The sequence below is a fragment of the Rhineura floridana genome, chromosome 6 (genome assembly GCF_030035675.1).
Source record: "Rhineura floridana isolate rRhiFlo1 chromosome 6, rRhiFlo1.hap2, whole genome shotgun sequence".
Lineage (NCBI taxonomy): Eukaryota > Metazoa > Chordata > Lepidosauria > Squamata > Rhineuridae > Rhineura > Rhineura floridana.
The window spans coordinates 116,127,632-116,402,776 of NC_084485.1; the positions used below are offsets into that span (position 1 = coordinate 116,127,632).

General features: G+C 41.5%; 3 protein-coding genes and 1 pseudogene across 11 annotated transcripts; 3 read left to right on the forward strand and 1 right to left on the reverse strand.

The window, feature by feature from the left end:
• Positions 1-10,448: 10,448 nt before the first annotated feature.
• ODF2L (outer dense fiber of sperm tails 2 like) lies at positions 10,449-67,619 on the reverse strand. 8 transcript variants are annotated; one of them, XM_061633552.1, is made up of 19 exons: positions 67,549-67,619; positions 61,951-62,049; positions 60,810-60,980; positions 58,800-58,963; positions 50,324-50,450; positions 48,821-48,952; positions 47,441-47,503; positions 46,162-46,233; positions 45,517-45,633; positions 40,597-40,782; positions 36,652-36,761; positions 33,424-33,559; positions 32,469-32,579; positions 30,957-31,061; positions 30,659-30,817; positions 26,727-26,812; positions 26,474-26,636; positions 20,975-21,100; positions 10,449-12,385 (listed from the first exon to the last, which is right to left on the reverse strand). In XM_061633552.1, exons 1-19 carry the CDS (start codon positions 67,558-67,560, stop codon positions 12,257-12,259), a joined length of 2,268 nt encoding a protein of 755 aa, XP_061489536.1. In that variant the 5' UTR covers positions 67,561-67,619; the 3' UTR covers positions 10,449-12,256. The 8 variants fall into 8 exon arrangements, with proteins under 8 accessions (XP_061489536.1, XP_061489532.1, XP_061489534.1 ...); XM_061633548.1 differs by lacking the exon at positions 67,549-67,619 and adding an exon at positions 67,160-67,371; XM_061633550.1 differs by lacking the exon at positions 67,549-67,619 and adding an exon at positions 66,963-67,150.
• A 5,324-nt stretch (positions 67,620-72,943) lies between these two features.
• On the forward strand, positions 72,944-110,561 carry LOC133387856 (calcium-activated chloride channel regulator 2-like). Of its 2 annotated transcripts, XM_061633557.1 has the most exons (14): positions 72,946-73,590; positions 83,272-83,409; positions 83,949-84,099; positions 87,090-87,198; positions 87,399-87,567; positions 89,148-89,375; positions 89,551-89,778; positions 92,981-93,158; positions 94,519-94,625; positions 102,185-102,406; positions 102,517-102,787; positions 105,763-105,933; positions 106,824-107,060; positions 108,454-110,561. In XM_061633557.1, the coding sequence occupies exons 1-14, from the start codon at positions 73,396-73,398 to the stop codon at positions 108,876-108,878; spliced, it is 2,829 nt and encodes a 942-aa protein (XP_061489541.1). In that variant the 5' UTR covers positions 72,946-73,395; the 3' UTR covers positions 108,879-110,561. The 2 variants fall into 2 exon arrangements, with proteins under 2 accessions (XP_061489542.1, XP_061489541.1); XM_061633558.1 differs by lacking the exon at positions 102,185-102,406 and having other exon boundaries at positions 72,944-73,590.
• Positions 110,562-120,663: 10,102 nt separating this feature from the next.
• LOC133386877 (calcium-activated chloride channel regulator 1-like) lies at positions 120,664-160,475 on the forward strand (annotated as a pseudogene).
• A 28,671-nt stretch (positions 160,476-189,146) lies between these two features.
• LOC133387857 (calcium-activated chloride channel regulator 1-like) lies at positions 189,147-250,833 on the forward strand. Its single transcript, XM_061633559.1, has 14 exons — positions 189,147-189,302; positions 199,742-199,882; positions 200,270-200,420; positions 201,516-201,624; positions 202,534-202,702; positions 212,414-212,635; positions 215,393-215,617; positions 225,865-226,042; positions 229,002-229,108; positions 230,848-231,078; positions 236,063-236,333; positions 238,937-239,101; positions 243,076-243,321; positions 249,983-250,833. The coding sequence occupies exons 1-14, from the start codon at positions 189,147-189,149 to the stop codon at positions 250,414-250,416; spliced, it is 2,805 nt and encodes a 934-aa protein (XP_061489543.1). The 3' UTR covers positions 250,417-250,833.
• The last annotated feature ends 24,312 nt before the right edge of the window (positions 250,834-275,145 follow it).

Here is a 275,145-nt window from a genome sequence, read left to right on the forward strand (position 1 = left end):
CTTTCTCCTACAGAAAGTGGAGGAAGCAACCAGAGGATCAGCTATCCTGGACTTGATTCTAATCAATAGAGATGATTTGGTGGATGAAGTGACAGTTACGGGAACTCTGGGGGGAAGTGACCACACCATACTTGAATTCTTGATTTTAACAGAAGCAAAAGCTGAGAGTAGCCATACGTGAACCCTGGACTTCAGGAAAGCTGATTTTAATAAACTCAGAACAATTGTAAGTACAGTTCCATGGCAAGCTACCCTAATGAGAAAGAGAGTCGAAGATGGGTGGGAGTTTCTAAAAAAGGAAATTCTAAAAGTGCAATGGCAAGCAATTCCAACAAGGAAAAAAGGGGAGAAACAGCAGAAGAAGCCAATGTGGCTTCACAAAAGGCTTAGAGATGACCTGAAAACAAAAAAGGACATATACAGGAAGTGGAAGGAAGGCCAGGCCACAAAGGAAGAGTACAGGCAAGTATCACGGAATTGCAGGGATGGTGTCAGGAAGGCTAAAGTTGAGAATGAGCTCAGGTTAGCGAGGAATGCTAAAAGAAACAAAAAAGGTTTTTTCAGGTATGTCCATAGTAAAAGACAGAGAAAAGAAATGGTGGCACAGCTACCCAATGAGGATGGCAAAATGATAACGGATGACAAAGAAAAGGCAGAAGTGCTCAATTCCTACATTGCCTCAGTCTTCTCCCAAAAAAGAGCCTATGGCCCTCCCGGGAAACATGGAGTAGAAGGGGCAGGATTGGACCTTGAGATTGATAGACAAATGGTCAAGGAATACCTAATCACTTTGAATGAGTTCAATTCGGCAGGGCCCGATAAACTGCATGCTAGAGTATTGAAGGAACTGGCTGAAGAACTCTCAGAACCGCTGTCTATTATCTTTGCGAAATCATGGAGGACGGTGAAGTGCTGGATGACTGGAGGAGAGCTAATGTTGTCCCTATCTTCAAAAAGGGCAAGAAGGAGGAACTGGGGAACTACAGACCAGTCAGCCTAACATCAATCCCTGGAAAAATTCTGAAGCAGATTATAAAGCAGTCAATCTGTAAGCACCTTGAAAGCAATGCCGTGATTACTAGGAGCCAACATGGATTTATGAAGAACAAATCCTGACAAACTAATCTACTCTCATTTTTTGATCGGGTAACCTCCCTTGTAGACTGTGGGAATGCTGTGGACATAATATATCTCGACTTCAGCAAAGCTTTTGACAAAGTGCCCCATGATATTCTGATTAGCAAGCTAGCTAAATGTAGGCTGGATGGAACAGCTATTAGATGGATCCACAGTTGGCTCCAGAATCATACTCAACGAGTGCTTATCAATCGTTCCTTCTCAAACTGGGTGGAAGTAACAAGTGGGGTACCACAGGGCTTGGTCCTGGGCGCACTGCTCTTTAACATTTTTATTAACAACTTGGATGAGGAGGTACAAAGTATGCTTATCAAATTTGCAGATGATACAAAATTGGGGGGCATAGGTAATACCGTGGAAGACAGAAAGAAAATTCAAAGGGCCCTTGATAGGCTGGAGCATTGGGGCTGAAAACAACAGAATGAAATTCAACAGGGATAAATACGAAGCTCTACACTTAGGAAAAAGAAACCAAATGCACAGTTATAAGATGGGGGATACTTGGCTCAGCAGTACATGTGAGAAGGATCTTGGAATTGTCGTTGATCACAAGCTGAATATGAGCCAACAGTGTGATGTGGCTGCAAAAAAGGCAAATGCTATATTAGGCTGCATTAACAGAAGTATAGTTTCCAAATCGCATGAAGTACTAGTTCCCCTCTATTCAGCACTGGTTAGGCCTCATCTTGAATACTGTGTCCAGTTCTGGTCTCTGCACTTCAAGAAGGATGCCAACAAACTGGAATGGGTTCAGAGGAGGGCAACAAAGATGATCAAGGGACTGGAAACAAAGCCCTATGAGGAGAGACTGAAAGAATTGGGCATGTTTAACCTGGAGAAGAGAAGACTGAGGGGAGATATGATAGCACTCTTCAAGTACATGAAAGGTTGTCACATAGAGGAGGGCCGGGATTCTTCTCGATCATTCCAGAGTACAGGACATGAAATAATGGGCTCAAGTTGCAGGAAGCCAGATTTCGACCGGACATCAGGAGAAACTTCCTAACTGTTAGAGCCATACGACAATGGAACCAATTACCTAGAGAGGTAGTGGACTCTCTGACACTAGAGGCATTCAAGAGGCAGCTGGACAGCCATCTGTCAGGAATGCTTTGATTTGGATTCCTGCATTGAGCAGGGGCTTGAACTAGATGGCCTTATAGGCCCCTTCCAACTCTACTATTCTATGATTCTATTATTCTTTGGGGGAAGCCATGAGTGGAACAATAGTGGAATAAATATCTGGTGTGAATGAAGTTTGTCAGGTGTGGATCAGGTTGGTGCCTGGATGTGTGACTGCCTGGAAACCACGTGTATGGTGCCTTGGGTTCCATGATGGAAGAAAGGTGAGGTATAAATGGAAGAAAGCAAACCAACAAGTACAAGATGGGAAGTGGTGACTTTTCAAATTGATATTGAGGTTTCAAACTGTAAAGGGCTTTACTGTCAAAACCATACATTTGAATTAGTCTGGAAACAGACTAGGAGCTAGTGGAGCTAACAAAGTACTAGTCCAATGTGTTCATATGACCCAGCCTATGTCAGTACTCAAGCAGACATATTTTGCACCAGCTGACATTTCTGGACCATTGAAGAACAAAGTCACACATATAGCACATTGCAGTAATCAACAATAGAATTACTCATTCATAGAAGAGATCCTATTTAAATCTGACTGAATATCCAGAGCTTGGTTCCAGACAGTGTTCTGAATCTTTCCTGGATAACTCAAGGAAAAGTTGGCTGCCTTAAGCTAATCATCTATACAAGATGATGTCAATGCAAGGAACTCAACGTGGATTAGTATGTTTTGTAAGAAATTCCTTGAGGCAGTGCATTTACAGAGAGAAGCCATTAAGTTTCTATTATCTGGCTGGAGTCATTCTTACAATAAGATTTATAGCAGCTTCATGCTACGGATAGGAAGCAGAGATAAAAGTTTCATATCAATTCTGAAACACTAATAATAGTCTATTTGGCAGACAGGATTAAAGAGGATAGGGGCCTCAAGTTGCCTTAAGAGACTTGGGCTTCTGCTTTAAATTCTGCTTTCCCAGACATTTAACAAATCAAAAGCATATGATAATATGAGCATTCTTAGGCTTCAAACTCTCTTCTTCCCAAGCAGAGGGAGAAGCCGTGTGATAATGTGCTGAATTCTCTTCTTCCAATCCAAAAGTTTCAATCACTGAGTTTTTTGGTTTGCTGGACTACAGACCAGAAACAATCTTAAATGAAATCCTAAACTTGTTTGTGGCAAGTCTATTCCTGGGTGGTTAAACAACCCCTTATGTAAAGGGGATTGTTCATCAATCGGTGATTAATTGACTGACGGCGCTCCGCAGAATGTCAGCAAACCCACAATCGCAATAATCTCAGGATTTTTAAAGAAAGAAACAAAATCAAGCTTCTAAGCTGTTATGGTGGCAGATACACACTTTGGAATGTACCACTTCTTTTAGCTACAAATTTAGGGGAGGGACCATGGCTGAGTGATAGAGCCCAGACTTTGTATGCAGAAGGTCCCTGATGTCACCAGTTATAAAGATCAGGTAGAAGGTAACGGGAAAGATCTGTCCCTGAGAAAGATCTGTCTCTGGCGTGCTGGTGCCAGACATAGGCAATATTAGGCTAAATGGATAAAATATTAGCCTAGTATAAGGCATAGAACATAGGAAGCTGCCATATACCGAGTCGGACCCTTGGTCCATCTAGCACAGTATTGTCTACACTGACAGGCAGAAGCTCTCCAGGGTTTCAGGTAGCAGTCTCTTCCAGCCCTACCTGGAGATGCCGGGGATTGAACCTGAGATCTGTTGTATAGCAATGTCTGATGTACCTGCAGGTTCCCCATCCCAGCTCCAGAGAGATAGAAAATATGAAGCATGATTTACTCAGTAGAGTTCAAAATCGCTCCCCTATAGCCACATTTTCCTTACCCTCTTGCCTGCTCTTCCACAGTATTTCAAAAGCTTTCTGGCCACCTCTCTCACACATTTCTTGAAATGTCTGTTCAGCACTTGCCAAGTACTCTGAGGCTTGTGTAGATAAATTTAAAAAGGGGGGTTGAGACAAATATTTTAGATCAAGAGGGCAGGGCCCATTTTGTTGAGGAAAATGTTATGGCTGCCTTACAAAAATAACAATGGAAATGTATATGTAATCATGAGAGAACTGGTTGTATAGAAGAGGGATCGCAACAATATGCATTCCACTGATGTCAATAATCAAATTCCCACACCTTAGAAAAACACCCCTCCATTACTTACTTTTGTTTACTGTATGCAAGAGAAGCAAAGGAAAAAAATAATCAAGTCACATCTTTTTATATTCCAGTATGAAATAGCTTTCTCACACGCCCACCTGCAGGCCCAACAGAGCCTCAAGGAAAATTATGTTTCTTGGTTACAGGTATTAGTATTTTATATACATAAACTAAACAAAATATCAGGAACTGAAAATCACCACCTGTTTTCAACATAGTTTTGCAATTGAACATTATTATAGTTTGGAAGAAATGTAATCATTTATAGACAATTTTCATTTCATAACCCTAAGAGAATCCAGTACTGGACCAATTCCTCATTTTTGTCTCCTTTTTAATGTAATTTTATTGGTTTTACAAACTTTACAAATTCCATTACAGATACATCTATTAAAATATGCAGAAACAAAAGTAAAATGGATCTCAACATGAAGAATAAATGGAAACCATTTCCTTTTCACCAAAGGAAACTACAGTAAGAAGGAACACAATATCATAAAAATAAAAATTGATAAATAATAATAACATTAACCTACCCCACCCCACCCCATCCCTCCCATCCCGGCAATATCCAGAAATAAAACTTTATAGGCAATCCTTGTTAGTGTCAATTTTTTGTAATTATTAAAGCATCTCTGACCAGAAAGATCATTCATAGAAATATAAAAGGGCAAAGTAAAAGTCAAATTACAGTATCAAGGCTATACACTACTGAGGGGATCCAGAGTATCATCACAGCTCTCAGGCATTCCAAATTTGAGCATATTGCATGGGTGGTTTATTTCCATATTAATTTTGATTAATGTATGCAATAAATGGGTACCATGTATTTAAGAAATTATCTGTTTTGGTCAGTCCTTGAGCCAATCGAAGTTTGATTGTTAATTTTTCCATACAAACTAGGTACCAGATCTTTTGATACCAATGATCCATCGTAGCTCCAACTAAGTCTTGCCAGTGAGTTGCAATAGTGATCCTGGCTACCATCAGCAAGTAACCTATGAGAGACTTATTTTTTAAATTCTTATTAGCCCCTTCAAAGAGATTTAGAATTGCAAGTTGTGGGGACCTTTCTGGAACTAAGGCTGTGATGCGTTGTATTTCCTCAAAGTCTCAGGTCCAGAAAGGTTGTACCCGGGCACATTCCCACCACATATGGTGATAGGTCCCGAGTGAAGAACCCCTCCAACATAGAGTGTGAACTTAATTGATCCAAGAAAGGTGAACAGGGGTTAGGTATCATCTATGTGCCACTTTTAACATAGCTTCTCTAATTTGTGGAGATGATGTGTTAACCAATGGTTTATTCCATAATGACCTCAATTCCTGCTCTCCAATCTCCTTCCATGCCCTTTTTACCAGTCATGCCATCTCTATCCAATGCTAGCAAAACTCCATATATTTGGCAGACTATCCCCTTATCCCTGCTTCTGGCTGCCAGAATAATGTTTTCAAATGGCGAAAGGACTGAAGTGGCTTGCACTTTGATTTCAGATTGAGTTAGGAAATCTAAAATCTGTCTCTAGTGTAACCACTGGATACCCTTGTCCTCCTATAGCAATCATTACATCATTGTTGAGTAACCAAAACCTTATCTGTGCAGAAATCTTGAGGTCTAAAAAACCCTTGTTCCCTCTAAGCTATTCCTGTTGAAAAAAAATTGGTGAAAAAATAATGCTGCTAATGCTGAGGGACTGGACAATAAACTCCCCAGTGGTGCCAACTCTGTATCAGCGTCCTGGTGAATGGGTTTTTTTCTAATTCTTTCTATGTGGATTTTGACATAGTCCGAAAAAATGCAGTTCCACGTGGAATACCTCCTAAGATTATATTTTCCAAAGCAACCCATCTCTTAATTTTACAATCTAACATTAAGTTGATTAGATGATATAACTGGCTGGCATCATAATAATATTTCAGATGTGGAATACCCTAACCCCCCCTTTTGGTGGAACAATACAGCAGTGACTTTCAAATTCTGGGTGGATTGTCATTAAATATGAACTTTTCTAATTATTTCCACCAGATCTTCAGCTACTTATCTGGGATGTGCACCAGAAGAGCATGGAAGAGAAAGGTAAGTTTAGGTAATGTCATTATCTTGAGTGCTGCAATTATGGCTGATAAAGATAATTTTAATGTTTTCCATATATTTAATTTGTCTCTAATTTTATACCAAAGTGGTCCATAATTAACTAAAAATAATTATTAAGATTCCTATGAACTTAGTATCCTAGATTCTCACCTGCCTTGGACATATGTTTATGTCCGAGACAGCTGAGAATTCTTTCTGTAAATTAGGTGGCAGATGAAAGCACATACCTTCTGATTTTCTCAAATTTACCTTTAATCCAGATATATTAGCGAATTGTTGAAGTTCATTTTTTATGTATGGGACAGCCTCTAAGGGGTTAGACACCAAAAGTGCCATGCCATCTGTGTAATACTCCAAAGATTAGATTATTGTCCAGTTCTGACTCCCTCTATATTGTTATTGCTACAGAGAGAGATAGCGAGTGGCTCTATAGCTAGAAGAGGAGGGAAGAGAGAGGGCACCCTTGCATTGTGCCTCTGAAAATATTGATCTGTGGAGATTCCATGCCATTTACTCATATTGTTGCTGTAGTTGGGGAATATATTTTTAATGTTCAATAAACTGATTACCAAAGTTCATTTTGTGTATGACTTCAATCAAGAAAGGCCAATGAACACAATCGAATGTTTTATAAATATCTAAAGTTAAAAATGCTAATAGGGATTTATTATTTTTGCTATAATAAATTCAAAATGGGTCTAATTGGGTCTGTAATGTGTCTTCAGGGAACAAAACCTGATTGATCCAGGTGAATTAATTTCTTTATAACTGATTTTAATCTATGTACAATAATCAAAGTGAAAATTTTATAATCAATGTTTAATAATGCTATAAGTCTATATGAATCAACTAGTGAGGGGTTTCTGAAAGGTTTTGGAATCATCGCAATCCTTGCAGTAGACCATGTCTGAGGCAAGGGGTCCCTGTGATGTCCCTGTAATACTGTAAATATGGTAAGTGCGGGTTCATTAAGAGTATATGTGGTAAGTGGACTGAGTGAGAGGGGGGAGTACATGGGTTGGAATATTTATGTTGGATTATGATTGGCTGAGTGCTTGAGTGTCTGAAGGTAGAAATGAGAGGATGACAGTGGAGAGACAGTTGGTGAGGTTTTGGGAGGCTTTTTGTTAGGTGGATTGGATTAGGCGGGTAGTGAGGCAGGTTATTGACGACTAGAAACATAAAGAGTAACGCAACTTATGAAACCACATGCTTGTTGACTATACCTTTATGTAATCTTGTTATTCCCTGTGTATATAAATAAATATTTCTTGGTTTACCAGAACGCCTGATCCTTGGCTGGGTTACACAGACCAGAAGGGTGGGCAGGGCTTATACCAAGGTGGGGAAACAGTATCAATGGTGGCAGCGGTGAAGAGATAGTGTAACATCATCAAGTATCCAGAGCAACCCAGGGCTGTATTCTTTATAGGCACAAAGATACTGGGGGGTTGTGGCCTGCAAGTGCACCCAGACACAAAGTAGCAATAGGCCAGAAGGAGACTAAGGCACAGTCTCAAGGCAATATTGTTCACAGGGAGTGTCTGGTGGTGTTGCCTAGCAGTGGGATCTTGAGAGATCTTTGCTAGAGCCAGTGAGAGAACTGTTTTGAGAGCAGGACCCTGAGGTGGGACTGTGACAAGGCGGTGACCGTGGGTAGGATCCTGACAGTCCCCATGAAGTATATCATTAAACAAAATTAGCAATATGGGAATTAAAATCTCTTTAAAATGCTTATAAAATTCATTAGTGAAGCCATCTGGGCCAGGGGATTTGTTTGATTTCATGGAGTTAATAACTAATTTAATTGCCTCTGGGGTGATATATCTCGTGATTTCTTCTTTCTCCTCCTCATCCAGCTGTTCAAAACGCAGGCCATCTACATATCGTATCTAGTGATACTTGGTCTTCCCAATACAAATCCTTTAAAAAGGATGTGAACGTATCACCTGTGTCATCTGATGTTCAAGCCCAGGAGCCATCCGATTTCTGCACAGTGAATACTCTAGAAATTCTTTGTCTCCATTTGAGTCTGTTTGCTAAAAGTCTGGAGCCTTTACTGCCATATTAAAGAAAAATTATTTTGTGTGTAGCATATTAATCAGAATTTTATTTGTGGCAATTGTTTTGTTCCACTTTTTGGAGAATCTTAGGTGAACCAGTACTTCCATATATTTTCAATAAATTTGCTATATCAGTCTCTAAAGGTTTCATTTGTGTGTTTTTTGCTCGCTAATATTATGTAATTCTTTAATACAGATTCCCCTAACCACCGCCTTCATTGCCTCCCACTGAATACCAATTGGTCTTCCTGGAGTGTCATTCTCCTGAAAACAATTGGTTAACACTTCCTTGAGTGTGTCTTTACAAGGTAATGAAGTGAGCAGCCAAGAATGCAGCCACCAGGTAGGGGTAGCATTCAAATGTTGCTTCTCCTCACTCACCACTGTTACAGGGGCATGATTTGTTATTCTGATTGACCCTATTGAAGTATCTGCAATTGAAGAGAAGACTGAGGGGAAATATGATAGTACTCTTCAAGTACATGAAAGGTTGACACATAGAGGAAGGCCAGGATCACTTCTCGATCATCCCAGACTGCAGGACATGGAATAATGGGCTCAAGTTGCAGGAAGCCAGATTTCGACTGGACATCAGGAAAAACTTCCTAACTGTTAGAGCCACACAACAATGGAACCAATTACCTAGAGGTAGTGGGCTCTCCGACGCTGGAGGCATTCAAGAGGCAGCTGGACAGCCGTCTGTCGGGAATGCTTTGATTTGGATTCCTGCATTGAGCAGGGGGTTGGACTTGATGGCCTTATAGGCCCCTTCCAACTCTACTATTCTATGATTCTATGATGTCAGTGAAGATGGCAGAGGTAAAAATACAAACCACTGATCAAAAACACAAGAGAAGAGATGCCACACGGACACCTCAATTGGCAAAGTGAATTTCTCACGTAAATGTGGAGAGCAAATCTTGGCCGAGACAGACTGAAAAGATGCTAAAAGCAAGACATCAGGCTCAATAATATCACAACTTCTAGTTTTACTCTGAAGAAGTTGTACAGGCATACCCCGCTTAACGTCGCCTCACTATAATGTACATGCTCCATATGCCACCATACTCCGCTTAATGTACGCGCGCTTCGCAATTACGGACACTTAATGGCATGACGCCGCTGCCATCTAGTGGCGATTGCAGTGCAGCACATGCATAGATAATTGCTTCACTTTAAGTACATTTTCACTTTACATACACGCTCCGGTTCCATTGCATATGTTAAAGCAGGGTATGACTGTATTACTATTCTGTACTCTTGTGAAGAACATCTTGTGAAGATAAAAATAATAACCAATTGACTGATTCCAGTATGAAACTCTTTATCAGCAGAAATATACCTACAGAGTATGTCCAAGATGCTATCTGAGAGCAGAGTGAGAAAAGTTTAGGATTAATCATATGTGTATTAAGCCCAATGGAGATCTAGGTGCATTAAGTTGCCCGTAAATGGTCTGGAGTGAGGGGTAACACTGAATTATGCAGATGACTGTAAGGCACAACTATGAACTGTATTTTATGCTTAGAAGCTCCACTCTTTTGAAGTGTTTTTCCCCTCCTTGGCAGGCTGGCTGTGTTGAACCAAGTTGGTCCATCTCTTCAAAGCATTGGGGGGAACCCTAACCTTCCTTTTGGATGTCTGGGTGAATGGCAAACAGCAGGCATAGAAAAGGGTCACAGAGCCACAGTGGTCATATAGTGATCATTATCAACTTGTAAATCTGTTTGGATTTAAGGGAGGAATAATGTGAGATGTAGCCCTGTGTTAATTTGGGGGGGGGGAGAGAGAGAGAGAGAGAGAGAATGAGATTTAAAGCAAGAAAAAGGTTTAATCTTTTATTATAAATTAAATTTAAAATCCAAGTCAATGTTGAATTTTCAGTCAGTAAACAGCAAATCTAAACAAACCAGTATCATATCAATATTGTCAAGTCCTTTAAAAACCATTTCAGTAAAAAATGTATCAAACAGCAAGTACAACATAAAACAAAATGTAACAACTATGTTTTTACTGGGTGCCTATTTTAATTTGATTAAAACTGATTTGCACTTTGCAAGGATTTTTTGTAAACAAACATTTTTGAAACTGTAGCCTAGTTCACCAAGCCATTTTTTAGAGTCAAGATAGGGTTTGTTTGAACACCTGAATCCAGCCAAGCAGGCACAATGTGAAACTACAGTCTGTTGTTGGCTTACAACCCATGGCTTGTTTTAACTGTGGTTTGGTGTTGTATCTAAACCCAGGAATCTTGCTTAATTATGGTTTGTTTGGCCACCCCACCCCAGATGTTCCCTGAGCTACAGACAGATGAGGCAAGAGCAGCTGGAAAAGAAATCAAGCTTTGTAGAAATAAACCATGGCTTGTTTGCTTGTCTGTGAGATGGCTTCTGGTTTGTTAAACTAAAAACCATGGCCTAGTGTTACGTATGAACACAGAACTGCTCTTTAGATACTAATGCTTCATGCTACTTTTTAGTGTAGTGTGTGTAGGATCTCTATGATCTGAGGCAAATAAGAGGAGACACTGGAAGAGGTGCAACCAATCTCAATTTTTTTATATATATACATTCAAAACAGACAGAAGGGATGCGGTCTCAATCAAGGAAGCTGTTGCAATTTGAGGATGGGGCAACTGAAAGAAATCTACCAGCTTGTCATCTAGCATTACTCCCAGTCTTTTTCCTTATAACAGACACACGTTGGGAAGTTTTAGAGCAGGGATGGGAAATCTGTGGTCCTCCAGATGTTGTTGGACTTCAACCAGCATCGGCCCTAGCCAGATGGCTTATTGTCAGGGATGATGAGAGCTGTAGTTCAGCTAGCAATATCTGGGAGGGCCACACGTTCTCCAATCCAGTTTTACAGCATGATAGTGCTAAGGGTAATTTAAACATAAATACACGTTTAAAAGTCTCACTGGCCATTCTCAATAGAGCATGACATCTCATGTTAGTGATTATAGATACAGAAATGCATTTTGTGAAAACATATAATTTCATTTGCTTCTCCTAGAAATATAATAAATGGGATTTTGATTAATTTGGGCATAACTCTTCACAGTTCAGGAGGGTGAACCAGACAGAGCAGCTAAAGCCTTTGTTGAAGCCAGAAGGAACATCTTCAGCAATGCATAGGCAGCATCAAAATAAATCTTTACTGGGGTTGTCTCATTCTTAGCCAAGTATATTGCCCCTAAATCAAGACCTTAGCATCAGCTGCTGATGCTCCTACAAGATTGAGCTTCTTCATTTAATTCAATGATGGGCAGGCAGATCAAAGTACAGAAGAAAGACCGAGAAGCGAACAACAATCTACAAGGAATCTCCCAGTCTAGACAATTATGACCACCATCAGAATATGATTCAGTAAGTCCCAATTCTGACAAATCCAAGATGAAATATATCCCTGTGGGTGAAACATTTTAATATCACAGAGCAGCAAGTATCCGTTTGGCTTCAGGTAAGTGTTCATAGTGTGACAGGATCTACCTTTTAGCTTGCTTGGCTTTGTTTCTTCAAACCTGGTGCCCCCCAATGTGTATATAAAAGCAGTTTTTGGGAGCATATTGCTAGAAATTATAATAAAATGGGAACTTCAGATAGCATTGCGGACAAAATGCCAAACACAACTGGATCTAATGTGACAAGAACACACAAAAAGCCACCCAAGATGTTTTGAAAGAAACAAGAGAATTCAACTGAACATTGTTACATAGGATGTTTTCAGAAACTTTACATAATTCTGGATACTCTGGTTCTGGTTTTCTGATCTTTGAAGGCTGTGTTCTAATTCCTTCAAAGACAGTTCACGATGTTTCTCTCTCTGAAAAAAAGACAAAGAAACATTATTAATAAATTTAAGTGGGACCCACAACAAAATGTTACAGTGTGGAGTGCTCATGCCCACTGTCTCAATTGTCATGCTCTCTGCCAGGATTCTCCAAACTCCCTCCCTCTCCTAGCTGCTTTCTGTCCCCCCCCCCGGCCACTGTGCATGCTCTGTGCTCATTGGCTTGTTTTAGGACTTCTCTCTTCTTTAAGATTTTTTTCACAAGATTTGTTTAGTTTCTGCAAACTTCAGGGCTTTGCCGATCCTGCAGATATCTCCCTCTTCTGCTTGAATAGTACCATTTTAGTTACATAAGCACTGGCACTCACACCTGAACATCAGAAATAAAGGGCATGATGGACATGGAATAGTGTATTAAAAACTGATACTCTGATAATTCAAACTCATCTTTTTCTTTCAAGGAAGACACCAACCTTTTTTCATGGGGAAAGCCAAATAATCTTGCTTTCTAAGTAGCTTTATATCTGAAGACATGGCCATGGACACCACTGTGAACTAACCCTATAGGTATAACCTCACTTTTCATTACAAGGTAACTTGTGGCATCACCACACCACCACAATCTCAACTCTTATGGGTTTTTTTTTTATGACTACACGTGTAACCAATTTAAATTATGTTTTTGGTACCAAAGATACTTGTTTTTTTTAAAAGTGATTGATAGTACTTTTATTGGATCCATTCATAATTCACCAGTCCCATAAAATCTACACAGCATTCTTAGGATTGACTTTTATGTTTACTAGAACATAATGTTTAAAAACACATGTGGTTAAAATAAATGTCAAAAACGTCCCTGAATTTCTAAGTGCTGGGTATATTTTTATGCGCAGTAATCACTTCTGGTTAAAAATGATCAAACAAATTACTTCCTTCGGACTTGGTTTTTTAAATTTTATTGATACCCTATAAAATGCATATAGTTAGCAAGTCCTGGGCCCTGTTAGTAACTATTTCCAGTTCATCCCTACTTCCAGCAACATCACTTCACCAGGAGTGGAACAATCTGTTCTGTATTTTCCTTTTCATAATATATTCCCAGTATAAATATGTATATACATGTGTGTGAGAGAGAGATGAATAATGAATGTCTTCTGTGTTAACTCAATGACACTCTACTTATGCATGAATACGATTACTTTCATATTTATTTTTAACTGTCAGCTTACGTAAAATTGAAGTGGAAAATGCTTAAATCATAATATACCAGTCTTGACTGGAAAGGGAATTCTGGAAGGAAAGGGAATTCTGTTGGAGAAAAAAGTATTATGAGGCATACAGTTCTACTCCGCCTCCTGATGCGATGCTTAAAAGTGGCTAACAAAACCAAAATTAAAGGTTGAGAGAGGGGGGAAGCCACTGATCCCTTCGAAAGCAATGGATATAAAAGAGACATTTGGTCTTACCGTGAAATCGGTCTTCTCTGTGCATGTCAAAGATGATATCAGGTGGGTAACTAGCTCCACCTAGTGGTTGAAGGCAAAAGAGTACTGCTGACGTTTTACTGTAGGTCCGTTCCCAGTCTGCGCCTGCTCCGTCCGCAGTTTTTTAATAACAAGCCCACAGAAAGAAATGAAATAATACCACAAAAAGACAAGACAACAGTACTCATACACTCTCTGCTCAAGTTCTAACAGCGCTTGGACAGGCAGCCCAGCCGTCATAGGGAGTGGCCCTGATATCATCTTTGACATGCACAGAGAAGACCGATTTCACGGTAAGACCAAATGTCTCTTCTCCTGTGCATGGAAAGATGATATCAGGTGGGACATACCAAAGCTGACCCATGTAGGGTGGGAATACTGCTGGGCTATGGGTACTAGTGATCTGAGAGGACATGCTGTAGCACCCTCCTACCAAAGGCTGCCTCGGCTGAAGCATAGGAGTCTATTTTATAATGTTTAATGAAGGTATTGGGAGTGGCCCATGCGGCTGCCCTACATATCTCCCCCAGAGAGGCATTATGGGAAAAGGCCGCTGATGTGGCCGCCGCCCTAGTAGAATGAGCTACCAATCCGGCGGGCCGGGATAATCTTAGAGAGGCATATGCCAAGGAAATGCATGCCTTGATCCACCTGGCTAGTGTAGATGTGGTGACTTTATTCCCCATGGATTTTGGGTGAAAGGAGACAAACAAACTGTTTTCCGAAATGATTTAGTCTTGGAAATATAAACTTTAAGGGCTCTTCTCACATCAAGAGAGTGCCAGGCTTTTTCTAAAGGATGGACAGGATTTGGACAGAAGGATGGTAAGACCAGCTCCTGCTGACAATGGAAGGCAGACAACACTTTGGGACGAAAGGAAGGGACAGTACGGAGGACTACTCTATCCTTATGGAATACACAAAAATTTTTATGGACAGACAGGGCATTCAATTCAGACACTCGACGGGCCGAAGTAATGTCCACGAGAAACAAAACCTTAAAGGAAAGAAGATGGAGAGAAACTTGACTCAGGGGTTCGAACGGAGGTTTTTGAAGGGCTGACAAAACCTTATGCAGATCCCAAGTTGGGTAGCGATGCACCGTAGGAGGTGCAGTTATCGTTGCTCCCCTGAGGAAACGCTTGACGAAGGGGTGAGATCCAATTGGCTTATCCGGGGATCTGGAGAGGGTTGCCGATAAGGCTGAAACTTGGCGCCTCAGGGTGTTTGGTCTGAGACCCAAAGATACGCCATCTTGCAGGAAGGACAAGATTTCTTTTACTCCTGCCTTTCGAGGAAGAACCCCTTGTTTCTGCGACCAGGATGAGAAGGCCTTCCAAGTGCTTTCATAAATTCTAAGTGTGGATGGGCATCTAGAAGCCATCATGGTTTCTACTACTTGCGGAGAGATGCCTCTTTTCAAGAGTCTCTTCCGTTCAAGTTCCAGACATGAAGTGCCCACCACTCTGGGTCTGGGTGCTGGAGCTGTCCCTGAGAGAGCAGGTCCGTTCGCACTGGAATCTTCCATGGTGGTTCCACCGACAGGTCGAGAAGGTCTGGAAACCAAGGTCTCCTTGGCCACCATGGAGCCACCAATAGAAAGAAGTGCTGTCCTTTCGGCACGAAGTTTTTTGAGTACCCTGGAAATCACTGGAATTGGAGGAAATGCATATAGTCTGCCCGGAGGCCACTGGGAAGTCAAGGCATTTATCCCTTCCGCGCCTGGTGACGCGTATTGGGAGAAGAACCTCTGCACCTGCCGATTGGCACTGGTGGCAAAGAGGTCTACTTGAATGTGGCCAAAACGTTCCACTATTTGACGAAAGGACTGTGGGTGAAGTCTCCATTCTCCTTGAATCAGCTTCTCCCGACTGAGCCAGTCCGCTTGGCTGTTGTCCTCCCCCTTGAGGTATTCTGCCGCTATCGATATGATATTGGGCTCCGCCCACTGGAAGAGGAGAAAGGCCTCCTTCTGAAGAATGAGGGAGCGTGTGCCTCCCTGAAGGTTTAAATACGATTTGGCCGACACGTCTGTTCTGACAAGCACTGCCCCTAACCGTCTGGTGTTCGCAAAGTGCCTGAGGGCTAGACGAACTGCGCGTAGTTTGAGTAGGTTGATCGGCAGTGCGGATTCCTGAGCCGACCACGTGCCTTGAATCATCTGCCCGTCGCAGATGGCTCCCCATCCGGATAAGCTGGCATCGGACGTTGTCAGGGTGTGGAGTGGATCCTGGAAAGGGACGCCTCGCGTCAGGTTGAGCTCTTGGGTCCACCAGAACAGCGACTGACGAACCTGTGGCGACAGAGCGACCATGCGGTGGTGCCTGGACGCTATGTCGTTCTGGAATGGCAGCAGCACCCACTGAAGAGTGCGGGAATGATGACGTGCCCATGGTGTCGTTTGGAACGTGGATACCATCAAACCGAGAAGTGCTGCCAACTCCATCAGGTCTGTAGAGGTGGAGGATAGGACATGCAACACCACTTTGCGGATCTTGCTGATCCTGTCTGAAGATAGCGTAATGAGGCCATTTTGAGAGTCTATAGTCGCTCCCAAATGTGTGATGCGTCTGGACGGAAAGAGATGACTCTTGGCTTTGTTGATCAGGAAACCGTGATCCTTTAGACAGGTCAGGGTGACATGGAGGTCCTCCCATGCCTTGTGTAACGATGGTGAGCGGATCAGAAAATCGTCCAGATAAGGAAAAATATGAATCCCCTGTGTCCTGAGGTGTGCCACCAGGGTAACCACTATCTTGGTGAATGTCCTGGGAGCGGACGACAGGCCAAAGGGCATGGCCCTGAACTGATAATGGTCTTGTCCCACCGCGAAGCGCAGATACCTTCTGTGAGGGGGAAAAATTGGAATGTGCAGGTAGGCTTCCTTCAGGTCGATAGATGAGAGGAAGTCCCCTAGCCTCAGCGCTTCTTTGATGGAAAGTAAGGTCTCCATCCGAAATTTGCGGTTCTTTATGAAGCAATTTAGAGTCTTGAGGTCTAATACTGGCCTGGATGAACCGTCTTTTTTGTCGACGGTGAAGAACAGAGAGTAGTTTCCCAGGAACCTCTCCCCTGGTGGTTCTGCCTCGATAGCTGCCATGCGTAGGAGATGGGAAACTGATCTCAAAACTTTGCCCCTTTCGTGTGGATTTGCTGACAGAGGGGATGGAAGGAATCTCGCCGGGGGGGTGGAGGAAAACTCCAGGCGAAGGCCGTATCGAAGAGTGCGGAGGACCCAGCGATCAGAGAATAGGTCCTCCCATCGGTGAGCAAAGCGTTGGAGACGGCCTCCCACCGGCGAGGTGGAGGCGTCAGAACTGATTTCTGTTTCCACGTGCCTGGGATGCAAGGCCGGATCGACCTGGGAGGTGTTGCTGGGACTTAAGTTGGTTGCGCTGTCTGTTCCAGAAGGGACGGCTGGAGCGGGCGTCCTTCTGTCTTCCAAAGGGACGTGAGCCCCGAAAGGACTGCGACAAGTGATATGGATGGAATGAGTGGTGAAAGGTCCTTCCATCCTCCCTTTTTCTGGTGGATGGCATGGACTTTTTCTTTTCCTTGGTTTCTAATACGTTGGCGAGGGCAGTGTCCCCAAATAATTTGACACCCACGTAGGGTTCCGAGGCAAGATTCGAACGAGCTGCAGGGTCTGCATCCCAATGTCGAAGCCAAAGGGTCCTTCGCGTGAAGATCCCTGCAGTGAGAGACCTAGCTGCAAACTGCATGGCGTCCATTGACGCATCTGCCATGAAGGTAACTGCCCGAGAGACCTTCAGCAGAGATTTGCGTATCCGGGCTGCATCCTACTGTGGGCCATCTAGCAGGTCTTCCAACCCCAGTAGGGAGGCTCGAGCAAACACAGAAGAGGCTGCTGCTGCCCTGATTGAAAGCGCACTAGCCTCGTGCACTCTTCTAAGTCCCTGGTCCATCTTGCGCTCAGTAGGATCCTTAAGGTAAGCGTCTGAGTCTTTAGGATTCAATGATGGGTTCAATAGATTGACTATAGGCGCGTCTATGAGCGGGACTTTCAACTGATCCATGATCGGTTGTTCCAGTGTATAATATTTGCTGGCTACCGAAACTGATTTTTTGAATTGCAAGGGAATGTCAAATTCTGATTTGAGCACCTTGGGGAGAAGAGAAGGAAGCTTCAATACTCTAGACCTAGGCTTTGGATCTAGACATACTGCTGAGACTCTCGAGGAGGGTGGAGTAGGAGGATCCTCTGTAGAGGTGAGGGTAAGAGCCTCCATCGCTTTGCATAGCAGAGTTAGGAAATGAGCCTCTTGAAATATTCTAGTAGATAAAATCTCCTCAGATTCTGATTCCCCACTCCATTCCTCTTCATCCAACACAATCAAGTCATTTTCTGTGTCTATAAGCTCCTGTTCTGGGAGCTGAAGGTCTCTGCCCTGCGATGCAGCATAGGGGTCTGGGGATGTGCGGCCCGGGGAAGGGCGCGTGTTCGCCCTCGGGTGCCTTGAGGGTTGTGAGCCTGATGCAGTTTGAGAAGACAAATCTCTAGTCAGATCCATTAAAAGGGCATCCTTAAGCTGTTCTTTTAATTGCTGAATTGAATGTGCTGAAAGCTGCAGCTGAATAGGGCGGGCTTGAGTGTGAGATGGATAAAGCCTGTGCCCACCAGCATCATGAATTTGTTGGACAGGGATTGGCTCCTCCAAAAACCCTGTGAAGGCCTCGGGCAAGGAGTTGTTAGAAAAAATAGCGTCTAAGGAAGGGTGAGACTGGCCACCTTCCCCATCAGACAGGGGTTCCAGGTCCCTCTGGTCCCTTGAGTGGTGGTAGGAATCTTGACCTTCTCTACAGGTTCCCTTATGTGGAACAGGAATCCTGCCTTCTGCAGCCACCCTGCCTGCCAAAACCTGAGCCTCAGCCACCTCGTGCCTGACGGTAGAGGGGCGGGCCACCACTGTTTCAGAATGATCCCCCGAAGAATGAGCCTGCTCTGATCCCAGGATGGGACTGAGTTCTGGCACTGCGCCTGTCGCTGGCTTGCGGGGAAGCACTTTCGACCCCTTTGAGAGGTGCTTTGTTTTGTGTGTGGCTTTCCCCATAGCGGGCACACACTGCGGGACTTACGGGGTTAATGAAAGTATGAATGGAAGGCTCCCGCTGGTAATGATTGACAACGCTGTCTAATAAGCGGCTAGGTAAAGCAGAAAGATTAGAAGCTGTTGCCGCCGACCTGCTATGGCGTCTGTGCGTCTGCCCCTCCCCGCTATGAAGCAGGGAAAACAAAGCCGCTTGAAAGGGAGCGCGAAAATCCGAGGCGTGGGCCTGAGTTCCGAGCTCCGGTGAAATTTGCCTCTAAGGCTAATGCTGCCGACGCTATGAGTTGCTGACTAGGAGGAACGGTAGCAAATTCGGCTGGGGAGGGAGCCTGAAGAGGCCAACGGCCCCAGGAGCCGTGGGGAGGGGCTGAATGCTCCTCGCCACCGAGAAAAATCCGGAGGAAAGACACAAGGAGCTTTTTTGTTTTTTTGTTTTTAAACTTTAAACTTTAAACAGCAGGGGAAGACAAAACATATACTGAGGGCAAGAAACAGCAGAAACCGGTAAGACTTAAAAGACAAACAATACAAGCCTGAACCGACGGAGACAGAGAGGAATCAACCAGATTCGGTGAAGGCAAAAGAGAAAAACTGCGGACGGAGCAGGCGCAGACTGGGAACGGACCTACAGTAAAACGTCAGCAGTACTCTTTTGCCTTCAACCACTAGGTGGAGCTAGTTACCCACCTGATATCATCTTTCCATGCACAGGAGAATTCTGTATACACAAAATGCACACACATGTATGTGGAAGTCCTTAAATGGACAAATGCTGTAGCGCAGTGGCAGAGAAGCTGCTTTGCGTGTCGAAGGTATCAGGTTCCGTCGTTGGCATCTTCAGGGAGGGTTTGGAAAACCTCTTGTCTGAAACTGTAGCAAGCTGCTGCCAGTCAGTACTCAGCATAGTACTCAGCACAGACCAACAGTCTTGACTTGGCATAAAGGCAGCTTACTGTGTCCCTAAAGACCATGGCCCCATCTGCAGTACACATTTTAAAAAGTATCCTACCACTTTAAACAGCCATTGCTTCCCTCAAAAGAATCCTGGGAGCTGTAGTTTGTTAAGGGTGCAAAGAGTTGATAGGAGACCCCCGTTTCCCGCACAGAGCTACAACTTCCAGAGTGGTTTAAAAGTCAATCCCTCTTCCCAGCAAACTTTGGGGATCATAGCTCTATGAGGGGAACAGGGGTCTCCTAACAACTCTCAACACCCTTCACAAAACAACAGTTCCCAGGATTCTTTGGGGGAAGCCGTGACTGTTTAAAGTGGTACGATACTGCTTTAAATGTATAGTACAGATGGGGCCTAGCAGATTTATTGCAGCATAAGATTTTGTTTGCCTAGAAAGCTTGTGGCACAATCAATCTGATGATCTTTAAGGTGTCAAAGGACCCTTGTTTGTGCTTATGGTAACAGGTCAATATGGTTACCCTTCTGGAATTTTGCTAAGTTTCCAAAGGATAAGAAAAACTATCAGCTAGAGTTAGGGTTGCTAGGTTCATGGCCTGAGACTGTATCTTTGGAGAAGAGAAAGTCAGCCAAGTACAGGTGTTCTTGCAACTCTGTAATGGGAAAAACCACAAGGTGGAATTCTCCATTCTCCCTGCACAACTTTTAAAGATACAGAAGACCTCTTGGGGGCCACAACCTCCTCGCCCCCTGCCAATGTGGCCAGCAAAATGGGAAACTCTACAGCAGCAAAGCCTGGCAGTGCTGGGTGGAGGAAGACCTCCACCTAATTCAACTATCTTGTCCCCGCAAGCCCAGCACAAAGGGTGTTAGGATTGCTGTGCCATTTGTTTACCTGCATCTTGTAGGCTACTGTTGCCCCTGCAAAGCAGTATACAAATTTTCATAAAATACAGTAATGATAAAACAAAACTATCTGATTAAAACCACGTTACACCCTCTTAAAATTGAACAATAGTGGGTAAATGTACAAGGTAGTTTTACAATAATATTAAGATAATTAAAACAACAACAACATTAAAACGAGTCATCCCTAGGCTAGATGACCTGTCATCACACAGAACCAAGTTCTCCGGGAAGTGGGAAGACATCTACTCACAGCATCCAGTCTTCTAGACAAATGTTTCTGCTCTTCTTTTTTCCGTCTTAATTCATTTTCTAGATCCAATATTTTCATCCGAAAGGCTCTTTCCTTAGAATTTATTTTTTCCATCTCCTCTTCTAACTATAACAATAAAGAGTCAGACCCTTAGCTTTCCAGTTTCAGGGCAAAATGTTAACAGCAGTATGTTTTTCATTTAAAACAGAAAGTGCTTCATAAGAAAATGATAAAGTAAAAAGAATAGGGAAAATATTGTTTATCAGCCATTAGGGCATTGACAAAAATCATAATGATCTTATTTTTTTAATTAAGAAGAACATTGCCAATTTAGGTATTATATGAACATTACAAAATTATTTCACTAGTAATAAATACCCTATTTGTGTTACTGGCTTTAAAAGTATATTTTCTATTCAAAGCTAAAAATTATCCATGCTCTGGTAACTTCCAGGTTGGATTATTATATTGTGCAGCTGCTTTTGAAGACAGCAGCCTTCCCAACCAGTGTGCCTCCAGAAGTTGTTGGACCACAACTCCCATCAGCCTCAGCCAGCATTGGCAATGGTCAGGAAAGATGGGAGTTGTGGTCCAACAACATCTGGAGGCACACTGGTTGGGAAGGCTGGCTCTAGAAACTACAACTATTTCAGAACAAAGCTACTAAATTATTAACAGGGATTAGGTGGTCAGATCACATCTGGCAGGCTCTGAAACAACTTTAATTGGTCCCAGTGTACTTCTGCTCAACTCAAATTGCTGGTGTTGACCTTTAAAGGTCTACATGGATTGGGACCCTGGTATCTGCTAGACCAGCCTTCCCCAACCTCGTGCCTTCCAGATGTTTTGCACTACAACCCCCATCGTTCCTGACAATTAGCCATGCTGGCTGGGGCTGATGGGAGTTGTAATCCAAAATATCTGGAGGGCAATAGGTTGGGGAAAGGACTTTACTGTTATAGTAGTCTGCATAGTCAGTGAGTTTGTCATCTGAAGGTCTTCCCAAGTGCCCCCATCATATGCAACAAGGCAGTTGGTAACCAGAGATTAACAATTCCGGGGAAGCTAACCTGGCACCTTGTTTGTGTGTGTGTGTGTGTTTGCACTTATATACCACCCCATAGCCAAAGCTCTCTGGGCAGTTTACAGTAACTAAAAACATTAAAACAAATACAATTTAAAACACATCTTTTTAAAAACAATTTAAAACACAATTTAAAAATTTAAAACAATATAAAACTATTTTTTAAAATACATTACAACATTGTTCCAGTTTAGATATATTTATTTTGCTTGAAATATTTAATATCCCACTCTTCAATCTGGAAGAATGGTTGTATAATTTTTTTGTAAGCCATTTTAACAAAACAGTAGAATATAGCAAATTAATGCAATAAAAATAAAGAAGCAACATGTTCTATGTTAAAATGGAGTTTAAAACAAATAGGTCAAGAAAGATTTAAAAATCTTGGGAAATTAAAGGGTCTTCATCCAATGTCAAACAGACATCAGACTTTGTGCTAGGTGAGCTTCCTGTACATTGCTCTTCCTGAAGTTCTATTTCCTGTCATTTGACCTGGAGCGGCTACGAGATCTGGAAAATGAACGGGGAAGGCTTATGATTTCTCTCCCTTGACAGTGATCCCTCTTGCCTTCTATCTCTAGAAAGGGACCTGCTGCAGCTACAGGAGAAGCTTCTCCTTCGAGGAGATTAGTTTTTGGTTTCAACAAGTTAGAAATGGTGAGGTGAGGCTGCCAGACTTTATGGACCTTCTGGTACCTGGTAAATATTTCTTCATTTTCCCAGGCATTTCAACCCTTTTAAAGCCGTTTCTGAGTTTTCATAGTGGCTGTTAGTATATTTATTTATTAAATGTATATCCTGCTCTTTCTCCCAAAGGATGGCCGTAACATTTTATCTTATGTTCTGTAGCTGTGATAGATGAGTTTTAAGCAGTGGTGATATTTACCTTGTAGTTTGGTGTGGGGAAGTAGCCAACTCTCCACAGGCCATATTGACAGGTGGGCACGTCAGGTGAATGAACATCAAGTGATATAAAATTCAACTTGCAGGCTGTGGTAGCTTGAACTCGGCACCTTTTCTGTTTCCATGCAGGGTGACAGCAAAGGCCAAATGCAAACAGTGCCACATTTTTGGCTGCAAAGTGCACTCTGGATTCTTCCTTTGCAGCTGCAACTTGAACTTCCCCACACCTGGTGTCATATGATGTTGGGTCCAGGAAAGATTGCCTGGTTGGCCAACCTCTGAGGCTGGATGGCCATAATTAGGCCTGATGGCCAGAGGTCCCCCACCAGTGTAGTAGCCTATTGTAAGCTTCCTTGGGAATTCTAATTAGCATGAAAGATGGGATATAAATTCTAGAAATAAAGTAATTTTAAAATCCTGTATATTGGAATTGGAAAGACCCTTTCAAAGGAAGGAAGTCAACACTTACTTTTCTCAACTGCATGCTTTTCTACTACTGATGGGCATCCCCTATCCTTCATTAACATGCTACTTCTACGGCAGGAGCAGTCGATGAGGAGAGACCGTGCTGTACACCTGAACTCCTGGCAGTAGAGCTATTACTGAGAGGGAAAGGGGCAAGGCTGTCAGCACTGGGCAGACACACTGATGAGAGTGCCAGATGAGCCCACACTGTGCCATCCTCCATATCACCATGCCCTTCCGTAAGTGGCAGTGACTCCACTGCCAGGAGGCCAACTGCATGGCTCTGCCCCCCCTCACCAACTGCAGAGGGCATGTAGAAACATGCATAGAAAAGTGACAGAAAAGGGCTTCTGGAGGTATCTCTAACTTGGGGACTGTTTAGACAAGTGGTCCCAGTCTCTCAACAACAGATAACTGGGACAAGAGTCTGTCTGCCTTCATGTCTATTCCAAATGTGAATAGGTAAATTAGCAAAGCAAAGTACCTCTAGACAGCATTACAATAAGGTTAACCCCACCACCACCACCAATGTTATTAGGAACGCTCAGTTTTGTATGGTCTGCATTTTGTAAACAAACAGACCTGATCTGCATATGTGAATTGGAATGGTGATCCTTCAATTTTCTCTAAATTTTGCATTTTTTTTTAAAGTGCTCAAGTGTGTATTTTAGGTTAAAATGTGTACTTTCAAAAATTATTTCTTTCTTTATTAAATTTATGTCCCACCCTTCCTCTCAGGAGGAGCCCAGGGAGGGTTGCTGGGCTCCAGATTGATGCAGAAAAAGAATGGAACAGACTTCTCAGTGAACACATGTGAAACCAACATGGATTGGAAATGGACTGATCTCTAGTTCTTGTAGCTAAATGTATAATGTTGGCCCTTAGACTGCTGTGTCAAACATTGTCTCATCATTAATCATTTAAGGGATTGTTTTATCTACAATACTGTGTGTTAGTTCACATTAAGAAATAAAAAACAAGTTACTCATGTTCACTCTTCAGAATACGATCTGCAGAATGTATAGTAGGCTGATTTTGGATGCAACACCAAGTGGAAGCATGAATGACTCATTCTTCCTCTTATCATGCTTCCACAGTTGGTCCAAAGCTTGAAGATGCACATACCTCCACATCCCAGAAACTTAGGCTAGGTTCATACACTGATTAATAGCAATGCTGCCCCATGAAAATGAAAATGTGTCATCCGTGCTTCTGCTCTCTCATGTTTGAAGCCACCCTGAGCCAGAGCTTGGAAAAGTTACTTTTTTGAACTACAACTCCCATCAGCCCTAGGCAACATGGCCACTGGATTAGGCTGATGGGAGCTGTAGTTCAAAAAAGTAACTTTTCCAAGCTCTGCCCTGAGCTAATGGATATCCTGCAAAGTCCGAGTTGTATTCTGAATAATGCAAATAGGTAATTTGTTATTTTCTTAACAGAAACTAAAGAAGTTACTACACACTTCACTTCACTTGGAATCATCCCATATCTCACTCTGATATTGCAGGAAATGTTTTTAGAATTAAAGAGCCTACAGTGGGATTCATACGTTTGCTAGTGTTTGAAAATACAAACGGTAGAGCAAGGCGGAGAGAACAAGTTGGAAAGAGAACCTTTGCTTCACTATAAGAGTCACTTGTCTAAAAATCACGCCAACATGTGGTTCAGGTAATTTTAACTGCACCACTGTAAAAACTGCCTGAACCACATGCAGAACTGCTTCATCCACACATTTGTATTTTCATGGAGCAGAAACACCATTAATCAATGTATGAATCTAGCCTAAGATATATCAGTTCAAGGCGTTTCTTCCCAGACCTTAATTTGAGCCAGAACTTGGGTCTGGAACCAATTTTCAATGTCAGTGTTCTCCTTAGAATATGCAAAGAGTAATACAAAAAGAATGCTTTTGGGCATGTATAGAGTATCTTTCCCCTTAGCAATGAGTTATCCAAAGGTTAATGAGTGCAAGGAGAAAATGCATTTAGTGCTGTTCCACAAACTCTTCTGCACGAGCTAGTGGAAAGCTTCTTGCACTACAGTGCCACAATCTATCAGGGGTTTTGTTAAAGAATGAACAACAATATGTAAGGAAGGGGGTGGGTAAAGTATAATAAACTCCAGTGGGTCATTAAAAGTTCTTGAGAACGAGCATTTGCAAAATCTTACAAAAAGGATTGCACAAAAAGGAGGAACTACTCACTGTTCTCATACAACACTCAGCCTTTCTGGGAGCAGAAGAGAATTTCCTTTAGTGAAAAGACATCTTTGGATTTGTTTTCACCACTTATTCTACCAATCTAAGTTCCGGAACAAAGGGTGTGACTTCTAGAATAAGTGCTTTCTTGAACTAAGGCAATGAAAGAAACCTTAGCTAATTCAACCTACGTGTTTTAGGCTGCAATCCTATTGCCACTTACTGGGGAGTAAATCCCACTGAACTGAAGAGAACTTATGTCTAAGTAGACATGTACCAGGTTGCACTGTTAACCAATTAAATGATCAGTTAAGTTTGCATAAGGATAAATGCAACAGTTCTGAAGTGAGAAACATACTTTCTTTGACTTTAGGCCAGGGATGGGGAACCTGTGGCTCTCCGGATGCTATTGGTCTCCAACTCCCATCATCCCCAATGAAGGACCATGCTGGCTGTGGCTGATGGGAGCTAAGACTCCAACAATATCTGTGGGACTCTTACCTTCGTACAGTAAGGTATATTCATGGCAGGCAAAAGGCAGCTGAAGAGAGTGCAGAGGACAGCCAATGAGAGGTATGGGCTAGGGAGGTGTGTGTGGCCTACAGATAGCCCTGAGGCTGAACAGTGAGGCCTGGGGGGCTGCGTTCTGCCCCCAGGCCTGAGGTTCCTCAGCCCTGTGGTAAGATAACCATGGGACTTGCCCTTCACAGAAAAAGTGTGCTACAAAGAATCTTGAGACGAGAGTCAACTGTTGCTTTTGTGGGAACTTCTGCTTAAGATATATGAACATCAGGTACTTTTTTTTCCTTCTTCAAATAGGAAATATTCAAACACTCAATATTGTCTCTACCTTTTTGCTTCCATCTTCCAAGGCAGCTTCCAATTGTCTGGTTAAAGCATCATAATCCGCAAGTTTCTGTTGGAACTGCAGCTCAGTTTTCTGAAGACATGCTTCTTGGTTTGCCAACTGATTCTCAAGTTTTTTGTTTTGTAATTCCATTTCTTCTAATTTTCTTTTAAGTCAAGTAGAAGTGCAAGTGTAAGATTACCACAGAAAGAAAGAAAGTAGGAATACTGAAGGGCAGGAAAAGTGTCACCTTTACCTTTTAACTTCTTCATATTTCAATTGAATGTTGCGGTTCTCCTCTTCTAAAGAAAGCTGTTTCAAGAAACCGTCATTGTCGCCTACCTGTAAAAACAGGGATTAAAACATATCCAACAGAACTATATACCAAAAATGAACTGCTAGCAAGCTAGGTCTGTGCAATTCCTCACAGCAGTTATCAGCAGGACAAATTCATGACAAAGAAACTGATTTGTTTGACAAGAGTTAACAGATAACCAAAACAGGAGTCTAATTCACAAGACCAAAACTTGTTATAGCATGCACATGAAGCTCCCTTATAGGAAAGATGAGCATTATCATCCCACATTCTGATGTGCCCAGGGATTAAAACCAGCCTCTAAGGTTCTGATTCAGGTCCTGTAACTTTCTCTAGTGAGGTGGGCCATGACAGGAGATGGGGTGCCACAACAGAAAAGGCCCTCTTGAATTCCCTCTCATGTGACATTCACCTGCTGCCATCTTCATTCTCTTTTGAGCATCAGATGAAAACTTTTCTATTTACCCAGGCCTTTTAAATGTAAATACGGCATTGTGGTTTTTCGGTGTCATTTTATTTCATTGTTCTGCTGTGTCTTTTTTGTGTTTAAAAAAAATCTATTTATTGTGCTAATTGCTTTGTGATTTTTTTTTCTTTGCTGAAGAGTGGCCTGCATATATTCTAAAATAAATAACTGAAACAACTCTTGTAAGTTTTCCTTTTATGTAACATTAACAGTGTGACTTGTGCATTTGGTAAGATTTATAATACTTCACATTTTAAAAAAGTATTTACTTATTTAAAAAAATTATATCCTGCTTTTCAGGTCTCAAAGCAGCTTTCAACAATAAAAAATGTACACTATATAAAATGTAAAACAAACTAAACCTCAAACATTCATCACCAGGTTCCTCCTTCCTCCAATAGACAACTACCGACCGGTTGCAAATATTCCCTTTTTAGGCAAGGTGATTGAGAGGGTTGTGGCGCAGCAACTGCAAGTACTCTTGGATGAAACAGATTATCTTGACCCATCCCAGTCCGGGTTCAGGCCTGGTTATGGGACTTAATTGCCCTTGGTCACCCTTATGGATGACCTTTATCGGGAGGGTAGGGGGAGTGAGACCCTGTTATTCTTACTTGATCTCTCAGCTGTTTTGATACCATTGACCATGGTATCCTTCTGGGCCAACTTGGTGAGATGGGTATTGGAGGCACTGTTTTACAGTGGTTCAGATCCTATCTCCAGGGTCGCTCTCAGAGAATAGCATTGGGTGACTGTCTTTCAGCCCCCTGGCAGCTGTGCCGTGCTGCAGGGTACCATCTTGTCCCCCATGCTGTTTAACATCTATATGAAGCCCTTGGGAGCAATCATCAGGAGCTTTGGGGCGAGGTGTCAGCAGTACGCTGATGATACCCAGCTCTATTTCTCCGTAACATCTGAATCAGGAGAGGCCGTGCAAGCCCTGGACCGCTGCCTGGACTCAGTGGTGGGCTGGATGAAGGCCAATAAACTGAGTCTGAATCATAGCAAGATGGAGGTGCTGTGGGTTGGTGGTTCCCGAGTTCGGATAATTGATCAGTTGCCTGCTTTGGACGGGGTCGTACTCCCTCTGAAAGAGCAGGTCCGTAGCCTGGGGGTGCTCCTGGATCCATCTTTGAAGCTAGAGGCCCAGGTGATCTCCGTGGCTAGGAGTGCCTTTTTCCAGCGTCGGCCATTTCTGGACTAGGATAGCCTGACCACTGTTGTCCATGCACTAGTAACCTCCAGGCTGGATTACTGTAATGCGCTCTATGTGGGGTTGCCCTTGAGGTTGGTCCGGAAGCTGCAGCTGGTGCAAAATGTGGCGGCGAGACTGCTCACTGGAGCAGGGTATCGCCAACATATCACCCTGCTACTGAAAGAATTGCACTGGTTGCCCATTTGCTACCGGGCCAAGTTCAAGCTTCTAGTTTTGGTGTACAAAGCCCTATACAGCTCGGGACCAGGATACCTGAAAGACCGTCTTATCCCTTACATACCTAGTCGATCACTGCGCTCTGCAGGTGAGGGCCTCCTGCAGATACCATCTTATCAGGAGGCTCGTTCTGCACAATACAGGAAGCGGACCTTTAGTGTGGTGGCACCTACCCTGTGGAATTCCCTCCCTTAGAATATTAGGCAGGCGCCATCTCTGCTATCTTTTCGGCGCCTTTTGAAGACTTTTCTTTTTCAACAAGCCTTTTAAGTTGAGAGCTATCCCAGTCTGTGTCTGTGTCAGAATTGCTTAATATGTTTTTTAATAATGTTTTTAACCCTTTTAAAAAAGTTTTTAAAATGTTTTTAATGCTGTTTTGTCTTAATGTATTTTAAGATTTGTTTTTATGATGTTTTAAGGTGTTTTTAGTGCCTTGTTTGCCGCCCTGGGCTCCTGCTGGGAGGAAGGGCGGGATACAAATTAAATAAACAATAATAGGCTACTGAGAGAGAAGATACACACTTGCTCCTTCAAAAGAGAGTGGAGGTAAAGGAATCTCTCTGTGTGTTAGTTTTCCTTTTCACATTTATATTTTTATAATTTGGGGGGAGGGTGGATAGGAGGAGGAGGAAGAGATAAATTGAACTTGAACTAAGTGTACATTGTGAGAGTCTTGCAAGATGGAACTTTTGGAACGTGTTTTTAACCAACCAGTTTTTACTGATATACCACTGATGTTTTTACTCATGTTACTGTAGTATTGTGTTTTTATGTTGTATGCCACCTTGCTATATTTTCTATGAAAGTGCAATTTATAAATATTTAAATAAAATAGATAAAAATTAAATAACTGTTAAACTGAGAATGGTGACTTGGACAAGACTGCTGTAACTTGCCCGAAGCAACATTAGCTTTGAATGCCAACTTTGTCCCAGTTCACATATTCACTAGGGGCTACTGCTGAAATACCATCATGAAGGAGTGGTATGAGCCCTTCTCTTCCCCTGTACAGATAACCTCTGGTGTGAATCAGGCCTCTACATGAACATCCAATAGCAATCTTCTTTGCTTTTTAAAAATTTCTTTTTTTAGAATGGCGGAATGACCTTCCCTCTTGCATTGTATTGCTTTTCAATGATTGGTCAAGATGCACCTCTTTACCCAGATTGAGTGTTGTGTTTTTTCTTCTGCTGCATTGCTGTTTCATGCTGCTCTATGGTTAATTTTGTGATTGATTAGTTTTGTGGTTTTGTTTTATTGTTTTAATGTCATCTGTACTTGTTTTCATTGCAATTGTTTTGTAACCAGCCTTAGGACCATTTGGTGAAGGGTGGGGTACAAGTACAGATACTATATGAATAAAATAAACAGGAATTACATTTATCTATTTAGGCATTTAAATACCCCCCATCAATAATGTCCTTTGGGTAGTTCACAATTAAAAAACACATATGGATGCTGATAAAGGTTTTCATGAAGGCTGAGGTTCGCTCCATGACCCAGGCCTCTGTGCAACTAGGAATTCACACAGAGGATTGGTTCATATGGGAGCTTATCTGTTCTGTTCCCCACCATGCTGCTTCAGCCCTGTCCTTTTTCTAAACATAAAACTGATGTAAAATTGTTCTCATTGCAGCATGTCTCAGGGAACACGTGGCGTCTGAGTTTTAAAACAAAAGTACTAGGACTTATTTTGAAGGGCAGTTTTGAGCACAGAAAGAGCACTTCTCCACAAACCACCCAAACAGACCAATTTCACTAAAAGCACCAACTACTGTACAGAAGCAAGGTTTGTGTGTTTGAGCTACAGAAGACAGAGAGGTAACATGAGCGCCCTCAGCTGGCAAAAAAGTTTCCCTCCTTAAAAAAAATACTCAAAAATAAAAACACAAGAACCCGAAGTGCTGCATTTCCTAGCCTTCCTCCCACACTAGTTTATAAATGTTTATGGGAAAAGTATTCTTCTCCAAGCACCTGAACCTGAAACTCCCTAATGGTTTTGGATTTATCTAGACAGCTCTTCTGGCAAACCAGCAGGCTTTCCTGACCCTTGCGCAGTTTCCCTTCAGCTGCTTTCTGTAAATCACGGGCACGTTCTAGCTCCTTCAAGCGAGCTTCCGTCTGGCCCCTCATCTGTGCAGCCACAATGGGGCAGGGGGTGGGAGGTGAGGGGAAGAAGAAGCAAAAAAACAATTCAGTCACTTTGCACACCCTTCTATATTCAAACTACTAAATATAAAAGCAGAATATACTGTAGGCGGCATATACTCACCGCAACCATTTCTAAATCTTTGCCGTCTGTTACGTTTATGCTCTCACGTATGACTTTCTCATACCTGGTTTTCAATTCCTCAGATTCTATTTCTATTTTTCCCACCTAAAACAATAATGTATTTATATAAACATAACATTATTTTATATTATGAATGAATTTTTGTTAAGTATTTTAAATTATATACATAAATATCTTATTAAAGAATACATACACAAAGTGCAAAATAGTTCGGGTTAGATCCAGCAATATACCAGCAGAAGGAACTCTGGCAAAGGCACTCTGTTCTGTGCAAGAGGGAGCGGAAGACATTGCACACTACGTACTCTGTGCAAGCACACCTACTTAGACATCATGAAACACCTTGTGCTAGTATACTTTCTGCAAGACATTACATAATCATGCCTTGTGCTAAAAGCACACAACTGAGTTTCAGTTCTGTTTTCTCACGTTAGAATCTTGAAACAAGGAGGGAAAGGCAATGTGTTCACAGAAGGGCACCTCTGGATCTTCACATTTAAAGTTACTGGATGCCATCCAATGATGTCAGCCTGTTTGCACAATGGAAATCCACATGCCCGATGGGACTTCTGGTTTCTCTTCTCCCCACTCCAGCCCTCACACGCCCCCGAAATCTACTCCCTAATGGCTGCTTCATTCCCCTTCTTATTTATCAGGGCAACACTGCTGGGAGTTGTTTCAGAGTCCAGCACTACACTGGGCTCACCTGTCCCCCACTGGACAACCTGACATGAGCATTCCATCTGAATATGGCAAATGTGTGTGGGATCTGATCCAGGTTGTTAGCCAGGCAGAGGTCTCCCTTATGACCCACTCGGACACAGGATGCCTGTCAGAAGAACAATGCCCGGGTTGCCTCAGCAGTAGAGCCCAAACTAGCTGAAAGGGAGAGCAATACAACAAGAAGGCATGTCTCTGTTGCTGTGGTGATGGAGTCAAGCCATCTCCTCTCCTGCCAGGAAGCCTGGGGTGTATGAGGTGAAGTCCCTATCAAACCTATAGCTGGCAATTTGTGACCTAGCCAGGCACTGGCCCAGGAGGATTCGTCCCAGATCTTTCTGGCAGCAGATACTGTAGATAGATAGATTACATAGAGAGAATGTTGAGGAAGGGAAAGAACTCAAGGAGGAGGATAATGATGACAACAACAGGTGTTTGTCCCTTCTCACACCTGAGACTTAAACTAAGGAAGCAACCAGGAATGTTCAGCAACACTTTCGTGCCACACATGCATAAATTCTCGAACGCTTAGGCCCGAACAGCACAACTGATATTCCAGATTTGATATGGGAAATAAGCACCCAATTTGGAACTAGGCATGTTGGATTGTCTCCATGCACCACAGTAAAATGCTACGTTCATATGTGGACATCCAGTGGTCTCTGAAGTGTATCAGGGCTGCTAGATGGACAGGGAGGGAAGATACATTCTAACTTCCTACAATTCACAGGTAAGAGTTCTGTTCATATTAGGCCCAAAACATCAACTTGCCTCAGTTTTATAGTGCTCAACCAGATTTTCTTGCTGCTGTGCCTCTTCATGCAAATCTACAAGTTCAGCTTCTGCTGAAATAATACTCACTTTCAAAGCTGCAAAGGATGCCTAGAACAAGAACACATCTTTATTAAATACTACCAAAAATGGTTTAAGGGCACAATAAAAAAAATGTGTGGCACATATAAAACTAAATATATTATTACTAATATGTTTTTCATGCAGATAAGAAGACAAGGACTGCAGTCCCAGGCAGATTTACTTGTGAAGAAGTCAGACCCACTGAACTCAGAAGAAATAATTTCTATCCCTTTATTGTTTACATTAACCAGAAAGTACACAAAGTCATCCCCCCCCCGATTATGTCAGAATATGGAATGTTTGAGACAGTAGTTCCTTTTCTGTTTATTTTTACTGTGGCATCATATAGTCATAATAAAAAAAAATCTTCTTAAGGTAGCATCATGGTTAAATCCCTATAGCATGTTGGGAAATTGGTTTTGTTGTGTTTTTATACCTAATGTTTCTGCTTTGCTACTGCTATTATCGATATAACTTATTACTGCAGGTCTTTTCAGGCTGCTTAATGATTGTATCTTTGGCATATTTTTTGCTGAAACGCAATAAAGAGTATATGTGTGTGTGTCATCTATCTATCTATCTATCTATCTATCTATCTATCTATCTATCTATCTATCTATCTATCTATCTATCTATCTATCTATCTATCTATCTATCTATCTATCTATCTATCTATCTATCTATCTATCTATCTATCTATCTATCTATCTATCTATCTATCTATCTATCTATCTATCTATCTGCTATGATACTAATTCCAACACACAAGACTAGAAATTTATGGCTAAAATAGGATTAATATATTCTCCAATAGTGGAGCTCCTAACAAAAAATGGGAAAGACTCCAGTTGTGAACTGTAGATGACCTTACCTTTAATTTTGCATTTTCAAGAGAAATATTTTCATTTTCAGAGGTGACAGCACTAAGCTTTCCGAGAATCTCGCTGTTTGACTTTCTTCCGTTATTACGTATCCTTTCTAGTTCCATCACATGGTCTGCTATCTGTCTTTAACATTTCAAACATAGCTTGTTAACCAATACACATAATGCTATTTAATTAAGTGATAACAAAATTGTGCCTTAACTACGTCCTCTTTCCTTTACACTTTTTAGAAGAAATTTTAGGTGTGCATCTCCATGTTTACCATATACAAAGAAAGTATTTAGGAAATGTGAGTCCAGATTTTCCAATTAATGATGATAAAGAGGTGAAATGATTAGAGAGGTTGCAATCCTATACTTGATTATTGTCTTATGTCACACTGCATTCAATGGAAGTTACTCCCAAGTGTTCATGTACAGGACTGCAACATCAGATTAGAGAGGTTTATGCTACTTTGCAGTATGCGGCTTAACTATACAATTTCAGCTAGGTTACGAAATGTCACCTGGCTACTGTTTCAACCAAGTAAATTTCAGCATTTGACTGCTAATTATACACCAACAGTATCAAAGAATGCGTCAACCATCTTTAAAGCCCAGAAGCAGCCTGCATAGCCTTGTGCTGTGCTTTAGAACGATCACTACATTATAGCAACTGAATAGATGGTGTCTCTCGCTTTAAACAGATAGCAGGCCTTTAAAGCCAAAGGGATAGGGGAAATTCTACAGCCAGCACTGCTTCAACAATGCTTCCCCAACAACACAGACCACTATGCAGAATCTAGGCTGCTTCTGAGGGCCATGGCAGTCATAACGTTTTAGAACTTCTAACCCTGGTTAAGAGATAAGGCTCAAGCTGAATACTCATATGCTCTCCCCCAATCCTCCCGTTTCTTATGCAAGTGTCCCTCCTTCTTAAACTGTGATGTTTCATTACATCTGCACTGATGCCCAAACCTAACCAATTAGCTTTTAACCAGGATTTGATTAAAATGCTTACCAAGGCCTAATCAAAAAGTTAACCATGGTTAGCTTTAATCTTGGTGCAGCTAAGATGCTACACCATGGTTAGCTCTGACAAAGGAGAAGAGGGAATGGGGGTGGGAAAAGGGTAGAGGCGGGGGGGAAGCACATGCCTGCTTTCAATCTCTTAACCGAGGTTTTGAGAGAGGAAATACTACAGCAAGGGTTGGAGTAGAGGAGAAGTCACAGGGACTGAAACAGAGAGCAAGTTGTAGCGACTCAAAAGCACCACACTCTTCAGAAGCAGCAACAGAGTTTTTCAGCAGCTGACTGAGAACATCAAATGCAAAACCTTTCAGTGAAGGAAGAGAACAATCCTACAGATTGCAGCCCATCCCGGTGGCAGCTCTAGGCTTTGGCAGTGATCAGGCCTGGTGCTGGCCAGTGCTGACTGTGAGACTGGCTTGGGATCCAAGGTGGTTCAGCCCCACCCTGCCCTCAGAAAGCCCGGTTTTGGGGGGTTCTGCTGGTGGGGATACCACCGGCAGGCCTTCCACCAACCTGTTTGGTGGGTCGAAGGGGGAGGTCTGCACCGACGGAGTGATTTGCAGCTGCTGGGAGGCTGATTTGAGCCAGCAAAAGTGAGCAGAGGGACCCCTCCGTTCAATCCAAGCCCCCCACAGCCTGGCATATGGTGGCAGTCCAACCCCTCGCCCCTAAATTGTGGCAGTGGGGGGAAGAAAGATTTCACGTGTCTAGAAATAACAGGCTATTTTAACATCGATCGTGGCCAGTCACGTTACTTGTACTTTCCAAAATATTCTATTAAACCAATAAGAAAAAATTGAGGATTTGTATTGTATTTGACTAAAAGCCATTACAAACCAAGTAAGAAAATATGTATACAATAATAAAGTACAGACAAATTCAATTTAACAGATCCCCTGTACAACCCACTGCAATTGCGCTCAAAGTAATTGCACAAATATGTCTTGCTGCCTTAGCAAACATGTAACATATGGATAACAATCTGACAGTAACCAACATACTTTCACAAAGGTAGTCTCACCCTGTAGATATGTCAAAATCTGTCCCAGGAATCTCTCCCTGGGAAGTTAATATAAATGACAGTATAGTAGGTAGTGTCAAATATCCTCTACCTCTCCCCCACCACAACTACAGAGCTGCAGATTTCTTAGAATATGCCTATATCTTCCATCCAAAAAGGTAGAGGGCATAGTCTGAAATCGAATTCTGTGAATGTGATTCTCAGAGAAGCAAAGGTAAGCATCTGTAGATATTGGGCTCTTTCATGGTTTGTTTTCAACAAATAATACCAATAAGAAAAAAATACTCTATTATATTATGTCCAATATCAAAATACCAAGTTTTTCCGTGGGGACCCTGAACAACAGTTTTTTAAAAATAAAAGGAAACATCCAATATTAATTTCATCTCTGTAAGCATTCTTTCATGTATTTTAGATTAATCCCTCAACCGTAATTTGTATTTCCATCCACAAAAATGTCAGTTCTTACATTTACCACTTTGGGTGTGGAGGGATAACTGTGTTTTTGATCCATGAACATTCTTTTTCTGGCTGCCATTATAGGACGTAATTTAGCAAAACAATCATGAATGCTTTACTCATTTGAGAGCAAAAGGGGTCATCTACTGCAGGCTTGTAAAAAGGCCAACAAAAGTTATGAGCCTGTGGTTAAAATGCACCCCCACCCCCTGCTAGCATGCAAATGCAGGCTTGTAAAATGAAAAGGAAAGAGCCTTCTACCAAGCAGGCTTGTGCTAGAGGGAGAGAGCAATCCTCCTGTCCTTTACCAGCCTGCTTGGGCCACATCCATGGCAAATATTTAAAGTGCTCTTCTAACACTTTAACAGCCATTGGCTTCCCCCAAAGAACCCTGGGAACTGTCGTTTGTTAAGGACCCTGACATAGTTTCCAGGATTCTTTGGGGGAAGCCATGACTGTTAAAGTGGTAGAAGAGTGCTTTAAATGTACAGTGTGGATGTGACCTTGGGCTTCCTTCCTCCATGGCAAGCATAGAAAACACAGCAGGCTGGCAAAGAAAGAACAGATTGCTCAACCCTCTCCCCTGTGAGGGGATGCCAGGTAAAAACATTCGAGGAGGGCAGACTAAACAAAAAAACCCTAGAAGTTACAACCCTGCTAGCTGGGTTGCTCAGTTTTAATAAAGAGATTTATTATTTGCAGAGAGGTACTAAGCATGAACTTACTTTTTCAGAGTTTCAGCCTGAACTTCTAACCTGTTTTTTTCATCTACTACCGTCTCGTGATGACTTTTCCAGACATTACAAGCTGAAAGTACCTCAGACAATTGGATTTCCTGGAGAATGTACAAAACACAGGGCATGTAATATAAGAACTCATTTTTTAAAATTCTTCCTGATTCCCTAGACATAGGAGGTATTTTCATTCAAAGCAGTTTCCAAGTGTACTGCAGTAGTACAGAAGAATATAAAAACTTAAGTTGGAAATCTCAACATAAACACCGATAAAGATACAAACAACTATAAAACATAAGAATCAGCTAGGACTTAAGCAGATGTACTAACTTTCCAGCAAAGTAGAAATTTTAAACTTAGTAAAAGTGATTCCTTATATGAGAAGTTTAAAAGTTTAGTATAGACATTTTCCAGCTGTAAAAGATGAGGACATGCCTGTAAGCCTTTGGTTATAGAAAATACTGCAGATCATATCACCATTTGTCTAGCACTTATATAGACAGTGATGAGAGGTTGTTGCCTGGATGTCTTTCTTCCACTTCAACTGCTATGGACTCCTGATTGGCTAGTGTCTATGACACCACTACTGACAAAGAACACAATGAGATCACAGCTGGGATTTTAAACCAGTCGTTCTAAACCAGGTCACTTTCAGCATACTGGATATTTTGCAATAGACCAACCTTGAGCGATGTTCAACTAAATAATAGCACTAGGACAAGGATTAGTGAGAGCGCAACAGAACTCCCCCCCTTCTCCTCTCCCTGCACGCAGAATTTAAGGGGTGCACAGGGGAAGGATAGGAGGGAAAAGTCCTGTTGTGCTAGTGCTAATCCTTGTGCTAGTGCTATTATTTAGTTGAATACCACCCTTTGAATTCAAGCACTTGGTCAGCAGCTATAGGCAATAAAGAGCTGAATGCAGGTAAGTGAGCCAGGCTTGTGGAGGATGGGCCGAGGGCTCCATCCCGCCTCTGGGCCCAGCATAGAAACCAAGTGAGACGCCAGAGGAGAGGTATATTCATAGTGGGAAATGCAGGGGGCTGCTGGAGAAGAGGGAAAACCCAGCCCCCAACCATTTTTTTGCAGGCTAGTAACTTTGCTACTGAAAGGGTGCAATAGAATGTTATTAACTATTCAGAACAGATAAACACAAAAGAATGCTTGTAAAGATTTTGGTAGTTAAAAAACAAAATAAAACAAAATAAAGCAAAACACACCCTCCCCAGCACCACAACTGTCAATCTGATCTTCTCTAAAGAATACTCAGCTACACATCATCCAGGAACCAACAGTAACCCAACGATTTCAAACCACTGGCCAGAAAAGAAGAACATACAACAATGTAATAGCCAGGCTTTACAATGGCAAAAAAAAAAAAAGACTGGACATTTGCCACAATTCAACTCCTTATCACTGAGAAAACAATGCAGCTTAGGAAAAACTGGGCATAATCTATATACATAGTAGAAAAGCCAACCACATGAGCAACAGTGTCTATGGTGGGTATGCAATGCTTACAAGAAAGCTTATCCTAAACTGTTTCAAAAGCATAGACACAATTTTAGAAGTAGTCTTAATGGGCTAGCTTCTTTCATTTGAAAAGCTACTAGCAATTCTTTTTCCTGAAACCATTATATTAGCTGGAAGAAAGAGGCTTTCAAGAAGATCCAAAAGGCATAGATTTACAACAAGGAATTTCTAAGCATGCCTCCTACAACATTCAAAAGATCAAATGGCTTTTAAATTAAATGTTCCCAATGATACTTTCTATCGCATTCATTTTTAAAAAAAATTAATGGAAGAAAAATGGCACAAAATGCACATTGAGATACGGGTCAGATACGAAGGCTTACTACCTCCAAGGAATGTTTGGTGGGTTTTTTTGTTCCTGCATACAATATGAGTTCATTTTTGAACTTTATAGAGTCTACAGGTCTGTGTGGTTTACTCTCTCAGCTCAAACTGGAAGATCAGAGCTCAAGAGTGCAAGTAGAAATGCAAAAATTATGGATCTAAAAATACCTGAAGTATAAATAATACATTAATATATTAAAATGTCTTAGAAGAAAAATGACAAGAGGTCTGACAGGAACACGGGACTGTGAGCCACTGGTTAAGCAATAAGGCTTATGAATTCAGGGGTCAATGGATTAATTATGAAATGAACTGAAATCCAAGTCAAGGTTGAATTGTTTGACACAGGCATCTAGAGGCATTATTTTCAATGTACTGCCCAATAACAAAAGCTTATCTGGGTGGTTTACAGTAAAAAAGTAAAACCACAATACACAAAAAGACAATGAAAAAATAAAATCTAAATCCAGAAATTTAGCAGTTTCTAAGCAATCTCTAATCTGCTAAGACTAGCAATGGAATTAAATCAGCAACAGAGAATAGCATCAGCGTACAGTAAACCTAAAGAGTACTAAAAATAATTTAAGATTGAAACACCTGGGAAAAATAAGAAACCTTGCGCCAGGAAGATCGCAATGTAAGTGTCAGGCAAGCCATTCTGGGGAAGGTATTTTATACCAGAGTATCAATGCTTCAGAGGTCCTCTCTCTAGCAACCACCTGCCAAACTTCACTTGGTGTTCCAATGAAACACTCAAAAAAGCCCCCAGCACTTCTGAGGCAAGCTGACCTTGATGTGTCACAAGCAAACAAAATCATTTCATACAGCTAATTTCACCAGGACATTCGGGATACCATGAGTTTAGAACTGAACTACTGGATATTCTGCTTCAGAACTGAACAACTGGATATTCTGCTTCAGAACTAGTAAGACAGATTTTTAACAGAAACTCTGAGACAGACAAAGTTTGGACAGCTACCTCAAAATGCATCAGCTGTATGATTATGCAAGTTAATGCTTATGACAGTAAGATGGGGGGAGGGACTTGTGGGGACCAAAGATCAGAGGCAAAAGTGGGCAGAGCAACAAATGTCAATTTTACCTATGTATAGTAGGCTAGTTTCTACACACTCACCCCCAATACCTCCCATCCAGGCAAGTATCCATTCCAGGCAGGTAAAAACACTCAAGGAGGATACAAAGTGGGGTTGATGAGGGATGTGACCTGGGGAGAGTCCCAAGGGCCAGACAGAGTGGGCTGGAGGGCCGCATTTCACCCACGGCCTGAGGCTCCTCATACCTGCTATCAATGGGCACATTTATTTCAGGAGAGGTCACCCCATAGGGTCTTTTTTCAGTACAGGAGCCAGGTTGCCAGCTGTATCATCTTTCCTATACCAATTGTCTACTACTCTTCCAGGAGAGGCGTCAGAGACGCGTGTATGGGGCTCCCAGCAGTCTGCCATCCATGCAGTGGCCAAGTACACACTTCTTTAGTGCCACCAGTACTGTAGGACTGTCTTTAGTGAAACTTTAGTGGAATGACATCTTGCTACTTTGACTGATGCCAGACCTGATAAGACAACTGCAGCAGACTGTGCCTAGGCTCGCTAAACCTTGAGAAGAGTCTGTTTTTTCCAAGCGAATCAGAGGCCACCTCAGCCGAACGCATTTGTGGGATTCCCTGAACAAGAGTTTCAGACACTTCCCCCCTTCCCACCACCCTCGCACCAATGAGGACACATAACTCCATAAACTCATCTGAAGTCTATTGTTTCATCTTATACACTTATTAATACAAACAGAGAAAGCAAAATATGCCCCTGAAAGTTCCTACGATTATAGATCCAGCTAGTATTTACAGTGTTTCAGGAAGGGATTGGGAACCTGTGGCCATCCAGATGTTGTTGGACTACAACTCCCATCATCCCCCTGACCACTGGCCAGTCTGGCTGGGGCTGATGGGAGTTGGAGTCCAACATCTATACGTCCGCAGGTTCTCCCATCCCTGTTTTAAGGAGATTAACAGCAAGGTTTCTTCATCAATTTGAAACAATGGCTCTCTCCCCCAGTCACTCACCTTCTCTCTAATTTTGGAAATTAAGCTTTCCACAGCTGCTTTCAAAAGTTCAGCTCTTTGTTTCTGAACGCTAGCTGCTCTTTTCAGGGCATTCCTCCTCTCCTCTCTTTTTTCCTTTTCAGCCAAAATCTGTTGCTTATATTCTCCAACTTGTAGCTTCCGTTCAGTAATTTTCTTTTCTACAGTCTGCATCAAAATTAAGAAAGCTTATTAAATGCTCCGAATATGAGAGGTTCAAGCTGAAATTTAGCCAAGGGCAGCAGGGAGACAGCGTGAGCGCTTTCATTTACTGGGGTAAATGAGAGACAAAAAAATCAATTGAAAAGTTCCACTTGCTTCATCAGAGCATTTAAAACAACAGGCTTAAAGGAAGGCATGCAGGCCAGTTCAATTACTTTAGCAAGGCTATTGAAATGTACAGTGAAAACATGTGCTGAAATAGTTTGAAGATTCCACTTAGCATTGAAAACCTGAATCCTGAAGGACTCCCAGTCACAGTTTGACTTCATAGACTAGCTTAATCTGTAGCGGAGGGGTGGCTAATCTGTGGTCCGCTGGTCAGATCCGGCCCACCAAGCCACACAAAGTGGCCAGTCAGCCCCTGTAGTTCACCTCCCTATCGGGAGATAAAAATTCCCTCTGGCAGCCCTTTAGAGAGGATCTCTACAGAGCAGGCAAAGGGGGATCTTTGATCTCAGGGCTAAATACCCCAGCGCGGAGACTGGAGATAAGCTCTCTGACTGCTCTTTAAGAGTCAAAGGCAGAATGCCCCCCCCCCACCGGAGACAGAGTGAGTAGAAATTCTGCCTTTTTACTTTGCACAGATCCAGTTCTGGGGTGGGAGGGCTAGAAATACTGTGTGTGCATGCACACACCCATCTCTGTACGTGTGTCAGAAGGTAGGTATGATTTTGTGTGTGTGTAAATGATAGAGTTCTGTGAGACTACATGTCTGGTGCGCATGTGTGCTGTATGTGTAGGATGTGCATGTGTGGTGAGTGTATTCGTATGCATGGTTGGGGTATGTGTGCATGCATGCCTATACCAGCCACACTCAGCACTGGCATGTGGGCTTTGGAGGGTTGTCTGACTGCCAATGGGGCCCTCAGGCCCAAAAGGCTAGCCAACCCTGCTCTAGTGATACAAGAAACTGTCCCCTTTGAAGCCAAAACAGGATTGTGCACCTAAAAAATGGGGGGACGGGGGACGGTTCTACTCCCCTGCTTTCCAGACAATTTGTATTTTTACCCTTATCACAGTTATGATGCAGCTTTTCACTAGTCTGATTGTCCATGGACAAATAAGGAGGGATGGAATATTCAGTCAGTTAGATTAAAATAAAATGGATCAACTAAAGAGGTATTCGTAGTAACACAAATCAGAACCTGCTGCCTTTATTGTCCTATTTGGGCATTCAAAGGACATGTGTGCATGTGTGTGTGCGAGAGAGATAAAGTATGTAGGGGCATGTAGTAACCCCCCCACTTGCTCCATCCTTCTCACATTGAGCAGGAAGATCTGAAGGGGAAGGGGTTCTGGCTCAACATATTTAGAAGCTACCCAGAAATTGAGACCCCTGCCTGAATGATTGATTTATTACATTTGCACCCCAGCTTTCCTCCAAGGATCTCACAGCAGCATACCTGGTACTTCCCCCCTCTCCATTTATCCTCACACAGAATCTCTCTTCAGACTTGTGACTGGCCCAGGGTTACCCAACGAGCTTCATAGTTGAGTAGAAATTTAAACCCTGGTCTCCCAGGTCCTAGTCTGACACCCTAACCACCACTACACCACACTGGTTGACTGGGGTCCCTTCCCACAGGGAGGATTCTAACCGTGTTCAGCCAGATTCATAAAGAATCCCCCTTCAGACTTTCCCTCACATACAAAGACCTGAGTCTGCAGCCAGCAAGGACAGGGATGGTAGTGGTGGGACAAGCATGTGTAGTCCCACCCACCCCCAAAACACTTGAATGGGGCTTTTACATTGTTTTAATTTAAGTACTTATGAAATCTGCATGCAGCAGGCATCATCCTAGCATGCCTCTTCTAAGAAGGCATCTGCTGGAACACAGGCACACAGTGTCACAAAGCAAGTACCCCCCCCCAACTCTTTATTTTATGTTTAAACACATTTACTGGATCAGCTAGAATTCATCCAATCCATTGAGTAAGAATTGTTCCATCTAGCAACAGCCCTACAAATAAGGATCATAGGGTTCTGCATTAAAGGGGCTAAGAGAGGACTGCTCCTGCTCCTACTTGTAACAGTCTGGCTCAGCATTTCCTGCAAAGATGCCACAGAAAGTCTGAGGGCAAGCTGTCACACCTGCCCTGGGGAACCCCTTACATCAGCATCACATGTCATCGTAAGGGGTCTGCAAAGCTTTTCAAAACAGGCTCCCCATAGTTCAGCGTCTCTCAGATGGGCCTGAAAGCTTGCCAAGATTGTTATAATAATTATATCCCCAAACAGATGCCAGTTAATGTAGACAATGGAGTCATCATCTCATAAGGAATCTTGCCGGCACAAGGCCTGTGGCATGGCCAAGTTGTGGATCCTTTTATCTTTATAACAGATTTTCTGTAAGTACAATGATTTGGGTGATAAACAGCATCAAACAAAGCACGAGTAAGATAATTTTTTTATTGGACCAGTATGAAGATGTTGCCTGGGGAAATATATTTAGGTTAGTAGTCCAACATAAACTCACAGATTCCACGCTTCTGTTTCTGTGAGCTCAAGCTGGCCACTGCATCACGGTTCAGAACAGCCATGAACAATTTGTGACCTGCCAAGTCAAATGCAGCCCACTTTACCAAGCATAGTAACCCACCAAAAGGTCAATAAACCCCATGTCTTTGCTACCTGCTTGGAACTGCATAAAACAACGAAGTTGGAAAGACTTAGCAGGTGGGCTGTGTTCACAGTGGCAGGTTGCAAGTTGTGGAGGCCTGATCAGAAATACTGGGTTTGCAACTAATGGAAGCGATCTATTGCTAGAGAATGCAGGTGTTATTTCCCCAGTCACCACAAGATGTCACCACTTTAGCACCAAAAACTGCAGCAGAACAAACATAAGATAGGGGAACACAGGTATACAACAGCTTTTATAGCAAGGAATTCTACACGCTTCAAAAGATCTGCCAATTTAAAAGTCTGGTTACACTTAAGATTTTCTATAAGTGTAACATTAATGCTGTGCCAACATATTTCAAAGCTACATACAGATGCAAGCGGAGTGTGTTAGGCACATCCTTACACAAAGCTTACAGAACATTTAGATACAATATATCAAGAAAAACATCAGTGTAAAGCGTTACTAGTAACAGCTTTATGTAAGTTAAAAGAAAGCAATTCAGTGGGGTTTTGGACCCACTTTTATACAGATAGACTTGGGCAGGGAGATGACTATGGGGATCCTCATGGATAAATGCACAATTTCTTTACGAAACATTTTCATGTGTCCCATTGAAACTTAATTCAATCCACATTCCCAGTGGTGACCCTCAGCATGATCTATTTTGTTTCTTATCACACAGCTTAAAACCAATGTCCTTCCTGGTTGGCACGTCACACTAGACCAAATAGTGGCTTAGAGCGTGAGGGTCCCCAGAGAAGACACTGCGGCTGCTTTGCTCCTCCTTCAGTCCTCCTCCTGCAGTGCTGCCATGAGCTAAGTCACAGTTTGGCTTAGTGTCTCGTGTGACTCCCAAGCTCGTGGTCTGCCTTGCTGCAGACAAACTGAGCTGTAAACCCAAGAACAAGCCTTGGTTACAATTCAATTTTGTCTGGAGCAAGAAAAACCATGAACCTGGATTCAGATAACATGGTAAGCCAAACCACGGCTTAGCTCACAGCAGCAGCGCAGCAGCAGGACTAGGAGAGGAGTGCAGCTGCCACAAATTTTATCTCCAGGAAGCCTCGGTGTGTGTGATGCCACAGATTGGCTTAATGTGATGTGCACATCAGCCATTAGAATAGCCCAACATGGTAGAAATAACCAGAATATAAACTTCATTTAAGAGGCTTGGGGAAATGATTTTTAAATATTGCACATGAACCCTTCTAGAAGCAAAGCCTTGTTGCGTATAGGCATTATTTATTACATTTCTAACCCGCCTTTCTTTTTCATGATTGAAACCCAAGGCAGCTTACATATGGTGCCCAGGCAGTCTCCCATCCAGGCACTGACCAGACCTGACCCTGCTTAGCTTCAGCAGGGAGCTGGCTACATGTGCCTTCAGACCATAGCCTGGGGCATGCAAACCTGGTGAACCAAGTTGCAGAATTATCAGCAGAATTATCATTATTGTGTATTCACAAGATTGGTTCAATCCTTCCCCCCCCCAAGAAAATCTCTCTACACTTCCAGTTCGGAATCAGAAGTAATTCACATGATTCTAAGGGTCTAAAAACCATCACACTTAAGAATATCCTCCCCTATGTCCACAAAAAATAAATTGGGATTGCACAAACCGCTTTTTTAACTATTTGATGGAATGTGACTAATAGATATATCTAGTACATTTCTACAGACTAGTGCAGGAGTAGCTAATGTGGTGCCCTCCAGACTACAATGTACCTCACCCCTAACCATTGGCCATACACACTGCAGCTGATGGGAGTTGTAGTCCAACAACATCTGGAGGGCACCACATTGGCTACCCTTGGACTAGTGTACATAAACAAGTAAGCAAGCTTGCTGGAATTGACAAAGTTGTCAGTTTACATCTAAAAACACATTCCATCTTTTAATTACATTTGTGGCACTTCTTGTGAAATTTAAAATCAGAGTTCACCTGAGGATTTTTTGTAGTGTGACTAACAACTTCAATCCATAGTGACCCGCCCTGCACTGCCAAAAGTAACTCTCAGCAATTGATCAAAGTAGAAAAAACAATCAAAATTATAACCTGAAATTTTGTTCTCAGTTGATTATTCTCAGCCTCCTTTCTCTCTATCTGGCACTGCAAGTGAATTTGCACCGACTGTATTGATTCAGAATGGCGTGATGCTTTAATTACATTAGCCTAAAATAATAAATGAAAACCCAGAATAAATTACAAATACATGCCTGTATTTAGAATGAATATTCAAAATCATTCATAATGCAGGGGCGAGTAGACTTTTGGGTTGTTGGAGCTACTATGTCTTTTACTAGAACCCCAAAATCTACCAACTGCAGCCAGGTACTAAAAGTTATCTAAAAAGATTTAAAACAACAAGTTGCTTCTCAGCATATTCCCAGTCTAGACTAAATTTGTTTTCAGTGCCAGAGTTGAATGGCACTCACAGTCCTTTCAAATAAAAAGTCCACTCCTTGTTAGCTTTCTTCATTTCAGCAGGATAATTTAGGTGGGCAAAGTTGTTTTGTTGTTGCAATTATTAAACATGGGAGTCAGAAATTCTTGATCTACTGCAAACTACCCAGAGATTTACTGATAGATTGGGATCTTTCCTCTGCCCACTTGCTGTATAGGCTGGATCCTGAACATTATAAAGTTATGGCTGCTGAGATTACAGGTAAAATATCTGTTCAAAGGAAAATGTTAACTTACTTTCTCTTGCTGAAGCTGAGTAGAAAGCTCTAAAATATATCTCTCTTTTTGAAGTGCTTCATTTTTGAGATCCTTCAAAACCAAACAAAAAACCCAAATATGCTTTTTAAACAGATACTAGAGAGAGAGAGAACTCACAGAAAAAAGAATGTACCGGGATAGCAAGAATACTGGTTTTCATTACATAGGACTCATTCAGGTGTTGAGAGGCCCACAGGCAGCCAACAGATACATCAGGAGCAATATAAGGCTTGGGCAAATATACCTGAGAATGTATGAGCTATTCATTCAACCTCCATCCCAGCAGCAGTGGTGCAAGCACTTTCCTGGGCCACCTCACCCACAATGCCTTGCTCTGATGAGTTGGCAGGGGATGGCTCTGAAGAGCCATAGAGAAAACAGGTAGGCAGGAGGAAGCTGCAGAATGGGTGAGTGCGGAGCTGGGGAACATAAATATTGCCCCAAAATAAACCACTGAAGACAAAGCATGCTGACTGTTTAAAAAACAGGTGGCAGGGGGAAGGAAATGGAATGTCTGCAATTCCGAATAGGGAGCACTCCACACTGCAAAACTCAGTTGCAGGTTCTATTTGTAAATAATAGTAATGGAAGATATCTGATTAAGTCATGTTCATGTTTCACTGGCCCACTAATTTCAATGGTTCTACTCTGAGTATTCTGAGTACCACCCAATATTTACAATGTTTGCCCAAAATGGCTGGTCTTTGTTTTACAGGTGGGCCCTATTTATACGGCAGGTTCCATTCCAGACTGCCGCCGAAAAGCGGAAACCACCAAAAAGCGGAACCCATAGATAATAATGGTGTGCGTTGCACGAAAATGACACGCAACGAGAAAAACCACCATAAAGCGGAACAAGCGCCTTAAAGCGGGGATTTTCCACATTTGCGCAATGCCGCATTAGCGGAATGTCACAAAGCGGGGCCCGCCTGTATTTTCCTATTCTCCAAGTGAAGTCCTTGGAATAAAGCCAACTAGTCTAGAGCCTTTCTCTTTGCCTGCCTGTGTGTTTGCTCTTCCACAGAGAGAGGATTCAAGGCCATCTGCCATGCTCCTAAGTTCTCCCTGCCTCACATACTTTGTTTCAGATTCCCTGTGCTATCACATTTCTTGTAGCAAAGAGCAGAAATCAAACAAAAATATAGGACAGACTGTGTAGTCAGCCCTTCCCTGCCCCCTTCCTCTGTGCAACTCCCTGATATATCTGTAAGAGACTGGGATTTTGCCTTTATCACATGAAAGCTAGAACAGAACATACTACAGCTTCAGTTTCACTTTCAGTCAACTTCTGTATCAAATCTTCAATCTGTCTGCTTATAAGCTGCAAATAAGAGAGGAGAGACAAAATTGATTCAATGTCATCGCTGCATCCATCATATTAAGTTTAATGTACTTCCTGTGATATCAATCTCCAAACATTTCTAGAGTGACCATGCTATCTATTTACAGTTAAGGCCTAAGAAAAAATAAACTCCAAGTACAAATAAAGTTCCTCAGTGAGTGAAAATGTGACTCATATAGAGTTCATTAAAAAAAGCCCAACAAGTCTATTTTATTAATTGATTTTAAAAAGCCAGAGAGAGGAAGAACCGATTTCCTATTTAATTTTTCTTATCCAAGTAACACTTGAAAAGGCCATTCTGTTCATTGGGGAAGATCCAACTGTAGAGTCCTGCTTGCTCAACAGACTTCCGCTTGTGCAAACAAAACCTACTTATCCTCTCATTTCCCTCTGCCGTCTCCCACAACTCCTCCCACATATTTTAACAGAGAACTTTTTTTTTTAATTGTCAGATACCAAATTTCCTGACAACAGAATGGGAAGATGGATGTCAACTCAGCCCTGTTTCAGTTCTGACGCAATGTTGCTACAGTACTGAAGGCAATGTTCTGAAAGAAAAGTCTCATCTAGGTTGGCTCCCAGCCCAGGGCAAGTTGGCCATGGGGTCCCCATCACATCATGCAGGATTCAGGTGTTGACATAAGAGCAGCCCATAGTTATGATACTTGCATACTGACATTATCTATGAGCACATTGTTTGTAACTAGGATTACAGACTGTTGTGTTGAGTGATAAGCCCAAATCCATTTTTGCTTAAGAGTAGATCAACTGGCAAGGGGCTCTGATGCTGTATGTGACCAGCTGCAGCTTTTGTCTGTAAACAAATGTGCTGCAATCCAGAGAATGTTTTGGTGGCAGTGGGAAGGACCTAGTTTGCCACTGTACACAGTACAGCTGTGACCCACTAGAGGGGGAAAAGGCTTCTTGATCGCCTGACAGATCCATCAGGGAGAAAGAGCTGCAACCCTGCTACATAAAACAGAAAGCTAGAGCCCTTATTTACAAAAAAAATATTTATAAAAATCAGGAGCAATTCCTGCATTACCCTTTGTTCATCTGGACTAATCACATACAAAGAGCAACACAGAAAATTACCAGAAGGGCAACAAACTCGAGGGGTTGCCACCCTTTGTTCCTAAAAGAAGCAGGCAAGTACAGACACAGGTTAATATATTATCTTTACTTTTTCTGTGAATGTGCTCCTTTCTTTGAAAATCCTACTTCAAACAAGTTTTTAAAAACTCCCGATGTGTTGATAGTGCTATACTTGGTCATGGTTTCTGTATGCACTCTTACTTCTTTTTCCTTGCTTGATCTAAGCAGCTGCTGTAAAAGTCCCTTCATATTTTTGAGAGCTTCTAGCTCCTTTACCAGTAAATCCTCTTGCATAGAAATCTTTAGCATATCTGATGCAGAAATGTAACAAGCCTGACAAAATATTAAATTGCAGTTAAATCATTTTGTAAAAATCTTCTTTTCTCCAAACCTATGTCACAGTTCACAGGCTGCTTTAAAACTAAACCTTTTGAAAAACACCGTTGCATCATTTGAATACACAGAATGACCGCAAATAATAAAAAAGAAAATTGCTACCGTGCCTGTCACAAAGATCCTCAGCTGGCTGTTCTCCAAAGCAAAGCAGTGCCGCTGGCTTGAAACATCTATGGCCAGGGTGGAGAACCTCAGGCCAGGGACCAAATGTGCCCTTCTAGGTCTATCTGTCTGGCCCCTGAGACTCTCCTTTGGCCACACAGCCCTTACTGGTACTGCTTAGCACCCTGAATGATTTGCCTAGCTGGAATGCATCCCTGAACTCTGATCATGTCTCTTACTTGTCTAGATGTGTGAGTGTGCATAGAAACTAGCCTGTACAAAGGTAAAATATGCAGTCTTTGCTCAATCTACTTTGACCTCTGGCTCTGCTCACGACTGCAATGTGGCCCTCAGAAGGTTGCCCAGAAGGGAATGAGGCCCTCAGGCTGAAAAAGATTCCTCACTCCTGAGTTATAGTATCCAATATTTGTGTTATCACACCACATAGCTTCTATCTACCTAGCCAAATGGCTGCAAAGAAAAAGACACACACAAACACACAAAGACTGTGCATTTTGGTATGAGGACATGTTTTGCAATCTATTGCCCCAACCTGTCCATCTGACTACAAGTCTTGCTTCCAGTCAACCCATTTTTTAAAAAATTGAAAGCCTTGGTGATCGTGTACATGCAGAGCACCCTGGCTGGCGTCCTCTCATAAAAGAAAGCACACAACTGCAAAGGTAAGCTCACAGTTTTTTTATTTCTGTAGGAATAGGAGAAAGAACTGAAGGTTGCAGCTGGGATACTCATTTGATCACCTGATTTTTAAGGAGAGTTTTAAGTGTTATGGAACATCTAATGAAGTAGGCTGCAGTAAACAAATTTCTCAGTCTTTAAGGTGCACAAAACACTTTGTTGTTTCTTCTTCAAAATGTATCACTATGATGATCAAATATATCATGTTTCAGCAGCAGATAACATGGATTTGAATGTAAGAAAGCCCCAGCATGAGAGGAAGACACTTCCGTTCACACAAAGGGTCCACAATTTCTGCCAGTTCCCTGTCCAGCTGCAGCCCTCTGTGCTAAACTGAGCACAATCTCAGAGGGTCACCTGACCCTCCAGTGTGACTCTTTGGAGAAGGGCACAAAGGCGCCAGGAAAATCCAGTTCCACGAACAAAACTCTGCTTGTTGTTCTTAAAATCTGAGCCATAGACCATATTGCAACATGTTTCATTTAGCAAGAGTCAATGCCAACTTACTTTTGAAATTCTAGCAAGAGTTTCTTTAAACGATGGCAAAAACATTTCTGCTGAACCAATTGCCAACTCTGCATTACGTAGCTTTCTCTGAAAAGTGACATCATCCTGAATGGCATCTTCACACAACCTAATGATAAGAAGATATAAACAAATTTATTACAAAAACTTACTAGCACAAAGCCTTAATTGATGCTCTATTAAAAGAAGAGTTGTTGTAAAATTCATTATCCTTTCGGACTTACACAATAGTTCTTTACTTTAAACTTACTAGTGGATTTTTTTTCCTGAGTAAATCCTAAGGATATAAAACACCATTTTGCTTAATGCTGCTTCACCTTCACACATAAAGCATTTAGTTTGTTCAGTGCATACGTGTGTATGGTGTACATCCACAGGGTATCAATGCAGCATGAAACCACAGACAGGCAAGGGTTGCCAGAATGTGAGCACACAGCAAAGCATATACGCCATGCAAACATTATATGTGGCTGGCAACCTACATGTATGTTTCCTATTTCTTAAATAGTGCTTTATGTACAGAAAATGCCCTTTTAGGCTACATGCGCTGATTGCATTTTTAAATATAAGAGGAAACGTGGTTTCTTTTGCAAATGAACTGCTCAATATTTCCAAATTTACAGACATTTCATCATCTTCTATACTTTGGAGAGAAAATTCAGGAAATCATGGGATATGACATTCCTCCATATCTTCAAAAGTTTCTTCTGGAGAGGTAGAGATTTAGAATTAAGAGTAGAAACCAATTTGTGCCCACAGTAGGGCTTTTGATCCAGCCAGCAGATGCCTCTGCTAAAAGAAAAAGAGAAGAGGCAATTTTGGTCAATTCCCCCTCTCCTCTGCAATGCTTCCCTGACAAGTGGCTTCAGAGAGCTGAGAAAATCTCCCCCCTCCCCAAAAAGAGCAAAAGACGGGACGGAGGGCTATAGGGAGAAGGGCAAATTGACAAAATTCACCTCTCCTCCTCTTCCATTAGAAGAGGCCATAAACACAAGGATAGAAATTTATTTCAGCCTCCACATTTAATTTACTTGCAGCCACACAAACCTGTTTTACAAGATATAGGAAAACTATACAACTTCCTACAACTTTAAAAAGTATTGGATTATTGACTTCCGGGAAGTGGTGCTGGCTGGTGGTTGTCTCTGAGGGAGCTCTGCCTCAGAGGAAGCTTTTTTCAGGTTAAAAGCCAGCCAAGAGGAATCTTGGACTGGCTTAAATGTTCTCCAAGGTATAGGAGAACCGATCAGATCTTCCACAAGACTTCGTTGAGCTGTCGGCGGCTGGAATTGATCAGGAAATTCCTGAGATAAGAAGGCAAGCCGATCGGCTGAAGACGGAGTCAGGAATTCCACGCAAGCTGAACTGGAATAAAGCGAAGCGTTTTTTCTTCTCTCAAAAAAAAACGTTCTTAACCAGCGAGCCCACTTCTGCCTAAACCTTATCATTCGGCTTAAATTACTGCAATAAAAGGGATTTGTTTATGAATCAGCAATTGAGAAACCTGGGTGAGTCATACTTTTTCTCTTTTAAATATAATTAAGGAAGAAAGAAAATATAAACAACTTATATACTTTTTTTACGACAAAAAGCTGGCTTGAATTTGGACTTTTAAAGTTTAAAAACGGATGAGAGGTAATTATTATATTTTGGACTATTTTTCTCTTTGGACTATTTCTTGTTGGAGGAATCCGCTGCTCGTATATGCTACTAATTGTTTAGTCTTGGCAACCAGAATTGTTTTGCATTCTTGGAAGCAGATAAGGACTGTGTTGTGCTGGCTGGATTTCAATAATAGGCCTGGAATATTAACTCTTCTTTTTGGTGGAGGGAAAAAAAGAAAAGAAATAGACTGCCCTTAGGTTCTGAAACAGTGATTAATATTAGAAATTAAAGGCCTCTTTTTGAAAATGACAACTAAAAAAACAACCAAGGCCCAGGGGCGAAGAGGTTCTATTGATACACAGGAAGAGGATATACCCCCAGAAATGTTTCAAAAAATAATGGAAGGGATTAATGCTATAAAACAGGAAATGAAACAGGAAATGAAAACTGAATTGACAGATATAAAAGACTATATTAAAACACAAGTGGATGAGATTAAAGGGACAATTGGGCAAATAAAGGAAGATGCAAAAAATACTAAAGAAAAGGTACAAACCTTGGAGAATAGAACAGATATACTAAATCTGGAACTAGAAAAAAATTTGGACTATTTAGCTGTGACTGAAATGAGAAATAAAGAGCATTGTTTGAGATTCCGTGCAATCCCTGAGGAAACAGGTGAAGACATTAGAGATAAAATTGTTAATGCTTTAGTAAAATTTCTGGACTTGAATGAAGATAGGATGGAATTTGAAATAGACAAAGTTTATAGAATTAACTCCAGATATGCAACAATGAAAAAAATTCCAAGAGATGTGCTTGTTCATTTCGTAAAGAAGACGACCAGAGATGTGGTTTTACAGCAACACTTTAAATATACCTTTAAAATTGATGGTAAGGAAATACTGGTGATGAAGGAAATTCCTATTAGACTTTTACGTAAGAGAAAAGAATATGCTTTCCTTACAGAAAAACTTAAGCAATGCAAAATTCAATTTAGGTGGGACGTTCCAGAAGGAGTGATTTTTACATTCAGACAACAGAAATACAGACTGAATACTGTTCAAAAAGCAAGGGACTTCTTGAGAAAAGCTTCAAAAGATATGGAAGAAGATAAACTCAAAGATATGGATATAGTTCCTGGGAAACAAAGTCAACAAGGATATGCAGAGGAGGGGAAGGAAGATGATGGATCAAAAGGAGCATCAGGCAAATTTTAAAATACACGCTTAATGATGGATTACAAATACCTAACTTGGAATATAAATGGAGCCAACACGGCGCAGAAGAGAAAGAGTTTCATTATTTGAAAAAATTAAAATTGGATATAATTTGTTTACAAGAAACTCATATTCAGAAGAAAGATTCCAAATATTTGATTTGTAAAAATTTGGGTGAAGAATTTATTTCAGCTGGACCAAAAAAAAAAAATGGAGTTGTTCTCTATATTAACCCACAATTGCTTCCTAAATTGGTATTATTGGACGATAGTGGTAGATTTGTGGGGGTTGAAATTACTTTACAAGGTACAAACATTTTGATAGTGGGTATTTATGCCCCCAATGAAGATAAAACAAGGTTTTATACAGGACTTATGGAAAAATTGTCAGAGTTTTCATATGAGCATTGGTGTGTCATGGGTGACTGGAATGGGGTAATCTCACCAAAAATTGATAGGCTTTCTGAAAAAAATATCAAAGAGACACAAGGTAAATTACCGAAGATTTGTTTTGAACTCATGGAACATTTAGAATTGGTGGATACCTGGAGATATATAAATGATAATGCAAAGGAATTTACTTATTTTTCAGAAAGACATAAAACATTTTCGAGGATTGATATGATTTGGATGTCAAAAATTTTAGCGAAGGATATTTTTAAAATGGATATATTACCAAAAACTTTTTCGGACCACAATCCTGTGATATTAACTTTAAAAAAAAAAAATCTTGGATTTAGATGGAGACTAAATGAATCTTTATTACAGAATGATAAAGTAGTACAAGAATGTAAGAAGAAATTAAAGGAGTTCTTTGAATATAATTTATATAAAGGAACAAGTGAAAATATTGTTTGGGATACTAGTAAGGCATTTATGAGGGGATACTTTATTAAATGTAATTCTGAATTAAAAAAAAAGAAACAACAGAAAATGCAATTAATTTTGGAAGAAATAAAACAAAAAGAGGAAGAATTGAAAAAGAATCCAGCTAAAGTTTCTATTGTAAATCAAATTAAAATGTTACAGAAGCAAGTATCAATGTTGACAGTTAGAGAAATTGAAAGGAAATTAAATTTTGCTAAACAAAGGACTTTTGAATTTGCAAATAAACCTGGGAAATGGTTAGCATATAAATTAAGAAAAGAACGTCAAAAAAATATTATTTTAAAGATACAAGAAGGAGATGAGACGCTGACAGATAATGTAAAAATCAAAAAGATTTTTCATCAATATTACTCAACATTGTATAAGTGTCAAGAAATTCCATCTGAAAAAATAGAAGAGTATTTATCTAAACAGAATTTGCCGAAAATTACAGATTTTCAGAGACAAGTTATTAATGGCCCTATTACGTCAAGAGAGATATCTGAAGCTATAAATAAAATTAAATTAGGAAAGGCGCCAGGACCAGATGGGCTATCTGCAATGTATTATAAATGTTTGGAGGAAGAACTCTTGCTACCCTTACAGTCTACAATGAATTCTATTTTGCAAGAGGGAAAGATACCGGATAGTTGGAAAAATGCTAATATAACATTAATACCTAAAGAGGACCAAGATTTAACTAAAACAAAAAATTATCGGCCAATATCTCTACTGAATAATGACTATAAAATTTTTACAATGATTTTGGCTGAAAGATTGAAAATAATATTGCAACAATTTATTCAGGAAGATCAATCAGGGTTTTTACCTAAAAGACAATTACGTGACAACGTCAGGAATGTTTTGAATGTGTTGGAATATTTAGAACAACGAAATGATAAACAAGCAGCTTTGATTTTTTTAGATGCTGAAAAAGCATTTGATAATTTGAATTGGAAATTTATGTTCCAGGTTTTGGAGCAAATGGATTTTGGAGACAACTTTATAAAATGGATCAGATCGATTTATACATCACAGAAGGCCCAGATAATTGTTAATGGAGACTTAACGGATTCATGTGAAATACAAAAGGGTACAAGACAGGGATGTCCATTATCTCCCCTTTTATTTATTCTGGTCTTAGAAGTGCTGCTTAGAGATATAAGGCAAGATAAAAGGATTTCGGGATTAAAAATAAAAAAAGAAGAATATAAATTGAGAGCATTTGCTGATGATTTGATAATTGTACTAGAAAACCCTTTGGAAGGAATTCATATATTGATGGACAAATTAAAAGAATTTGGACCGTTAGCAGGATTTAAGATCAACAATCAAAAAACAAAGATGTTGGTGAAAAATTTAACTTTAAGGGAACAGAAAGAGTTAATGGACAAGACAGATTTTACAATAGAAAAAAAGTTGAAATATCTAGGCATCATCATGACAAATAAAAACTCAAAGCTGTTTCATAATAATTACGAAAAATTATGGACAGAGATTAAGAAAGACTTGCTAAGATGGGATAAACTACAACTGTCATTAATGGGTAGAATATCTGTGATAAAAATGAATGTATTACAGAGAATGATGTTTTTGTTTCAAACAATACCTGTAATATCCTCTGATTTACCTTTTAAACAATGGCAAAAAGATATTTCTAAATTTGTATGGCAAGGAAAAAAACCAAGAGTTAAATTTAAATTACTTCAAGACGCTAAAGAAAGAGGAGGACTGGGATTACCAAATTTGAGACTTTATTTTGCTGCCTGCTGTTTAGTCTGGATAAAGGAATGGATCTTATTGAGGAATAAAAGACTATTGGATTTGGAGGGCCACAATCTGAAGTGGGGATGGCATGGATATCTATGGTATGACAAAGTAAAAGTAAACGTAGACTTTAACAATCATTTTATAAGACGTTCTCTGTTGAAAATATGGAATAGATACAAACCAAGGTTTTATTCGAAAATACCATTATGTGTCTCAAGTCAAGAAGCGTTTTATAGAAGAGAAATGTCTGGAAAAGAGAAATGGTTAACTTATCAAGAACTATTAGAAAATGTACATGGAGAATACACAATGAAAGAGAGAGAACAATTGATAAAGGAAGGATATAGTTTTCATTGGTTTGCCTATTTACAATTGTTAGAAAGATATAAAATGGACAAGAAAATGTATGGGTTTGAAATAAGTAAATCTGATTTTGAAATAGGTTTGTATACAAATGATGAAAACATAATTGCAAAAATGTATAAACTTTTATTGAAAATGGATATGGAGGAAGAACAAGTAAAAGAGTGCATGGTAAAGTGGGCAAAAAATTTTGGTCATAACATACAAATGGATCAATGGGAAAATATGTGGAAAAAAGGCTTGAAATTTACATTATGTTATAATCTTAAAGAAAATTTTTATAAAATGATGTACCGTTGGTACATGACTCCAGAAAAGCTGTCAAAAATGTATAGTAATGTCTCTAATGTTTGTTGGAAATGTAAACAACAAGAAGGATCTTTTTATCATATGTGGTGGTCATGTAAAAAGGCGAAATTATTCTGGGCACAGATAGGTAGGAAGATGCAAAAAATTTTAAAGATAAATATTCAGTCAAAACCAGAATTTTTTTTACTGGGTTTTATGGATAAACAAATAGAAAAGAAATATGGAAGAATATTATTATATATGATTACGGCAGCAAGATTATTATATGCACAAAAGTGGAAAATGGAATCAATACCAACAATGGAAGAATGGCTACTGAAATTAATGGACTTAGTAGAAATGGATAAATTGACGTGTTTACTTAGAGAAAAATCGACAGATACATTCCTTAAGGATTGGAAGCCTCTCTTAGACTTTTTGTCGAAAGATCAAAATAAAATGATGATACTGGGATTTGATGATTAATTAAGACAGCTTATGGAGAAAAGGGATTCTGTATGTACATATTAAGGGACAGGTTTGATGTATATTATATACTTATAGCTGATCTGTGACAAATCGGAAGTCAACCATTTTATTTTTATTTTTTGTTGTAGTATTGTTATGTTTTTTCTTACTTTGTTTTGTTTGTTTTTTGGAAAAATTTGAATAAAAACTATATAAAAAAAAAAAAAGTATTGGATTATTGTTAGTGATCATAAAAAAAAATAACAAACCACACTAACAGATTATGAAAGATGGGCCCTGTTCATAATTTTGGGGGAATAATAATTTGCAAGACATGCACGTATTTATCTTTTCTGTGTGTTCTTGGAATTGCTATTGATTACAAGCTGAATATGAGCCAACCATGCAATGTGGCTGCAAAAAAAAAAAAAAAAAAACAAATGCCATTTTAGGCTGCATTTAAAGTAGTTTCCAAATTGTGTGAAGTACTAGTTCCCCTCTGATCAGCACTGGTTAGGCCTCACCTTGAGTACTGCGTCCAGTTCTGGACAGTGCGTTTTAAGAAGGATGCAGACAAACTGGAATGGGTTCAGAGGAGGGCAACAAGAATGATCAGGGGACTCGAAACAAAGCCCAATGAGGAGAGACTGAAATAATTGGGCATGTTTAGCCTTGAGAAGAGAAAACTGAGGATATGATAGCACCCTTCAAGTACTTGAAAGGTTGCTACACAGAGGGGGGCTAGGATCTCTTCTTGATCATCCCACAGGACATGGAATAATGGGCTTAAGTTACAGGAAGCCAGATTTCGAACGAACATCAGGAAAAACTTTCTACCTGTTAGAGAGGTATGACAATAGAACCAATTACCTAGGGAGGTGGTGGGCTCTCCAACACTGGAGGCATTCAAGAGGCAGCTGGACAGCCGATTAAAGCTGGATTCCTACATTGAGCAGGGGTTGGACTTGATGGCTTTATAGGCCCCTTCCAACTCTACTATTCTATGATTCTATGACTTTGTTAACGTTTAGTTTATTGTGTACACAAGTAGCATATTTTCTTTAGCCTTTCTTATGGTTATAAAATAAATAAATATTGAAAAAATAGAGCCACACTTCTAACCCTCATGAATTCTTGATTGCCTCTGAGTTTATAAATCATACGTCTAATCAGAAGTTCAAACTGGTCCTATGGCTTTAAAACTCTTACTCAAATTATGATTTCATTTTTATTCAGGAAGAGTTAAAATTAATCAATTTTACTTATCTGCCTTTTGCAACTAAGAGTTTACCCAGTGCCCCCACTAAGTCAGTGTCCTGCTCATGTGAATCCAATACAATATGCAGATTGAGCCTTTGACACAATACCGCCACCTATTTTTTTTTAATGCAAAAGGAAAATCCTGCATGCAACGCTGATAGATTCATACCTCCCACGGGCCATTCGTTGAACAGATGGCACACACATGATTTTCAGGTTCTTCTCCCACAACTAAGATGTACTCAATGATCCTCTTAATAAATATTTCCTCTAATATTTTAAAGAAAAATGGCTCAAAATTATGGTTTGCTTTACCATACTGAGTTTTGAGAGTTAAAAGTAAAATAAGATAACCTGCAAATATTAAATACAATTTTATCCCTTGTTTGTGTACTTTCCACTTTTAAAAACAATTCTAACAAAATACCAGTAGGAACAACTCACATGTTAAATCCACCTTTCAGATGGCTCTAGTGCTTGGATGTAAGCTAACTGGCATTATATGGTATGCACAGATATGAATAGCTAAGACAATACAAACAAATTTTAGAGTAAAGTATCTGAACTGTAGGACATGCAGATTACCATACCCCTCCCCACCTCCACTTAAAAGCATACCATTTTGCTTCACTTTCACTCTGTCTTTCTTCCACGGAGCAATCCTCAGGTTTCCCTTTAAGGCATGGCAACAGTTCTTTCATCCTGGTCCGGTGTTTATCCACAAGTCTGCTGTACAAACTAGAGTTCTCCTTTAAGGATTCTCTCTCTCTGCTTTCTGGGACCTTATAAAATATTGATTTTGTTTCACTGCTTATTCTCCCACAAGGGTGCACGCATGCACACACCACATTTTTAAAAGCAGACTGCATGAAAAAATAAACAATCCAGGATAGCAAACCTGTAGTTCAGGATATATAAATACTTATAATAAATAAAATAAAACCTTTCTCAGTTTACAAAGGCAATTGGCTAGTAGGCTTGACAAATGCCCTGGCTAGGCTGTGTGCACCCTAAAACACATCCCAGAATTCTCCTGAGGTATTTGTACACTGCCTTTCAATTATTTCCCTGGGCAGTTCACAAAAAGAATGCATCCCAGGAAGTGCATTTCTCACCCCTGCAGCTGCACACTGCAGGGAAAAGACTGGCTGTGAAGGCAAACTATCTTTTAGGGAAGTGTGGCCTCTGTTACTGATCTTGCTGTTGAGGAAACTGCCTAACTTCCCGAGGAATTCCACAGTCCACAGTGTTTGGAGGGGTATGAGGAGGAGATGGCGTGGGGCGTGGAAGGGGGTAGTTGAACGGAGCATGGAATGATAGTTGGGCTGAGAATTCTGTCAGCTGAGAGTTGGGAGAGAGAGCAGGAAGGGGGTAGACCGTAGATGAGATTTGCTAGGTTTGAAATAGTTCAGGAGATTACTAGTTTTCAGCCTTCACTTTACTGTGACTTTGTTGGCCTGGTACATAACAACAGTGGCTTAATCAGTCAGGGTAAGCATGAGTGTCATGCACCCCACATTTCCTTTGCCCTTTCTTTTGCCCAAGCAGGAAAAGGGCTGGGAAACTGCAGTTAATCAGTTTCCCATTAAATCCAAACCAAGAAACTATGGTTAACGGTCTCCAAACAAACAGGGATATGAAACTATGATTTAAAGTTGGCTTCCAAATCCTGACTCGTTTTGAAGCCATTTACTATAGTTCCCGGTTCAGACACAATCGAAAGCTATTTTTAACTGCGACTTCACGGCTTGTTTTCCAGCTCCTGAAATGGGAAGAGCAAAGCAGGAGCAAAAGGGATTGCTGCCTGCATGCAAGTGCACAACGCATGTGCATATCCTGGCTTACAAAACCAGGATTTGATCATCCAAGTGCAGCAAATGCCTGTTGTTAACCTTGGTCAGAGAAACCAACATAGAAAGAGTTTGAACACTTACTGACACAATGCTACTAGCACAGAGAGACTACGACAAGTGGATTACGCCATGAGAGACTAACCTTTTTCATTCTGAGGGCTGCATTCATCATTGGCCAATCCTCCAATGGCTGCATGCCAGGGAAGCTGTGGCAAACTTTATGGTCATCTGGCATGCATTCGGGCGTGTGCACCACATTCTCCGCACATACAGAACACACATTCCACACATGCAGGAACGTAGCATACCCTGTCTCTCTTTCACACACACATATATACATGCAGGTTACTCCCACCCATCCACCCGCATGCCAAGCGCTGGTCTGGAAGGAGAGGTTTACACCTCCCCACCAAGCCCAGCACTCTGACTGGGTGATTTCTCCATCACAGGGCTGGGCAAGGCGGAGTTTAGACTTTTCTGCCCAGCTCAGCACTTTGAGGGGGAGGGACTGGTGGGCCACATTGAATGGTTTGGCAGGCCTGATCCAGCCTACGGGTTCACCACCCCTCAATTACATCACAGAACTCTCCATACCAGTTAACAAGAAAATTATTGTGTACATTTTCATTCCTATGATGAAAATACATATGAACCGAGGCATGTTTTCATATTCCATCTAAATAACTGAAAATGACCATCTCTCAGTTAATGAGCAAAAGCCACTTCAGAAATCAAGATTTGCACACATACTATTCGTACTTCTCATATTTCTTACATGATCATCTGAACTGTCCATTTCTTCATTTAGAGAACTCAAATACATTCCAAGTTGGCTGGATGATTCTGTCCCCAGTTGATCTTTCTTAAAACTCGAATCACAGGACTGAATAACCGAACAAAGTTTTTCAGCTTCCCCAGAAGTTAAGTATGGCACAAGTCTCGTTTCCTAAAAATATCATCCATATTACTTTACATATGTGCATGCTGCTAGACAAACACATCCGCTGGTGAGTAGTTTCGGAAACAGATCGCAATTACTTTTATGAGGGATGGAAACTTGTAGGCCTCCAGATGTTGTTGGGCTCCAACTCCCATCAGTCCCAGCCAGCAAGTCCAATGGTCAGAGATTATCAGAGCTGTGGTCCAACAACATTGAGAGCCACAGAGTCCCCATCCCTGACTTATATTATCAAAACAGAAGTTTTAAAATGCAATAAATTACTTAAACAGAAAAAGGAAATGGACTGCCTTCAAGTCGATTCCGACTTATGGTGGCCCTATGAATAGGTTTTTATGGTAAGCAGTATTCAGAAGGGGTTTACCATTGCTGTCCTCTGAGGCTGAGAGGTAGTGACTGGCCCAAGGTCACCCAGTGAGCTTCATGGCTGTGTGGGGATTCAAACCCTGGTCTCCCAGGTTGTAGTCCAACATCTGAACCACTACACCACACTGGCTCTCTGGACCACACTGGCTCTCTGCCAGACACAATGGAAAACTAAAATCAATTTAGTACATTTTAAGGAACGTTGGAAAACTTCCAAAGAACTGTGAAATTAATTTCCAAGCCTGATCTTGTGTGTTTCTCTTACAGCAATTTGCTCTTATGGCACAGCACTCTTTTTGAAACAGAGGGGAGTTTCAAGAGCAGTTTGTGATATATCATGTAGACAAAGAGTCCAATGGGGTGTGTGGGGAGTCACAAATTAAACTAGGCTCACTGACGCACCCCTTGTATGAACCAAAACAGCTCTTCAAATCGCGGTCATTCTCCTTGGACTTCAAATCAGAAGGAACCCGTTTATGAGATTAGGTTAACACAGTAGCCTTATTCTTTTTGGTCTCATTTGTGGAGATAGATAATACCTTACAACGGGGGCATCAATACTGCAGTAATGAACTTTCTTTTAACAGCTTACCTCACAACTGCTAGAAGAAAACAGCTCCCTTTGCACCTGATAATGAGAGACATCACTGTTCTGTTCATATAAGCTGGACACTAATGCTTCCTCTTCTTTCTGACAAATGAAACATACATGGAGAGAACTGGCTGAATTTTTATCAGGCTCACAAATTCAATTCTGTCTGAATTGTTATCATTTGCAACGAAGATGCTCAATTTTCATTGTGTCTAACAGAGCAATTCTAACTATGTCTCCTCAGAAGTAATTCCTATTGAATTCAGTGGGGCTCACTCTCAGGTAAGCAGAGTTAGGACTGCACCCTGGCCTTAGAGAGGACAAAGTAAGATCTTGAGTTTTCTTAATGTACTGTTATCTTGTCACTTGAGCTAAGTTCTGCAATTTGTTTTCCAATGAAGGGAAAACATTGTTGAATAAAGCTAGCTTGTTGCTAGAATTTGCTGAAATTATTTATATATTATATTCCTAAGTATCTCAGTTTAATCATGCAAAAGCCAGATTATAAATGACAAGTTTTAACAGGACTGTTACACACAATTATCCCAAGTTTCAGTTTTTTCTATTACTGTCATGCATACTGTTCATCTAGTCAGCAACAGCAGGGCTCTTCTTACTTCAACTCTTTTTCTTTATGAAACTGGATCTGCATCTCCTATTATCACTTGAAAGCAGCCAAAGTTTTATTTCTACAACAGCCATGAGATCAGGTTATTTACCATTATAAAGCCTGAAATGCAGGATGACTGATGGGGTAATAATCCAAATGAGGATTATTATGGAGCATCACAGGATGCAGAACTGCATTATGGAACATCACAAGGTGCACATCACATTATATTTATTTTATTTATTTATTATTTAATTTGTATCCCGCCCTTCCTCCCAGCTGGAGCCCAGGGAGGCAAACAAAGCGCTAAAAACACTTTAAAACATCATAAAAACAGATCTTAAAATACATTAAAACAAAACAGAGTTAAAAACATTTTAAAAAAAACAACTTTAACAAAGGGTTAAGAGCATTATAAAAAAAATATTAAGCAATTTTAACACATACGCAGACTGGGATAGGTCTCAACCTAAAAGGCTTGTTGAAAGAGGAAAGTTTTCAAAAAGATCCGAAAAAATAGCAGAGATGGCGCCTGCCTAATATTCAAGGGGAGAGAATTCCACAGGGTATGTGCTGCCACACTAAAGGTTCGTTTCCTGTATTGTGCAGAATGAACCTCTTGATAAGATGGTATCTGCCGGAGGCCCTCACCTGACTGGGTATATAAGGGGTAAGATGGTCTTTCAGGTGTCCTGGTCCAGAGCTGTATAGGGCTTTGTAGACCAAAACTAGAACCTTGAACTTGGCCCAGTAGCAAAAGGGAAGCCAGTGCAATTCTTTCAGCAGCGGAGTGACATGTTGGCGATACCCTGCCCCCGTGAGCAGTCTCGCCGCCACATTTTGCATCAGCTGCAGCTTCCGGACCAACCTCAAGAGTAGTCCCACATAGAGTGCATTACAGTAATCCAGTCTGGAGGTTACCAGTGCGTGGACAACAATGGTCAAGCTATCCCAGTCCAGAAACGGCCACAGCTGTCTCACCAGCCAAAGCTCATAAAAGGCACTCCTAGCCACTGAGGTCACCTGGGCCTCTAGTGACAAAGATGAATCCAGGAGTACCCCCAGGCTATGGAACTGCTCTTTCAGAGGCAGTACGACCCCATCCAAAGAGGGTAACTGACCAATTATCCAAACTCTGGAACCACCAACCCACAGCCCCTCTGTCTTGCTAGGATTCAGACTCAGTTTATTAGCCCTCATCCAGCCCACCACTGAGTCCAGGCAGTGGTCCAGGGCTTGCATGGCCTCTCCCGATTCAGATGTTACGGAGAAACAGAGCTGGGTATCATCAGCATACTGCTGACACCTCGCCCCAAAGCTTCTGATGACTGCTCCCAAGGGCTTCATATAGATGTTAAACAGCATGGGGGACAAAATGGTACCCTGCGGCACCCCACAGCACAGCTACCAGGGGGCCGAAAGGCAGTCACCCAATGCTATTCTCTGAGAGCGATCCTGGAGATAGGATCTGAACCACTGTAAAACAGTGCCTCCAATACCCAGCTCACCAAGTCAGCCCAGAAGGATACCATGGTCAATGGTATCAAAAGCCGCTGAGAGATCAAGTAAGAGTAACAGGGTCGCACTCCCCCTGTCCTTCTCCCGATAAAGGTGATCCATCAGGGCAACCAAGGCCGATTCAGTCCCATAACCAGGCCTGAACCCAGACTGGGATGGGTCAAGATCATCTGTTTCATCCAAGAGTACTCGCAATTGCTGCGCCACAACCCTCTCAATCACCTTCCCTAAGGGGGTATTTGCAACTGGTCGGTAGTTGTCACAAACCAATGGGTCCAGGGTGGGCTTTTTCAGGAGTGGTCGGATCACCGCCTCTCTCAAGGTGGCTGGAACCACTCCCTCCCACAATGATGCGTTGACCACACCCTGGATCCACTCAGTCAGACCCCCTCGGCAAGTTTTAATAAGCCAAGAAGGGCAACAGTCGAGAGGACACGTTGCTGGCCACATCATCGCAAGCACCTTGTCCACCTCATCTGGCTGCATCAACTGAAACTGTTCCCAAGAAGTTGCAGCAGATGTTGCACTAGACACCTCATTGGGGACTACAGTAGATGTGGATGGGGCATCAAGACTGCTACGGAGGCGAGCAACTTTACCCTCAAAGTACCTTGCAAACAATTCACAGTGGGCCTCCAAAGGGTCTAAGACTCCATTTCCTGGAGTTGATGTCAACAGACCCCTGATAATACGGAAAAGCTCCACTGGACAGCTACTTGAGGATGTGATGGAGGCAGAGAACTGGGCCTTCTTTGCCTCCCTCACCGCTGCACAGTAGGCATGGTTATGATGTTTTATTCATGCCTGATCAGCCTCACAGCATGTCTTTTGCCACTTGCGCTCTAGCCGTCGTCCAGCCTGTTTCATTGCCCTTAGCTCACCCGTGTACCAAGGTGCAAGCAGGGCTCCACAGTGCCGGAGAGGGCGCTCGGGGGCAACACCTTGCTGTTCCACAGCGTGACAAGGGCTTCAACAGGGTCACCTGCTCTATCTACTGGGAACTCCCCCAGGGCAATGGAAGCATCCAAAAATGTATTAGGGAAGGCACAGATGAGGCAAAGTGCAGTGGAGGGCAAATGTGTGAATAGGGCCTTTAAGTTAACATGGAGGGAGCAGCTACTTGTCAGTGGACATGAGTCTGCACATGCGTGCGCACACACACTGCTCCTCCCCAAGACAAGGTCCCTCATGCAAAATGGCTTTCTCAGCTCCTCCATCTTACTGCAGCCCCTTGCAGTGCCCTTCAGCCTTCTGGACTGAGTGGGGCACTGCAGCTAGAAGGAAATCCAAGACTTCCCCTTGTGTAAGCAGAACCGTGCAAAGTTCCTGCACTAAGCACTAATTCAACTACATAACTTTCAATGCCCTTTCTAGCTCTAACATTCTATGGACCTCTCTGGATGTCACACAATAATCATGCCCCTCATTAGAACTCCATAGCATCCCACAGAAAAATTACCACCATTCCAGTTGTTATGTATTTGGTAACCTTTCCCAGTAGTTCCCTTTCTGGGCTCCTTTGGGAGGAAGGATGGGATTTAATAATAATAATAATAATAATAATAATAATTCATTTCATTTAATAATGGGGATTTGAGGAAAATACACAGATGAAAATCTAACTGGGGAGTCACATGCACCTGTTAATTTATAACTGCACAGATGGAAGAGATGGAAGGGCTGAAGACATGTTTTAATCTCTTTTAAGTTTATCAATTTTGTCTTTTATATGTTTTTAATTATTTGTTTTTATTTATCATTTTAATATTTCTTGTAAAGTGCTTGGAAGTTTTGTTACAAATAGTGTTATATACATTTTGTTAAATAATATATATACATATATATATGTTATATAAAAAAACTGCTTCCAAAGCCTCCAGCTTGGAAGCTGGACCTTCTACTTCAAGATTCCAATGGAAGCTGCTGTTTACTTACTGGTAGGAGGAAGGCATTCTGCATATGCTCAGAAACATCACTGTCTACAACTGCATAAACTACAGGGTTGTATCTTTGCACTGACAATAAGTTTGGCAATTGATTCTGGGTTCAAATTAAATCCACAAGGGCCATACAATTTCAAAAATTAAGATGTGCCCCAGTCCCCCAACACACATACATTCTAGCTTGTACTGTGCAAAATACATTGGGAAGGGTATCAGTTTAGTTTGATTATGCCTCAGTATCTAATTACATACCTTCTGACTGGAGATAAAACATTATGAGAAGAAATCTAATTGAATATGAAGTACATATCTTCAGAATGTATATAAACTATAGATGCTGCTTTATACATCTGTTCTATCCATCCAAAATGACCAGGTTATATTAGAATATTAGAAGAATTTATGTCAATTTAAGATTTCTGGGTTTTGGGATCCCTGTAGAACCCAGGGACCATGGAGCACTGCACATCCTACCTGGCTGCCACTGGTTCCAAAGAAAGTCTTATACACGTGACAAAGTAACAAGCACACAGAGCAACCATCTACTTCTCTGATACTTACTTGAGAGCAAGGTCTGTGTTAGAATTTAATCTGAGCTAAGAAACACCTATGCTTGCAATGGAAAGCTCGGGCCTAAAATTTAAATCATTAACAAAGATAATGCCTCTAGTATGTGTGGATGGCTTAATTTGTAAATTGAGAGGTGTTAGAGCTGAAGTCCTTTCCACTGATCCCAGACCCCAGGATGGGGGAGGAGAAGAGGAAGGAGGTATGGCCGCTGCTGAGTGACAAGGGAAAGGCACTCTGCACGTGCTTAGAGGCACAATGCTTGTCAGACGCCAGCATCGCAGCTCGGCACTGACAAGCAGGTTAACCTCGAGGTGAGTATTGCAGACTACATTGACCTCATCACTGACTAGCCATCACCAACCCACACAAACCTGTGGGGTTTGAGAATGTGTTTCCATATCACAGAAGGCGACTCCAGGCAGGCTTGAGCCTTGTACCTCTCCGAGACCAGAAATCAACCACTACCAAAGAACGACTTCCCGACGTTTGCCCTCAATCGAACCTCCCGTTCGTCTCCCCTCACAGAACTGCCATCCATCTCTTCCGAGAAGACAGTTAGCGACATTACCCCGCTGCCCTCCATTGCTGCCCTTCCACAGCTCGCCGCCGCGATCTCCGGCGGGAAAACGGCGAGGCGCCGATGCTTCCTTCTCTGCTCGGCAACACCGGGAGGAGCGTCCAGAAGAGCCGAGCACCAAACTCCACCTACTGACCGCGTGCTCGCTTCACCCTTGGGCATGCTCAGGAGCAGCGGGTGAAGCCTTCCCTGCCTCCCTTTGCCCTTACTTTGCACTCTCTTGCTCATGGATTTCTTCCTGATCCATTCAAAAGACTGGAAGAGGGTTTTGCTCGGTGAGGTAGTACAGCTTGATACACTCACTCATTCACTCACTCTTAGGTGGGGAAACAACAGCCTAATTCCGAAAATTCGGGAGCAAATTATGGGCAACAAAGCACCTGAAGTAGCATTAATAGAGCATGCTCAGCAGCCCCCTCTGCAGTCGCTGCCCTTTTTTCCTGCTCTCACTTGCTGGGTACTCGAGCAGGAGCTTGATGATCCCATTCCAAGAGAGTAAGCCCACAACGAATTCAGTATGACTTACTTCTCAGTAGTCATAGCTAGGATTCATCTCCATTATCAACACTTCAAACTGGGCAGCATTAAGACCACCCCCCCCCAGCTGCAACACATCTTAAAATATATGTTTTTCATCAATTTTTTAAAATTCTGTGCACTAGTGTCCCAAGAGACCAAACTCCGTTCTTGTCTGTGATACACAATAATTTTTAGAGTTGATAAACAAGCATGTCCTGAACAGTGATGGTGATCCATCCTGCTTATGTACATATGTGTGTATATATGCACGCATGCACACACGACATTAAGAACATAAGAACATAAGAAGAGCCTGCTGGATCAGGCCAGTGGCCCATCTAGTCCAGCATCCTGTTCTCACAGTGGCCAACCAGGTGCCTGGGGGAAGCCCGCAAGCAGGACCCGAGTGCAAGAACACTCTCCCCTCCTGAGGCTTCCGGCAACAGGTTTTCAGAAGCATGCTGCCTCTGACTAGGGTGGCAGAGCACAGCCATCATGGCTAGTAGCCATTGATAGCCCTGTCCTCCATGAATTTGTCTAATCTTCTTTTAAAGCCGTCCTTGGGATCAGAAAGCCATAATCGAAAATATTTAAATAAGAAATGATTACTATTCCTGTACATGGCCCCTTAAACATGTTTTATTAATCCGCTCCTGTTATTCCAATGCTATTCTTTATGTCTTGGGAACATAATTCCTGAAAATCAATTAAATTTCACTCACAAAGCAATTTTGCATCTAAAATAATTAAACGAGTTAGTTCCATGGTCCTCCACGTGTCTGGACACCAACACTAGTCCCTGGTCAGAGCATGAGCCCTGCTGGGTCAGATCAAGAAGAGCCCATCTAATACAGCATCCTGCTTCCCACAGTGGTTTTCCAGATGCTTCTGGGAAGCCCATAACCATGGCATGAAGGCACCAGTCCTCCCCTGCTGCTGCTCCCCAACAACTGGTATTTTGGGGCATACTGCTTCTGAATATAAGAGATTCTACTTAGCCAGGCTGGTTAACAGCCACTGACCTCCTATCCCCCATTAATTTGTCAAATCCCCTTTAAAGCCCTTTATACCAGCTACTATGCTGTGGTACTCTCCTATGACCTCAGGGAATATGCCAGATGTTCCTTAGAAGGTTTCATCAAAAGGCAAGCTGCTTTTCCATCTCAGTTTTAAAACTTAAATAAAATGCAGCATGACATGGAAAGAATAATGAATGAAACCAAATAGAGAGGATCATATTCTGGAGAGGGAAATATTTGGGCAAAAGATCAGGCAAAATGTTGCCTTTGTTGGAAAACATCTGCAGATCAGGAAACTATTATTCCCTCAAGAATCCTTGCAGAATATAGATTCATGGTAAGAAAATATAATGGTCTACAAAGGACAAACAAATCAGAATAGCTGTCTTCTGAAGAACTAGTAAGCCAGAAATCGTATCCACATTTACTTGAAAGTAAGACAACTCTGTAGGATTTAAGCACACTCCTATACATAGTTACCAGAGAGTAATCCCCATTAACCTCAATGGGACTTTTTAAAAAATAGATGTATTTTTTTTAAAAAAAGTGTAAGATTGCACTGTTAATTTCCAACTAAGCCAGCACAGCACTGTGCTGTGGGCCTAACAACTTGTTCCTTTAAATGCATGACTTGTGATCACATCAGAGGATTTTTTAAATGTAATCTTAGGCACCAGTGAATGTGTGTGTAAAATTTCCATCAGGACTGGGGAGGTTTAACTCTACACACACACACACACACACACACACAGGTAATTAATAAGAAACAAACTGTTAACCAATGGGAGACGTGTTTTTATTGCTTTCGAAGATATCCATTAGGATTGTGGCTGGGCAGGAAAGGGTTAAACCTCTCCTCACTTTGTACTGATGGAATTGGGGTGTGTGTGTGTCATTAAATATGCAAAATCACTTGATATGGCTGTGTCAGACAATTAGCATAACATGTAGGAGTATTTAAGCCCTGAATTTGTTCAACTTTAAATCAGTTACTATATTGTCAGTGGTTCTCAACACTGATAAAACTTCTCTCATGGGGATTCCCCTTCTGTAAAATACATATGGAATGATAAGAAAAGTAGTTCTTGATATATGTGGCATTTCATAGCACTTATTTATTAAATGTGTATCTCACCCTTCCTCTCAGAAGGAGCCCAGGGCAGCAAACAAAAACACAAAAGCACCTTAAAGCATATTAAAAACAACACATCTTTAAAAACATATTAAAGCAAACATGCAAAAAACATATTTTTTAAATAAAAACAGCTTTAAAAACATTTAAAAGCAATTCCAACATAGACACAGCCTGGGATAAGGGCTCTACTTAAAAGGCTTGTTGAAAAGAGGAAGGCCTTCAGTAGGCAGGCACCGAAAAGTTAACAGAGATGGCACCTGTCCAATATTTAAGGTGAGGGAAATCCAATGTGTCACTGCCACAGAGCTAAAGGTCCACTTCCTATGTTGTGGGATCTACTTTGTTTCTCACTATAATCCTGAGATCCATCAATCAGAGCCAGTTGCAAAATAGTGGTTCAGGAAGGCGGGTGTAGAGTTGAGGAATAAGGTGCCCCTCAACACATGCTTACTCTGGAATTTGTTTTCAGTACTAGAACTGGAGCTTACAAACAAATCCTTTCACATGCAATTCTACTTGTGTTTCCTGACAAGCTTTCGGGACTTCTGCAGCCTAATTTAGGAGGGAGAAGAAAGCTTTTTTACTGTTGTGATTTTGAATTATTTTAGAAGCAAATTCTTTTAAATAATATAGTATACAAACTCTTTTGAAGGTGCAGCAGCATTCTTTGGAAAGTTATCAAGGTCTATAAATAAATTCTTCATTCAGTTACAGTTTAGGAAATGGGAAACTCCAAAGTAACTCTTTGTTCATTGTGCTGTCACAAAAGGAAATTCTCTACTTCCAGTACATAATATCAACTTAATTTAAATATTAGTTATGCACAGTCTGCAATTTACTGAACATTTTGGAGGCAGCTTTTATTCCAGAGGCACTGGTTTCCATATCTGTTGCATAAAGTGCCGGCCAATTAAACTCCCAGTGTAACATAGGCCCATACCCATCCACTGGAGGTCCACCATGCAATCAGGTTGCTCCATAATTTAATCTGACCTCCTTATTACTATACAAGTTGCTTGCAGTGAACCTTTATAAAATAATTATGCATTTTACTCCCTTCCCTGCTCAAAATCTAATTAAGGCTGCAAACATATAATTATTGTCTGTAAAAGCAAGAGCAGCCATAGAAAGCCTAACCCCTAAACTTATACATAAAATTTCACTGACTGAAATAATCATGTAGTATAACATGAATAGCTAGTCCATCATTATCTATATGCATATTCAGGAAGGGCTTCTGGGTGTTGCTTTGCTCTTACTGATCCTACAACTGAGCCGAGCTCATCATGTGGCTTAGGGCAGAAAAATGTGGCAATGAACACAGTGAAATGCCCCTCAGAATAATGGCTTACAAATAAAAATACAGATTTTTTTAAGGCAGGAGGGATAGAATATATAACATACATTGCAAGTATAAAATATTTTACAACATTTTAATATTAAAACAAAGTTTTCCTTTACAGTTGCAAAGAGATTGCTCATTCTCTCTTCCTTGTCTTCTTCAAGCCTAGACTTGCTGGATGTGAGGATCTATCTAGATTTACCGACAGTTCAGGTTTTGTTCAATGTTGATGGATTAATGCAAGTACAGGCAGCAACCCAAATTTCCTGCTGCCACGGCAGACGCACCATAAAGCCACTGTCACATCCGCAGTTTGCCCACTCATGGCAGCAGCAGCAGAATTCAATTTGAAATACAATATAAGAAATAAAAGCAATAAAAACACAATTAAAAATCATCTGCTGAAATTCCCTCTTCTACAGAGCCATCAAAAGTGCACCTGTTTGGCAACCATCTTTCACGCCTTTCTGATCTCAGGAATCAACTGCAGTAAAATGCTCAACACAGGTCTCTCTAAAACAGTTTGGGAGCTGCACTTGGTACAGAATGGAGTAATCTGCCTCCTTTATGGGGAAGAAAAGAATATAAATGAACGTTATGGTAACTGCTCAAGCTGCCAGTAAGCTTCCCAGGCTTCTTTTCTTGATTTTTGTTAAACCGGTTTTATGCATTTTACTTTTCAAAACTGTCATTGTTTTCATAGAATCATAGTAGAATTGGAAGGGGCTTATAAGGCCATCAAGTCCAACCCCCTGCTCAATACAGGAATCCAAATCAAAGCATTCCCGACAGATGGCTGTCCAGCTGCCTCTTGAATGGATCCAGTGTTGGAGAGCCCACTACCTCTGTAGGTAATTGGTTCCATTGTCGTACTGCTCTAACAGTTAGGAACTTTTTCCTGATGTCCAGTTGAAATCTGGCTTCCTGCAACTTGAGCCCATTATTCCATGTCCTGCACTCTGGGACAATCGAGAAGAGATCTTGGCCCTCCTCTGTGTGACAACCTTTCATGTACTTGAAGAGTGCTATCATATATCCCCTTTTCTTTTTTAGTAAGTAATAAAAATAAGTAAATCTCACTGTTTTCAGAGGGATTTACTCCAAGGTAAGTGTGCACTGGGCTGCAGTCATAATAGTGTTTACTGGGGTCCTGTGTACCTTACAGCAGGTGTGAGGAGCCTGTGACCCTCCAAATGTTGTCAAACTACATCTCCCATAATCTCAGCTGCCTGGGGCTGATGGGAGTTGTAGTCCAACAACAACTGGAAGGCCAAGACTCCCGCATCTTTGACTTAAGGCAGAGATGGGGAACCTGAGGCCCTCCAGTTGTTGGACTACAACTCCCATCATCCCTGACCAATGGCTACACTGACTGAGGTCAATGGGAACTGGAATCCAACAATATCAGGAGATCCAAAGGCTCCCCATTCCTATGGAATGCTTCTACCTATATGAACCCACAGCAGCAAAGATACCATGTGCTTTTCAAGCACCAAGTTGACTTCCCCCCTCCCCCCCCAGCAGCATTCCAGGGTTTTTATTCCAATTGAGCTGTTTGGGGTTTCCTAAAGAACTAGTACTTTGGGATAAAATTTTAACATTATGATGTATTGTGTACTATAGTGCTACTGGTGCTCTGTTTATGGATTCTTATTGTAAACCACCTTGGTAAAATTGTCAAAAAAGGCGGGATTAAAGCAGAAATAAAGAGATCTGTCTGCTCAGCGTTCTGCTGTCTTGTTAAAAGTTGCCCCAGGGCCCGGAAGATGGGAGAGAGTTGTCTCCTATCTGCACTAGAGACTATTTGAGTGCAGAGTCAGAGCACGCCCGCTCGAACTTCCTACTTCTTCTGTGTTGTTTGCACCCTTCCATGAATTTTCCCAAAGAGGTGGAAGTGCAAGGGATGAGCCAGCCGAGAGTTTAGGAAAGGATGAGCGCCAGGAGTTCCGTGCCGCCTTAAAAAAAATCCAAAAAGCTCCCTTTTCTTGGACAACATCCTGAGAGATAACAAAGAACAAGGGGTGAAGAAGTTCAAAGCTGCCAAGAGAAACAGGAGTTAAGACGAACCCTCAAAAAAAATCTTCATACGATCCGCCTCATTTGGCAAAAAAAAAAGCCGCATCCTGCTGTTCCGCCAGTTTGTTGCGTAGAGCTGTCGCCGCGAGGTGAACGTGACCGATTCGGTAGTCTTCCGAGGAGGTGGTCCTGAGGAATGCACAGAAAAGCCAACCAGGCTACTGCGACGGCTGCCCCCAATGGCCTGTTGCAGCTCAGCCTGAGCCTGGCGCTCCTTGAACTCTTCACAGGGGGCGCCGCCCTGACGCTACAGGGCAATGCTTACCACGGGCTGCTGGTTGCCATTAACCCCTGCGTTCCCGAAGACCCGAAAATCGTCTCCAGCGTTAAGGTAAAAAGACACCCGGTCCTACTGTTGTGAATAGGGTTACCAGGTTCAGGACCTGAGACTGATCCTGTATCTTTAGGAGAAGAGAAAGTCAGCCAAGTGCAGGTGTTCTTGCAACACGGTAATGAGAAAAACCACAAGGTTGAATTCTCCCTTCTGATTACGGTGTTGCAAGAACACCTGCACTTGCTGACTTTCTCTTCTCCTAAAGATACAGGATCAGTCTCAGGTCCTGATCCTGGCAACTCTAGTTGTGAATGTTAAGGAAGTAGTTTTTTACTGTCTGTGCTTTCGGGATTTTACTTCCCTCTAACGTCACTGCCTACAATTCCACACAACGCATACCCGCAACTGAGGATAACACTTCACGCAACCGATAAAGCGGTGGTCTCTGGTCCGCAAACGCTTATGTCATAATTAATTGGCTAGTCTGCAACCGTAACCCCACTTACCCGGTTGTAAGTTCTACTGTTTTCAGTGGGACTTTCTTCTGAGTAGACATGATTAGGATTGCAGCCTTGGTGTTTAAGGTGCCACAAGATTCTTTGCTGCTTTTCATGCACCAGATATAGGCTTTCTGCAGACCGGGCCCTTAGCCAGCCTAACAGTTGAGGAGGGCACAAAATAGTAGGGGGACAGATTTTTTTCCCTATAATAAATTTGATCTTGGTGGGGACAGAAAAAAATAAGGGAGCAGGCCCCCCTGGCTGCTGGGTCTGCTGCATATTATGCATTTTGAAGCACATTGCTGCCCCCAAAGAACAGGCCCCATGCTGGCAGGCAGCCAGGCTGGGTACTGGCCAAGGACCCTGGCACTTGGGACAGTGGAGCTACCACTCTGCAATCCCTGCCAGCATTGGGTTGCGGGGCGTGATCACAAATGGCGACCAGACAATGGCATGGAGTGGAAGCTCGACTCTTCCAGGCTACACCACCCTCACATGCGTGTGCAGCCAGCATGCGCCTCAGTACGCCTGGTTGTTCACCTCATGTGTTGCTGTATTAGCATATTGTGCGGGCATGCTTGCCATCACCCGAGATGCTGTCAGGGGTGTCACCACGTGGCAGGCATGCTGACACTGTGACACAAGAGGTGGCGTGACTGGTGTATTTAACCATGAGGGGGCAGGATCCTGCTGTAGTCTGGTGCCCAAGTGCCCACTGCGGTCTGGTGCCAGCCTTGCCAAAGAATCCTGGGAACTGTAGTTTATCCTTTAGCTACAATTCCCAGCACCCTTAACAAACTACAGTTTCCAGGATTCTTAGGGGAGGGTGCTTTAAATGTATGGTATATACACAGCTAACAGCTACCCTCTGGCAAAAGAACTGCATCTCAGGACCTCCACCTAAAAATTACTTTTCCTAAAATTGCATTTAATCATGTAGTGTTATCTTATACTAGGCTCCCAGTGGAATTCCATCCCACTGTTGCTTCCCTGCTGAGGCAAATTTTAGAGTGTAAACTCCTCCTGACAAATACTTATTCTCTTGTTATTTATTTGTTTGTTTATTTATTCATTTATTAATTTTATATCCTACCCTTCCTCCTAGTAGGAGCCCAAGGCGGCAAACAAAAACACTAAAAACACTCTAAAACATAATAAAAACAGACTTTAAAATACATTAAAACAAAAAATCTTTAAAAACATGTTAAAACAAAACATCTTAAAAAAAAAACACTTTAAAAACATCTTAAAAAGCAATTCCAAAACAGACACAGACTGGGATAAGGTCTCTATGTAAAGGCTTGTTGAAAGAGGAAGGTCTTCAGTAGGCACCGAAAAGATAACAGAGATGGTGCCTGTTTAATATTTAAGGGGAGGGAATTCCAAAGGGTAGCTGTCACTACACAAAAGGTCTGCTTTTTATGTTGTGCAGAATGGACCTCCTGATAAGATGGTAACTGCAGGAGGCCCTCATCTGCAGAGCCAGGGCCGGTCCCAAAGGGCGGCCAGGTCTGGCCCTGGCCAAGGGCCCCTGGAGCCACTAGGATGGAGGAGGAGTGGTGCTCCTTTTCTGTGATTTGCGGCAGAGTAGCTGCCACGGATCGCAGAGAGGGAGCTTCTTCCGCCCGCCCATCTCTCCTATCTTTTGAGGCTGTGCACGCAGGACTGCCATTAACCAAAATGGTGGCTGAGGTTTCCCTCAGGGGCTGAAGCCTCCGGCGCCATCTTGATTGATGGCAGCGATAGCAGACCATGCAGCCACAAACGACAGGAGACAGAGCCAGTGAACAGGCAGGTGGAAGAAGCTCCCTTTCTGCGAGAGACAGGTAGGCACATGCGCATGCACATGTGTGTGTGTGCATGCACGCCGGAGCCTGGGGCAGGCTGGTGCCCAAGGGCCACAGCATGTCTGGAGATGGCCCTGTGCAGAGCGTAGTGATCAATTTGGTATATAAGGGGTAAGACAATCTTTCAGGTATCCAGGTCCCAAGTTGTATAGGGCTTTGCACACCAAAACCAGTACCTTGAACTTAGCCTGGTAGCTAATGGGCAGCCAGTGCAATTCTTTCAGCAGCAGGGTGACATGTTGGCAATACCCTGTTCCAGTAAGCGGCCACACCGCTGCATTTTGCACCAACTGCAGCTTCTGGACTAACCTCAATGGCAGCCCCACATAGAGCGCATTACAGTAATCCAGCCTGGAGGTTACCAGTGCATGGACAACAGTGGTCAGCATATTCGGGTCCACATATGGCCACAGCTGTCTTACCAGCCAAAGCTCGTAAAAGGCACTCCTAGCCACTGAGATCACCTGGGCCTCTAGTGACAAAGATGGATCCAGGAGTACACCAACACTGCAGATCTGTTATTTCAGAGGGAATAGCCATCCAAAGAAGGCAACTGACCAATTATCCAAACTCGGGAACCACCAACCCACAGGGTCCCCATCTTGCTAGGATTCAGACTCAGTTTATTGGCCCTCATCCAGCCCACCACTGAGTCCAGGCAGCGGTCCATGGCTTGCACAGCCTCTCCCGATTCAGATGTTACAGAGAAATAGAGCTTGGTATTGTCAGCGTACTGCTGACACCTCACCCCAAATCTTCTGATGACTGTTCCCAAGGGCTTCATATAGATGTTAAACAGACAAGATGGTAGCCTGCAGCACCCCACAGCACAACTGCCAGGGGACTGAAAGACAATCACCCAATGCTATTATCTGAAAATGACCCTGGAGATAGGATCAGAACCTCTGTAAAACAGTGCCTCCAATACCCATCTCACCAAGTCAGCCCAGAAGGATACTATGGTCAATGGTATGAGAAGCCACAGAGAGATCAAGTAAGAATAACAGGGTCATATTCCCCTTGTCCTTCTCCAGATAAAGGTGATCCATCAGGGCGACCAAGGCTAATTCTGTTCCATAACCGGGCCTGAACCCAGATTGGAATGGCTCAAGTTAGTCTGTTTCATCCAAGAGAACTTGCAATTGCTGCACCACAACCCTCTCAATCACCTTCCCTAAAAAGGGGGTATTTGTGACCAGGTGGTAGTTGTCACAAACCAATGGGTCCAGGGTGGGTTTTTCAGGTGCGGTCGGATCACTACCTTTTTCAGGGGAGCTAGAACCACTCCCTCCCACAACAATGTGTTGACCACACTCTGGATCCACTCAGTCAAATCCCTTCAGCAAGCTTTAATAAGCCAAGAAGGGCAACAGTCGAGAGGACATATTGCTGGCAGCATTGTCACAAGCAGGTCCCAGGCTGTGGTTTGAAGGCACATGAAGCCATCACCTTGCTGAAGCTAAGCAGGTATGGGTCTGGTCAGTGCCTTAATGGGAGCCCACCTGGGAACCACATCTATGCAGCCTTGGGTTCCAGGGTGAACGAAAAGCAGGGTATAAATGTAACAAATAAGCACCTTGTCCAATTCATAAAGCTTCATCAACTGAAACCGATCCCTAGAAGTTGCAGCAGACATTGCACTGGACACCTCATTGGGAATTACAGTAGATGTGGATGGGGTATCAAGAGTGCTATGGAGGCAAGCAACTTTACTCTCAAAGTGCTTTGCAAACAATTCACAGTGGGCCTCAAAAGGGTCTAAAACTGCATTTCTGGATGTCAACAGACCCCTGACAATATGGAAAAGCTCCACTGGACGGCTGTGTGAGGATGTGATGGTGACAGAGGAGTGGGTCTTGTTTACCACCCTCACTGCTGTAGGCAGAGCTTGGAAAAGTTACTTTTTTTGAACTACAACTCCCATCAGCCCCAGCCAGCATGACCACTGGATTGGACTGATGGGAGTTGTAGTTCAAAAAAGTAACTTTTCCAAGCTCTGGCTGTAGGTATGGTTATGATGTTTTACTCATGTCTGATCAGCCTCACAGCATGTCTTTTGCCACTTGCTTTCTAGCCTGTTTCATTGCCCTTAGTTCACTGGTGTACCAAGGTGCAAACCAGGATCCACTATGCTAGAGAGGGTGCTCAGGAGCAACCGTGTTAAAGCTCTGCTGTCTCATGTCCCATAGTGTGACAAGGGCTTCAACAGGATCACCTGTTCTGTCTACTGGGAACTCCCCCAGGGCATTCAGGAACCCAGCCGGATTCCATTAGTCTCCAGAGGTGGACCATCTTAATCTCTTCACCACCTCTTCAGGGGAGAATCAGAATCACAAATCTAAACTTCACATGGAAGTGGTCTGACCATGACAGTGGGATGACATCTGCCCCCCCCCCATCTCCAGAGCACTCCAGTGACAACTTGAGACAGCCCCATGGTCATCATGGAGGCCATGAAGTCCCGAGCTGGAACAGTAGAGGCAGCCTCAGCATGGACATTGAAATCACCCAGCACTATCGTTCTGGGCTCCTGCAACACCACAGCCGAGATGGCCTCTGCTAGTTCAGTCAGAGAAGCAGCTGGGCAGCAAGGTGGACAGTACACCAGCGCCAACCCTAGTTTACTGTCTCCTTGGTGCAACACTCACAGTCAACTCCAAGACAGAGTGGTTTCCTGGTGATAAGAGATGGAAATTTTGTAGACCACAGCAAAAAAAAACCCTGCAGCTGGTGTGGCACCGAATATCTAGGTTGGCAAAGCTGGATCAGATTAACTCCTCCCAGGTCTCAGTAATGCACACCAAACTGGCACCCTCATCCATGATCAAATCATGGATGAGTGTGGTCTTATTGTGTACCGATCTAGTGTTAAACAACAGCACACACAGGCCATTCATATTTATAGCACTATATAAATAATAATTACTGGTAAAGGTCAACCACCTCTAGCTTTGGTAAGGCTGCAGCATCAGGTGTTCCCAGATCACTCACTGGAAAATGCAACATCAATATTTCTTGCATTTTCCCTTCTTCCATAAAACCCCATTTCAGCAGCAGCAACAAAAAAATCTGTCGTCATCTCACCTTTTTTCACTTCCAGATTAACTAACAGTTTTTAAATGCATGCATATTTTAGCAAAATCTGTCAGGAATTAATTAGTGCAGATGCCTCTTGACTTTTATCTCCTCCTTTTAAGTAATACTGCCCTGGGCTCCTACTGGGAGAAAGGGCAGGATATAAATCAAAAAAATAAATAAAACACATAAACTGGGCTTGGTTTATCTGTGCAGCCACCCATAGAGGATGGATTCCAAAATGTATTTGGGAATGCCAGGTTTTTGCCCTGGCACAGGGTTCTTGAGCTGTCTAGCTACATGGCTAGCCGATAGTCAACAAATGAATATATGTGCTTGCTTGGAAAAGCTGAAGTTGCTTAGTTATTTCTGCCTGCCAAATAGCTTCCAGAAACTAAATGGTAACCTTAAATCCAGATACATTTTTTTTAACTGTAGATAATAATGTTTCTGATTCTGATTTCTGTATCCCCCATGGTTGTGGATTAAAATCTGAAAGTTTTTGCATTCTTTGCTGTACATCTGGATCTTGTCTCTGCTTCCAGTGGCCAAGAGGAAGTGTGTATGTTACAGACTTCATTGCAGTGATTCCCAAAAAGTATGAAATTGAACCTTTTCAGAATTCACCTGATCTTCTGGATTTGGGTTAGAAACTTTATTGGATATACCTGCCTAGCTGCTCTGTACCCCACGTATTGCTTTCTGTTGCCTGCCCATTCAGCTCCTACAACTTCCTGTACCCCTCCTCCTCCCTGGTTCCTGCATCCCCTTTCCCTGAAATAACTGGTTCCAAACAAGCATGGACTTTTAACACTACTCCTTCTTTTGAGGGAAGCCATGTGCTCTGATCCTTGGATGCTGATAAGCCTATTGCCAATGAGATTAGAAGTGCAAAGCTATTTTTCCACATATCCTCTGTACCTATGGCAACTCTCTGCTCCCAATTTTAGGCACTCTGCTTTTATGCAAATTTCCTCTACTATAGCAATCCAAATAAATGTGTCCAGGAAGGGGCATGAATGAGTTCAGAGGCTTTCAGAGTAAACATGTATAGGATCGCACTGTACATCAGCTTCTAGATTTGCAGCCTTTGTGATGCCTGAAGATTGTTATTAAGATGGTGGATTTAAAGAGTGTCCTGGAAATGCCTAGAGATTTAATGTGAGTAAATCTGCCACAACAGAAGCCAGTTGTTCTGCTACTTAAACCCAGATCTACAGTTGTGAAATTATGAAGGCAGTTATAATTGCCCAGACAAGCAGTGTTCAATCTGTGTATAGAAACAGACGTCACTGAAATTCCCTGTTGTGTGCAAAACGTACTTGAAAGTATTATGAAATTGATAGGTTAGTCCTTGTCCATTGCTCTCTCTCACGAAATTCCTATACAATTTGAAGGACAAAAACTGCACCTTTTGTCTCTTTTTATCTATGATAAAAACAAATCTTGTCCCTTTTTAGTTATCATAAAAGGATGCTGGGCAATTTTTCATAAGCAACAAAGCATTTCAGGAATGCACATATAACTACTGAGCCCTTTCTTGGCATTCCTCTTGCCTTCCTTAGGCCTGCAGCTGCTTATTATGATTTGTTTTGTTGTTTCTCCCTCCTTTTCTCTTAGGGTACATCTAATCATGGTGTTCACTCCAAAATGATTGCGCACCAAATTGCACCTAAGTGAAGCGCGACCCTGGAATTTTGTTACTGGAATTTCTTCATGTTGTATATTGCCTTGCTGTATTTTTATGAAAAATACAGTCTATAAATATTTAAGTAAATAAATACCAAACATGTTTACTGAGAAGTAAATCCTTCTGAGTTCAATGCAACTTACTTTCTGTCTAGTAAGGAAGTCACTGCAGGTTGCAGTCTTGGGCACTGATCCTTTATTGTATTAATTTGTTTAGTTAAAATGTTTTTAGGCCATATGTAAGGATAGAAAATCTTCTCACGGCAGCTTTCAGTATTTATTTCCCACAAATATCCCATCTTTCTCTGATCTTGGAACCCAATACAGGATATATGTGGTTCCCAAGCAGTCACTCATCCAGGTACAGACCAGTCTCAAAGCACCTTAGCTTCAGCAAAATGATAGCGTCCTCTGCCTTCATACCTGTCTAAAAAAAGGAAACCCTTCAAAAAGAAACTATATTTCTAAAATTAATAACTAATGAGGTCCAGCCATAAAATCAATTAGATCTACTTCCAGCTTGTAACCATGCTTTGTATCTGGTCATTTCATTTGGTTGCCATTTCATATTTCAGTGAAGAGAGGGGTCATCCCCAGTCACTTGAGATATAGGTCTCGTGACTAGCATATTGGACAGAGATATACACGCTCCTGAAGACAGACCACATGTGGTCTGAAACAGAGGAAGTTGGGAGATAGTATATTTCTTTGGACAAAAGGTAGATGAGGGATGGAGATAGGGCCTTTTAAGTTGTGGCATCCCACCTTTGACATTTTCTCCTCATTGTTTGCCTGGTGTTGTCCTTGGTTTGTTTTTTGGTTTTTTGTGCCTAATGAAAATCTTTAACTTTAGCCAGGCCTTTTAGGAGTTTTATTTGTAGCTGTTGTTCTTGTGCTGGTATTTTATTTTATTCTTCTTGAATTACATGTTATATTATTTTAACGTTCTCCTTGCTTGGTTTTGTAAGGTATCCCCAAGAGCTTGGGCTGAAGAATGCCCTGGGCTCCTGCTTGGAGGAAGGGTGGGATATAAATCAAGTAATAAATAAATGTATAAATAAATACAACTAATAAACATTTTAAATAAAATAAAGCCACCCCTGATTTGGGGCTGGGAGCCAAATGCCTTACACTCTTTACCTTCTGTGTTTTGGGCTTTTTTTCCTGAGAAAAAGGCCAGGCCAGAAACAAATACATTTCATGTAACCTTGCAGGAACATTTGCTGAAAAATAATTTTCTGTCTATTTACAACTTCTAGTCCAAGTGTGATGCCAAATGAACGGATAGGCCTTATGAAGGTCTCCCACAACCTAGGTGAATAATAGTGGGGATAACTGTCTTTCTGCCTTACACATCTCCACAAAATGCTACGAGGGTGACGACTGTGTGTGCACTTATTGCACTTGCACTTGTATACCGCCCCATAGCCGAAGCTCTCTGCACTGTGCCCTCTCCTCCAAGAGATTTTCTGACAGCAGACAGGCACAGCCTTTGGATGCTGGGCATTTGAGGTGGCTGAAGGATTGCTTGTTTCTCTTGCAGTGGGCAAAAGTACCCACAATAGATTCAGGGATGAGGGAAGTGTGTGTTTGCTCACCTCCCTGCAATTTAGGCCTGAACCTGGTGTCAGGGCTATAATGCCTTTTACTGAGAGAACTGAGCAAGGTTTACTGCATTCATCTCTGGAATTTACCAGAGTCTGATGATATCATCTTACCTAGTGGTGTCTGGTGTCCATTGTGATTGGTAAGGCAGAAGGCAGGGAGCCCAAACAGTAGATGGAGCAAGAGCTATTGACAGGAAGAGCCAACTCATTCTAGTTTTGTTCCCGTCCTCCTCTCTGCTGAGGGGCAACACTGAGGTTGTGGACACACTTGCAGTTAGACTAATTTCAGTGCATCTCTCTCCACCTCTGTTTTATGAATCCAAGTATGCACAACATCAGTCAAACTCCGCCCCTTTTTACTCCAAACTTTGGTATTTTTGAGATTAGATGCATTTTCTCTTCAAGCCAGCTTCACACCGGTTTCAAATCTGTTTGGTTGGTTAACCTGCTTAGTTAACCTGGTGATCAAGACATCAATGACCCACTGGGGCATACACAGAGTCAATACGATAAAAAATGAATCAGACAGTAAAGATATGTGCAGCCAGATGCAGATTCATTTCAAACTGCATCTGGACAAAATGATCTGGCTGCTTTTTAAGGAACTAATGTGCACATTGCCTGAGACTAAGGAGGAGGGCAAAGCTGAGAGCTAGGACCACTGCCTGAGCTAGTTGTAAGTAAGAAGGCAGGCAGGTGGGTGCTGGCTAAAGATAGACTGGAGTTGGTGGGCATTACCTCACTAGACCAGTCTCCACTGATCTTAACTAAGTTACATGTTATAAGTATACAACTTACCTGAATTGTAAGCTGCTGAGTTCAATACAACGAAATATGAATCAAGGATTTCTGGGTTCACCTAATCTACATTAGATCTCAAATCCTGTTCCTTTTTCCTCTGAAGCATAATTCCAGTCTCACTGGGAGGTTATGGAATGATTTATGACCTTACACTTTCATACTTACATGAGCTAATGATTCTTGCTCATATGCTTTCCTGTTCTTGCATTCTCTTATTAGGAAATGATTACTGAGGCTTCTTTTTATTTGTTCAACGCTACACAAGGAAGAGTCTGTTTTGGAAGTGTCAAAATTTTAATACCTGCAACATGGAAAAAAAACACTTACGCAAAGCCAATGCAAGAGATATACACAAAGGTAAGCATGAAGGCCAGTAACCTTGGCCTGCTGTTTCTCATCTCTTCTGTCCATCTGTCCCCAGTTGCACTGATCATGCAGTAACTACAGATACTTGTTGTGTACTCTCCACACCCATAGTGCATTTGTGTGCCCCTTTGTACATTCCAGCTTTTAATTGTGCTGCTTTGATGTTATCATGAATTAACAAGCAAGAAGACTTATGCTGAGACTTTGGTCCTCTACATACCTATCTGGCAGTAAGCCCGACTGAACTCATTGATTCTTACTTTGAACAGACATATACAATTGCACTATCAAGTATATTTTCATTTTCCTTTAATTATACTATTTAGGATGGGTAAAGAGGGTGCAGATTGATACTTCTGCATTTAAAAAATATGTTTTCTGTATTCCAACGTGCCTGTCGGAATAAAATTAGTATTATGAAATCGGGAAATGACATGGTGGTAATTGTTGGAGTCAGGTGCCATTTTTGTCAGTATTTAATAAATGTATGTATTCAAAACTTAATTCGTTAAACAAGACTTTCATTTTAGGCAGATGTCATTATTGCTCCTCCTTATTGGAAACATGGACACGACCCATACACATTGCAATATGGAGGGTGTGGAGAAAAGGGAAAATATATACATTTCACCTCTGACTTCCTGGTAAATAATGATTCAGTTGGAACCTATGGATCACATGGTAAATCTTAAACAAATATTCTTTAATCTTCTTCCATTACCTTTTGTGTTTTGAAAAAGTACAGTTAAAAAAGCTCATCTCTGTTTTCATCATAACCATCAAAGAATATCATTAATAATGAACTTTAATGGTGTGTTCATACGTGCTTCTTTTAATTTTTATTAACCTTCATCTCACTGTAAAGTTCTATATATATTACATACTGTATGCCACTAAGATTAATCCATCTTCAGATAACATTCAGTAAAAAATGCTGGTTCTTCTAAAAGCATTTTAAAAAATAGAAATAAAATACTGGGCATTGACTCTTGACATCAGAAGCCCTACATTTGAATTGGGATATATGGTACCTCGTGGGTGAACCTATATATTCTTTGGACCTTTTCAGGTGATGGGAGGGAAATAATTGATAATAGCCTCGTACTAGCATTAGTCCCTGACTAGCACTTACAGTGCAATATTTTGTCCTTGCACAATGACTAGCCATGCTCTAACACAATCACCTGTAGTTTTTGTTGGCTTGTTTTCTGTTTTCAGCATATTTTGATATGAGATCTAAGCCATATTAATGCATCCAAAGGAAAGTGCATGGATATAAAGTGTGTTGGGGGCATCTCTGTCCTCATCTACTCCATCCCAAGCAGGGATGTCTGAAGGGGGCTTCTTACTGCACTCTGAACATGTTTAGAAGCCTCCCAGCTCTCAGGAATCCTGAGGAAACCACTTCCACTTGCACAAACTTCCCCTCCCATTTCTTCCCTTGTATCCCTTCATATCCCCGCCAATCTGCTTTGAGTTTTCCTCCAATCTTTCTGGAACGATGCGGGGGGGGGGGCATGGGCAGGCATGCAGGAGACAAGAGGGAGGGAACGTTCTGTTGTGGGAGTGGAAGTCAACAACTTGTCCACTTGTTAGCATCATCTCACTTAAAATCCACATTTTCCTTGTTTGTATTGGATTCTTGTAATCTGTACATGTGCACATTTGCACTTGAATCCCTGAGCTCTGATTCGGGGTTTCCCGTTCACACCACATTCCCCTCCCTTCATTGCAGACCATCTGAGCACAGCCAAATTTGATAGGTGGATGAGCTATACTGTTTTCTGCAGGGATTGGCTGCTCTCTGAGCATCTCTTGGGGAGCCAGCTAGCAGGCAAAGCCTCCTTCTCCCAGGGTGCCTGCATTTCTTTGCAAGAGTATGTTTTTGAGAATTTTAATATTTTTATAGCACCACAGCAGTCAGAGATAATACAGCTTGATATAGTTCAATGTAACAAATTGTGTGTGTCATTTTGTAAACTTCCAAAAAATGTTTTAAATATTATTTTACATGTTTGCCTTTTTGAGTGCTTCCACGCTATGCCACTTTAGTTTGGAAGCATTCATGTTCTCCTTGAAAAGAAGATCAACAATTTGACAAACCTTGGCAGATTTGCCTACCAACACAGGGTAGAATCCCTGTGCGATTAGAGGGAATAGGCCTAGCGCGCACGTGAGTGGAGGGAGCAGGCAGTCCAGGCAGGGCTGTTGCGGGGCTGAGGATGGCAGGTGCAGGGATTTTGGAGGTGAAGTTGGCACACACCTGCCCACTCCCCTTATACAGTTTATGCCCCCGCACACTGACAAAGTTGGAAAGATGTCAATCGAAAATTGCCAAGGTTATCACAAACTGTAGCCAGTGGAAGCCCATGGCAATTGAACAGTTTCATTTCACAAACTACAATAGGCATCCTAACTACGAATGCTAGTCAAAAGCATTTTCACTGCAATTGACCTGTTAGCCAAGGGAAAAAAGTCATTTGGATTCCTTGCAATGATCCAAAAGCCTTTTGGATTCCCCGAAATGTCTAACAATTTAAAGAATGACTGTAGAAGAGCCTTAACACGTGCTTTGTGTTTGGGAAAATGTAAATGTAAAAGTACTGCCTTCAAGTCGATCCTGACTTATGGCGACCCTATGAATAGGGTTTTCATGGTAAGCGGTATTCAGAGGGTGTTTACCATTGCCTTCCTCTGAGGCTGAGAGGCAGTGACCGGCCCAAGGTCACCCAGTGAGCTTCATGGCTGTGTGGGGATTTGAACCCTGGTCTCCCAGGTCCTAGTCCAACACTCTAACCACTACTTCATAGAAATTCAGTCTGTCAGCCAGATGGTGACCCCACCTGCCTGCCTTCTTACTTACAACCAGGATGTGGCACTGCGTGTCAGCTGCTTTTTCCTCAGCATCAATGTTGCCCTTGTAGAACTTAGCAGAAAGGAGGATGGGGGCAGAAACTAGATTTGGTTGGCTCTGCCTGTCATTGGCTCTGGCTCCACCTAACCTTGGCCTCCCTACCTGCCACCCTACCAGTCTCAATGGGCACTACCCATTAGTAATGTCTCCAATTAAAAAGATCTCTGTGAGGGCAAAAAACATTGGGGAGCTGCAGCCAATCAGAAAGTAGTGGGATAGCTAAACCACCTGTAAGACTTAGTTTAAGGAACTTCGTATTTTTATATATGGTTCCTATTGTGTTTTTTCATCCTGCACTTAGAGACATGTATTTGAAAATAAGTCCATTGAGTTCAGTGATACTCACTTCTAGGCAAATATGCTTAGGATCACAACACTACCATGCTTATTCCCCTTTTGCAAAAATCCCCTATGTGATCACTGTGATCAAAATCCTCATGTGATCCCTGTGTGACATGTGACATGTTCTGTTTGATAGATGAGGAACTAAGGGTGCAATCCTGCACGAACTTCCCCATTGAACTCAGGGTCACTTACTTCTGAATAGACATGCATAGGATTGCACTGTTTAGATATGATATAATCAGTGCTACCTATTGTGCTGACAGAATTGAGAATTTGAACTCCTCTGTGTCTTATAACTCCGAATCAAGCACACAATCCACTGCCCTAAAACGCTAACATTTGTTAATCCGGACTATGTTAAATAGCTACAGCCAAGTGTAACAATGTCATTTTCATGCTTTCATTTATACAGGCAAACTTTTTGTCCATGAGTGGGCCCATCTTCGGTGGGGGGTCTTTGATGAGTATGATAGTGAAAAGCCTTTCTACATATCAAGACAAAATCAGGTTAAAGCCACAAGGTAACATTTGTGCACAGGTTTTGTATGTGTGTGTATGCATGTGTATTCAATTTCACAGACAAGTTTTTCCCAGAATAAAAATTACTTGCTTTGTGTTTCTATAAAGGTTTTAAACATTCTTTTTCTTTTACATGGATAAACTCACCCTTTCTTTGGTTGCTTGACCTGTTCAAGCCCTGATTTCCTTGTGTCATGCCTAGGTGTTCTGCTGATCTGACTGGAACTTATGTCTGCGAGAAAGAATCCTGCACTGAAGGCAACTGTGTCATTGATCAAGTGACGGGACTTTTAAAAGAAGGATGCGCTTTTATACATGACAAGGCTCAAAATGCATCGTCTTCCATAATGTACATGCAAAGCTTGTCTTCTGTAAGTACAATTTAAGAGAGATTGTATACAACCTTCCCTATTCTTCAGGGATGGGGAAACTTGTGGCCCTCCAGATGTTGTGGACTACATCTCCCATATCTCTGACCACTGGCCATCTTGGCTGGGGCTGGTTAGAGTCCAACAGTATCTGGAGGGTCACAGATAGTCCATCCCTGCCAAAAGACATGCTTTAGTCAGTTAACAGTGGTGGGAAAGGGCTGTAGCTCAGCAATAGAGCATCTGCTTTGCATGCAGAAGGTCCCAACTTCAATCCACAGCATCTGCAGGTAGGACTGGGAAAGAACCCTGTCTGAAATCTTGGAGAGCTGCTGCCAGTCAGTGTAAATAATACTGAACTAGATGGACCAATGGTCTGCCTCAGAATAAGGCAGTTTCCTATGTCCTACATACCTACTGGATGAATGGTGTGTGTAGAAAAGAGAGCATCTAATTTCCCCTGATGTTTACTTGATGTTCTTGAGGCTGTTGCTCATAATCTATTTTTGTCATTTTCTAGAAATACTTATTTTCTAGAAAAACATGGAGGGTTCAAGTCTCTCTTACAACAGCACTGTCAGAGCTAGAAGCCTTTCTTTCTAATCCCTGATGTGTGTGGGATTTCTGTGGTTACTAAGAGAAATGCTTTTTGCAAGCATTTAATTGTATTTTTATCTGTTTTTACTCCTCATCTCCCATGACTGAGTCCTGGCACTAGAAACAAATACCATGACTGAGCCATAGCACAAAAACGCCAACATTTGTTTTCAGTTATATTCATTTGAAATTGTGAATAATGTTAGGTCCTCTAAAACTTGAGGGAAAGGTATACAACATATAGTCTATGGGAGGTACATCCAGTATGCATTCCTAAAAGGATAGATATTCATCAATGAGGTCAGGAACTCAAGATCTGCAATCACTGTTGCTTACTATGGTATTGTTAGGCACATCCTACCTCTCCAAGCAGTGAGACCTTGCAGTGGCACAATACTTAACACAGTTTGGATTTCCTTTGGAAGGAGGTCACTGGAGGTTTATTGGCATTTTGCAATATTTTCAATTATTTCCAAATATTTCAGCATAGGTGGAGGCACATTGCATAAATACTCCAACAGACAGTAAAATTCACTGCTCCCACATCAAGACCCTGATAGGTTATAGAGTCTGAATCTCAGCTCTTTGCATCTTTCTCAGTCTGCCCCAAAACTGCCTTCTCTCCACGCAGACACATGGATTACAACATTCTTAGCTGGGAAAAGGTATGCTGCCTTCTCCAATAATTCTTCCTATTCAGAATATTCCTCAAAATGGCCCTGTATAAGAAGCAGTTGTCTAACTATATAGTTCCCATGGCAGCATATTCCCTGTATTTGGCTAACAAAGGGATGTGCCAGGTCAAGCCTGTCCAACCCTCTCAAGCTTAGAACAGAGTAGAGCAAGGATCCTCTGGAGGAATGGGACGGGGGAACAGTTCAGCCCTGATCTGAAACCCCATGATAAGAAGTGGTAAAGCACAAATTTTTGGAGTAATCATAATGTTGCAATGTTCCTGCATTTCTTTTGTTGTTTACTGCTTTTAGGTGTTTGAATTCTGTGACGCAAGCAACCATAACGCTGAAGCTCCCAATGCCCAAAACAGAATGTGCAGTTATAAGAGCACATGGGATGTAATCATGAGCTCTGACGACTTTAAATTCAATATCCCTCTGACCAGCAACAACTTCTCTTTGCCTCCCACCTTCTCGCTACTGCAGGCTACAGACAGAGTGATTTGTTTAGTCTTGGATTTTTCCGGTAGCATAAATGAGGTAAAATCTTATATCTTTCTTTTTCAAGTTTGGATAACCATATGCAGATTATTGGGTTATACAGAACTTTTGAACAAGCAGTGTGTTCTGCCTGATATTGTTTCCATTAAAATATGTGGATTTATTGCATTATTATTAATTGATGAATTAACGGGTGATATTTTATCTTATATAGAACAATTGGCTCATTCGGATGCATCAGGCAATAGAAGTGTATCTACTGCAAATTGTGGAAGATAATTCCTATGTTGGGATTGTCACTTTCAGTGAAGTAGGGGAAATAAAGTCTCAGATCCGGCAAATAATTAGTGCTGATGTACGAAAGCAGCTTGCTTCAGCCTTGCCAGTTGCTTCATCTGGTAAAGGAGCAAATGTGTGCACAGGATTGCAGCTGGCACTGGAGGTGAGTCCTATTTATTCTTTCTTCTTTTACCACATTTTGGCTTTGGTACAGGAACTGGAATTATTCTCATGAGGCATCCATCTAGTCATCTAGATTCTGCTGTTTAGAACTCCCAAATGTAATTAATGTTTTATTGCTAAAGGAAAAGTCTTTGGGGATGCTATTTATTCTAGTTACCAGATATGAGAAATCAGGAAACAGAAGAAAATCTAAAAGACATAAATACTAAAGAAATTAAAATGGAATAAAAAAATTGAAATCAGCTATAGGTTAGATGTTCAGACTCATAGAACCTTATTTGGGCTGCAAACTGATATACACTGAATAAAACATACCTCACTTGAGTAGACATGCATAAGATTGTACTGTCAGCCAGTGTGGTATAGTAATTAGAGCAGCTATCCCTAACTTTGTGCTCTCCAGATATTTTGGACTACAGCTCCCATCATCCCTGACCATGGGCCACGCTAGCTGGGGCTGATTGGAGTTGTGCCTTCTAGATGGCTTGGACTACAAAGTTGGAACAGGTTGTGCTATAGTAACAGTCTAGGACTGGGAACTCCCACGTTTAAATCCCCACTCATGATATGACTTTCGGCTAACTCCAAGCCTAACCTACCTCACAGGGTTGTTGTGAAAATAAAATGGGGAAGAATGTGTATGCCACCTTAAATTCTTTGGAAGAAAGACAGAATATAAATTTAGGATGATATCCAACTAAGTCATACTCAGAGGAAAACCATTGAAATAAATGGATTTAAGTGTGGGTATGTTGTTGTTATCAATCAGTTGCTTTCATCACAGAAGAGACCCAATGTGACTTACAAAAACACTAAAACCAGTTATAACAACCAAACCAATAAACCTGAAAAATATATCTGTACAAATAAAAGACAGGTCTTGCAAAAGCTGACACACTAAGAGGGACCACCAGTACCTGAAGCCCTTCAAATTAAGGGCCAAAAGCCTGAGTAAAAAGGAAGCTTTTGCCTGGTGCTTAAAAATAGATAAGGATGGTGCCAGGTGTGACTCCCTAGGGAGAGCATTCCACAAGTAGGGCCCCATCTAGTTATCTATAGTATTGTATAACGTAGTTAGATATCACCCGTAATAAATAAATAGAAAAATAGATATTTCTCAGTGCCTTTCTGATGCAGTCTTTTCCAACCTGGTGCCTTCCAGATGTTTTGGAAACAACTCCCATCAGCCCCAGCTAGTGTGGCAATGGTCAGGGATTATGGGAGTTGTAGTCCAACAACATCTGCAGGTCACCAGGTTGGGTGAGGCTGCTTTAACCAAACGCATATTCATGACATGTTGCATCATAAAGAAAGAGAAAATATGTCTTCTCCTATTATGATAGATTTCAGTGAAAAATGGCAAAGAACATGCATGTGAGAGTCAGTGAGGTGCTGTACAGGTTGACTCTAATATATCTTCTATGTGAGAAGTAGGAACTACTTGATTTTTTTGCTAAAATCCTGAGGCCTACACACATAGTCAGGTGTAAAACAGTGGTTTGAGGGTGGTGGAGTCAATTGCCTCCTGCATCCCATGTGTCATATACTGGGATGGCCTGGGTATACAGGTACAGATTTACCTCTGAGTTATTACAAATCAGAGATTCTTATACAATACAACAAAAGATCACTTCATCCCCTCCATACTGTACCGATCACTGTGTTCTGCAGGAGAGGGCAAAATTCTGCATGATGTTGGAATCAGGCCTTTAGTGTGGTGGCACCTACTGTTTGGAACTCCTTCCAACTGTGTACGTCAGACAGGAGCCTTCCCTATTGTCTTTTTGGAACCTGCTTAAAGACTTTCCTCTTTCAACAAGCCTTCTAAAGTCTTTATTCCAGTCGGTATCTGTCTTCAATTTGAATTGATTTATGTATGTGCTGCTGTTTTAAACTGTTTTCATATTTATAATTGTTTCTTAACATTGTTTTTATGTGTGCAATTGTTTTAATTTTTTTATATGTGTAACTGTTTTATATATGTTGTTGTAAATTGCTTCAGGATGCCTTATGGGAAGCAATTCATAAATGAAATAATAATAATACTGGCACAAAGACCTGGTTAAAAAAAAGGTCAGAGGTAACCTATTATTAAATAGTCATCTTTCCCAAGTGAGGAAAACTAAGGGTGAGAGAGAAGTGATGAGCACAAGACCAGCCATGGCAGAGATTTTTTGTATTACTTGTAGTTTTACCTGCTGTTGCCAAACTACTGGGAATGAGAAGCCCTTGCTGTTTTACAAGAAGGCTACCAGCAGATCACAATCAACTGTCTGCTCACCCTTATACTATATGATCATTGACTTAATGGCCTTGCTTAAGTGAGGAATTAACATCTTGCTTATGAATCATATATAAATTTTGCATATTTCACCACAGTGACACATGGACAACAGTACACCATTAAGGCAATCCTGCAGATACCATCTATTTCTTCACTTTTGTGATTATTGTAGTGTACTATTACATGTTTCTTTGGTCTTCCAAGCAAACTGATACCTTGAAGATGGTGTGAAGGGCAATACCTCTTTTGAATGTGCAAAAATTTTGACAGATGGGAACTATAAAATACATTTTGAGAACAATGAACTATGTTGCTACTGACTGTATTGCTTTGGTATATTTCAAGGGCAAAACCTTAACTAAGAAGTGGCCCAAAACTATCATGAATGATTGATGTAAATGTTCCTAGCTTTCTGTGAAGAACCTGCATGTCTCTGTATTAGGTGATCAGATACACTGGATTCATATGTTAGTGGTAGCCAAAGAAACATATTTGCAATTTTTTTTTTTTAGATTTGCTTCCTTTTTGTTTCTTTACTGATGTCCCCAAGGCATTCATGACTCTACACTTCCATAAATTCCTTACAATTTAAAAATTGAATCCATCAAGGAAATGGATACTTTTCATTGCTGTCCAGCACTATTTTCTTAATATTGTCAGTATATTTTTTTTGCAAATCAATAATTTCATTCCTGTTGATATACACTGATGTTGTTGTTGTTATTAATAATTTTATTCATGAATTGCTTTCAATTAGGCATTAAGCGATTGACAATAACATATATAAAAGAGTTAATTATAGTTAAATATTAAAAAATCTCTTAACTTGTGACACTATTTTCTTCGCCAAGATAATTTACCAAGCATGTTTTATTAATACTTAATTATTTACTCCCAGATAATTAAAAACCATGATGGAAATGTTTCTAGTTCTGAAATAATTTTATTGACCAGTGGAGAAGACAACTCATTAAGCAAGTGTTTCTCTGATGTAATCAACATTGGCTTAATAATTCATACCATCAGTCTGGGGCAATCTGTATCCAAAGAACTGGAACAGCTAGGAAGAATGACAGGTAGACTGTTTTAACAAACTCTCTTTGTAGTAGCTGTATATAAAATGATGTAGGCATTAAAATGATCCTAGTGAAGTTATTATTAAAGAGTTTTTTACAACATGAATGGGGAAGGTTCCTAACTTGGTTGCTGAGTATGCTTTGCCTGCAGAATTTTCCAGATTCAGTCTGTAGCTCATATTGAACCGCCAAAACCAGGGCTGGTAAAAATTCTACTTTGGACAGCCAATGCCAGTAAAAAGTAGTGGATTAAAGCAGGGATGAGGAACCTGTGGCCCTGTAGCTGATGTTGAATGACAACTCCCATTGGCCATGCTGGCCTGGTTTAATGGGAGTTGAAAGGCTACAAGTTCCCCATCTCTGGACTAGAGGAACCAATAATCTGACTATAAAGGTGCATGCCATTCAAGAGTAAGTCCATTGAACTCAGTGGGGCTTACTTTAGAGTAGATATGCATAAGATAGGGCTGTGAATCAGCTCCATGTGTTCATACAACTATTTTGCTTATATTAATGGGCTGATGCTTTTTTTATATTACGGTACATTTCTCACTTTTTTCTATTTGCATTATGTTGGTTATTTATTAGAATTAAAATATGAGCATTTTGTGTTTCTGAAGTTTAAAATAACAAATCAGAAAAAGTTTTTATTTCTATTTTGGTTTTTAATATTATAAATTTATTTTTCCCATCAAAATGATATATTAAGCCATTTCATCTCCCCCCCCTTGTACTTTTCTTGGTTTTCATGGAGACTTAACATGAAAGGGCGTGCTGTTTCTGTGGAATTGAAACCTCTCAAAATTCAGCATCTAATTTCACAAAATAATTTAGTGTGAGCCCAGATCTGGATATCTCTATTACTCTCTGTGGCCACATCTGCACCATACATTTAAAGCACTCTTATACCACTAACAGTCATGGCTTCCCCCAAAGAATCTTGGGAACTGTAGTATGTTAAAGATGCTGAAAGCTGTTAGGAAGCCCCTTAAAAATTAGTTTCCAAACTTCTTTGAGGGAAGCCATGAGTGTTAAAGTGGTATAAAAGTGCTTTAAATATTTATTTATTTATTTACAAAAGTATTTTTATACTACCATATCATAAAATGTCAGGATGGTGTAAAACCATTAAAGCATAAAACTCAATTAAAAATAATACAGATGATAATTAAAGTGACTGGTTAATGAAAAATGAAAGATTAAACAGCTACAAAGGCCTGTTGGCATAAAAGGGTCTTCAAGAGATGCCTGAAAATCAAAAGTGAAGATGCCTGCCGAATCCCTCGCATGGGGCCTTTGTGGATGTGACCTAAAATTATACAGCGGTCAAATAAAATTATCTTTCTGTATTCTCTTTCAGGGGGCCTGAGTTTTTTTGTCAGTGACAGACCAGACTCAAATAGCCTGATAGATGTCTTCTCTGCCATTGTAGCTGGTAATGGAGCTGCCAGCCACCACCCTGTCCAGGTCTGTTCATATAGATACTCTTGCTGTATATATGGCTATAAGGCATGCTATGCGTAATAGGTTGGATACATTTTAAAGAAGTCAAGGACAAGACAGTTCTGAAGATGATTAATTCATGATCCATTATTGTAGAACACCTTAGTTGTATAAAACAGAATGGTTGCCCCTTATTTCAGATACTACAGCTCTTGACTTTTATTTCAAATGTTGTACTATTTTTATTTGGTATGACTGCTTGGACAAGTGGACTAATTGTGGGCATATTGGGAAGAGGATGGATGTAGTATAAAAACAGAGCTTGCAGTGGGTCCATTACAGAGCTTGGAAGTAACTTGTTACAAATAACAAGTTACTTGTAATTTATTACTTTTTAAAGTAATGAGTGGGTAACTTCATTACATTTTGCTAGTAATAGAACGACTAGTAATTACCTTACTTTTTAGCAGCAATGGTAACGTTTCTGGTGTTACTTCTGGATGTTACTTGGGGAGGGGAAGCAGGGGAAGTCTTCTGCTCCTGTGATTGGTGGACAAAAGATATGTGCCTCGCACTGGGCTTCTGCGCAGCGTCGCTCTTCCCTCATGCTCTCTGTTAGGAGGCATGAGGGAGGAGGTGAAGAGGCAGAGGGTGGTGGAGAGAGAGAGAAAAAATGGATGGTGGAGGAGAAAGCCAGGGCAAGGATGAAGGAGGAGAAGGCAGCAGCAGAATGGAGGTGAGTGACGATGATGTGTGTGTGTGTGTGTGCTCTCCCGCTCATCCTACCATCCCCCATGTCCTGCCGCCTCCCCCTCGTGCGTGCTGCATGCCAAGTCCCCCCTTGCGTCTGCTGCCTCCCCCCATGCCTTCTGCCTGCCACCTCCCCCCCACGCCTGCTGCCTGCCGCCTCCCCCCCGCCACTGCCCCACCTCGTGGCTGCTGCCGCCCCACCTCACACCTGCTCGCCCGTGCCCCCCACTCACGACTGTCCCCCATCCCCGCTCTCTCCCCTCCGCATACACACACAAACAAACCAGATGTTCCTGCAAGGACATCTCTATTGAGGGAAACAAGCAAGAGGCATCACACTTCAAGGCACTTGAGGAACGCACAGCAGAGGATCAGTGAGATGTGTGGTCTGACCTGGGGAAAGTTCCATGAGCCAGATAGGGAAGCCAGGAGGGCCATATTGAACACCTTGGGGCTGAAGTTTCCTGCCACTGAGGTCAACTGTGGTTGTTGTGTTTCAGATTAGTCCATTTTTTGTATGAATAATACCCAAGCTACCTGTGGCTGTTATGGGGGTTGTTTTGTTTTTATGGTATTACGTATTTATATTAATACTTTTAAATGCGCTGTAAGTCGGTTGGAGACCTTTGGATAATAAGCGACTAACAAGTCTAGACAGTAATGATGATGTATGATTGTTTGGATGTATGGACCAAAAATCTTTATAAGACCAACCAGGCTTTTTAAACAAGAAGTTTGGCATGGACGACTGCAAAAAAATTTCAGGACAAAGTACTCCTTCATGCTATGCAGAGTTAATTTGGGGAGCTCGCTGTTGCCAGATGTGAGGGCAGATGCTAGTTTAGGTGTTTTAGGAGATTAGAGGTGTTTATGTAGGAGGTGTTTATTAAGAGCTGTTGTTAAATATTTAAGTAGAGCCTCCAGATTCAGAGGCAGTCTACCTCTGAATGCTATTTGCTGGAGGAGAAGAGCAGGGAGAGTTGTGCCCTTCATGTTATGCTTGTGGGCTTTATGGGATGCAGGTGGCTGGTTACTGTTGGGAACAGTATGGTGGATTAGGTAGACTAATCTTTGCTAACCTGGTGCCCTCCAGCTGCTCTCCAGCTGTGCTGATTGGGGCTGATTGGAGCTGTAGCCCAAAACATCTGGAGGGCATCAGGTTGTCAAAGGCTTAGATAGATGTTTGGTCTAATCCTCTTCTTCTCAAGGCAGACTCTTCTTATGCCTTGAACCCAACAGGCAAATGCCTTGGTGTGTATGTGTGATGAGGAGAGGCCAGTGTTCTATAGCTTCCTAAAGGGGGGAAGGGAATTTTTAACTGGCCACGGCTAAGCAGTTTGCCTTTGAATTAAAGGACCCACCAGGTGTTTGATGCTGACTAATGTCTGCAAGCTACCTGCCAGGTGATTAATTTTTTTCCATACAGGCTTGGGTTATGTTCAGGGAGCCTGCTTGGCCAAGGAAAATAAATATTTGCAAAGTGAATTTGAAATCTCATCTTAAGAAGCACAGATATGTTTCAATGCAAAAAAAAATAACTTTTAAAAGATATATTTATTAAACTTGCATCCTCTTTGTAGTTTGCCGTCCCAGGGACTGACCAGGTGCACACCTGCTTGGCTTCAGCCACAGCATCACATGCTCCCAGATTGCTTACTGCGCTCCAGATAGATCCCAAGATTAGGTTGTCAAGGCACCCTTGTAGATGGATTCTGACTCAGGGATGCCTCTTTGCCAGTGAGTCGATTCCAAAAATAGCTTCCACACATCCTTAGCTCCAGCAAGCTGAGGCAGTTTCATCTGCTCCCAAATAAAAAAGGGAAACCCCCACACAAACCAAATTGGACATTGCACTCATCTGAGACCATTTTCGTTGTGCCTCCTCCAAAGGAAGTGTGAAGGGTAGCGGCTTGAGAATGGGCCTTCTCAGTGGTGGCTCCCCTTTTGTGGAATGCTGTGTCCATGGAAACATGCCTGGCACGCCTGGCTCCATGATTTTCTATTGTGAGGCCCCAGGAAAAACGTTTTTGTTCACCCAGACTGTTGGTTCTTAATTTGGATGGTAATTAGTTAGGTTGCTTTATTGCACCCATCTTTTTAGCAGGATGAGTAGGAATTTAATTTTTAATATATATTTATTTTAGGGGGTGTTAATTTGTGTTTTTATAATTTGATTTTGAATGTTTCTTACGATGTTTCTATTATCTTACTTTTGTAAATTATTTTGAGACACTTTCGTATAAATACAATTAATAATAATAATTTAAAAATATGTATATATTGCATTTATGTTTCACCTTTACTCCAAAAAGCTTAAGCCAGCATATATGGGTCACCCTCCTGCCTCTTATCCTTTCAACAACCCTGTGAGGTAGGTTAGCCAGAGAGACAGTGACTGGCCAGTGAGTATCATCAATGAGTGGGGATTTTTCCCCAGCTGTTCCTAGTCCTTGCCTGACACTCGCACATGCCTTCCCCATCCTGGTTGGCCACTGTGAGAACAGGATGCTGGACTAGATGGGGTGAACAGTATGTTGCTAGATAGACCAATGGTGTGACTTGGTCTGACTTTGCATAAGACAGCTCTGTATATCATCCTAGATCAGCCTTTCCCAACTAGTGGGCCACCAGATGTTGTTGGACCACAACTCCCATCAGCCTCAGCCAGCATTGCCAATGGTCAGGAAAGATGGGAATTGTGGTCCAACAACATCTGGTGGCCCACTAGTTGGGAAAGGCTGTCCTAGATCATCTTTCCCCAATCTGACACCCTCCAGATTTTTTGGAATTCTAACTGCCATCATCCCTGACCATTGACCATGCTTTCACTGGGGCTGATGGGAGTTGGGAGTCCAATGACATTTGGAAGACACTAGGTTGGGGAAGCTTGTCCTAGATTAAAAGCCATTCATTGGTCTTGTTTGCCATGTAAAACAATAAATTTGAAAGCTTGTTCACACATAGCACTGAACTAAGGTACAAGATGTGTTCTATACACTTGTACAAGTGTAGGCCCCTTCCAACTCTACTATTGTATGATCCAGAGCTTGGAAAAGTTACTTTTTTGGACTACAACTCCCATCAGCCCCAGCCAGCATGCTGGCTGGGGCTGATGGGAGTTGTAGTCCAAAAAAGTAACTTTTCCAAGCTCTGGTATGATCCTATGATCATCATCTTCAAATCCTACCTCGATTCATTGTACATGGTTCGCCCCGCCCTCTCATTTTATTCTCATAACAACCCTGTGAGCTAATAGGTTAGACTGGCCCAGGCAGGGTTATTCAGTGAGCAAAAATTATGCAAATAGGACCTGCTTACTTCCACTCTGACTGGGGGGATCTTGCAAGATAGAGAAGAGATGGGGGCACACTTCACATTATTCTACTACCCTCTGTGTGTGTGTGTGCTTAATTTTAATGTTGTTTTAGGCTACTTAGATGTGCAGCAGTCAAGGCTAGCACCTTGTAGGCTTTTTAAAAAAAAGTAACTGAAATGTAATTGTAGCGATTACTTTTGAGAAAAAGGTAAAGTAATCAGTTACTTTTAGAGCTATTGTAATTGTAACAGTAATTACTCATTTTTGGGGCCATATAATTGTAATTGTAATCTATTACTTTTTAAAAGTAATCTTCCAGGTTCTGGTCCATTAGTTGCAATGTGACCTTAAGAGGCTGTACAGTTTGAATGACATAGTTGCATACTAGCAAATTGAACACTGATTCAGCTGTCAGTGTTGACTCTCTCCATGTTTCAGATGGGCTGTCTGCATTTGGTGGTGATGGAATTAAAGCATGTATCAGTGTATCCGTTCACTCATTCACTTACTTAAAAAACCCACAAGAAACCTTTTTTGAAAATTGGTGGGAGAGGAAGTTTCTTGGCGATGTCATCTGTGCCAGAACCACCAATCAACACTATCCACAGCTAACTTCCACTATAAACATACAAGCCTGTTTTTTCTAGAGTAGAAAGAGACAATTGGATTGAACAGAATGAAAGAATTTCAATTTCAGATCCACTGCTTTAAAAAAATTATACCTGTCTCCACTCTCATTCCACTATTTCCTTTGATAAGGTTTATATTAGTTTGTTCACAGGGGGAGGGGTACAGCTGGTAAATTTAAATTTTGAAATGTTATATTTTACACTTTCAGGACAAACAATAACCATCTTGTTTTATAATTTGAATTTAATTAAGATCTCTGTGATATTTGCACACATTTCAGTTGGCCTCCAAATATTTGTTACGTGAAAACCTGAGCATACCTGTTACCTGTTTTTTGTTTTGAGTCACTTATATTAGTAATGAAATAATTTACATTTAGATTTTGGGTTTTTTTTACTGTCCATCCTCCAGTGCCTTTCATAGCATCCTGACATAGACATAAATAGACTCTTTGTGGCAAATTATGGTTTGTAAATTGGCAGCTACCAGCTTCATGAATACTCGCTCCTAATCATCAGCAGCTGGTGTGGTGGGGCAGAGATGCTGTTTTGACACTGGTGTTGCTACAACTTACCTGGATGTGGCTGGGGAGGTATAGGGTGGAGTCAAGGGTGGAGTGTGTGGATGCACCAGCAGAGCCAATCTGGCTCTCCCTCTGGTGTACCCACACAGTCCCGACTTTCCCACTGCCTTTCCCTGCCACAGCCTCATCCAGATAAGCTGTAGCAATACTAGTGTCAGAAGGGCAGCAACATAGTTCTTCCCCACCATACTGGTCGCTATTGCTGCTATTCCATCTCTCCTCCCCTGTCTGGACCAATTTCCACTCTACTTTCTCTTTCTGGGTTCAAAACTCATTTTGCATTACTGTTGTAGTGATGCTATCCAGCCTCACATCTATCATAACTATGGTTTTGCAAATCTATATCAAATCATGATTACAATCTCTGGTTTACAAGGGAATTATGGCTTGCATTAACTGTGCTTTGGTTGGTGTACATATAATGGGAAACCTTTAATGGCCTAAAGGAAAAGAAGAATGAGGATTTTTTCCAGCAAGAGGAGAAAGTGGAGGGAAGATGTTCAAAAGGTTAGTTTCCAACTTGCAAAGCATGGCACACTGGTAACCAGAGCTGCATCTGAATTGGGTCACACTGAAACATTGCATGTGTGAATCTTTTCCCATTCATTTCCCCCTGGTCATGAAAGCTTCACCTGCTCAGTTTCAGTATCAATCTGTTATTGAAGGCACAGGGTAACAATTTGGTTGCAAATTTTAGCTACATCCACTGTAAACAATACTAGTCAACATCTTATGAGCAGCAACGGTGTAGTATTTTTCTTGCTTGCATAATGCTGCATAATGGGTATGCAAGCTGTTTCTTAAAATCATTTTTTTTAGAAAAGGTGGGATTATGACAAACTGAAGTGAGCCTGGGTAGCTATCAAGATATCAAGAGAAAAGGGAGAAAATCAGATATTTAACCTATAATCTTTGTTAATCCTCAAATGTAATTTAGAGATAAGAGCTAACGTAACGTGAGTAGGTGCTTACTCACACAGCAGGAAACTTTTTCTCTTCTCCCTTCCTATAGTCCTGTCATGCTTCTAAACTTGTAGAGCAAATTTGGGAGGCTGGAGGGGGAGAAAAGAAACCCTTTTTGCCAGCAGATTTCCATTGTGCAAGCAGGTGGACATCATTGGAGGCTGCCCAGGATTATCAGCCTTTTTTTCTTGCATGCCTCCTCTATCTTTTAAGAGCTGCCTAATGCACACAGATATTTTGCAGGTGAAGTGTTTTCCAGTTACTTTATTTTCTGGAAAAGATATCCTGCTGGGGAAAAAAGTTGGAACCTTAGCTGCCAGTTGCAACAATGACACACATCTGTACAGAACCATGCACTATAATGACATTATGCCTGAAAGCCACCATTTAAGAATGACTGTGAATAATTTACAATCAATAAGGTTTTTTTTAAATTGCAGAAGCAAAGTGCAAAATAAATAGGGTGATATCCAGTGTTATTCCTACTGAGAGTAAATCCACTGAAATCAACAGACCTAAGTAACTTAAAAACAATTGACTTCAGTGGATCTACTCTGAGTATGACTAAGTTGGACATCACCCATAGTGTTCTTTTTCCTTGAAACCACTTTTCATTTCATACATGGATAGATCTAGCAAATTCTATAACATCATCTGCCATGCCTAAGTTCACACACACACAAATGCTGACTTGCAATCCTTGTTCTTCATTCCTTAACCCACTTCTTCCTGGGCCAAACTAGACATGACATCACATAGTTTGCCATGACGTGCTGGATTGGGACTATGGCAGGGGCAAAGAGTTGAAATCACTTCCACCCCATGCCACGTTGCCTAGTTAACAACTTAATTTGTACATGCAGCAGCCCATGGCAAGCTTCAAAAGGGCCTATAACATGGCTTCATTAAGCACAGGGCAGAATAATGATCAAAGTTGCCATTCTGTGCACAATTATGAACCTTGCATTCCACTGAAATCTGTGGGATTGAAGAGATTGCAATTTTAGGGCTGGTAGTTTATATATATTCATATAGATAGATCACCCATACGCAGGAATCAGCAAGTGAAGCTTTTGGTAATATGACCATGGCTGAAATTGTGTTTTAGAGGATGTTTGCGCTCCTATTGCTATATTAGATTTTGTTGTTATATTAGATTTGGGATTTAAATTTGTTTTAATTGTTTGTCACCCATAGAACTCTTAAATGTAATAAATAATAATCATTATGATAGTGGTGATGTGTGCTGAATGAAATATTTTAATCAGATTTTTATTTTCTTTTAAATTGCTACATGGGGAAAAATGGGATGTTAAGTACCATAACTCTGGTTTTGTACAGATTGAAAGTGCTGGTGAAAGGGTGAAGGGCAATGGTCAGATTAACAGGACAACAACAGTCGACTGCACAGTGGGAAAGGACACATTTTTTGTAGTAACATGGCAGACAAAGGAACCCGCTATTGTTCTTCGCGACCCTAGAGGAAAATATTATACCACTGGAGAATTTAATATTGATCTGAAATTGCACAGAGCTCGTCTGCAGATTCCAGGGATTGCAGAAGTAAGAATAAATTGTTGCCTTCAGCTGTTTCTATTAGAACCTATTTGGGGAAAAGGCTAAAAAATTATTTAGGTTGATCAATTCTGAACATATTTATATTTGTTTTTCAGGCTGGGGATTGGACATACACACTCAGTAACACTCACATGCTTCCTGATGTCCTCACAATGACTGTGACCTCCCGAGCAATAAAGTCTGATGTGCCTACCATCACTGTGAGAACCCATACAAATAAAGACACAAACATTTACCCTAGTCCAATGATTGTGTATGCACAGGTTAGCCAAGGCTTTTCACCCATTCTTGGTGCAAATGTGACTGCTGTTATTGAGCCAGAGAATGGAGACCCAATTATCTTGGACCTTTTTGACAATGGTGCAGGTAACAAGCATCTTTATTAGTGTATTAAGTTATGGTATATGGACAGATCAGTCTACTTCTGGTGCAGTCAGTTTCACATGTATTCATTCTAGGGATGGGATTCATTGACTGGTACCGGTTTAAAAGCATTCTGTTGACCTAGCAGGCTAGAATCAATTCAAGTTTGTTCGGTGTCCACTAGCTGCTGCTTTTACCAATCTGTCGTTTTTTCCACTCAAATATCTTTTTAAAGGAAATATTGATATTTTGAAGGAAACATTGCTGTTTCCTTTAAAAATACCAATATTTTGAATGAAATATTGATATTTGAAAAAGAAATATTGATACATTATCATTCTTACAATAGCTGTTTTAAGGAGGTTTTTTTTTTAATTTAAAAAGTCCATTTTCAAAAATAGCCACCAAAATTTGCTATGTTAAAATCCAATCCTCAGCAATTGAGAATAAGCGAATTAATGAAAAATTAGGTACCAAATTCTAATTGGGCAGAATTCTAGCACATCCCTAGCTCATTCATAAGTCCATCCCATCCTGTTTCTACATTAATCTGTGATTTTCAAAAAATCCATACCTAACAACAAAAATACATATTTAAATCTGTATTTTATCACAAGATATGTATTTTATCTCAATGTATATATTTATAAATGTATTTTATCCTAAAATACACATTTTAACACATATTGGTCAGTTTTTAGACTAAGAATTTCAAAATCCAAATGATAAATATGTTCCAATCCAGCAGGTATAAAGGAAAAGCAAATGTGGAAATTAGAGTTAAATGGCAATGGAATATGAGGCCAGTGTGCTGAAAAAAATATGTGGACTGACCTCTACCCCAGTCAGAAATGAGACCCATAGTGTTCAATAGTGCTTACTCTCAAATAAATAAGTAGAGAATTGCAGGTTCTCTTTCACCATTACTTAAAGATTATCTTTTAGGCGGTACAAACCAGATGATTCAAGCATAAAATAAGAGCGGCTTTTTCCAAAACAGGTAAACTTTCACTCCTAAGAAATGTTTAATCCAGAAAGAAAAAAATCTGTGAGAAGTAGGATAATGAAAAAGATCTCCTTTGATAACTAAAGAACGGACAGTATTTAAGATCCAAGTCACTTGGATGATGGATATGTTTATCAAGCAGAATATGTGGCAAAATCTGTTTCTGATGTCATGTGGTTGTAGATGGACTTTGATTTCAGTAAAATTGCTGCTGCTTTTTTCTCATTCAGATTAGAAGCACACCTAACAAATATTTTAATATTTCCTCCAACATGAACATCTTTGCTACTTGCCGTAGCATTCCTTCAACTTTCTGGCAAGCCTGCTTTTATGGGTGCCCTCTCTCTAAATGATATCAATAAATTTCCAGTCTTGCTGTCACCCTGTGCAAGTTTCTAAAAAGAAACCATCTCTGAAAGCCACAATGTCTCCCCTGAAAGCCCTTTACACTGTGGAAATTAGAGATAAATGGCACTAGTCCACAATGAAGACAACCCACTCTGTTACAGGTTCAGAGGCACAATTATTATTAATACCAGTTGGGTATGCTTTAACTTGGATTCCTGCATTGAGCAGGGGCTTGGACGCAATGACTTTATAGGTCTCTTCTATCTCTACTATTCTATGATTCTGTTATTTTTATTTCACATGCCCCAGTGCTATCCCATAAACAGGCTCCATGGCAGAGATTTGGTGAGCCATGCCCTCCTTTAACAAAAGCAACATGGGAATGAAAGTGCCTCTCCCCAGTACTAAATCTATGTTATGAGAGTATTGCAGCATACAACACAATGAAGATGTTTCCCTTCTCATCCTCTGCATGGACTATTGGTGCTGTCTGAAGCTAGACTGTGAAACTTTGCTAACACTTGGGCAAAGTTGGGGTGGGGTGGGGAGGGAAAGGACGAGAAGCACCTGAACTATGACATTGCCTTAGGTCAGAGTTCATTGCAGATGGTTAGTGTGGCAATAGTGAGGCCTCAGAGTCCAATCCAGCTCCAAAGCCTTATTTTGACTATACCAATAGTCCAATAGGGAAGGGTTGCTTAGTCCAGGATCCCACTTTTGCCTTTCCTTCTAACAATGAGTGCCACAATGAGAGCTCTAGGTAAGAGCTGAATTAGCTTTCATAAGGTGTGAACAGATAGCGCAGAAACTTGGTATGATCTCTCATTTCCTGTCATCTCTTAGGCCAGTACTAGAATGACAACATACAAACAGCTCCTGGCAAAAACACTTGACTAGTCAGATGTCTAGGTCTCCCCTTCCATCCTGAAGCTACATTGTAAATTGTATAGACAGCTTCTGAATTCTTGGGATTTTGGAAATATAATTTACCCAATTATTCCTAACGTAAGGCAACATTTTCACTCTAAATTTAGACATACATAGCAGCTCCAGCTCAGCTTGCAGTACGTTAGGGTAAGGATGAAGACCTGAATAAGATTGGCCTAAGGGAATTTGTCAAAATATCTTGTCACAAAGAGAATAAGCATTCTCTGAAAGGTATGGTTTGGCTGTGTCCTAAAAGAGGATGGGCTTCAACTCAAGCATTGACAATCCCTCTATCAAACCTTTAAATTATAACTTATTAAAATATATAATCCACCTTGCCTGACACTTGTTTCTTAGTGCCATAAACACACACAAGGTTCTTCCTTCTGCACAATTCTAGCTGCCAACATGCACCACATTTAACAGCAGTTGCCTCCTTATTCTACCTTACAGTTTGGTGGTGCCTTTTTCCTCACAGTGACCCTCCTGTAGCTGGGAATAGGTCGATTCAAGCCACAATAATCCCGTCAAACAATTCTAGAACTGGAACAGCTATGGGTAGCAATATCAATACGGCTTGTGTTGTCCTTATCTCACTGGCTACCTAGGTTCCAGTACACTTTTTGAAGTGTAGGTCAGAGCTGAATCTCTCCCTGTATAGAATAACTTTTGTGTTTATATTCTCTTGCTGCTGCAGGTGCAGATATGATTAAAAATGATGGTGTATATTCAAAATACTTGTTTTCTTTCATGAGAAATGGAAGATATAATTTGAAAGTGTATGTTGAGAGGGACAACCAGACAATTGGTCCATATCCTGCAATGCTGTGGAGCCCTGCCATGTATATTCCTGGTTACATAACAAATGGTAAGATTTAGGGATGTCAGTCATCAAGCCATGCTCTTGAACACTTGTTTATTTTCATGTACTTGTATATATGTTCTCAGTGTTTAATATCTTATTCAATGGGAAGAAGCACCACTTTGAGTCTTTTTGCACAAACTGCTTAAAAAATATTGAGGTAGAGAACTGCTTTGTGCTCGCAGGCTTGCTCCTTGAATTATTCTCATAGTTATAATCATGTTTTTTAGAAGCTTCTTTTTCTTTTAATTTCCAAACTAATATACTTTTGCATATTCCCGGAGCATGCAGATACCAATATCTTATGTTAGGATGGCCCCATTTTGCTTCCAAACTGATATGCATTGGACCAACCAAGTTTGGTATTATAAGGAATTATTATTATTATTGATACCAAGCAGTAAAGGCTTTCAAGGATGTCAAGCAAAGGTTGTTCCTAGTGGTAAGACAAAGCCTCCTGACACTGGCATCACTGTGGCTTCCCCGGATGGGATAGGACAGTAACAAGGTCAAGATTGCATGGTTGCATCAGAAGGACCACTGCTGGTCAATTTAGCATTCTCCCAAGGCAATCCAGCACTCATCTCCAGTATAACTCTGAGATCCCAACCTCATCTCATCCCTATCCAGGTAAGCAATGGCAGTGTCAGGGAGGTGGCTCTGCCCGACCATATGCATTGCAAATATTCATTCCTAAATCTTACTTGAGATTCAACCTGGAGATTTCTCCATGGAAAGCATGGGTTCTACCAAGAAGATAAGGGTCCATCACTGTCTGACTTTTGTTGGCTTTCTGGTCTACTTTCCCATTAGTCCATAGTCAATTGTGTAGACCACATGCTCATTCAGACTCTAACTCTCCTTTGTATATTTATATATATATTAATGTGACATAGGTACAATCCAGATGAATGCACCAAGGCCATTGATGAATAGTGAAGATATGCAGATCAGATCAGGGGGCTTCAGTAGGGTAGCCTCTGGAGGCTCTTTCACAGTATCTGGAGTTCCGGCTGTTCCCTATAAGGACGTGTTCCCACCCTGCAAAATTATTGATCTGGATGCCAGAGCAGAAGATGATAGAGTCATTTTAACTTGGACAGCACCTGGGGATGACTTTGACCAGGGGCAAGGTAGGTTCAGTGTTTGCTCATTTTCTGTATTGGCAAAAACAGTTTAAAAATATGAGGGTTTTTATAACAATGGTCATAAAATCTGCAAGCAAAACCCTTGTGGATGTGTGTATATGTAAGTAAATCAAGTGTTGAATGCCACTAAGCTTTGGATATATGCTTTTGAGTTCCATATGAATAGGTAAAACAGAAATCTAATTTAAATTGACTGTCTGTACATCTGTCATACCATTCCATACTTGGACTCTGGTGATTTATGTTTTAATCTGTATAATAGCAAATGCTTTTCAGAGGGAAGCCAAAAACCAAATAATTACTTTCTTGTTCATTCCATCTTAATATTAATGAAGTGAGTATTGGGGACTTCTGGCTCTTAGTTAATCCTGCACTTTATTGCAATAGTTTTGCTCCAGTATCTTATGTTTGTGGATCAGTTGCTCTGCTTGCTTTTATATGCACAACTACCCCCACCCCCTGTGGCACCCCACAGCACAACTGCCAAGGGACCAAAAGACAATCACCTGGTGCTGTTCTCTGAAAATGACTCTGGAGTTAGGAACAGAACCACTCTAAAACAGTGCCTTCAATACCCATCTCATTAAGTCGGTTTAGAAGGATACCATGGTCAATAGTATCAAAAGCTGCCAAGACATCAAGTAAGAATAACAGGGTTGCACTGTCCCTGTCTTTCTCCCAATAAAGGTCATCCATCAGGGTGACCAAAGTCGATTCAGTCCCAATGTTCAGGTGTGAGTATCCAAAATGGCACTATCCATGCACTAGAATGGAGGTATAAAAGGCTCGGGAGAGCCCCAATGTTTTAAGATGTACAAAAACATATTTTTGGGGAAAGCCCCAAATAAACTAATAAGGACTGAGTATGCTCAGTGGCAATGTAGATTGGCTGTTCAGTGAGAGAGTGGAGAGTGAAATGGAGTGGCTGGAATCCTAGACAGCAGCACTGCAATATTTTGTTGCAAGGCCCACTGGCTTGCGTATTAATTCAGATGCAAATTCATATCTGCACCCAATACTGAACATAGTAAAAAAATACCCTTTGGGTTCTTTTGTGGCCAGCTGCCTTTAGACTGAAGCCATTGTTTTTGCTAAATATATCTTGTTTGCTGTTTGTCTTGGTTGACTAAGGCTGCAATCCTATAGGCATTTTCTTACAAGTAAGTTATCATTTGGGCTGAAAGTATTTCATCATGGTATTTCTGGGCAACTGGCTGATTGGGTTTTTTAAATGGCTTGGTCTGATGGCTGGTATAGCAAAAAACACAATTATGTCGCTAATTTGAGCAAGAGGTCAATTGTTTCATTTGTATTAAACAAGTATTAAACATAAACTGGAAAAACCTTTTATAGCCTTTTGTTTGCTTGTTTTTTTCAGCTGCAAGATATGAAATAAGAATAAGCAAAAGCCCTGTGGAACTGAGGGAAAATTTTGAAAATGCCACTCCTGTGAATACCTCCAGCCTGACACCTCAGCTGGCTGGTTCCAAGGAAATATTTGTGTTTAATCCAGAAATGTTAGTAAACAATCACATTAATTATGTGGCTCTTCACACAGTTGATAAGTCTTTCCTGCAGTCGGACCTATCCAACATAGCACAGGCACTTGTTCTTCTTCGAAAGGATAGTCTCATTGCTCCTGCAAAGAATGGTACATTAACAATAGTTCTAACAACATGTGGGCTGTTGCTATTGGCTTCTTCTTGCCTTATTCTAAGCACAATTCTAAGCACAACTCAAAGAAAAAGAAGAAAATGGCCATTGACGAAGCTGTACTATGACCCTCACATTTCTCATTTATAGTTTAGGCTTTTTCATGTTTTTAAGTGACAATTACCATACAAATATAACATGACCATCATAATCATCCTTTGTATTTGTATGCCACCTTTCCACAATAAATTTTGCTCAAAGCTGTTTACAACAAAGTATACAGCAATTACAAAAACAATGTCATAATAACAAAAATAATAAAAGAGCAGTAAAAGAGTAACATAACCGCAAATATCACAGCAAACACAAAAACCAAAAAAGAGATCTTAGAATTATGGTGGATAGATCAATGAAAGTGTTGATCCAGTGTGTGGCAGCTGTGAAAAAAGGGGATTCTATGGTAGCATTCATTAGGAAACGGACTGAAAATGAAACTGCCAATACTATAGTGCCTTTATAGAAGACTATAGTGTGACCACACTTGGAATGCTGTGCACCATTCTGGTTGCCACGTCTGAAAAAGAAAATTAGAGCTAGAAATGGTTCAGAAAATGGCAACCAACATGAGCAAAGGGCTGGAGCAACTCCTCTATGAGGAAAGGTTACAATATTGGGGGCTTCTTCATGTAGAAAACAGGTAAGGGGTAGGAGTGGAAACATCTATCAATTTCAGTTCTCTCCGTTTTTCAACCTTAAATTCAGTTCTCCACATTTCTGCAGCAGTTTGTGATTTTTTTAAAAACAAAACCTTCATGAAAATTCTCCAGTATTTTAGTGCAAATTTCTCCTAATAAACACATTTTAGAGGCAGTTTTGACTAATGTACAAATTTTGTGAGTAATTTCTCATCATGTAATGCATTTTTGCATGTTATTTTCACTCATACATTCATTTTTATGCACACTTTCCCCTAATATATGCAGTGCAATATATGTGAATTGAATTTTTTCCCACCAAATTTGTTATTGTCACATAATTTGGGCAGCATAGAAAGTCTTTAAAATAAAATCTACGCTACACATACTTAGGTGGTTTGAGTTGCTGGCCTTGGGGGAAGAATTGGGCCTTCTTTAGTAGGTGGATCTGATTGTGCATCAGACAGAATTGGGAAATGCATGGGATGACCATTTAACATTGCAAAGATTAAAAGGAAGTGCATCACCTATTTGCATAAAATTTGCACATGCTGATTCATATGTAAAAAAGTAAATGTAGTAATAATTACTATAATTTGTACAGAAATGCAGTACATTGTACCATTAGCAGGGAAGACTGTAACCAGATGACTTGTGTGCTCCTGCATCTACTGTCCAAGTGCTGACTATTGATGAGCAACTCCAAAGTTGCTGCTATCCCTTCTTAGGGTTCTTTATATTTAACCCAACTTGGAATGAACACTCCTTCAAGAGAGGACTGTCCCCTATAAAATAGGACACAGATACCCTAGGAGTATGGAATCCCTGAGGCAAGCCCTGACCTGCACACATGCATATGAAGACTGGATCTTGTCAGCAGTAGTGATTTGAATAGTACAATTGTGAAGTGGATACCCAGGTTGTTTGGATTGACTGAGGTGCATATGTGCATAATTTAAAAGAAACCAATTAAAACTTTATCCCATATTATAAAGTGTGATCAAATACTGTTAACTCAATACAACTGTTTACATTGATGGAGTAGCAGTTTTTGCTGCAAACGTTACTCTGGTATTTCCACTTTTGGCTGGGGAACTGCACTGCAAAGTTCAGAGAAGTGTGAATTTTGAAGGATAATTCATGTACTGTTTCCGAAAGTATGAATTGGGTAAATTTGTATTAAAATGTGAACTGAATTGGATTTCTCTCATCCCTAGTAGGAGGAACGTTTTCACTTGCAAGTAGATGTTAGATCTAATTAGTTTTTCTCATTCTCTGTGTCCTTATGCAAGAACAACACAACTTATTGCTGGTCCCCTTGATCTGGAGCTGAGAACTGATTCAACCTGTGTGAATCTGTTTGGGGGCTTTCCAAAATTAGATCATGCAATCCTCTCCCTTTTAACAGAGAGTAAAACAGATTCACTTCTCTTGAAATATAAAATATTCAGTTTTCACAAGACCATAAAGTATCAATGTTCCAGCAATAGAACCATAAAATAATAATAATAGAAAGATACATTTTGTATATTAACACCCAACATTTCACTTACTTACCCTTGAATTCTGCATTGATTAAAAAGTGACCTGCTTGTTTCATAGCCAGCCAAAACATTCTAAGAGATGATCCTCCATCCTTAAGTTTGTTTTTAACTCTGAACTCTTGAGTATGTCAGTTCAAAAATTCCAATGAATTATATTTCATTCTCAATTAAACAAAAATTCTGTGTTGTTCCAGCAAAAGCTTGAATGTGTCACAGAGATAAGTTCTCTCCTTATTTTGTGCATTTGAAAAAAGGGGGTAGGGAACCAGTATTTTTTCAGGGTCCATCTGATGCCATGATTAGAGCTGTTCCCCATTCAGGCATCCTACTCAGGAATGATATAGGGCTTATCTCCATATTTATTTTAAAGCTTTATGGCAAGAAGAATGTCGTCAAGATCGGTCAGCAACGTTTTAGCTCCCATGGCCTTTAATCTAGCCTTAGTGGATTATCATGGCTTCCTGAAACCATACTCTGGTTCACACAATGATTAGGTCTGCTCTTTCTGTATAGCCCTCAGAATCCAGCAAAGAAATCCAAAAAAAGAAAAATTAACAATAGCTTTCTCCAAAATGGCCAGCATCAACCCATACAACTATGAAACATGGATCAACAGCAATGGTTCTGCACAGGAGGTAGAGCCCATTTCAACCAGGAATTGACTGGGAGTAGTTTTTCAGCGCGCTCTGTGTGTGTGTGTGTGTGTGCACATATGTGTATCCATGTATAAGAGAAAGAACACCACTGATCTTTATTAGTCTTGGCTTTGTTCCCCAGCTTTTTCTCTGGAACTAAGCTCAGTTTTCTCCTGAACTGACTAGGTCACGGGGGGGGGGGGGGAGAGAGAGAGAGATTATGATAATGATCAGTAGTGCTTTTGGCTTTGTTCCCCAGCCTTTTCTCCAAAACTGAGCTGAGCTCATAATGACATGGGCTGGTCAAGAATCCCTGGTCAGATAGATGTCTTGCCTTTTGACAGGTCTCATATATTGCAAAGGTAACTAAATCATCTTTATCCTTTTCACATTGCAGCCCATAGAAACTGTTTTAATCATATCTGCTCTGTGCAGCTAAAATCTATTTGTTATTTTTCAAGAGACTAATGTGACAAGTTATTTTGTAGAATCAAGTTAGTTTAAATTTATACAGTAGGTGCACACAATTCCCCCAACCAATTTGGGCAGTACCCGCATCCCCTTGGGTGCCAGTCTACCCAAGACATATTTTGACAGAGTCCTAAACACAAGTACCCAGTCTCCAAGTAGTTGGCTTCCCTCCACAGCACAAGTATTCTCAAAGTGTGGCATGGAGCATACAGGTAACTTATATAAAGGAAGTGAAATCCCACACTTAATGTTCTTTATAAATGGAGATCTTTGTTTCACCTGCCAAGTCAGTAGCTATTGTAGCTTTCACTGCCATGTTTTCTGCAGAACTGGTTCAAATTTGATCTATGTAAAGATCCTCCATGGTGCAGAGTGGTAAGCGGCGGTAACGCAGCCAAAGCTCTGCTCACGGCCGGAGTTCAATTCCAACGGAAGGAGGAAGTCAAATCTCCGGTAAAAGAGGTTGAGGTCCACTCAGCCTTCCATTCATCCGTGGTCGGTAAAATGAGTACCCGGCATATGCTGGGGGGTAAAGAAAGGCTGGGGAAGGAACTGGCAATCCCACCCCATATATACGGTCTACCTAGTAAACGTCGCAAGACCTCACCCTAAGAGTCGCACTATAATGACTCGCACTATAAGTGCCGGGACACCTTTACCTTTTTTAATGGTTATTTAGTACTGCCTTTGTGTAAATGATGATTCAGCATGAAATGAATTATACACATCATGATCCAGGACCAGCCCTATCATGAATTGTAATGAGCCAAACTGCTCAGGTGGCAATTTGGGGCTCCTTTTTTGATGGGTGTTACCCAGCCGTCCCCTCAGAGCTACTCAAAGTATTTCTTACATATTGGAATCGGCAGAAGCATTAAAAGTCAAGATTGTTTTACATGAATGTCTGCATGAAATGTACTAGGAGGGGCAGAGGTAACTGTCAATGCACATGGCAGGCAATTGTGATGGGCAACATCAACCATGCCTTATTGTCTAGGTTTCTGGCACCTTTTGGCAAGCTGTTATCATGTCCCCTGTCTTGAAGGGACAGAATCAGATAAGTACTCATGCAGGCTGCCAGAAGCAATGAGTGAATGTGGCCATTTTGGTTTATCTCAATTTCTAATTTTTCCAATCTTTTCATTTCCACAAGTTTGCAGTTCTGAGGACAAAGTAACCCAAGTCCATGGTGGTTTAGATGCTACTGTCACTTTTGTAGTTCCAGTTAAGGGGTCCAATCCTGCATACTATCTGACTTTGTGGGATCAATTTCAGCTTATGTGGCCAGATGATCTGGAGAGGGTGCTGGGAGATATGAGCCTGACTATGTGCCCTCTGGATTCCTGCCTGTCATAGCTGGGGAAATCAAACTGCTGTGGGGGCTGACCAAGTGGTTACAGGACATGGTGAATGCTTCATTGTGCAAGGGAGTGGTGCCCACTGCCTTGAAGGAGGCCCTTAACCCATTGAATTGTAAAAACTATTGCCATTCACAAGTACCACCAGCAAAGTGCACCACAGATGCGCCACAGCATTATAAACTCTAAAGAGTTGCATCCAGCTTAAGTCCTAAACAGAGTAAACCCAAAATATGTTAGTATTGTGCTAGCACCAAGAATGTCATACCAAGATAGGAGCTTGAGTTGTTTGGTGGTGTTGCCTGGCCCCCACCCAAAATCTTTGGTCCCCGCCTTTGGGCATAGTACAGAACTGTGCAGAGACAGAAACCCTTCAAGAAATTTTCATAAGGAAATCAGTGCCCAAAGAGAAAATGGTCAGGTACTTTGTCAAATAATTTCTGTCATGTCTCTAACATGAATTATCCCACCTAGTGTCATCTTAAATTACAAGAATATAAAAGATAAAATAATATTCAGATGGCCAGTGGAAATGTATTGAGATACTGAATACCCATGGAAGTGGGAGACAGAGGAAAGAAACAGATAATGCAAACTGAATAATTTTGGGTTGGGCAAGCTATTTCCCACCATGCATCACAAGGGTGTGATATGCAATTACCTGATAAACAAGAACACAAATTCTTCGCCTAAGCCCTGAGAAACCTCACCCTCCTTGTGAAATTGACTTTTATTGTTGAAGATGTTTCTAGGAGAGCAGCCTCACCCTTTCTTTCACAGTAGAGCTTCATCTGTCATTGGAAAAACACAGCAGCATAAAAGTTGAACAAAACAGCTGATGCATGTGCAAACAAAAGCCCACCACAGATGCCTGCAAAGATGTGTGCACATAGCATGTTAGTGCACTGATGTTAGAGGTGGGGTGGCTGGGCCTATTCAAGTCTGCACCAGCTGCAGAGGGGTGTTGGTGCCCAAGGGCCCCCTCATACCTGGCACCGCCCTGCAGATATCTGATCTGATAATAAGGTTACAAAATCTAGTCCAGCACTATATGAAACAGAGGAATCCATTGGTGCTGTTTGCTTTAGATGCCTGGAAAGCAATTGATTGTTTAATTTGGGCTTTCTTACTAAAAGTAATACAAAGGCATACATTTGGACAATTCCTATCAGTCATTCAAAAAACATCCAGTGCTCTTGTGTCCACAGCCTCAGCCCCTTTTGATTTATTTAGAGGGACGAAGCAGGGTGCTTTGTGCTTCACTGGAGTCATTGGCTGAGAGGCAGTGGAGATATTAGAAGGTATGATCATGAGGGCAAAAACGCCTAATGAGCCTTTAGCTGATGATGTACCTCTTTTGCTGTATCATCCTAATGAAGAGTTACTTACAGTAATATCTATACTACAGTGGTCCATGTATTGGTGGCCTCAAGACTGGATTACTGTAACATACTTTATGTGGAGCTGCCCTTGTATCTGGTGTGGAAGCTTTGGGGAGGGGGATGGCACCTGCCTTTCTGCCTCAGGCACCAAAATACCATGGGCTGGCCTTGCATGTCCCTAACAGTCTTGGATTAGTCTTATAGCTTCCTCCAGATGTTAGAGAATAACCATTGCAATCCATAGGTACCTTCTAACTAGCCATGGGATTATGTCAAATTCCCTACACATAGGATATCAGGGGCCATCCTCAAATGGCCAAATAATAAGCCTTCTGAATGGTCACAGGATTGGCTGGGATCCTGACCTGAAAGACTCAGTATACAAACGGACTAAAATTCTGTTTAATTTAAATGGCCATTTAAATGTATTAGCATGGGCTACAATTCTGCACCCTGACCTGGAGGCCTAAGAATAAAGCCATAATGCACTGGGATTTATTCTTTTTCTTTCTTCCTTCCTTTCTTCTTTCCTTTCATGTGCTTATATACTGCTTTTTGTCACAAGTGACCTCAAAGCGGTTTACGTAAAAATAAATAAATTATGTTGTTACAAATCACAGAACACAAGATAATAGTAAAATATCAGCAACATCAATAATAAAACCACAAAATCAGTACTATAAAACAAAACAGACCCAAGGCTCAAAAACAGTCTAACCAATAGCTACCAAAAGCTAGAACAAACAAGTACATTTCCATTGAAAAGGGAACTGCCAACAAACACGTTGCCATCCATGCCTCCAGAAGGAGAGTATTCCTGAAGTAGGGCTGCAAGGTCAGAAGCATCCCATAACCTGAGATTTCAGGGGCAGGCCCTAGTGATGTCACAGGGGTGGGTCCAAGTGACGTTACAGGGCAGGCCTGAATAATGTTATTAAGCATCAACCACAGTTGCTTGAAGCATACAATTCAAATAAAAAATTTCTCTGATTGGAAAGTAAGATAGAAATATTAGCTAAAAGATGGAGCCTGGATAGGGAACATTTAATCTAGCCTACTTGCTTCTGGCAAGAAGGGTTTAAATGCCCTCAGGCTAGGCCAGTCACCAGAAGGCTATTGTTGGAATGGCATTGTTGTGGAGATGTTAGATGGGAACACCCAGGAGTAAAGATAGAGCCCCCGAAGGCTGCAGTTCTGGACATACTTACTAAGGGAGTAAGCCCCGTAGAACTCAGTAGGACTTACTTCTCAGTAGATTGTGCTGTTGGTAAAGCTTGACTAGGGATCCTCAGCAAAAACATCTATATCCAAGCAGGATTAGCAACCCCCTGCCTGGAATGCCCTGTCCCTATCTTTTAACATGGCTGCTCCAAACGTCTGTAAAGACGTAAAGACATGTTACCATCCATGCCTCCGGAAGGAGGGTCTGTAAAGATTTGACCCTTCACTTCAGAAAGAGGTCTGAGAAATGAGTAAGAAGATTCTCTACCCTTTTCTGTCTACCCTGTGGGCTGCTATAAACTCACTTTGACAGCCAACACAATTCCAGTGAATAATAATTGGCAGAGAGAAAACATACATGGTTTGGTCTACCTTCCCAGTAGGGTTGCCAGGTTCATGGCCTGAGACTGACTCTGTATCTTTAGGAGAAGAGAAAGTCAGCCAAGTGCAGGTGTTCTTGCAACCCTGTAATGGGAAAAACCACAAGGTGGACTTCCCCCTTCCCAACTTTTAAAGATACAGAAGACCTCTTGGTTGCCAGGCCTGGCCTCCAAGAGGTCTTCTATATCTTTAAAAGTTGTGCAGGGGGAAGGGAGAATTCCACCTTGTGGTTTTTCTCATTACAGGGTTGCAAGAACACCTGCAACTTGGCTGACTTTCTCTTCTCCTAAAGATACAGGATCAGTCTCAGGCTATGAACCTGGCAACCCTACTTCACAGGCAGCAGCATCGGAACAACAGCAGTTGCAGCCATGCTGCCCAGTATGTGAATTCTCTTTTACCACCATTGGGCATGCAGCCAACAAGGTGCATCATCAGTGGGTTCAAGGGGCATCATCAGTGAGTTGAGCTGAGCACATGGAATTGTTACACCAAAAAAATGGTTCTTTGCATCTGGAGGAAGCTCCAAATATACATCAGATGGGAGACGAAAGTTAAAGACAACAGCTTTATTGATTACCAATATCTTTTGCAAAAGGAGAGCAGGTTATCCGAAAACCCGTCTGAAGCATGATTACACAGTTACAAGTGATATGTACTCCGAAAGCCCTCCTAAGACAGCCCCTCCTTTCTTGTTAGTAACTTTCCCAGGCTTTCTCCATTGCCTTGCATTGAGTCAGCATTCTGGCCTTGATCGGTCATCTGTGCTGTTTCTACCTCCTCCTCCTCCTAACAAGACACATTCCTAGCCACTATCTACTTAGATAGTATTCAGTTACATGGGATGAACAAGCTAGCAGAACATTTGGCCTTCGCAGGCACCTTTAGGAATTTTGTTTTTCTAGTTCTATGTTAGATCTGGTTAACCCATTCTATACTGTGTCAAATTAACACCACATGCACTATAATTCCCAAGCTGCGCCTAATTTCATTACAGAACAACTGTTGTTGCTTCTTTGGATGGAAGGGAGTGACATTAAAATCAGATACTTATTGGGACATAGTATGAAGAAATATTTATATAAGCATGACTGTCAAAGTCGTTTATTATTTACACAAAGGGTAAAGATATTTACTGTGCAATCCTATGTTTGTTTACTCAGAAGCAAGTCCCAATTCATGTGGGGCTTATTCAAACAGGGAAGCGTACACATGACTGCAACCTCAAGTGATAAGGAACTTCATTTACCCAACCTAAAATTCAGAGCTGACATTTTGGTATATATCTTGTGAACCAGACCACCTAGAAACTTAATTTTTTAAAAATGAAAGCCAAGAGTCTGGCGATTAAGGTGACTCACCCAGAAACCCAGAGAGGACCCTAGAAATCTGGAGTAACCGGGCAAAAACCAGAGACCCGGCAACCCTATCCTGAAGTGGGGCACCATTACCACATTAGAACCATGTGGTGTTTTGTCTCCTCTCTCTCCATACACATTCTCTCCATACTCTCCATACTCTCTCCATACACATTCTGTCTGGACTGATACTCCATTAAGGTCCTCTTTGTCTTATGCTCTGACTGCTTGCCCTGCTTTGAGAGCCACAGGATGACGGCCCTTTGCCAGGCATCAACTTATATAGTACCTGGGGAAGTGGAAGAAAAATCAGTCTAAAAAGTCTACTGACCAAAAGAGTATCTTGAGGATTGTAAATGGCCATCAAACACACACTTCATAACTTTATTCAAGCTGCAGGGCAGTGTGCATTCACACTACACTTCAGTGGTCATTTGGATATGCCTTTCTGTTTGGCCCAGCAAAATTCTCATGTGAAACTAAAATTGAAAATATAAGTGCAGAAGATTTTGCAGCTTGGCCTCGTTCAGCTTCCAGAATGACAGGCAGCCAAGAATGTGGGGTGCTGAGACTAAAATCTCAGCAGGGAACTAGAAGTACATTCTAATGATAGCTTTTAAAAGGACAGGGCTGACCTAAAGAAGCAACCGAGTTCATTTGGCCATAGCACAATTAGACCTAATGTTTTCCTTTCTTTCTTTCTTTCTTTCTTTCTTTCTTTCTTTCTTTCTTTCTTTCTTTCTTTCTTTTTAGTCCTGGGGGGGATTTGAAATTGTTTAAAAAGAAATTGGGTGGACACTTTGGTTTTTAAATGGTTTAAAGGGAAATTGGGCGGAGACTTTGGTTTTGAAATTATTTAAAGGGAAATTGGGCAGACACTTGGCTTATTTGTGTCCATTTCCTGGATCCTGAACCTTTTAAAATAAACCAGAGACCTAAACAGCAGCAAGGAATTTATAGTACAAGCCTCATGCATATATAATCAGAACTCAGAAGAAGTCCTATTCTGTTCAATTGGATTTACTCCCAGGTAAGTGGGTATTGGGTGGCAGCTTCCATTCTCTTTGTGTGATTTAATTATTTTGTTAAAACAACGCTAACTGCAAGTATACCAAAAACCCAGGTCCAAATTACACGTTGTATTAAGTGTATGTCTTTGTGTCTGCCCTCTTTTAAAAAAACAAAATAGAGGCCAGGGGAGATCAGAATCAGGACTCTGTCATGTGTGGGGATGGAGGAGAAATTCAGTTCATATTGTTGCGCGCCTCCCCCAATCTCCGAGCGGTGAGATTTCAGGGGGTCCCTGCGCCCATCCAGGGTTTGGTTTCCTTTGGGAAGAAGGTCAGCGGAGACTGCGGTGTCTTTATGAAATATGGTTTATTTATGTACACACATTCCAACCTGAGCTTAGGATGGAGGGGTTCAAGGCATCAGCAGTCTAATATCCAGCTTTTCCATCTAGGTGCAGGGGCATCCTATCGCCACGATGCAGGGAGCCAGCCTCTCCGCATGCCTGCAGCCCTAGTTCTCCAGAACACACACTACCAACCCCAAACACACTTCTTCCCACCCAGGAGTGGGGGGGGAGACTCTCCTCCAGTAGAGTTTAAAATGACAAAAAGGATCTTCCTAGCCCCTTTCATCAGTTGCCGGGGCAACTAAATAGGACCATTAACTACCTAGCCACTCTATTTGATTAACAAAGGAGATTCATCTGGCTAGCAGAGCCAGCCTCCCAGGCATAGGATTCCAAATCAGAGGCTGGAAAGGTGACCCACAGAAATCATCCATTCCAGCCCCCCCCCATACTCATAACAATATTTAAAGCCAAATGTATCAAATTCGCACTTTTTAAAACAATATGAGAAGCGAAACACAGCCATCCTTTAAAAATCACATTTATCTGAATCTTGCGATGCAGTTTGCCAACCACACCATGTTTATAAAGATGCATATATTAGGGGGAAGTATACATAAAAATGAATACATTAGAAAATACAACATAGCATTTTATTGGGAGAAATTGCTTGCAAATATATGTACATTAGTCAAAAGTGCATACAAAAATGTTAGGAGAAATTCACGGTAAAATGCTGCAGAATTTTTAAAATAAAAATTCACAAATTCACAAATTGCTGCAGAATGTGGAAAACTGAATTTAAGACTGGATTTAAGATTTAAGACTAAGAGAACCAAAACTGACAGATTCTTCCATCCCTTGTCATGTGGAACAGAGGGCAGTTAACCAATCCCCTGCACTCTCCAAAGCTGCTGTTTGCCTTGGAAGGAGAGTTGCTATGTATGCCAATAGCAGTTAGTCACATTTGTCTGATGAAGAGCCCAAAGTCAGCACTGGAAAATGGGAGTCTTTGTGACCAAATTAGAAATGGAAGTAGGCCTGTTGGTTTCAGAGCAGGTCTGCCTTAATCTTGTGTGTAAAACAGGATCTCTACAGCAAAAGGACTTTAAGGGTGGTGGGGTGTACTAAACTTTCCCCAGTCCGTGATTCATCCTTCCACATGGATCCTATGGATGCTTTTCTCCTTAGCCAAGCTTCGATATTGGGAGTGGGCTCAATTGGGAGAAAAATATTTGGGGGAAGAGACTACGGTAAACTACGTTGTAGGGGTATCTGTTGTTGTGGGAGATGGCATTAATACGGATCTCATTCTTAACATAGCAGCAGCAGCAAAAAAAAAAAGAGAGAATGGGAGGGTGTGTGGCTTTGACTATCATGAAGGGACCCAGCACTTCTGAATTTGCCACTATACTACTGTCTGTGCCTTTATTTCTCTCCGTGAGGCTGGAGTAAGTGATGCAAGCGAAGATGATGCTTAATTGGTGGCTTCTTCTGTTGGCGTTGCAAGTACTACGTGGGGTGATGGGCACCATGGTCAAGCTCAACAATGGTGAGTTTGAAGACATTGTCATTGCAATCAATCCTGGAGTAACTGAAGACAACAAGATTGTTGCCGACATAAAGGTAAGATGGTTAATTGTGACTACACAACACATCAATGACTTTGTCAAATTGGGATATGCTAGGAAAAAATGCAGCTTGCATTTTGCAACCATAGATTCCACGGTGCTACTGGAACCGCCACCATCCCCTGCTCATTCAAGTATACAGGTGGGATCTGCAAGAACAGAAGAATATAAGAAGAGCCTGCTGGATCAGGCCAGTGGCCCATCTAGTCCAGCATCCTGTTCTCACAGTGGCCAACCAGGTACCTGGGGGAAGCCCGCAAGCAGGACTCGAGTGCAAGAGCACTCTCCCCTCCTGAAGCTTCTGGCAACTGGTTTTCAGAAGCATGCTGCCTCTGACTAGGGTGGCAGAGCACAGCCATCACGGCTAGTAGCCATTGATAGCCCTGTCCTCCATGAATTTGTCTAATCTTCTTTTAAAGCCATCCAAGCAGTGTTGCAGTGTGGAGTGCTCCTCTCCACTGTTCCAATCAGCTCCCCAACAGGATAATCCATTTTGTTCCCTCCCCCCCATCCAGTCCCCCTTCCACAACAATCAGTCAGCATTCTGTGGCCAGTGAGCACATTTAGTCCTCATTAGGTTGCTTTTTAGGTGCCTCCCTTAAGCATTCCCCCCCTAAAAACTGGATTTTTTCCCCTGAAAAACGTGGGTTGCCCCCAAGCCTGCTGAAATGGCCCTTTTGTGAATGGGTGATGCTTAAGCAATGGCACTCATAGCCTGGACACTGGAAATAAATAGAAGAATGACGATAATGGTGAAACAGCAGTGGAACTCTCAAAGCTCAACATGCCACTATTTGTGTGGTTTGTTAGCTTTGAGCCAGAACACCGGCCTGTACACTGATGTAAATTTTGTGCAAGGTTTGACTATTAGATGTAAAAATGTACAATTTATAGGATTCTTTACTGATCAAAGTGTATTGAGCTCTGTGGGCAACAATTTTCAGGATAGTACGTGATATGGAAGTAAGTTAACTTAAGGGGGCAACAAACATACAATATTTTCAAATGTCTAAAGTAAATATGGTATCGTGGATCGCATGTATGCATTTAGGTTTTTATCTTCTTTTAAGAATTCATAGGCCGCTATTGAATAAAAAATATTTTCGCCTTGGTTTGTAAGTAAAACAATAAAATACAGAATAAGATACAAAGGTATTTATTTATTTTATATCCTATCCTTCCTCCCAATGGAGCCCAGGGCGGCAAATGCACAAGTAATAAAACTATTAAAACATCTAAAAACAATTACGCATGTGGATAAAGTTAGTTTTCAATCTGTACACATGTCTGGGAGTAAGTCCCCCTGAACTCACTTGAACTTCTGAGCAGACAAGCATAGTAACATGCTGTTAGTGGCACTTAATTCCTGTTGAAATTAATGGGACTTCGTTCCAGATAAGTGTGCATAGATTGCAGCTATTGCTTAATTTGTTGCTTTCAATGAGACCTGAGTTCAACTAACTTCTTCTGAAACTAACTCATTGTAAAACAACAATAAAATCCAGTAACTGGAAGATAAAATCAGCATAAAGCAGCACAGATAAAAACTGAAAATTAAAGGACCATGGAAAATAAAATTGTATTTGTATTACTCTAAAAAGGCCTTGGGGTAGGCAAACTTTCCTGAAAAGATAATTCCAGAAATGGGATGACATTAGCAAGTAGGACCCTTTCCCCCCTCCATGCTTGATGTAGTTCAGATGGCAGCAGTCCCCAGAAGAGGGAGATTATTTTGGTGTCCTGGATTTCAGCTTCCTCCCTAATGTTCAAATGTTTTGGGATCTTCCTGTGCCCCTGTCCCACTTAGTTGAAGGAGAAATGTACACATGTCCCACTTCATACTTTGCTACAAATTGTCTCTAAGGGTAGAGATGCCGTTCTGCAGGTTCCTGGGCGTCTCCACCTCTCTTTTCTGAAAACAAGGACACACAAAGCTAGTCAAACTCTGCCCCTTTTTACTGTAAAACTTGGTGGGATCAGCTCAAGTGTGTGTTTTTTAAATTCGCTTTAGACAGATTTTGCAGCTGATCAGCAGATCAACCCATTGCCCCTCCAGGTGTGGCCAATGGAAATGCTTTGCTGTAAGCGACTAGTGTGCTCACAGCCTCAGGCTTAGTAAGCAACATGGAGGTCCCTTTTTCACTAAATGGGGCTGATTGTGCACCCTAGCACTGAGGTTGTTGCACAGTGTGGACTTGCATAAAGAACATGGTTGCCACTTTAAAAAATAAAACAAAAATGCCTCATTTCTCTGTGCTGCTTATCATTAATCAGGCACAGCTTTTCTTGCACTCATTTTCATGCCAGGAATAGATTTGTATATTAAAATCTCTATATTTCAAGTTTCAGTTGGTGGAACAGAAGGACACACACACACACACAAGTGCCAGTTGCAAGTATGTGACTGTATGTACCATCTTCTTGGAGAATGGGTTTCACAGAAGTATGCCTGTCCCCCCAAATTCTCAACATGCAAGACCTCCATATTCAGGAAAGAAGGAGGGCAGAAAAGACCTGTGCACGTTCCATAAAGTCAAATGCAAACACCAGCCACTGAACACATAAGTCTTTTCTTTCTCTGTTAGGATATGGTTAAAGAGGCATCTACTTATCTCTTCACTGCTACAAAGAAAAGATTTTATTTCAAGACTGTAAAAGTTCTAATTCCTTTGTCATGGACACAGAAAGGTGAATATAAAAGAGTAACAACAGAATCCTATAAGGTAAGTTTAGGGTATTCTTTAAAATTTAATTGTACTAGTGGTATTTTTAGAAATATTAGGGCAAATAGAGGGGAAATTATTGGGGCAAAAATATAAAAGAAGACTGTGATCTAATACATACTCACTTTGTACTTTTGACTACAACTGGACTTACTTTTGAGTAAACATTCATAGAATTGGGCTGTATACAATTTGATACTCTTGTAGATGGGAGAATGTCGAGCTCCCTTTAGTGGCACAGAAGGGCACACACACACACACACATACACCCAGTGCCAGATGCAAGTATGGTGTTTGGGGGCCCTGAGACAGTTCCCAAAATAAGAGCCTCCTTCCCCAGAAAAGGTTATATGACAATGAGCATTCATTCTGATTTCCCTGCAGGGTGATTGTTCACCTTCCTGTTAATCATTTGTTCATTCATTGCTTTTCAACATATTTCTCCATCACTCTGCAAATTGCAAAACACAATTTTTTATAATAAGTGATTTTTTGTGCTAGGGGAACAGAAGATTTTAATCTAATTACACAAACCTAAATTTCCCATTATGTGCAAAATATTGACAGTCTGGAGGTACTCTAACTTTGTGACAATACACAATACAAACATAACAGACACTAACCCTGCAATCCTATGTACTCTTACTGGGCATAAGCCCAATTAAATACATCAAGACTTCATTCAAAGAAAATTCTGCATAATATTAGGCTGCATGTCCCATGAATTACATAAGTATTTTTTCAAAAAAAGATCCCAGTTGTTTTAGGAGAATTTTGTGTTAGGCATTTCTTTACAGAACAAAGTCTTTGTCTGAGCAAAAATTACCATATAAATTTAATATTAAAGGTATGTGTTGTTCTTTTCTTGGTAAGCTTCCAACCAAGTTCTGTTGTATTTTAGGCAGATGTCATAGTGGCCAGTCCTTTCCTGAAATATGGTGACGAACCCTACACTTTGCAGTACGGTGGATGTGGGGAACGGGGGCGATACATTCATTTCACATCTAACTTCCTGACAAATGATGGTTTGCTTGATGTTTATGGATCACGAGGTAGTATCTGTTAATTCAGATTAAATTGTCTGTTTTTATTATTAAAATGTTAAATAGTCAAGTGTTCAAAAGATAATATGAACTGTGATTGCCATTTCCATAATACCCCTCAATCTGAAGCCATTAACGACTTAAAATGTACTTAGCTGAGGAACATCCTGTTCTGTAAGAGCTCAAGGTTTACAGAGGAAGCTCAGCCATGTTCCACCAATAGGCTAAGTCAATAATTCAGGTCGATGGTCTGAGTCAGAAATTCAAGGCGAGACTCCATGGCAGGGATCCACAGTCCTACTGATGCAGCTTTGATTGATTGATTGATTGCCTTTTTACTCCACCCTTTCTCCAGAAGGAGCCCAGGGTGGCCAACACATTGACAAAATAATTTAACAACAGAAAGCTATACAAGATACTGTCTCTGGAAATACTTAGACTGAACAGAAACTTTGTATACGTTGAGTTGACCTGCAGTGTAGTAAGCCTCATCTCCCCAGTGGAGGTGTCTGGTTGTTAAAGGACCTTCTCCTAGTCCTTCTGTAGTAGGTTCTGACTCCTGTGGGGTTGAAGAGACAGGGATACTGTGTGGGACCCTTCTTCTGAATCAATGGGGGGGGCTATGTCCTCTGGCTGGGAGGGTCCTGAAGAAGCTCCTGGAAATTCTTCCCTCAAGAATGAAGCTGGAGCCTCCTCCTCCTCTGAGTTGTCTGTTGCACAGTGCATGGTTCCGTGGGTCATGATAAGGAAAGCCAAATCAAAATGTATTTATCTGTTAAACAGTAGAAATATAGTTGTATCTTCCAACATTTCCTCAGCAGCACAACTTATTAAAAAAATACGGGAGCTTCCCAGATTAAAAAGGCTATCCCTTTTATAGGTACTTAATTGCTGGTATGGTTGCAAAGAATTTCCAATTTTATTTTAGAATTCTTTGGGGAGATGTTATATCCACTGTCTACCTAACTGTATATTGTACATTTTAAAAAAATGTCACAATTAGGTTTTTTACTGGTTTTCCACAGGCAAAGTTTTTGTCCATGAGTGAGCTCATCTCAGATGGGGTGTCTTTGATGAATATAACTATGATGCACCTTTCTATAATACTGGAGTAAACAACAAGCCTGAAGCAACAAGGTACCATCCGAAATGTCTGTCTGCTACTGACATGTCTGTTCTTTTATAGGTGGTATTTGCCTTGGGCTTGTTACATTGGTTGTGGTGTGGATTACTGTCTAGAGCACTGTTCTTCAACCTTGGGTCCCCAAATGTTATTGGATTACAACTTCCACCATCCTTTGCCATTGGCTAAGCTGGCTGGGGTTGATGGGAGTTGTAGTCCAACAACATCTGGGGACCCAAGGTTGAAGAACAGTGGTGCACTAAAGGATTGACCTGCAATTTGATGATATACAGAAGAGATTTCTTATTAGGACAAAGTGGGGCAATGTCCTGCCTCCCCTCACCCCCAGCTAGTGCCCACTCTTTCTCTGCCCACCTCCTTATTATCAGTTAGCTCATTCATTCTCTCTGGTCACCATTTTCAGTCTCTGCCTCTGGTGGCTTATCACCTGCAGTCCTACAATGCACACATGCATTCATGAGCAATCACTGTGTGTTGCTAGGTCCCACCCTGGTCTCCAGAGGGAAGGTGAAACTCTTGTCTCTGGCATCTCTGGTACAGAAAATCAACTTTTAAAACAAAATTTTGTCCTGCCCTTCCTCCCAAAGGAGCCGAAGGCAGAAATATATGCAATATATTTGTAATATATGATCTGGTTCTCTTTGAAGAAGCTCTTCAGGAGTTGGAAGTCTATGTATGTTTCTTTTTTTGTCCTAACATCTCAACAAGAACATGTACAACACAGACCAATTTGAGTGTGCAAGTCTGGAATCTTGACTCTAGGTCTGCACAGTGGTGCTTACAAAAAGAGTGCATCTACTATGGATGCAGAGAGAAAAGAGGGGGAAATATTTGCTCTTTCCCCATACCACAGGCCTGTCATCTCCCATCTCTTACCCTTCTTCCTTTCAGTCTCATGTGTGTCTGTGTGTGTGTGATATATATTAAGGCATACCCTTGCATATAGCTAGATACAGATAGTTAAATAATCTTACACATGCCTACTCAGAGGTAGAGATGGAAGGCTCTGTCAATTTTAGTTCTCTCTGTTTCTCTTTTTTCCAATCTTAAATTCAGTTCTGCCGCAATTTGTATTTTTTTTAAAAAAAAATCCTCATGAAAAATGTCAGCACTTTGGTGTACATTTCTCCAAATAAACACATTTTGTATGCAGTTTTAACTAATTAACACATTTTGGCAAACAATTTCTCCTAATATAATGCATTTTTGAATGTTATTTACACTAGAATAAATTAAACCAGAACTGCCATTAGAAGCTAAAATGATGAAACTGAGGTTATCATACTTTGGACACATCATGAGAAGACACAATTCACTAGAAAATACAATAATGCTGGGAAAAACAGAAGGGAGTAGAAGAAGAGGAAGGCCAAGCAAGAGATGGATTGATTCCATAAAGGAAGCCACAGACCTGAACTTACAAGATCTGAACAGGGTGGTTCGTGACAGATGCTCTTGGAGGTCACTGATTCATACGGTCGCCATAAGTCGTAATCGACTTGAAGGCACATAATAACAACAAATTCATTTGTATGCACATTTCTCCTAATAATGTGCATTTTCTGTTTGGAGAACTGCATTGCAAAAGTTGGATAAGTTCAAATTTCAAAGAACTGCTGTGTTTTGGTTCTCATATTGTTTTGGAAAGTGCAACTTTAGTAGATTTGGTTTGAACTGAGAACTGAATCAAAGTTCCTCTTCAACCCTACTCAGAAGTAAAACCCATCAAGTGCAATGAGGCTGACTCCCAGATAGGGACAGAGTCCATTTGGTGCTCTGATTTGGATCTTGTTACACCCACTTTGCAGGTGGTTATGGTTTGCGTTCATTTAATTTCTGCCTGCCTTCCCTTTTATGGTTTCTTTTTTCCATCCCAAGAAATAATAATGCTCCTATTGTTCTTTCATTGAAATGCCCAGAAGGAAATGGGAGCAACCTAAGCGCCTCTCACTTAAGAGCTCTTTTGCTGTCTCCCTCCCCCACTTCCCCCCTTCTCTGCACCTCTGCCTTCCTACTTTCCCTCTGCAACCTCCTCCATTTTTTGGTCCCTTTAAATTCTCTCTCTCTCTTTGTCTCTCTCTCTCTCTCTGTGTGTGTGTGTGTGTGTGTGTGTGTTTGTGTATATCTGTGTGTGTGTGTGTGTGTGCGCAAGAGAGAGAGAGAGAGCATGTGTGTGTGACAGGAAGGCTCTTTCTTTCCCCGATTATTGCCTCTGCTGTTGCTATTAGCATTGCAACCCCTTGCAATCTTACACATGAAGTCATATGGGCCTGTCTGCTGCTCTGCTTTGGATCATCAGCTGTTTTCAAGGAGCCAATGTGTCTCCCCCCTTCTCTCTTCCTTCACTCTACTCACCCTCTTCCCTCCCATTTCTTGTGATTGTGTGTGTGTGTGTGTGTAAGGATAAGTGAGAGGCGGAAGGAGGAGATGGGAAGGGGTGATAAGAGGCTCCCCTGCAAATTTAATATATTCCCCTGCCTGGTGCCACTGCTTTTTCTGTAGACCTCGTTAAGGGGAAGATCAACCTGCAAAGTCCCAGCTCTGAAAGCAAGCGCTTTGGGGACAAGAAGGAGGAGGGAAGGTGACAGAGGTGGTGGAGACCCTGAGGTGATACTTGAAAGGGTTTAAAATCCAGTGTTGGAAAAATCTACAGAAGGTTGCAGGCAACAAGGTCTGTTCGTAAAGCCAGGACATTTGCAGATTGTAACAAAGTCTGGTCTCAAGTCCAAAATTTGATAAATTCTCAGCCATCCCTACTCCCAGATAAGTGGGTAGAGGAGAGCATTCTTAGCTGATTTTAATAGGACTCACATGTGTGAAATCGTCTGAAGGATTGCTGTCTAAATTCTAAAGAAACATTGCAATCTTTTGTTAAATAAAACATCCGCATGCTAGGATTTTGTCCCAATAGGAATCATGGAATTTCTCCCAAAATGGTCACTTTAATATTATCACCACCACCACAACATAACAACAACATATTAACCTATTGTAATACTGTATGTAATTACAGATTAACATATTGTAATTGTAATAGGAACAGTAAGAGCAAGCAAGGTTTCAATGAAATAAAAGGCAGTTGAGAATGTACCTTTTCAAGAAGTGAGCCAGAGAATCCATTCGAGCAGTTGTCCCTCTTATCTTGAGTACATCTGTCTGCACTATTGCCCAGCTCTCTTTGGGTACAGTTGAAGCATTGTACAGGGAACCACTCCTACAAAATTAGCTGCAAGGTCCCCAACTTTCTCCATAATTTTGCAGTGAGGAAACAATAGCAGCGGGTGTCCATTTAATGTGGTGCGGTGGAGACAGGACCTGTCACACAGTTTTTCTCACGTACTCACATATACCTGGTCGCACTTAATGCAGACACACACTCTCCCTTTCACCCAACGCACATGTGTGCATGCGCGCACACAAGCACGCACCCCTTAGAACATAAGAAGAGACTGCTGGATCAGGCCACTGGCCCATCTAGTCCAGCATTCTGTTCTCGCAGTGGCCAATGCCCATGGGAAGCCCCCAAGCACAACCTGAGTGCAAAGAGCACTTGTCCCTCCTGTGGCTTCTGGTAACTGCTTTTCAGAGGCATACTGCCTCTGACTGTCATAAGTGGTGGTCCTTAGAGTCACTGAGCCTTGTCAGGAGGAGAGGTGGTAACCTACTTCTCCCCTGCATATGTACCACATGAGGCATTTTTGTAGACCACATGGCAGCAGCAGGATTTTTTTTTTTTTGCTGGCACTGCTCTGCTCCTATGAGTTTAGCAGCAGCCTGATACATAAAATAAATATATAAGCCAATGGATGCTGCATTCCTATGCACTAAGATGTTAATCACCTTGATCACAGTGGGATTCACTTGTTGACACTGAATTTTTAACTTGTTCATAAATGATCTTCCAGCTCAGGCTGGAAGTCCCACTCCCCTAACTGATGTAGCCTTGCCATGAATAGCTTCACTTGCTTTTTCTGCATATGAGGCTGCTGTTAAGGGTACAGGAGCATGGCCAGTAGATAAAATGAGGGGAAAGTGGCTACATCCATCTTTCACTGCTGACAGCTCATGCAAGTGTACATAGTGTACTTAGAACAGGTGTGGGGAACCTTTGGCCCTCCAGATGTTGCTGAACCAAAACCCCCATCATCCCTGTGGCCAAAACAAAACAAAACAAAAAAGATGGAAATGGATGTTGCCCTCCCCCACCCCCCAAAGCATAAGCCCCCATTTTTCCCATTGTAAAACATGATATCCAAGGGATGGTAAGGTTTGCTCTTGCACACTTTCACTGCAACTTCTTTCTTTCTTTTTTTTAAAGGTATGCATACACAGGAACAGAAATGCCTATGTGCAGTCCCAGAACAGGAAAAGGTACTGGAGGCTGGGGAAGAAGTGAGTGAGGGGAGGGACTATACGCCCACACACATGAACGCATGCACACATTCCTTCAGGTTCCACTCACATATGTGTTGACAGCAATTAGTGGAATAGCAACTAATAACCTGTGACTGAAAAAAAATAGAATGTGTGGAAGCTAATGTACCGATCGAGTACACATAAAAATAGGATCTGAACCACGTGTTTGTGATATAAAGCCCCTGTCTGGAAACAACCAATTTATTCAGCATCTCCATTCATTACTTATAGTTCTACAATTTGATCTTCTACTGTATGCGTGCTAGTGGGCACTGGATTTATCTTAGAAGTAGTGGCATGGCAGAAAACAACAGCACTATTTATATCAGCGTGTAATTATTTCTTGACTTTAAAGTTGACTAACTATACCTGTTGCTATTATATTGATTAGATGCTCAGATGATATCACTGGTAAATACATAGTCCCACTTGGCAGAGGAAATACAGAACATGCAAAGTTGACCAACGAACTCAGCTGTATGAACCTGGATGCCAATTTATTCCAAACAAACATCAAACTACTCCAGCATCTATAATGTACATGCAAAACCTCCCTTCAGTAAGTATGATAAATCTCAGTTGGGATTCATTATTATCCAATGTATGTCTTCAAAAATGCAAGATTTTTTGCTAAATTAAATATGAAATTTGGAGATTGTAGTTTCAATTCCTGCCACTAATATAAAGATGTTTCTGGTTCATTCACTAAGAAGATCATACCAGGGCTGGAGAGAAATAGAATTTCAACTAAAAATTCATGACATTGACCCAGTAATTCAAGGGAAAACAATTTCATAAAATAGACCCATCACCAACTTTGGTTCTCCAAATCATTTCATGGACTCTTCACCACATTTACTTGAGAGTAAGCAATGGAAACTGGTGGTTCTGATGACAGTGGTGCAGTGAATCTGTTCTGGGTTTTAGCCTGAATGTTCAAGGAGCTGTCCAAGGTGCTGAAACCTGCCCCCAAAATAGGTTTGGCACCATGGACAGCTCCTTGAAAGTTCGGACTAAAACCTGGAGTGGATTCACTGCCCTACTGACATTAGAGCTACCAATCTCCACTGAGAGTAAGTATAGTTGAACTCATAGGGCTTAATTAGTAGGGCTGTGCACCAGATTTGGCCAAGGAACAAACAAAACACCAAATCGGGTCAATTCAGGGGGATCCTGGCATTGGTTGAGTTGGGTTGAGATAGCCCTGGATTTCTTTGGGTTGGATGGCCCAGAATGATCTAGGGCTGTCAGGGGGTAAAAGCAGGAAGGAGATGCTTGTTTTGGGTGCAAAGAAGGAGAAATTGCAAAAAGAGAGGCACCTACCCAACCAGCTGGCAGCTGTGTCTGCCAAGGAGAAGGGGGTGGATGCCTTTGGGTGTGACCTTTCCCACCCTACTTCTCATTCTAGCCAGGTCTGCCCTTCTTCCTGCCCATTACCTCACCCCCTGAGGTAGCACCACAATGGATGGAATCTTCCATTTACTAGCTGGTAAGTGGAGGATTCAAGGAGCAGCACTGTTCTAAGTCAGGAGGGGGACAAAGGGAGATACAGCATCTCCTCCTTCACCCCGATGTTTAATTCAGGTTTTTAAAACTCTAATTAAAGATTACCCTTGCCCTGAATTGATCCAGGGCTGGATCCGGGATGGGTGGCTCCTGGATTGCCACAGTGCAGGTCAGCCCAATCCAGGCCTCCCGAATCAGTGCTATGGGGCAGACGGGGGAGTCTGTGCACAGTCCTGCTAATTGATCATGCACATACTAATTAGTCATGCACAGTTAATCTGTGATTCCCCCTTCCCCTGCAAAAGTGACATAGAACATATTTTAAACCTTCAAATAAAGTATATTTGGGATTTTTACTAAACAAAATGTTTAAAAAAGGTTTCCTAGTAGTTCAGGATTAAAAATACAATTGCATAGAATGGCACACTGTGACTTTATATTTTTCAACAAGCCAGCTTGATGGATTATTTAAGACATCTCTTGAATACAATGAGATCCTGGAGGAAGAATCCACCTACAGTGCAAAATTGTGTGTTTCTCTGGAGATAGTCAGCTGCTGTCGACTATAATAGTGGCCTACAGTGAGTGACAAAGGAGGCAGCCATTTTGTATGGCAGTGGCCATTTTGAAGTTTCCAAAAATTCAAAAAGCACCTCAGCACGGGGCTTTTTGGGAAAAAGAAAATGGGGGCTGCTCACATGTCCTTCCCCCAAAAAAGAAACCCTGAAATAATGCTGAAGCAAAATAGCCAGTTTTGAGGTTGAAAAGTGGCTGGGCAATAATCTTTGACAATTTAGTTCAAGCATTTATTCATCTCTGGCTTCTCTCCTTCCTCTTATTTTATTATTTATTTATTATTTATTATTTCGATTTATATACCGCCCTTAGCAAAAATAGCTCTCAGGGCGGTGAACAAACAAAGTAAAATACAATATATCATAATAAAAAACCACAAAAACATATACAAACAAACAACAACAAAAACGACAAAAACAAAATACAGCACAAATTAAAAAAATACAGATTAAAAGATATTTAATTAAAATATATTAAAAGAATCTTCTGATTCTTTCTTCTCCTTACTTTGTATTTCTGTAAACGTTGGGTTTGCTGTCAAGCCTGTTGATACCTTCCTCTTGTGTGCCCCCTCTTAGGCAGGTAAGACGAGCAGGCAGGCAGGGACAGAATAGGCAGGTAGGCGAGAGAGGGTGAGTGAGTAAATGGACAGTTATCAGGTGGGCTGGTGCCCAAGTGCTCTGCTGGAGCCAGTTGGTCCAGTTTACACCTGTCTATTTCCTTCTGGCTCGTGGCCTCATGGTCAGTTTGGCTGTGCTCCCTGCTAGCTGTGAGGGTACTGGACACTTAGGTTTCCACCGTTTATAAGATAGGGGATCTTCTTGCCTGGTGAGGTGCTTGGACCTTGATCTACAGTGAGGGGCCTTCCTCTGCTTCCCTCAAGCTGTGAGGGTATCTCATTAACCACTGCTCTTTTTCGGAGGGAGAAAGGAGAAACAGCTTTTGGGGCAGCTGCTGAATCTTGGGTAAACTATGAGGAAGCTCTTGGGTACAACTAAACCTTCTCTCCTTTTCTGAGTCCTGGAATAGGGAAGAACCTGTTCCCTTTGAGGAAGGAGACAGCAGGGCCTTGCTTCAACAGGCAACCTTATTCCCAATACTTAAGGGAAATAGGTTGCATTCCTCCTCCCGCTGAGCGTGAACCATTTCAGAGCAGAGTGAGAACATGCTTAGCTTTTCTCTACCCAACTCTTTGGGCTTTTCTTTCAACCCCTTTTGAGGTTCCTCCCCCAATGTTTTTCTACTTCTGCATAACTCAGGGACTCCTCAAGTTGTTTTGTCTTACGCCTTGTTCTTGTGCATGGCTTTTGCCATTTTGATGTTTTAAGATGTTTTTAGTGTTTTTGTTTGCCATCCTGGATTCCTACTGGGAGGAAGGGCAGGATTTAATTTTATTATTGTTGTTGTTGTTGTTCTACTACTACTACAACAACAACAACATTTTTGGCTCTCCCTTGCAGTGATATATAGATATTAACTCATGACATAGGAAGTTAATGCCTCTGTGAGCCATGGGATCAGTAGGCAAACTGGAACAGACTCTTTGGAGACATTTGTCATTATGTTTCTGTGAGGTAAAGGGCAACTTATGCCTAGAACTAAAACCCACATCACACCCTGTAACCTTTTTTGTGTGGCAAAGAATGTCCACTTTTGCAACATCGCTTCACATGGAATGGCTGTCATAAAGTAGGAATTGCTAAGAAGGTTGTTATTTTGACCTATTCTTCTTATCTTTCATTTAGGTTACTCAGTTCTGTGACAAAAGTAACCATAATACTAAAGCAACAAATATGCAGAATAAACTATGCAATTACATGAGCACATGGGAAGTAATTATGAACTCTACTGACTTTGACAGTTCATCTCCAATGAGCAGTCCTCCACCTGAACCCATTATCACCTTGCTGCAAACACAGGAGAGAGTTTTGTGTCTAGTGCTTGATGTTTCTGGAAGTATGACTTTGGTAAGTCTGTGTTTTCCGTGCCCAGAAGAAATATTTCCAGACTCTTCCAGAATTATGGAATTAATGTCAATAGTCAAAACAAGTATCAACACAGCATCACCATCTGTAATAAATAGTATGCTGTATTAGAAATAACAAGCTAAATTTTATTCTGCCTCAGGTGTGGGGAACCTTTGGCCCTCCAGATGTTGCTGCATTACAACTCCCATCATCCCTGGCCATTGGCCATGCTTGCTGGGGTGGATGGGAGTTGTAGTTCAACATCTGGAGAGCAAAGACTCTTCACACACACTCTATCTTACCAGATAGGTTAATTTGGATATTTATCAAACTACAGTATCTAATTTATATAGATATTCTAGGGAAGGGATGGCTTTAGTATAGCACAAGGGCTGCTTGCAACCCTCAGACCAATATCATATTGGTGCAGAGGAACTCAGAGAAAGAGATGGAGTGTGGGAGGGAAAAAACATGGGGCGGTGGGAAGCCAAAATGGATGGAACAATGGAAGGAGGAAGGGAAAAATCCCACTACATGCAATCAATTCAGACCTCTGGCAAGATCAGTCTGGTCTTTCAGGTTTCTCAAATGTGCAGGAAGCTTCAACTATCACACAAGACTCACTGGTGCAGACGTTCACGATAAACAATCTTCAGATTAACTAATAACTTCAAAATAGCAAATAAAAACAAGATTCTGGAGATGAATTGATATTTGCCTAAGAGATAACAATGTATAAACATTTGTACAACAGAAAGCAAAACTATGTTGTGATGAATATTCTCCAAGAGCACAATCCATGGGACAAACCCCACTGAAGGGAGTGGTGCTCTTGTGTACCTCCCATCCATTTCAATGGAGCCTGTACAGGAAAACGTCCAGATGAATTATGTCCTACATCACAGCATGGATGAGATTATTTGGATACTCATATACCTTCTGGATTTGTCTATATTCATACATGTTTATCAAGCTTTCTTTTTTAAGTATACTGATCTATTGTATTTTTAATATTTTTTGTTTCCTGACATTAATTGAATGCTGTTTTTTATACATATGCAGAATGATCGCATTGGTCGACTGAAGCAAGCTGCAGAAATATTCCTCCTACAGATTATTGAAAAGGGTTCCTGGGTTGGAATTGTCACCTTTAATAACGCAGCAACAGTTCAGACTTATTTGCAACAGATCAGCAGAGACAGTGAGCACAAAACAGTTGCAGCCTATCTGCCTACCACAGCTCATGGTGGAACTAGCATATGTGCCGGACTGCAGACAGGATTTCAGGTGAACTGTAAAATGTTCCAGATTGTTTTACTCCTATGCTTCAGCTTAATAGGGTAGCCAGATATAAAAGAAGGCATGGCTTGTCTGCATATAATACATCAGGGTATTCAGCAGGTGTAGCTTCTCCTATAAACCAGCTCAGACCAGAAAAAACAGAGATGCTGTTAGTAGGTGGTTTCATGACCCAGATAAGTGGTCTTCAACCAGTTCTGGCTACTTTCTCAATCCCCTGCAAGATCAGGTTTGTAGCATGAGCATGCACCTAGGGTTATATTCAACATAGTCCTACTCAGAGCAGACTCATTGAAATTAATGAAACCAAATTAGTCATGTTCATTTTAGTAGAGAGCCAGTGTGGTGTAGTGGTTAAGGTGTTGGACCAGGGCTCGAATCTCCACATAGCCATGAAGCTAACTGGGTGACCTTGGGCCAGTCACTGCCTCTCAGCCTCATGAAAACCCTATTCATAGGATCGCCATAATTTGGAATCGACTTGAAGGCAGTACAGTACAGTAGTATTCATTTTAGTGGGTCTACTCTAAGTAGGATCAGCATTGAATGCTACTCCTAGACTCATTACAGTCACTGGAGGCACAAGCGGCTGCCGTGGGTTGGAGTGCCTTCCATCAGCTTTGGCTTCTATGGTCTTTGCTCTGGTAACCTCACAGTGAGATCATTTGTTATTGTTTATTATTGAATTTATATCCCGCCTTTCCTCCAAGGAGGTCAAGGTGATATAAATGTTTATCCTCACAACAACTCTGTGAGGTAGGTTAGGCTGAGTGATTGTATAGCCCAAGGTTAGCCAGTGAGCTTCATGACTGAGGGCTTATCCAAATGGAGCGGGATAATCCACGGTTTCCATATTCGGTTTGTCATCTGATAGTCCTTACTTTGCCTTTTAGTTCGCTCTTTCCCAATTTAAAAAAGATGCTTTTTTGCACCCGCACCTGCAGCGGTAAGACCCCTACATTCTTTTTGCTTTTTCCAAGCTCCGCCTCTAAAACCTCCCCCTATCAACCAATTGGTCAGCAAAAAAATTACGTATGCTCCTCTCCCCCTTTGCAACAAAGCACAATATGGCTGTAAAGGAGTTCTCACCTCGGAAGGAAAGGCTGCTGGTCGGATTCACGCCTGCCTTGCCATGGAGAATGAAATTGACACCCTTTTCTTGTTTGCATTTGCGATATTACACTTAAATGAATGTATGCTTTTCTGCCTTCATTGATATTTAAGGAGATACACACGCTGGAAATGCACTTATTTCTCCAAAAAAGCAAGAAACGTGTCCCCCCCCTTCTCCCTTTCCTTCCCACAGAGAATGAAATTGACAAAGCTTTCCGGAGCAGGCTTGAAACCGACCAGAAGCTCTTTTCTTGTTTGCATTTGCGATTTTACACTTAAAGGAATGTATGCTTTTCTGATTTGAAGCAAAAACCCCAGCAAGTAGAATGAAATTGACAAGGCTTTGGGAGGCAGGCTGAAACCGACCACCACCCCTTTCTCGCTTGCTGTGCATCTCACCCAGAGCGGCCGCCCAGTTTGCAGGCTGGCAAAAAATAAAATGCATCTGCGCAGTAGTTGCAGACCCCCCCAGCACCCCACCATTGCGATGATTGGTTCAATTTTCCCTGGCTTATTCTCGCACATGCGCAAAAGTGCAGATACATGATTGGCTGGAATGAGAAGGGGCAAGGGGAAACACCCAAGAACTGCCCATCAGCTGTAAAGTCCGCGGTATTGTATCCTACCTCCTGAAGGCACAGCGGATGATTCCCGATTTTAAACAGCAAATCGCATTTTTGCCGGTATTTCAAGGAGCGGATTTAACCCGCGAAAATGTGTAACAGCACGAGACGTCATTTGGATGACTGAAAAATAATGAACACACATAGCGGGCGTGTCACACATTTTGTAGTCATCTGGATGAGCCCTGAGTGGGGATTTAACCACTAGTCCAGCACTGTAACCACACTACCTTTCCCACTGCAATGCATTAGATGTAGGACTGCCTTTGAAGATGGTCCAGAAACTGTAGCTGATGCAGAATTCAGCAGCCAGAGTATTAACTGGGACCAGATGGTCTGAGCACATTACACAGCTTCTGGCCTGGCTGCACTGGTTTTCAGGCCAAATTTAAAGGTTTTAACCTACAAATCCTTCCATGGCTTGGAACTGCAATATCTTGTGTGATGCTTTCTCCCGTATGAGCTTACTCAGATTCTGACGTCATTGGTGAAGGGCTTCCTCTGAGTGCCTTCTCTGGCGCAAGTCCAGAAGAGAAAGAACCTTTTTAGTAATGTCTCCCCTGCTACCTACATTAACATATTTTCAGCACACACACCCTCCAGGTGAAGAAGTTCATCTCTTCCCCCAGGCATTTCCTTTGTGACATCTTCTGTTGTTTTTTGGAGGGCATTTCTTTAGTTGTGCTGTTAGGGATTGGGGGTTATTATTTCAACAGTAGTGTATGATCACTTAGTGCTTTTGCTGTTTATTCTGTTTTTATTTTTTTATGTAACTTTGCATTTGAATTGCATCCATCCTTCGTTGTAAGCAGAGCTTGGAAAAGTTACTTTTTTGAACTACAACTCCCATCAGCCCAATCCAGTGGCCATGCTGGCTGGGGCTGATGGGAGCTGAAGTTCAAAAAAGTAACTTTTCCAAGCTCGGATTGTAAGTCACTTTGGGACTTTTTTGTATGAGGCAGGTGTGGGGAACCTCTGACCCTCTGGATGTTGCTGAAATACAACTCCTATTATCCCTGGCCATTGACTATGCTTGCTGGAGTTGATAGGAGTTATAGTTCAACAACATCTGGAAGGTCAAAGGTTTCCTGTACCCGAAATAAAGGAATGAACAAGCAGCAATAGCTATTAAAGTCACAGGAGTCCTGTCCCCTTGTGTATTTGGCCATCCTACAGTTAATGCACAACTAATATTATTCATTCTGTTTATGGTGACCCAAATATCTGACCCCAAACTGTTGCCTTTCTTGCCACATTCTCCCATCACCCAAACAGCAATCTTTTGTGGTTGAGAATTTGAATTTCACGTAGCAGTGTCATCTGAAATGGGAACAGTGGTCACATTAACTACTCCTCAACTTAGAATTAAAGCATCTGCTTCTTGCACAGGACTCTTGATACAAGATAATTTTTTTCAGTGGCTGAGTACTTCCCAAATGCGTAATTTGAATGGAGGAAAGTTCATAGAACTCTTGAAAAATGTGGCAGCGGAAGCCAGACTACCTTTGTGCCCACCACAGTGCCCTGCCATATTTTTGGATCCCCCCCCTTTTAAGGTCTAACTACATGTTACGGTGAGCATGTTTTAAAAACGTCCTTAACACTGTCACTTTTATTTTGAAGGAAAAGGAGCTGTTGCTGGTAAGGAGGTGGGATCATACAGTTAATAACAGCCTCTTCTCCCTTCCTCTGCCCTGCAGTAGAGACAGGAAAAGAGGTGGGGAGCAGGATCCCCTCCTATCGGTGGCTGGTGCCCATTAGATTGGCTGGAGTGGCTTGGCAGACAAGAAGGTCATATGGGTGGGTCCAAGAATGTCTGCTTTTCTCCCCATCCTTGCAAAGACACTGTGGAGCAAGGGAAGGCAACTGTTGCTCCTCCATTTTTTGCTATGTGCCTGGGATGAAATCAGTTGGGAGTGCTGAGGGGGGCAGTTGCAGTGTCTTCAGTAAGGGGAGGTGTGGTGAGAGAGGAGGGTCAAGCCCAGTGAAGGGGACCCAGCACAGGCAGGGGAAGAAATTGGGTTGTGAGATTAGCCAGCCCTCGAATCTGCAGTTACTGCTATTGAATGCCAGGTTGGCTTTAAGATGTCTCTCGTCCACAATTTAATGGTTGATGAGGAAGCCAACTTGGTTTGAATTACTGAGACCTGGGTGGGTGGAGAATTGGTGCAGCATTGGTGTGTGTGTGTGCGCGCTGTAGTCTATAGGAATTCCATCTCTCTCTCCAGGCTTCCTGTCTGCTTGGATGGGGATCTAGAGTGTCTGTACCTGATGTTGGGACAGATTAGGGATTCTGCATTTATCGCCCATTTCGCTGCCCAGCAGTCTCCCTGCCTGAACTGACAGAGGTGGTCCCTGAGGTAGTATTGAGGACTTCCTGATTGTTGGTTTTGAGGGACTTCAACATCCATGCCAAGACCACTAAATCTGGGGCATCATAGGGCAACCATGGGGCTGTCCCAACATGTCATCAACCCGACGCATATGGCAGCCAAACCCTGGATCTGATTTTCTTGACTGGGCAAGAAGAGCATGATCTGAGAGTGGTCTATATTATCATCAGTCCCTTGTCATAGATCAACTTCTGTTGAGATTTAGGCTTTAGGTGGCATTTCCCCTCTGCATAGATGAATGGCCGGCTCTTGTAAGCTGATGGATCCAATTGGTTTCCAGGCAGTTCTGGGGGATTTTCCAGTGACCACTACTCCTGTCAAAGGCCTGGTTGACCTTTGGGATACAGAGATGACCTGGCCTCTTGACAAGATCTCCCTTGAGTGCTTGATAGAGCCCACTTGGCTCTGGCATACTACCAGAGTTTAGGGCAATGAAACAGGGTGGGCGATAGCTTGAATGCAAGTGGACAAAAACTCCCGATGAATGCAGATGAACTCTAGTGAGTGCCCATTATTAAGTCAGTGAAGAAGTACTTTGCTGTTTCTATTGAATCCTCACTCTGCTGTTTTTGGCTAGTATGGTGCCTCTTACAATCTGGCCCAGGGGAGGTGGTAGAACCAGTGGTGACCCATTGTTACTTGTTCAGAAGGCATTTTGAGGATAAAATTGGATGCATTTGCCAGGGCCTTTGTTTATTTATTTATTATTTGATTTATATCTCACCTTGTATTCTTGGATGAATTTCAGTTGGTATAGCTTGAGGATGCTGACAAACCACTTAGATCAGTGTAAGCGACCCTGTGTGCTCTGGATCCTTGCCCCTCATGGCTGATAAAAACTAGAAAGGAGAGTATGGCCGGCTGGGACAGGGAGGTGACTGATGCCTCTCTATGAGAGGAAGTGGTCCGGCTTGCCTAAGAGCAGCAGTGGTAAGGCCACTCCTTAAGAAATCCTCTCTGGATTCAGAAAATTTAAATAACTAATGTCTGGTTGCAAATGTCCTCTTCCTGGGCAAAGTTCTTGAGTGGGTGGTTGCCAATCAGCTCTCTTGGTTGAGACCAATTTTCTATACCCATTTCAATTGGGGTTTAACCTTGATTTTGGCACAGAAACTGCCTTGGTCGCCCTATATGGTGATCCCTGTGGGCTGAAGAGAAACAAGGGAATGTGACCCTGCTGATTCTCTTTGATCTCTTAGTGGCTTTTGATACCATCAACCATGGTCCATGATATCTTCCTAAAGAGGCTGCCTGAATAGGACCCAGATGGAATTGCACTGCAGTGGTTCCAGTCCTATTTGGATGGCCATCTCCAGAGGTGCTTGGAGGATGCTGCTTGGCCCTTTTGTGCCTTCATTATGGGGTTCGACAGAGATTTTATCCCCCATGCCATTTAACATCTAAATGGAACCACTGAGTTTGGTCATACACAGATTTGAAGTCATCAATATGCTGATGACGTGCAGCTCTATTTCTCCTGTATGTCTGCAGGTTTGGCAGTGGATGTGCTGGACTGGTGTCTGGCTTCGGTAATGGACTGGATTAGAGCCAATAAACTGAAGCTCAAACAGATAAGACTGAGGCACTGTTTGCTGGCAGTTCCCACGACCAGATGGGTGGGGTTTAATCTGTTCTGGAAGGGGTTGCCCTCTCCTAAAGGAGCAGGTGTGTAGCTTGGGGGTACTTCTGGATCCACTTCCATCACTGGAGGCACGAATGGCTTTGGTGGCGTGGAGTGCCTTCCATCAGCTTCAGATCTTGGCCCAGCTGCAACCTTATCTGGACAGGGTTAACCTAGCTTCAGTTGTCTGTGCTCTGGTAACCTCTAGGTTAGATTACTGCAATGCGTTATATGTGGAGCTGCCTTTGAAGACCATTTGGAAATGAGACCCAGTGCAGAATTCAGCATTCAAATTACTGAATGAGACCAAAAGGTCTGAGCATATTACACTGATTCTGGCCTGACTGCACTGGCTACTGTTTAGTTTCCAGGCTCAATTCAAAGCAATAGTTTTGATCTATAAAGCCTTAGGCAGCTCAGGACCCCAATACCTAAAGGTCCTTCTCTCTTCACATAAACTAGTGCATATCCTGTGGTCTCCATGAGAGGCTCTGCTCCGTGTTCCTCTCCTGAGGGAGGTACAAAAGGTAGCCACACAGCAACAGGCCTTTTAAGTGGTGGCCCCCCATTTGCACTTACCATGAAAATGTGCCTGGAGCCATGATTGTCAGTTTTTAGATGTCAGGCTAAGATTTTTTTATTTACCTAGGACTTGTAAGCTGTGGTGCTCATTTTTTAGTGGGGTGAGGTAACACGTGTCCTTATTGTGTTGTTGAATTATAAGCCCAAACAGTATCCCGTGGCTTTTTCATTATGTGAAAAACTTATTCTAATATTGCTGCTACAATTTTAAAAGTTCTTTTTCACACAGGTGTTTATCCAAAAGTTTAAAAGTACCAAAGGCTGTGAAATTGTGCTCTTGACAGATGGAGAAGATGGGGGTGTAAGTTCTTGCTTTAATGAAGTTCAAAGCAGTGGGTCTATAAGTCACACCATTGCTTTGGGGCCAAGGGCTGCAAAAGAACTAGAAATGTTGGCTGACATGACAGGTATGTCAAAATCTTACCAGACTCTTCTATGCTACCCAGTAGCAGCTGGTGTCTCCCCAAAAAGTGACTTTACTACAAGGCCCAGCTACCCTGCGAAGCTCCTCTTATCCACACAATATTACTACTTGGTCCACCAATGGAAACTCTTATTTCAACCATGATAACTAAATGAGATCTCCATATTCAAAAGCAGTACACTTCTGAGTAACAGGGAAACCCTTCTGACCTCATTTTCTGCTTGTAAGTTTCCAACAGGCATTGGGTTGTCCACTGTTGGAAACAGAATGTGGGCCTCGATTAGGGATGGGTGAGAAATTCAATCCGGTTTGCATTTCAAGCTGAATCTGTCAAATTCACACTTTCTGAAACAATACGAAAACTGAAACACAGCCATCCTTCACAATTTGCACTTCTTCAAATATTGCAACGCAATTTGCCAGCAAACAATGTTTACAAAAATGCTTATATTAGGAAGTGTGCATAAAAATGAATATATGAATGAAAATAGCATACAAATATGCATTGTATATTGACACTGCATGTTTTGCAAGCAATGTTGAGAAATTGCTTGCAAAAATGTGTACCTTAGTCAAAATTGCCTACAGAAAGGTGTAGGAGACAAGAGAAATTCACACTAAAACAATGGAGAATTTTCAACAGGATTTTGTTTTTTAAAGAAAACCCTTCAAACTGCTGCAGAAATGTGGAGAACTTAATTTAAGATTGGAAAAATAAGAAACTGAGAGAACCAAAAATGACAGATTTTCCCATCCCTAGCCTAGATGAAGACAAGTGATTGCCCAAGGATGCAAATTGAGGGACAAACTAGATACTGTTACTGAGAAGCCTGCCCCCCCCAAACTTCATCCTGTCTCTGCCTCTACATCTGCATTAATGATCAAGGTTATGGTTCAGACAACAGGGGTTTGAGTAGTCTGTGTTCTGCCTTGCTTTTAAATTACTGCACTTACCATTCTATAACCCTGCATTCTGACCACTGTTTGCCATTTTTGTGCGTGTTTGTGTGTGTAACCTTTGGCCTTGCAGATGTTGCTGAACTGCAGCTCTCATCCCCAGCAAAGGCTAGGAATGGTGGGAATTGTAGTTCAGCAATGTCTGGAGGACCAGAAGGTTTCCCACAACTGGATTAGAGTGTCATACTAGAACTGGGGAGACCAAGGTTCAGTCGCTCATTCAGCTACAAAGTTCACTGGGTGACCTTGGGCTAGTCTCTGTCATTCACTCTGACCTGCCTCACAGGATTGTTGTGAGGATAAATAGGATAGGGAAAATGGAGGAAAAGTTGGGTTACAAGTACAATAAATAAATAAATTTAGAGTTTTCCCCTTTCTGTTGAGCTCAGTGATGAAATTTTCCTTATGCCTGTTCTGTAGTGAATGCAAAATTACACTATTGGTGGCAGTATGCTTGGGTTCTGAAGGGATATGGATTTGGTGTAAGTCTGCGCCTTCCTTGCCCTGCCAGATCGCACCAATCCACTCCTTTTGGCTGCTATGCTCTTAAAGTTATGCCAGTAGTGGAGGTGTGCTGGTATAGTGTTGCACTGACGTCTGTCCAGCGGTGGTGATATTGTTATAGGATTGTGGGGGTGAGTTTGGATGGTATCTGTGAGGCCACTTCTAGCTTATAATTATGGACTGATGGACTGTTAATGCTGAAAACCCCTCCATCTTATGCTCAGAATATGGTCTAAAGGCACATGAGTCCAGCACCCTGCTGAAGCTAAGCAGGGATCAGGACTGGTCAGTGCCTGGATGGGAGACCACCTGGGAACCATATGTAAGCCGCCTTGGGTTTCTATCATGAAAAGAAAGACCGAGTATAAATGTAATAATAAATAAATAAAACCATATATCCTGGAAGACACCACAGTCTCTGCTGACTTTTCAAGGAAACCAAACCCTGGGTAAGCACTGCAACCCCTGGAAGTCTCACACTGCTTGGAGTTTGGGGTAGCCCACAACAGTATAATTCAAGTTCCTTCAGACAATGAATCTTGAATATAGGATTGTGCATTAAATAGTGTTCCCATGGTGATTTATAATCAAAATAAATATTCAGTAATGCAGTAATAAATAACAAAACTTGGCACACTTTCTTTTACTCACACACAGCACATTTATTTAAACCACAGAGCCACGTCATATGCATATTTGTTGAGGGGTGAATTTGGAGGAAATTGAATTAGAGGGGTGATGTTAGTAAGGATGTTAAATTGGGGGAATCATTTAATTTAAGATGACTTTACAGATGAATGGATGTGCTTCTAGAAGACACAGTAAAAAGGTATTACATTTTATTCTATTTAACAAATTATTCTAATAATTCTTTCAATCACATTTCAGGAGGTTTGAAATTTTCTGCCACTGATCGTTTGAATTCCAATGGCCTCATAGATGCTTTCAGTGGAATTTCTTCAGAAAGTGGAGATTTCAGTCAAAAATCTATTCAGGTTTGGATTGCAAAGATTTAAATTCAAGCAGCAGTTTATCATAAAGATTCAGATGCATTCAGCAGATTATTATTATTAGGCACTATACACAGTGTGAAAGCAATTCTACAGTACATATTTTGTTCTATTGTAGCAAATAGGAAAAGACCCAGGCAAAATTCCCAGAAAAAAGCAAACTGCAGAGGCAGATTTTGACAGAGCTTAAACAACATTTCAACATTTACTGGTCTAGTTGAATTGAATGTGTAACCATACAGACTGTACCCTGGGTTTCATCAGGAAAATGTCATGGGGGAAAGGGTTAACAAAAATCACAACCCAGAACCGTCATCCTAATCTAGATTGTACTTTATTGGCTATTTTTCGCTAGAGACAGGAGATATATCAGGGATCTCAGTTAACTCATCTAGTGTTCCCCAAAAAGTCTCACATTGTATTGACTGCACATTTATACTTCTCTTTGCCTGTGGAAATAGATTTGTGCCTTTTCGTTTCAATCTCTTGTTTGTGATCACTGATTGCATCTCATGAGAGACTGTTCTAGCTTTTTACCCTATTTTCAAACATGCCATCAAAATAAGCCGCCAGGCTGCATGTCTTTGTCACTGGACTATTGTTTTTCTTTTTTGGCTGCAATCCTTTTTTAAAAATAAATAATTTTATTTAATGTTCTGCTATACAGGCACAAACATATGTAATAATTGCCAAAGTGTTTCCTCTCAGTACCCGACAAAATCTTTACAGAATCACTCAGGAAAGTGGAGTGGAAGAAGAAACAACATAAGCTAAATCAATAAATGATTCCCACTACCACCCCCTTTGGCAATGGCAAAACTGGGGAATATCTAAAGCAGATTTTTAGCCAGACACAGTATAATATTTGGTGACATAAAAAGTTACAAGGACTAGAAGAACGTAAGTACATGAATTTACATAGCGTCCCGAAGTTATATATAACAAAAAATTAAGTGTTGCCATGCATTCCAAATCTGGGCATAGTGGGGTGGTGAGTCCTGTCCATGTTCTTTTTAATTAACATACACCATGAAAGTGTGCCAGCTGTGGACAAATTTGTCTTTTTTGGAGATTCCTTGGTCCCTGGGTATTGTATTGCCATCTTTCAATTTAAAATTTTGAAGGTGGCTAACAACCAATAAAAATCCATAAACAGTCACTATAGATATATTTGGTGCAGAAAAATCAATTATGGTATCTGCATGAAGTGGCCTAAGTTTATGGGCAGGGGTCTTGAGCTGGAGATGCAATTGTTCCTACATATGTAGATATAGCTGCTCATCTATCTTCCTCCATGTCTTTAACAATTATTGTAGGATACCAATTTTATCACCATTGCATAAAACATGATCTGTATGGCACACGGAAAATCTCATCATGGCTGTACCAGCATTTTTATTAATGTCGGAGTATTATGTACTTTTTGTCCAGAAATATCCACTGTGAATGTACCTTCTAAACATACTGACTGACACTTCTTTACACTTTATGAAATGAAACAAGCAATATGTATTCAATTTACAAACTTTTCAGATGCATTATTTCTCTCCCCCCCCCCCAGCTTGAAAGTAAAGGACAAACCATCGATTCCACCAAGTCGCTGGATGGTATTGTATCCATTGATAAAAGTGTGGGAAGTGACACTTTCTTCATAGTTACGTGGAGCACAGATCCACCAGAAATTCTTCTGACAGATCCCAAAGGAAGAAAGTACAATGAAAGAAACTTTGGAATTGATAATACCAACATCCAAACAGGGCGACTCAAGATTAGGGGAACTGCAGAGGTAAAATCTCAGCTCTCTATGCATTTACTACTGTGCCTTCTAGAAAAGAGGGAAACTGCTGTTGTGTGCAGTTTTTTCAGAACTGCAGCTGTGCTAGCAAAGGTTTGTGTCACACAATACAGCTAAAGTAGTTTGACAGATTATGCAAGTAGAAAAGATCCATTGACTTCCTGAAGTCCTTTACGTAGCCTTCTGCAATTGCCTTAATAACCTTCAGTATTCCAAATCAGCATTTCTCCCACCCCTAGAATATGATGACTGGGCTCTGCCAGCAGAGTCCAAAGCCTTAAAAGTGTTCATGAAGTGTGTTAGGGTCCATTCAAAACTGGCACCCAAATCTGGGCCAGCTTCCCTGAAGTTCAACCTCACCTGGGAGTTGCACAAGCGTCTGTCTTGGATCCCTGATCCTAACGCTCATTTGGGAATTGAGAAAACCTGCCTGCTCATGCCCAAAGGAGATATCTAAAACAGCATTTGCCATTTGCCAAAATACAGGTAAGGTGCATTTTTTCTGACTCAAACTTCAAGGCCCCCTTGTACTCCAGAAGGTTTACTTTTAGAGTGCTTGAGAGTCAGAATTATTCATACTTGCTGGAGCCCCTGTGTAGGAGTGTTCTAACTGAAGGGAGGAAGGCTGGAATAGCGAATCTTGCAGAAATGCAGGGGGCAGCATCCTCTATGCTTAGGCATCATAGGGACCTTATTTATTGTCTTTCTTTCCTGTGTCAAGTGAACAATGGGCTTCTATCACCCCTAGTCATTACTACGAGCAGAATTCCAATTGATGTTCTACACTATTGGGGAAGTTACACTTCTTTCCTGTTCCACCCATGATATAGCTCTGTCCAATTCATCTGAGCAACAAATTTTCAATAATTTCCTTAAGTAATTAATTATGGCCATTCACAGCAAACAGTTGTGTTGGTAACACAGATATGCTGGCATTGGTAAGCCTATTGACACATGTAGTGTGAACAAAATCCAATGTGTCAATATAGTCTACAAGTGGTAGCACTGAATTTCTTGATGCACGATAATTCAGTAGCTTCATTTTACAGTCTCCCTTAGAAGTCCCAGTAGGTTAGTCATAGAATATTCTGCTAGGTTAAAATGGTTTTTTTAATATTGCCATTTCTGATGTCAGATTTGTGTCCATTTATTATTTTGCGTAGAGACTGTTCTATGTAAAATTCAGAAGGGCTCTGTTAGCAGATAATGGCATATATCACGTTGGAAGAGCAGCAGGTGAATGAGCCTCTAATGTTGTGGATGATAATATTAGGTCCTGTAATAGTGTTGCCAGAATAGCCCACAAAAGCTTATCTGTTTATCTTTAAGGTACCACTTTGTTCTCATTTCCTCGTTCATCATATGCCTAGCACGATGCTGCTGACAGTACCCACTGTGCTTGATATATGTTTTATAAAAAGACACCCCATCTTTATCAAAGCATATCAATAACCAAAGGAAACAGAACTGGATTTATAAACATGTTGTAGATTTTGAATATTAAATATTCTTCTGTATTTCAACACTTGATTTGCAGGCAGGAGATTGGATTTATTCAATTAAGAATACACGTTCAGCAGCTCAAGTCCTATTGTTAATGGTCACCAGTCGAGCAGCATCTACATCTGTGCCTCCAGTGACTGTGGAGCTCTATATGAATAGGGATACCAATAGCTATCCCAATCCAATGGTTATTTATGCAGAAGTCAACCAAGGATTCTTGCCTGTTGTTGGTGCAAAAGTCACAGCCACAGTTGAACCACAGACTGGAACACCTGTAGAGCTAGAGCTTTATGACAATGGTTCAGGTAAGTTTATTTTGAAGTATTTATGGTAGAATGCATTTTAGAATTTTTTCAAAAGTAATTTACCATATAAAACTGACACACACTGAATCAGAATATTAACTCATCTAGCCTAGTATTATTTGATCTGACATAGTGGCTCTCCTAGCAAAGGTATTTTTAAAACCACCTAATTTTTAAAAAAAATTGTTTACTTATTTATATTTATTAACCTGCTTGCCCTTCACTAAAATATCAGTAAAAAGGGATTGGTGTCTTCTGTATGTTATAAATTAATAGGGAGATATTCAGAGTAGACACACCAAAATTAATGAACCTAAGTAGTCATCTCCATTAACTACACTGGGTCTTCACTGAGTAGGACCATTGACTATCACCTACAATTCCTTAAAAAGACAGTAGACACACATAAGTATTTATGTTGCCTTGCAGCACATGGCTTGCCTTATCTGCGTTTGTAAACTGAAGCCATTGTATGGACTGCCTTCAAGTCGATCCTGACTTATGGCTACCCTATGAATAGGTTTTCATGGTAAGCGGTATTCAGAGGGGTTTTTACCATTGCCTGTCTCTGATGCTGGTCCTCCCCAGCTGGCTAGGGCCTGCTCAGCTTGCCACAGCTGCACAAGCCAGCCCCTTCCTTGTCCGCAACTGCCAGTTGGGGGGCAACTGGGCTCCTTGGGACTATGCAGCTTGCCCACGGCTGCCCAGGTGGCAGGGCACATAACCCCTGAGCCACTCACTGTGGGGGTGAACTTTAGCTGGCCCTTGACTCCCAGGAGACACGAGCGGGGATTTGAACTCACAGACTCTGGGCTCCCAGTCAGGCTCTCCTCCCCACTGTGCTATACCAGCTATCAGGCCACATACTAACTCCATCAAGCCAGGCATAGAGTGTATGCGAAACATTGGACAGTGTGGTGACCTACTAATCACAAGATAGGTTTAGTAAATTTATACATTGCTTCCCACTAAAAAAAGTCTCAAAGCGATTTATTTCTGAAGTTAAAAAAAAAATGATAAAACCATATAAACAATGTTAAAAACAAATTTAACAGTACAATAACCTATCATTGGTGCCACCCAAGTGCTTAGGAAAACAAAAACATCTTTGTTTGGCACTGAAACAGCGGCAGGTTGGTGTCAGGTGGGCTTCCCTGGAAAGAGCATTCCATAAATGGGGGCTACTACAGACAAAGCCCATTCTCTCATCTCCAGCCTTCGGATCTCCCTCAGATGGCACACATAGAAAGGCCTCAGATGATGATCTTGGAGTCTAGGCAGGTTCATATGGGGAAAGGCAGTCTTTTAGGAATATTAATGGCTCTCACCAGGAGCTTGATAAAATCTCCTGGTTTTGATAACTTCTCGGGACTGCACAAAATGTAGCTTGTCAAGCATGTGGCAGGCCATCATATATACTAGTGTGTTGTGTTTATTTGGGTGAATAACAAGTTGTCTAGGCCTGTGTGGTACAAATATTAACACACCAGTTCCTTACGATTCCATATTACTGCTTTTATAGTCAGATATTCATCTGTTTCCATGAAAACAGGAGCAGATACTGTGAAACAAAAACTCCTATATAGGTTACATAGGAGTTCTTAATAACCAGCTGTGATTAGTTTGCTTTGGGTGTTAAGTTTTAATATCTGTGTGTTCAGATGCTGATATTGTCAAGAATGACGGAATCTATTCAAGATATTTCACAACATTCAAAGGAAATGGTAGGCATAACATCAAAATGCAGGTCCAAGGGAAAGACAAGACTGTCCAACGAGTCTGTAGACAAAGTCAAGTTTTCCATGTACCAGGTTATGTAGAAAATGGTAAGGATTCATTATGAAATATCATTACTGGGGATATGTTAGTTCTAGCTTTCTCAGTAACATTGAGGGTCTCAAGCCTCTTCCTGCCATCACCTCCCCATTATTCCCTTGATGTAATGTGGACATATCTCTGACACACTGACATACATATGTACTCAGATTCTTCTCCACAACAATATTCTAATTATCTATGTGCTTCCCACCTCATTGGGTTAACTTAATGAGTTATTGAACCAATAAAACAACTCCCCAATTCTTACAAGTCTTCAAAATATTACTCTGGCATCTGTCTTTTGCCTAACTTACACTTCTGGCATTTTACCTTCCCTTCTGTTTCCATTATTTGCCAGCCCAGAGTCAAGATCAAGTTGCCTTTCTTTTGCCATAGCAGCTCTAGGCAATCATATGTAATACAACCTGGTGATGTGTTATGTGTAGTGGTGGGTCAGCAGAAAAGAGTCATGTGATTTGCTGGCCCACATAGTTTTAGGTATTTATATCCACACAAGAGCTAAGGGGGGAAAGCAGAATGGGGAAGTGGTCCAGTGTATGAATTGGTTCATACTGAGAAGGTAAGAATGTATTGGGAACAAGGCTTTAAAATATTACTCTGGCATCCCTCTTTTGCCAAACTTATACTTTTGGCATTTTATATTCCCTTCTGTTTCCATTATTTGCCAACAACAATGAAGTTGTCTATGGGTTGTATTCAATGTAGTGCTAAGGCAAACATTATGTAAGAACAAGGAATTCTCCCTTCGCTGTGGAACATTCTCCCCTGCACCTCCCCTGTGCACCCCATAAATCTGTTTTGGGTTTCCCCCTAATCTTCCAGAGCAGATTTGGAAATGGCTCAGGATGTGTGGGATGAGGATAGGGGGTAAGTCCTGTAGCACTAGTGGTAACCCTTGTGCTCATGCAATTATTTAGTCAAATACTGCCCTTTGTTTTGCCATAGTAACTATAGGCAGTCATATGAAATACAGCCTGCTGTGATGTTATGTGTAGTACTGGTTGGGTGGGAAAGAGCCACATGATTAGCACACCCACATAATTTAGGGGTACAACATATTAATCTTATTTGTATAGAAAATAAAATAATTAAAAAAGGAATGTTACCAAAAGTATGGGCATATCTACATGTAATGAATAAATCAAAGCAGAGAAAATAATTTGTAAGGATACTTATTCTCCTGATACATTTGGTTCCAAAAAATAAGAATTGCCCAATTTTCTATATGTTTATTTAGTTGTCCATTTTTCTCTCTTGAATAGCATGTTACTTTCATCAAGTTGATGGTAACTCACATTCTATTAACAAGTCAAGAACTGATGGTACTGCTTCCAGTGTTTTGTAATTTCAATTTTTGCCAATGTTAATAGGGTTGCTATCATTTCTAGATCTGTATCCATAACTGTCTTTCAGATAGTTTAATAAAATAACTCATGACTCATATTGTAATCTGTATCCTGTTATTTCATATATATATATATATTAATACATATTCCCAAATTTTTGTATTTTTGAGCATTGCCAAAAACTTGTGAGCAATCAGCCTTCTTATGATCACATCTCCAACATTTGCCAATGATATATTTTAGAAATTCTGTGTGGTGTGAAGTGCCATTGGGATTGCAGTTTAAACTGATTTTCTTTTAGGTCTATAGATATTAATCTTTGAGGGATTTTTGTCCATATCCATGTCCATTTATCCATTCTATCTCCTGCTATATATCATCTGTCTAAACAGCTGAAATGTGTATTCCCTTTAACTTCTGTGTCAATGAGGTGATTAACATTCATTGTTTTATTCTTAACCTGTCTCTCCCTTGTATCTGTTTTTTGTATCACTTCAGGCACAGCAGACATTTGTATAGTCATTGTCTGTCAGATATGTCTGCTTAATGACCCAGGGATGGGGGGGGGGAGGAAAAATAATCTTAAAAATGGTAATCATTGTTGTGATATTGATGGTGGATCCAGCAATATCATATTTTGGTTGGCAAACAGGCTACATTAAGGACAAGAACGGAACAGCCGGTGAGTGGTTAAGTTTACAACTTTCAAACTTACATCACATAGCTAGGAAAAAATTCAACTGGACAAGGCTCCCTTAATTTTCTTGTATGAGGGAGAATTAAGTTGACTGTCCTAGGACAGACAGTAAACTTGAGGTGAGAGAGTTACTCGATGGGCAGTTACCTGCCTCATTTACATTTGAATAGAAAAACACACAGGCCAAGAGCAAAAACTTCAGAAGAAAGAACAAAAACAATAACATTATTTTTTCAGGGGGAAAACAAAATGGTAAAAGCAGAAGATCATGAAAAGCAAACTGCCACAAAACAGAACTGGGTGCCAGTTTGGCAAAATGGGAACTAAACTGGCACCAACAAGTGAACGACATCCCTAGATATGGCCCTGACGCCTACAGGCTTAAAATCTAACAAGGCAAACCTTCAAGAAAGAGAAATCAGGAGGGAAGGGCAACAACACACAGAATGTTGATGAGAAAGAAAATAAACAGGAACAAGAGGGAAAAAATAAGGTTTCATTGATTTCTGAGACATAAAATGAGAAGGCATTAATCATTTTTAAAGCTGTGATATCCATGCGTATGGCGTATTATTGTAAAAAGCAAAAAACCAGTTGTATCCAGTTGGTGCCTCTCCACCAGTGAAAGCCTCTTTGACCTAGCAGAGCCTTCCTCAGTGGAAAAGGAATTGAATTGATCTTCAATGATTCTTGCAGCACCCATGCACCCCCAATTCTCCTGTAAAGGTTTGGAATGCCCTTTGGAACAGGAGAGGTGGTGGTGGTGGGGCTGCAGGGGAAGAAAAATTGCTGAAGGTCACCTAAGGTCTGCTAATGGTAGGCTCTGCTTTTCATTAGCAGAGGGGCATCAAATGGATGTGAACCAGTATATGGAAGTGGAGTTTGCATAGAAGGTTAGTGTTAGATCAATGAAGATAACAAGAAGGAAAATAAAGGATAAGCAAGAAGGAGAGACAGATGTCATGAAGACACTTCAGAACAAATCACACAAGCTTAATAGAACCAATGCAAAGAAATATGGATAGAAAATAGAGAGAGAGAATTTCAAGAGGAGAAAAAAAATAGACAAGGAGAATTTCTGACAGATGCTAGAGGCTGAAGAGAAAAAGCAGGAAGTCCCAATAGAAGAATATTGCCATAATCAATTCTAGAAATAAGACACTAGATATGCACTTTTGCAAAACTGTCAGTTAAGAGTGGATAGAACATGAAAATGTCATGGAGTAAAATAAGGCAAGTTAACAAGAGTAGATATTTGAGGAGCAAAAGAGGAAGCTATTGAAGGTAGGACAGCAGATTTGCTCAGTACACTGAATTACACAGGATCACAATGGATAGTGAACAGGTTTAAGAGGAAAAACAAGTACTGCAGTTTTCTGCATATTGATTAATTGTTGTCTTGATATCTGTAATCAAGTGGTCAAACAATCAGCTTGTAAAGAACATAAACAGTGATAGACCAGAGATATATCTGGACATCACCTGCATAAAAATCATACTATAAATCAAATGAAAAACTTAGGTGGCTGGGGTTGGATATGTAGAGAAAAAAGAGATCTGTTGCAGAATTATTATGATTATTAATTAGTTAATTATCTTCTACGTATGTCCCAAGGTGATGTACAAAAAAAGTTACAGAACAGCACAAAAAATAACAAAATGAGTTTAAAAACAATACAAAATTGATACCTATTGCAGAGACCCATTCATCAAGCTTTTTGGAACAAAACTGCCCTCAGTTGTTTCTGGAAAGTGCAGATGGTATGTAACAATCATATCTGAACAGGATGCTGTTCCACAGAACATGGGCAGCCACACTGAAAGCCCTGCTTGAAGAAAACCATTATGATTTGATATATGTCTTTTATCTTTGTTTTGTGTTTGCACAAAAGAAAATAAATAAGACTTTCAGAATAATGAGGTTTGTAATCATACCATATGACACATCTTTCTTTTCTTTTCTTTTTTTGTAGGTGTAATAAAAATGAACCCCCCAAGACCTCAAATTCATGAGGATGAAATCCATGCAAATCCAGGAAATTTCAGCCGAGTTGCATCAGGTGGTTCTTTTGTTGTAACAGGAGTTCCTCCTGGAGGTAATCTCCCAGATGTCTTTCCACCTTGTAGAATCACTGAACTTGAGGTAGAGCTAGCTGCTGCTGGATTCATTTTGTCATGGACAGCTCCTGGGAATAACTATGACATAGGAAAAGGTAATGTGAAATTCTGCTTTAATCAACCAATAAGAATCCTTTGCTCGAAACAATTTTAGGTACAGCGGTACAAGATTCACAGCAAGGATTTCAGCTATGAAAAGAAAACCTCTGTAGACTATAAGATCTCATAATTCAAGACTCAGTTATTGTACTTTAGACATTAAGAGGAAAATGCAAAATAGAAATCTGCCATGGTGTTTTCTTTCAAGTCAGATAATGTGTGCAGGAATATCAGATGCTCAATAGGAGGCAATTAAGGGAACATAGTGAATTGAAAAACTAATAAAATATAAGAAGCATTCAGTAGCAAAAATTTACCATTTATTGATTAAATATGATACAGAAAGAACATAAAGGAATATATGATTAAATGGGCACTGAACATTGGGGGGAATATTCCATTGAATGTAAGGGAATGCTTCTGGAAAACAGGACATAGATTTTCATCGAGCATGACAATAAAAGAAAATTGTTATGAATTGATAAGTAGGTGGTACATGACACTAGTTAGAATATAGAAAATTAGTAGCAATTACTCATAAAGCTGATGGAAATGTGAAGTAGAAGATTTTTCACATGTGATGATGTGATCTAGAAGAAATCAGAACTCAAGTAACTAAAATCTTAGGGTATGAAATTCTCTGCCATCTAGCCCTGCTTTTGTTAAATTATATAAAGGAGTCAGTAAGACCACAGCATATGGAATTAGTATAATCAGTGCTTTTTTGTGTAATAGTATTCACCGGTATGGAGTATGGTCATTTTGGGCTGCCACCCACACCACTTGTATAAAGATATGAGTACTGGCACCTCATTTTTTAACCAAAAATTAACACTATTTTACATGTTAACAGTGGCTAGGATAATTTATGCAAAGAAGTGGAGGCACTTCTGTAACTGATTGGTATCAAAAAGCTTGAGAATATGGTGTAATGGTGAAATTAACTATTTAAGGACTAAGCAAGGGCAAAGACAAGGCTTATTTATGAAAAGCTGCATAAACTTTATTCAATATATAAACAATACATCCTCAACCTATATTAGTGTTTTTCACTCTCCTGAGATGTTGAAACTGAATTTGAATTAATAATTTGAGAGTATCTAAAGGACTAAGGATGAAGGCTTATTTAAGAATAGTTTTTGGATTTCCCTAATAAGGTATAATGTTATAAGGTAAAAATTCTGGATGTATAGGTTGTTCATACGTTTGTGATTTGATATGTTTTGATTGACTTGACTTGGATGATGTAATATCAATGGAAATAATAATAAAAGGGGGGGAACTCCTTTACTTAAATATGATTTATTTTAAAAAATGCATAATAAGGGGGAAAGCTAACCAAAAGTTTTATTTACACCAGCATTATCTTCCTGGAACATCCTTGAGTAGCATTATACCGTTGCTCTAGGAAGAGGGATTTCATCCCAGTGGTCCACCACTGCAACTTTCTCTCTTGATTGTGCAACTGCAGGGAGACTTGGGCATGTTTCAGGATGCTGAAAAATGCTTTTCATCCCAGAAGTAAATTGGGGGAAAATTATTTTTGTTTGTAAATTTTTGGTTTGTAGTTAATCTGTTCAGTGCTCTTTAACTAGCTTGAACAATATCCATCATTAAGTTTAGCATTACAGGGCATAATCTTAAAGCCAAATTAGATGTGAGGTTTGCCACGTGGTTTGCCCTTGCATAGTTATTTTTTTCTTTCACAAATAGCAGGGGCCTGGGAGAGGAGTGTCGAATCGGGACCATGATGTGGGGAAAGTGTTTTTTTTAAATCATCTGTTCTTCCACGGTCCCAGTCAGAATCATATCCCATATCCTGAGCCTGCTACCCATTCCTGTTGGTTCCAAATTAGAGGTAAATTACTGGAAACCTCAAGGGTAGGTGGAGTAAAGATATGAGAGACAGATCTTGATGGTCTCTCAGTAGGAGGATATCCCACAATACACCCCACAGGAAATACCTGGATACATGTTGCTACTTATGAAAGGGTAAAGGGCCTGCTCTGAATTTTAACAGGCAGCACATATAGTTGCAGGGGAAAAGATTGTTTATCCATATTTTATTTCCTCCTTTCCTTATGAGATGTGAAACATTGTTTGCTTCATTATCTTGTGTTTTACTAACAGTCATGCAGTCAATAAATGTTCATTTCTTTGAAAAGTCCGGTGTGTCTGCCAGCTTGGTGCAAGGTATTGCACCACCTGAGGCAGGCAGTGCCTCTCCTACTACTGCCACCCCTTCTCCTGTTCCACTGCCCTATCCTCTTCTTTGTGGAGGCAGCGTCCTCCCCTTCCCCCGGAGTCCCCCTTTCCTGCACCCCCCACTTTCTCCCCCTCCCTCTTTTGCACTGGCAGCTTTTGCACCACCTTCTTTTTCTAGCCTTGCTTCACCTCACTTTGAGAAAGGACTGAGGTGGTCCTTCTTCAGAGCCAGGCATTCTGAGCGAGATGGCGAGGAGAATGCCTGTGCTGCCACTGTAGCTTGCAGCAGCCAGAAAACCCCTTTAAATCTTTGCAGCATGTTCTAAGTTGTAAAAACCTTTCTACCTACCACGGCAAACCAGTGGTGCCCATAGTATACATGAAACAGGAATACTAGGAGATTCATTGGGAGGCAGTGGATACTACATATTCTCACAATGAGATTAAATATGTAGGGCCCTGGCCCCCCAAAAGGTTGTGGGGATTCCTGACACAAGCCATGCTTTTACGCGGGCATGGAATTACGGTTAATCTCAACAAGCCTAACTGGTAGCTCATATAAACTGAGAGCATGCCCCAGAACATTCTTCAAAGTCCTCTGCAACATGCAAAAATGCAATGACAGATGTATATTCCAGACCAAGTGGAGAGGGTTCCCTGCAGACAGGAACTCTGAACAGCATTGAAAAAGATTCTATATTTCTTTGAATTTGGGTTTCAGTTTGCTTTACATGACAACAGCAATAAGGAAAATACCAGAAAAAGGTTGTCTTAATACTTTACTGAAGAGTTTAATTTTGTGAGTATATTTTGAAAATATTGAAGCAATATTGACTGCAATATTATTCTGTAATTGTTCTTTTAGAATTAGATATGTATTCAAGTTGTTAGAGTTTTACAACTATATTTTGATATATAATAAAATCAACATTTGGCTGCAACATTTCTGTAACTGTGTTATCCCAGAAATGAAAATGAGTGTGTTTAAGTTTGTTAGTATGTATTTAAGTTGTTAGAGCTTTGTAATTATATTTTGAAAATAATGAAAGCAATATTTGACTGCAATATATTTTTGTAATTGTAACTGTGTCCTTCTCAAAATGAATGTGTGTGTTTAAGTTGTTAGTATGTTTTTTTAAGAATATTCATTGTTTTGTATTTTAGCCCCTGATGAAGGCTTGACTACACAGGCTGAAATGCGTTGGGCTTTAACATATTTTATACAGAAATTTCTCTTTTTTTATATACAAGAAATTATTGGTACCACTGTGCACAGAATAAAGCCACATCTTTCCAGCATTCTGGTTTTTGACCTCCTTTTTGTGCTTCCAGTGAATGCTTCACACTTTTTATCTTGTTATTTGACAGTGAGGTAGCCACAGAAATGGTGCAACAAATCTGCCAGGCTTTCAAATATGAACCAATTTCAGAAATACTATGACAATTTAAGAGAGAACTCTCTAATGAGTGGTCTCTAGTGATCTCTCCCTTTATTATTTATTTTTATTTAACAAAATTATATACCACTTGATTGTAAAAAAAACTAAGTATTTTACAAAAAACATAATTATCAATAAAAAGGTGAAAAACAACTTAGAAACATTTTTAAACAATTAAAACAACAACAGACTGAAAAGAGTAAAGCACATCAGTATCTATGTGCCTAGATAGTCTTGCCTAAACAAAAAGCAGGCAGGCACTGAAAGGAATACCGTGAAGGCACCTGCCTGATGTCAATAGGCTGGGGCCCTGTTCACACATTACATTCAACGAGTGTACAGTCAGTGTATCTGGGCACACAAGTAGATGGGCTGTACACTTGTACAGTTATTCACATGTAACATTCAACGAGTGTACAGTCTCCGTTATATACACATTTGCTGCCAGGAAAAGAAAATGGCTTCAGTTACACTTATTCATGTGCCACTGAAGCAATTCCCTTTTACTGGCAACAAGGCAAGGCATGCTGGGTCTATTATACTTCCTGAAACTGTTTCGTGTCTAGGAGTACATTCAATATAAAGAGTTTTGGCAGAAACGGGAATGTAGTTGTACTCTCTTCATTTTTCCTACAAATTCTTAAGTTTTTAAAATCAAAACACTACCTTTTAAAAAGAAAATACCAACTTCTGTAACTATTATAATTATAGCTATTAAAATATTGCATTTTTCACTGCCTGTTATTCTTAGAGTATGTATGGTTTTTGATGTAGGCTTTCATGGAATAATCCTATACATGTCTATATAAGGGCTTATTCAAACGGAGCGGGATAATCCACGGTTTCCATATTCGGTTTGTCATCTGATAGTCCTCACTCTGCCTTTTAGTTCGCTCTTTCCCAATTAAAAAAAATGCTTTTTTGCACCCGCACCCGCAGCGGTAAGACCCCTACATATTTTTCACTTTTTCCAAGCTCCGCCTCTAAAACCTCCCCCTATCAACCAATTGGTCAGCAAAAAAATGACATATGCTCCTCTCTCCCTTTGCAACAAACACAATATGGCTGTAAAGGAGTTCTCGCCATGGAAGGAATGGGAGAAGGAGGGGGGTGGTCGGTTTCAGCCTGCCTCCGGAAAGCTTTGTCAATTTCATTCTACTCGCTGGGGTTTGTGCTTCAAATCATTTTGCTGCTGGAAGGAAAGGGAGAAGGAGGGGGGGTGACACGTTTCTTGCTTTTTTCTAAGAAATAAGTGCAATTGCCAGCGTGTGTATCTCCTTAAATATCCATAAAGGCAGAAAAGCATACATTCGTTTAAGCATAATATCGCAAATACAAACAAGAAAGGGGCTGCTGGTCGGTTGCACGCCTGCCTCTGGAAAGCTTTGTCAATTTCATTCTACTCCTTGGGGTTTTTGTTTCAAATCATTTCGCCATGGGAAGGAAAGGGAGAAGGAGGGGGAGTGACACCTTTCTTGCTCTATGGTTCTCCTGTCTCTATGGTTCCGGGCAGCGGGGACGCTGTAGCAAACCACTCATATGCAGGGCAGGAAATGCCCATTACTTTCAACGGGTAGAACTGGAGGCAGAAAAGCCCATGTGTCTCAATGGATAGACCTGGCATCACAACAGCCAATGCGTTTCAGTGAGTAGATCTGGCATTTCAATGGGTAGACCTGGTGTCCGGAAAGTCTATGCATTTCAATGGGTAGACCAGGCCACCAGGTCTACCCATTTGAAGCCTGCTTGCTTTCTTGTTTGTATTTGCGATATTACGCTTATGTATGCTTTTCTGTCTTTATGGAATGTATGCTTTTCTACCTTTATGGATACTTAAGGAGATACACATGCTGGCAATTGCACTTATTTCTCCAAAAAAGCAAGAAACGTGTCACACACCCCTTTTTCTCCCTTTCCTTCCTGCGGCGAAATGATTTGAAACAAAAACCCCAGGGAGTAGAATGAAAACCCTATTCATATGGTTGCCATAAGTCGGAATCGACTTGAAGGCAGATAATTCAATTTGACTCTAAAATTTTTTAGCTCTATAATTCCTTGTCAATCACAACCCTGACTTCTTATTGGTTAAAAACCCGAAAGGGCAGGGATTAGAGCAGAATTAAGAGCAACTAAGAAGTTGTGGGGGGTTGCTGACGTTTTGGTGTATATCTCTGGAACCAGACCACCTAGAAACTTATTTTTTTTAAAAATGAAAGCTGAAAGTCCAGAGATTAAGGTGAGTCACCTGGAGGGGACCCCCAAAAACCTGAGTCTTCGGCTGAAAAATTGAGATCTGAAACCCTAATCTCTTGTGGTCTAAGTTGCAGGATATGAGAGGATTCTCTTTTCCCCTACAACTCATCTCATTGTACTCCTGCCTGTAGATATTTCACAGCAGGTCTTGGATGCCACAAAACCTAATGACTATCCCAGCCTTGTTCTTCTGCTGGCAGCTAGCAAGAAATAAGTGTATACTAAACTCCCTCCTCCCAAGCTGATTGGCTTTTTATTGGCCATGCAAATGTGTTTCTTGGAAGATCATCAGTTTTAAAAGTACAATGGATTAACTTGAATAGAGATAATATTTTACGGGGTGGGTGTGTATGTGTGCAGTAAGCTTTATGGAATATTTTATTTGAATGTAATATTTTTCTACAGAATGTTTTATTATCATATAATTTAGGCAGCCTAGTTAAGGTGTTGGACTATGACCTGGGAGACCAAAGTTCGAATCCCCACACAGCCATGAAGTTCACTGGGTGTCTTTGGGCCAGTCACTGCCTCTCAGCCTCACAGGAAGGCAATGGTAAACCTCCTCTGAATACCGCTTACCATGAAAACCCTATTCATAGGGTCGCCCAGAAGTCGGGATTGACTTGAAGGCAGTCCATTTTTCCCCAGAAAGTCTTTAAAATAAAATCTATGCTACATATATTTAGGTGGTTTAAGTTACTGGCCTTAGGGGTAGGGTTGCCAGGTCAGAAGCATCCCAAACTCTGAGATTTTGGGGGCAGATCCCAGTGATGTCACAGGGGCATGCCTGAGTGATGTCATGGGGTGAGCCCAAGTGATGCCATCATGCGGATCTGAGTGATATCATGGGGCGGACCTGAGTGATGTCATAAGCATGATACATTAAACATCAATCACAGTTGCTTGGTGCATACAATTCATACAAAAAGATTTATCTGATTGGAACTTAAGATAGAAATCATAGCTAAAAGATGGAGCCTGGGTAGGGAACACTGAATCTAGCCAATTTGCTTCTGGCAAAAAGGGTTTAAGTGCCCTCAGGCCATGCCAGTCACCAGAAGGCCATTGTAGGAACAAAGGAGCCTAGTGTTGTGGAGATGTTAGATGGGAGCACTCAGGAGTAAAGATGGCTGCAATACTAAACACACTTACTAAGGGACTAAGCCCCATAGAACTCAATAGGACTTACTTCTCAGTAGATATGGTTTGGATTGTGTTGTTGGTAAAGGTTGACTATGCAAAGATATCCATATCCAAGCAGGGTTGGCAACCCTCTACCTGGAATGCCCTGCTCCTACCTTTAAACAGGCGATAGTGAGACAGCTCCTAAAAAAGCCCTCCTTGGACCCTGATAACTTTAACAACTATAGGCCGGTAGCAAATGTTCCATTTCTGGGCAAGGTCCTAGAGCGTGTGGTCGCTCGCCAACTCCAGGCTCTCTTGGATGAAACTGATTATCTGGATCCATTTCAATCCGGCTTTCGGCCGGGGTTTGGTACAGAAACAGCCTTGGTCGCCCTGTATGATGACCTCTGTCGGGAGAAAGACAGAGGGAGTGTAACTCTATTGGTTCTCCTTGATCTCTCGGTGGCTTTTGATACCATCGACCATGGTATCCTTCTGGGGCGACTCGCGGATTTAGGAGTTGGAGGCACTGCTTGGCAGTGGCTGTGCTCCTATCTTGGGAATCGTCTCCAGAAGGTGATGCTTGGGGAACATTACTCGAGTCCCTGGGTGCTCCAGCATGGGGTCCCGCAGGGCTCAGTTCTGTCCCCCATGCTTTTTAATATCTATATGAAGCCGCTGGGTGAGGTCATCAGGAGTTACGGAGTGCGTTTCCAGCAATATGCTGATGATATGCAGCTCTATTTCTCCTTTTCATCTTCTTCAGGTGAGGCTGTTGTTGTACTGAACCGCTGCCTGGCCGCGATAATGGACTGGATGAGAGCGAACAAACTAAAACTCAATCCTGACAAGACTGAGATGCTGTTAGTTGGAGGGCCCTCTGCTCAGATGGTTGATGTCAGACCTGCCCTAGATGGGGTTACACTCCCCCTAAAGGAACAGGTCCATAGTTTGGGGATCTTATTAGATCCGCTTCTGTCACTTGAGGCTCAGGTAGCCTCGGTGGCACGAAATGCGTTTTACCAGCTTCGGCTGGTAGCCCAACTACGACCCTATCTGGACAGGGAGAACCTAGCCTCAGTTATTCATGCTCTGGTAACCTCTAGACTGGATTACTGTAATGCTCTCTACGTAGGGTTACCTTTGAAAACGATTCGGAAACTTCAGCTAGTGCAGAATGCTGCGGCCAGAGTTCTTACTGGGACGAAGAAATTCGACCACATAACACCTATTCTGGCCCAACTGCACTGGCTTCCAATATGTTTCCGGGCCAGATTCAAAGTGTTGGTCCTTACCTATAAAGCCCTTAACGGCACTGGACCGCAATATCTGATGGAACGCCTCTCTCGCTATGTTCCTACCCGTTCACTGCACTCGACATCTAAGGCCCTTCTCCGGGTCCCAACCCATACAGAGGCCCGGAGAACAGTAACAAGATCTAGGGCCTTTTCGGTGGTGGCCCGCGAATTATGGAATGCCCTCCCAGATGAGATACGCCTGGCGCCTTCCCTGTCATCTTTCCGGCGCCAGGTAAAAACCCACCTCTTCACCCAGGCATTTTAATGTATTTTATGCTTTTAATCTTATTTTATTTCTAGTTTTCTTTTACTTTGTTTATATAATGTTTTATATTGTTTGCGCAATACACACTTGCTGTATTTTAAATATTGTGGTTTTATCATGTTGTACACCGCCCTGGGAGCTGCTAGCTATAGGGCGGTTTAGAAATGCAACTAAATAAAAATAATAATAATAATAATTAACATCCAAATTTCTTTACAGATTTGACCCTTCACTTCAGAAAGAGGTCTGAGTAATATGTAAGAAGATTCTCTACCCTTTTCTGTTTCCCTATAAACTAACTTCCTCAGCCAACCCAATTCCAGTGAATATAATAGAGAGAAAGCACACATGATTTGGTTTACCTTCATAGGCAGCAGCTTGGGAACAACAACAACTGCAGCCATGCTGCCCAGTATGTGAATTCTCTTTTACCACTGCTGGGCAAGAAACAAACAACAAAGTGCATCATCAGTGTGTTTAAGAAGGTTGAGCAGAGCACATGAAACCACTGTTGCTTCTATGGATGAAAGGGAGCAAGGATAAAAGTAAATGAAATGGAAATAGAAAAACAAAAACAAAATACAGTGATGATTTTTTTCAATGCAATACCATACCAACAGGATTCCTATGAATAAGGCAGAAAACTCAGCATCCCACAACCAGTCAGGACTCCTAACCAAAAACAAAAACTAAAAAAATCCTGGCAGCCAGTTAGCCAAGGTCACAGAAATCCCTACGCAGCACAACCTGACCCAGGGACTGCAGTTAGTGCAGAATGCTGTGGTACAATTGCTGATGTGAGTGAGACCCTCTCAGGACATAATACCTCTGCTCTGAAATCTGCACTGGTTCTCAATTTGCTACCAGGCCAAGTTCAACGTGTGCTTTACATTTTATGGGTGCCACATAATACTTGTTCTGCTCTTGTAAGAAATTGATCCTTTAGCACAGCACACTTTGGAACTCCCTGCAGATTGACATTAGGCAGAGCTTGGAAAAGTTACTTTTTTAAACTACAACTCCCATCAACCCCAGCCAGCATGGCCACTGGATTGGGCTGATGGGAGTTGTAGTTCAAAAAAGTAACTTTTCTAAGCTCTGACATTAGGCATATGCCTTCATTGTACCCTTTTCAGCACCTGCTAGAAACATTTTTTGTTTAGGCAAGCCTACCCAGGCATGTAGAAACTATTATGCTTCTTATCTGTTTTTAACTTATTGTTGGTTTTTATTATTTTGAGTATTTTTAAATACCTGTCTTTTACTGTTTTTGCCAATTTTTTTTTGTTTTAATTCTTTGATATTTTTAATTGCTTTGATATTTTTTGCAATAAAATGGTATATAAATGTTTTAATTAAAATACATAAATAAATTTTAGAGTCACTGTGGCCCTTGGGTCTCTTTCCATTTTTAGGAACAGAGGAATCTGTCTTATACCACTCAGACCATTTGGTAGCATCTAGCTCAGTACTGATGACATGGATGAGCATTGGCTCTCCAGGATTCCAGGCAATAGTCTTTTCCAGAAATTGAATTTTGGACCTTTGCATGCAAGGCATATGCCCTACCACTGAGCTACAACCCTGTTTAAAAAAATATATTTTAAAATTGTTCTTTTCAATTTGCTAATGAATTCATTCATTCATTTATTAGATTTATATCCTGAATGCACATCATACCTAGGGCAGTTCCATACCATTCATTTAAAGCACATTCAACCCATATTTGAATCACATGAATCATACGATAGAATCATGGGGAATATAGTTTGTTAGGAGTGGTGGGAACTGTGAGGAGGAAACTACACTTCCCAGGATTCTTTAGGGGAAGTCATGTGCTTTAAATGCAAGCTGGATGTGCTTTAAACGTACTGTGTGGATCAACTTCATAAACTTTTGCTGCATGTAAATTGTTTTAATTTTTAATGGAAATGAGCTATAAAGTTTACTGGGTGACCATGGGCTACTCACCATCTATCATCTTAATCTGCCCCTCAGGATGAAAACAACAGAGGGGAACCATGAACACCCCCAAGGAAGAAGGGCACACTGAAAATGTAGAGGAAGTAATATGGTACAGCCATAGTGTGAAATCAGATACTTATTGGGACATAGTATGAAGAAATATTTATATAAGCATGACTATAGTTGTGGAATTTATGACAGGTTCTGTTTTGTGGGAGACTCGATGAAGCCAAAGCCTGCTTTAAGGTTGTTTATTCAGTGAAGTGCTTCACTGGAGCAAAGTACATTTGCAGTCGATGGGCGAAATAATACGCAGACAACAGCAGCTATGGTTGAATAAAGGGCCACTTTATTAAATTACAAACAAAAACTTTTAAAGCGACCTGCAGAGGTGAAACCTAAGTGCAGGAACTAAATATAGGCAAGCAGCTTGCCCTACAGCTCTCGGGCGACCAGCCCCTGCTGGGGCAAAGGGCAAGCCCCTTTTGCTTACCCCCTGCCCCGGCCACACCTTGTAGGTGAGTAGGGAGGCCTTCCCACATCACCAACCCCAGTAGAACCCTCGGGTGGGTGAGGTAAGTTGGCCCCAAAAGCAGCCCATATCCTGTCCACGGGCCATAAAACCCTGAGAGACAGGCCTCCGGAACCACCAATCACCTCCAACGATGCCTAAGGGGGCCACCTAGCTGTCGTTACCTATTTCCCCTCCTGCACTTTACCGTCATAAAAGGGGGACAAATCTCTATTTAGTCCCCCTTTTTCCCCTCTACGTAGAATAACTTCCAGCAGACTCCTCTGCACGTCTTGTAAAAATATGTTGTTCCCTGTATCCGACAGGTGAACGCCATCAGCCCTATAGAGTTCAACCCTAGAATGCTGTATGAGTGGATGGGGAATGGGCAACCAACCATCCCCAAGAAGAGCCAACCGAATCTGTCGGTTGACCCTCTTATGTGCCCAGTCTATCCTCCTGGGGTCCCAAACTCCATGCCATTCCATACGTGGCAGTATGTCTGACCAAAGCAGACAAACTGAAGGCCAATGCTGCCTTATAACGCGCATGTCTTTACATCCCTGAACAGTAAGGGCCCTGCCCTTGAGTAAACCCAGGTCATTACCGCCCAGGTGAATGACCAAAATGTGCAGAACCCCACTCACTAACCCTTGCTGGAACAGGGCGGGTAGGAGCCCATCCTAGCGCATCCCTCGCCAGCCAAGCCATTGTACAGTAGTTCGTTGACTGAGCCCCAGCTGCGAGCCCATTCGAGATGATGCGGCCCTATGGCCCGCCTAGAAAATCATGCTGTGGCCGCAGATTAGGATGCACATCCGCTCTGTCCCCCTCCAGCAACCTGCCAAAACAAGGCAATGCTATTAGGCTTCCATATTACCGGGCCCTTCCAAGGGGCAGACATAAGCCTTGTATGCCGCTGAAGTCCACCTTCCAACAGCCTGCAACCTAGCCTGTGAGAACCTCAGCCCAGCAGCTGTAGAGGCAGCTCCAATTCAGAAGGAGTGGGTCCCAAATCCTGATGAGTCCAATCCAAGTCTATGCAGGATCAGTCTCAGGCCCTGAACCTGGCAACCCTAATATATATAGATGCAAATAGTAATAATTACTGTAATTTGAATAGAAGTACAATACATCTCTCCATCATTGTAACCAGGTGACTTGTGTGCCTGTTCAGTCTCCTGTTCAGGTGCTGACTAGGCAACTCCAGGGTCTCTGCTGTCCCTTCTTAGAGTTTGTTTTTATCTTTAACCCAGACTCAGAATGGACAGCCTTTCAGATAGAAGACTGTCTTCTGTAAAATAGGATGCATGGACACCCTAAAAATGTGGAACCTCTGAGGCAAGCACATTCCAGCACACATCCATATGAACTCCCTTGTAAAGACTGTATCTTATCAGCAGTACTGATCAATGCTCAGGATGAACTAGTTTGGTTGAACAAAGTTCACTGAACTACACGTGAAGGTAGTTCTCATAACTGCCGGGTAATGTAAAAGTTACTTATGTTAATTTTGGGGTTGAACTTTGAATGTTTTCTTGTTCTCTTCATGATAATTCTCTCTCCCCCACCAAGCAGGAGGCCAAGAGTCTTAGCTTTCATTTTAAAAAAAAAGTAAAGAAAAGTAACAAGCAAAACGTGGAGGCAACATTCTAAGGCTCATGAGGCAGATACGGACATGGCTGCTGTTGCTAAGGAAACTTAGCTTCAATGATAGGCAGTCAAGAATGTGGGCCATTTCAACTAACATCTCAGCAGGGGACCAGAAGTGCATTGTAATAATAGCTTGTGAAAGGGCATGGGTGACCCCAAGGAGAAAAAAAGTTTGTTTGCCCATAGCACAGTTTTATCTATTTTTATACATTTTTATTCTATTAGCGCTCAGAGGTTTTGAAATTGTATAAAGGAAAATTGGGCAGAAACTTTGCTTATCTGTGTCCATCTCCTGGATCCCAAACCTTTTATAAAACAAACTGGAGTCCTAAAAAGCAGCAACAGTATTGTAAATTCATTTATATCTATTTAGAACTGAGGGCCTTTCTTTGGGAGACAACTGTGAGGTCCTTTAGCTTTGTGCTGGTAGCAGCTAGGACTGTAATAGCTCGCTTTTAGAAAGAGCTGAAGGGACTAATGGTGGACGGTTGGTTTCCTTTTGTTAATTATACCAACTGAAAACACTATAACAACAACAACAACAATAATAATACTTTCCATTTATAGTGGTATAATTGCTGTTTGACCCGATGTTTTTAAGAGTGAATTTGTAGCTGCTTGCCTGCAGATGGCTACAGAGTTTCCTTTCCACACTAATGGCAGATTTTCATCATCATCATCACTGTTTATTTGTATACCGCCTTTCCATAACAATTTATGCACAAGGCGGCTCACAACATGAACAGAAAAAAGTTACACAATTCACTCTAAAAAATAAATTCAAATGGTCAATAAGTTAACAAAAACATCTTTAAAAACATACAACAAATTGATACATCCTTATAACTCCTAATAAAATTCAACAATAAAATACAAAAGCATAATCCCAATAACAGCAAAACAAAAAACAACCAGGAGAAATTACATTTTTACCCAAACAGAAGACCCTAAGATTTCACCTGAATTCAGACAAGTTCTGCACCTGTAGACACACCCCTTATGTACTCTCATGTTCTTCTAGCTAGTAAATGTCAGAGTTATGATCATGCACACAGGGATAGCCCTTTTGCGTGCGTGTGTGTATACACACGCTTGCACACATGCACACACACACATTTAATATTCAAGCATCCTAATCTTGCAGGAGTATAGGAGATTAGAAGGAGTTCGATGAGAGGAACTATGAAACCCACCTGAACTCCATTTGCTATCTGCCATCTCTCTCCTCTGGAGCTCACCAAGTGACAGCTTGCACCAGTCAGAGAGAAGTGGCACAAAACAGATGTAGCCAAAACCACTCTCACAACCCCCACTTCCTCCACACAATAACTGGTACGATGCTTCTGCACATGCCACACAAATGAAAATATTGAGGATCCATTTGGGATTTTTCACAAAAGTTGGATTATTTGCTGTAGAAGAAAAAAGTGAGTTTTTCCCCAGAATACTCGCTGAATAATGATGATGTTTTGTGGCTGCATTCCAAAAAATATAAAAAGTCCAGCATCTATACCATGGCATGTTGTAAGTGTGGAAAGGCCCTCAGAAGCAAGTCCTACTTCACTGAACTGGATTTACACCCTGGTAAGTGTGTATTGGATTGCAGCCTCAGTTTTTGTTATGTGATTTTAGCTATTTTGATAGAGCAGCTCTCACTTTAAGCTGAGGCCTAAATTGCATATTGTATGTATATCTTCATTTCTGTCTTTTCCATCTTTTCTTTAAAAATAAAATAGAGGCCAGGAGAGAACAGGATCAGCACTTTGTCATGTGAGAAAGGGACGGGAGTTAACCCATCACATTCCCATAGTACTGATGAAAATCCCCTCCCCTCTCCAAAGCTGCTATGTGCCCTGGAAGGAAAGCTGCTATAGGTGCCTATTGCAATCAGACACATTTGCTCAAAGAGTTGGAAAAGAAGTGCTGTCCAGTCCCCACTGGAATGTGCTTTGTGACCAAATTAGAAATGGAAGTAGGCCTGTTGCTTTCAGAGCAGGGCCTCTCAATCGTGTGTGTAAAACAGGACCTCATTTTTAGAGCAAAAGGACTTTAAGGGTGGGGTGTACTAAACTCTTCCCAATCCATGATTCATTCCTCCACAGTCTATCCAACAGAGTGATTTTCTCCTAAGACAAGCTTTGATACTGGAAGTGAGCACAACTAGGAGAAAAATACTTGGGGGAAGAGGCTGCAGGAAGCTTCTAGGTTTAATGGTTTCCAATGGCCATTATGCAATTCAATGTGTTCCTGTTGCGATTTGGGGATAGATGTATTTCAGTGACTATCTTTTGTCATATGCTGTAGTGTGTTCTACTGACATCATCACATCTAGCTTGGTCCTTAGTGTGACAGCAAAATCAGAATACGAAGTCCCATGCGGGAGTGCCTCCTTACGCAGTGAGAGTTCATGTCAGTACAATTCTGTTCTTAGCCTGTATAGATGGATTGCTGTAAGGAAATAAAAGACAAAGCCTTTGCACAAATGTTTGCTCAGGGTGTACAGGTTTTTAAAGTGCATAAATGAAACCAACCCCAAATCTTGTGTTTATTTACTGGAACTGCAGCCTTTAGTAATTACCTGGGAAACCCTGAAGAAGTATATTGTTTACTTTGTGAAAATACAGAGAGCAGAATGACACAAGGCTGCCACCAAAAATGACACCCCTATTTTGTCCTCCCCATCTCCCTCCCTACGCCAGTGCGTAACATTTGCCTCATGTCATGATGCCAATATGCTGTATGTTTCCCTAACCTGCTAGCAGCAGCTGGTGATGTGGAATGGGGGCAGGGAAAGACAATGTCATGATGTCACAGCACAGGTCAAGGATCACTATGTATAACATCATGATGTCGCAGCACAGGATGAGGAGGGGAAGAACCCAAAAAGGGGTGCTAATTTCAACAGCCATTTCTTGTCATTTGCAACACATCTTTAACACTTCTGTGTCATCCCAGATAGGTCTTCAATGATCTGTTGCACCAGCAGTGATTCATAAGCACCACCACAACATACAACTTTAAAAACATCTTGAAAAGCAATTCCAACACAGATGCAGACTGTGATAAGATGTCTACTTAAAAGGCATGTTGAAAGAGGTCTTCAATAGGTGCTGAAAAGTTAACAGAGATGGTGTCTGTCCAATATTTAAGGGGACGGCATTCCAAAGGGTCATTGCTACAACACTAAAGGTCCACTTCCTATGTTGTGCGTGTTGGAGTAAACAAATATTGCATGGTCACTTTAAGGATATTTGGGAAATATCCCATGTACCTGTTCACCACGATGTAACTTCCTAATGGATGGGGTTTAGTTACCTGACTTCCTTCTCCTTTGTCCTAGGGGATTTTTGAATATCCTCTATTGCTGATCTTCCTACCTTTGAGAGAGGCTGCATGGCAAGATGCTCTCTCTAAGAGCATCCATTACCAAAGACTAAGATGGACTGAGACTCCTATTTTTCTTTCTTCCAAGCTAAAGCCTATGTTCTTCTAAACATATGAGGTCGTGAGTAAACATTCCTTTTCTTTTACCTAAAGGATTGTGCCTGTTGTTATTTATATAGAGAAAGGTAGGGCTGGTTTATATTCTCATTCTGCTGCTTGTATTTTTACAACTCTGCTAAGAAATAGGACCAACCAAATTAGTTCCTATTTCTGTGTGTATTTTTATAATACCAAACAGGTTATGGGCCCAGAAATAGTTGAGAATTAAACCAGATTTTTTTCGGGTTTTATTTTAAGTATTTTTGCGTGTTTTGTTTCCCCCTTTGCTTTGTATCAGGCACCAACTTTAAAAGAGACTATTTTTGCTGCTGTTAGTTCTCAGAAGCATAGGAAGGAGAAAATGGCCGTTGGGGGAGGGTTTCCCTCCCTCCAGCTCCGTAAGCTACATCTATCTTTTTGTCCAGTTCCTAGTCTAACAGGTTTTAGGGTCTCAATTATTTTTAGTTCTACTGTGTATTAATCATGGGCAAGTTTTAATAGCCTCATTTTAGTCTATTAGTTGCTATTTTATCACCTGCCAAGACCTCCTCCCTAATGTAAATAACATAGGGGGAGCTGCCTGTTAATGAGCCACGGAGGATTCCTTGGATTCCCTGGATATTCTTGAAAGGGAAATTCTGCCTATTATTCATTCCTTATCTTCCGGGAGATGTTGCCATCAACTTTAACAGCATTCATTTTTTAATCTTAGTCACAAAATACCTCGTGGTAGTATTTTGACCATTCACTTGGACTTGAGACTCTTAAAGGGGCTTGCCATGGTTTTTACCAGAACATCTTATAGAGATAAAGGGATTCCCTTAGAAGATGGGCTAAAATCAACACGAACAATACAGAAGCAGCTACAAATCACTCATTTTTTTGCCTCAATCCAGAAGGGCAAGGATAATGCACAGGATAATTTCAACTCTTCCTGGGCCGATAATACAGAAGTTGATATTACCCAGGGTCCAATTGCGGCTTTACAACTTTCGGATTCAAATCCCCCCAATTTGGACTGGTCCCTTGATACAAAGGGGATCTTACCAAGGGTCTGCTTATCCTATTCCTCCGCCAATCTAGCAGTTGAACTGAAGATGGCGGAGAAGTTCCTCTCGTCTATTTTATCCAATTCATCGGCTAGCTCTAAAGTGGGAGCATACACACAGGGGACCCCTCCTCCAATAGACTCAACGCCCCTTCTGTGTTCTCTGAATGCAGATTGCAGGGCTGTACCACTTACCTTAGATCCATGTCAAAGTGTATATAGTTCTTTGGATCCAAGACTGGCAGTAATAGAGATGGAACTTGTTTGTATTAAGAACTTTCTAACTGAGACGAACAAACTTCTGACAACTCTTGTGGAGGAATATATGCACCTCCATCATCTCCACCAGTCCGAATCTTTCCCAGTAAAGGGTGAAACCAAGCTGGTTCACATTCTACCCAGAGTGGGGGGCAGCCTGGGGTTACCTCAGAATCCTCCTCGATGTGTTAAAAATACTAAGAAATGGAAACTTAAATGTCATCTTAGAGTGAAGCAACTTCATCATAAGAAAAAGTAAAAAAACATCACGAACTTAAAATCAGCACAGAAGAGTACAAAGAACATGAAATTTTCGAGGCTATTTAAGCTATTGGATACTTTGACAGAGAATAAGTCAAAGCGTCATAACATCACTTCCAATCAAGGTACAAGCCTGACGACACCGCTATTGCATCCAGACCTTGTTCTACAGCCTGTGGACTCGTCTATACCATACTTAAGCAATCCTCCGGCTCTTGAAACTCCGGACTTAGACAAGTCTGTATGCCGAGAGACCCAGATGTCTTCAGTGCCTGCGCCAGTGATGGAGTCGAGGAAATGTGCTAGGCACTGGGAACGTCAACTTATTCAGGATACAATAGCAATAATATTTTTATATGATTTAGGCGTGTGTGACAGATACACTTTTGGGAAACCCCAGATTATAAACGTCATCCAACCCTTTTTGCCAGAGTGGCTGAAGCCCTCTGATATAGTTAAAATCAAAATCCTTTATAGTGCCCCGGTAAACTCTAAGATTCTGCTGACTTTTGGTAATGTGAATATAGTGAAACATATCCGCGCAAATAGACATCTATTATTTTGTCATGGGATTGGCGTACAAAGATTTTTTAGGGATTTATCTGATCCATTGCCCATTTGATGTAGGACTGGTCAACCAAAAAAACCCTTAATTCGGAAAATGTTACAACTTTTCCCCTAGAGACCCCTTTTGTGGTCCATCTTAGAAAGAAAATGTTTTAACTACTCTCCCCTCAAATTCAACTCCATCCTTTTGTAATAATGAACCGCAGCTAGATCCTTTTATTGAGGAGGAAGCTACTGTTCTTAATACTTTTTCAGAGCTGCCAAAGTTGGAACAGCAAAACATTATTTTAAGACTTAAGAGATTAACTTTCCATCTAGTAGGTAAATTCGGTGACCCTGTCCCCCTTTTAAATATGCAACCTCAAAGGGAGATGAAGCCAGGGAGAGCCTTTTCACATCAGAAGCAGATACATGCCTCACCTAGGCACCAAAAGCAGGCTCCCGCTCCTCGATCCCCTATTTGTGATACTCCTGCTCTAAATTCGTGTCCTCCCTGTATTCCGACTCAGAAATTTTATCTGAATACGAATTCAATCCCTTCATGGACAGATCTTAGAATCTTAGAGCAGCATGAAATGGGATCCCCTTCATAATGTATCCCAGTGGAGTTACAACCCTCCCATAAACAGTATATTTCAAATGTAAGTAGACCTGCTAACACTTGTGAAGTCATTACTCACTTTGGGGAAACCAACTCTATAGAGACCCTAGCTGTCTACCTGCTGGCGTCCTCCTGGTAGATCGAAGTTATGCTTTAACATTCTCTCCTGGAATATTGCGGGTTGGATGTCTAAGTTGGTAGACAGCGCTTTTTATGATTTCTCCACGCAATCCGAGGTGCTTTGCATTCAGGAATCATGGGTAAATTCCCCTACTTTTCCTTCACTGCCCGGCTATGCAGTTTATACATTACCGGCAGTCAAGTTGGATTGTGGAGGTAGGCCGAGTGGCTGCCTAGTGACTTTGATAAAGGTGGACCATAACCCCACCATTCAGTCATTGGATTTAATTAAGTCAAATAATATTTTAATAACTCCGATTAGTTGTCGTCTGGCTGTAAGATCTTTTTGATCGATGTGTATTGTCCCCCGGTGTCATCTACGCACGCATGCCCTTCATTCTGGTCGGACTTAGACAGTGTTCTGGACGCGTTATATCAGTCCTATTTACACCCTTTAATCATATTGGTAGGGGATATGAATGCTAGGATAGGCTCTTCCAACCTTTCCATGGGTGATAAATTGGGTTCGAGTCCGGCCGATATCTTTTCCCTTCCAAGTTGAGTTTCTGCAGATTCAGGTAAAAACTCGGCGGGTTGTTCACTTTTTGAGCTTTCCGTCAAATATCAGTTAGGTATTTGTAATGGCACATCTTCATCCAAGTCAGCTGGTCTCTATACGTATATGGGACTGAAAGGAAAGAGTGTGATAGATTATTTGATACTCTCCGCAACATGTTATGCTCACTGTGACTTCTTTGATGTTGTGGCTAGGCCGGAAAGTGATCATATGCCTTTATGAGCTGCTCTAGCCCTTCCAGTTAACTATAAGTCATCCCCTATCATTCCCCCTCAATCCATCGTGCCCAAGGGAAGTAAAGGTATATGGTGGTGTGGTGCTATCCAAGTGGCTACACATGCATACTTGGCTGCACCAGAGACACGTATTTTAAGAGACCACCTTTTGTTTGGAAATGATCCACTAAAATATTACTCTTTAATAACATCGGAACTTCGACTAATATTAACTAAGAGTTTCCCTTGCAGAACCTTTAGACAGGGTTGGTATGTTAAACAATGTTGTACCGCTAAGCGAGCTCTTTTTAGAGCTATAAGGAAAATTAGAGAATCAGATTCCCCTGAAAAATTTTGATAATTTTATTTTTGCCCGACAACAATATAAAAACCTCCTGCGGGGAAAAAAGAACAGATATGTTAAACAGCAATGGATGGACTTGGGTTTGGCAGAGCGTTCAAAGAATTCAGAAAAATTCTGGGCACTTGTGACAAAGGGAATTAGGTGGGAGGGAGGAAAGATGGCGACCGCACAGGCTGCACGACTAAATCTTCTTCCATGACAAGCTAAGTCTTTTTTTCCTAAATTGCCTCTGCTTCTACCTTTTGAAGTCGTAAAGCCTCCCCACTATTAGGCTTTTATTACTGGCCTACTTAACGGACTGTTAAACCTGAAATTTATAGCCCCTGAAGCCTTTGAAGGCACTGCCTATCTGTCCTATGTTTATATCGCCCGCAAAGCTCTCAGACGATTTGAAACTAAAACCTATGCTAGCTAGATTTGCTAAGCTTATATCCAGCTTCGTCCTATTCTCTCTTCAAGTGGCCCCTAACAATGGTTTTGACAAGGAAGTGTTGCAGAGAGCTGGGAGATAGCCAGTTAACATAGCCTCCACTACAAGACACAATGCAATCAAAAATCACTACCTTCTTCCAGCAGGGCTCAGCTCCTACGATGAGGCCAAGTCGCCCTCAGACGGCTCTCGATTCCCCTCCTACGATCATGGACTGGTCAATAGACAGAATTAATGACTGCGCCTATTTGTGTGACGACCCACATTCCACCCCATTGGGACTAGAACTGGCAGAAGCTGAAGCATTATAAGGAAGAAACGCGTCTGTACATTGTTCACCTCGAGCTTCTACACCCCCCCTTTTGTCGTCCATCGTGACTCCTATTTTAGATAAAAGCTCAACTAATGACGTAATTGCTCTTTCTCCCCCGGCTGTTAACTTTATGGGTACTCTCCTTATGGTTCTTGATGAGCTGAACTTAATTAAGTCTTTTCTCACAGAAAGCAACGACCTTTTGAAAACCCTGACCCAATTAGCCAAATCGCTTTCTCCAAACAACGCATCACATCAAAAACTAACGACGAATAAACAAATGGAGAAGGACCAGCCAAAACTGAAAGATACTAACACCTCTACAGCCCCTCGTCAAAAACGTAAGCATCAAAAAAAAAAAAGGGAGAAGCAATCCAGGAAACCTAAGAACGTTAAGAATTTTAAACGACCAATTTGCAGAAAATTCAATTTTAAACCTCTGTTTGCAATCCTGAAAGCCATGGAGGCTGCAACATCTCACCTGGAAACTAAGTCATTGCCCTTGGGCACCAATAAACACAAGGACAAAAGACAACAAACGAGTCAGAACAATGACGTTTCCCTCTTTTCTTCTCACCAACTTGGGGGTACTCTGCCCAGGTGGTTGATATCAGACCTGCTCTGGATGGGGTTACACTCCCCCTAAAGGAGCAGGTCCGTAGTTTGGGGGTCTTATTAGATCCACTCCTGTCACTTGAGGCTCAGGTAGCCTCGGTGGCACGGAATGCGTTCTACCAGCTTCGGCTGCTAGCCCAACTACGACCCTATGTGGACAGGGAGAACCTCGCCTCAGTTATTCACGCTCTGGTAACCTCTAGATTGGATTACTGTAATGCACTCTACATAGGGTTACCTTTGTTTTTTTTTTAATAATTTTTATTCAAATTTTTCAAAAGACAAACAAAACAAAGTCAAACAACAAAAACATAACAATACAACAAAAGAAAAAATAAAATAGTTGACTTCCGATTTGTCGCAGATCAGCTATAAGTATATAATATATATCAGACCTGTCCCTTAATATATACATACAGGATCACTTTTCTCCATAGGCTATCTTAGTTAATCGTCAAATCCCAATATCATCATTTTATTTTGATCTTTCAACAAAAAGTCTAAGAGAGGCTTCCATTCCTTAAGAAATGTGTCTGTCGATTTTTCTCTAAGTAAACATGTCAATTTATCCATCTCTACTAAGTCCATTAATTTCAATAGCCATTCTTCCGTTGTTGGTGTTGATTCCATTTTCCACTTTTGTGCATATAATAATCTTGCTGCCGTAATCATATATAATATTATTCTTCCATATTTCTTTTCTATTTGTTTATCCATAAAACCCAATAAAAAAAATTCTGGTTTTGACTGAATATTTATCTTTAGAATTTTTTGCATCATCCTACCTATCTGTGCCCAAAATGATTTTGCCTTTTTACACAGCCACCACATATGATAAAATGATCCTTCTTGTTGTTTACATTTCCAACAAACATTAGAAACATTACTATACATTTTTGACAACTTTTCTGGAGTCATGTACCAACGATACATCATTTTATAGAAATTGTCTTTATGATTATAGCATAATGTAAATCTCAAGCCTTTTTTCCACATATTTTCCCATTGATCCATTTGTATGTTATAACCAAAATTTTTTGCCCACTTTACCATACACTCTTTTACTTGTTCTTCCTCCATATCCATTTTCAGCAAGAGTTTATACATTTTCGCAATTGTATTTTCATCATTTGTACACAAACCTATTTCAAAATCAGATTTACTTATTTCAAACCCATACCTTTTCTTGTCCATTTTATATCTTTCTAACAATTGTAAATAGGCAAACCATTGAGAACTATATCCTTCCTTTATCAGTTGTTCTCTCTCTTTCATTATATATTCTCCATGTACATTTTCTAATAGTTCTTGATAAGTTAACCATTTCTCTTTTCCAGCCATTTCTCTTCTGTAAAACGCTTCTTGACTTGAGACACATAATGGTATTTTCGAATAGAACCTTGGTTTATATCTATTCCATATTTTCAACAGAGGACGTCTTATAAAATGATTATTAAAGTCTACATTTACTTTTACTTTGTCATACCATAGATATCCATGCCATCCCCACTTCAGGTTATGGCCCTCCAAATCCAATAGTCTTTTATTCCTCAATAAAATCCATTCCTTTATCCAGACTAAACAGCAGGCAGCAAAATAAAGTCTCAGATTTGGTAATCCCAGTCCTCCTCTTTCTTTGGCGTCTTGTAGTAATTTAAATTTAACTCTTGGTTTTTTTCCTTGCCATACAAATTTAGAGATATCTTTTTGCCATTGTTTAAAAGGTAAATCAGAGGATATTACAGGTATTGTTTGAAACAAAAACATCATTCTCGGTAATACATTCATTTTTATCACAGATATTCTACCCATTAATGACAATTGTAGTTTATCCCATCTTAGCAGATCTTTCTTAATCTCTGTCCATAATTTTTCATAATTATTATGAAACAACTTTGAATTTTTATTTGTCATAATGATACCTAAATATTTCAACTTTTTCTCTATTGTAAAATCTGTCTTGTCCATTAACTCTTTCTGTTCCCTTAAAGTTAAATTTTTCACCAACATCTTTGTTTTTTGATTGTTGATCTTAAATCCTGCTAACGGTCCAAATTCTTTTAATTTGTCCATCAATACATTAATTCCTTCCAAAGGGTTTTCTAATACAATTACCAAATCATCAGCAAATGCTCTCAGTTTATATTCTTCTTTTTTTATCTTTAATCCCGAAATCCTTTTATCTTGCCTTATATCTCTAAGCAGCACTTCTAAGACCAGAACAAATAAAAGGGGAGATAATGGACATCCCTGTCTTGTACCCTTTTGTATTTCACATGAATCCGTTAAATCTCCATTAACAATTATCTGAGCCTTCTGAGATGTATAAATCGATCTAATCCATTTTATAAAATTGTCTCCAAAATCCATTTGCTCCAAAACCTGAAACATAAATTTCCAATTCAAATTATCAAATGCTTTCTCAGCATCTAAGAAAATCAAAGGTTACCTTTGAAGACGATTCGGAAACTTCAGCTAGTGCAGAATGCTGCGGCCAGAGTTCTTACTGGGACGAAGAAATTCGACCATATAACACCTATTCTGGCCCAACTGCACTGGCTACCTATATGTTTCTGGGCCAGATTCAAAGTGTTGGTTCTTACCTATAAAGCCCTTAACGGCATTGGACCACAATATCTGATGGAACGCCTCTCTCGTTATGTACCTACCCGTTCACTGCGCTTGACATCTAAGGCCCTTCTCCGGGTCCCAACTCATAGGGAGGCCCGGAGAACAACAATTAGATCTAGGGCCTTTTCAGTGGCGGCCCCCGAATTATGGAATGCCCTCCCAGATGAGATACGCCTGGTGCCTTCTTTGTTATCTTTTCGGTGCCAGGTAAAAACCTACCTCTTCGCCCAGGCATTTTAAGCTTAAATTTAATTTTATTTTAAATTTAACTGTAATTGTATTTTATTTTAATTTGTATTCTAATTTTATTTTTAAATATGTTTTATATTGTATGCTGTACTCCACACTTGTTCGTTTTTAAATGTGGTTTTATCTTGCTGTACACCGCCCTGAGAGCTCGTTGCTATAGGGCGGTTTAAAAGCCTAATTAAATAAATAAATAAATAAATAAATAAACCCATTTGCAAATTCAACGAAACAAGGAATGGCCCACAATTATCAAACAAGTCTCCTGATAGACCGGTTTCAAAACATAAGGACCAAAAGGGGATAAAGACTGATTTGGCATCATCCCATCTGAAGCTAGTTATCGAACAAAACAAGGTGGTCCTCCTTAATTATCCTAATTTTCTAAGGAAACGTGGACATTATCCAAATAAATATCAGTTCCATGAATACTTAAGTTTGTATCTGCCGACACAATTCCCCATAGCCGAAATAATTCGCATACAGTTTCTTCATAGCAATCATCACTCGACAAGAGTAATAATAACCTTTAAGAGCATGGAAACAACAAGAAAATTCTACTCCTTTAAACCATATTTGGCTGCACAAGGATTATACCTAGTCCACTGCTTTAAAAATATTGCTCCGCCCCTACCTCTGATTACCAGACTACCTTCAAAAAGAGCTCCTACCTCTAGTTCCAACAGCAATTCCCATTCTGAGAACCTTCGGCCTGAGCCAGAGGAGCTTTTGCACTCCCCAACTCTATTGCAGCAATACTCTACAAAGGAATCAAATGATGAATCTCGCGAGTCTGAAGACTTACAACTGATTGAAGTCTTTCCTGATCTGCCAGTCCAAGAACAGTCCAAAATAATTAACAGACTTGATCGCTTAAAGCTGGATCTCCTACAACAACAACTTTTGCCTCCTATTGCACTTCCTCGACCTGTTTCAGCAGCCAATGCTAATAGGACAGTACCGCAATCAACTGAATCATCTTCTACAAGCCCATCATGGACGGACAGGCGATATTTGGATCCGGCTGAGATTGGCTCACCAGCCAAGCATATGCAACCTCCCTCCTTGTGTCATCAGAAAGGGAAAATTATTATTTCAAATGTCAGCGTGATTTGCCCAGAACTAGATCAAATTTGTCCTGTAAAAGGTGCTGAGAATTAGAACACTACTTCCCACCAGGAATTTATAAAAGTACAAAATGGCCACCCAAATTCACCATCATTGTCACTGATAATCTCATTTAATATTACATCTTGGAATATTGCTGGCTGGTCTAATAAGGCCTCAGACAAAGAGTTTATGACCTTCCTCCAGCTGTTTGACATTGCGTGTCTCCAAGAGACCTGGTTAATAGAAGAAAACCTACTCCTGATAGATGGATTCAAATGTTGGTCCAAACCTGCAACCCGCACAGCCTCAAGAGGACGTGCAAGTGGGGGTCTGGCATTTTTAATTTCTACTAAGAGCGTCCTCCTTGCATCTGAAATAACAGGCTCGGTTCCATCTACTTGCCAGGCCTTAATAATAACCCCCAATCCTCCTTTACGTCCTTTCATATGCATTAACGTGTACTTTCCTCCCCTTGCTCCACAATTAAGAACTCAATTTTGGCAGAAATTTGAGGATTTCATTGACTCATTATATCAAAATTATCCTAACTATAATTTAGTTATTGGTGGAGACTTCAATGCAAGGATCGGGGCAAATTTTCCACATGTCTTTGAGCTCCCGGACTTTTATAATCTAGACTTGTCATTATTACATCGTGTTTCACGAGATAAAGTTATTAATAAGAATGGCCAAGCTTTATATAGGACCATGCTCAACGCCTAACTTTTCTGCCTTAATGGCTCCAAATTCGATAGGTCAAACGGCTTTTATACTTGCATAACTAAAAGAGGAGCCATCGTTGTAGACTACATGCTGGTTTCCTCGCAAATGTTAGATCTAGTGAACGAGTTCTCCATAGGAGATAGACCTGACAGCGACCATTTGCCACTGATTTTGAAATTATATAATCCTAATACACATCTAATTTATAATAATAGGATACCTGACTTAGATTCATTCCAGTGTTCTAAGCGACTAATATGGTCTCCTTCAGTGTTTGAGGAGGTCAAACAAATTTTAATGTCGCCAACCCTGATCGACCTACGTCAAAAAGCATCTCTTCCATCGAATGATACGGGAGAGCTATTCAAACAGATTATTACTCAGATCCAACCGGCAGTTACTAAATCTAAATCTCATACTAACAGATCTTCCCCAAATTTTAAGCCCTGGTTTGATAAATACTTCCAAGCCAAAAAGAAACAAGTCTGCTTTCAAACACGCTTCACAAGACTTCATTTCTCTGAAGTAGCCGTCTCCAAACTCCAAAAACTTAAAAGAGAATACAACAATCTCCTAAAGCATAAAAAATCGCTATACATTACCTCGATTTGGCAACATCTCGGTAGGGCAGCATTACAAGGGAACCAAGGGGAATTTTGGAATATAATCCACAACAATCTATTTAATAGGTCATCACTCTCAATTCCCCCAATACTTACAGAAACGTGGATTATGCACTTCCAGACCATCTTTGGAAACTTATCCCCCATATCATACACTAGTCCAACCCGTCCCACTGACTGCCCAACCTGGGCCCCAGTGACCGGCCCAGAAATAGACAACTTATTAGCTTCATTACGATCGGGGAAAGCCCCTGGCCAAGATAGGATTCCTCCCGATCTCTACCAGGCTTTCCCATCCTGGTGGCGTCCTATTCTTGCAACACTTTTCACCAAAATAAATGAATCTGGCTGTATTCCATCTGGATGGAAAACGAGCATAGTGGTCCCCATATTCAAAAAAGGCGACCCAGCCATTCCCACAAATTACAGACCCATCAGCTTGCTGGATGTGGCAGCTAAGTTATATGGAAGGTACCTTTTAAATAAACTATCAGAATGGGAAAAGGAACACCCTATTATAGCTGACGTTCAGGCGGGCTTTAGGGAAGGATCCAATACAATTGATAAAGTGTACATTCTGCAACATCTTATTAGGAAAGTTAAAAAAGGGCCGCTTACATCATTATATCTTGCTTTTATTGATTTCGCTGCCGCATTCGATTCAATAGACCGTCCCCTACTTTGGACAAAATTAGATAAAGCTGGTATCGACAAACGCTTGCTGTGGCTCATTCAATTACTTCATTGCAACACTTTTATCAGAATCCGGCTTGGCCTAAATGGTTCCCTTTCCCATAAGATCCCCGTTTCGAAGGGAGTCAAACAGGGATGCATTCTGGCCCCTTTTTTATTTAACCTTTTCATCAATGACATCGTCTCTACAATGGCCTCCCCCGCTTTTTTCCCACCCTCGGTCAAGGAGAGGAAAATCCCGGTTCTTCTGTACGCTGATGACTTAGTTCTTCTGTCCCTAAACAGGATAGGCTTGAAGCGTATGTTACACTCCCTCCTCGAATTTAGTGACGCACATTTGTTACAAATTAACTACTCTAAGTCCAAAAAAAGGTATGTGGGAAAAATAGTAGAACTAAGCATACTTGGCACCTGAATGGTCATCACTTAGAGCAGGTAAACACCTTTAAATACCTGGGTATCCATATCAACTTGTCATGGTCCCATCACTTGGCTTACATTAAGCTGCTTGCAATTAAGACTCTAGGTCAACTGAAAAAATTCTTTTACTCCAGAGGTGGCCAATTGGTAAGACCATTTTTCAATCTATACATAGTAAAATTCCTCCCAATGATTCTATATGGTTCCGAAATCTGGGGTCCTGTTTTACGTCCTGCCCTAGAGAAAATTCAAAATAATATATTTAAGCAAATTTTGGCCTTACCTAAATGCACACCTGCAACTCACATTAGGGCTGAATTCAACCTACCCACTTTAAAGGCCAGAATAGACCTGTCATACCTACGTTATTGGCAGAAATTAACCACAAATAAGTCGCGATCTTTGGTCAAACTTTGCTGGGAGGAACAGTTGCAAAATGGAGGATGGGCAACTCATTTTACCACCATAGCTACTAGTTACGATTTAACAGATAATTTTCTTAACAATCTTAATCCTAGGGCACTCTGTAATCAGATCTTTGAGTTTGAGGCCCGACAAGACAATACTGCTATTTCTTCAGCACACTTTTCTTCCTGGTTCCCACTTTTTAAAACCAATCATGAGTGGGCTCCTTACCTCGACATTCTGACAAAGGCCGCACTTCGCAGAGCCTACACGGAGTTAAGATTCCAGGTTATGCCCTCTGTGTACCTACAGGGCAGATACCTTGGAATCCCATATGCCAACCGCCTATGTGTTTCAGGCTGTAAGGTCCCTGAGGACTTAATCCACTACATGCTAATTTGTCCTTTATTCAGAGCCCCAAGAAACAAATTCTTAGTCCCAATGCTTACAGACTTAACTGAGTCCCAGTCTGTAGTTTTTCTGTTATCCTCAGACCAACCGCACATAATAATCGCTACTGCAAACTTTGCTCTGGCAGCAAAGAAACTCAGAGCCAGCTATGTTAAAAAATTATGATTATTACAAGTTTTAAAAGTTTTAATTTGAGTTAATTTTATACCGCTTGTATGTACTATATTATATATTGTTTATGCATTTTTATGTTGTGATTCTTCTGTAACAGCCTATGGCTATATACAGTTTCAATAAACTTCTTCTTCTTCTAGACAAAGGGGATTAGGGGGGATATTAATCCCCTCAATAACCAAATTACCTCTTCTCAATGGGGTGTCCATTTTGCTTCCCTATTTAATCATCCTACCCCCTCCTTTCAGCGAGATTTATATCTCAACTCCGAAGACCTGATCCTTGCTATGTGTCCGGAGTGGGACCCGGTTACCCCACAGGAAATATATACTTTGATTTCTGCCTTACCCTCCAAAAAAGCTCCAGGAGAAGACTTGCTTCCTGCAGAGCTACTTACAGCAAATCCCGATTGGTGGGCCCCGGTATTGGCTAAATTGTTTACCGTCATAAATCAACAAGACAAAATTCCATGTGGGTTGGAAGTTAGTATAGTAGTCCCAATTTATAAAAGGGGTTCAAAGGCCGATCCTCATAATTTTAGACCCATCACCCTCTTGGACATGACTGCTAAACTATACGCCAAATATTTACTGGGTAAACTCGACGTTTGGGCAATTGAGAATTCGATCATCGCTGAGGAGCAGGCGGGTTTTGTAAAAGGGAAATCTGCATTAGATCACTGTTTTGTATTATCACACCTCATACATAAATATACGAAAGGGGGAAGAAAAGAGTTATTCATCACATTTATAGACCTAAAATCGGCATTGGACCTCATTGACAGGAATCGTTTATGGTGTAAACTTTCGACTACTAACATAGATAGAAGACTCCTTTGTTTTATACGTGTTTTGTACATGAACACTTCTTTAAGGGTCAGATTGGGAGCAAATGGTCAATTATCCGATCCAGTCCCAACAACTAGAGAAGTGAGACAGGGTTGCCTTTTGGCTCCTTTTCTTTTTAATTTTTATATTAATGATATTGCTTCGGAGCTGAGTGGACTAAATTTCTTCCCACCTTCCATTGGGGACACAAAGGTATCAGTCTTGTTATATACAGATGATTTGGCCCTGATGTCTGTTGCCTTAATTGGGATGAGGAGGTTGTTGAGATCATTGGGTGGGTTCTGTGTTAAAGAATCCTTAGTAGTTAATTATAAAAAGACTAATGTGGTGGTCTTTGGGAAAAAAACAAAACTGCATACCTGGAAATTGAATGAACACTCTATAGAACAGAGGCGTAGTGTTAAATATCTCGGTCTAACTTTCTCTTCTAATCAGTCCTGGAAAATCCATCTAGAGGCGGTGAAACTGAAAACCACACCTGTAATCTATTCTCTTCTTCGCTTTTTCAGATTTAAGGGAGGAAATTTAGTGGCACCGATGGTTGAAACTTTTTCCTCAGCTCCTTTATGGAGCGCAGATCTGGGGACATACAAATTTGGCTATTTTTGAAACTATACAGAATACCTTTTTAAGAACCATTTTGCACTCCCTAAAAGCACCCCTGCCCCTCTTTTGAGATTAGAAACGGGCTTGATTTCAATAGAGGCTGCAGTACATAGGGTAGTGGCTAGTTATTGGCTAAGACTAACCTCAATGTCCAATGACTCCCTTTCTAAAAAGTGTCTTTTGGAGCAGCTTTGCTGGCCCATTCACAAATCCTGGGTCATGAATGCCAAACTAGTCTTATCCTCTTATGGGATTAACTCGGATATTTTTCCTTCATATGTCTCTGCCCAAGTGAAGTCCTTATATAAGGAAAGGATCTTATTATATGCTAAAAAGAATATTTACGCTTCCACTCAGACAGCCTTTTCATTATGGTTCCCGTTATTTAAAACATCTTTTGTGCTAGAACAATACTTCCTTTGGTTGACTTTTCCCACCCTAAGAAGGGCCTTTATGGCCTTAGGGTTTCAAACCATGCCCATGGCGTTTCTTGAGGGGAGATATATAAAATGCCTGGTGTCTCAAAGACTCTGTATCTGTGAAGCCAAACAAGTGGAGGACCTCTCACACTATCTATTATATTGTGCACTTTATAAACTCCCTAGATCCAAATTTTTGGCATCTATTTTATACTCGTTGAGAGATAGATCTCCTCTGGAGCAAATATGTGTTCTCTTGGCGGAAGTGAATCCATTTCTTACCCTCCAAGTGGTGAAATTCACCGTCGCAGCAGCAAAAATTAGAGTAGGATGTTTAGCAGTTATGAGTAGTAAAGAGTCTGGACCCCCCGCCTAAGAGTAATATAGATGGAATATAACCCGATGCCAACTTAGACGCAAAGTTTTATCCGGTTTTATAGCATATTTAAGATGCCGCTTATTGTTTTTACTGTTTTATTGTATTTGTTTGTTTTGGAATTTGTATTAAATTGTCATGGCCTTTGGCTATATATAATAAATATTATATATAATAAAGACTTTATATCACTAAAACAAAAAAAATATTTTTTTTAAAAAGAGAAAGGTGGGGCTGGTTTATATTCTCATTCTGCTGCTTGTATTTTTACAATACAGCTAAGAAATAGGACCAACCAAATTAGTTCCTATTTCTGTGTGTATTTTTATAATACCGAACAGTGCGGAACCTACTCTCTGATAAGATGGTATCTGCAGGAGGCCCTCACTTGTAGAGCACAGAGGGTAAGACTATCTTTCTGGTATCCTGGTCTCAAGCTGCACCTTGAAATTGGCACAGTACCTAATGAACAGCCAGTTCAATTCTTGCAGCAGCAGTGTAACATGTTGATGATACCCTGCCCCAGTGAACAGTCGCGCCACCACATTTTTCACCATCTGCACTTTCCAGATCATCCTCCAGGGCACCTCAACATATAGTGCAGTACAATAATTCAGGTTGGAGGTTACCAATGCAGGGACAACAGTGGTCAGGCTATCCGGTACCAGAAACAGCTGTAGCTGTCTTATCAGCTGAAGCTGGAAAAAGGCACTCCTAGCCTCTGAGGTGACCTAGGCCGTTAGTGACAAAAATGGATCCAGCACCACCCCCAGGCTATGAACCTACTTTCTGAGGGAGTATGATTCCCCAACCAAAGCAGGCAATTGATCAATTATTCGGACTCGGGACCACCAACCCACAGTGCTTCCTTGCTGGGATTCAGACAGAGGACTGGTTCACATGGTGACTTATTGTGAGATCGCTGCTACTTGCACTCCCATTTAATTCTCATGGTTCACATGACATTGCAGGCAAAGAGAAGGTAGGACAAAGTTTTCCCATTTAAATCCGCAGTAGACTAATCTGGGGATAATGCGAAAAGAGAAGGAAAAACCGTCTCCGCTTTGCAGCGTTACGCCATGTAGGTGCTTTGTGCTGATGTTTTTTGCTGGGGAGTGGATTGTCACTTTCAGATACTCCCCTTTCTCCGCCCACTAAACTCTCCATGAATTCCATTTTCTTTCTGGCAGCTCAAACAGCCACTTCCGACTCACTCTGTCCTCCCGCATCAGGAGGAAGTGATTTGTTACTGGCACTTACTACTATCACTGACACACAGTTCAAACTCTTTCCACCCTAACTTCCTTGGGCTTTGCAAAAGCGAAGCTGAACTACATCAGCGACTTTCCCGCACAGTGCCACTGATCTGCAGGAAGGAAGCGAAAGTTGGGCTGCAAAGCATGTAGTGGTGGCGGTGGCAATGCCCTGGCATGATAGAAATGGGGCAGCCCAGAGTGCATAACAACTAACAACTTCGGCAGCTGCACACAAGCGTGCACACATGCATAACCCATGCTAATCTCTCTCTCGCCCCCCATCACCCATTCTTTTCCCAGAGATCAGCAATAACCGAAAGAGAAAAGGGAAAGTTCAGGGTGGGACCCCAGTTAAGACTACATTCTGGGCAAGGGCAAGGGGAAAGGAGGGGAGAGACAGCGGGCAGAACAGGAGGAGGAGGGGAATAATCATTGGCCTTATAAGGCAAAAGAGAAATACAAGTTCTGGCTCCACATGGAGCGACTGTCTCAAGATAATTAGAAAATAATCCTGTGCATTGTGCGAGCGATGTGATAGAAGGCGTGCATGCGTGAGCACACACACACACAAAATTCCACTAGAAATTGCATTTCAAATGTACTTAATAAAAAGGGGGGGTTGCTATAAATATTTTAGGAGGAAATGAAACTGATAGAAAAAAGTTTTTAATGTCAATTGCACCCCTATGCTCTCAGGGCTTCAGCATGCAATTGACAAGAAACAATGAAACAAAAAAAACCCCTCCCCTTCTCCATTAGCAATACTCTGGAGGGAGTAAACATGTAAATTTGGGAGCGGGACCACAAGGGAACAACAATACTAAACCTTTCCATATGTGAATGGAAAACAGAGGAATGGAAGATAGTGGAAAACAGCGGACTGGAAGGTAGTGTAAATCTTGCAAATCTATCACAATGGACAAAGCTGCGTCTTTAACCAAGGTTTAATCTGCCCTCAGTTTATTGGCCCTCATCCAGCCCACCATTGAGTCCAGGCCCTGGTCCAGGACTTGCACAGCCTCTCCTGATTCAGATGTTACAGAGATTTGGGTGGTGGTAGCACCAAAATTCTACAAACCTATGAGGTGGAGACTTTTCTGTTCCAGCTAGCTTTTGCCATGCTGGGTTGACAGAGCTTTGATTTCAAGAATTGTTATGCCTGCCTTTATTGCATTCAGTAATGGTGTGATTTTATTGTGGTGATGGTGGTGGTGGTAATGATGATGATCTTTTATTAGATTTTTTAGCTGCCCTTTCTCATAAAGTCCCAAGGGTACAATAATTTAAAAATGCAGTATTAAGATATGTTCAAATAATTTACAATCAGAAGAATAGGGTATCAAAGGTCAGGGTAAAGAGATGTGTCTTTTGCATATGACTGAAACTATACAATGAAGGTGCCAGACAGACCTTGGTATGCATTTCACTGCTGCGAGGCTGTCGTAGAGATTGCCAGGTTGCCACTCAGGCTACACTTCCCAAATGTCTAGGCTGCCATCCCTGAACTTTGGAGGGCAACAGAACAACCAAAATATTGTAACTTTAACTACTGCAAGCTGCCTTGAGTGATCCATAGGTTTAAATGTTTCTTGTAAATAAAGATGCTGCATCTGTGTTTTTTTCTCATGGAGCTAATAGCAGAGAGGATTGGGAAAGTCATGGGAAGAAAGGATTAATCCCCCCTCTCCTTCCCAGAGTGCAGCAAAAAAGCTTTATGGACCTCCTCATTAGAAAGGAAAGGAAAGTTGGGCATCATTATTACAGATTTCACATATTATGTCTAGTTTTGCCCTAAGTTCTCTAAACTTCCACAGTATTCAAAGAAACCACTTTTCCTGATCTTATTAGAGATTTGATATGTCACCAATTAACAGACGATCTTCCATCACCTGGCTGTGTGTGCAGGGTTTTTTCTGTTCAGAAGTGCCTAGCTATAAGACAGATCAGACATTCCACAGTACGACTGTGATTCACTTTATTTTCAACATCTTCAGAAGCGTTTGCAATGTATTTGATGAGCAGAAGGAGGAAATGCATGGTCAGATTAATTTACAACGTTCTTTAAAGAATTCCCCAACTTGTTATCATGTAACCACAGATGGTATTAACAGTAAGAAACAGCAGAATTTCTTGGCAGAACAAAGCCCTGTGACCTGTCATAAACCATACGGGGCTTTTCTCTCTGTATCTATCTGCCTATAAAAGCACTGGCATAAGTAACTCTTCTGTGCCATTATTTCTCTCCATGAGGTTGGAGTAAGTGGCTCAAGCAAAGATGGTGTTTAATTGGTGGCTTCTTCTGTTGCTGTTACAAGTACTATGTGGGGTGACAGGCAACATAGTCAAGCTCAACAATGGTGGGTTTGAAGACATTGTCATTGCAATCAATCCTGGGGTACCTGAAGACAACAAAATTGTTGACAATATACAGGTAAGATTGTTCACTGTTTGTGAATATATTGAATTAGCATCTTATCCATTAGCGACTTTGTCAAATTATGATATGCTAGAAAAATGCTACTAGAAATCTCACTCATTCACTCACGCGGCTCATTCAAGTGTGCAAACAGGATCTGGAAGAAAATGTTGGTAGAGTGCTTGTCTTCAGTGTTCCAATCTGCTATGCCCCTCTTCAGGATACTCCATTTTATTCCCTCTCCCCAGTACCTTCCCCACAACATTTAGTCATTCTGCATTCAGTGAGTACATTTATTCCTCATTAGGCTGTTTTTGAGGTGTCCCCCCTTAAGGTTCCCCCAAATTGTTTTATTTCTGCAAGCTCTGGATTGCCCCCAAGTCTGCTGACACCTTCCTCTTGTGAATGGGTGGTGCCATTTTGGCTGCTAAGCAATGACATTGGAAATGAAGGGATTGATAATGGTGAAACAGCAAAGGAACTCTCAAAGCCCAACATGCCGCCTGGTGTGTGGTTTGTTAGCTTTGTGCCAGAACGCTGGCCTGTACACTGAGGTAAATTTTGTGCAAGGTTTGATTAAAAGATGTGTCACATCTATAGGTTTCCTTAATTTATCAAAGTGCACTGAGTCTGTGAGCACCAAATTTCAGGATATTATGTGATATGGAAGTAAATTAACTTGAGGGGGCCACACATCCCTTTCAAATGTCTAAAGTAACCATAGTATCTTAGACCATATATTTAGTTTTTTCTTTTCTTTCAAGACTTTAAAGGCCAGTCTTGAATAAAAATATTTTTTGCAAATAAAACAAAACAATACAGAATAAAATACAAAGGGTTGGCTTCAAACTAAGTTAGGCTGCAGTCTATACACACTTCTGCATGTAACTCAATTGAACTTACTTCTGAGTGGACATTCACAAAAACATGCTGTTAGTTGCATTATTGAAATTAAAGGGACTTAAGTCATGACTAATTTGTTGCATTGATTTCAATGGGACCTAAGTTCAACAACCCTTGTCTGGATGTAATTCATTGTAAAAACACAAAAACAAAAATCCAAAAACTGGGAGATCAAATCTGCAGAAAACAGCACAGATAAAATTAAGAAATAAATGACCATGGAAAATAAAAACGTATTTGTATGACACTAAGAAGGCATTAGAGTAGGCACTGGGCAAGCTTTCTTGGGGAGATCATTACAGAAGTGGGAGGCCAGTACCAGAGCTTGGAAGTAACTAGTTACAAGTAACGAATTACTTGTAATTTATTACTTTTTCAGTAACAAGTGGGTAACTTCATTACATTTTGCTGATAATAGAACGAGTAGTAACTTCATTACTTTTGAGGAGTAATTGTAATGTTTCCAGCATTACTTTTGCGCATTACTTGGGGGGGGAGCAGAGGAAATCTTCTGCTCCTCTGATTTGTGAATAAAAATCATGTGCTTCAAATTGGGCTTCTGTGCAGCGTTGTTATTCCTTCATGCTCTATGGGTGCTTAGGAGGTGATGAGGGAGGAGGTGGAAAGCGAGACGGAGTGGAGAAAACAATTGTTTGAAAATTGACAGGAGTGGAAGGAGAAAAGAGCTGGAGGCAATATATATATACAAAAAAATATGTGTGTTGGGGTATCATCATTGCTGAGGATGAGGTGAGGGGATGTGAGATTCTGTTATGCCATTCTGTTACTCTTCTGGATAAAAAAAAATCTACTACCCTGTGTATGTGTGTGTGTGTGTGTGTGTGCACGTGCATGCGTGTATCCTTATTTTTAATGTTGTTTTAGGCTACATAGATGTGCAGCAGCCAAGGCTACCTTGTAGGCAATTTTTTAAAAAAGTAACTAAAATGTAATTGTAGCAATTACTTTTGAGTAAAAGTAAAGTAATCAGTTACTTTCAGAGCAATTGTAATTGTAACGGTAATTACTACTTTTGGGGGGCCATGTAGCTGTAACTGTAATTCATTACTTTTTAAAAGTAATCTTCCAAGCTCTGGCCAGTACCAAGAAGGGCCTCCTCCCGCTCCTGACTCAGTTCAGATGGCAGTGGTCCCCCGAGGGGGGAGATGATTTCAGTGTACTAGTTTTCAGCTTCCTGCCTAGTGTTGCAGTAGTTTGACTGCTTTGGGATCTTCTTCCTCTCCTGTTTTGTTTTCGATCTTTTTCCTTTTTCTCTCCCCTTGCCACAGTGACGGAGAAATATACAAATGTCCCACTTCAGACTTTTCTGTTAATCTTCTCTTAGGCTCAGTTGTGTAGTGGCAAATTTAGAACTGCAGGGTCTTTTCATGATAGTCACAGCCATGCCCCCTGCTTCTTTGCTGCTGGACTGAAATGAGATCCTTGTTAATGCCTTTTCCCACAACCAGAGCTTGGAAAAGTTACTTTTTTGAACTACAACGCCCATCAGCCCAATCCAGTGGCCATGCTGGCTGGGGCTGATGGGAGTTGTAGTTCAAAAAAGTAACTTTTCCAAGCTCTGCCCACAACAACCAATGTCTCTAGGAGCCAATAAGTATGACAAGGGTATTAGCTGATAATAAAGTCTTCTCAGTAGCTGACTCACCACCTTTCATTCTGATTGGCTCCAATTGGCAGGAAAGAAGGAAGCATGTTAGAACATAAGAACATAAGAACATAAGAAGACCCTGCTGGATCAGGCCAGTGGTCCATCTAGTCCAGCATCCTGTTCTCACAGTGGCCAACCAGGTGCCTGGGGGAAGCCCGCAAGCAGGACCCGAGTGCAAGAACACTCTCCCCTCCTGAGGCTTCCGGCAACAGGTTTTCAGAAGCATGCTGCCTCTGACTAGGGTGGCACAGCACAGCCATCACGGCTAGTAGCCATTGATAGCCCTGTCCTCCATGAATTTGTCTAATCTTTTAAAGCCATCCAAGCTGGTGGCCATTACTGCATCTTGTGGGAGCAAATTCCATAGTTTAACTATGCGCTGAGTAAAGAAGTACTTCCTTTTGTCTGTCCTGAATCTTCCAACATTCAGCTTCTTTGAATGTCCACGAGTTCTAGTATTATGAGAGAGGGAGAAGAACTTTTCTCTATCCATTTTCTCAATGCCATGCATAATTTTATACACTTCTATCATGTCTCCTCTGACCCGCCTTTTCTCTAAACTAAAAAGCCCCAAATGCTGCAACCTTTCCTCGTAAGGGAGTCGCTCCATCCCCTTGATCATTCTGGTTGCCTTCTTCTGAACCTTTTCCAACTCTATAATATCCTTTTTGAGATGAGGCAACCAGAACTGTACACAGTATTCCAAATGCGGCCGCACCATAGATTTATACAACGGCATTATGATATCGGCTGTTTTATTTTCAATACCTTTCCTAATTATCGCTAGCATGGAATTTGCCTTTTTCACAGCTGCCGCACACTGGGTCAACATTTTGATCGTGCTGTCCACTACAACCCCGAGGTCTCTCTCCTGGTCGGTCACCGCCAGTTCAGACCCCATGAGCGTATATGTGAAATTAAGATTTTTTGCTCCAATATACATAATTTTACACTTGTTTATATTGAATTGCATTTGCCATTTTTCCGCCCATTCACTCAGTTTGGAGAGATCTTTTTGGAGCTCTTCACAATCCCTTTTTGTTTTAACAACCCTGAACAATTTAGTGTCGTCAGCAAACTTGGCCACTTCACTGCTCACTCCTAATTCTAGGTCATTAATGAACAAGTTGAAAAGTACAGGTCCCAATACCGATCCATGAGGGACTCCACTTTCTACAGCCCTCCATTGGGAGAACTGTCCGTTTATTCCTACTCTCTGCTTTCTGCTTCTTAACCAATTCCTTATCCACAAGAGGACCTCTCCTCTTATTCCATGACTGCTAAGCTTCATCAGAAGTCTTTGGTGAGGTACCTTGTCAAACGCTTTTTGAAAGTCTAAGTACACTATGTCCACTGGATCACCTCTATCTATATGCTTGTTGACACTCTCAAAGAATTCTAATAGGTTACTGAGACAGGACTTTCCCTTGCAGAAGCCATGCTGGCTCTGCTTCAGCAAGGCTTGTTCTTCTACGTGCTTAGTTAATCTAGCTTTAATAATACTTTCTACCAGTTTTCCAGGGACAGAAGTTAAGCTAACTGGCCTGTAATTTCCGGGATCCCCTCTGGATCCCTTTTTGAAGATTGGCGTTACATTTGCCACTTTCCAGTCCTCAGGCATGGAGGAGGACCCGAGGGATAAGTTACATATTTTAGTTAGCAGATCAGCAATTTCACCTTTGGGTTCTTTGAGAACTCTCAGGTGGATGCCATCCGAGCCCGGTGATTTGTCAGTTTTTATATTGTCCATTAAGCCTAGAACTTCCTCTCTCGTTACCACTATTTGTCTCAGTTCCTCAGAATCCCTTCCTGCAAATGTTAGTTCAGGTTCAGGGATCTGCCCTATATCTTCCACTGTGAAGACAGATGCAAAGAATTCATTTAGCTTCTCTGCAATCTCCTTATCATTCTTTACTACACCTTTGACTCCCTTATAATCCAAAGGTCCAATCGCCTCCCTAGATGGTCTCCTGCTTTGAATGTATTTATAGAATTTTTTGTTGTTGGTTTTTATGTTCTTAGCAATGTGCTCCTCAAATTCTTTTTTAGCATCCCTTATTGTCTTCTTGCATTTCTTTTGCCAGAGTTTGTGTTCTTTTTTATTTTCTTCATTCGGACAAGACTTCCATTTCCTGAAGGAAGACAATTTGCCTCTAAGAGCTTCCTTGACTTTGCTCGTTAACCATGCTGGCATCTTCTTGGCCCTGGCGGTACCTTTTCTGATCTGCGGTATGCACCCCAGTTGAGCTTCTAATAGAGTGTTTTTAAACAACTTCCAAGCATTTTCGAGTGATGTGACCTTCTGGACTTTGTTTTTCAGCTTTCTTTTCACCAATCCCCTCATTTTTGTGAAGTTTCCTCTTTTGAAGTCAAATGTGACTGTGTTGGATTTTCTTGGCAATTGGCCATTTACATGTATGTTTAATTTAATAGCACTGTGGTCACTGCTCCCAATCGGTTCAACAACATACATCTCGCACCAGGTCCCGGTCCCCACTGAGGATGAAGTCCAGGGTTGCCGTCCCTCTGGTCGGTTCCATGACCAACTGGTCTAGGGAATAGTCATTTAGAATATCTAGAAACTTTGCTTCTTTGTCATGACTGGAACACATATGCGACCAGTCTATGTCCGGGTAGTTGAAGTCACCCATTACTACCACATTTCCTAGTTTGGATGCTTCCTCAATTTCATATCTCATCTCAAGGTCTCCCTGAGCATTTTGATCAGGGGGACGATAGATCGTTCCCAGTATTAAGTCCCTCCTGGGGCATGGTATCACCACCCACAACGATTCTGTGGAGGAGTCTGCCTCTTTTGGGGTTTCGAGCTTGCTGGATTCAATGCCTTCTTTCACGTATAGAGCGACTCCGCTACCAATACGTCCTTCCCTGTCCTTCCGATATAGTTTATATCCAGGGATAACCGTATCCCACTGGTTTTCTCCATTCCATCAGGTCTCCGTTATGCTCACTATATCAATGCTCTCCTCTAAGACCAAGCACTCCAGTTCTCCCATCTTGGTTTGGAGGCTCCTAGCATTAGCGTACAGGCACTTGTAAGCAGCGTCTCTCTTCAAGTGTCTTTGGCACTTGTGGTTTGGCCTGTGGTAATTTTGCTCTTCTGAATTTATATCCTGTGCCCCTGCTCTCACAATGCCTACTTCTAGGCCTACCCCTTTTAAAATTTCATCATTTCTTTGGTTTTTATCCCAGGGGGGAGGTTTATTCCGAACCGGACCTTTCTCAGCTCCTGTCGGGTTTCCCCCCTCAGTCAGTTTAAAAGCTGCTCTGCTACCTTTTTAAGACTCTTCTCAGTGGCTCACCCACTCCCCTTTCACGCTGATTGGCTCATAGGATGTTGGATATATAGGGATACTGCTGGGGCCCGGCTCCCAAAAAAGTAAAGGGTCTAAGACCCCCTGAGACCCTGGACAACTTTACCCCTGCTTAGGCTGATTGAGCAATGCTGAGGAGCCTTTTCATTAAATAGGGCTGATTGTGCACTTTCCCACTGAGGTTATTGCACAGGGTAGACTTCCATAAACAATATGGCTTTTTAAAAATGGCCTCATTCTAGACACAGCTTTCCCAACACTTTTCTCCATATCAGGAATATATAATATGCTTAATTCCTGTCAATGTCACGTGGTGCTTAGTGGCAAATGGGGATCCACAAAAAATGTGCCAGATGCAAGTATGTGGCACACATCTGCCAGCTTCTTGGAGAATGGGTTTAGGGAATTATGCCTCTCCCTCCAAATTCTTAAAGGAATATGCAAGACCTCCAGGTTCAGGAAAGGAGGAGGGCAGAAAAGACCTAAGTGCACATTCTGTAAACCTAAATGCACATGCTAGGCTGAAATTCAGTTCAGTTCACATTTAAAGGTAAATTTACCTAATTCACACTTTCTGAAACAATATGCAAACTGAAGCATCCTTCAAAATTTGCCCTTGACCAAATTTTACAATGCAATTCTCCAGCCAAGTAGTGTGAATAAAAATGCATATAGGAAGGTAAAGTGTTCATATAAGGGCATATATTAGTTAAAATATACCCATCAGATATTTCTATCAAACTTGAAAAAGCAGGGAAATTGGGCAGCTATAGTGAATGCACCAGGGCAGCAGGAGACCTGACCTCCTCTCTGAGATATTGTACTGCCTTGCGCATTTGTAAAAATGCAAACACAATTTGGGTTGGCCTTTCACAGTCCAATCCACTTCCTGTGTAGCTTGGAAGAATTTAGCAATATGTGCCTCTGAGCATATGGTGAGTGGTGGCAACACTTGCCATCTCCAAAGATGGAGAATTACATTTTTGTATGTTTGTTGGTGTTCTTCTTACTTTGCTTCTTTCCTGTGTTACTACTGTTTCTACAGAAAATCTAACCTAGAAAATTATATTTCTCTCATTATAATCTGTGTCAAATTTATTTTTTATTATTTCAAAGCTTTTTTATTGGTCAATGTCATATGATGGTGAAGACAGCCTTTTGTGTTTCTAACTGGAGGTTATGTTCTATTTCTATTTTGGGTGCATTAACATTTGAATCGGAAACTGCAGTTTGATGTAAAATCAGACTGATTACAATATGTTGCTACTTAAGCAATGACTCTAGCTGTTGGAAAAAACAAACCTGGCCAGCCCAAGATGCATGTTTTCAGCCTGTTATGTTGAAACTATTCCACTTAAGGAAAGGTGGGCATGGTCAATTAAAAACACAGAGCACACCTAGAATTTTGCTAGAATATATTCACCTTCCACTGTTTCATCTTGTGCAGACTGAGACACTCCTCATGTCCATTGGAAACTCTTCTGCAGAATAGTCAGTGCCATTATTCCACAATTGTTTTTGGAGATTTTTAGTGTTGCAAAGTATTGCTGTACTTCACATATTCACAGAAACAGAAGCAAACGAAAATGATTTACTATAGGAAACTTCAATAAAATTGCAAAGTAAATCAAACATATTTAACATGACTATCTGCACCATATCACTTGTCTTAATATTGTTGCTTTCTCCCTGCTAAAACAAGATCAGCACAGCCCATGACTTGTTTCTGTTATTTGGGCTGATTGCAGGTGTTGCCACCACTCACCATATGTTCAGAGGCACATGTTACCAAATTCTTCCAAGCTACACAGCAAGTGGATTGGACTGTGAAAGACTGTGAAACCCAAATGGTGTATGCATTTTTACAAATTTGTAGGGGAGTACAATATCTCAGAGAGGACGCCAGGTCTCCTGCTCCTCTGGTTCATTCACTATAGCTGCCCAATTTCCCTGCTTTTTAAGGTTTGAGAGAAATATCTGTTGGTATAGGTATGTTCTTAAACCGCAAGGTTTTTTTGCCTATTAGTGAACTTCTCTGCTTTTTAATCCGGGAGGTAAGAAATAGGATCCTGTGCAAGTTTTCTGAGAATGGATTGATCATTTGCATGCTGATTGAGTTCAGTGGGATTTACCCCCCTGCAATCATACTTAGGATAGGTAAAATTGACCACAGGGGATGGGTAGGGGAGGAGGAGGGAGGGAAGGGCAGAGGAGAGGAGGGGAATGGGAGCAGGCAGAATTTGGAGGGAGGAGGAGGACAGGTTCGATCATTTGTATGTTTATTGAGTTCAGTGGGATTTACTCCTATGCAATCATGCTTAGGATAGGTAGAGCTGACTGGGGGGGAGGGATGGAAGGGAGGGAGGGAGGGCTGCAGGGGAGGAGGAAGAAGGAAGAGGGGAGGGGAGAAAGAAGGGAGGAAGAAGGAAGAGGGGAGGGATAGGAAGGCAGGTCTGATTATTTGCATGCTTATTGAGTTCAATACTCCCATGTAATCATGGTTAGGATAGGTAAAACTGAGGAGGAGGGGAAGGGGAGATGAGAGGGAAGGACAAAGAAAGGGGAGAGGGGAACAGAAGGAGGTAGTGGGGGAAGGTGGGTATTGGAAGGGGAGGGAGAGGGGAGGTAGGGGCAAAGGAAGGGGGAGGGAAAGAGCAAGAGGGAGGGGATAGGAGGGAGAAGGAGGGGCGGGCAGGTTTGATCATTTGCATGCTTTTTGAATCCAGTGGGATTTACTCCTGTGCATTCATGTTTAGGATAAGTGAAATTGACCTGAGGGAGGGGCAGGGAGGGGAGGAGGAGGACAGGAAGGGGGGCAGGAGGGCAGAAAAGGGGAGGGAAGTGGGAGGGGAGGAGATTGGGTGGGTGGGCACTGGACAGAGGGGAAGCCCCTTTTCTTTTCAAAAAGAAAACATTGTGAACAGTATTATTGTTTTTCTTTGTTTCTCCCTTTTTATTCTACAGTAGGCACATCTAGTCTTCCATCCAAATTTAAACCAAAGCTGTCCCCGTTCACATCCACACCAGACTTTTTTTCACTTTAGATAGTCATGGCTTCGCCCAGAGAATCCTGGGAAGTGTAGTTAGTGAATGGTGCTGAGAGTTCCTAGGAGATGCCCTGTTCCCCTCGCAGAGCTACAATAGGTAGAAGAGGGGCTGACTGTTAAACAACTCTGGCCAGTGGAGCTCTGTCAGTGGAATAGAAATCTCCTCTCAGCACCTTCACAAACCACACTTCCCAGGATTTTCTGAGGGAAGCCATGACTGTCTCACATGAAATCAAAGCCTGGTGTGGGTGTGGTCCCCTGATTAGCAAAGCCCAGCAGCGGTGAGGCGTTTAGAACACTGACAGTTGGTTCTCACTGAGCATGCTGCGCATTATCATAGGGTTTCAGCCAAAATTTCTTAAATTAATGGTTCACATATGAGCCAAGATCCACATTAAAAATGCTGCTTTTTCCATTGTGATTGATTTTGACAGTTCACATACTTCCGCCCTCACTACGAATAAATTGGCTGTTTTTCTTTGTAGCATTCACACGTGTGTGCGTTTATTGCTATCAGCATTTCCTTGTTGCCGCGGCCACACATAAAATGTTAACTGTGGAGGTGGGGAAGGGGCAGCGTTTCCCTGTCTACTGCAGGTAAAGTCGGGAGACACTGGGGGGGTGCTATTCTCATCTTTTCCTGCTGTCAGTTTCATTTCCTCCAGACAAAACAGTTTGATGCCAAATCAAAGTCTGGTGTGGGTGTGGCCCCCTGATTAGCAAAGCCCAGCAGCTGTGAAGCGTTTAGAACACTGACAGTTGGTTCTTACTGAGCATGCCCCGCGTTATCATAGAGTTCCAGCCAAAAATTCTTAAATTAATTAAAAATCAGTCAGGCATTTTTTTAACTTTTAAACTGCAGAAGATGAAGGTCAGGGCAAGGTCAGTAATAGGATTACAGGTACTCTGTGAACATGGATGAGTTTTAATTAATGTCAACAAATTAGGAAACCACTGACAGAAAAAAGTCCAGCTCTGGTCTGGTTCCCCCCTCTTTTTACACCTAGAACTCTTGGTTCTCTCTGACTGTTTTGTGTATCGCCATGAAAATTCAGAGGGTTGTTAAGCAAGTGTTTCTGAGTTCAGGACTATACATTTTGTAAGGTTGTGTTTTTAAATGAGCTTATGGGAAGCATCAGAATGGCATGGGGGTATTTTCAATTTAATGTTGCAGAATGTGGAAAATCCATGCTGGCCATAGTATACAGCTACTCTTGTGGCTGTATAATAACATGCAACATGCATCATAGTATGCAAAATTGCTTTGCAAAAATGTGTATATTAGGCACAATTGCTTACAACAATTTGTACATTAGCAGAAATCAACATGGTGATTTCTTTTCAAGAGGACTGTTCAAAATAAAACCCATAAATTTATGTGGAAATGTGGAGAACTGAAGAGTGGAAAAAATCAGAAACGGAGAGGAACCAAAATCATCTTAGTTGTCCATCTCTACTAGCCATTGAACACATCAGCATTTTCTTTACTTTTTCTGTTAGGATATGATTAAAGAGGCATCTACTTATCTCTTCAATGCTACAAAGCAAAGATTTTATTTCAAGACTGCAAAAGTTATAATTCCTTTAACATGGACACAGAAAGATGTATATAAGAGAGTAACTACAGAAACCTATGATAAGGTAAGTCTGGAATATACTTTAAGATTTAAATGTGCTTCTGCTATTTCAAAAACTATTGGGGAAAATTACAAAATAAGACTGTGATCTTATACATACTCACTGTGTATGTACTCACTTTTCAATACAACTGGACTTACTTTCAAGTAAGCATGTATATAGTTAGGCTATACACACTTTAATATTCTAGATGTGATGATGACTGTTGGCTTTGATGGCTTTAAAAGGGAATTAGACAAATTCATGGAGGACATTCTAGCACTGACTATGAACCAGAACAACTCAATGTAACCTCCAGGTTCTGGAGCAGTATACCTCTGAATATCAGTTTCTGCATATGTGTGTGTGTGTGAGACTTGATCTGTTAAACCATGTTCTATTTTACTTTAGGCCGATATCATAGTAGCAGATCCTTTCCTGAAATATGGTGATGATCCCTACACCTTGCAGTACGGTGGATGTGGGGAACGGGGGCGATACATTCATTTCACACCTAACTTCCTGACAAATGATGGTTTGCATGATGTTTATGGATCACGAGGTAGTATCTGTTAATTCAGATTAAATTGTCTGTTTTTATTATTAAAATGTTAAACAGCTATGGTTGAAAAGATAATAAAGAAAATAAGAAAAGTCCTGAGAAGCTATGAATGGTTTAATTTCATTTGCTGAATCTCTCTAAAGAATCCTACATTTAGATAACAAATCAGCAGTATTTCCAAGTCAGGTTCATGGTATATTTTCAACCCATAAAAGCTGTCTTGCTGAAGCTAGCTGAACACACTCCTGTTTCACTTCAGCAAAGTTACTGTATTCATGTATTTTCAGACTGTGCACTGTGACTGCCATTTCCATATCACCCCTTAATCTGAAGCCATTGACAACTGACTTAAAATGTACATAATCATTGAAAGTCCTCTTCTGTGAGAGATCAAGGCTCACAGGGGAAGCCCATCAGTGTTCCACCAAGAGGTCAATGGTATGAGTCAGGGATCCATAGCGCCCAGGGCACATGATCTCGGAGAGCTCCCAGGGTCCTGCTGAGACCTCTTGTCTCTGCAGGTATCTATCTCCAAGTGAAGTCTTTTACATGTTGATGGGATCTATAGTGGATAGAAGAGCTGACTGTTAAAGGGCCCTCACTTTTTTCCTTCTTTTTTTTGTGGCAGGCGTTGTCTTCTGTAGGTCTAGGGAGATATGGGTAATGTGGGAGATTCCTCTTCTGAATCAGAGGAGGGTGGCAGGGTTGTATCTCTGGCTGGGAGGGTCCCAAAGAAGCTCCTGGAAGTTCTTCCCTCAAGAATGGAGCTGGAGCCTCGTTGTCCTCTGAGCTGTCCATTACACAGTGTACTGTCCCCAGGTCTTGACAAGGAACGCTAAATTAAAATGTATCTGTCCGTTGAACAATAGAAATATAATTACTTCTTCAAACAGCAGCCCAACTATTAAAACTACAGCAATCCTCATATTGGAAAGTTGGCTATCCCTTTTATAGATATTTAATTGTTGGTGTGATTGCACAGCTTTTCAAATCTAATTTAGATTTTTTTGGGGGGCGGGATGTTATAATCACTAAATGTATATTGTAAATTGAAATACTTTTGTCACAATTAGGCTTATTGCTGGCTTTCCACAGGCAGAGTTTTTGTCCATGAGTGGGCTCATCTCAGATGGGGTGTCTTTGATGAATATAACAACAATGCACCTTTCTATAATACTGGGCCACTTAAGGCTGAAGCAACAAGGTACCATCCCAAATGTATATCTCCAATTCATTTAACCAGTCTTTAATGGATGATGTTTGCCCTGGACTTGCTAGCTTGATTGTGGTGTGAACGGTTGTCCAGAGCAGGGGTTCTCGAACTGTGGTCCTTGGACCATGAATCATCCTCAAGCTTCGTTCAGGTAGTTCAGGTGGGTTTGTTACTGAAGACGAGAGATGGCACATCCATTGCATTATATATTCATTTTGATTTTTAATTATATTTTGTTGCTTCTTTTATTTCTTATGTTCTATATTCATTACAAACAAAGAATAAAATGCAACTAAAATCATACAGTATCAAGCACAGCACATTACAAGTGCTTCACAACAGGCAGAAAAATCATTAAATGGTTCACCAAGACCTTCAGCAATTTTCAAGTGGTCTGTGGGGAAGAAAACTTTGGGAACCACTGCTCCACAGGATTAACCTATGATGGTGATAGTAAACAGGAGAGATTTCTCATTAGGGCAAAGTGAAGCAATGTCCTGCCCACCTGTCAGTCCCCCAGTTACTGCCTACTCTCTCTCTACCTCCCCACATAATCATCAATCAGCTCACTCACTCAGAGTGCAATGCCAATTCCACTCTCGCACCAGCAGGGCTTTGTAGAGATGCCACCACATATACAGCCCTGCTGCTCATGGCGGAAGGTGGGGAACAGGATATATATTGTATAATGTAGTATTTTCTTCCAAAACCATTTCCATGTTTTCTCTGGGATTCATCTGGTTAGTTTTGTTTGTCTTAACAGCTTCAAATATATTCTTCTATGAAGCCCTTGTGATTTCTTACAATCTGAAATTCTCAGATTTAGTACAGTCCCTAAGAGACCCATATTTTCTTAATAATTGGCTTTTTAACTATCTCTGTTTCTATTATACTGATTAGATGCTCAGCTGGTGTTACTGGTCAATATATATTCCCACTTAGCCCAGGAAAAAACAGAAAATGCAAAGTTGAACGCCGAACGCAGCTGTATGAACCCGGGTGCCAATTTATTCCAGACAAACAGCAAACTACTCCAGCATCTATAATGTACATGCAAAGTCTCTCTTCTGTAAGTATCATTAATGTCAGTTGGAAGCTATAGGATTCATTCTTATCTGATATCTGCTGTCAAAAATGCAAGATATTCTCTGTGCCCACTTTTTGCTCAATTAAATATGTGTTTGGAGTTTAAATTCTGCCAGTAATAAAACCATAATTTCAAGGTCATGCTGATTATTTCACTAAGTGTCAATCTTTGCCGGCTGCACAAAAGTGATTGATGGCACTGTAAAACAATTAGCTGGCAGCTGACCAGGCAGAGGCTGAGTTGTAACTCAGTCAAGGCTTGAGGATAATGAGGGTAAGCAAGGAGGGGTGTAGGGTTTCAAGCTGAACATACCCATTCGTCTTCTAAAAACAAGGTCAGTAGCAAGTCAAGGGTTGAATATTCCAATAAAGCAGGTTTCCAGACTCAACAGGGTCTGGCATGGTTGGTGAGGGCCTGACACTGGCATCTGACATTGCTTTCAGCAGGGGGCAAAAGGTCTCTCACTTCCAGTTAAACTCTTCTCCCTGGTTCGGGTAATAGCAATCAGCCCTCTGACTTTCAGGAGCTTGTAGCCTTAAACGGCCAGAACGCCTGTGTTGCTCTGCTACTCGCAGTTGTCTTTGCTGTGCAGGGGGCAGAGGGGCCTCCTGTTCACTCTCTGAGTTTGACTGAGGGGCTCCAGCTGTGTTCTGATTATCTTCCAGTGGTGGGGGGTCTGGAGAATCTTGGGTGATTCTGCTTGTTCCCTCTCCTGGGTCTGCTGTGCCAATCCACTGCTTCTCATCCTCCTCTGAGCACTCATCTGATGGAGGCAAGACAATAAGATTCCTTTGGTTTTGGAGAAAAAATGTTCCAGATAATTAATGATATTGACCCAGTAGTTCAAGGAAAAACTGGCTCATAAAATTGCCCCATTCCTGATTTTGTTTCTCCAAATTATTTATTTATTTATTGTACTTATATACCGCCCCATAGCCAAAGCTATCTAATTTCACTGATTCATCTTGGGAGAAAGTCACATTGAACTCATGGGGCTTATTTCTAATTAGACCTGCAGAGAACTGCACTGTTAATTTATTTCTCCCTCCCGTACAAAAGTAACCCAGTACACCTTTAAAACCTCCTTTTAAAGCATTTGCAAGACAAAATATAAAAAAATGTTTTCCCTAATAGTTTAGGGTTAAAAAATAGGGTTGCATAGAATGGCACACTGTGACTTCATATCCTTAACAAGCCTGTTTCAATCACTACTGTTTCTTTGTAAAGTTATTTAACACTGGAACTCTTGAATAAAATGAGCTCCTGGAGGAAGAATCCATCCACTGTGTAAAACTGTGTGTTTTTCTGTAGATAGTTAACTGCTGTCCACTATGTCAGTGACCTCCAGTGAGTGGCAAAGAAGGCAGCCATTTTGTATGGTGCTCGCTATTTGTAATTACCACAAAACATCTCAGAACAGGGCTTTTTGAGAAAAAGAAAATGGTGGCAGGTTGTGACGCCCTTCCCTGGCTCTCCCTGTCAGGTTCCTACCTGCTCGTGGCTACTGCCTGTCACTAGGCACCACCAGGGACTCCACCAGTCCGGACTGTCCTTTTTTATGGTTTCTCTCTCTGCTCTAGCACAGATCTCAATAGATCCCCCTGCTAGGCAGCACCACCAGTCACGTCCTATAACCAGTATCCCCAGAGACTCTGCCTGAGTCTCTCTCAATCAGGTTACCTCTGTGACTGCGTGCTTAAGCTGTCCCAATCCCTTTGATCTATACAGAATGCATATAATTCTCGTTTGCTCTGAATACTTGTGGTGTTATATTCTTCCCTTCACCGCTGCCACCATTTGTTACTGTTACCCTTCAGCCTTGGTATTTACCTTACCCTCCCTTCTGGTCTGTGAAACCCCAGCCAAGGATCAGGCCTTTGGTAAACCAAATAAGTATTTATTAAATAACAGAGATAACAAGATTACTTTATAAAGGCACATAAGCATATAGTTTCATCTATTACTATGATACTTGACTTATCATAAACTAGAACTCCCACTCTCTCTTTCTCCACATTCTCCTGACAAACACCTCTCAAACAACTCTCAAAAACCCACCAAAACAACCCACTCACGTCCACCCAGATTCAACTGTCATCCTTCCATTTATACTCTCAGCCATTCAAACACTCAGCCAATCATCCAGCATTCTACTGCTCATTTACTCCCCCCTCCTCTTTCATTCCACTTACCATGTATCTTCTATACAAACAGCACTTACCATATATACATTAATACAGGAACATCACACAGGTCTCATTCTCTTCTCCTGCCAAAGAATCCTTGAAATAATGCTGAAAAAACCCAGCTAATCTTGAGGTTGATAAAGTGGCTGGGAAATAATAATTGTCAATTCAGTTGAGGTATTTATTTATCTCTGTCTTCTTTCCTTCCTCTTCTGATTCCTTCTCCACCTAACTTTGTATTCCTGCAAACCTTGGTGTTCCCCTCAAGCTTGCTGATACCTTCCTCTGGTGTGTGGATGCTGCAGCGTTCGTTACATGAAAGACTAACATTCAAAGAATTCAGTTTGCAGGACTCTGCGACAAAAGGTTGCATGTATGTGCTGGAGGGCACTTCAAACCTCCCTACTGTTGGGCAGGAGATTGCCCAGAGTGAACGGCCAGGTACGCAATCTAGTGAATGAATGGGTGAATGGGCAGGTAGGGGTGAGTGAGTAAACAGGTAGGGGAGAGGAAAAAAGGTTAAAAACATTGTTTTTTTAAAAAAGGTTTAAAAAACATTAAAAAGGAATTCCAACACAGATGCAGTCTGCGATAAGGTTTCAACTTAAAAGGCTTGTTGAAAGAGGAAAGTCTTCAATATGTGCCGAAAAGATAAAAGAGATGGCTCCTGTCTAATATTTAAGGGGAGGGAATTCCAAAGGGTAGGTGCCACTACACTAAATGGGCACTTCCTATGTTGTGCAGAACAGACCTCCAGATAAGATGGTATCTGCAGGAGGCCCTCGCCTGCAAAGCACAGTGATTGACTGGGTATATAAGGGATAAGACGGTCTTTCAGGTATCCTGGTCCCAAGCTGTATAGGGCTTTGTACACCAAAACTAAAACCTTGAACTTAGCCTGGTAGGTAATAGGCAGCCAGTGCAATTCTTTCAGCAGCGGGGTGACGTTAGCGATATCCTGCCCCAGTGAGCAGTCTCGCCGCCGCGTTTTGAAACTTCAAGGTAACCCGAGCAAGAAGGGTGTGCAAGAGCTGATCAAGAGGTGAGATGCTCACGCAGACCTAACAAACGGATGCCACCCAATAGGCTGTCTCTTCTAACCAGAGTGGAGACTCCAATTGGTGAGTCGTTGAGGGGATGCCAGATACTGAGACAGATAAATGGCTGCAAGCTGCTGGAGAAGAAACATGGACTCCTACAGAGCTACCCAAAAGGAGGAAGACCACTGGATGTAAATGGGTCTTTACAACCAAACAAGGTGCAGAAGGGGATAGCCAGCACTACAAAGCTAGGCTAGTTGCTAAGGGATACTCCCAAAGGTACAGTGAAGATTATTGTGAAACCTTTGCACCTGTGGTCAAATACACTTCTATAGGGACATGCCTTAGTATTGCCACCTCAAGGAAGATGCAGGTTCAACATCTGGATGTAAAGACAGCCTTCCTATATAGAGACATTTAAGTGTGCTCTTCTTTTTTGGGGTGGTCATGGTCCTCCTCTTTTGTGTATAGAGGGAATTAAAACAATAATTTTTTTTGGCAAAAATAGTTTTAAAGACAGGTATTTTAAAACATTCAAAATAATGAGGCCAACAATGAGTTAAAAACAGATAAAAAACATAATAGCTTCTACATGCCTGGCTAGGTTTTTAGCAGGTGCCAAAATGAGTACAATGAAGTGAATGTCTAATGTAAATAGGCAGGGAGTTCCAAAGCCTAGGTAAAGGATCCACACTAAAGGATCGATTTCTTACAAGAGCAGAATAAGTACTGTGTAGCACCCATAGCATGGAAAGCACACCTTGAACTTGGCCTGGGAGCAAATTGGTCAGGCTGTGCTGCAGGGGATTTCTGCAACCATGGCTGATTGGCTGCCAGGAATTTTTTAGTTTTGGTTTTTGGTTAGGAATCCTGACTGGTTGTGGGATGCTGAGTTTTCTACCTTACTCATAGGAATTTTGTTGTGGTTGGTATGGTATTGCATTTAGGAAATCAGCACTATTTTGTTTTTATTTTTCTGTTTTTATTTCATTTACCTTTCACCTCACTCCCTTACATCCATAGAAGCAACAACAGTGCACTCAGCTCAACCTCCTTAAACCCACTGATGATGCACTTTGTTGGTTGCATGATGGCTTGTTTCTTGCGCAATAATGGTACAAGAGAAGTCACATACTGGGAAGTGGCTGCTATTGTTTTTGTTCCCAAGCTGCTGCCTGTGAAGGTAGATCAAACCATGTGTGTTTTCTCTCTGTCAATTATTATTCACTGGAATTGAATTGGCTGTCAAGGTGAGTTTATAGCAGTCCACAGAGTAGGCGGAAAGGGGTAGATAATCTTCTTACTCTTACTCATTTCTCAAACCTCTTTCTGAAGTGAAGGGTCAAATATGTAAATATGTTTGGAGCAGTCATGTTAAAAGGTAGGGACAGGGTATTCCTGGCAGGGGGTTGCCAACTCTGCTTGGATATGGGTTTCTTTGCTGAGGATCCCTAGTCAAGCTTTATCAACAGCACAATCCAAACCATATCTACTCAGAAATCCTATTGAGTTCTTAGTCCCTAGTAAGTGTGTTTAAGATTGCAGCCTTCAGGGACGTCCATCTTTACTGAGTGCTTCCTTCTAACATCTCCACAACACTAGGCTCCTTTCTTACTACTATGGCCTTCTGATGACTGGCCGGGCCTGAGGGCACTTAAACCCTTCTTGCCAGAATCAAGTAGGATAGATTAAATGTTCCCTACCCAGGCTCCATCTTTTAGCTAAGATTGCAATATTAATTTCTAATCAGAGAAATGTTTTTGTTTGAAATGTATGCTCCAAGCAACTGTGGTTGATGCTCAATGTATCATAAATCACTGGGGCCCACCCCAAGACATCACTGGGGCTCACCTCCATGACATCACTAGGGGCAACCTCTGAAATCTCAGGCTTTGGGATGCTTCTGACCTGGCAACCCTAACTGCATTCCTTCTCCCCCTGAGTGTGAACTCAGAAATACTATTTCAGAGCAGAGTGAGGCACATATACTTAGCCTGTCTGTACCCATTTTTTGCTTTTTAAAGCTTTTTTCTTCTTCCAGAGATTCCTCAAGTCATTCTATATCTTCCTCTTGTGTGTGGCTGTTGCCATTTCGGCTACATAAGCATTGGCCCTCTCCTTTGCAGTATGAGACAGAGAGAGGCTGATGGTATGGGAGATAGACCTGGGAGCAGTGAAGAAACAGGAGACAGACAGTGGTATCCAACTAATGCATTCCATCAGTGCAAGGATTTCCACTTGTGCAGTGGGACTTTCCCCCTCTCCTCCTCCCCACGCACCTTCCCCAAATCTGCTCCAGAGGGGGACACAGGGAGAGGAGGAGGAGGGGAAGTCCCATTGGACAAGCAGAAATCCTTGTGCTGATGGGATGTGGTCCTTAGTGCTAGTTTGGATAAATACATACTCTTTGGAGATCCTTGTCATTACATTTTTGTGAGGTAAACGGCAATGTATATCTAGAACTAGAAACACAAATAACACTGTAATGTTTTTTTTGTGTCAAATAAAGCTCACATTTGAAACAGCACTTCATAAGGAATGGCTTTCATAAAGTAGGAATTGCTAAGAAGATTGTGATTGTGACTAGGGTTGCCAGGTCGGAACCATCCAAAAACCTGAGAAAACGGGGGCGGGCCCTAGTAATGTCACGGGGTGGGCCCTAGTGACATCACGGGGCGGGCCCTGGTGATGTCATGGGGCGGGCTCTAGTGACATCACGGGGTGGGCCCTAGTGATGTCATGGGTGGGCCCTAATTATGTCATTAAGCATGATACATTAAGTATCAACCACAGTTGCTTGGAGCATACAATTAAAAAAAAAATTCTCTGATTGGAAATTAAAATAGAAATCTTACCTAAAAGAGGGTGTTCCCAAGTCCAGCTGAAGTGACAAGGTCATTCCTTCTCACAAGCTTAGGGAGCATGGATGCAAAATGGAAATGGACTGCCTTCGTCGGTCCCGAATAGGGTTTTCATGGTAAGCGGTATTCAGAGGTGGTTTACTATTGCCTTCCTCTGAGGCTGAGAGGCAGTGACTGGTCCAAGGTCACCCAGTCAGCTTCATGGCTGTCTGAGGATTCAAACCCTGGTCTGCCAAGTCATAGTTCAACACTTTTAGGGAACATTTAATCTAGCTTACTTGCTTCTGGCAAGAAGGGTTTACGTGCCCTCAGGCCAGGCCATTATAGGAAGAAAGGAGCTTAGTGTTGCAGAGATGTTAGATGGGAGCACAGATGGATGCTGTAGTTTGTCATGGGTGGCGGGAACTCTAACTGCGAGGGGGAAACTACACTTCCAAGGATTCTTTGGGGGAAGTCATGCACTTTAAATGTGAGTTGGATGTGCATTATTTCTTGCTGTGAGCTGCTTTAGTTTCCTCTAGAAGCTAACAAGTAGGGCCCCAATACCAAAACAAAAAAATAAAAATTAACACATGGAAGGAATACACCAGGCATAGGGAACCATAGGACTTCCAGTTATGCCTCTAGTCCTGGGGCGTTGCAATTCAGAGCCATCCAGAAGGCCTAAAAAAAAAAAAACAAGCAAACCCCCCCCTTTTTTTAAAAAAAAATTGAAATAAAAGAACATAAGGTTGCCAGTGGTAAACTTACCAGAGCCAAACCCACAACATTTTAAAGGAATTTATACACCTACACACCTGATCATGTGTAAACAATTAAATAGCTGAAGTTAGTTCAAAGCTTGTAACTAAGCTACAATCCAATACACACTTACCTGGGAGTAAGTACCATTGAACCCAATGGACCTTACTTCTGAGTAGACATGTATTGGTTTGTGGTAAGAAGTGGGGGATGATTATATTGGATGGCAGTGGTGAAAACAACCCTTAATCCTCTGCTGAATTTTCCTCTGAGTAGCTGCTTTTTGTGTTTATTTATTTAAGGCATTTATACCCCACCCTTTAGCCAAAAGGGCTGGGAGACTGTTACTTGCGTCTGCTGTATAATGGCCAAGGGTGTTGCTAGCAGCAATGCAGTGGCAAATTCAGGAGTGCAGGGTCCCTTCATGAAAGTCACAGCCACACCCCTCCCACCTTTCCCTCTTCTGCTGCTGGGTTGAGAATGAGATCCTTGCTAATGCATTCTTCCACAACAGAGGTCCCTAGGAGCCTAAAGGCATGAAAGGGGAGTGTATTAGCTGCTGAGAAGAGTCTGCTCAGTGACTTACCTCCTTTTACTCTGATTGGCTCCAATCAGCAGGAAAGGACAAGGATGCATGTTAGAAGACTCTTCTAAGTGGCTAACACACTCCCCTGTCATGTTGATTGGCTCATAGAATGCTGGAAACACAGGGATTCTGCTGAGACCCTGCTCCCAAAAAAGTAAGGCATCTAAGACTCCCCGAGACCCTGGACGACTACACCCTTGTTGCTAAGTTCTTGAAAAACTCTGGGCAACAATCTGCATAAATGTATACAGTGCTTCTGTATACATTTTTGCTTGGCGTTTCTGTTTCTGCTTCTGCCTCTCAGATGGCACTTCGACTGCAAGTCCCAGATTTTTATATCCTTGCCTAGTATAAACCATTTCCTTGGCACATTCCTCGCCTCCACTCCAACTATGGCTACTAGCACTCTCTCTCTCTCTTCACTCTTCTCAATTTCAGAGGAGATAAAGAGGTGCCACAAATATAATTGAGAAAGATGTTCCATATTGGATGAGCCTCCCAGTGTGTTCTCCCTCCTCAGCTGCTATCAACAGTTAGGGGGGGTGACCCAAAAACCCAAAGGCCCGCTTCCCCACCTGCTGTATCTGCTGCCACTCTGTCTCTCTCTCCTTTTGCCCTGGAGCTGCTTCCAAAGGGAGTCGAGGCTACCAGTTCCCATAAATATATACACACAATATATTTAAAGCATGTTTCTCCTTCCCCAAAGAATCCTGGGAACTGTTGTTTGTTAAGGGTGCTTGAAATTTTAGCTGTGAGGGGTAAACTACATTTCCACAATTCTTTGTGGGAAGCCGCACACTTTAAATGTACGGTGTGTATGCAGCCTGGGATCTCACTGGCACTGTAGTTTGCTGCCCTATGAGCAAAATAAAAATAAACATGTGTTTTTAAAAAGTGGGGAGTAGCAGATCTGGGTCTAGCAGAAAAGACCCAGGGCTCAACCTCCCCTGATAATGCCCCTAGCGATTGCAGATTATTATAAATAATAATTAATGCAGTTTATAGCAAGCAAAAAAGACGGGTCTCTGCCCTGAGATGTTTAGAACAGAAAAATAAGATGAAGTCTTTCTTCTGGTTGACCCAATTCATTTTAGAGGAAAAGACTCTAAAGCCCATCCCAAGCCTAGTTACTCCAAAGCAATCCTCACGAAATTCAGTGGGCTTTCTCCCACCCAAGCGTGTTTAGGATTGCAGTCTTCATCCTGGAGGAAGAACATGCTTTCTTGGAAGTAACTATCATAGGAGGTTCCCAAAGGGGGCACGAGGCTGCAGCAAGTTTTTCTGAGTAAATGAACACTTACAGAGAAAGAAAGAAAGAAAGAAAGAAAGAAAGAAAGAAAGAAAGAAAGAAAGAAAGAAAGAAAGAAAGAAAGAAAGAAAGAAAGAAAGGAAGGAAGAAAGGAAGGAAGGAAGGAAGGAAGGAAGAAAGGAAGAAAGGAAGGAAGAAAGGGTGGAGAGCAATTTCTGGTTTCACCAGCCCATGTATCTCCACCCCGAGCAGAGAGTGAGTCTGCTACAGGCTGCTGGTGCTTGGGAGAAAAAGGCTCCCAAGCATGCAAGAGAAGAGGTGAGGGAGCCCTGGGATCAGTGAGGGAAAGAAGCGGAGGGGGGGGATAAAGAAGGGGGAGGGAGAGAAATACCAATGTTTCTCACGCAAAATAAAAATAAATAAACAGACAAAGAAATCAAAGGGGGAGGGGAGAAAGGGGAGGGAAGTCAAGGACAGGGAGAGAGGATGCCTCTAAATGCAGGGGGGGGAAGGTGGGACGCTATCCTGGGTGAGCTGGAGCTGGCAAAGAGGCAGCGCCCGATGTGTCATCCTCTTATTGCCTGCACTTGGAATGCCACTGCTCCCCGGCCACAGCTGCTCATCAGCTCTAGAGCAGCTAGAACTCCCTAAAACCCTCAAAGCCGGGGCATTTGCCAGCCAGCCAACTCACCTCCTACTTGCTCCACACCACGGAAGAATGAGAATGAGAGGCGGTGCTTGGGAAGTCTAATGGAGTCCTTCCCCTGAGGTGTGCACGTCTGCATGCAAAGGAGAGAGAGAGAGAGAGAGAGAGAGAGAGGAGGCAAAGCAGATAGAAGAAGCAAGGGGAAAATTGGTGTCTGCATGACTGGCTCCTCGCTCCTGGGAGTCCACAATAGCCGGAGATTAAACAACATGGGGGCAATTCTGGCCGGAGGTGAGAAAAGCAGGGGCGGGGCCGGAGTCTCCGGCTATTTGCCGGAGACCTGGCTTCGCTAATTGTGACCTAATTTTCTTATCTTTTCCTTAGGTTACTCAGTTCTGTGATGAAAGTAACCATAATATTAAAGCAACAAATATGCAGAATAAGCTGTGCAATTACAGGAGCACATGGGAAGTAATTATGAACTCCACTGACTTTGTCAGTTCACCTCCAATAAATGTTCCTCCGCCCAACCCCACCATCTCCTTGCTGCAAACACAGGACAGAGCTCTGTGTCTGGTTCTTGATGTTTCTGGAAGTATGGGTTCGGTAAGTCTGTGTTTCCCATGTCCAGAAGAAATATTTCCAGATAGTTCCAAAATGATGGAATTAATGTCAGTAGTCAAAACAAATGTTAAAACAGAATTAGTGATTCTGTAATAAATGGTATTCTTTGTTAGAAATAGTGAGGCTAAATTTTGCTTTATCTGATTAGATATTTACCTGCCCTACCTGACTTGCATATTTATCAATCTACAGTAACTAATTCACCCTGGAGAAATGTTCTAGGGGAGGGGTGGCACCCTGCGGTGCAGGGGTGGGAAACCTTCTACCTCCAGGCCAGTCGTGGCCCTTCAAGTGGTCCCATTTGACCCTTGAGGCCATTTCTCCCAAACCAGGTCCATCCGCCCATAAACAACAACAAAAACAATCTTCCGGGGTTCTCATATTGCAGGAAGCTTTATCAGATGCACACGGCTGCCTGCTGCAAACCTTCACAGTAAAGTCATGGCAGATCTGGAGAAGTTACACAGCTCCGGGGGGGGGGGTAGGGCTAAATGTGTGTTCCCACAGTCCTGTTCTACCCATGTTCCATGTAACTAAATGATTGCTGTGTGTTATGTGCCTTCAGGTCAATTAAGACTTATGGCAACCCTATGAATCATCAACCTCCAATAGCATCTGTTATAAACCACACTGTTCAGATATTGTATGTTCAGGTCTGTGGCTTGCTTTATTGTTTGGTCTTCCTCTTTTTCTACTCCCTTCTGTTTTTCCCAGCATTATTGTCTTTTCTACTGAACCATGTCTTTTCGTTATGTGTCCAAAATATGATAACCTCAGTTTCATCATTTAGCTTCTAGTGATAGTTTTGGTTTAATTTGTTCTAAGACCCAATTATTGGTCTTTTTCGTGGTCCATGGTATCCTCAAAGCTCTCCTCCAACACCACATTTCAAAGGAGTTGATATTTCTCTTATCCACTTTTTTCACTAACTTTCACATCCATATATAGAGATTGGGAATACCATGGTTTGAATGATCTTGACTTTGGTGTTCAGTGATACAGCCTTGGATTTGAGGACCTTTTCTAGATCTCTCATAGCTACCCTCCCCAGTCCTATCCTTCTTCTGATTTCTTAACTATTGTCTCCATTTTGGTTAATGACTGTACCAAGGTATTGGTAATTGTTGACAAGCTCAATGTCCTTGTTGTCAACTTTAAAGTTACACAAATCTTCTGTTGTCATTACTTTGGTCTTCTTGATGTTCAGCTGTAGTTCTGCTTTTGTGCTTTTCTCTTTAATTTTCATCAGCATTCGTTTCAAATCATTACTGGTTTCTGCTAGTAGTATGGTATCATCTGCATATCTTAAATTATTGATATTTCTGCTTCCAATTTTCACACTTCCTTCATCTTGGTCCAATCCCGTTTTCCGTATGATGTGTTCTGCATATAGATTAAACAAATAAAGTGATAAAATACACCCCTGTCTCACACCCTTTCCGATGGGGAACCAATCAGTTTCTCCATATTCTGTCTCTACAATGGCCTCTTGTCCAGAGTATAGGTTGTGCATCAGAACAATCAGATGCTGTGTCACCCCATTCCTTTTAAAGCATTCCATAGTTTTTGTGACCTACACAATCAAAGGCTTTGCTGTAATCTATACAGCACAGGGTGATTTCCTTCTGAAATTCCTTTGTCCATTCCATTATCCAACGTATGCTTGCAGTATGATCTCTGGTATCTCTTCCCTTTCTAAATCCAGCTTGGATATCTGGCCTTTCTTGCTCCATATATGGTAAGAGCCTTTGTTGTAGAATCTTGAGCATTACTTTACTTGCATGGGATAGTAAGGCAATAGTTTGATAATTACTGCATTCCCTGGCATCCACTTTCTTTGGAATTTGGATGTATATTGAACATTGTTTTATTTTCCATATTTGTTGACACATTTTTGTCAAAAGTTGGACAGATTCAGTGTCAGTAACTTGTAGCAACTCTATTGGTATGCCATCTGTTCCTGGTGATTTGTTTCTTCCAAGTATTTTAAGAGTAGCTTCCACCTCACGTTCTAAAATTTCTGGTTCTTCATCATATTGTTTCTCCGTGAATGAACCTGTCATCTTGCATCTCTTTTATATAGTTCTTCAGTGTATTGCTTCCATCTTCCTTTTATTTTATCTTGATCAATCAGTGTGTTCCCCTGCTGATAATTCAACATCCCAACTCTTGGTTTAAATTTCCCTTTCATTTCTCTAATCTTTTGGAATAGGGCTCTTGTTCTTCCCTTTTTGTTGTCCTCTTCTATTTCTATACAGTAACTATTGTAATAGTTCTCTTTGTTCCTACGTACTAGTCATTGTGTTATTGCATTTACGGTTCTAACTGCTAAGGGTTCTAAGTGCTAAATAACTGCTAAGCAAATAAAAACGCTAACTCAAGATTCTGGGATTGGGTTGATATTTGACTAGCAAATAACAACATATAGACATCTATAAAATAGCAACAAAAATATAAATATTATCCAAGAACATAATCCATGGGGCAAGCACCCTTGAAATGGACAGTGGTCTTGCTTACCTCCCTTTCATTTCTATGGAGCCTGTGCAGGATAACTTCCAGATGGATTGTGCCCCACATCACAACCTGGCTGAGGTTCTTTAGGAAACTCATAGATATTATGGACTTGCCTATATTGTATTCATAGATGTTTATCAACCTGTATTTTCAAGTATAATGATCTATTTATATTTGCTTTCTGGAATGCATTGACAATTCATGTTTTTCATTCATATGCAGAATGATCGCATTGGTCGACTGAAGCAAGCTGCAGAAATATTCCTCCTACAGATTATTGAAATGGGCTCCTGGGTTGGAATTGTCACATTCAATAGTGCAGCAAAAGTTCAGACTTATTTGCAAGAAATCACCAGTGACAGTGAGCGCCAAACACTTGCAGCCTATCTGCCTACCACAGCTAGTGGAGGAACTAGCATATGTTCTGGAGTGCGGACAGGATTTCAGGTGAAGTAGAAATTTTCTGCTTTGTACTTTCTTTGGGTGATGCAGTGGGAAGGATTGGGCCCACCAGAGGCATCCAGAGTGAGCAAGAAAGGCAGCAAATATGCTCTGCTTCTGTAGCAGCAAAATTATCCCTTCACCACGGCATTGGCACAGGACATTAGGCTCTCAATACTGAATCATAATTAGTGCTAATATTGTGTTTTTTAAAAGTTAGGATAAAAACTTTTTATCACTTTTTGAGCTAATGCACAATCTCTCTAAACCCAAACATTACTCAGTCTTAGACTAAGGCTGCAATCCTACAATACAGGTCAGAGTAGGGAACCTCCAGCCTGTGGACCAAATTTGGCCCAGCACTGGTCCCAATTTGACCCATGAGGCAATTTTTCCTCCAAACCATGCCCACCTGCTCCACGCTTGCCATCATCAGTAATATAGTGGCAAATTCAGAGGTAGAAGGTCCATTCATGCCCCCTCACTGTCATGCCCCCTTTTCCACTTTCCCTTGTCTCCCTTGCTCTCCATGTCATCTTGCAAGTCCACATTCCATTATAACAGATGTCCCTAGGACTAGGAGCCAATCAGCATGAAAGGGGAGGCTGTATGTTAGCTGCTGAGAAGGGTCTTCCCAGTAGCTGACTCACCTTCTTTCACTCTGATTGGCCCCAATCAGCACAAAAGGACAAGGGCTCTTCTCAATGACTAACATGGCCCCCTTTCGCACATAGGGACCTGGCTGGGACCCTGCTCCCCCCCAAAAGTAAAGGTCTATGACCCCCATATCCCTGGATGACTACACCCAGGACTACATCATATTGTGACATCAGGTGTGGGGCAGACAGACAAGGCTGGATTTGGCTGCACAATCAGGTTTGCCACAGGCAACTTGATTGTATAGCCAATGGCTGTAGAAAACAGGTTTGCCAGCTGGCTGTTGAGCTCTTGGAAAGCACTGTGCAAAAGACTTTGACTGTTTGGCGGGACATCAGGTGATGGACAGGTAGGCTGTCCTGCCCACCAGTCAAAGTAGCCCATGGGGGAGGAGATCAATAAGGATCTGGCTGCCAGGCAAAAAAGATTCCCCACACCTGCTATAATACTTACCCAGGAGTAAATCTCACTGAGCTCAATGAGATTTACTTTTGAATAGATGTATACTGGATTGCACCGTGTAGAATGGAGAATTTATTTTACAAAAACAAGCAATAATTATTATTTCCTTGATTGAACTAGTTCAGTTATCACTAGGGATGTAGCTGAGTGCTAGTCTCCTTTGGGCTCCGTGGTCTGTTTTTAAGTTTTCATCTTCTGACGGTTTCAAATTGTTTTAACTTCCTAATCTTCCTTTGTGAGTATTGCAAGTTGGAGAATTTATGTGCTTTTTGCTTTTCTGCTTGTGACTTCAAAGCATTTTTAAGGCTAAATTTTCCTAAGCCGATATCAGCTGCATGGGAGACATTGCTAGTGCCTCCTACAGCTTTCAGCATTTATGGGCTCTCTGCATTTGAGCAGCAGACTTCATATGAACTTTTCTGTCACAGCCTTCTGCAACAAATTTGTTCTTGGGTCTTTTGTTCGTTCATTTGTTTGTTTGTGCTGGCTGAGAAGAAGCCCACTAATACAAAGTCACTAGGTGGAAGACACAGGACAGTTAGCTCTGAGTAGTACTGGGAGTAGATCTTCCTTTTTTCCCTGGTTACTACTGCCCTGATATCTAAGACATACTGACCGGTATCCTCGCGTGAGATTTGGAGTGGCAGGAGTTGCAGTGTTAACATCACCTCAAGGGAGAAACGCGTTCGCTGAGGAGGGAGAAAGGGCTGGGAGGACCCACCAACACTGACAGTTTTGTTCACCTTGTTTTCTGGGAACTGGTAGCCTCGACTCCCTTTGGAAGCAGCTCCAGGGCAAAAGGAGAGAGAGACAGAGTGGCAGCAGATACAGCAGGTGGGGAAGCGGGCCTTTGGGTTTTTGGGTCACCCCCCCTAACTGTTGATAGCAGCTGAGGAGGGAGAACACACTGGGAGGCTCATCCAATATGGAACATCTTTCTCAATTATATTTGTGGCACCTCTTTATCTCCTCTGAAATTGAGAAGAGTGAAGAGAGAGAGAGAGTGCTAGTAGCCATAGTTGGAGTGGAGGCGAGGAATGTGCCAAGGAAATGGTTTATACTAGGCAAGGATATAAAAATCTGGGACTTGCAGTCGAAGTGCCATCTGAGAGGCAGAAGCAGAAACAGAAACGCCAAGCAAAAATTTCACAATTCTTCACTCCAAAAACAGAGGATGAAGTTGTGAACAAATCTTTATCAAACTCTGTACTAGACTGGTCTATTGACATTAGATGTGCCGTGTTCAGGGATGCAGTACCGGATGGGACTAGGGATCTAGCATCTGAGTTGGCTCTTGCTGGGGGTACCTCATGGGTGGGAGAACAAGAGGCACAATCTGCTCTAGATGAGTCATTGGTTAAACAGATAGATGAAGTGGTAGGGTACCCACTTCTTTCAGCCCAAAATGGGATCTCTAACACCCAAGAATCGATCAACCTAAAACATGAGGTTGAACAACTAACAATTGAATGTTATTTGAAATTGAGAAACAGACAAATGATATGCTCAAGGATCTAGGTTTAATTAAATCATTTCTTGCGGAGTGTAATGGTTTATTAACTACAATGGTAGAGCTTTGTAGAAAGAGAAATATTGGTTCTATACAAAGGGAAAATAAGTCTGGGTTTTCCCAGAGTGCTTCTAATGTTGATAGGCCTACTGGAGTATGCCCTAAGCTCTGTTTGAAGGCAATTAAAAGAGGAAATAGCAATGGAAAAAAAGAGTAAAAATATAAAGTGCACAAAAAAATAAAAAAGAAAGCCCTCCCCCCAAAGGTTACATATTTGGATAGGAAAATGAATTTTAAGAAATTATTTAAACTGGTATATAAGACCCCTAAGAAGCAAAGGATAATGTGTCATCTAAAGGGGGAAAGCTGCCTAAAGGGGAAATGAGCAGAATACAGAATGTTGAAGAGAAACCACTATGTGATCAATCAACTAAAACACCAGTTGGACTTCCTCTCTCTTCTGATGGGAACTGTGGGCTGAGGGAAATAAATGATCCATTGCAACATGTGCTTCATAACCAGGGACTGAGGTCTGAAACTGGGGTAAATGACCAGAGTCAAGGCCCAGAAGAGGCATCTAATTGGATGGTGCCAAAAGATGAACAAAGTTGGAAGTTGAGGCTTGTACGTCACAAATTGGTTTTTTCAAATTATCCTAAGCCAAAGGGTGTGTTAACCCAGTTACAACGTAAACTTCATTTAATACAAATTTTAAAACCAATTGCCCCTGTTAAAATCTCTGCACCAGATATTATCCATATTGAATATTTATTCTTTAATTATAAACATGCTCGTGCTGTAGTCTCTTTTTAGGAATGGCAAATGGCTAGGGAAATATACTGTAAAAAGGAAGAGTTTCTAAAAACAGGACTTTATGTCTCCAGAATGTTTGAAAATATAGCCCCCATTATGGCATTAGCAAAGGAGACACTAAGGGATGACCAGTATGAAAGCCTATGAGCATATAAAGAGATTAGAGGTGGGAAAGATCTTATAGATCTGAACAATTTAGAAGTTACCTATATATCCCAAGACTGCCAAGACAGGAAGGATTCAGGAAAATTAGAGGAAAGAAAATATAATGAACCCAAAGAAGTTCAGTATGAGTTGGAGTGTTCTGGAAATGATCTTTTCTCTGAGAGGAAGAGCTTTCCAGACTCATCTGGTTCTGTACCTGCCCAAGTTCAAAAATGGCAAATGTCATCTAAGGGAAAGGATTTTTATAATAATGAGAAGAAAGTGCTCGTAGAGTCATTTTGTGTTCTGTCTCTAGAGGCACAGAATGAAATAGTGATGAGACTTGAGTCCTTAAGATATCATCTGATTGACATGCAGGCAGAGCGAGATGGACTCATGGATAAAGAGGGTATACAACAGGTGGCAGCAGATTGCGGTCTTATTCAACAGGAAAATAGGCCGAAGGGAGGGGTGGGAAATGTACAGAAGCTCCCTGGCAGGGAAAGGAGTACTAGGAATTGCTTGGCCACAGCTGAGATAAATCCTTTAGTAAACAAAACTGAGCCAAGATGTTCTGGGAGTGGCATTACCCCTACAATATTAGATGCAAACTCTATGACTCTAAACCAGCCTTTCCCAACCAGTGTGCCTTCAGATGTTGTTGGACCACAACTCCCATCAGCCTCAGCCAGCATTGCCAATGGTCAGGAAAGATGGGAGTTGTGGTCCAACAACATCTGGAGGCACACTGGTTGGGAAAGGCTGCTCTAAAGCCTTCTATGTGGCTTGATATGAGATACCTGGAACTGGGATCTATAGAGAAATTAGTCTATAAGAATCCCTATTCAATAAAGTTAGTAGGGTGAGCCCACAATTTGATGAAATTGAGTATTTGGAGCAGGACTTGGAAAATCGGGGAAAGCAGAGCAAAATTCTGGAGGGTACGAATTGACATCACATGTTTGCCAGTTCCATTGATAGTGGCATCAACAGTAGGATCCCCAAAGAAGTTAAATACAGGAAACTATGACCACGCTGACAGGTCTGTAGGTATCATGTCATGGAATATAGCTGGGTGGAAAGCCAGAGCTTATGACAACGATATCATTGAGTATTTATTTAATATTCAATGATAGCACTGCAAGAAACATGGCTCATGGCAAAGGATGAGTTAGTGTTACCAGGATTTATGTTATGGGTCAACCCAGCACAGAAGATAAAAGATAGAGGTAGAGCTATAGGCGGTTTAGCCATTTTGGTTAAGGAAGAACTGGGAGGGAGGGGAGAATTGGTTGGCACTGCAGCCTTGACCACCAATTCTTTGGTGGTAAAATTTGTGGTTCAAGGTATGGTGCTTATCCTGGTAAATGTTTATATACCCCCAACTTCCTCTCAATATTCCATGTCTGATGTTTGGGTGCACCTACAACAACTATTGGAGGAGCTGGCCACCAGGCTTCCAAATGCCCTGCTTATCCTATTGGGGGATTTTAATGCCAGAATAGGACCATCCTTGATAAAGGTGGCTGAGCAGTGTGGACTCTCGGAAGATGATTTAATTGACTTGGCAGATTTGAATTATTGGAAATCCAGGGATAAGAAGATAAATAAAGCTGGTGCAAATCTATTTAGGATAACATATATGTTTGGATTACAGATAATAGCCAGCAACAATCCTAACATTCCGTACCCTTTTATTTATTCCTCTGCACGTGCAGGCAGTGTGCTCGATTATATCTGTGTCTCCAGGGGAAAAGCCCACTTGTTCTCTGGTGTAACAGTAAATTCCAGGGAGGATAGTGATCATCAACCCATAACAGCGAAGATAGCTGTTAAATCTGATATGAGGATGGTGACCTATTTAGATCAATGGTTATCACAGAAACTGGAGGTTCAGGGGGAAAGGAGATTGAAATGGCAAAAGGTAAATGTGAGCAAACTTAAAGACTTCCAGAATTCAATTATGGGTAGAGTACTTGGCAACATAATTTTAACTCCTGATGCCAATATTAATGCAGTACTGGAAGCGTACCAGGATATATGTAATAATTTGAGACCTTTTTTAAAAACTGATATGAGTTCAAATGAATTAAAGCCTATGAAGTTGTTATGGTTTGACACAGAATGTAGAGTACTGAGAAGGAAACTGAGAAGACAGATACGAAGAGCACATGCCTCATTTGATCCTGAGGTACAATATATCATGTTAAAACTTAGAAGTGATTATAAAAAATTAATCTCAATTAAGAAAGCACAGTTTCAGAAGCTTTTGTGGGCGGACCTTGAATTGGCAGCAACAGGGTCAAATTCTGCCTACTTTTGGCATCTGGTCTCTGGCAGACTCAGAGAAACAAAATTGACACTTGATATTCCTATCCCAGCCCTAACTTGGGAAAGGTTCTATTCAAATTTATTTAGAGAAGAAGATGACGTACGGTCAGTTAATAGTTTTCCATGGGCATTGGACATCACTTCCCTCCCTTTATGGTCACCTGTAACTGCATCTGAGATTAAATCCCTTATTCAGACAATGAAGAACAATAAGGCCCCAGGCGACGACTTTTTGCCTCCGGAATTGTTTAAAAGTGATGCTGACTGGTGGGCCTCATTATTGGCAGGGCTGTTTACCCATATAAACAAGACAGGCTGCATCCCAAAAGGTTGGAATCTTAGTATAGTAGTTCCAATATTTAAGAGAGGTAATCGGCAGGATCCTAGAAACTACAGACCAATTAGCCTGATTAATATCCCAGCCAAAATTTATGCCAAGCATCTCTTGCAAAAATTAGAGGACTGGGCGGATGAAAATTCTATCTTAGCTGAAGAACAGGCTGGTTTCAGGAAAGGCCGATCCACCATGGATAACTGCTTTACATTACTTCATTTGATAACTAAGTATTCCACAAAGGGTGGTCAGCTTTTTGCAGCTTTTATTGATTTAAGTGCAGCTTTTAACTCTATAAATAGACACCATCTCTGGGAAAAGTTGTCAAACACAAATATAGATATGAGGCTCTTATTCCTAATGAAAGCACTTTACTCAGAAACTTACTTGAAGGTCAGAACAGGTTCAAGTTTGTCCCTGACAGACAAGATCTACACATATAAAGGTGTACGCCAAGGTTGTATTTTAGCACCGTTTCTTTTTAATTTTTATATTAATATTGCCGTTTCGCTACAAAATCAGAATTATCATATGCCCAAAATCTTAGAGCGGTTAATATATTATTATATGCAGATGATATGATCCTCCTTTCAACATCCAAAGTTGGTCAAGAGGACTGCTAAGACAGTTTAGTTCCTACTGTGCAGAAAACAACTTGGTTATTAATAACAATAAATCTAAAGTAGTAGTCTTTGGTAAAAAGAGGAAATCACATAGATGGTATATTAACTCCAAAAACTTAGAGCAGGTAAAATCTTATTGTTATCTTGGCATTACCTTTTCATCTTCAGGGTCCTGGGCATTACAAATAAAGAAAACTGAAATGAAATCTGTCGCCAGCTTGCAATCCCTAAACAGACTGCTAAATTACAGATATCCAGGCTCATTATGCCCAGTTATAAACATCTTTAAAGCAAAGGTTATACCAATGCTAATTTTCTGCGCTGAAATTTGGGGCTTTGCAGATCTTTCTAAATCGAAAACATTCAAAGTCGCTTCCTGCGTACGATTTTAGGGGTTTCAAAATCTACCCCAGCTCATTTAACTAGAGATGAACTGGGCATGGATAAGATCTCGGGGTTAATATATGTCAGGATGGCAAACTACTGGTGCAGAATAAATAACCTAACAGAAGAAAGGCTCCCTAAGATCTGCCTGGAGGAACAGAGGACACTTCCTCAAGGAAACTTTTGGTTGCAGAAATTCTCAAGTCTACTCCCAAATTTTGGATTCTCTGCTCAGGCATTGAATCCAAGGCTGAATGTTATTAATAAGATCTTTAAACAAAGAGTGTCTGATGTAGGAGCACAAACTGACATAACTGCCCTGACTTCCGCAGGAACAGTGAAATGGCTAGCTAGCGTAAAACGTGAGCATAAATATGAAAAATACCTGGCATTCCTCTTGGAAATGGAAGTCCGTAAAGCCTACACACTCTTATGCTTTGAACAAATGGATACAATGATGAAATGGGGGAGATTTTATGGTATACCAGTACAAGACAGGTTGTGTGTTTGTGGAAAGCCAGTTCCGGAGGATTTGGCACATTACATACTCGAGTGCCAGTTATATACTGACATTAGAGAAAGTTATTTATTTATTTTATTTATTTTTTTTATTTTATTCGATTTATTAATCACCCATTTAGAGCCTTTGCTAAAGAAAATGAAATTTTGGGATGTGAAAGAGAAACTTTGTTTCTTGTTACAAACAACAAATCAGTATGTGATCCGGAGGGTCACTGCTTTTGCGGTGAAGGCTGCTAGATGCAAGGAAAAATTCCTGGATTCCATTTCTGTTAATTGTTATAGAGATTCGGAGATATGAGTGTATAAAATGCTCTCTGCTATGTTATTGATGTTATGTTATTTTACTCGTTGTTATTGTAATGTTTATTTGTTTTATAAGTCAAAGTTCATTTACCTTAAGCCTAGTTATACATTTTATTTATTTAATTTTAATTGTGATTTTTGAAATTACATGAAAGTCCTAAACATTTTAATGTTTTGTATTCAGTGCCTTCTAGCAATGGTCTTTGGACTAAGCAATAAACAAATAAACACTAGGGATGTAATTCACTTTCATATTTTGTGCCGCTTGTGGTCTGTTGGACCATTATTATGTCCCGGTCTATAATCATAGAATCATAGAATCCTAGAGTTGGAAGGGGCCTTGTAGGCCATCGAGTCCAACCCCCTGCTCACAGCAGGAAATCCACAGCTAGAGCATCTCCCGCAGATAGCTGTCCAGCCTCTGCTTGAAGACATCCAGCGAAGGGGATCCCACCACCTCCCTAGGCAGTCAGTTCCATTGTCAAACCGCCCTTACTATCAAGAAGTACCTTCTAATGTCCAATCTGTCCAATAAGTCCTGCCGCCTTGGGCTCCTGCTAGGAGGAAGGGCGGAATATAAATCAAATAATAAATAAATAGATAAATAAATAAATAAGTCACATTAGTTAAATTAGGTTTCTTTCATCCCAATCCTCTATAGTTACAAAAACTGATTTTGTCTCTTGTAACAATGGTGTAATGGTCTCTTACATAGTTTTCATTACGTTTTTATATTTTATATTATTTACAATACAGTTGATGTTATCTCCATGTTTTCTGATTGTTTTATTCACATGTTTATGAGCCAGGCCACTTCCCATGAAGTAGCCATCTGCCCTCAGGGTTATTTTCTATCTCAGACATGAACAATGAAAGGACAGGTTTTTTTCCCCTGCAACACAATGAGGCTTGAATAGAATTTTGTTTTAGTATTTTGCTATGATATGGTGATGAAGCTGAATGCAATGATCCCATACTGTGCTCATGTTAGGGGTCAAATCACCATTTAGAAAATCATTTGTGCATCATTCTCATAACAATCCTGCAAGGTAGCACTGCATGTTTCAGTTCAGAAGTTGAACTGAGCATCATGGTCGTATGTATATTTCTTATATCAAACTACTTACTCTCTTAGCACACACTGGTTATTTTGGGTAAAGCAGGTATTTCTTTTTTTTTAAAGGAATGAATCAAAAAGTGATTATGCTTGGTGCATTTCTTTTAATTTTGCTTCCATGCCTCCCCTTCTACACCTTACCCTAGCGTGCTCAAATGTTTTACTTCAGACAACAGACTTCTAACCATCTTTGATTGTGAAGCAAATACATGAGCCATTTCATTGACTGAATTAGCAAAACAAAGAAATTAATGTTAATGGAATAAAGTTATCATTATAGATGGTCTCAGTTCATTAACAACGTCATAAAGTTCACCAGGATTTTTTTTAAAAGGTATCAACGAAAGCTGTAGCAGCTGCAGTACTGACATCTGATCCACGCAGATGGCGAATGATTACATCTGAATCAGCACCCATGCCCAAAACTTTCAGAATACTTCTCAATCCCAAGTTGTCACCCAACTTACTCAGAAGACAGGGACACCCAGAGGAGAACCCCCTAGTGATGACCTCAGTGACCACCAGGCAGGCTGATGTGTGGGTTCTAAGCAGTGAAGGTTGGCTGGAAGAAGCTATAGCATGTCACTGTGTATTCCCAGCAATGGTAGTACTATGGAAGCTCTCTGCCTTCTCTCCCTTTTCATACCGAGACCTAGTGCAGACAATATTTCCAGGGGAATGGAGCTGCTATGGCTGTTGTAATGGAAGACCATCTAGAGAGAGGAGTGAGCCAGCCACTTTGCACAGACCCCTTTGTACCAACTGCTTCAGCCCATATCTCTACCTTTTTAAAGTAGTGAAGTAGCAAATGCTAATACTTCCCTTAACAATACATACTGCACCCATCTCACCAAAGTCTGCTTCTGTCACGAGTAGGAAATTAGCCCATGTGCAAAAACAACACAACACACCTGCTGAGCTTTTACAGATGTTTCTCCTGCAGTTTAAGCCCAAACAGTTGGTGATCATTATAAGCCCAAACAGTATCCCGTGGCTTCTACATGACTTGTTCTAATATTCCTGCTAACATTTTAAATCCTTTTTTCCACACAGGTGTTTAAACAAAAATATCAAAGTACCGAAGGCTGTGAAATTGTGCTCTTGACAGATGGAGAAGATGCAGGCATTGGCTCTTGCTTTAAAGAAGTTGAAAGTAGCGGGTCTATCATTCACACTATTGCTTTGGGACCAAGTGCTGCAAAAGAACTAGAAGCGTTGGCTGACATGACAGGTATGTGAGTAAGCAAAATGTCAAAATCTTTCAAGACTCTTTTTTGCTGCATAGTGGCAGCTGGTGTCTTCCAAAAAAAGTAAGTTTACTACAAGGCCCAGCTACCCTGCCAAGCTACTCTCATCTACAATATTCCTTTTGCCTACTCCACCAATGGAAACTCTTATTTCAGCTATGACAACTAAATGAGATCTCCCTATTCAGAAGCATTATATGCCTGAGTACTCAGGGAAAACCTTTCCACATCATGTTCTACTTGGAAGATTCCAAAAGGCATTTGGATGACCATTGCTGGAAACAGAATGTGGGCTTAGATGGAGGCAAGTGATTGCACAAGGACGTAAACTGAGGGCCAAACTAGATGCTGTTACTGAGAAGCCTGCCCCTGGCCTCCATATAGACAACTCTCTGCCTTCTGTCTCTCCTCCTTTGGCTGTGTTCACACAACAGCATTAATGCAGACACGGGTCACTATTGCTGTGTGCAAGTTTGCATGCCTTCGCTCATACAAGCACTTGCAATCTTATGCCTCCAAAATCTATATCGATGTTTCCTGTCCACACTGGTGGATGGTGCTTGATGGGATGTATTTGCAGTGTGTTCTCACCCCCTCCCCTCAATTAGTACTTGGAAACCTGAGGTCCGTTGTGGGCATACATGCAGGTATTTACCTGTGCATGCACACCTTTTAATTTTTTAAAAAATACAAGTTTTAGATTTGCACAAAAGAACAGGAACTTTTTTTTTTTTTTTTAGAAAATAAGGGTTGCCGCTTCCATTTCTGAGAGAGAGACAGGAAGAGAAGGGGAGGCCCTGCTTTGACTTGGGATTTGTAGATTGAGTAATTGAAAACTGGTCATATCTATGTAAGCTGTATAACTGGGGAGGGGAACCTCTAATGTGTGGGCCACCCTTGGCCCACCAAGCCTCTCCATTTGCCCTGTGAGACCATTTTCCTGAAACCATACACACCTGTCTACACCTGACATCACATCAGCCATGGAACAGGTAGAGATGTAGCTGCAGAAGGCAGGATTGAACTCCCCATACATCAGGTGAGTTCAATTCTGCTTGGGCAGCATCCCTTCCACCCACATTGGTGTTGCCCAACTGTCAAAGTTGGCCTGCCAGGCTGGGGGAGAGAAAGATGTGGTCTGTTTGGCCAAAAATGTTCCCTACCTGTTGTATACTGCAGTCATTTCCAGGATGGCTTATTCCCCCTCCCCCTCTGCACTCCAAGCCTGTGTTAAGCAGGCATCTATAGTGCTCTTGCTTGCTCTGATGCATGAAGCTATGCAGGCTGCGTTGTTTGAACTGGTGAGGTTAAATCTAGCTAGAAAGAGAGGGGGCTTTTATTTTGTTTTTGAAACACGATATACCAGATTTACACATGAGAGCTGTCATAATTTTCTTTAAAAAATGGGTGTTGCTCTAAGTCAGGCATGGATTTGGAGTCGTTCCTACCTCCTGTACTTGCAAGGGCAAATTTTATTTTTAATACAGCTGTTATTTGCAAGAGCAGTTTGGCATAAAAGAGCTGATAGACTGTGAACCTGCCTTTAGCAACAAGGGGAAAAAAAGGCAGGCTGCATCTTTTTCTTTGGGCTGATGGAAATGAAATGGAAGTAGGTGGTGTGGCGTTAGATGGTACCCAGCAAAACGTCACCACACATGTAAATAAACCTGCCCACACAATGTTTTTCAGTGCATCCACAGTAAGCTAATTTGTGATTTACACTGGATTTTCGTCCCTTACTGGATTATCTATGGATTCGGAAAATCCAAATTTGGCAGGGGAAAGTGTAATCTGCTACATAGATGAGGATGATGTTGTGTGAATACCACACACAACTTCAGATCCATATTAAACTCTAAAATGGATGACCCTCTATCTCTGCATTCGTAATTAAGCTGTTGGTTCCAGCAGCAAGGGTGTGGTGGCCTGCGTTTTGCCTTGCTTTTAACTAACTGCTTTTGCCATTTTGTAACCTTGCATACGGACAACCATTCAATTGAATATAGGATTGTGCGCTAAATAGTTTTCCCAGAGTGGCTTAGAATCAAAATAAAGATTCAACAAAACAATAGTAACACATTTAAATGTTATTTATTTTTGCATTAGTACAATCAAAAACAGCAGCAAAAACTCAGTAACTTTCTTTAACAACACACACAGCACATTTATTTAACCCATGGAGCCAAGTCATATACATGTTAGTTAAGGAGTGAATTTGAAGAACAATGAATTGTGGGAGTGATGTTAGTAAGGATATTAATTTGGGGAAATAAATTAATTTAAGATGACTTTATACAGAGATTATTTGGTAATAAATGAGGAGAACTGAAGTGATTTGGATTAGGATCTGTTTGTAAATTAACTGAGGGTGAATTAATTGAAGACTTGGGGTGATCTGGGCTGGGGTGCAATTCAACAACCTATCTGGGATGACTTGGATGGGAAACTAGTTGGTTTGCCTTTTGAGACATTTAATATCTAAATTTACTTCTATGCATATGAATTAGCATTGGCAAATTTGTATCTAAGGGCCTGTTCCCCAAATCTGTTAAGTACCTAGCAGTACCCCTGGCCTCCCTTTTAAATAATCCATACCTAAGATTTCAAGTAAAAGTTTCTTCTAACTTTGAATGTCTTGCCAGTTAGAAACAACTCATTTAGAGGAATTGAGAAAAGGAGATTTCTGATACCTTTTACTACATACTTCAGTAAAGGAAAACATAATTCAGTTCTCACAAAAGTCACAGCCCCTGATCCAACTATAGATATGTGCAGTAATAGGTTGCTGGATATTTACAGTCCCTAACATTAAAAACCTGCACATACCACTCAGAACTGTACTTGTGCAACCACACTTGGGTGCACTACTATAAAATATAAAAATGTATTACATTTTATTCCACCTGACAGATTATTATAATTATTCTTTGAATCACATTTCAGGAGGTTTGAAATTTTCTGCCACTGACAATTTGGATTCCAACAGTCTCATAAATGCTTTCACTGGAATTGCTTCGGGAAGTGGAGATTTCAGTCAACAATCTATTCAGGTTTGCATTGTGAAGATTTGAGCACAAACAGCAGTCTGTTATTATTATAATTAGTCACTGTTGAAAAATTAAAAATAGCACAGAGTGAAATCAGTTCTAAAGTCCGTATTTTGCTGCTATTGTGCAGGGAGAGGAAAATGAAATGGACTGCCTTCAAGTCGATTCCGACTTATGGCAACCCTATGAATAGGGCTTTCATGGTAAGCGGTATTCAGAGGTGGTTTACCATTGCCTGGCTCTGAGGCTGAGAGGCGGTGACTGGCCCAAGGTCACCCAGTGAGCTTCATGGCTGTGTGGGGATTTGGACCCAGCCAGAATTCATAGAGAAGGACAAACTGCAGAGGCAGATTTTGGCAGAGTTGAAACAACATTTTAAAATTTACTGATCTCATTTCAATTGAATGTGCAACCGTACTTAATTTTTCTCTATTTTTCACTTTCCCCCCTCTATTTGAGCAAATACCAGATTGAGGAATGGATTTCATCAGGAAATAGCTTAAGAGGAAAGGTCTGAAAAACACACAACCCAGCACAATCTTCCCAGTCCAGATTGTATCTCACTGGCTACTCTGCTAAGTAAAGTGGCAGAGCAATCCAAACTACAGGAAGCTAATGTAATTTGTGCTGCCCTAAATTAAGCCAGAGTACATTGCTCCTATTCCAAACACCTTTTGGGAGCAGGCTATTGCCAGATTAGCCGGCCCCCGAGCTTTGCAGAGGGAAAACGAGCCTTTAAAATGGAATTTCACTTACACCACCTTTTTTGCCAGTGTAACTTCCACTGGGTTTCTATATGATCATGTGACTCAGTTGAAAGGGGTTTGCAATGGGGATAAGTCTATCCTGCCCTGCCTGTGTCACAACCCCAGAATCCCCCTTTTTCTGGACTTACCCTGGCCTCAGCTGAGCTCTGGCTGAGGCCCAACTGAGCCAGGGTGGAGGATTTACACTGGTGTATCTCCAGCTGAGCTGGGATGAGGGACTTTGGCCAGCATAGCTAGAAATCTCCCTATTCCAACCCCACCCCATCCTGGAGGATCTTGGGTTTGGATTGCTCTCTACATTAGGAGATCTTATCAGGGATCTAACTTGCCTTGTCTAGTGTGGTCCTAAAAGCCTTACAGCATACTGAGTGCACATTTACTTCTGCTTGTGGAATTAGATTTGTGTCTTCCAGTTTCAACCTCTTGATTGCATTTGGTCAGAGTCTGTTCTAGTTACTGCTAATGAAATAGCATCATGTAGAATTCAAACATCGCACTGAAACATGCTGCAAAACTGTACCTGTTTTTTACACAGGACTTTTGTATATTTATTTAAAGTACTTATATCGGCCTTTCAATGTATAACTTCCAATGTGGCATGGAGTGGCTTAAGCATGTGGCAGCTTATGGGCAGTGTTATTGAGCTGGACTTGCAATTGCTCCCAGCTGTTTAGATGTAGCTGCTCCTCTACCTTCCTCTCTGCCTTTGTGAACAATGAGATCGTGTAGATAACAGTTTTCTCATTGTTGCACAAATCAAGGTCTGTATGGGACAAGGCAAATCTCCTCCAGGCTATATTCGCATTCTTAGTCATGTCTATTATGTATATTTTACTCAGCAGAACTATCCACTGTGAATGCAGCTTCTTGACACAGATGGCTTTACACTTTATGAAATGAAATGAGCCATTTGTTTAGAATTGATAAAACTGTTTTGATACATCAGAGCACTTACTTTCTCCTTTCCCCCAACAGCTTGAAAGTCAAGGACAAAGCATTGGTTCCCTGATGGCGCTGAATGGTATTGTATCTATTGATAAAACAGTGGGAAACGACACTTTCTTCGTAGTTTCATGGAGTGAGGCCATATATCCTCCAATGATTATTCTGACAGATCCCAAAGGAAAAAACTATGCTACACAAGACTTTGTAATTGATAGCACCAACCACAGAACAGCACGACTCAACATTGCTGGAACTGCAAAGGTAAAAATTGAGCTCTGTTTAAACTTCTCTAGGCATCTAATTCTAGAGAAGCAATGGGGGAGAAATGTGATTCCATTCTCATTTAAATGTGAATTTACCTAATTCACACTTTCTGAAACAATATGTGAACTAAAACACAGCCATCCTTCAAAATTTGCACTTCTCATGAATTTTGCAGTGCAGTTCTTCAGCCAAGTAAGGTGTATGAAAATGTGTATATTAGGCAAAATTGCATACAAACATGCATATTAGAAGAAAGTCACACTAAGATATAGATGAACTTTCATGCAAACCTTTTGTAAAACAATATATTTTATTATATTTATTTGTTGCTTACTACAACGTTTTTGTCTCAAAGTGACAATTTTAAAAATCATCCAATACAAAATTTAGAATACATCAAAAAATAAAAGGTTATTAACTAAAAGTGCTTGTCTTACAATAACATAAAAAGGACACATCCTACCCCACTCAACTAAAAGGTAGACACCAATTAGGAGCCAAATGCCTGGGTGAATAAAAGTGTCTTGACAGCAATGGTGGCAGATACTCCTATCTGTGAAGAGCATTCCACAGTTGGGGAGCCACCACTGATAAGACCTGATCTTATGTTACCACCCTCCACACCTCCTTCACAGAGGGCACACAAAGAACAGCTTCAGATGACAAACCCAGGGTCCAGGTAGGTTCATGGCAGGAGAAGTGATCCCTAAGGGACTGGGGTCCTGAGCCACATAAGGCTTTATTAAAACCAGAACTTTGAATTGAACCTGGAAATTAACTGATCAAAAAGAGATCCTGACCCCCCATGTGACAACCTTTCAAGTACTTGAAGATTGCTATCCTATCTGCTCTCAGTCTTCTCTTCTCAAGGCTAAATATGCCCCGTTCTTTCAGTCTCTCCCGACAGGGCTTTGTTTCTAGTCCCCTGATCATCCTTGTTGCCCTCCTCTGAACCTCTTCGAGTTTGTCTGCCTCCTTCTTAAAGTGAGGTGTCTAGAACTGGATGTTATATGATCAAACCTCCCACCTCCAGTCAACCACCTGGCTGTTGAGTTCTGCACTAGCTGCAGTTTGCTAACAGCCCCATGTAAAATGCATTACACTAATCTAACCTAGACAACACAACAGAAGCTAAGTTTTCCCTGTCCAGATAAGGTTACAGCTGAACCACCCCCCAAAACTGATGGAAGGCACTCCACATCACCAAGGCCACCAGTGGCAGTAATGTATCCAGAAGTAGCCCCAAACCACAACACCTGTCCTTTAGCGGGAGTGTAATCCCATCCAAAACAGGTTGAACCCCACCTATCTGGTCAAAGGAACCATCCACTAACAGTGCCTTAGTCTTATCTGGACAGTTTTTTGGCTATCATCCAGTCCATCAATGAAGCAGGATGTTGGTCTAGCACATTCACTGCCACACCTGCTGGTGTAAAAGAAATAAAGTTGTGTGTCATCTGCCTAATGATGACAACACACTTCAAATCTGCTCAGTGGTTTCATGTAGATGTTAACCAACATGGATGATAAAACCGATCCCTGTGGCACCCCACACTGGAAGGTCCATGGGGCCAAGCAGCATCCGCCAAGCACCACCCTCTGCAGATGGCCATCCAAGTAGAACTGAACCATTGTAAAGTGGTACAACCCATTCCCAATTTGAACAGCCACTCCAGAAGAATGGTATTGACAACTGCCGAGAGATCAAGGAGAATCAATAGGGTTGCACTCCCCTTGTTTCTCTCCCAACAATAATGAGCCCTCACTAGTGTTCCATAGTACTTGTCCGGAATTTTCTTCCACTTACGTTCAAAGCCATATCCCTGCTTGTTTCATTGCCCTAAGCTCTGGTGTATAATAAGGAGCCGGTCAGGGTCTGTCAAGTGGGAGGGGGCGCTTATGGACAATCGCATCAATATCCTGTATCATCTGCATATTCCATAGATCATGCAGGGCTTCACCAACACCAGTCGTATAAGCTGGAAAATCCCCCAGAGCCATCTGGAAACCAAGTGGATCGATCAGCCTCTGAGGGCAGACCATCCTAATAAGTCCCTCACCTCTGCAGAGATGGAAAGCCTCTGAAAGACTAAACCTCAGCAAGAAGTGATCTGACCATGATAAGGGACTGGTGTTAAAATCCCCCAAGTTCTAGTCACAGTCGTCAAAAAGCCAAGATCATTAGTGGGGCCTGCCACATGTGTTGGTCGGGGACATGTTGGGCAGTCCCATAGTTATCATGGTGGCCATGAAGTTCTAAGCTGCCCCAGAATTAGTTGTCACAGTATGAATGTTGAAGTCCCCCAAGACTAAAGCCTCGGGGTCTTCAACATCATCTCCAAGACCGCGTCTGTCAGCTCAGAAAGGGAAACTGCTGGGCAGTGAGGTGGTCAGTAAACCAGAAGAATCCCTAATCTGTCCAGATTATTTATTGCAAGGTACAAACACTCCACTCAGGCAGAGAGGAAGCCTAGAGAGAAAGAGAGAATTGCTATAAGTTAAGTCTGCCTTGATGCTGCACTGAGTACCCATGTGGGCAAAACTGGGTAAGACCAATTCCACCATCCTCACCCACCCGGGTCTCAGTAATACAAGCCAGGTTGGCCTTCTCATTCACAGTCATATCGTCAATGAGGGAAATCTTATTTGAAACTGGCCTGGCATTTAATAGCAGCATCCGCAGACCAGAGGGCTGGCTGATAGAACAATTCAAATTCCTCTGGTTAGGGAAGGGGCTGGCACACAGCACAGCCACTAACTGTGTCATGTCCCCTTCACCTGGCAGGCACCTTCTCTCACACCATACCTCCCCTTACCCAAGACCACTGTGATTGGTCCCCCTAAGATCTCCCCAACTGAGCCTGTCACAGATGCATGTTTCTTTTATTTATTTATAGTATTCTTAGCCCACTCTTCATTGAATTTCAACAGATCAAGCCTCTAGCTGAGGCACATGCTGACCCAGGTGTTATATCCCCAAGTCCCTGGAAGTCAGCCCAAGTGCAGTTGTCAGTCATAGCAGTGAGGGGTGGGCTCTTCTGCAGCCGTCAGGCAAGAGAAGGTGGAAAAGCAGCAGCTGTACAGAGCAGGGAGTGGCTGGGAAAGTTCACCGGCTCCTAGATGGTCCTGGCTGCTGACTCCTAGCTGAAAGTCACACCTCTAACTAATGTGGAAATGTGGAGAACTGAACTTAAGACTGGAGAAATGAAAAACGCAATTTGCCCACCCATATGCTAGAGATACTAGGCCCATTCCTTTTAGAAAATAGGCAAATGCCTGTCTTATTGACGATCTCCCTCCATTTTTGGAGCTACAGTTATGCTAGCAAAGGTTTGTGTCACTACAGCTAAAGTGGTACGATAAGATTATTGATTGATTGCTGTAAACCGCCCAGAGAGCTTCAGCTATGGGGGGGGTATACAAGTGCAATAAATAAATAAATAAAGATTATACACCTAGGGAAGAGCCATTCACTTCCTGAAGTCCTCCATGTAGCATTTTGTAACTGGCTTCAGTATTCCAAATTAGCACTTTCCCCACCCCCATCATGTGATGAGGAAGGCTGTACCAGCAGAATCTAATGCCACAAAACTGTTCAAGATGTGTTTTAGGGCCCCTTCACAGCTGCCACTCAAATCTGTGCCAGCTTCCCTGAAGCTGAACGTCGCCTGGGAGTTGCACAAGCTTCTCTCTTGGCTCCCTGAACCTAATGCTTGTTTGGGTAGTGAGGAAGGGAGTTCCAAAGCCTGGGGGCAGCCACCAAAAAGGCCCTCAAAAAGGAGAATCCCACCTTGTGTTTTTTCTCATTACAGTGTTGCAAGAACACCTGCACTTGGCTGACTTTCTCTTCTCCTAAAGATACAGGATCAGTCTCAGGCCATGAACCTGGCAACCCTAGGCAGTATCCTCTGTGGCTATTTTGGGCTCATAGGAGCCTTTAATTATTTATTGTCTTTCTTTTCTGTGCCAAATGAATAATTCTCTCATGGCACACTTGCATTCTCTGGCCCACAGTTAGAGAATTTATCATATTTGCATCCCATCCTTCTTGCAAGAAGCTCAGGGATTTCTCCATTTTATTATTAAATTTATATCTTGCTCTTCCTCTCAAAAGGAGCCCTGGGTTGCAATTTTATCCACAAACAACAGTGTTGGATGTTTCCAGATAAAGGGCTCCTGCTCATTGCTCTTCTGTTGTAAGTTACAGGGAGAATTGCAACTGACTTTCTACACTAATGGAAATGTTCCCCTTTTATCCTGTACTGTCTGCACTAGCAGGCATGATATAGCTGTGTCCAACTCAACCAAGCAGCTGATTTTCAATAATTTCCCCCTACATCAATCTTTTATAAAATCATTTACTAAATTGTGCTATATTGCTTACTTGAGTGATATTATACCCTTGTGTGTGTAGTATTCATTTCTTTGGGGGTAAATTAGGTGATAGGGTGAGATGCTGGAGAGGAACAGAGGGGTCTGGGCTCAGACTCTGAGAGGTGGCTGGTCCATGAGGGAGGAAGCAAAGTGAGGGAAGGAAAAGCCTGATCGGTCTCTCCTGCAAGAGGCCTACTAATCTGACTCCACTATGCAGCAAAAGAGAGATCAGCTGCTAGATGGCATAGTTGCCTGCTTACTATGCTACAACCAACAGAGAGAGAAAAAGGGGGTGAGAACTCCCTTTTTTACAAAAAGGGGGCCTTCCCAGATAAGCAAGAGAAGGACTTCGGTCAATTTTATTCCATTTTCACACCTAAGAGGAACCCTGCCCTTCTTCCCTTTGACTTTCCCTTTTTGCAAAGCTGGGGATTTAAGTTAATCGTAAGCCCAGCATAGCACTGTTTCCAATACCCGCTCTTCTTGGTAAAAAAACCCAAACTGTATCTTGATCAAAAGATAATCATAAATAAAAGCAATAAAACTGCATTTATAAAAATGACTTAAATATTGAATATTCTTCTCTATTTCAACACTTGATTTGCAGACAGGAGACTGGGTTTACACAATAAAGAATACCCATTCAGCAGCTCAAGTCCTATCCATAGTAGTCACCACTCGAGCAGCATCTGCATCTGTGCCTCCAGTGACTGTGAAGCCCTATATGAATAGGGATACCAATAGCTATCCTAATCCAATGGTTATTTATGCAGAAGTCAGCCAAAGATTCTTGCCTGTTGTTGGTGTAAATGTCACAGCCACAGTTGAACCACAGACTGGAACACCTGTAGAGCTAGAGCTTTATGACAATGGTTCAGGTAAGTTTATTTTGAAGCATTTATAGCAGAATGTATTTTAGAATTTTTTCAAAAGTCAGTTTAGCATATAAAATTGTCTTACACTGAATCAGAATATTGGTTCATGTAGCCCAATATTGTCTAATCTGACTGATAGTGGATCCACGAGATCTCTGATAAAGATCTCTTCAAAAGAAGCTGCTTTTCTTTATTTATGCTCTTTATGAACCCACCCTATGCCAAAAAGAGACCCAGAGAAGGGTAAGCACAGAGCATAGATAAAATCCACGCAAACAACCAATATGAAACAATCAGCTTCTAAAATGAGTCTCTATGCTATATTTTTGTAAGATGTTATGCTGTGACGCTGTCATGAGATTATGCTGCTTGACATGCGGGCATGATGGCAAAGCATCTTACCCCCCAAAAAGAGATGGTGATGTAAATGGCAGCAGTGACAGGAGGAGTGGCAATGGAGCAGGAGGGGCGGTGGGGGGCGAGCAAGCAGCAGCAGGAGCAGCAAGGGAAGCAGCGGATACGGGGCTGCAGTGAGTGTCTGGGAGGGCAGTTGGGAGAACTGCCAGTGGGTGGGTGGGAGCTTTGGTGACCCATGGGGGAGAGAAGGGGGGAGCGCTTTGGCAACCTGTGGGGGGACAGAAGGGGAACACTTTGAAGTGCTACTGTCTCCTCCATTACCTTTTATCGTGTGCCATTCCGTCCTTGAGAGAAAACAAAAAGATGTAATTCCTCCCAGGCCTGCTTCCTGAAGTACAAGCAGCGAATAGCCCCATTTGTATGTTCTAATTGTCCACGCACAGTTAGAACTGCATGAAGAACTGAGGAAACAAGTGCGCTAGCACTGCCCCATGGTCATCCTCTCCATCAGCCATGAGTTGGTGGCACACATCTGCGGCAGGGCTCTTCTTCTGCTTGTGTAGGCTCCTCGCACATTTTAAAACCCTGGAAGTTCAGAGTTCTAAATTGTGCAGGAAGCCTGCACTAAGAGAAAAGGCTCCCCACTTATTTATTTATTATTTGATTTGTATCCCGCCCTTCCTGGTAGGAGACCAGGGCAGCAAACAAAAGCACTAAAAACACTTTAAAGTATCGTTAAAACAAACTTTAAAATATATTAAAACAAAACATCTTTAAAAACTTTTTTTAAGTTTTGAAAACATCTTTTAAAAAATTAAAATAAAAGAAATAACTTCAGAAGTTATTGCCCTAACAGAGGGCAACTGAAAGGTGGAGCTAGCACACTTGCCCCTGCTCTACTTTACCACATGAATAGACCTAATCCTGGAGACAAATGGAGCATCTAGACCATTGGTATGGTACTACTTTATGACTTGCTTCTTTCTACAGTTATTGTATGCACATTAATCTGCTTTAACCTCTTTAATTATCTATAAACAAAGAGGTTTAGGCAGACCAGGAATCATGAATGCTAGTTCAAGCCTTAACAATGTATGCCCCTTACCTTGCAGCTGTCCCTATGTAGCTGAGATTAAATTTTCTCTTTGGCATATTTTCCTCTCCAACAATCTTGTTTTTAAAGCAAGCAGCTGGACATTTATTGTTTTGCACTACTCTGCTATCTCTGCTCTGGATTCCTCACCAGCTGAATTGGGCTAATCACCTTTTTCAGTGGTTGAGTGTTCCTCAGGTGTAAAAGGAACTCTACATGATATAAATTCATTCTCTACGTGGCATAAATTCATAATTCCTTAAATCTAGAGTGCATATGTTTATGTATTATATGTATTTGATTTACCTTGTAGCATGTGGTTTGCCATTGTATATCAGGCTACATACTAATTCCATGCATAGAATGTCTGTGAAATGTTGGACAGTATGGTGGCCTACTAATCTCAACAGAGGGTTAGTTATAGGCTTATTAAATGTATACATTAGGAATTTTTTTTAGTGGGAAGCAAAATGATTTACATCCAAAGTAAAACATGTACTAATAAAACTACATAAACATTAAAAACAGATTTAACAGTACAATAGCATATTATTGGTGCTGCACAAATGTCAGGGAAAACAAAACCTTCTTTGCCTCAAACTGAAATAATGACAAGGTTGGTGCCAGGCAGGCCTCCCTGGGAAGAGCATTTCCTAAATGAAAGCTGCTACAGAGAAGGCCCATTCCTCTTGTTGCCAGCCTCTGGACCTCTCTCAGGTATGCCACAAAGAGAAAGACCCCGGGAGATGATCTCAGGATATGGGCACATACATATGGGAAAGGCATTTTTTAAAATATATTTATCAATGGCACCCACCAAAAGTGGTTGATAAATCTCCTGATTTTGCTAACTACCTGTGACTGCACAAAATACAGCTTGTCAAGCATGTGGCAGGCCACAATACATGTTAATATGTGATGTTTGTTTTGGTGGATCATAAGTTGAGTTGGTCTGTGCTGTACAGATACAGTATTAACACACTGGTCCCGCATGACTATATTACCACATTCAGAATCAGATATTCATTTATTTCCATAAGAATAGGAGCAAATACTGTGAAACAAAACACCTCCTTCATAGGTTATGTAGTGGTTTTTAATGACCAGCAGTGAGATGTTTGCTTTGGAAGTTAAGTTTTAATATTTATGTACGCAGGTGCTGATATTATCAAGAATGACGGAATCTACTCCAGGTATTTCACATCATTCAAAGTAAATGGCAGATACAACATCAAAGTGCAGGTCCAAGGGAAAGACAAGACTGTCCGACGGGTCCGTAGGCAGAATCAAGCTCTCTATGTACCAGGTTATGTAGAAAATGGTAAGGATTCATTATGACATAGCATTATGGTGATATGTTAGCTCCAGATATTTTAGAGCATGACACGTACATCTAAAGAGGAACACAGCCCTGTTTCTGCCATCCTCCTCCCCATCATTGTCTTTATGTAGATCTCGATTTAATACGGACACCTCTCTGTCACACTCACACACATGTATGTCCACATCCTTGTCTCCAACAATATTCTAATTATCTGTGTGATTCCTACCTTGTTGGGTTTATGAATGTGTTATTGGATTAATGAAACAACTCCCCAAATTCTTGAAAGTCTTTAAAATATTACTATGGCCTCCCTCTTTTGTCTAACTTACACTTCTGGTGTTTTACATTCCCTTCTGTTTCCATTATTTGCCAGCTCAAAATCTAGATAAAGTTGCCTTTGTTCTGCCATAGTAACTCTAGGCAATCATATGTAGCACAGCCTAGTGATGTGCTATGTGTAGTGGTGGTTGGGCAGGAAACAGTCATATGATTGGTTGGCCCACACAGTTGTGGTATTTATATCCAAACAGTAGCTGCAGGGGGATAACAGAATGGGGAAATGGCTCAGTGTATGAACTGGTCCATGCTGAGAAGGTAAGCATAAAATTGTGATTTTAATGCATTTTTGTGATCTTGTGGTTGGATGGAGAATCATTATCTCCATTGTTATTGTTTGTTATTTATTCTGAACCTATTACTAAACTTGGCAACACACAAAAATCTAAGACATGGCCTTTGATGACTATAGACTTAAAATCTAATAAGGCAAACCTGCAAGAAAAGGGAATTTTAAGGGAAGGTCTGTTAACATACCAAATGCTGATCTGGAAGAAAAAAAAACAGGAACCTTTGCAAAGGAAGTAAAGAGAAAAAGGTTATAGTAATTTCTGAAATATAGACTGAAAAGGCGCCAAGCATATCAAAGTAGTGCCTTCCATGCATATTGCAATAGGAAGATCTAGATAATGGCTTAAAATATGCATATAATGTGCTGAAATCATTTTCATATGCTTAAAGGTGCTTAGAAGATGCTTAAGAATTAGTGAAATGGGCTATAAAGTCTCCTGTATGCGTAAGAGCCAAACAGTAAAACAGGAGTAGTTTGAAACTGCCCCCTCCTTTTTCTCCATCTCCATCCAAAGCTGTAATTTTCCTGAGAAACAACTGGAATAGACAAAGCATTACTTTCTCATGAAATTGAGTACAGGACAGGACAACAGGTCTGGGTGGACAGCCAGTGTGTCAGATAAACAGTCGAAGTGAAGGAAGAGGAAATCTTTATATGATGATGGTAAGCTGACTAGTTGAGAAGGAAAGACTCTTTTGGAGCATCTGATGTGAGCCTGATTAGAAGTAGCAAAAAGCAGATAGACCACGGGTACACGCCTTCGCATAGAAAAGAAAGTGTATAAAAAGCCAGGTTTCATAGCACTCAGGGCCCCTCAGCTCGCTAGAGTGGGGGGTCAAAGAAAGCACAGGAACCATCCATCTATGCCATCCATAACATCTGATGGGTAATGTATCATGACATTCCTATGTCCTTTGTACTTTGGCTCTGTTTAACTCAGTCCTTCAGCTCTTGTAACTTGCTTTAATTACGATGCTCCTTCAAAGTCTTATACTTTGATGTTAAATGGATAAGCAGCAATTTGTTTTATGCTGATATATATATTTCTATTTTTCTGTTTTTCTGTTTCTGCAGTGATGGCTAAGGCCACATAGAATGCATTTATTTATTTAAAATATTTCTATCCTGCCCTTCTACCCTACAATAGGGCACTCAGGGCGGCTACAATAAAATTGCCGACATATATAATAAAATACACAATAAAAATACACAGTAGATTAAAATGCATAGAATGCAATTAAAATACATAAAATGCATTATGCATACACACATACACACACATACACATGTATATATGTGCATACACATATGAGGGAGTGAGAATAAAATAACTATAAGATAAAAATAAAAGATAAAAAAAGTTAAAACAGTGTCAGGCTGACCAGTCAGTCCAATCAAAGGCTCTATGGAACAAGTTTCTGGAAAACCATCAGGGAGGGAGCAAAACGGGCTTCTTGGGGCAGGGAATCCCAAAGTCTGGGAGCCACAATTGAAAAGGCTCTCTCCTCCGTGCCTGTCAATCTAACTTCTTTCATTCCAGGCATGCAGAGGAGACAGGAGGCAGATGATCTTGAATCCAGGGTAGGAATATATGGATGTAAGCGGTCCCTTAGGTACACTGGTCCAAGGCTGTTTAGGGCTTTAAAGGTCAAAATCAGCACTTTGAACTGGGCCTGGAAACAAATTGGAAGCCAGTGAAGTTGATAAAGGGGCAATATGCTCCTTGCGCCGTGCTCTAGTTAACTTTCTGGCTGCTTCATTTTGGACCAACTGTAGTTTCCAAAGTGTTTTCAAAGGCAGTCCCATGTAGAGTGTGTTACAGTAATCAGGCCTCGATGTCACAAATGCATGTGCCACTGTGGCCAACTCAGCTGCTTCCAGGAACGGACGCAGCTGGTAGACCATTTTGAGATGGCCAAAAGCACTCCTGGCTACTGCAGCCACCTGATATTCCAGCAGCAGGGCAGGATCCAGAAGAACTCCCAAACTACAGACCTGCTCTTTCAAGGGGAGTACAACTCCATCCAGAACAAGTTGCAATCCTATCTCTGGGGCAGTTTTCCCCTTGGCCAGCAACACTTCCATCTTGTCTGGATTAAGTTTCAGTTTGTTAGCCCACATCCAGCCCTTCACAGCCTCCAGGTACCCGTTTGGGACGAGCACTCCCACCCTGCCATCAGATGGAAGGGAGAGATAGAGTTGAGTGTCATCAGCATACTGATGACATTTTATTAGTTGTAGTGTGCAAGATATGAATAAATAGCATATATGATAAAGACTGTTCTGCTGTCTGAAGTCTGACTCCCAAATAGAAAATTTCTGGTACCTCCCAAGACTCAAGAATTCTTGAGTGGGGTCTCCTCTATTCTTTTCTCCACCTACACTAGACGACTGCTGTTGATAACCTGTGAGCTTAGGTGACCTAATGTTCAACATAGAAGGACTCTGTACAGATACAGGGGTAGGGAGAAAGCAAGAACCTTCAACCCTATACATTCACTGACAAGGGTGTAGCCTTCCCGGTGACAATATGGAGCAGCAAAGTAAAAATTCAGTGGGTTATATTCAGTTGATGTTCCAACACTAATAAAAGGCACAAAAATGTAGCTTTTCTCAATATGGAATCATCCATGTTTTTCATCCGTGCTCACCCTCAACATGCTGCTTTCAGTCTAGATTATTTGTAGATTCTACCATCCACTCAGGTAGATGTGGTTACATGATATGTTAGAAACCTTCCCTTTGATTAGATTAAGCATTTAAAAAACCTCCCCTTGCAATTTTAGTATATACCAACCCACAATGTCATTGGGCAGGTGTGAATACCCATTGGTGGGATTGCCTACATCTGTTTTCAAGTGGATACTGTGGGGCGCCAGACAGCTGCTAGAAATTGAAGAGAATAAGCAGGAAGTCTAAGTAGAAGAATATTGCCATAATTGATTCGAGAAAGAAGAAACTAGATAAGCACTTTTTCAAAAATTGGCGCATATGAGTGGATGGGGTCATGATTTTTTTTAAAGAAAAAATGGCAAGTGATCAGTAATAGAGATTTGAGGAACAAAAGAGGGAGCAATTGAAGATAGGACTGCAGATTTGCTCAGTAGATTGAATTAGACACCATCACAATGGATGGTGAACAGGTTGAAGTTGGATAGAAGAAAAAAGATATCTACCGCAGGTTAATAAAGAAAACTATTATGATTTTATATACATCTTACTTTTGTTTTGTGTTTGCACAGAAGGAAATAAATCAAACAGACTTTCAGAATAATGAGAAAGTTGGAGGACTATATAGTCACATTATATGACACCACTTTTTCCCTTTTCATATTTTTTGTAGGCGTAATAAAAATGAACGCACCAAGACCTGAAGTCAGTGAGGATGAAATCCAAGCAGACCTAGGGAATTTCAGCAGAGTAGCATCAGGTGGTTCTTTTGTAGTAGCAGGCGTTCCTCCTGCAGGTAGTCCCTCAGATGTCTTTCCACCTTGTAGAATCACTGACCTTGAGGTAGAGCTAGCGGATGATGATGATGAATTCCTTTTGTCATGGACAGCTCCTGGAAATGACTATGATACAGGAAAAGGTAAGTGTGAAATTCTGCTTTAATGAACCAATACGAATCCTTTGCTTAGAGAAATATGTATTTTTTGGAATAATAAGGTGGAGAAGCCAACCACCAGTTTTATTTACACTGGTATTATCTCCCTGAAACTTCCTTGAGTAACATTATACTGATACTCTGGGAAGAGAGATTTCATCCTTGCTGGTCCATTCTAGATTCAATTGCAGGGAATTGTTTTAGGATGTTTTAGGATGTTGAAAATGGGTTTTATCCCAGAGGAAAATTGGGGGTCATTTTTGTTTCTCTGTGAAGTTTTGATTTGTGCTGTACTCTGTTTATGTTTCTTAGCAAGTTTGAACAATATCAGCCTCTAAGTCTAGCATTAGAAGGCATCACCACAAAGCCAGACTAGATGTGATATTTGTCACATAGTTTACCCTTGCATAGTTATTTTTATTTCACAAGTAGCTGGGGCTTGAGAGAGGGAAGTTGAATTGGGACCATAGTGTGTATATGTGGGGTGTGTGGGGAAGTATGTTCTTTATAAATAATAATAATAATAATAAACTTTAATTTGTTAGTCGCCTATCTGTCCAATTTTTGGACACTCTAGGCGACTTACAGCAGCAACAAATACAATATACAATTCAATAAATACATTACACACTACAATAAATAACCATATTCATCAATTTAAAACTAGCATCAAAACATCAGTTAAAACATTACAACTAATCTAGCTCGAATTCCTGTAGGCCTGCCTGAAGAGCCAGGTCTTTAATGCTCGTCGAAAGCTCATCAGGGAGGAGGCATGTCGAAGATCGTAGGGGAGAGAATTCCAGAGGGTGGGAGCCACTACTGAGAACGCCCTCTCTCTGGTCCGCACCAGCCGAGCTGTTTTGGCCAGTGGGACCGAGAGGAGATTCTGCGTGGCTGATCTTGTAAGGCGGCTCAATTGGTGATACTGGAGGCGGTCCTTTAGATAAACCGGGCCGAAACCGTATAGGGTTTTAAAGGTCAATACTAACACCTTGAATTGGACCCGGTAAACCACTGGTAGCCAGTGAAGATCTATCAACACCGGGGTGATGTGTTCCCGGCGACGGCTATATGTAATCAAGCGTGCCGCCGCATTCTGCACCAGCTGAAGTTTCCGGACCGTCTTCAAGGGTAACCCCACGTAGAGCGCATTACAATAGTCTAAGCGAGAGGAGACCAGGGCATGTATCACTCACGGGAGAAGCTGTACAGGAAGGTAGGATCGCAGCCTCTGTATCAGATGTAATTGATACCAAGCTGCCCGGCTCAATGCCGAAACTTGAGCTTCCATGGACAGCTGGGAGTCAAGAATGACCCCGAGGCTGAGGACCTGATCCTTTAGGGGCAATCTTACCCCGTTAAACACCAAGTCGATGTCTCCTAACCTTCTCCTATCACCCACAAGTAACACCTCGGTCTTATCAGGATTTAGCTTCAGCCTGTTCTCACCCATCCATCCACTAACGGACTCCAGGCACTTGGACATGGTCTCCACAGCCACCTCTGGTGAGGATTTAACCCTCTTTAACCCTCTGCGGTCCATATCAGTATCACCCCCCCCATCCTGTACCTATTATCCACAATGGAAAGAAAGCTCCCCTTGGTTTCAAATAAGAATAAAATCAGTAGAAATCTCAAGGATACACCAGGAATCAAGAGAAATATATCTTCATGGTCTCGCAGTGGAAGGAGAGGCCAGAATGAATCCCACAGGAAACACCAGGACACATGCTGCTGGGAAACAAAAGAGTAAAAGGTCTGCTCTGAATTTTAAAAGGCAGGACATATATTTGCAGGGAAATAAGAAAGTTTATCCATCTGTTATTTCATCCTTTTATTATGAGAGGTGAAACATTAATTTTTTGCTTAATTGTCTTGTATGTTTTAGAATAGGCATATGGTCAATTAATTTTCATTTATGCAAAAAGAAAAATCCAGTTTGGCTGCAGCCTGGTGCAAGAGATTGCACCATCTGAGGCAGGTCGTGACTCTGTTTCTATACCAACCCCCTCCTCCTCTTCACACTGTCCCCATCCTCCTCTTCGCAGACACAGAGCTGCCATTCTCCTCCTTGCCCCATGTCCACCATTCCTGCACCTTCTCTCCTCCTTGCTCTCTCCTCCCTTTTGCTGCTGTGTTAGCAACAGCACCAACAGCTTCTCCTCTCTGCCCTCCCCTCCAAACACACTTTGAGAAAGGGCCAAGGGAGACCTTCTTCAGAGTCAGGCATTCTGAGTGAGATGACCAAGAGAATGCCTGTGCTGCCACCCTGCGTTTTGCAGCAGCTATAACAGGACATTTACTGGGTGTCCATTTCTTCATTCAAATAACTTGCACTGACATTTGGATTGAGGCCAAAGTGGTTCAAACTAACAACAGAGTGAATACAACCTCACAAGTGCACTTACACAAGTTACTACCCTAGAAACATTCTTACTAGCCTGCCCACCCACCAGTAAACACATGAATGAAAAAGCACGTTAAAATTAAAAATGGCTGCTTATGATCCATGCCCTAGTGTAGCAGAATTCCTATAAAAAAGGAATGAAGATAGAGAGCTAGACAACACAGTGAGATTTTGTTAAGACTTTGTAAGAGCCCTAAGAATAATTGTGTAATGTGCCCCTATGTTCTACTTGTTCTATTCAGTTTCACACCTCTTGTCAGTGTTTCAGTGGCTTCCAATCTGAATTTGTGTTCTTGATACATTGATTAAATGTTATGTGTCTGTTTGTGTCCACTGGGTGTCCAAAAGCTAGTCCCTTTGGACACACAAGTATTACTTGAAAAATGCCTTGACCTACGAAGGCTTTTAAAACTTTTTTTTAAAAAAAGCTTTGCAACATGTTCTAAGTTTAAAAGTCTTTCTGCCCGCTGCAGCAGTGGTGGCACAGACATTCATCCAGCCACTTCACCCAGATGATCTGGCTCTGAATAAAAAAAAAAGCCCTTGACACTTTCTAAGAACAATGCAAGGTATGGCAGGGAGGGAGATATGAAAGCAGCCGTGGAGAGCTTTGTCTTGCCAGGTGGGCAATAATAAGGCAAGGAGGGTGCTGTGTGTGTGTGTGTGTTACAATTTACCGCCCATCCCCACACCAGCCACTTGAGACAACTGTCTTATTTCCCCTTATTATTGGCCTGGCCCTGTCTGCAATTCTATTTTTTTACTTTCTGCAATCCCAAAACTGCCTGGTACACAGAACTCAGCAATGAGGAGAGAAAAAAGCCTGCTTTGTTGTAATTGTGTAGGATCTGTGCCCATTGCATAGGTGGAAAGGGAAGACTCAGATTCACTGGAAGGCAATGAACACTACATATTCTTACAATGAAAAGGTTAAACGTACAGAGCATTTCGCTGAAATTTCCATGTTAAAGTAAGAATACCAGTCTTCTACTAAGAGAGATGGAGTAAGCCGTGCTTTTACACTAACATGGAATTACAGCTAATCTCAACAAGTCTACTGGTAGCCTACATAAACCAGGAGCATGCCCTGAACATTCTCTAGTATTGTTTGCAACATGCAAAAATGCAATGACAAATGTGCATTCCAAACCAATGTGGAGAGATAGGAAGTCTGAAATGCGCTGAAAGAGATTCTTGTCACTAGGGCTGGAAAAATCTCTCTGTTTTTGTTCAATTAGTTTCACATATTTTCCAAGCTTAAATTCAGTTTGCCACATTTCTGCAGCACTCTTTTTTTTAAGTCCTAATGAAAATTCTTCAGTATTTTATTGCAAATTTCTCCTAACACACACATTTTATATGCTACATTTTTCAATAAATTTCTCCTAATATAATGCATTTTTCTATGTTATTTTCAGATATTCATTGTTATGCATACTTTCCCTTAATATATGCCTTGTTGTAAACATTATTCGGTTGGAGAACTGCATTGCAACATTTTGATAAGTGTGACTTTCAAAGGATGAAAGGATGGCTGTGTTTTGGTTCTCAGATTGTTTCAGAAAGTGTGCATTTGATAGATTCAGATATAAATCATCATCATCATCATGGTGTATTTGTATGCTGCCTTTCCATAGTAATCTATACTCAAGGTAGGGATGGGGTTCGCTGCATGGTGTCGATCTGCAGCATTTCGATAGTCCGTCGTTTCTTTATTGGTCCATCATTTTTTTGTTTCCTCTTTCTCTGGCGCTTGCCGATTTGATCTGCTGCGCGCATTTTGGGTGATCCGCAGGGGTTTTTTTTCAGGCTGCAAAAATTACATAATTGTTTTCATAGATTATACAGCCACAAGAGTGTGTTTATACTATAGTGAACATGGGTTTTTCTCATCCCACAATGTTAAGTTGAAAATACCCCCATGCCATTCTGATGCTTCCCATAAGCTCATTTCAAAACAAAACCTTACAAAACGTATAGTCATAAACTCAGAAGCGCTTGCTTAACAACCCTCTAAATTTTCATGGCAATACACAAAACAGTCAGAGAGAATCGAGAGTTCAAACTGTAAAAAGACACACAGAGATAAACCAGACCCCCTTTTGGACTTTTTTCTGACAGAGTGCTCATAATTTGTTGAAATTAATTAGAAATCAGCCATGTTCACAGAGTACCTGTAATTGTATTACTGACCTTGCCCCATACTCTGACCTTCATCTTCTGCAGTTCAAAGTTAAAAAATGCTTGGCTGATTTTTTATTAATTTAAGAAATTTAGCATTGAACTCAATTATAACATTGGCCATGCTCAGTAAGAACCAACTGTCAGTGTTCTAAAAGCCAGACTCACAGCTGCTGGGCTTGCCTAATCAGGGGGCCACACCCACACCAAATCTTGATTTCACTTTAGACATTCATGGCTTCCCCCAAAGAATCCTGGGAAGTGTAGTTTGTAAAGGTTGCTGAAAGGAGTCTCCTATTCCCCTGACAGAGCTCCAGTGGGCAGAGTGGTTTAACAGTCAGCCACTCTGATTGAAGCTCTGAGAGTGGAACAGGGCATATCCTAGCAACTCTCAGCATCCTTCACTAACTACACTTCCCATGATTGTTTGGGAGAAGCCATGACCGCCTAAAGTGAAATAACAGTCTGGTGTGAATGCGTGGCAAAGGACAGCTTTGGTTTAAATTGGGGTGGGAGGCTACATGTGTCTGCTGTGGAATAAAAAGTTGGGGGAAACCCTGAAAAAGAATGATACTGTTCACAATGTTTTCCTTTTGGAAAGCAAAGGGACTTCCCCTCTGTCCAGTACCCACCCATTTAAACTGCTCCCCTCCCCTCTTCCTCCCTCCCTCCCCCAGGTCAGTTTCACCTATCCTAAGCATGATTGCACAGGAATAAATCCCACTGAACCCAATAAGCATGCAAATGATCAAACTTGCTGTCCCCTCCCCCTCCCATCACCTCCCCTTTGCCCCCTCCCTTCCCCTTCCTCCACCCCTCCCCCTTCCCTTCCACTCTCCTTCTTCCCCTCCCCCTCCTTCTGCTCCCCTCTTCCTCCTTCCCTTACTTCCCTCCCCTCCTCCTCCCCCATGATAAGTTTTACTTATCCTAGCCATGATTGCATGGGAGTAAATCCCACTGAACTCAATAAGCATGGAAATTATCAGACCTGCCTTTCCCCTCCTTCCTCTCTCCTCTCCCTTCCTCCTCCCTTCTTCCTCCCCTCTCCTCTTCCATCTTCCTCCTCCCCTGCCCACTCCCTCCCTCCCTTCCCATGGTCAGTTTTACATATCCTAAGCATGATTGCACGGGAGTAAATCCCACTGAACTCAATAAATATTCAAATGATCAAACCTGCCACCTTCTCCCACTCCTCCCTGCTTCCCTCCCCCTCCTCCCCATCCCCTGTGGTCAGTTTCACCTACCCTAAGCATGATTGCAGGGGAGTAAATCCCACTGAACTCAATAAGCATGCAAATGATCAATCCATTCTCAGCAAACTCGCACAGGATCCCATTTCTTACCTCCCAGATTAAAAAGCAGAGAAACACACTAATAGGCTAAAAACCATGCAGTTTAAGAACATGACTATAGCCAACAGATATTTCTCTCAAACTTTAAAAAGCAGGGAAATTGGGCAGCTGTAGTGAATGCACCAGTAGAGCAGGAGACCTGATGTCCTCTCAGATATTGTACTGACCTACAAATGTTGTCAAAATTCAAACACAATTTGGATTGGTCTTTCACAGTCCAATCCACTTCCTGTGTAGCTTGGAAGAATTTGGTAATATGTTCCTCTGAGCATATGGTGAGTGGTGGCAACACATAATTCATTGTTGCAAAACAAAACTCAAATAGTCCAACAATAAGTAAAAGAAAACATCGTAAGAAACATAGAATAAATTGAAACACCAGTATAATTCCTAATAAGATCCAACAATACAATACAAAAACATAATCCCAATAACAGCAAAAATAACTGACCAGTAGGATTATATTTTGACCAAAACAGAAGCCCCTAAACAATACCCTTCAGTCAAGATGGTCTCTGGCAACTTCAGGTAGTAGTAGCTTTTATAGCTTCAGCCAGTCAGGGCCCCACCCTCCCAAGGTGGTCTCTGTAAATGTGAACTGAATCAAATTTCTCCCCTGTTCCTACTTGTTGCTGTTAGCTTCGATCCATGACTGAAGACAGAGATCCTAATGCATGCCTGTTTTGTGTGCTTTATTTTGCAGCTGAAAGATATGAAATAAAAATGAGTGAAAATCCCTTGGAATTAAGAGACGCAACTTTTCACACTGCCACTTCTGTGAATACTACTGATTTGACAACTGAAGTTGCTGGGGTCAAACAATCCTTTCGGTATAAGCCAGAAAACTTTGCAAAAGAAAATGGCACCTCAATCTACTTTGCGATTCGTGCCATTGATGACAGCAACAATGTTGGCGAAGCATCTAATATAGCAAGAGCAGTTGTGCTTCTTTCTGCACTGCCAAGTACTCCCTCTAGTCCTTCTACTACTCACACTACTTCCTCAACTCACACAACTCGTCCTTCTACTACTCACACTACTTCCTCTAATGCAAAAACCAGTGTGTTAAATACTATTACTATAATTACGATCATTGTATTTGTTTCTGTAATTTGTTTCTGTAATTTGTTTCTGTAATTATTATTTGTGCAATTGTTAGTATAACAATTTGTGTTTTACGTAAGCGAAGAAACAGAAGTCCTGAGACTGGAATGTAATGCTGCTGCTGCTGCTGCTGCCGCTACCTTAACTTTAAACAACAAATTATTAATTTTTTCAGGAAAAATTCACAGTACATCTAACTGCATTGATACAAATACAAAGAAAATAAATGAAAAGTACAGAATACTTCTGTGATATGAACATATCATTACCAGGGCTGGCACCAAAGGGCGGCCAGGTCGGGCCCTGGCTGAGGGCGGTTTACAGGGGCCTGTGAAAGGCCCCTCAGTAGAGTCCCAAGGCTACCAGTCACAAAATAGCTGCCGTGGGGGTGTGGCATTGCATTCTGTGAAATGCAAATTGTAATACGTTAAAATACAATATAGACAATAAAAGAAGCAATAAAAATACAATGTAAAATCATGTCGCATCTAGCACAGCATATTACAATTGCTACAATGGGCAGATAAATCATAGTCTGCCTCAGCAATTTTCAAGTGGCCCATGGGGAAAAGGTTTGGGAACCACTGCCTTGTTGGATTTTGTTGCCAACTGTATGAAAAATTCTGTCAACGCTGTTTTCAGATTTTATCTTAAGTTTTTATCATCCTCTGAGTTTACCTGTTATTCCTTTCTTGAGGGGAAAAATGTGCTTCAAATGTGCTTTAAAGGTATAGTGAGTATGCTGCCTATCTCTCTATCACAGGGGTGGGGAACCTTTTTTCAGCCCAAGGGCTGCATTCCCTCATGGATCACAGGCCAGCGGTGGGTGGAACAAGAGGCAAAAAATGGGTAGGGCAACACATGTAATGTATACCTTGGTACACTAGGCTGTATTCCAGCCACACAAAAGCCAGTAGTTTTTTTTGCAAAAATACCTGTTATCTTCATCCTCCATCAAAGCAAGCAAGAGCCATTGTCATAGTTCAAGGACATATCTTAGCCAGGCAAAAGCACTTGAGGAAGGCATGGAGCCGGCTGGTGAACAGTATGGCCTGAGGAGGAGCCATGGCCTAGGGAAGAGTCCCAAAGGATGTATACAGAGGTCTGGAGGGTCACATTTTGCCCTCAACCCTGAGCTTCTCTAGTCCTGGTCTACTGTTGATGCCCCAGGAATGGTACTGTTGTTGATGCCCCAGGAACACCCAGATCTGATGCCCATATTTTCCATGTTTGCATGCATGAAGCTTTGGCATAAACAAAGTATGAGGAAAGAAATGGAGCATCCTATAGTTAGCCTATGCCCACTTTCCTCATGCCCACCTCACTCTAATTTCCAAGTGGCAGTGCAATAATGCACAAATGTTCCAGAAAGCAAATGCACACTGGGAAATAATTACACAAGCCAATTACAAAAGTTATAAAAATCATGATTTTTTAAAAAAGGATTTCTGATGATGCTCCTACTTTGAAGACCAGCTACAAGGCACATTCACCTCTTACTATAAACATTAACTATAAATCACAATATTTGACAACTGTATCAATCTGGTAGGCTGGACTGGACTGGACTGCCTTCAAGTCGATCCCGATTTATGGCGACCCTATGAATAGGTTTTTCATGGTAAGCGGTATTCAGAGGTGGTTTACCATTGACTTCCTCTGAGGCTGAGAGGCAGTGACTGGCCCAAGGTGACCCAGTGAGCTTCATGGCTGTGTGGGGATTCGAACCCTGGTCTCCCAGGTTCTAGTCCAACTGTGATAATCTGGTAAGCAATTATACTATATTTCTATAGAGGAGAGTTTTAGAAGCCTTTACCAAGCTTAGCTTCTATTTCAGGATCTTTATAACTCATAGGCTGTCCTATCAGGATTTCTATGTGTCTTAACCCAGGTACAGTGGTAATATACAAACCAAAACTGGGTGAGACCCGTGAGTTTGATAATGGTACTTCAATCTAGCAGCCCCCACCATTCAAACATATTAACAGAGGCAGCTGGAACAGGAAGAGAATGAAGGAAGTCTGTAGGATAACTAAGGGCTCATTGAGACGACTGCAAAATGTGTGACACGCCCGCTATGTGTGTTCATTATTTTTCAGTCGTCCAAATGACATCTCGCGCTGTTACGCATTTTCGCGGGTTAAATCCGCTCCTTGCAATACCGGCAAAAATGTGATTTGCTGTTTAAAATCGGGAATCATCCGCTGTGCCTTCAGGAGTTAGGATGCAATACTGTGGACTTTACAGCTGATGGGCGGTTCTTGGGCATTTCCCCTTGCCCCTTCTCCTCATTCCAGCCAATCACGTATCTGCACTTTTGCTCATGTGCAAGAATAAGCCCGGGAAAATTTAACCAATCATTGCAATGGTGGGGTTTTGGGGGGGGGTCTGCAACTACTGCGCAGATGCATTTTATTTTTTGCCAGCCTGCAAACTGGGTGGCCGCTCTGGATGAGATCTGCAATGCACAGCAAGCGAGAAAGGGGGAGTGGTCAGTTTCAGCCTGCCTCCAGAAAGCTTTGTCAATTTCATTGTACTTGCTGGGTTTTTTGCTTCAAATCAGAAAAGCATACATTAGTTTAAGTGTAATATCGCAAATACAAACAAGAGAAGGGCTTCTGGTTGTTTCAAGGCTGCTCCGGAAAGCTTTGTCAATTTCATTCTCCGTGGGAAGGAAAGGGAGGAGGAGGGGTGTGTGACACGTTTCTTGCTTTTTTGGAGAAATAAGTGCAATTGCCAGCGTGTGTATCTCCTTAAATATCAATAAAGGCAGAAAAGCATACATTCGTTTAAGTGTAATATCGCAAATACAAACAAGAGAAGGGCTTCTGGTCGGTTTCAAGCCTGCTCCAGAAGCTTTGTCAATTTCATTTTCAGTGGGAAGGGAGAAGGCGGGGGGGTGACACGTTTCTTGCTTTTTTAGAGAAATAAGTGCAATTGCCAGCATGTGTATCTCTTTAAATATCAATAAAGGCAGAAAAGCATACATTCGTTTCAGCGTAATATTGCAAATACAAACAAGGCAGGTGTGAAACCGACCAGCAGCCTTTCCTTCCGAGGCGAGAACTCCTTTACAGCCATATTGTGCTTCGTTGCAAAGGGGGAGAGGAGCATATGTAATTTTTTTGCTGACCAATTGGTTGATAGGGGGAGGTTTTAGAGGCGGAGCTTGGAAAAAGCGAAAAGAATGCAGGGGTCTTACCGCTGCTTGTGCGGGTGCAAAAAAGCATTTTTTTTTAATTGGGAAAGAGCGAACTAAAAGGCAAAGTGAGGACTATCAGATGACAAACCGAATATGGAAACCGTGGATTATCCTGCTCCATTTGGATAAGCCCTAAGACTGCTGACTTGTTTCTGCAAACTCCAGCAGTACTAAAATATATGTTTTTCTTGTTGCCCACATTTTGTATTTCATCAAATAAAGCTAGTAGAGAAACTCAGTCTGACCACTTGGATTAGTCTGAATTTCTTTTGTTTCCTACCTATAAGGCAAGTTTGAAACTGCTACTGTGACATTTTGAACTGCTAAAGAAAGGCTTGCCATGTGTTCATGATGAGCGCAGGGCATGACAATGAAAGTTCTGTTTCATATGACAGTCTCTAAGGATTTACTTTTGTTGTGAACATATAGCTAAGATGGTATTAATCACAATAACAAATAGATGAATTCCCTTGGCAGATCAAAGTTCTGTCCAAAAACATATGGGGATTTATGAACTCTTGCCTAAATAGCCTACTATGCCAATATTTCTCTCAGTGAGTTTCTGAAAGTAGGACAGTGGAAATCCACTGAAAGGGATCCTTTATCACTGTTAATCTTCATCCATGACTGAAGATACTGATGCAGGCATGTACTTTGCTTTTCATTTTGCAGCTGAAAGATATGCAAAAAAAGAGAGGGAAAAACCCTTTGAGTTAAGAAATGCAACCTTTCATGATGCCACTTTTGCAAACACTGACAACAGAAGCTGCTAGAGTCTAACAATCCTTTCAGTAGAAGCCAGAAAAGTTCACAAAAGAAAATGGCACCTCAATCTACTTTGCGTTTTGTGCCATCAATGACAGCAACAATGTTGGAGAAGCATCTAGTATAGCAAGACCAGTTATGTTTGATTCCCCATATCCTAGTACTACTCCAGTTCTGGCCTACGTTTACACAACTTCCTCTAATGTGTTCTATTGTTCGTAATAATGTCACTGTATTTGTGTGATAATAGTATGTGCTCCTGCAATTATTATTTGTGCTACTATTATAAATATAAGCAAAAAACAGAAGCCCAGCAGTTCTGAGACAGGGATATAATAATAATAATACCTTAACTTTTAAGAGTTGTATGTATGTGTGTGTTATGTACCTTCAGTTACGACTTATGGTGACCCTATGAATCAGCGACCTCCAATAGCATCTGTTGTAAACCACCCTGTTCGGATCTTGTAAGTTTAGGTCTGTGGCTTCCTTTATGGAATCAATCCATCTCTTGTTTGGTCTTCCTCTTTTTCTACTCCCTTCTGTTTCCCCCCAGAATTATTGTATCTTCTAGTGAATCATGTCGTCTCATTGTGTCCAAAGTATGATAATCTCAGTTTCATCATTTTAGCTTCTAGTGGTAGTTCTGGTTTAATTTGTTCTAACCCCAAATTATTTGTCTTTTTCGCAGTCCATGGTATCTGCAAAGCTCTTCTCCAACACCACATTTCAAATGAGTTGATTTTTCGCTTATCCACTTTTTTCATTGTCCAACTTTCACATCCATACATAGAGATCAGGAATACCATGGTCTGAATTATCCTGACTTTAGTGTTCAGTGATACATCTTTGCATTTGAGGACCTTTTCTAGTTCTCTCATAGCTGCCCTCTCCAGTCCTAGCTTTCTTTTGATTTCTTGACTATTGTCTCCATTTTGGTTTATGACTGTGCCAAGGTATTGATAATCCTTGACAAGTTCAATGTCCTCATTGTCAACTTTAAAGTTACACAAATCTTCTGTTGTCATTACTTTAGTCTTTTTGACGTTCAGCTGTAGTCCTGCTTTTGTGCTTTCCTCTTTAACTTTCATCAGCATTCATTTCAAATCATTATTGGTTTCTGCTAAGAGTATGGTATCATCTGCATATCTTAAATTATTGATATTTCTCCCTCCAATTTTCACACCTCCTTCATCTTGGTCCAATCCCGCTTTCTGTATGGTATGTTCTGCGTACAGATAAACAAATAGGGTGATAAAATACACCCCTGTCTCACACCCTTTCCAATGGGGAACTAATCGGTTTCTCCATATTCTGTCCTTACAGTAGCCTGTTGTCCAGATGGTTGCGCATGAGGACAATCAGATGCTGTGGCACCCCCATTTCTTTTAAAGCATTCCATAGTTTTTCATGATCTACACCCGCCTTTCCCAACTAGTGGGCCACCAGATGTTGCTGGACTACAACTCCCATCAGCCCCAGCATTTCTGACCATTGGCCATGCTTGCTGGGGCTGCTGGGAGTTGTAGTCCAGCAATATCTGGTGGCCCACTAGTTGGGAAAGGCTGATCTACACAATCAAAGGCTTTGCTGTAATCTATAAAGCACAGGGTGATTTCCTTCTGAAATTCCTTGGTCCATTCCATTATCCAACATGTGCTTGCAATATGATCTCTGATACCTCTTCCCTTTCTAAATCCAGCTTTAACGTCTGGCATTTCTCGGTCCATATATGGTAAGAGGCTTTGCTGTAGAATCTTGAGCATTTCTTTACTTGCATGGGATATTAAGGCAATAGTTTGATAATTGCTGCGTTCCCTGGGATACCCTTTCTTTGGAATTGGGATGTATATTGAATGCTTCCAGTCTGTCGGCCATTGTTTAGTTTTCCATATTTGTTGACAACTTTTTGTCAAAATTTAGACAGATTCAGTCTGAGTAGCTTGTAGCAACTCTATTGGTATGCCATCTGTTCCTGGTGATTTGTTTCTTCCAAGTATTTTAAGAGCAGCTTTCATCTCACATTCTAACATTTCTGGTTCTTCATCATACGGTTCCTCCGTGAATGAATCTGTCATCCTTGTATCTCTTTTACAGAGTTCTTCAGTGTATTGCTTCCATCTTCCTTTTATTTTATCTTCGTCAGTCAGTGTATTCCCCTGTTGATTATTCAACATCCCTACTCTTGGTTTAAATTTCCCTTTCATTTCTCTAATCTTTTGGAACAGGGCTCTTGTTCTTCCCTTTTTGTTGTCCTCTTCTATTTCTATACAATAACCATTGTAATAGATCTTTGTCCCTACATACTAGTCGCTAGTTGCATTTAGTACTAGTACTAGTTGTTGCATTAGAGTTCTAACCGTCTTCCTATCTCCTTTTGCTTTTGCTTTCCTTCTCTCTTTAACCATTTTAAGAGTTTCTTCAGTCATCCATTGAGGACTTTCTCTCTTTTTAATGAGAGGTATTGTCTTTTTGCATTCTTCCCTGATAATGTCTTTTACTTCACTCCATAGTTCTACTGGTTCTCTATCAGCTAGGTTTAAGGCCTCAAATCTGTTCCTTATTTTATCTTTAAATTCTTCCGGAATGTTTTTTAGATTGTATTTTGGCATTATGATTGCTTTGTTGTTCTTTTTTAGCTTTACTCTGATTTTCGATATTACCATTTCATGATCTGTACTGCAGTCTCCTCCTGGTCTCGTTTTTGCAGAAAGTGTGGAACTTCTCCATCTTCTGCTTCCAATTATATAATAGATTTGATTCTTACATTGACCATTTGGTGATGTCCACGTATACCGTCATTACATGAATTTTAAAACCTCCTTCTATAGATTCTGTTTCCTGACTCCTAACTGAGCACAGCAGAGGGAGCTGTCTCAGCTGGTCTGCAGGAGAGGAGATACAAGCAAGCCAGCTTTCAGAGAGCGAGCGAACAGAGCGAGTGAACAGGGAGAGCAAGCAGGAGTTTGACAAAGGAGCTGTAGCAAGGAAAAGAAAAAGGCCAAGAGGGCTGTAAAACCATGCGCTCTAAACCCTGGAGGACTCCATAGCAGCTGGATTGGAAGGGGTGTGGCCTGACAGCTATTGGCTTAAGGGTGTGGCCTGAGAATTGCTGAGGGCAACAAGCAGCAGCTGTGTGTGCTGGGACTTTCAATCTGTTTCCTGACTCATAACTGAGCAGAGCAGAGGGAGCTGTCTCAGCTGGTCCACAGGAGAGGAGATACAAGCAAGCCAGCTTTCAGAGAGCAAGCAAACAAGGAGAACAAACAAGAGTTTGACAAAGGAGCTCGACAGCGGAGGTCAAGGGGGAGGTCCCTAAAAAACCCTACTAATTCTTCTTGTACAGCACACCGCATACCAGTGGGACTTTCAAGTTTACCCTGAAGTAGGACAGGACAAAGCACAGGCAACTCCAAAACAAGTAGTGAGAAAGAAACAAAAGGTAGAAGACAGTATGAATGGGAAGGATACTCCAGTGGTTGTGACCTGCAAGGTGTGTGCCCTGTTTGTTTCTGTGCAACAAGTGCAAGCTCGTGGCACTGTTGGAAGAAAAAGTGAGAGGCCTGGAATGGCGGGTGGCCACACTGAGGACTATAATAGAAGATGAACAGTTCTTAGACAGAACGCTGGAACAATAGCAGCAAAGGGAAGTGGAGGTGGAAGAGCAACAGTAGGTGGTAGCAGAAGAGTAGACTGCCTTGGAGAGGAACAACGAAGTGGAGGAAACTCCGTGGGAAAGGGTGACAGTTAGGAGCAGAAGAGCTAGAAGACACCCTTCACCAGTGGAACTATGGAACCGCTTTCAACCACTTGAGGATGAGACTGGAGGACAGCCTGTGGAGGAAGAATTACAGGAGACCCCGCATGACAACGAGAAAGAGGCTGAAGCTCAATCAAGCAGGGGCAATGAAACCACGCCCCACAACAAGAAGAGAACAGTACTAATAGTGGGAGACTCCCTATTGTGTGGGATCGAAACCCAAGTATGCCAAGAAGATCCATGGACTCACCAGGTATGCTGTCTACCAGGAAGACAGATTAGAGATGTGACGGAAGGGTTGCCATCACTCATCAAGCCCACCAACAGGTATCCCTTTCTCTCGTCTAGCCTTTACTAAGGCTAGATTTAACTGTTTAACTTCTGCATTACTAGAAGGGAGATTTCAGGGCATACCATTTGCTGATCGATTATGCCCCTGCAAAGCCAGTGCTATTGAAACTCTCTATCATGTCATGTTTGAATGTCCACTATACGGTAACGAACGTTCTAAATTTATAACCCCTATTATAAAAAAAATTCCACATAAGTCGCCTGACCGCTTACTTTTTTACTTTTTGTCAGCTTCTAGCAGAGATATTACTCTATCTGTTGCTAAATATATCTTCGCTGCCCAATTAATATGTGGGGGTATTTCCCCTTTAGATGAACCTGCTGTTTTACTGTAACATGTTTTATTGCTTTTAACATTGCTGTTCTGCAATTATCTTGTTTTTCACGTATGTACTTTGCCTTTTGTGAATGTACTGGTCTATGACTGTAACAATAAATTTGATTGATTGATATCCCTTTCTCCTCATCCATGTGGGAACAAATGATACTGCCAAATGGAGCTATGAAGAAATCACATCAGACTTTGAAGCTCTAGGAAGGAAACTCAAGGACTTTGGGGCCCAGATAGTATTTTCATCCATCCTTCCAGTACTTAGAAGAGGAGTAGAAAGGGAAAGAAAAATACTCCGTGTGAATGAATGGCTACGAAGGTGATGCCGATGTGTGAGATTTGGATTCTGGGACCATGGGCTATGGTTCCTGGAAGATGGACTGCTGGCAAATGATGGGTTGCATCTCACAAGGACTGGGAAGAATGTGTTTGGCCACAGCATGGAGAAGTTCACCAGGAGGGCTTTAAATTGAATCCTAAGGGGGAGGGAGATGTAAACTTGGTGGTAACGACTGATTAAGGCTTGTGCACAGTAACGGGAACAGAGAGATTGGCTCTAATAGGGCCCAGTAATAGTCTTCAGAAAAATGTAGTAAGGAAGCGAAGCCATAAATCACATGGTCTTTAATGTCTGTATACTAATGCGCAGAGCATGGGAAATAAGCAGGGCGAACCTGAACTCTTAATACAGGAGGGTAATTACGACTTGATAGGTATACCTGAAACTTGGTGGGATGACTCCCATGACTGGAATACAGCAATTGAAGGATATAACTTGTTCAAAAAGAACAGAATGAATAAAAAGGGAGGTGGAGTAGTGCTATATGTTAAAAATATATATCCCTGCACAGAAATATAAAGAAATATAAATATAAAGAAGTACTTTCACCCCAAGCCATTCCTTAATTATAGGAAAGTGCTCAGAGGATTGCAGCCCTAGCAGCACAATCCTACTCATGTCTACTCAGAAATAAGTTGTTTTGAATTCAATGGCGCAAACGTCATCCCGCTCTTTAAAAAGGGTAAAAAAGAAGATCCGGGGAATTACAAGCCGGTCAGTCTGACTTCAATACCAGGAAAGATATTAGAACAGATAATAAAAGAGTCCGTTGGCAACTATCTAGATGACAATGCTGTGATTGGTAGGAGCCAGCACGGGTTTGTCAAGAAAAAATCCTGTCAAACTAATCTCATCTCTTTTTTTGATCGGGTCACTAGCTTAGTAGATGGTGGAAATGCTGTAGATGTCATCTATCTAGATTTCAGCAAAGCGTTTGACAAAGTCCCCCACGACCTTTTGATTAGCAAACTGGTCAAATGCGGACTACATGGAAATACTGTCAGGTGGATTCACAACTGGTTGGAAAACCGTACTCAAAGAGTGGTTGTCGGTGGCTCTGCTTTGGACTGGAAGGAGGTTTTGAGTGGAGTGCCACAGGGTTCTGTCCTTGGGCCAATATTCTTCAACATTTTTATCAATGACTTAGATGACGGGGTGGAGGGAAGCCTTATGAAGTTTGCGGATGATACGAAACTGGGAGGGATAGCTAACACAATGGAAGACAGGAATAAAATCCAAAGGGACCTGGATAGACTAGAAAATTGGGTTAAAATTAATAAAATGAAATTCAATAAAGACAAATGCAGGATTCTGCATTCAGGCCACAAAAACAAAATGCACGGGTACAGGATGGGAAATACCCGGCTTAGCAGTAGTGCGTGTGAGAAGGACCTTGGAATTGTAGTGGATCGCAAGTTGAACATGACCCAGCAGTATGATGCTGCGGCAAAAAAGGCAAACGTGGTTTTGGGCTGCATAAACAGAGCTATAGTTTCCAGGTCGAGGGAAGTAATAGTCCCACTATATTCTGCATTAGTCAAGCCTCATCTGGAATACTGCGTTCAGTTCTGGGCGCCTCATTTTAAGAAAGATATAGACAAGTTAGAGCGGGTTCAGAAGAGGGCGACGAGGATGATAGCCAGTATGGAGAACAAGTCTTATGAGGACAGGTTGAAGGAACTTGGCATGTTCAGTCTGGTGAAGAGAAGGCTGAGGGGTGACATGATTACACTCTTTAAGTACCTGAAGGGCTGTCACATAGAGGAGGGTACAGATTTGTTCACTGCTGCCCCAGAGGGTAGGACTAGGTCTAATGGTTTTAAGTTGCAGGAGCGTAGATTCAGATTGGACATTAGAAGGAACTTCTTGACAGTAAGGGCAGTTCGGCAATGGAACCGACTGCCTAGGGAGGTGGTGGGATCCCCTTCGCTGGATGTCTTCAAGCAGAGGCTGGACAGCTATCTGTGGGAGATGCTCTAGCTGTGGATTTCCTGCTGTGAGCAGGGAGTTGGACTCGATGGCCTACAAGCCCCCTTCCAACTCTATGATGCTATGATTGTTCCCAGGTAAATGGGATTTGGCTTGCAGTCTTAGGGTGACATCCTAACTCTCGCCCCTTGCCTGTGGGGCTTTGCAGAGTGGTGGGGCCACAGCTGCATCCAAAGCTCTGTTGTTCATGGTAGCCACAGCAGAAGGGGAGCAGGGTGATTAGGGCCAATCCAGGGATGATCACTGAGCCAGCTCCAGGGTTGGACTGGGCCACTTGTCATCAGAAGACAGTAGCTGTAATATTGGCTCCTGCTCAGCCCCACTGAATTCAAACGACTTATTTCTGAGAATTTGGTGGCTTTCAGTTGGTTCCTGCCATTGAGGAACCTGTCAGTCTGCTGCCTGCCTGCATGTTTGGTGGGAAGAAAGTTGAAGTTGGCACCACTGGAGAGACACTGTGCCTAGTGGGACAACACCTCCACCCAATCCATTCTCCCCATACCAGGCAGAAGGGGGAAAGGGGGATTTCTCTGCTAGCCAACTAAATTGACAGTTAATACTAGCAAACAAGATAGCTTTTGCAAAAGCAATGTGTTTAGTCCAAAGGCAACCAGTCACAAAAGAACACTGAGGGTGTTTTCTCCCATGTTCAATACTCGAATGCAGATATGAATTTGCATCTCAGTTGATGTGCAGACCCATAGAATCCGCAACAAAATGTTGCTGTGTAGGATGCTATTGTTTAGGATTCTAGCCACTCCATTCATCCCCTCTCCCCCAGGTTTTCCATGTCCCCACTCATCATCAGTCAGCAGTACGTGAGCATTGAGCATACTCAGTTCTTATTTGGTTGATTGGGTTCTCCCCACCACCACATGTTGGGATTCTCCCGAGCCTGTTGATACATACAAAGCATGCAGAGTAACTGATCCACAAACTCTACCAGGAAGAGGATCACTGGACTCTGGCAAAACTATTGCAATAAAGAGCCAGGATTAAGTAAGACCCAGACTGCCCTGCCCAAAGTCGAGAGATCCAGTCTCAGATGCGGCTGTGATTTTCTCTTTTTATTAAAGTTACAGTTACTTCTAAAGCAGTGTGACTCGTTAACCTAACTAAGCTTTCCAGGAACTTTTGCCCTGGCTAACTGTGACTAAGCATGACTTTGCAGCGATCTGACATTGACTCAGCAACTGGCCCCTCCCCTGAGTCAACTTAAGTAGGCTTGGCTTTCGCGCATAAATGTTGGCTCCTCCTCAACATCTGTTGAATCTCCTGCTTCAGCCACTGCTGAGCGCAGGGCAAAGGAGGCTGACTCTCAGCTTCCCCCTCTGAGAGTAGTGGGCAGTCAGCTTGCTCAACTGTGGGAAGCTGCAGGGAGCATGGCTGGGAAACGACAGGTGAAACAGGTGGTGTGTCTGACGCGGGTGCAGGCACTGGGGCTGTGTCTGTCAGAGCAGTCTCCAATGGGGCAGTCTCTGACAGCTCTGGTTGTGCTTCAGCAGAGGGGCAGAATCGGGGGGAGTCGAGCTGTCAGTGACAGGGATCTGTGCACTCTGTGGTCTCTCCCTGCTGCTAGTCCCTTCCCCCAGCTCATCATCCCAGTCGTCAATGTCAGAGTCTGGTATCTTGAAGCCTTCCCTCCCAACTTGGGTCACAACACAGACCTCACAATTACTCGCTTGCTTAATATTTAAGGTGTCCAGATTTAGAATGGAATGACAAAGACATATAGAGAGTCATTTCATATTAGAATTCTGTTTTACCTATTCCTTTGTCACTCAGAAGCATATTTCCAAAGCTTATAATAGTATTATTTGGCACTTGATTTACTTACATATATATATATTAAAAATTACATCAACTCTATCCATCCCTCTATTAAGTTTACATTTAATAGTAGAAATGACAATCCGCACATCCCTTTTCTGGATGTCCTTCTCACCACTGAAAACAACAAAATAGCCACTGATCTCTACAGCAAACCCACGACGCCCACACCTATTTAAACTGGAAATCCTGCCATCCTAGGCATATAAAGAAGATCATTGTGTATAGCTTAGCTCTGAGAATCAAACTTATTTGCAACACTGAAGATAAATACCAGAGAAGGATCAGTGAACTTAAAGAACACCTTCTTTCTAAGAGGATATTCTCCACATATTATCAATTGCAACATCCACCGAGCCTCCACTCTGTCCAGAGAAAACCTCCTCCATCACACTGAGGTGTCAAAGAGCAGAGAGCAATGGATTCCATTTGTGGTAGATTTCCATCCAGCATCTCCTAACTATCATTGAGCAATCAGGGAGAGCTACCCATTGCTGGCAAACTCTGAACATCTTACTAGAGCCATCAGCAGGCCTCCTGTTATAGCATTTTGCCAACCTCCTAATTTACGCAGACTGTTGGTGAGAGCTGTGCTTAAGCCACCTATCACCAATCCAGGGTCTCATCCTTGTCACTCCAAACGCTGTATCACCTGTGTGTACCTCAAGGAGACAGCCACTTTTACAAGCACTAGGACAGGCAGGACATATTACATCAAACAGAACATCACCTGCAGGTCCTGCAATATAGTTTACATCATCGAGTGCAAAAGACCAGGATGTCATATCCAATACGTAGGAAAGACCACAACTGACCTACGCATGCGCTTCAGGAACCACAAGTCGGCAATATTGACCAAAAAAAGTGGAGCAACCAGTTGCAAAGCATTTTAACATCGAGGGTCACAGCCTGTTGGACTTTTCCATTACAGCGATAGAGATGCCAGCAGATCCAGCAGCATTGACCAAAAGGGAGAACGTTTGGATTTACTCTCTGGACACATTGGCACCACATGGCCTGAACCTGGAGGACAGTACCACCACTACTTAGCTTCTGCAAATGAAGCCCTCTGAGCATTCCATCCTCAAAGCTCTATAACTGCCACCTTGGTAACAGCATTTATATGTTGGCAGCTGATGAAGGCGGAAGCTGAAAGGTTTTGTTAATACAATAAAAACCTCTGTTTGGTTAATCACAATTACGTTCACACACACACACACACACACACACACATATAATCACAATTACGTTCACACACACACACACACACATATAATCACAATTACGTTCACATATATATACCCATAAGGGTTTTGCCTGCAGATTTCATGAATGTTGTTTAAACACACCTATTTTTAACCTGCTTTTACTAACAAATAAAATGAGAACCATTGAGCCTACCCTGTCTTTGGTTAAAGTCATCCCCAGGTGCTGTCCAGGTTAAAAAAACCTCTATCATCTTTTCTGGCAACCAAAGCAATAGGTTTGCATAGTGGGAGCACATCTTTATAGGGATCAATAAGAATTCCAGATACTGCAAAAGAGCCTCCAGGGACAATTCTACTGAAGCCCCCAATCCAATCTGCATGTCTTCACTATTCATCAATGGCCTTGCTGCATTCATCTGGATTGTACCTAAGATAGGTTAACATACATAAATATACAAAAGAGAGCTAGAGACTGAGTGATCATGCAATCTACAGAACTAACTAATGACTAATGGACTCTTGGGAAGGTAGGCCAGAAAGTCAACAAAAAACAGTGATGGACCCTTATCTCATTGGTATTTATTTATTTATTTATTTATTTATTTATTTATTTATTTATTTATTTCATTTATAAACTGCCCATAGCTAGTAGCTCTCTGGGCGGTGTACAAACAGAGTTAAAATACAAATGTTACAACAAAATCAATAACAAGTATCAGCGAAATTTAAGCTAAAACATTAAACATAAAGAGTAAATATTAAAATGCCTGGGAGCATAGCCAGGTCTTAACCTGGCACCTAAAGGAAAGTACTGTAGGCGCCAGGCGGATCTCTTCAGGTAGGCTGTTCCACAATTCGGGAGCCACTACAGAAAAGGCCCTAGACAAGGAAGGGTCAAAAAGGACCCCCAAACTACGAACCTGTTCCTTCAAGGGGAGTGTAACCCCATCTAGAACAGGACGAGCATCTATCATCTGGGCAGGGAAAGAGCTCACGAACAGTGTCTCGGTCTTGTCTGGATTGAGTTTCAGTTTATTAGCTCTCATCCAGTCCATTATCGCGGTCAGGCAATGGTTCAGCACATCAACAGCCTCACCTGAAGAAGGTGAAAAGGAGAAATAGAGCTGCGTGTCATCAGCGTACTGATGGCAACGCACTCCAAAACTCCTGATGACGGCACCCAGAGGCTGCATGTAGACGTTAAAGAGCATGGGGGACAGAACCGACCCCTGAGGGACTCCACAATGGAGAGTCCAGGGTGTCGAGCAATGTTCCCCAAGCACTACCTTCTGGCGACGATCTGCTAAGTAGGAGCGGAGCCACTGCCAAGCAGTGCCCCCAACTCCCAACTCCGCAAGCCTCCCCAGAAGGATACCATGGTCGATGGTATCAAACGCCGCTGAGAGATCAAGGAGAATCAACAGGGTCACACTCCCCCTGTCCCTCTCCCGACAAAGGTCATCATACAGGGCGACCAAGGCTGTTTCAGTGCCAAAACCGGACCTAAAACCGGATTGAAACGGATCCAGATAATCGGTTTCATCCAAAAGCGCCTGGAGCTGGCCTGCAACCACCCGCTCCAAAACCTTGCCCAAAAAAGGGACATTCGCCACCGGTCTATAGTTGTTCAGAACATCTGGGTCCAAAGATGGGGACATCTCCAAGTTGAATCTCAGGCAACAGCTTTGGGAGTGACCAGTTGTGGTGAATAAGGTCAGGCAGAGCCACTCTCCTGACATTGACATTGCTGCTGCTTACCTGGAAAGGGATGGGGTGAGGTCAGGTCCACATGGTTGCATTGGTGGGAGTGCCAGATTGGCTGGCAGCAGTTCCACTAGTGCACCTCCAACCTCATTGCTATCTGCCCCATCCAGCAGTGATGCCAGTTTATGTGGGAGCTTCATCCTACCACATGCACCAGTGCTGGGAACGTCTCTAATACCAAACTCAGTTGGTCCAATGCCAATTTGTTTGGAAGCAAAATGGAGTCATCCCAACAGAATATATTGGGTATTGCATACTTGGGGGTAGGATGGGGGTTGCCAGCTACACAAAACATATTAGTCTGCAAATTAAAAGTAAAATGAGCTTCTTGTGTTTTATATTGTTTTAAATTTTTAAATTGTGTTTTAAATTGTTTTTTAAAAGATGTATCTTAAATAGTATTTGTTTTTAGTTACTGTAAACCGCCCAGACAGCTTCGGCTATGGGGCGGTATACAAGTATAATTAAATAAATAAATAAATAAAAATCAAAACAGTGTAGCAAAGTGCAGCCTATTCCCAATGACTTCTGGAGGCTACAGAATGTGGAGGGAATTAACTGGGGGGAAATGGGAGAGGAGGAAAGATAATTAGCCTGTTGAGATCTTAATACATTACAGTATCCCACAAAGGGTGTAATGAGGACTATGGGGAGAGGAGAGATTAATCTCATGAGGCAAAAATAAAACAAAAACAAACCACTCTACCCAACAACACTATATAGGCTGGCTCTTTGAATTGTGGATGCATACTGTGCATATGGAAATATTTCATCATAATGAACCATCCACGTAACTTCCTCAAAGATGAACTTATGAACTTTGGTCTTTTTTTTGTGTGTGTGTTTGTGTGTTTAAAAAAACTAGCTTCAGCTTTCAAGAATGTAGAGCTGTGACTATACCTAGGAGAATAATTGAAAGAACCACCAAGCAGGTGTAAAACAGTTCTCCGCCACAGTATTCTATTAGCCACGTCTGTGCAAGAAGACTCAAACATAGTGCTTCTTAATATCTCAGTGCCTGGAAATAAACAGCAAGTGCTCAAGAGCATGGCTTGATGATTTGACATCCCTAAATCTTGCCATTTCTTATGTAAGCAGGAATATACATGGCATGGCTCCATAGCTTTGCAGGGTTGTCTGGTTGTCCCTCTGAACATGTACTTTCAAGCTACATCTTCCATTTCTCATGAAAGAAAACAAGAATGAAGCAACCCTTCACTATCGATTATTGGTACAGTGAAAATAAACCTTCAGATATGGGTTGGACTTTGAGGCATCACTGTTATCATACTAATTAACTGAAATTAGTTTAGAGTGGAGCCTGACCTCAGGCACTTCCATAGTTCAGATGATTTCCTGACTGTGCCCATGTAGTGAGTGTGAGGAAAGTTTCACAGTCCACACAGCACCTATAATGAGGCTGTGGAGACAGCAAGAAGGGAACTTCTTGACTGAGAAAGAAACTGCTACAATGCATCACCCTCACAACACAGATATCATATTGGGGAGAGACTCACTTTTTGTTTTTAATAAATAAGACATCTCAGCTCTGGAGCTTGTTTATGGAACATTTATTTTTATTTACTTTTTAAATTTCTGTCTATTCTGTTGGCATAGCCAGCTCGGCCAGGGGTTCACCATATCCAGCTCCCCTCAGCCTGTTGTAAATGGCAGTTTGATTGTGCTCTTAGTTCTTCCTTTTTAGAAATGTTTAGAAACTGGGTGACAGAAAGACTGGTAATCCACCGATCTTTGGTTGAGGGGACCCATAAAAATGGGCTGGCAGGAAAGTAGAAGGAATGCTGAAAAGTCACACATGTTCAGGTAATATTAAAACATTTGTTAAATATGCTTCTAATCTAAATGAGAACAAAGCAGTAGTGATTTTACTGAAAACAAACATTTGCACATACATAACCACATGATATCAGAAACAGACCTTGTGTCATACGCCAGTTGATAAACTTATCCATCGTCCAAGAGACTTTGGAGCTTAAATACCATCAGTTCTTTCATTATCAAATGAGATATTTTTCATCGTCCTATTTCCGACACATTTTTTTGTTCCTTTTAATTCTGGATTAAAGGTCTCCAAGGAGTGAAAATTAACCTGCTTTGGAAAACTACCACACACACAAATCCATAAAAGATCTTTAGGTAACAGTGAAAAGCATCTATACATATGTACTTGAGAGTAATTTTGGTCAGTCCACATTTTTAGCGAAATGATCTCATACTCCATTGCATTCCATTGCTATTTAACTTCTACATTTGCTTTTCTTTTACACCTTCCAAGCAAATATATGGATTGCAACATCATTCAGATTTTGCAGTTCTCCAAATTTTGCAATACGATACAATTCTCAGTGAAAAAACTTACCAAAATGTTTACAAAATGGGTATTTTAAGATAAAATACATTTATATATACATACACTGAGATAAAATACATATTTGTGATATACACTAGCACTAGAGTTAGCACTAGTCAGAGCTTGGAAAAGTTACTTTTTTGAACTACAACTCCCATCAGCCCCAGCCAGAATGGCCACTGGATTGGGCTGATGGGTGTTGTAGTTCAAAAAGGTAACTTTTCCAAGCTCTGGCACTAGTGCATCGGGTTTCCCCCCTCCTATCCCTATGTGCACCCTGCTTTCCCCCAAATCTGCTCCACAGAATTGGGGTAACTCTCAGAACACATTTAAGGGGCACGTGGGGGGGGAGAGGAGAGGGGGATATCATTTTGTCATCCAAAGAGAAATCCTTGCGCTGACAGAATTATTGCATTAGAGCTATGCTGAATACATCCTCTGGCTTCTGGGTGGCAAACAGCCCTTCCTCATACTGAGAGAGAGAGGGGGAGATGGGAGGGACAGGGAGCACAGCATGGTGCAGCAGGGCATCAGGAGCATTGGATTAACTCCACTGCTGTGCCCACATCACACTTTGACAACATTAAGAAAAATTATGGCCCTGAATGGCAATTAAAAGTACCTTTTCTTTGATGGGCATTTTATGGAATTGTTGTGCTTTATAAATGTGCCTTGGGCACATCGGTAAAGAAACAAAAAAAGAAACAAATATTAACACATGAATCCAACATATTTGATCACAATATAGAGACGTGCAAGTTCTCACAAAATCAGCAACATTTACAGCAGTCTGTAATAATCTCCAAATTATTGCACATTCAAAAGAGCAATTGACCTTCACACACATACCATCTTCAAGATATCAGTTTGCTTGGAAGATCAAAGATACATGTGATAGTACACTAGAATACTCAAAGAAGTGAACAAATAGGTGGAGTCTGCAGGATTGCCTTAATGATGTGCGTCACCATGGTGAAATATGCAACATTTATATATGATTCATAGATACTGGATTTTCACTGGATTTCACTTAAAGAGGGCCATTAAGGCAAAGATCACATAGAGTAAGGGTGAGCAGAGGGTTGATTGGGATCTACTGGTATCTGAATGAGCCTTTCTTTGGGAGACAACTGTGAGGTCCTTTAGCTTTGTGCTGGTAGCAGCTAGGACTGTAATCGCTCGCTTTTAGAAAGAGCTGAAGGGACTAATGGTGGACGGTTGGTTTCCTTTTGTTAATTTTACCAACTGAAAACACTATAACAACAACAACAACAATAATAATACTTTCCATTCATAGTGGTATAATTGCTGTTTGACCTGATGTTTTTAAGAATGAATTTGTAGCTGTTTGCCTGCACATTTTGTCATATGTCACTTTTATTAGAAAATGGCTACAGAGTTTCCTTTCCTCACTAATGGCATATTTTGCCTGAATTCCGAAATGTTCTGTGGCTGTAGACACACCCCTTATGTACTCTCATGTTCTTCTAGCTAGTAAATGTTGGAGTTGTGAGCATGCACACAGGGATAGCCCTTGTGTGTGTGTGTGTGTGTGTGTGTATACACACATGTGCACACACACATCTTGCCTAATATTCAAGCATCCTAATCTTGCAGGAGTATAGGAGATTAGAAGGAGTTCGATGAGAGGAACTATGAAACCCACCTGAACTCCATTTGCTATCTGCCATCTCTCTCCTCTGGAGCTCACCAAGTGACAGCTTGCACCAGTCAGAGAGAAGTGGCACAAAACAGATGTAGCCAAAACCACTCTCACAACCCCCACTTCTTCCACACAATAACTGGTACGATGCTTCTAGTTGCCAGATCAAAGTGTTTCCATGAGCCACACTTGGAGGGGATCCTGCTGATCAGCTGCAAAATCTCTTTGAAGCTGAATTTTTAAAAAACACGCACTCAAGCTGATTCCACCAGGTTTTACAGTAAAAAAGGGGCAGGGTTTGACCAGCATTGTGTGTCCTCCATTTTCAGAAGAGAGAGGTAGAAATGCAGTGGAACCAGCAGAACAGTGAGTGTGTTTCTACCCTTACTTCTAGCGATGCCAGAGCATGTAGCCCCCAGAATGTTGTCCTGAAGGGAATGTGCACTCAGGCTGAAAAAGGTTCCCCATCCCTACTCTAAATGTCATGTCAGTATTGTGAAGTGACCAAGAATATCATACCAGGGAAGGAGCTTGTCGGTTGATGGTGATGACCTACGACCAGCAAACATGGTCATCCTGTGTCATCCTGTACCAAGCCTTTGAGTATGGTGCAGAATGGTGTACAAACAAGGAGAAGAAACCCTTCCAAGAAACCTTCATAAGGAAATCAGTCCCCAAAAACAAAATGGTCAGGTAGCTTCTGAAAGAATTTCTGGCATGCCACTAATATGAGTCACCCTACTTGAAATGACAAGAAAGGTTTTAAAAAATTAGATGGCTAAAGGAAATATATTGTGAGACTGAATACATTTGAAAGTGGGTGACAGAAGGAAGAAATACAACAGAAAATGTAAACTGTATCATTTTGGGTTGGGCAAGCTATCATCCCATCATGCATTACAAGGGTGTGATGTGCGATTACCTGATAAACAGGAACAGGATTTTTTTTGCCTAGGCCGTGAGCAACCTAACCCTCCTTGTGAAGCTCACCTTTGTTGTTGAAGATGTTTCCAGAAGAGCAGTCTCACTCCATCTTTCACAGTGCATAGAGCTTCATCAGTCTGTGCAAAATATAGCAAAACAAAGGTTTCCACAAAATAATGTGTGTGCAGGTGTACTCAAAAGCCCACCATAGGCACCTGAGGAAAATAACTTTTTGCTTGTCCTCATTTAACCTTTCATTTCCTCTATAGAAATTATGCCTGCATGGGACATCATGTCCAAAGTGTCACACTTCATAGACTCCAGTCTGCTTGATACATAATCCCTAGTCGTTTCCTCACTTGCACCCATTAAGTGTAAACTCTGTACTTCTAACCAAGGTTCACTGTGTCATGTAACATATAAGTGGTTGATGAATTCTATTATATCAAAGCTCTTATTGACACTATTATATTAAAGTTAGTTTCTTTTTTAAATGAACAAACATCTTTAAATATTTGTTTCAACCAAATGGTGGAAAGGTCTGAGTTGTATTGAGACTTTGTATTGAGGTCTGAGGCTTAAATGGATTGCCCAGAGGAGATGGGCTCATCCCATCCTAACAATAGTTCTGATACTTCCTTGGGGAATGGTTAACGAGCAAAGTCAAGGAAGCTCTTAGAGGCAAAAAGTCTTCCTTCAGAAAATGGAAGTCTTGTCCGAATGAAGAAAATAAAAAGGAACACAAACTCTGGCAAAAGAGATGCAAGAAGACAATAAGGGATGCTAAAAAAGAATTTGAGGAGCACATTGCTAAGAACATAAAAACCAACAACAAAAAATTCTATAAATACATTCAAAGCAGGAGACCATCTAGGGAGACAATTGGACCCTTGGATGATAAGGGAGTCAAAGGTGTACTAAAGAACGATAAGGAGATTGCAGAGAAGCTAAATGAATTCTTTGCATCTGTCTTCACAGTGGAAGATACAGGGCAGATCCCTGAACCTGAACTAACATTTGCAGGAAGGGATTCTGAGAAACTAAGACAAATAGTGGTAACGAGAGAGGAAGTTCTAAGCTTAATGGACAATATAAAAACTGACAAATCACCGGGCCCGGATGGCATTCACCTGAGAGTTCTCAAAGAACTCAAAGGTGAAATTGCTGATCTGCTAACTAAAATATGTAACTTGTCCCTCGGGTCCTCCTCCGTGCCTGAGGACTGGAAAGTGGCAAATGTAACACCAATCTTCAAAAAGGGATCCAGAGGGGATCCCGGAAATTACAGGCCAGTTAGCTTAACTTCTGTCCCTGGAAAACTGGTAGAAAGTATTATTAAAGCTAGATTAACCAAGCACATAGAAGAACAAGCCTTGCTGAAGCAGAGCCAGCATGGCTTCTGCAAGGGAAAGTCCTGTCTCAGTAACCTATTAGAATTCTTTGAGAGTGTCAACAAGCATATAGATAGAGGTGATCCAGTGGACATAGTGTACTTAGACTTTCAAAAAGCGTTTGACAAGGTACCTCACTAAAGACTTCTGAGGAAGCTTAGCAGTCATGGAATAAGAGGAGAGGTCCTCTTGTGGATAAGGAATTGGTTAAGAAGCAGAAAGCAGAGAGTAGGAATCAACGGACAGTTCTCCCAATGGAGGGCTGTAGAAAGTGGAGTCCCTCAAGGATCGGTATTGGGACCTGTACTTTTCAACTTGTTCATTAATGACCTAGAATTAGGAGTGAGCAGTGAAGTGGCCAAGTTTGCTGACGACACTAAATTGTTCAGGGTTGTTAAAACAAAAAGGGATTGCGAAGAGCTCCAAAAAGACCTCTCCAAACTGAGTGAATGGGCGGAAAAATGGCAAATGCAATTCAATATAAACAAGTGTAAAATTATGCATATTGGAGCAAAAAATCTGAATTTCACATATACGCTCATGGGGTCTGAACTGGCGGTGACCGACCAGGAGAGAGACCTCGGGGTTGTAGTGGACAGCACAATGAAAATGTCGACCCAGTGTGCGGCAGCTGTGAAAAAGGCAAATTCCATGCTAGCGATAATTAGGAAAGGTATTGAAAATAAAACAGCCGATATCATAATGCCGTTGTATAAATCTATGGTGCGGCCGCATTTGGAATACTGTGTACAGTTCTGGTCGCCTCATCTCAAAAAGGATATTATAGAGTTGGAAAAGGTTCAGAAGAGGGCAACCAGAATGATCAAGGGGATGGAGCGACTCCCTTACGAGGAAAGGTTGCAGCATTTGGGGCTTTTTAGTTTAGAGAAAAGGCGGGTCAGAGGAGACATGATAGAAGTGTATAAAATTATGCATGGCATTGAGAAAGTGGATAGAGAAAAGTTCTTCTCCCTCTCTCATAATACTAGAACTCGTGGACATTCAAAGAAGCTGAATGTTGGAAGATTCAGGACAGACAAAAGGAAGTACTTCTTTACTCAGCGCATAGTTAAACTATGGAATTTGCTCCCACAAGATGCAGTAATGGCCACCAGCTTGGATGGCTTTAAAAGAAGATTAGACAAATTCATGGAGGACAGGGCTATCAATGGCTACTAGCCATGATGGCTGTGCTGTGCCACCCTAGTCAGAGGCAGCATGCTTCTGAAAACCAGTTGCCGGAAGCCTCAGGAGGGGAGAGTGTTCTTGCACTCGGGTCCTGCTTGCGGGCTTCCCCCAGGCACCTGGTTGGCCACTGTGAGAACAGGATGCTGGACTAGATGGGCCACTGGCCTGATCCAGCAGGCCTGTAATTTCCGGGATCCCCTCTGGATCCCTTTTTGAAGATTGGTGCCACTTTCCAGTCCTCAGGCACGGAGGAGGACCCAAGGGACAAGTTACATATTTTAGTTAGCAGATCAGCAATTTCACCCTTGAGTTCTTTGAGAACTCTCGGGTGGATGCCATCCGGGCCCGGTGATTTGTCAGTTTTTATATTGTCCATTAAGCCTAGAACTTCCTCTCTCGTTACCACTATTTGTCTCAGTTCCTCAGAATCCCTTCCTGCAAATGTTAGTTCAGGTTCAGGGATCTGCCCTATATCTTCCACTGTGAAGACAGATGCAAAGAATTCATTTAGCTTCTCTGCAATCTCCTTATCGTTCTTTAGTACACCTTTGACTCCCTTATCATCCAAGGGTCCAATCGCCTCCCTAGATAGTCTCCTGCTTTGAATGTATTTATAGATTTTTTTGTTTTTGGTTTTTATGTTCTTAGCAATGTGCTCCTCAAATTCTTTTTTAGCATCCCATATTGTCTTCTTGCATTTCTTTTGCCAGAGTTTGTGTTCTTTTTTATTTTCTTCATTCGGACTTCACTCTGTCCTCCTGCATCGGGAGGAAGTGATTTGTTACTGGCACTTACTACTATCACAGTTAGAACACTTTCCACCCTAACTTCCTTGGGCTTTGCAAAAGTGAAGCTGAACTACACCCACGACTTTCACGCACAGTGCCGCTGATCTGCAGGAAGGAAGCGAAAGTTGGGCTGCAAAGCATATAGTGGCGGCGGTGGCAATGCCCTGGCATGATAGAAATGGGGCAGCCCAGAGTGCATAACAACTAACAACTTCGGCAGCTGCACGCAAGTGTGCACACATGCATAACCCATGCTGATCTCTCTCTCGACCCCCCATCACCCATTCTTTTCCCAGAGATCAGCAATAACCAAAAGAGAAAAGGGAAAGTTCAGGGTGGGACCCCAGTTAAGACTGCATTCTGGGCAAGGCCGAGGGAAAAGGAGGGAAGAGATAGCGGGCAGAACAGGAGGAGGAGGGGAACAATCATTGACCTTATAAGGTGAAAGAGATTGCCAGGTTGCCACTCAGGCTACACTTCCCAAATGTCTAGGCTGCCACCCCTGAACTTTGGAGGGCAACAGAACAACCAAAATATTGTAATTTTAACTATTGCAAGCTGCCTTGAGTGATCCATAGATTTAAAGGTTTCTTATAAATAAAGATGCTGCATCTGTTTTTTTTCCTCATGGAGCTAATAGCAGAGAGGAGGATTGGGAAAGTCATGGGAAGAAAGGATTAATCCCCCCTCTCCTTCCCAGAGTGCAACAAAAAAGCTTTATGGACCTCCTCATTAGAAAGGAAAGGAAAGTTGGGCATCATAATTACAGATTTCACATATTATGTCTAGTTTTGCCCTAAGTTCTCTAAACTTCCACAGTATTCAAAGAAACCACTTTTCCTGATCTTATTAGAGATTTGATATGTCACCAATTAACAGACGATCTTCCATCACCTG

Coding starts and splice junctions, on each gene's coding strand:
- ODF2L (XM_061633548.1), bottom strand. CDS start 67,330: ATGCCCAAGGGTGAAGCGAGCACGCGGTCAGTAGGTGGAGTTTGGTGC. Junction 62,050..67,159: donor CAGCAATGGAGGGCAGCGGG/GTAATGTCGCTA, acceptor TTCATTTGTCAG/AAAGAAGAGGAAGCATTAGT. Junction 48,953..50,323: donor CTCTTGCTAGAATTTCAAAA/GTAAGTTGGCAT, acceptor ATATTTTGTCAG/GCTTGTTACATTTCTGCATC.
- LOC133387856 (XM_061633557.1), top strand. CDS start 73,396: ATGCACAGAAAAGCCAACCAGGCTACTGCGACGGCTGCCCCCAATGGC. Junction 89,376..89,550: donor TTTCCGGTAGCATAAATGAG/GTAAAATCTTAT, acceptor TATCTTATATAG/AACAATTGGCTCATTCGGAT. Junction 102,407..102,516: donor AGATTCCAGGGATTGCAGAA/GTAAGAATAAAT, acceptor TTTGTTTTTCAG/GCTGGGGATTGGACATACAC.
- LOC133387857 (XM_061633559.1), top strand. CDS start 189,147: ATGGTGTTTAATTGGTGGCTTCTTCTGTTGCTGTTACAAGTACTATGT. Junction 215,618..225,864: donor GAGTGCGGACAGGATTTCAG/GTGAAGTAGAAA, acceptor TTTTCCACACAG/GTGTTTAAACAAAAATATCA. Junction 229,109..230,847: donor TCAGTCAACAATCTATTCAG/GTTTGCATTGTG, acceptor TTCCCCCAACAG/CTTGAAAGTCAAGGACAAAG.